This window comes from Miniopterus schreibersii (assembly GCF_964146895.1).
Source record: "Miniopterus schreibersii genome assembly, chromosome: 6".
NCBI classification, from domain to species: Eukaryota; Metazoa; Chordata; class Mammalia; order Chiroptera; family Miniopteridae; genus Miniopterus; species Miniopterus schreibersii.
The window spans coordinates 49,686,634-49,974,991 of NC_138107.1; the positions used below are offsets into that span (position 1 = coordinate 49,686,634).

The following is a 288,358-nucleotide window of genomic DNA, read 5'->3' on the forward strand; positions in this document are numbered from 1 at the left end:
TGAATGGGCTAATTATGCTCCCAGTTCCCGCCATCTATCCGCCCTTGACAAGCTCCAGTAGAAGTCAACAGGTGGTTGTCCAAATATAAATGACAAGGCTTAACTCTAAAACAGTGCTGTCTGAGGGGATTTTTAGAAGACTTTACTCTGTGGTTTTGGCAGTGACGATGGGTTTCTTTGCCAGTTACAAAGAAATTTGACCTGTGTCACTCAGAAGTTAGCGATTTTTATCCCTACTGTCTCCACATGAGACCTACCCATTTCTTCTCTTCCCCCCAAAACTCAAAAATGAAAAGTGGAGACAGACAGACAGACAGACAGACAGACACACACACACACACACACACACACACACACACACACACACACACGGGGTGGAGTCTAGAGGGAGGGAGAGAGGGAAAAGGGAAAGGAATGATGCAGGAGCACTTGATGGGTGCATTTTATACCCTTATTGAAGTCGCATTTATAAAAACAAAGGGTATTTTGATGTGTGGGCAGAGTGGGAGGAGAGGTGTTTTGCAACAAAATTTGCTCTGTGCAAACAATACTATGACAAATTATTAGAGTTATCTATAGAAATGACATATATTTAAGTTACTACCAAGTTCTCAAGTGAGGATCGAGAAATATATAACAGGGGGACAGAGGAAGGAAGGACCATAGGATATAATCTTTCTAGTTTATCCTTAGTTTTCTTTGGTACTTTCTCTTTCTTTACCTCTTAGACAGCCAACCACCAGAGACAGGCCATGGGATCCTAGGGAAAATATTGAATCCAGGCAAAACCCATTTTCCAAAGCAGATTCTGTGTGTTTCAAAGTGGTAGCAAATTCATCAGCGGAATGTACCATGTAGAAACATTGTGAACTTAAGGATTTAATTCAGAATCTAACTCTAGGTTCTTCATCTTCCTCAGGAAATAGTTCACTTCATGTTAGTTTAAAAGAATAACCTGTCTTCACTTTCCATTTTAGTAAGCCATCCTGGTTGTTTAGTAATTCCATAAAACTACTTAAAAGAGATAAATAGGACACCTTTTTCTAAACTACAGGCATAAAGCTTTGATTATATAAGTTAAAAAATATATATCAGAGATCAGCTTACATATATGACATTAATAAGTTATATGACTCTAATAGAAATCCCCAGGTAAACATCAGTGACAAAGGTAAACACACACATTAATCTCTAAGTAATGCACTCAGCTTACATACTTGACATTATTAACTAAGTTATGTGAATCAAATAAAAATCCCCGGGTAAATATCAGTGACAAAGGTCAACACTCACATTCATGGAGGCCAGTGTGGAGTCCTCCATCTTCTTCTTGTCCAGGGGAGGGAAAACCTGGACCCCCAGTCCCAAAATATCAGGCTGGATCAGTAGGCAGAGCACATGCCCTTAGGCGCTGCCATCTGAAAGGCTCTTTGCAGGCAAGTCCCTGTGCCTCATAACTTGGGTTTTCTAAGATGCCCGAGGCTCCTCCTCCAAGCGCTCTCCTCTGATATGGCCCAAGGGAACACACACCCTATTTTAGCCCGATGCCAATTTCAGATGGGGACAGCTGACCTCTGTCGAACAGGCACCCCTGGTAGCCCGGGTGACTCCACTGTGTTCCCAAACACCAGGATCCCGTCGCTGCTGCTGTGGCCGAGCCTCAGCACTTGGTGGAGCGGGGAAGATGCCCACGGGCTTTCTTTTCTGTTGGAGAAAAGGGACAGGCTTGGACCACAAGGAGGTGAACAGATGCTACAAATGAGTCCAGAGAGAGTGGCATTTGGAACCGACTTAGTTATTTTTCTTCCCATAGCTATCAACCTTGATCTTTCCCCAGAGTATGGAGAAGCTGCCTCAGGAACGGAGCAAAAGGCATTTACAAACATTGTGAGAGTAGAAAGATTTTGTTCCTCAGCCCTTGATGGGATGGCAGACCTTAGCCCTTGGTGACCCTCATGCTCCTGCTCTTCTGAAGTGAATGTCTCCTAATGAGCTTCTACATTAGAGAGGAGAGGAGGCCTGGCCAATGTCCACGTGCTGTTGGCATCAGAAACATAGTAAAGTTACAATTTCGCACTAATCTTAACAGTTTATGAAAGTCAAAGAATGTTGTAAACAGAAGAATTCGTGTATCTAGCAGGTCCACAGTGGCCCCTCTCCTGGCGAATTTGTTCTGTGGGTTCTATGAGAAATAATTTTCTACATTAAAAAAAAACGACTGATGCCAGGTGAAAGGGGAAGTAGTATCATCAGGTTGTAAACTTTGTGACAAGCAGCTAGCAAAACCTGAATTCTATGCTTTAGGCTCAAAAAAGAGAAGAGAATGACTTTTTCATGTAGCTGAGTGAACATCCAACTTGGGAAGGCAAACTCCTATCCCAACAGGCTGCCTTTGTGGGAATGACTTTTTCAAACTCCTCTTTGGGAAGCTGGTTTCGGAATCAATTACTCCAGAATCATAGTTTCGTCTTGTTTTTGAGCAAAGCTGTTTTCACCCAGACTGACCCCGTTAATCTTTGGCCATTTCAAGAAATCACATCCCCTCTCAGAAGACAAAGGTCTGCCACCACCGACGGGAAATGCCCTCGGGGTTGCGAAGGGAATTTCAAAACAAGTTTCCAAGGCCCGTGGGCAGGAGCTGCGCTGTTGAACCGGCCCAGCGGTTCCCAAGGCTACTCCGCAGTAGATAACACTCCTTCAGGCGCTATTTTGGGGATTTGCTAAAAGTCAGATTGCTTTATAATCAATCACTCCTTGTAAATTTCCTAACGCAATTCATGAGAGTCATTTTTAACCAAAGAAAGATTGTTGAAATTTGTACAATTCTTTTTAAGATATAAAAGGAAAAGACAAAATTTTCCTCTTCCCCTTCAAAACACTGGCGTGTTAAGACTCTTTGTTTAAGCTCTTAGTGTTTATAAAAAGACCTACATCACCTGCCATGTCCTGAGCACCAAGACAAATTATTTCCCCATTTGTGTTTTTCATTCTTTCTGCTTCTCTATCTTCCTCAACCTAGTGCAATCTTTGATATTTGACTGATTTATTTTTCTTGAAATTCTTAGTGATCGTTCTCAGGCAACCAGGAAGGTGGGGTCCCTTTAGGGCAAAGGGAGATAACAAACCCTAAAAGGAATTAAGAAAAGCCTGAAGTCCTATGAGATTCTATTAATTTTATTTTCAAGATATTTTTCTCACAAATTTCCCCCAGATGTCTATTAATTTTAGTAATATGAGAGCATAACCGGTCTGAGCTCCAGCCTCGTTCCTCACCCCCTCCCTGCCCTCCCTCCACGGCCCAGCCTCTGAAAGTCACATTGGCATCTCTGGAACCATTGGAAAATTTTCAAAGCCCCAAAGTTTTCCAAAGTGCTGACTTAGGAAGCTGGCCTGCTTGGTGTGCATTTATAGAACTTTTCCACCAGGCTTCCTATTCAGGTGGTGGAGCAATCAATACGGATGGAGCGATCGTACGACACTCGGTGCCTCGGCTCATTATGAAATCACCGCCTCAGCGACACACAGCTCAGGCGCACCTGGGACCTCACAGGGCCTGGGGGGAGAAGGTGGGGTGGGGTGGGGTGGGGTGGGGTGGGGTGGGAGGGGGGGAGAAGGTGGGGTGGCAGGGCGGGCGGTTGTGGTGTCTTGGGAATAAAGAACATTCATCTCTCAAGGCTTTTACATATCTCTTTAGGAGCCACTGGGGCATCAGGGCAGGCAGGGGGTCCTCTGTGACAGTGCGGTGGGGGGGATCGGGTTTGAGGCGGGGAGGTCTGTGCCTAGGGTCTCATCGTCCGCCCTATCTGCCACCCCAAGGTGCACTTCTTTGAGACGCAAAGGGTAGAAGACATGGATAGCTTAGTGCCTGCATTTTGGGGGGCCTACATTCCACGTGTGAGCTTGAAGCAGCTAATCTTCAAGGGCAGTATGCTCGGGTGGACAGCATGACTGTGTAGACACTTTAGGGTCAGAGGTTCGAATCTTGTCTTCCCCATGTATTAGTTACACGTCCTTGGGAGACTGACATAGCTTCTCTGGGCACCTTAGCAGCAGAATGAGGAGAAATGTCAGCCTGACAGAGTTGAAACAGAAGGGAAACAACCTGTGTGAGCACTTGTTTTATGCTAACACCCTTCCCTGACCCCCCCAATGTTGAACCCAGACAACAACTTCAAAATCAGCATATAGCTGGTGGTAAAAGTAAGTAGTAAAGGTGTGGTTCACTACCAGACCTGTCTGACTCCAAGTCCTGTGCCTTTTCTGCTACCCCTACTACTCAGTAAATGCTAATTTTTCTTCCAGAATATTCCTTAAAGCTAGAGTGAATGGTGGGGCAAGGAGTGAGCAGGAGGCTGGGGGATGGAGACAGACTCAGTAATGGTCTGTGGAAGGCACTGGTGCTTTGTGGGGACGTGCTGGCAAAGGAAAGATGTGTTTTCAAACCCATGTCCTTAATACCAGCCAAGGTCAACCCGAGAACAATTTGCAGTGGAAAATTACACCCGGCAAATTCTGCAGCCCGATCCTAATTAGGAGCTAACCTCTCTTATTAGGTGAACTTTTTCTGTATTCCTTTGCTGTGGAGAATGGACTGTCATTTGCTAATGAAATGGCATGCTAATATATGTCGTCTTATAATTTGTGGATGATCAAGAGAAAATGTTCTTTCGTCAGGAAAATAGGGCTTTTATTTCCCACTTTTCTTTTTTAATCCCTTTAAAATAATTATTCCTTTAAACATGTTCTTTTGGCCTCATAATAAAGGAGTGGGGAAGGAGACCACCTACTTCTTCCAGAGCCTTCTTTCACATTTGCCCGTTTGTTCAGTCTTGTGGTTTTGTGGTTTCAATTCAACCATCGTTTATTCAGATCCCTGAGGACGCTGAATGAATGACACTCTCTGAAGTGGAGGTTACAGCTCCAAAGAAACTGACGACCAAATGCAATCAAGGCAGATATACATGTAGACAAGTGAGAGATAATGGGGGTAAAAATACCCCAGACGGTGCAGATTTATAACCCAGGACTGATGCCACTCCAGGGTCCCATTTGTGGCTCTGGACTCTTTTATGTCTCGGGGCCTCTGAGCAGGGATAAGTAATAGTTACAGAAGTGCTAGAAACAGACCAGATGCCCTAGTGTCTCCTTGTTTCTAGTCTACACAAGGCTGCTTAGATTCTGGGTGTGGCCTCTTACTGGAAGGCGGTTGGGAGAGAGGTGCCTCTCTGGACAGTGCTCTCCCGGCAGTACTCAGGGGGCAGTTTGGCTCAGGAAACTCATTGAGTTGTGCCCGGCACTTGACAGGCTTGGGAGTAAAAATTGAAGACAACATGGTCCCTGCCCTGGAGGGGGTTTTTCTCCACTGACCTGACAGGCTCACAGACAGACAATTTTAGGGTTGTGAGCAGGCACAGTCATGGAGGGAGGGAGGGGAAGGGAAGAGCAGGGAATGGGCACTTTGCTTGCTCAAGGAAATGCCTCCAGGCTGGGATTTGGGGATGAGCAAGAGGTCTACAGCCACACAGGCCAAGAAGGTCACGAAGGCCACGAAGGCCACGAAGACCACAGAGGCCTTCTAAGCATGGAGACCCATTGAGCCAAGCCATGGAAGTGTGCGCAGTATAAAGGAAATAAAAGCAGTGAGGCCAAATTTGAGGCATTGGAGATGAGGCAAAGGCCACAGTGTCTGTACATCCAGAGCTCCAGGGAGGGTTTGTATGGCTGCCATAATCAAGTTCCAAAAGCTAGGTAGCTTAGGACAGCAGAAATCCACTGTCTCACAGTTCTGTTGGCTGGAAGTCTGAAATGCAGGTGTTGGCAAGGCCATGCGCCCTCTGTAGCCTCCAGGGAAGGATTCTCCTGGCCTCCTCCAGCCCTGGCCGTCCCATATGTCCCCTCACTCAATCCAAGTCACTGCCTCCTTTACATGGCATCCCTTCTGTGTCTCTTCACATCGTCTTCCCTCTCTATGTCTGTCTCTTTTCAAGTTTCCCTTTTAATAAGGACACCAGCCATATTGGATTAGGGCCCAATTTAAAGCTCCAATTTTAACTTGATTACCTTGTAAAGACCCTATTTCCAAACCTGGGGGACATTTTCAGGTATTGGGGGTTAGAACTTCAACATAATCTTTTTTGGGGGGTGAAACAATTCAACCCATAATAAGGGTGAAAAGAGAGAAATTACCTTGAGATTTTTTTTTGAAGTACAGAAAGCACAAAAATAAAATTCCTTCCCCAGAAGGTCTTAAGTTTTTCTTCCTAAATAAAATACCGAATCTGCCCGTTTTAATCATTCTTTAATAAAGGATTGTCTCTAGTGAACGTACATTGAAATTTACAGTGTTTCATGAAAGACTCAAGGGCTTTAGGCACCGGCCATGCCATTTCCACATACTTGAAACCCTTTGGAGGGCTCCCACCTGTTCCAAGGAGGGTCCATTCAGAGGCACAGGTGGGAAACCACCCTCTCTCTCCCAAAGTTGTCCTGTGCAGGAAATGAAAGTTGTTATTTTTTCTTAACCTTCCTTCATACCCTATCCCCTCAAACACACAACTAGTGAATCAGGTTGGAAAGAACATACCAAGAGCGATCTTTGGATTCTGTCTTGTTTGCATGAAGCAGGTTATAAATTTGAAAGTTTTTCTTCTATCAAACATTTTAAACTAACTATTTTCAATGGAAAAATACTGTGTAAGCACAAGGTAAAAAAAAAAATCAAATGGTGCAAAACATTAAACATTAGAGTCTCCTTCCAGTGCTCTCCTCAGAAGGCACTGCTCATAAACTCTATATATAGCTTTCCAGAACTATTCTATGGAGAGCCTGGAGTTCTTTGGACAATTCACACTTAGTTGGAAACATGTTGTTAAGTGAATAGCAGCCTGAGGTGGAGGCTGTAAAATATTGTCCGGCAGGGTCTGCTAGACATCAGCGACTTTACCACTGAACCCACTACCTGGAAAGCACCTTTAATTTCCTAGATTCTGTTCTTACTTTGCTTTCTATCAGGTCAACTTTTCCACCACAGGAAGGCATTTGTCTGCCTAATGTCCTGCAAGCAGGAAGGTTATTCCGTAACCTCACTTTGTTCTATTGACTTTCATCCAAGGTGCCTCAACTGATCCCTTTAAGAGAAGATGGGCCAATTAGCTTAGTGGGTGCTCAAGAAGCCTTTAGTAAGTTCACTGCTAGTTTCATTGTCTATATTAGACAACCCTTTAGTCTATTATTTCAAACTTGTATTTGTTCCACTGATATTTCTCAAGCACTTCTTATGTATGAGGCCGAATGCTATGCAGGGGAGGGTGCTCTAGGAGAGAGACTCATGCTCCGGGGGTTAGAAAATGAGGGGGGAGGCGGCATATAAGGCTGGGTGGAAGAAAAGCAGGACCAGAAGGCCAGGGAGACCGTCAGTGGCCAATTGTTGTGGCTACTTGTGTTCTGTAGCATCTGCATAGCTTGACTCTGTTTGAAGGTTGTGCTTAGTATGTCGTCCTTCAGTTAAATGAACATGAGATAAAAAATATATATAATATATATTCTGAAAGACACACAGGTTGTTCCTGAAAATGACTCAAACAATGAAGGAATTTTATATGTGATCTTTTCATTTTTTCTCGAATAAATCTTAAGTTGTGGTGAAATGGTGACTCAGGTTCTTTGAAAGGCCTGACATCCCTTTAACCAGTACCACTCATTCAGTGCTCGCGGGAACAGCAGCCATTCAAGGCAGCTCGTCACGGGTGTTACTGTATGTGCACTTCTCGTCAAAGCCTGCTTTTCTCTATTTAGAATCTGTGCCTTCATGCGGGTGGGATGGTGTTGGGGGTAGTTTGCTCCTGTGGCTACAGCTGAAACTGGGAGGTAATATCTGCAGGAGTCTTCTTTTCTCCACCATATAATAGGAAATATAAAGAAATATGTTTAATATGAATAACCAAGCCTGCCCCCCAAAGAGATACCGTTTGACCATATATGCTGTATGGGAGAAACAATTTTTAGTGTCAGCTTTAAAAGTCAGCGAATGAAAAGTAGAAGAGAAGCTTTTAAGACCTTTGTCACACCATGAAGCATGCAGGCATGCTTGTTAATTCGTGATGGCATTTTAACCAGTCCTCTTTTGCCAGGAGAGATAATGACAGGACATGTCCCCATTTCTTAGGCGGTTTACGACGTCAGTTTAACTCTTTAACTCGTGGTGCGGGAGGTGTAACTGCCGCCCAGCAGCCCCGCCTCCGCAGCCGCCCTGGGGTCAGAGGCCCAGAGCAGGGCCTCCCTCTGCTTCTTGACTCCTAGAGAATCCACCGGTGAGGGACTCTCCCAAGAGGCGCAAGGAAGCATCCCCTGGGAAATTCCAGCTAAATCTAAGCTTAAAAGAACAGCAGAGAAGGAAGAGGCGTGCTAACTAACTCTTTCTGTACATGATCAGGGAATTGGGAGACACTCTGCTTGTGCTCCCCCAGCCCTGGCCTGGAACATGGCCCCTCAGCTGCCTCTGTTCTACTCTACAGGTTCCTGAAGCTTCTGTGGAGGAAGCCGTGGTTTCACTTCAATAGATTAAATTTTGCTCTAAAGATATAAGCACACCATACTAGTCTAGGTGAGCATAATTTTTTTGTTCCCGATTTATTTTGATTCCTGAACTAAAGTCTTAGCTTAAATATTACTTAGCTACGTGCACTTTTATGAAATTAAAGATAATTCACTGAGAAGTGGGAAAATATTTGTGGTAGCAATTATTTGTAATAGTACATATTAGGAACAAATATAAAAGCCCATTGACTTAGTAGTGAATAAAAAATGGATACATTTATACGCTAAAATAAACTATGTCAACATGAATAAATCTCAAAAACAATATAGAGTATTTTTGTAACGTAATCTTGGAAGTGACATTGCATTGCTTTTGTCACATTCTGTTTATTAGAGGTTAATCTTTAAGTCCCATCAACACTCAAGGGGAGGGAATTGCCCAGGGTGTGCAAACCAGGAGGCAGGGATCATTGGTGGCCGTCTTGGAGGCTGCCTACCACCACTGCTGTATATTGGTTTTGGGTTAATGTGGAAATAGTGTAAAAGCATGAAACAAACTTATGTAGTTATATCAGTAATAGTATAAAAACACACACATAAACGATAATAGTCCTAGGTAGGAATTAGCTCTGGAATACAAAGAGAGAACAGGACTGGGGAAGGGTGTACTAGGACATCAACCATACCTATCATGCTTTATTTCTCTTTTAAAAAGTAAATACGGAAAATGTTGTAATTCAGTACATTTGGGAGTCAGTGCAAAGGTAACCATTATGTTAATTTCTGCATTTTTTATATTTTTGAAATATTTCATAATAAAGAAGTGAGCATAATAAAGAAGGACCTAAATAGACACTTCTCCAAAGAGGAATACAGATGGCTAAGAGACATGAAAAAATGCTCGACATGGCTAATCATCAGAGATGCAAATTTAAAACCACAATGAGGTATCACCTCACATCTGACAGAATGGCTCCATCAACAAATCAACGAACTACAAGTGCTGGCAGGGGTGTGGAGAAAGGGAACCCTGGTACACTGCTGGGGGGAATGCAGACTGGGGCAGCCACTATGGAAAACAGTATGGAGTTTCCTCAAAATATTAAAAATTGACCTGCCATTTGACCCAGTGACCCCACTTCTAGGAATATATCCTAAGGAAGCCGAGACACCAATCACGAAGAACTCATGCCCCCCTATGTTCATAGCAGCACAATTTACAATAGCCGAGATCTGGAAACAGCCCAAGTGCCCATCAGTAGGTGAGTGGATAAAAAAGCTGTGGGACATTCACACCATGGAACACTATGCACCTGTAAAGAAGAAGGATCTTTTATCCTCTGGCATAGCATGGAGGGAACTAGAGAGTATTATGCTAAGTGAAGTAAGCCATTCAGAGAAAGACAAGTACCACATGATCTCACTTATATGTGGAATATAATAAACTGATGAACAAAGTAGATCCGGAGACATAGAGGCATGGAACAGACTGAGGGATCTCAGAGGGAAGGTGGGGAGGGGGGTGTGGGCGGGAAGAGATTAATCAAAGAACTTATATGCTTATAAGCATAACCCATGGACACAGACATTGGTTTGGGAAAGGCCTGGGGGTGGAGTGTATGTGGGGTAGAGGGGATCAATGGGGGTAAAAAGGGGACATCTGTAATATTCTCAACAATAAAGATGAAGAAACTTAAAAAAAAAAAGAAGTGAGCAAAATACAATAAAAACTTTTTCATATCATTTCCTGTGGTCTCGAAGAGTGGAGTTCAAGTACCTCACAAGCATAGATCCGAGAGAGGGGAGAGAGAAGGACTGACTTTATTGGCGGTTTGGTGTCACACAGGGACGATTCAACTAACAGATGGTTTTCAGTGTGTCGTGGGGGCAGTCTTGGGCTGTGTTGGGGATGCTGACTCACCTTCTCACCCTGAGACCTCACTCTGACCTAGTTCAGGGGTATGGGTGCTAACAGGAAAAGTAGTGCGGAAGGCTATGTGAATGGAAATCAGTCGCTCCTCTCCATTTTTCAGAAAATATCTAGAAACAACAATTTTCACTTATAGCATTTAATAGGTATTTCAAATATATTTTCAATGGAATAAACTGGAAAAGCCGTCAGGTAAGTTTTCTATTTAGAACCTTCACTTTTGCCTATTCCTATGGTATTCTGGCTGCATAATGCCTTGTCCTGAACTTTTAATAAACATTTTAAGTATCATTTGGTTTTCTCATAATTCTTCATCTTTTATCCAAGACATTTGACTTTTTAAAAATAGCACTTTTTTATTGTGGCAAAATACACATGATACACATATAGTGGTATTAAGTACATTCATGCTGTTATGCAACCACTGCCACCATCTATCTCTTACACTTGTTTTATTTTGCAGAACTCAAACTATGCCTATTAATTCCCCTTCCCCTTCTCCCAGCTCCTAGCAGCCACCATTTTACTTTGTCTCTCTGAATTTGACGGCTCTACGTACCTCATATAAGTAGAACCATACAGTGTTAGTATTTGTGTGACTTACTTTACTTCGCATTATGCCCTAGAAGTTCATCTAGCTGCAGCTCATTTCTGAATTTCCTTCCCTTCAAGGCCGAATCATACTCCATTATACATACCCGCCACGTTTTGCTTAGCTGTTCACCTGCGGATGGACACCTGGGCTGCTTCCACGTTTCAGCTCCTGTGAATGATGCTGCTACGGACACCAGGGTATAAATATTTCTTTGGGACCCTGCTTTCAAATCTTTTGGGTGTATACTCCGAAATAAAGTTGTTCAATCATATGGCAATTATGGCTTTAATTGTCTGAGGAACTGTCCTGCTATTTTTCCACAGTGGCTGTCCCATTTTAAATTCCCACCAACAGCGCACAAGGGTTCCAGTTTCTCCGCACCCCAGCCAGCGCTTGTTAATGTTTCCCCCCATCTAACTGGCGTGAGGGGGTATCTCATTGTAGTTTTGATTTGCACTTTTTTATTGATTAGTGATGTTGAGCATCTTTTCATGAGCTTGTACGTGCTCTTTGAGAAATGTCTATTCAAGTTCTTTGCCCATTTTTGAATCAGGTTGTGTTTTTGTTGTCTAGTTTTAGGAGTTTCTTATATATTGTAGATATTAATCCCTTATCAGATATGATTTGCAATATTTTCTCCCATTCTGTGGGTTGCCTTTTTACTCTGTTAATAGGATATTTTGATGCACAAAAGTTTTTAATTTTCATGAAGTCCAATTTGTCTATTTTTCCTTTTGTTGTCTGTGCCTTTGGTGTTATATCCAAGAAATCATTTCCAAATCCAATGCAAGACATTGACTTTTAATTACAGTCCCCACTTCTCTTTCCTGCACTGTTCACCAGGGTGGAACAGATCTCATTTTTCTGTCCACTGAACCTAACACATGTGTGTAATTACGGCTCGGGTGTACTTTACACTTCCCCTTTTCATTTTAACATCTTACCATTGTTTCATTATCTTTATCTGATTTTATTAAAACATTTTTGTTCTGAAGCATTTTCCCAGGTATTTGGTTACTGTAATTGGTATCATTTTTCTGATTCTCTTTTTAAGCCGTTTTCCAGCATCTTAAAAGCCTGCATTTCCATTCTGATTGCTGGTGTGTGGACTTGTTGGAATGCACATGTAGATTGCATCTTGGTGAACAGTTAGTTATTTTAAATATGTCAGAATTGTCCCTAGAAGAATTCCTAAATAAAAGCTGATTCTGATCAATTTACTTAAATTCAGTCTGAATTACCTCAGACTCTCTCTTTAACACATTCAATATTCATGCAATGCATCCTCATGAGTATTTAAAATATTGTTTGGGGATAAGATGAAGCATCCAAAAATAATTAACACAGTGGGCAAAGATAAAAAAATGAGAAAACTGAAATAGAAGATGCAGATGTACTATCATTTTCAGCATGAAAAGTAACAATAAACTGAGAGTACATCTTTCTGGGTTGGAGAGCTGCAAATGGCAGCAGGACCAGTGTTTATGAGCTGCAGCATTTTATAAGATGGACAGAAGCCAGGATCATCACTGTGGTCTATTAAATGATCTGGGTACAGTTATGTTTCTATAATTGATTAGAATTGTCCACGGAGAATGTTATTTGCCGCAATCCAAGGATTTCTTCAGTGTTTCCGTTTCTCCAAAGGCCACTTGAAGGGTAAAGTGTTTTTAGAGGCATGCATTTTTCTAAAGTATCAGAAAATAAGATGCATACATGATTCTCATTGCTTCTGCTGAAAGCAGCACTGTATTAGGAGACAGGGGCGTACCTGTTTCCTCCTTATTTTTGACTAGAATTGGGTTTCAGAGGTTGGATAAAATGGTGTAAAAATAGTTACTTCTGAAGAGAAAAATTAAATATTTGCTTTTAAAAGGAAAGGGCTTAGGTTTTCACCGAATATGCTGAAATTGATTTTCTTGCTTATACAAGCATGGGGGCAACGTGGGAGACCGGGCAAAGTGAGGATTGCTTGCAATATTAAGGAAAGTACACAAATGCTTTTAAAGAAAGATTAGAACTTGCTTAAAAAAATGGTATTTAACTCTGGGAGTAACACACCTTTCGATTCAAGCACTGGGTGTGAGCTGGGTACCCCACGTTCTTGCTCTCAGAAGCTGTTCTGCTTCCAGAATGGTCCCAGGAATGGCACTTGGCAAGGCCGTGAAGTGGTGAAGTTTGCTCTCAGAATGCACAGGGGTAGAAATGAGGCAGCCAGACCTCTTCTCCACTGTCCCGGCTCTTGTCTACCCTTAACTATCTGTCAAAACGCTTTTCCAGGAAGCATCCTCAAAAAACTTCCATGGAAGCAATTCTCCTTCCCACATGTGTGCCGAGCTACAACGGAAGGTGTGTGTGCATTTGCACCTGGAGAGGTGGAGATGCTACGGCACAAAGGCACGAACGCAAGTGCCTCCCTCCCGGGCACCAAGCTTTTGTGTTCTTGATGGGCAGCAGGCAGTTAGCTTACTGTCCACTGACATATAAAATCAACCCTGAAGATGAGTTTATTCACAATTTATCACGTTAGACTTTAATTTTTATCGCCTTTTATAGTTTTTTATCATTTTCTAGCATTTTCACATAAATGATTTATTTAAAATTGATAAAACGCTTGCTGTGCCAGGCACAGGGTGTACAGTGAAGTCCACTGCTCTCTTTATCACGATACTCTGGGAGGAAGCCTGGGCAGGTATTACCTGTTTTATAGGTGAGGAAAGGGAACAAAAGAGAGTTGATCAGATATATTTTCCTAAAATCTTCCAATATGTGGTTGAATCACCAAATACAACAGAGGGGTAAGGTAGCGTTACAGAAACTCATTTAAAAGGAAAAAACCCTCAAAAATAAAAACTGCTTCTCTAGATACAGGTAAACCCAGCTTTTCTTTCTAGCCCATAACTATTCCCTCAAGATCCCTGGTGAACCTGTGCTGTGGTAGAAAATGGAGCATGTTTTCTGGTAACAAGCAGTGAAAGTAGCAGGTAAAAATGTGCATTCCTGGTATGCTGCACATAATCAGGACATTTTATATTGTAACGAGAAGAGCTCATCCGAGAGCTCAGCTGAAGTTATTGGCATTCTTTGTTAGGATGACTATTACGCATTTACGCGGAGTATCAATGTCAGATCGTCAAAGAAGTGCGCAGGGATGCGCCCCAGCACGATCCGGAGTTCAGTGGAGAAACAGCTATGATGTTAAAGCAGATGTTTGATCACTGACGATTTCCATCAGTAGCTTGTTATTCATTATTTTATGATCGTGTTGTCATTTTTTCCCCAATGCAAACTTTCTCCTGTAATTTACACCCATTTTATATTTTTTTTAGTTTTGAGAATTTTTATGAGTTTATTTGAACCAGACATACAGCAAGCTGACGTGGGTGAGACTGGACCCAACGTGTGACGACATACACCAGGGAGCAGGATCTCGAAGGCTCCCTGCACATATTTTTTGCTGGTTCGCTCTGGTGTTTTGTTTCTAATAACTTTTGCACCGATTTGACTAAAAGGCAGCCACAAAACTAGAACTTACACATGCAAACAGATGTTGTCCCTTCAGGCTCTTACATTTAGTGAATATGCTCCAATTCTGATGTAGTGCCATGAAGAACATTTTTGAAATCTCCCTTTTCAGATTGTCTCTGGTGTTGATTTACAAGTCATAAGAAAAGCAGTGTCATTTAAAAAAATATCTGTATCTACCTATATCTATGTCATCTATCATCTATATCTATAGTGTTGACATTACTACAGATGTCCCCATTCCCCCCCCCCCCCTTTGTGCCCCTCCACTCAGCCACTGCCCCAGCCCAGGGGCAGTCAGCATTACTCAGCGTTAGTCTTCTCACTCACAGAATTATTTCAGAAGCTGTCTTATCCACTGCAAGCTGGCAACTTTGAGGCCACTTGGAAAAATTGGCCATTGGTTGTAGGGAGTTTCAAAACCAGCTAGAACAATCCTCCACATACTGCAAAGTACAATCTTCTGATGCCAAGACCAAAAGGATTAAAAGCTCAGGAATAAAATTAATCTTAGATCAGCCCTGAGATCTTCAAATCATTAGAAACTGCTTCCAATATAACTTGGAATCAAAGACTGCAATCATTTAAGGCGATTAAACTTGTTTTCAACAAACAGGCATGGCATCTACATCATTTTTAACAAGTTCAAATAAAATCAAGGACACATACAATAAAAGTCAGGAGTAAAGAAACGTGGGTTTGGGGATCCAAAGACCCTTTAATTAGAAGGAGGCACTGTGCTTCTGCTCAGCCAAACATGGACTGATTTATAGTCCATCATATTCTCCAGGAAGTCTCCATAATGAACTGCTTAATATTAATTTACAGACACAGTAATACTCTTGAAACTTTAATCAAGTGCATTTAAAAATTATTCTCCAAATTGCAGTCAATTGAAGAGTAAACAAAAAAATTTAAGTAACCATTCAGATGAGGCTGTCTGGGCCCAAAGCTGACCTTGCGTGAGACTGGACTCAACATGTGATTAGTACCCCAAGATCTTTCTCAAATTGACATGCAAAAGTCTTAGGATGAAGGTTCAATCAAAGTAGAACCCCTGAAATCTCATTTAAAGATCTCAAATTTGAAGAACTCTATTTTCCAGAACTAGTACAGAATGCTCCATGATGAAAAGTGAGAGAACTGAGGCTGAAATTGTGGGAATAACTCTTCCCAGAAGCCACTGTAGCCATCCTTCATTACTTGAAAAATAGGCTTCTGGGACAACCCGGAATCGACTACCATTCTCATGATTTTTGAGAACCTTGAAATAATATAACTAGAACTCATTAAACTCAAAATTTGTATCTCCTTATGTCGCTTAGATTTCTGAAAACAGAAAAAGGAAGCTAATTTAAGGACTAGATACACATACTTAAAGCCAATGGAAAGATGTAAAAGTTAATTCAGTTGTACAAATTCTTTATAAATTTTGGATATTAACCCCTCATCAGATGTATCATTGGTGAATATGTTCTTCCTTTCAGTGGGTCGTCTTTTCATTTTGCTGGTTTCCTTTGCTGTGAAAAACCTTACTTTGACGTAGTCCCATTTGTTTATTTATTTTTGTTTCCCTTGTCCAAGGAGACATATCAGAAAAAATATTGCTATGGAAATGTTCAAGATTTTACTGCCTACATTTTCTTCCAGGGTTTTTATGGTTTCGTGACTTACATTTAAGTCTTTTATCCATCTTGAGTTTTCCCTTGTGTATATAGTGTAAGGAGGTGGTCTAGTTTCATTTTTTGCATTCATCTGTCCAATTTTTCCAACATCATTTATTGAATAAACTGTCTTTATCCCATTGTATGTTCTTGCTTGCGTCAGATATTAACCATAAAGATGTGGTTTTATTTCTGGGCTCTCTATTTTGTTCCATTGATTTACATGCCTGTTTTTATGCCAGTACCATGCTGTTTTGATTACTATGGCCTTGTAGTATAGTTTGATATCAGGTAGTGTGATACCTCCAACTTTGTTCTTCTTTCTCAAGATTGTTGAGGCTATTTGGGGCCTTTTGTGGTTCCATATAAATTTTTGGGATATTTGTTCTAGTTCTGTGAGTATACCATTGATGTTTGGGGTAGTATGGACATTTTAATGATGTTAAAATTAATAAAACAAAAAATCAAATTAAAAAAAGGGCGAAGGACCTGAATAGACATTTCGCCAAAGAGGACATACAGATGGCCAAAAGACATAATGAAAAGATGTTTCATGTCACTAATCATCAGAGAAATGCACATTAAAACCACAATAGATAATCGTCTCATGCTTGTCAGAATATCTACCATCAATAAATTAACAAACAACATGTGCTAGAGAGGATGTGGAGAAAAGGGAACACTTGCAGTGTTGGTGGGAAAACAGAATGGAGTTTCATCAAAAAATAAAAAATGGAGCTGCCTTTTAACCCAGCTATCCCATTTCTGGGAATATATCCTAAGAATCCTGAAACACCAATCAGAAAGAATATATGCCCCTCTATGTTCACAGCAGTGTTATTTACAATGGCCAAGATCTGGAAACAGCCCAAGTGCCCATCAGTAGATGAGTGGATAAAAAAGCTGTGGGACATTCACACCATGGAATACTACTCAGCCATAAAAAAGTGAAATAAGCCAGCCAAAGAAAGACAAATACCATATGATTTCATGTATTTGTAGAATCTAATGAACAAAATAAACTAACAAACAAAATAAAAACAGACTCATAGATAGAGAGATCAGGCTGACAGCTGTCAGAGGGGAGGGGTGTTGGCAGGGCTTGGTAAAAAGGTGAGGGATTAAGCAAAAAGAAAAAAAAGCAGATAGAAAACAGTATGGTGATTGCGAGAGGGAAAGCGGGGTAGGGGGAGGTGGCAGAGGGCAAAGGGGTAATAAATGGTGGCAGAGAGACTTGACTTTGGGTGGTGAGCGCATGATGTGGGGTGCAGACGATGGGTTATAGAGCTGTACACTTGAAACCTGCATGGTTTTATTAACCAATGTCACCCCAAGAAATTCATTTTTAAAAAGTTAATTCAGGTTATACTTTTGAATCTCAGAGGAAACGTTGGTGGGGGGATTAACCAAAGACCTTATATGAACACATCCAGTACTCATGGACACAGACAGTGCAGGAAAGGCCTGGGGCGGGGGCAGGTGCAGGCTGGAGGGGGTCAGTGGGAAAAAAAGGGGACATCTGTAATACTTTCAATAATAAAGATTTTAAAAAAAGCTGGCTCATGAAATTTTTTTTCCCTACTCATTTTGTATTATTTTTGAAACAGAGGGGGACCAAAGTTATTATCAGTTCGTATTATTCATGGCACATATCCTGCTATGAAGCACACTTAACATTAAAATTTTAGAGTAATGACAAACAGCCTTGGTCACTCCTTGGAAGAAGATCCACACTTCCATGCAAGTGCAGCTTGCTGCCCAGTGTCTTCTCAAGCTTGTTGTGAACTAATCACTTTTGACTTAATATCTTTCCAATGATGGGCATAACAGAAATTCTTTCCGACTCTTCCTATGGCCCGTGTCACGTCTGGTGAAATAGATCTCCAGCCCCTCAAACCTGCCTGCTCTCTAGAAGGAACAGCGCTGATGAACACGAAGATTAGGAAATTGTGTCTCCTCGGGTTCCTGTATGGACCTGTGAAGTGGCTAAGCCATGAATTTCAATTAGGAAATAAACTGCCAAAGAAAAAGCAGGAAGAACTCTTTACATGAAGCAAACTTCGGACACCTCATGCCCTTGGTGTGTTCACGTGAGTTATTTAGATTTACTTTTGGAAAGTGAATGCCTGGTCCCCTCATTCTACTTATTTCTTCCCTTCGTTTTTTTTTTTTTAGCTTGGGAAAGGAGGTACACAGGACCTCTATATTCTGGTTTCAGGAAGCCTTTTAAATTCTAGTGCTTGTGGTGGTTACACTGGAAAGTATTTTAAAATGACTCATCACAGGGTCAGGAATAACTGAAATGACTTTGCAGATAGCATTTCACGCCACTAGAACACATATTACATGGACACTGAATTCTGACAATTTCTTAATTTGAAAAAAGTCTTTTCTAAGATGGAAACTGTTTGGACATAGAGAAATTTCCTTGATCACAGGTGAAAACCTACCTGTAGGGGCCAGAAATTTTCTGTTTGCCTCAGAGCAATCCTGGAGAAGGTGAAGACCAAGACTCGTACTATATGATCTGTACATGTTGCAACACAAATTACGCTGTACTTCTCTCCTTGTGTAAATAAATATATCAGAAAAAAGGTGGGAATGAAGTTTTGAAATAGGAGGGAATGAAAAGAAGAACAGAAAAGTAATATAATGGGGGAAAACAGGAGGAATAATTGAGTCAGCTTGTCTTAGAGTGGCAATCTAAATATTTTATTTCCACTAGTTACAGGATCTATGTTTTCTAACATCAGAATACTCTATTTTCATCACTGAGCTCTGTGATGTGATTTTATTTCATATATTAACACGTACGACTATAAGATATTCTTGAAATTATTTCTACACAGGGCAAGGTATACGTTTTGCCAGGAAGACACACTGTGTGCCATCACAGAGGTCGCTTACGTAGTTTACACTGCAGGGTTAGGAATCAGTTACACTGCCTTGCCTCAGTGTAGTTTCTCCTTAGAAAAAAAAGAAGCTAATATTCTTGTAAACAGTACACTGTGCAATGTAAAATTTGATGGATAATTCCCATATAATAATCTCAATATACACAAATCGATTCTCCTACAGGAGTATTGACTTTACATATCAGAAAATCCATGAAGACAACATTATAAAAGGCAACATTTGTTAAAAGGCCACTGCAGTTAACTTGTGTTGAAATTGACTGCAGCCACTGTCAATTTCCCGGGTGTCTTGAGGTTAGAAGTTGATTCCACCAAGGCAAACATCAAGTAATTCGACTCTGTCTAGGTGACTAAGCAGCCAGACTCCTTCACGGCTTCTTTCAGATAACTGCTGGGGTCAGGTTACTTCACTTTTAGGTCGGTCAAGGCATTGGAGATCTCCTCGTTGACTTCTGCAGAAACGCTTGCTGGTGTGACGTTGAGATGAATGTCATACTGCTGGTCCAGGCCCAGGTAGCAGTCGCTCATGAAATACAGGGTGTAGATATACCTAAAATATTAAAATAGAACAAAAATGTAAAGCCCCCTTTCCAATCACAGTCCTATTTCATTCTTCCAGAATTTCGGTGGTAAGGTTCTGCTTACCTTCCAGGTACTTCAGGGGTATAAAAAGAGATGGAAGCGACTTGATGATTTCGAACATACCCTACTCTTTTCAAAGCAATAAGTTCTCTCTTATCCACTTCTCCTAATATCAAAAACCATCCTTCATCTTTTGATTTGGGAAACCGAGGGGCAACTGCATGGCTGTCTTGCTTTCCCTGTAAACCAGCAAAAGAAAGATAAAGCATTAATAATTTCTAGACTTTCTATACTACTTGGTTGTGATTAAAAAGTTATAAATCTACACAGCTCAGTCTATCTATCTGGGATGTTATTAATTTTCTGGCTTGGTGTCTTGGATATGCTATCAGTTATCTTTTTTCAAGATCTCAAAACACTACTTTGCGGCTATAATCACCAAAATACTTTGGCTCAGTTAGTTAAAACAGAAAGTCCTGAATCTTGACATCAATTTAGTAAATTCTCACACACCGTTCTTGTAAGTGATATTAATACCCCATTTGCAGATGAACAAATTGAGATACAACCAGGTTAACCAAATCTTCCAAAGACTTATTCACAAGAAACTGATACTTAATGGGGAAAAGGGCAATCAAGACTAGTCTCTGGACTTTAAGAAAATAAGCACTATATCATATAAACACCTTCTCGGCATCCAAGAATAATACACAAAAAAGCACATGCTCTAATATGGTAATATTAAAAAGTCCTTTCTCTGAGGAATAAGAAATTATCAGCCAACCAATTTGTAAGATACATTAATCACCACAATCCAAGATTAGATATCATCTTAAGGTGAGCACTTGAAGTCTCTATTTTAGATCAAGATTACATAGTACAAGATTATTTTAGTGAATCTTTAAGACAATGACTTCATGGCACAAAATGTACTAATAATGACATGTACTAACGATGGCATGTACTAATAATGACACGTAGTAACGATAGCATGCTCTCAGACTTCACTCAATATTCTGGGGGAAGTGTTTCACGTAAGGCATTTTAAAAGAAAGGACAGACAGCACTGTACTTTTACAGCATTTATAAACAAAATTTAGAGGCTTATTTTGGCATGATTGAATCTAACTGTTAAGTAGCAATATTAAGGTAAAAAAATTGTTTATTTTCCCCCATGATTTTGCCTGTATGACTTATTTTTTTGGTAAGTTGGGATCAATTAAGTCATGTAAACATGCTCATATTAAAGCCCCTGAAATGCCAGAGGCCAATCAGTTCATACTCATGTGGACTGATTTTTAGAATTAGGAATCAGATGAGGTGGGACTTGAAGGCACAGCACTGAAAAGACGTAACAGTAGAGAATTACTGACCACGCTGTGTGTGAGAATAGAGGATGCAGTACTGATGCAACAGCCTCACTCCTGTGGGCTTATTCCTGTGGGCTTATTACAGGAAAGCCCCCGACTCTACTTGGCTAAAGAGAAGGCAAATTCTTTCTTATTTCAATGATTATGGTACCAAAACCCAATCCGGCCACATGCGATATACTACTAGTCTCAGAGGGCCAAACGATTAATTTTGGCAACAGAGAAATGTGCAGTAATTTAAAATAAAAACACTGCAAATCTTTGGCCTGTGTGAACACTGACGAAGCTCCCTCGTGTGCATTATAAGGGAGGAACAGGCAGATACGGCAGCCCAGGTGCAAAAAAGCTTAGTGTCTTATTCAAACTCATGGAGCTAAGTGGTAAAGCTTTGCTCTCGTCTGCATCCAGCCCAACGTGGCCTCTAAATAACAAAGTGCATCTAGGGCAGTGCTTTTTGAACTTCAATGTCCTTAAAAAGCCATTTGGGGTGCCGGGCAAAAGTCCCGATCTTGAGATCCCTCGCCGAGCTGCTGCTGATGCAGGCAGTCTGGAGGGGGGCCAAGGAATCTGCCCTCTGAAAGGCACTCCAGGAAATTCTGCTGGGCTGAGTCTGAGGGCCATATTTTGAGAACAGCACCCCAGGCAACATACTATCATGTAAGGTCGGTATTCTGGGGTTGGACATTGGCACATGAGGAGAATGGACTAATTTCAGAAGGCCAGCTTGCTGCTTAAGGCCAGTTGAGAAAGAGGGATTCATGAATGACACGGACGCATTAGTCATGTGAAAGATATGTGGGGCGGTGCACGCTGGTGTCTGGTGTGAAGCATTTGAGAGTGGAAACCAAACACTGTACCTTGTGGGACCCGAAGTGGGTTCTCTGCAAGCTGACTTGCAGCACATACTCTTGATCAGCATGCAATTTGATCCATCTGTTGTCATTTCGTTTGTCTGAAGTCAGAGTTGTGATAGAAAGTTCACTGTGTCCTTCCATGGAGTCATCCCACCAGCCTTTGACGCTTAAGCCAACATCTATCACTGGCAAGTGATTTACAAAATTCCATGCCTGAAAAAAAAAAAAGGACTGGTTAATTTGAAATGCATCCATCAACTAAGAAAGACTATACTTGTAGAACATGATGCTAAGTGAAATAAGCCAGTCAGGGAAAGGCAAGTATCATGTGATTTTACTCAGACGGACGGTGGGGAGGAGGGTGGCTGGAGGTGGAAAGAGGGCATAGAGGGGATAAATGGTGATGGGAAAAAAAATAAAATTAAAAAAAAAATAATTAACCTCTGCTTTGAGATTAAGCCTGGAGTCAGTGCAGTAATAAGAAATAATACAGAGACCCTGTGTACCATTTCCCTAGTTTCCTCCAGTAGTAGCAGTTTTCAAAACTAAAGTACAATTAATACCAGGATATTGATACTGATACAATCCATAGCTTGTGTTCAGATTTTTCCACTTTTTCTTGTACTTAATGTTTGCAAAAATAGTGTGCTTTTAATCTTTGTAGTTTAAAGTCCTTGTAAAAGCAACTAAAAAAGAATTAATCATTATTTAAACTTGTGATCACTTTATTGTAAATCCCTCTTAGATATTAAATGGCTACTGACTATACTAAAAAAATAAGTTTTAAAATGTTTGTCATTGAGCTGGATTGTCTTAGAGAAGTATCTATTCTAATATTTATGTGACTTCTAAGGTAGAGAGCATTGCTTGGGGATGTAAAAGTAACATTAAAAAATGTGATGCAATTGTTGATGTCAGTCAGCATCATCCATTGATAACTTATTGTACAAAAAGTTTTTATTTTGCCCATACTCTAAATTTATTCTGAAAGAAAAATATTTCCGTATGTCTGTATATCATAAGGGGCCTTATAAGTTCAGGGTTCCTCCTAGGAACAAATATATATTTTTGGAATTATCATATTGAGAACATCAAATACTAATTAAAATGACATATACTAAAAGGGTAGAAAATACCAATTTTATTCTTATTTATTTTTTAAAAATATATCTTTATTGATTTCAGACAGAGGAAAGGAGAGGGGGAGAGAGAGGTAGAAACATCAATGATGAGAGAGCCATTGATCGAGCCCGCAACCCGGGCATGTGCCCTGACCGGGAATCGAACCCTGATCGCCTGGACCCTAGGTCGACGCTTAACCGCTGAGCCACGCCCGGCCGGGCTATTCTTATTCTTTAAATTGAAAAATATCTGTGAGAAATCAGTATGCGAATAGTAACTGCTCATCATCACTGAATGAATGAATGAATTTCTAAGTCTACAGAAAGGAAATAACAAAATAAACCTGATGTCCTCAGATAATTAATTGTCACTGTTTTCTATCATTTACATTTATGTGGTGCTATCACTATCAGTGAAGAAAACTTCTCAATATATTGGTTGTTTTATCAGTTGTTCCCTTCTAAGTTAGTTTTAAAAAGTACATGAATACTTTAATTTTGGTATTCCTTTTATTTCTTTGATATATACCATAGATTTGCTTGCAGGCTTTGATTTCCTGTTTGCTAAGACTTTACTGCTGCTAAGTACACCTAATTGAAATAAAGTAGCCCTGATAAATCAAACTACCCCTTAGGAATTTAAAAAATGTAAATCCAGTGCAAATTTTCAGTCTAATTCAATCCTATAACTTGTCATGTGATTCTGAAATTATGCCTGGACTAGATCTTGAAATTGTCAACCCACGAATTGTCTGCACTGTGTTTCAAGGCAACAAATGACGGCCTCTCCGCTGCTGAAGCCAACAGTTACCAAGTCTAGAAGCTGCATGTACCACTTGATGTTTACTGACACTGGCCAGAGTGGAAAAATGACCAAGGGGACACTTCAATACACAATTTCTGTAAAGCACTTAAATTTGTAACATAAACAAGTAACATTTACCACATAAAGCAAGACTTCGTATGTTTCTTTACCATTAAATTAGTTACCAATGTATGTTTTCAGTTATTAGCAACACATTGGGATTTTACTACACAAAAGTCAGATCTGGCTTTTATATTTAGGCGTTCTTTTTGTAGCACTTAATATTATTATTTTTCACCCTCAGTGTATACACATATATTTGTTGGGTGTGTATGTGTGTGTACACACACATGCATGTATGTATATAAAACATGAGCTATTTTTACAGAAACTGCTAAGACATTTCAATACCAGCCAAACATATTTATCTGAGGATTAATCTTCATCTATTGAATCAGGCAGGAGCACTGCCATGCATACAATTATTTAATTAGCAGCCAAATCCTCTGCCAGTCAGCAGCCGTTCCAGGCATACTGATGGGGTGGAAGATGCAAATCTCACAGTCGTACTGCTTTTTCTCATTACTACTGCAATTAGCACTTAAATTGATGCTTTAAACATACTAATTTCTGGAATAATTCAGGATTTGTATGTTACCTGGGATCGCCTCAATGCAGAGCCAACACCAGATTGCTCTGCATATTGAAGCACTTTTGAGCCAAATAACCATCATCATATCAGACTGAGCCAATTTGCATTTGGTTTTAAAGATAACAGAATGGCAATTTATGCAAATAAATTAAGTAAGTTTACTTCTGAGTTCTCCCTGAACTAATTATAACAATGTTCTAATTTTTCATCACATCTAAAACTTGGCTTGAAATCAATGTATGCTATGGTGGAACTCTATTGTTGCTAACGGAAGCCTTGTTTTGATTTAAATACATTCTTTTTATTCATAATTTTGATAGTAATTTAGTTAGAAAGGTAGGCACTTATTATGAATATTTAAATAGTTTTTGGTGCCAATTTTGGGTTCAACAGAAATTGAACAATCAGACTTTAATGCCTGTTACACTTTCTCCATGTCTTGCTCAAAAATAAGTTCTACTGGGAAAAAAAAATGAGATGGTTTAGAGGTGTCTTTATTTTAATACCTGCATTTAGAAGTCATTATGTTAATTATGTTACAAATCCTGAATGTTTACTTTGACCTGTTTAGGGTAAAACTGCTTAAGACTTAAAAGTCTAGATATGCCAAATATTTCTGGCATCATTCATTCATATTTTTGGCCTTTCCAAAGATGGTTTGGAGAGATGACTTATATTGGTTTTCACAACACAGATTTAGTTTTCTATCCAAGTTATATGATATACAAATGAGGAGTTTATTTGAAGGAATACTTTAGAACCTAGTTATAATAAAGTGATTAAAATAAGGTAGGGACATAAAAAAGTAACTGAGGGAATTGCATGAAAATATAGCCAAGTGTAAATTAAGAAAAACTACCCTGAAGGGGTGAGAAGTGCTCCTGGGTCACACAGTTAGTGATGGACAGGCTACTGCAGACTTTTCTTAGTCAGCTAATGAGACAACTTCTAAAATGCCAATGCTGCTTCTGAGTACTGTTACTGTCATTATTTTTACTATCACTCACTGAGCTCTCATTCTATACCAGGAACTATATGAAGCAGGTCTGCATAATAATATGCTGCTTAATTTTCACAAGAACTTCACGAGACAGGTATGCTGCTTCCATATTCATAATCGTGGTTGGTAAACAGTGGACAGAAGTTAAATTCAGGTGGGTCGGAATCCAATAACCAATGCTATAAGTTAGAAAACTCCTGGTATAAATTCCCAGACAGAGTAAGGGAGCTTCCAAACATGGAAGGGATGGATGGCCTTACCTGCTTCATTTTTGGGGCCGGTAGCTCATTTTCTATCATGGAGCTGAACACATGCTCCTTCCCTCCACAGGCATGGATCAGCTCAGGAAGGCACTCGATGAAGCCATGGCAGCCCGCATGGGGGCCCTTTATACTTTGGCTCCATTTCCTAGGAAACAAGAACACCAACCAAATAATTCTTTCATTGCACAAATGAGACTCTCTGATGATGGCTTATAAAATTTGAATAGTTTTTACAAATTAAGGTAACTCTAAACTTTTTAAAGGTCGTTATTGGTAAGTTTCAAAATCAGCCTGCATTCTCTAAGATGTCAATCCAAGGCAATATCACTATCTCTACATAAAATGGATAAATCATGTGTGAGCTCAGTGAGTAGTCCGGGTTCACAGACAGCAGGTGTCTTTCTACAGGAAGGCACTAATGTGCTTCTATGTGGATAAAGTACTGAAAATCTTTTTCAGAGACCTGACATGTTTTTAATGGATGTAGGCAAATGACTCTAATGTAATCACTTGAATAGGTTCTCATTGTAAATAGTTGGGAACATGCAATTAAAAGCACATTTTGGGAATCTTTGGGATTTATAGTATAAATAGTATCGATCCCCAGGAACATAGTCCATCTAAATATTACTCTGTATTTGCTGTTTATAGAGCAAAAAATCCCGTATAATTAAAGTTATACAAATATAGCACTTTTCAGGGTAACAGTAAAAAACTGGACCAAATCTCCTAGGCCCAGCAGCTTCCATAGCAGACCTGCGTGCTGTGTTGGGTGAGTACCCTTAGGTGCCTGCTTTACTCCTGAAACCCAACTCCTGTAACTCTCAGTACCACCTTGGAAGGGTTCCCGAGACTGAGCTGCAGACATATGAGATATCTGCCTTCCCTTCATGCCACCTGCTGCTGAGGTGGCTCACTCTGAATGTGCCTCTTGGTTTCCAAGGGCCAGCACAGGGAAACAGCTGCCCTGGAACCCACTTGAGACAAACAGAGGGACCTTCCTGAGGAGACCCCATGTGTCTGAGGCTCTGGTTGGCATCTGTATCAAGATGCCTCAAATGACTGCTACTCTTAGTCCAGCTGACAGGAGGCAGAGGGTGCATGGCAGTGACCTGCAGTCAGACTGTCTTGCTTGGCTACATGACTGTGAACCAACATGTTGGCTGCAGAGGCTCTCTGAACTGGTGTAAAAGGAACATTTTCACTTAAATATCGCCAACCTTGCTTGTAATGTATACTGTTCCTTTACTCGCTAAAATATTTTCAGCCATGTACATAGAGCCTAAGGGTTAAATAACTTGATAATATCAACTCAACTTTTAAGCACAGGTTATATCTTGAGCTGTTAGTATACATAACTACCAGGTTTTGGAAATTTTATAGATGCACCATTTATTTTTGACAATGAATTTCAGATCCTTCCAATCTATTCTGCAGTAACAGAAATTGGTAATTTATTTTGCTTTAGACCACAAAGCAGTTTAGCCTCTTCTAAAATAAAGGTTGATACTGTAAAGGAATAAACACAGTTAAAATAGAAATGTATCCAGTGTTAAAAGTGGAAAACAATTTAATAGGGGGTTAAAATGAACTGTGGTTCAGCTTGGGTCAGGATCGAATTCCAAGTGAGAACATTGCAGCATTAGGCCACATCTCCCTCTGGGAAGCTGGGGCATTTTTCACTGTGAAGAATCAATATTCTAGGCACAATCTGAAAATCAAGTGACCACACATATAAAGAAAATAATTTTTTTAAAATTTTAAAACCAATTACATTGAAAATTAAAATTATTACCTGAAAATGTGAAGATGGTGGTGTTCTATGTTTGGTATTGTGAGAAGAGAAGAGTCTTTTAGCCACCGGCCCTGGATCACCATCTGAACCAGACTGGTGATGTTCAGGGCAGTCACCAGCCAGCCCTGATTTGCAGCCACATCAAGCATTGCCTGAACAGAAAAAATGCACGAGTTACAACGATACCATGGCATGTGCCCTCTCCACCAGATCTGACATCAGCTTTAACAAAAACCCCCAAGCATCATACGTCTAAATAGATAATGAAAACAGAAACCAGGAAAGAAACTATAGCTGGATTGGAGGGAACAATCTCCCATAGCATTTACTGCACAGTACTTCCTGCAAAGTGCCAAACATCCAGCTTTTTTAGGGCAACAATAGCCAGATAATACTGGTACCCAACGATAAAACAAAGAGAAAAATTCAGTGTACTTTGAGAGCAAATACCTATATAACTACTCATTGTATCAAGAGCATTAGCAGCTGCATTTAAATAGCAAATCTCAGATAGTCTTTTCCAAATTTAAAATCAATAATGGTAAGGTAATAGGAGGTTTCCATGCCAAAAATTTACTTTCCCCCAAAAGAAGGCTAAAGACAGAGCCCTAGTTTTCAATGAAAATAATGCGCCGCTCACTAGCAAAGGGGGCACTACCTGTGATACACTAGAATGATGAGAAGCTGTTCATATTAGTCCATACATTTAATCTAATGTTTTATGGACAAACAAATGCTTCATTTGCTTAAGGCAAAACTAAACAGTGAAATCTTATTTAAACAAAGGAGAGTTTACATAGGCAAAGCTATTTCAATTACATTAGATTCTGGAGAATGCCGACTTAAAGACACATAAGTTAATATCATGATCCAAGGCAACTACTTTATACAGTTTCAGGAGTGTCCTCTCCTGTTTTGGGAAATAAAGAGATGAAGGTAAGAGAAATTAGATGTACCCAGTACATGCTTAAAATGATATTAATAGTAAATATCTCACCAACAGTAAAATATTTATCAAATGTTGTACAAAATCTATTAGCTGATTTTTAGAAATAAATTTTAAGGTATATTATTTTAGTAAAATTAATTTGCCATTCTACTTAGTACTATCGAGGCAGACACATTTTTCTTTTAAGTTTTGAATTTCCTATTTTATGTTCTCTAATTTACAGAATGTGAAACAGTTTTAAAAGCACCTGGCTAAACCACTCTGTGGTCTTTTCACATACATCCCAGGGAAGTGGATCAATGTTTCTGAATATCATGGTTAATGTGGCAGAATGGGCAGAATTGGTCTTGAATGCCCGTGAGTCCACTAATTATGCATCACAAAGCCCAAGTGCTGGTACAACAGACATATTTGTATGTATGTATATGTATATATAGCAATGCGTATACATGTACAAACGTACATGTTCCTAAATCTAGGGAAAATCCACTTCTATTCTTCCCATTTCTCTGCAGAGCTGATTAAAACACTCTGCCTTTCTTTGAAGTGCGTGAGACAAGCAGGTCATGACGAGCACCACTTGGATAAAAAAAAAGCATTAGCGCACAAGTCACAACTCTTGAGTTCTCTGAGGGAAGAGCAAAGGAAAAGAGAAATGAATAATTATATCTAATCCAGTACCATGATGATGTTAGAAGTTGTAATGTGGAGTAACTATGGTGATTTTACTTGTGATTTTACATTACAGCTTGGCTGGAAATAAATTCCAGACCCAAAGCTCACATACTAGAAGAGTTGGAAGGATGAACCATATGTTTTTAACTTTGAAGTTTTCATGATGAAGTTGAAAGATTTCATAAAATTTATGAGAGTTCCTCACAATTTTTCATTGTACAATCCAGATGTGAAAATGTAAAAAATCATGCAAAGTGATTGCTTACATGAAGTAAATGAAAATTCGTATCATAAATTGGAAACTCTTATTTATCTTGTTTTCATTTAGAGAAAAGGCAGGTGGGGAGACCAAGAATCTGTGACGATACAAGGTTCTGTGACTACTCAACTGCGGGAGGCCAAGAGTTCAATCACTTAGTTCTTGGCTCAATCACTCCCTGGCTTGTCCTGTTTCCTTTGCCCCACCACTGCCTTAGTGTCAACTCTCACCAACTCCCCCGAAATATTATAAATACCCTTTTATTCTCATTCTCATTTAATATTTCTTCAATTCATTTTTTACTTTGTTACCAAAGTAAATTTTTATGGAAGTAAAGCTGACCATGTTATTTCTCTGCTTAAACGGCTTTGCGCTGTGTAAGGACAAAAGCTAACGAGCTTCTCGAAGGACAGTCAACACCTTACGATCTCTCTATTCCTGGCTTATCACTGGGGCCCCTTCCTACACTAAATTACTGCTAATTTCCCACGTTTGCCCCCGCTCTAAATGTTCTTGTTTTACAAGCACTGTTCCCTCCTCTCATCTTCCTGGGAAGTTCCCATTTGCCCTTCAAGTCTAGCTCAAATGCTGCTTCTTCCTGTGAAGTCTCCCTGATTCTTCCAGATGGGCTGCAGGTACATCTTTTCCTATGGCCTGCTGCTCTTGACACATGCCACCACTATCCTACTGTGATTCTTTGTCACTCTACTCTTGGCTCAGTGCACTCAAATACTCTATTTATTAGTAAAAATTCAATTACCACAATTATAACAATATCCTGCCTAAGTTACTGTGCATCTTCCAAAGACAGTTGAGTGTAGGGGAAAAAATTACAAGATTTGGTGTCAAATAGACATACATTTGAATCCTAATTTGGTCCTACTTACTATGTGTAAATTTTGGGAAATCACCGAACTCTACCATGATAGATTTCTCATTTTTAGAAGGGGTATTTCACCTCCTTATAGGGGTAAAATGAGATAATGTATGATGTAAGGAATCTAACATACCACATGGAACACAGCACATCTCAATAAAAGGTACCTATTTTTAAAGTTCTTCTTTGATGAAAAGAACACCCTAAAACAATCCATTCTTTCTAATAGGGACTTATTTTGGGCCCTTTGGTGTTGATCGCTGCACTGAGTAGTACAGGGCTTTAGGGGTCAGGGCATGCAAGGCTGGGAGCAGATGCACAGAACAGGCAGAACATTCATTAGGAGAGGTGTACAACTACAAGAAAGCCAGGGGTGAAGGCCAAGGACAGACCCTGCAGCTCAGGCCAAATTGAAGGATGTGGGCTTGGTTCTGTTAGAGTGGGCAAGCCACATTTCTGTTCACAGGTACATACCTGAGGGGCTAAGGCCAAGAGATGGTCCACGTAAATGGGCGTGAGGGTCCTGGTAGCCTGAGCCTGCAATGGACTCCCTGTGTCTATCTTTCATAGTAGTCTTCTTGGTAGATAAAGATTCACAGGGATATGCTCTTCTCTACAGTGGGGCTGGCTTTGGCAACAGGTAGAGATCATGGCTCAGTTCCCCAGGTCACCTCAAACTCCTTTACAGATATATAACACTCAACAATAAAAGGCTGTTTTAATACACTGAGGAGGAATAACTGTGGACAGTTTTTACCAGCTTAGCATTAACATGAGGCAAAAATTCAATCCCTGTTTACTGCTAACCCACTTTCTGCTTGGTATGCTACCTCCCAGGCAAAGCTAATACAACTCTAAGTATTGGGGACAAATGGATGGAGGCCGACTCCGTGCATGAAACTTTCTCCTACTAAATTGGAATCAATTTTAACTGACTGTTGATTCAGAATTCCTTGTCATGTCCAGCTGTGACAGAATGGAAATATGATATATAGTACTGTATTCATTTATAAAATTACACTACAATTAAAGCCTTATCATGATTAACATAAACTGTGGGGCTGTCATTTATTTATAAGAGAGCAGGCGATGAGCTTGGTTTTGAACATTTTTAACTAAGATGTCACTATAAAGCCACATGAAAAGTCCAGGTAAAAATGAGCTCTGGAGAGAAAGTATGGGCCAGGAGTACAGACTTAGGCATCCTGGCACAAAGCAGGCAGCCAGAAGAGTTAAAAATGCGCAGAGGTGCGGTCAGCAGCGTGGGGATTACCTGGAGATGGGAAGTGTGAAGGCAGGAAAGGAAAAAGAGGTGAGGGCGTTTCAGTACTCTCAGGGCACTGCTAAAATCACTGTGATTAGAGTGGTCATTGTTAAATGTATACTATTTATTAAACACTCTGATAACCATTTAATGTAAGTTATTGAATTTAAACCTGTTATACATATGAAGACACAGTGGCTCAGAGAGGTTAAAAAAAACAACATGCTTGCCTAAGCTACATGGTTCTGGTAAATGGGTACAGCTGGCATTCCCATTTCCTGGGTGCTTGACTCTGAAGTGCTTACTTTTAACCAGCACAGGATACTGCCCATAAGTTTGGGACGCAAGGAAGGTTGTGTGTGGGCAAGGCCTCACAGAAAAGAGAGGCTTCCGCTAGTCGCCGAAGACCTCACACACAGAGCCACTGGAGAGAGAAGCTTTGGGCTAAAGAGAACGGCACTGGGCTAAAGATCACTCACAATACAGGGTCGCAATCATCTCTAGTTGGAGGTGATGTTTCTTGCTGGGAGAAGGTTACAGTTAAGGAGAAGAAAAAGGTTTGGATAAGTACTGGGGGGAACTAATGATGTAAATAAAAACTAGCTCAGCAGTGAGTTTCAAAAGCCTGACTTTGAAACCATAATTACATAAATTATTAGAAACAATTAGAAATCAGAGAAGCAACTGGTAATGTTTTATAATTTTTTTCTAGCAATAATGACTAGGATTAATTTATGTGTCAAAGCAGAGGGTTCAGGTGCTGACAGTTACCCAGAGAGTAGGCAGGTTTTAGCCTACTGGTGACATCTCTGTTGAAAGGTCAACTCTAGGGCCAGTGCTGCTTTGGTGGCAAGTGAATAAGGAGAGAAGTAATGGGTGAGGAAAGCTAAGGGGTCCACGTCCAACGAGCAACAGAAAGGTTCCGCTGGTGGGTAAAGCGGCTGCGGTCAGAGAGGAGAGGTAGAGTGATGGTCACGAGGATGGCAGCTAATGTGGTTTGACTGCAGTAACCACTGGAGTGGAAGAATCTGGGATGCATGAAGTAGAAGGGGGGCTATGAAGTAGAAGGGGCTATGGAGCAGAAGGGGCTATGGAGCAGAAGGGGCTATGGAGAAGAAGGGGCTATGGAGCAGAAGGGGCTATGGAGAAGAAGGGGCTATGGAGCAGAAGGGGCTATGGAGCAGAAGGGGCTATGGAGCAGAAGGGGCTATGGAGAAGAAGGGGCTATGGAGTAGAAGGGGCTATGGAGCAGAAGGGGCTATGGAGTAGAAGGGGCTATGGAGTAGAAGGGGCTATGGAGCAGAAGGGGCTATGGAGAAGAAGGGGCTATGGAGCAGAAGGGGCTATGGAGCAGAAGGGGCTATGGAGTAGAAGGGGCTATGGAGTAGAAGGGGCTATGGAGCAGAAGGGGCTATGGAGTAGAAGGGGCTATGGAGCAGAAGGGGCTATGGAGTAGAAGGGGCTATGGAGCAGAAGGGGCTATGGAGCAGAAGGGGCTATGGAGCAGAAGGGGCTATGGAGTAGAAAGGGCTATGTTGAGGCCACTATGAGGACTGCAAGAGCTGGGATGGAGCTGAGGACCAGGAACTGGTGCTTGAGGAAGGTGAGAAAAGATCCAGAATTTGGAAGATAGTTGAAAATGAAATCTTAGAGACATCAGTAGTAAAACATAACATGGATTAAAGGAGCAGAAATCTGAAAAGATGTGGTTGGAGAGATCCAAGGAGGCAGACTTGTATTCCTGGAGAAATAAAAAGACTCAGCCAGTTCAGGGGTTTCAGAGGGAATGTACGAATGGGGTGGCGGGTGTCTGCCTATGCTGAGGGGCGGGGGGGGGGGGGAAGAGGGAGAGATGCACAAGGAGAGACGGAGAGGCCAAAACCAGAGCGCGGCACACACTATCCACAGCCCAGACCTCACCTCATACAGATGAAGTGGTCAAGTTAAGACTTAATCTTGGTTTTCCAGTTTCCTACCTGTGCTCATTACACTATACTCTGTTACTGCTGAATGACTTGCCTATACCCTGTCTTGTTTCAAGAAGGATTTCAAGTGGCTTATATCTGTCCTCTTCTCTTATGTAACAGAAAAATGCAAACTCCAGACAAAATTATTATAAACTTAATTGATCTCAGTCTCTGAACAAATTCTGTCAACACAATTTTTGAAAACCTAAAAATTTTAATTTAATTTGAATCTACCATTTTGTTATAACTACATCTTAATATTTAATATGCAGGCATTAAATATATTTTCAAACACAACTGAATTCTGGATTAAAAAAATCCAAGGGTAAAACAGAAACTTTGAGCACTGTGACCACCAAATTAAGACAACTTCATTGCAAGGAAATAGAATCACTGGCTTAGGCCACGCAAAAATAACACACACAACTATGTCATTTAATGTTATCAGGTGGATAAGAAGATGTAGGTCTAAGGCCCATTATGAAAAAATTTCTAAACTTCAGTTTAAAAAGTCTGTGAATGATGATATAATGTACAATGTAGGAAATAGTTAATAATATTATAGTAACTTTGTTCGGTGCTAGGAGGTTACTAGAATTGTCCTGGTGATCCCTTCATATGCTATATAGATGTCGAGTAACTATGTCATATACATGAAAGTAATATATGTCAAACTATAATTTAACAATAACTAAGAAACCCAAACAAAAAATCCCACCAAAATTAACAGTCTATGAATTTAGTTCTTAGTGTCTTCAGCACTGGCTATAGGGTATCTATACGGAGTGGCACAGAGGAGGCTCTAGCCTCTCTCCCCCTCTTAGCACTCTGATGACTTGCACCCTCTCTTCCTCCGCCTCCCCAAGGAACCTTTCCTCATTTTCCACCCATCTCCTGAGAGCCACCCTACAGTACACTGCGATAGCGACAGCGTAGGGGTTACAACAGTCACATGAAAATAAGATAATGACAGGTGGAAATGGCTAGATGTTGCTACTTTTGTTAAAATTAAATGACATAAATATACTATCAGAGTTTAAGAGATAAAATTTATTTAGTCCAGAATGAGGAAAAAAAAGATTTCCATTCATTTATAAAAACCAAGTCGCTATTTATGGAATGACATGAGAGAGCAAAATACTATGGAAAGATCATCAAAACAATGAAATTTCCGGCCAAGAGGAGCCTAAGGAGATGTAACAACCAAACGTAATGTGGTATCCTAAATGCGATCCTAGATTAAAAAAGGACATTAAGTAAACTGGAGAATTCTGAATAAATATGGACTTTAGTTAATAAGAATGTATCAATGTCAATTCATTAATTGTGACAAAAGTACCATATTAACATAAGAGGTTAATAATAGAGGGAAACTGGGTATGGCATATATAGAAACTCTGTTTTATCTTTGCAACTTTTCTGTAAATCTAAAACTATTCTAAAATAGAAAGCTTATTTTAAAAATAAAAGCTATGGAAATTCATCGAGGCAGCTTGTTAAAACATTAGCTGTTAGACGTCTGCTAGGAAATGCACCATTTAGTTCAATAGCTCCCAGCGGTTTTACGATGATGGAAAATCTGAAAAAAGCTTTCTTGACAGAAAGGCACACTCCTTAAAGGTTCAGGTCAGCGGTAAATAATGATACAATATTTTGTCAATAATTAAAATGCTATAAATACATTCATAAGAATCTTGCTCAACAGCAACAGTTGTTCACAGTAACTTTCTCCTGAACTTTTACCCCCAGAAGGTTAGCATTCAGGAAGCTCAGCTGCTGTCTAACAAACTTAATTAATCAAAAAGTCATTTCCGAGTTGTAACTATGAGTAAAAGCGCTTCAAGTGTGCTAGCAAGCCTACAAGTTAATCAAAATGCTAATGCAGTACAAATTAAAGTTGTGATTAACATTTCACAGTAGCTGCTTAAGTGAATTGATCACACAAATGGGTTAAGCATTACTCATTTCCTACAGCCCCAACCGGGAAAAGGGTTGTTATGTGGGTATGAGGAGAGGAGCTGGGGGTAGAAGGATCCTCATAATAGCATCATATCATCAATAAACCATCACCAAATTGTCATACAAAAGCTTACAGGTAGAGTCACCCAGGGGGAAACCTTCCAAATTATATTACAGTCCTTGAAGGAAGATTGCTGTAAATCCATAAGAATAAGTAAAGGTGTTTAACACCTCAAAATCCACACATTTGTGTCAGTTTTGGAAATGTAAATGTATCAGCTGTGTTGCTTCCAAAATGGGGAAGGATGCTTTGTTTTAGGTGGTGTTTTGGGTGCTCTGCTGTGGAATTAAAACATAGTTTTGATACTGGATGATTATTCTGCACCACAGAGTGGACCTTTGCATTTGGAAGAATAATTACTCAGGATTAAGTTTATTTAGAATGACTTGTTTTTAAATAGTCATCCATTAATAAAACTTCATCAGGCTCCTATGGCAAGACATGAGCTCCTGGCAGTCTGGCCAGGAAAGCAGCCTGAATTAGACTTCCCCGCCTCTATGAATTTGATAAGGTCACACTAGTGTTTACAACAGACTACATTTGTTGGTAGACCATACAGATTTGGCAGATAATCTTAAAAACATTATGAGAACTCACATGTAATAAATTGCCCCTTTCAATCCTCTCCTATGAAAGAACTGGAGATGAAAAACTGAAATATTTATTCATCCCTTTCACCCAAGATATACTGAGATCTACTATGTGCCAAGAATTATGCTCGTCACCTTAACAGTCAGAGATATTATAAATAGTTATTGATAAGGTTCCAGCATACCTTGGATGGTACAAAATCCTCCAAATGTATGCTCATAATATTAATATTCCTTGGAACATACTTATAAGACATATTTTAAAAACTTAGTGTAACTTTCATTTTAGGATCCTTTCAAGAGTTGAGTTGCAGCAATTAACTCTTCAAATTGTAGACTGCTAAATATGTATAATCCAATTTTGGAAGTCTAAAAATTATTGGCTTATGATCTACCTATTTTTTCATCAAAATAACTGGACGAAGCTTTCTGAAGCCTACTGTGCTATACTTTCCACCTAAAGATAATCTTTTCATCTGGTCTAACTATCAGCATTTAAAAATATGAAAGGATTTTACTAAGAATATTTAGAAAATTTTATCTACCATTTGCTGAATCAAAACATTTCTTACAAGTATTGGACTAAGGATCTGACCAAGTACTTCTTTTGTTAAGCTGGGCAATACCTGGACTATTTTCACTGCTAACTGTATTTGACTCTATGATTCTAAAACGTGTTCATTTGACACTGACATTCTTCAATACACTGACAACCCCCTGAGCCTGTGCTTAGTGCACCCAAAGGTAAATATTCCTCAAAGGTTACATGAGCCCTGCTCCATGGCAGTTCTATCTCCTGGCATTATCAAAGATTTCCATGTTTTCTTTTTTAAATTTATTTAAAAATTTTTATTTTTAATATATCTTTATTGATTTCAGAGAGAGAAAGGGAGAGGGAGAGGAAGAGATAGAAACATTAAAAATGAGAGAGCTGTCATCGATCGGCTCGTCTTCCTCATGCCCCCAATTGGGGATCAAGCCCGCAACCCGGGCATGTGCCCTGACCGGGAATCGAAGAGAGATCTCTTGGATCCTAGGTCAATGCTCAACCGCTGAGCCATGCCCGGCTGGGCAGATTTCCATGCTTTATAATCTACCACAAATGGGAATCATTTGTTAATGGAAATACAGACCCAGCTATAGTCACAGTATTTCTCAGTTAAAATAATTAGGTAAATTAAAAATATTAATATAATCATATCTTTTTTTGCTTCCCTTATCATATGCATACATACATATCTTAAGTTATTCATTAAAATACTTTCAAAAATACGTTGAAGATGCAATGTTTTTTTCAGAACAGCTGTGGGTTATAGAAAAAATATAGTACTAGTTATTTGACATGTAATACACTTTAAGTTTATTAGATGTTGTTATAAAGATAAAAATGTCAAATTATTGTTTTGAAGTTTAGGCTAAAAAACTCCACCAATAACCTTTTAGGGACTTGTTTTTGCCAATTTAAGAAAGTTCTTTAAATGGAGGAAAGCATACAAATCCAATTCATACATTTTTCTCCCCTTTATTTATGAAGCTTATTAAGGTTATTTTTTGACTAGCACCTTTTATGACAATTGATCAAGCCTATCAGAACATATTAACATTAATTTGAGTAGTAGATGAACTACATATTGTTTCATCTGTGGAAGAGAAGACCAAAACTCAGTAGTTCAAAAGGACTTGGCATTGCGGAATAAATGACAGCTTCTATATGAAAGTTAGATGCAAGAATTTACAAAACAATGAAAACCGTAAGAACACAGTTCCTTAAAGATCTTCCTTTCAGGCACTGAATCCCGTAGATTATCATCACGGCAGGTCCCCAGATTTACCTTGGCCTGCTTCCGTGAGGGCAATGGGACATGCATTCAATCGATATAAACGTGTTCCTTGGTATGTGGAATATAGAACGTGACACTCGTCCTCGATAGTAAGGAGATGTCTGCGGTTATTTGGGGAGTTGCCAGTTCCATCTCTTGGGGCAAAGAATCTCTGAGATTAGGCAATCTAATTGCTACTAGAAGTTTGAAGATTTTTTAAAAAGGATCTGTGAGATGGACAAAGGCTACCTCCAGGGGTACACTGTTAGTGGTGGTGGTGAAAAACCAGTGAAAGAAGCCAAGAATCCAACCTGAGCAGAGAAGGCAAGCCTTCAAGAAAGAAAGAGGAACATAAGATGTGTGTATGTGTATCTTAATAGTAAACCCATGCACAGGCTGTTCTATGTGCACATACTATATATTACAGGGTCATCTTATAATTATGTTGGCATTCTTCTTTCTCCTAGGGTTGTATCAGCAATCTGACCTTTCCCCCATTAATTGCAATTATTGTAGTTTAGGAAAGACTATGGGGGAAGTAAATGATTAATTCATGGTCTATCTAGCATAATATAAAATCCTCAAGAAGAATCATAAGTAGTTGATACAAAAAAAAAAAAAAGCAAACCCCATATTGCTGGACACTGTAGAGTGATATAATAAAGCAGTTACAAATATCAATCATATTAACAAGTCCCTCTTAGAAACTGGTTAAAGCAATTATAGACAGACTGTTGAAAAGGGAACTAAAGTAATTAAAGGAAGGTAATTTTAGTACACATTGAAAAGGAGGGATTAATTTAAAAATTCTTAGTTTATAAAAAGTGGAAACTCCCGAGAAGCTCTCACACTTTAAAACAAATTCTGACTAGACCACAAGTACAATTTAAAAATTCATCTTTATAGGAGAAGGGAATACTAGTATGATTTGGCTTAGTATTGTATTTAGGTAGTTTTCATTTAAATAAAGATGATTTTAATATAAAGACTTTAGGCACTTCTTAGAAAAGATCAGAAATAGTAGGGCAGGATTTAGAGTCCTGGTCCCCATTTGGTTTCAGTATGGACTGCCTCAACAAATCACCTTTAAGCTCTTTAACTTCCCTGAACACCAATTTCTTTGTCTTTTGATAAAAACTGTGTGAGACAGACAGCTAATCAAAACACCAGACACTTATCACCAGTTCTAGTTTTGCCATCAAATTTGGAAAATTTAGACAAGTCACTTTAATTTTTGATATATATTTGTAATTTTTCCCCATAAAAGCTAACAAAGTTTATCTTTGGTATATCTGGCGCAGAAATTATGTCACATCATTTACTACATTTTACAAATATATTTTAGAGTCAACGTGATCAAGAAGAGGATCTCAAAGGAGAATGGCAAGAATAATCAATTCCATAATTGTGGTATTTATAAATTAGGATATTTTAAGAAGATTAAAAAATTGAGATATGTATAGAAATTTTTACTTTTATTTTGTTCGGTGGGATAGAAATGGAAATGCTAGTAAAAGAAAAAGAATAAAAGGAACCATGACAAAACACCTTAAACCAAAGAATTTACCCAAATGACCTTGATACCTAACTTCAAATGGGTTCAGGAGACGGCAGGCTATGGTGTATATTCTGACTTCAAGCCAGAGTCAATTCCATTATAACAACTATGTTTTTCTTTTGTGAAAGATAACCTAGGACATGGGTAGTCAAAACTACAGAGTTTTCATAATCTAAATGATGGCTCATGTAAAAGGTATATTTTTAGAATATAAAGGGAGTAAAAAAAATACTTTAGAGTTAAATGACTATGAAAAAGCAAGGAAATAAAAGAACTACTGAGAATGAAGATCCTAAGATAGGCTTAGTTCTTTGAGTCCTCGAATTGTTGTTTACTTTATAAACGTTAACACTAATGCCCCACTCTTGTAAGGTGTTATTTTTACTCAGACACCAGGGGTTAAGTGACTTGCCTAAGACCTTATACTAAAATAGGAGCAGAGTGGAATTTATAGTAAAAGCTGGTGGCACTGAGTCCCACACACAGAACACAAGGTCACGCTGATGTCCCATGAGGGCAGTAGTGTAATTTTCAATCAGCCAGCAGAGCTCTAGCTTGGAAAACTGCCTGAACTAATGCTTTCTAAGGCCAACAGTATTCACGCATCAAATGAGAACAGGGTACAGTCATTAAAATGGTCAATAAGGCGCGGAAAAGTTTACCCATTCTTAATTTTCTGCCCAAATTTTCCAAGGGCAGTCCTTATATTCTTTCCTCTTCCTGGCTTGCTTACTTTGATCACAATCTTACCCCCAAAATTGCAGAAATAAGAGATATAGGATATGAAGCTGGTTGCCATCACTATACAATTCAGTCTCTTTCTAGATGATTTCTGAAAAGCTGAGTCAACATTTAAGATGGTCCTAACTAATGCTTATAATTTATGATAAAGGAACATTGCACACACAATGTGTGACAACAGGGAACTCATTAAATAAACTATAACATTCATATGAAGGCATATAGTACAGCCATTATACTTGAGAAGAATATTTAATGTTATAAATTATTAAGTTAAAGAAGGTTATAAAATAACGCGATAAGAATTTGTAAAAGAAATGAGTGAAAAGGGCCAGTATGTATTTTTGTAAATGTACAAAGTAGAAGAGCCTCTAAACCTCTAAAGACAAACAAGAACTACAACAATTATTGTACTTCAGTTAATAAATTCGTTTTTTTGCAGGAGTAAGGGTTAGTAATTCTAAAAAGACATCAGGAGTATGCAAGGATTGAGGAAATAAATAAATATATTTTGATTAATAAAAGGCAGGTTTCTCACAGGTGAAGAAAGGAGTCATAAATTAAAACCTGCATATACATAGTTCTTTTCCTGGTTTTGCCCACTGTGGGTCTAGAGGCAAAGACACCTAGGTAGAGACGGAGTCAACAAGTGCCCAGCTTTTAGTCTCTAAAACCAGTCTCAGATAAAAAGAACCAGGGCTCTTTGGAAAAATGGCTGATTCCAGGGCTGGCACAGGGAAAAGTACAAGATGCCAAAATGCAAGGTGGTGTTCACAAAATGATGGGGTACGTGAAAGGGATGTAGGAACCAGAGTGAGAGGCCCTAGCAGTTGGCTCTGAGACAATACAAGTAGAAAATAAATAATGTTAGTAATTGATTTTACCCAGTAGAATAATAATTACATAAATAAATAACTGAATAAAGTAAATAAAGGAGAAAGTTCTTTCTTAGAGTAAATTATAGGAAAGATGGAAACAGAAAATCAGGATAGTAATAATTATTTTAGACAAAAATCACCAATGGAGACTGAAAATAATGTAGAAAAGTTTGATAAGAGGGTATTTGCATAATCTCAAATCTCTAAGTATCTCCCACAAGATATCTATTAATTACAAAAGGAAAAAGAGTGACTTTGTAGTGAAGCCTGGCAGATAGCATCTCAAGTGCACAAAGTAAACATCGCCAGTAATGAGACATCCAGGTCACATGCTTCCTGATGAAACAATGAGAGGGCAAAACATCATGCCTGTGGTATTCTTGCCAATAATATATAACTTCAGTGTAACTATGAAGAAACATTAGGCAAACCCAATGGAAGGATAACTCTATAAAATAACTGGCCAGTACTCTTTAAAAATGCCAAAGTCATGAAAGTCAAGGAGACATGATAACTAAATGCAATGGATTAGATCCTAGTCCCAAGGAAGAGCATTAGTGGAATGAAATTCAAACTGATAAAAATTTCAGTGAGGTCCACAAATTAGTAAATAGGACCAGATTAGTACTGAGGCTAACCTAGATGTTAATATTAGGGAAAGCTGGGTAAAGAATACACTGAAATTTTGTTGCACTATCTTTACAAACTTTTTATACTGTATGCCTAAAATTATTTCAAAATAAAAAATTAAAAAGAATTTTAACTAAAAATGAAAAAAAGAAAAGCAGCTCATATTCATGAGGGGGAAGATATAATCACTATAAATGACTAATTTTATTTTTCCAAATTTGCTACAATGATAAGTATTACTTTTATAATTTAAGAGAAAACTATTCTCTTTAAATGTTATATAAAAAATATTCAAGAAATGTAAATATCATCCCAAGAAACTATATATAAAATCTCCAATAGAGGCTAAAAGTACCTGACTGAATCCTTTAACCTTATAGCAAATTTAGAAATAGACTCCTTTAGAAATTGCTAATTTCTATTACCACATAGCCTTTGGATCATAACTGACTGAGTGGTAAAAAAGAAAGTACAAGCAAGTTGATTTAAATAACTTTTATATATGACACACATATGTACATCTATAAGTATATCTACATGTAAAAAAATTTAATTCCTCCTGCAACTTTTCTCCAACCCTTTCTGACCCTGGGGTTCATTAACAGGTCAGTGTTTAGTGGGGTGGGGGGTGGGGAGAAGAACAGTTATAGGAAACCCAAATGAGTATCCAGGGCCCCAGCGAAAATGTTACGAACTTTAACCCCCATTTATAAAGTGTGACTAATAAAGAGTGGCAAATCATCTTCCTAGAGAGGTAAACCATGTGTTGGTTACAAAAAGGGTGTCAAAAATATTTATGTATTTATTATAGCCTTACTTCCCTTCTAATTCCTGATAAGTTTGTGCTTACTCTATTTTAGGAAACGTCCCTATTCGTTTAAATAATAAAACTAAGTTATTTTTTTCTCATCATAAAATTGCTAGAAGCTAATTTTAAAACATTCAAACATTTTAGAGAAGCATAAAGAAGAAGTTAAAAATCACCCCAAATTCTGCTACACAGAGATGGCCACTGTAATCTTTTGGTGAATACTATTCTGAATCTTCTCTCTAAGCACATGTTCACATATGGTGATACTTTACACAGATGAAGAATTCATAAATGCAATTGTAATACTCTGCAGTGTTCTAAAACCTGAAAAATATTGAGGTTATTTTCAAGTATTTAATTTTGCAAATGATTCCGTAATGTACATTGTTCTACACAAATCTTCATGGGCTCATTACTTTTAAAAACACCTGAGATCTTTTGAAATCTTTAAAAATTGTTTTTATTACAGAAATGTCCAAAAATGTACAATGTAGAAAATCAAATCTCTTATAGCCTCACTTGGCTACGCTTCTCCCACCCGGCTCCTCTCACAGTCTCCCAGTAAATGGCAGCTCCTGCCTTCCAGTTGCTCTGGAGAAAAGCTTTAGAATCATTTCTGGTTCCTTAGCTTCCCTAAAAATCCTGTCCAATCCATTAGCAGAATCTGTTCTCTTTAAAAAATTATATCAGATCCAACCAATTCTTACCAGTCTCACTCATACCAACGTGGTCCAGCCACCATCATTTCTTGTCTAGCCTTAAAGAATTCAAGTTATAAAGATCAACGACACAGTTTCAGATTCCACATTGCAACTAACCTTTAAAAAATAACACGTCAAGGTTTCATATAGTATCAAAGAAGAATTTCCACAATTACTGAAAAGGCAATAAAAATGCTCTTCCTCTTTAAAAATACATATTTCTGTAAGGCTAGATTTTCTTCATGTACTTTAACTAAAACATATTGTAACAGACATTGCAAAAGGTTATGAATCTACCTGACTTCTATTGAGCTAGATATTAAAGATACTTGCAAAAGTAGAAAACAATACTATACTTTTCACTAATTTTTATTGTTTTGGAAACGTTATTTTTCATGGTAAATCATGTTATTTATATTAACATATAATGGGATTATTATGGTATTTTTAAATGAAGTAATAAATATTTGAGAATTTCTGTTTTAATTAGTATAGTAACTATTCATAGATATACCCAACATAACTACTAGTGAACCACTTGCTCTAGTAGCCTCCCTCTCATTCAGAGTAAAATCCAAAATCCTTACCATGGTTTACAGACTCTCTACATGACCTGACCCCATGTTTTCTATAATTTCCCCTCCTATCCCTCTCTGACCTCATTTCTAACCACCCCTTTCCTTTTTTTTTTTTTTTTATAATGGCCTCCAATTTTCCTTGAATACACCAAGTAAGTTCCTACATGGGGCTCTTGGAACACACTCCCCCAGGTAACCCTGGGGCTTACCCCCTTCCTTTAATTGTTTCTTAAATGTCACCTTATGCGTAAGATAGTTCCTGAACACCACATCAGAAAACTGGTGTAGCCACTGTGGAAAACAGTATTAGGTTTCCTCAAAAAATTAAAAATGGAACTGTCTTTTGAATCAGTGATCCTAGTTCTGGGAATATACCCTAAGAATCCTAAAACACCAATAAGAAAGAACTTATGCACCCCTACGTTCATAGCAGCGCAATTTACAATAGCCAAGATCTGGAAATAGCCCAAGTGCCCATCAGTAGATGAGTGGATAAAAAAGCTGTGGTGTATTTATCAAATGGGATACTATGAAGCTGTAAAAAAGAGGGAACTCTTTCTCTTTGCAACAGCATGGACAGACATAAAGATTATTATGCTAAGTGAAATAAACTAACAAATAAAATAGAACCAGAGGCATAGATACATGGAACACACTGATGGATGCCAGAGAGAAGGGGTGTGGGAGGGTCTGGATGAAAGAAGGTGAAGAAATTAGCCAAAGAACATATAGGCATAACCCATGGACACAGACAATAGTGTGGGAAGGGGAGCTGGCTGGAGGTGGGCAAAGAGGGGGAAAATGGAAGACATCTGTTATAGTGTCAACAATAAAAAAAAAAAGCAAAAATCAGCACCTTCCATCTATTTCCTTTATTATATATTGTACCTTATTATTATTTTAATTAAAAAAAAAATCTTTATTGATTTCAGAGAGAGGAAGGGAGAGGGAGAGAGAGATAGAAACATCAATGATGAGTCACTGATCGGCTGCCTCCTGCACGCCCCCGACTGGGGATCAAGCCTGCAACCCGGGCATGTGCCCCCACTGGGAATCGAACCCCAATCGCCTGGATCCTAGGTTGACGTCCAGCCGGGCTAATTGTCTGTCCTCTTCACCTTGACTGAAAACCCACGACAGCAGATACTCTCCTGACTTACTCACTGCTGTATGCTCAGTGCCTAGAAAAGTGCCTGGTACTTAGTTTATCCTCAATAAATTTTGATGGAATGAATGACTGCAATTTTCATCTTACTGCATTTATACTTACTTTTCCTTTGAAAATTCTTGATTTGATTCACCAAGTTTTTCTTTAAAATGCTACAATAAAACTGTTGAAATGCAAGTATATTTTATTCTAAAACAAGAAAAAAGAAGTGATGGGAGAAAATGCAGGTATTAGAAATGACCTTCATACCTGACACACTCTGAGAGCTTGGTCCAAGACTGTTTTGGTATCAGTATCGTAATCTGGGCAGGGCAGCATGGCTCGGCTGAGATGCGCCTGCAGCAGGAGATGCGCTTTGGTGTGAGGGCTGTCAAATGAGTGAGGATTTGATTCGAAGGGAAGACATTTTGCCAGTTCACTGTTCATGTGATCTTCGTTGTGCCTTACTGGCAAATCTGTGTATTCTTCTGCATCCTGAAAAAACCCAACCCATATATATATTAATGTGCTAGATCAAAAGTATAATAATTAATGTACTCCTTAGCTTTAACTGACATTTAAATCATGGTTTACAAAAATCATAGATAACCTTATCCCTTAGAGTTTGGGTTTGTTCAATACTGTTATTAATATGTAAGGAAAAGCGAGTAATGCATAATATATCTGAAATTCATGAACGCTCTTCTTATTTATACATTCAACAAAAATAACAGAGATCCTACTTGCCATCAAATATCATGCTTGACACTGGGTCCATACCAGTGAACCAGAGACTGAGAGCATATCAGAGACAAAGAGTTCTACAAAGTATAATGAATGCTATGACACGGTAAGTACAGAGTGCTGAAGGTACATTCAGTTTGGGGACTTAGTTACTTTAGAGCAGGGGTGGGGAACATCCGGCCCAAGAGCTGTATATGGCCCACGAAATCATTGGGTCTGCCCCTGCCAAGGCCTCACCGAAGAGCAGCAGTTCCAGCCATCCCATTAGGGGTGAGTGAATTACATGTTTGACCAAATACAGCAGGCTAATTTTAAAGTTGGTAATTTTGTATGGTCTGCAAATGATGTTATAAATAGCCAAATGGCCCTTGGCAGAAAAAAGGTTCCCCACCCCTACTTTAGAGGGTCAGGGAAAGCTTCCTGGAAAAAGTAATATTTAAGTTAAAATCTACAGATGAGTGGAAGAATAAGGCTGGGCAGGGGTTAAAGGGGAGGAAGACAGGATTGATGAGGTAAGAAAAGGGTGAAGAACAGGATCATTAGCTTAAAATTAATTGTAATATTTTAAATTAAAATAAAACTGTTCAAAATTGATAGTTTCCAGTTTCACATGTAAGAAGCTTGGAAGCTACCACTCTGTCCTAGTAACAAGTAAAAAGCTCAACAGACTGAAAAATCAACAACTCTTCTTGGATTCATATGAGGGGAAGACACAGGACAAACTGTTGTCCCCAAGACTGGAAACACAGGCAAATTCAGGGAGTCACCACTAAGAGGAGCAGAGATTAACAAGCAGAAACTGCCAGGGGAACCAGTGTCAGGGTGAGAAAACCTTCACTGTAATTAGGCTGTGGGAGGCTCTGTATGGACAATTCTGAGAGCTAAAAACTCCAGAGGACCAGTCATAGGGGGTTCCCACAATATTGTGAAATTTACCTTCAGGAGCTTGACCAGATTCTCACAGTAAACATAAAATAAAAGTCTCCTTGGGGTTTTCTAGCAGGGGGAGGGGAAGTGCACAACTTTGAAATATGCCAGAGCACCCTGTTCTTAACAAACAACCCCCCCAAAACAAACCAAAACAAAACCCCAATACTCTTTTTCATTCACAGTGAGCTGAATCTGCAGTTGTGAAAGCCAGGTATTTGGAGAGTTGACTGTATATTTATTGGGGAAAAACACACATGTATATAAGTGACTTGTATAGTTCAAACCAGAATTGTTCAAGGGTAAACTGTTTATCAACAATCACTTTGAATGTCAATTGTCTAAATAAACTGATTGAAAGACAGAGCTTTACTTATGAGGTAAAAAACTGGGGACAAGACTAAAGGTCATGAACAGGCCGAAGGGATAAACAAACTGTTTTTATCCATACAGTGGAATTCTACTCAGCAGTAAAAAGAATCAACTATTGACACTTGCCATAACATGGATGAATCTCAAAATAGTTATGCTGAATGAAAAAATCCAGGATTTCATTTATATAATACTCTAGAAAATGCAAAGCAATCTATAGTGAGGGAAAGCAGATTGGTGGTTGTCTGAGGAAGAGGTCAGGGTGGGAGTTGAAGCTCATAGAGGGGTACATCATAACTTTTGATTTGAATTTGATAGGCACAGCATTCTTGCCTATGAAGTAAGCCTGTATGATGGAACCCTCTGAGATTTTATTATTTGGAATTTAGTAATATAAAACATTCAGAATATTCTATCTATGTGCAATATATCTTCATCTTTTCTTGCTTGACTTATAATTTCAGAAACCTGTGCTTTTACTGTATGCTAAAAATATATTAAAAGAGCACTAATAAAAAGGGCAATGATGACAGGGTTATATCCCTGTGATAAAACTCAGACTATAGCAGATATTAACTAGATGAAGAGAGAAGTGAAAAGTGTTCTGGGAACAGTCTACGCAAAGGCCCTATAGTGGGAGGGAAAATGGTGAGTCAAGAGACTGAAAAATGTAGTGTAAAAGTAATTCCAACTGATTTAAACAGTATGCTAAAAAAATATTTTTAATGAATATTTGCAACACGTTTAACTGAACTGGAAATATTTTTAAATTACGTCTCCTGTCTTATTTTGTTTTGCAATAGTAAAAAACATCACATTTACTCTATACTATCTGGAACATTGTCTTCACCCCTTTGGACTGCTTTATGTAAGAAGAGTATGCTGACACATTAGCAGTTAAGATTTTGCCCCATGTGTCATGTTGGTTTTCTTTTCATGTCATTTCAGCCCTTTCCTGTTTTCTCTGAGGTCATCTGCCAAAGAAGGAGGACCAATTACAACGACAGTGCTATTACCTTTTATTTCAGGTGAATTTCAGGTGAACTGTCACCTCATGACTAACCCATCTCAATCCACTATCTGGGCTCCATCCAAATCTCTATCCGTAACTGTCAACCCATCCCAGCTTTACCAAAGGGCTGAAGAAAAATGGAGCAGCAGGTAAGGAGGAAGATGGTTCAGGTAAAGCATGATCTTTTCCTTCAAGGAAATTTGCTCTAGGCTTAGAACAGTTTGCAGGAGAGAGAGAGGGAGAGAGATGGCCTGCGTTCCGGGCAGAGAACACAGTACAGGCAGATCCATGCAAGCAGGTAAGGAGGGGTCTAATGTCTCCTCCCTCTGTTAGTAACAGAGAGGGGAACACAGCGAGCAGGAGCCTTCTGTCAAGCATGCAGAGTACATTCAAAGGGCCAGCAATAGCCAGATAGGTGAGGTGGAGGGAGAAGAAATCAGCTTTAAATCTGTTTCATAGTCTAAAAAGTATTCATATTTACATTTCTTTCTGCTGTTCATAAAGACAACTTCTTCTAATCTTTTACCAGAAGAAAATCAAATAGCTATTTTAATATCCCAAACTGAATTGGCTCTCCAGGTTTTAGATATGTAGAAAAATAGGTTTAGACTTACAAATTATAAGAAGAGTTCAATTAAAATAAAATTATGTGGAAAGTAAGAATTTGGCTGAAAGCACTAATAGCATTACCTAAGTAATCCACTTCCCTTAGTACAATCCTGTTCAAATTTGATTATATACATTATACATCTCCCTTCCCTATGCTGAAGGAGAGAGAGAGAAGGAGGGAGGGAGGGCGGGAGGGAGGGGGAGAGAGGGAAATTGATTAATTTTGATAGATTGATAACAATATAAACTGGGCATTTCCAAGTCTTAGTGCCCAAATACCTCTGATGGTGTGAATGTCTTTCTGTGATGTGTGATTCTAGTACTCAGAGATGCACATTTTTCACAAAGCATGACTTCTAAACGGAAGTGAACTACTTCATTTGGTGCCAAACTAAAGAAACAATGACTTGTTCCAGTGCTCAAGGAAACACTAGTGGCATCGAACTCACTGAGAAGCAGCATATCTAAACAGGGCTGGCTACTCACAACCATGCTTATTGTACATGCTTACTCCAGTCATTTTCATGTAAATTTGATCATCAGTGCTTTCTGTTGTATTTTCTTATGTTAGAATCTAAACTCCATGTAAGATGTGACTCGACTATTCTCCAAGCAGTGCCAATTCTGCTTGAATTACCTGATTTATTGGTTAATCCCCCGTTTCACTAGGATTATGATTTTGCTCACTGCCAGCAGTATCAGTATCAGATGAGTCTGCTAACAGCTGAGTACATTTTAGGTTGGAAGAAATACTGTGCAGTAGAGAGATCCTCCTAAGTCTAATAAGGGGGCCATCAGTTCTTTAATGTAGATTACCTACAGACAGTGACTTTACTGAAAATTTTAATGCAGTGATGCCTTTTCTCAGTGCATAAAGCAATCTTTCTAAACTAAGGGTTTCATAATTTCTTTGTAAAAACTATACATTTAATAAAAAGTATTTTAATAACCACAATGGACGAGGTCTGTCTCAGCGTGCTGAGTCATTTCTTTACCAAATATTTACTCAGCATATTGTTGAGTATACAATGGTGGACAAAAGCAGAAATGAGCTCTACTCTTACGAAAGTTTATAGTCAGGTTGGGGAGTCAGACCTTAATCAAACTGACCGAAAATAAATGTAAAATGACAACTGGACAAGTATAATTGAGGGAGGGAGAGGTACAAATAATAAGAGTGGGTCAGGGAAGGTATCTTTGAGGAGGTTATGACTGTGCTGAATGAGAGTAAAAAGTTATTATTTTTAAATAAAGAAGGGAGGAGTGATAGGTCAAGGTTCAAACTTGAATTGAAGAAGAGGGACACTGACTATTACAGGAGAACACTCTCTAGAGTGCACCTACATAGATTTTATTATTTAACATATGCTTTTAATAAGTAATGTCTTTTTCTTATTAAATCTGACACAGGAAATTTTTTTGAGTTCTTCAAAGGAGCTGCTACTTGACTTATAAATTTTTATAAAATATCAAATCAATAATAGTTTCTGTAGTTAAAAAGTATCTGTAATTAACTGAGGTCTCACTAAAAGCTATTACTTCCTTTGAGGATCTCCCCTTTTCTGCTTCCGGTGTTTGAATTAAAGAAGAATCCAGAGAATGTAGTAGGAACTCATTCCCTCAGACATGTCAGGGATCACGAGGGTGGAATGGCATGGTGTGAGGCGGTACAAAGAACACTGAATCTGGGAATTGATACAACAGGTGGACTTTCAGCTTTGCCATTTACAAGCTATGTGACCTTCTGAGAGAAAGTGAACCTCCCTAAGTCCCAAATTCCTTATCTTAAACTGGGATTTGGTGTGAGCATTCAATGTGATAGTGTTTATGAAACACTTGAAAACTGTGAGACTTGGTGTACATGTCAGGCGTTATTATTATAACAATAATCCTTACATATGATACCATACAGGATGCTAACTGAGGTTTAAGTTTCACTTATTTGAGTATTGCTCTATAGGTTTCAGTTGTAAATCTGTTTATAATTATGCAAATATACTTCACTACCTCAAATGACATTTAATTCACAAATTTTTTTAAAGTATGATTCTTAAATATTATTCAAAGAAACAAGATTTTTTTTCCTGATGCTTTACTAATAGTGGCACATTCATTTCATCCAAGTGGTCACTCAAATTTTATGTAATTCGGTTACAAAAAATATTGGCTCTTTGAAAGACAATGTTCTCATACTATAAGAGCCAAAGATGACATATTCAGGGATTGTATCCTCTTGAACTACATGTTTGAAACTGCAGGCTTTAGTCTCCAATCTCCAATTAGTTTTCTTTTAATTCCATATTAATTAAATGTTCACAAAAGTACATCAGTGTGTGATAAGGAACTATGCTCTTTTCTGTGTACCTCAGTAAAGTAACTGAAAATACTGTGGATAGAGAAGAAGAATGAATCATTTATATTATACATCCGGTGAAACTCTTCTGAAGGAAAAGTATTATAGTTATATTACTCTGAAACCTTACACTATTTTCTAATTAAAAGTCAGGTGCCATGAACCATAAGAATAAAATAGGAAATAGACTTTATATCATTTAGAATAAATTTAAAAAACAGCATTTTTAATTTGTATGTGTCGGGATTATGGACTTGAGAAGCAACTTAAAATAAAGGCCGATTTAAGGCAACTGCTATTTAATCCTCAGTGGCTTGGCCAGAACCTCCTGTGAAAACCACGATCATTTATTTCTGGAATTCCAATTTGCAATTTCTCTAAGCTCTTCAGAATGTGGCATGTTTGCTTCATCTCTTTACTTAGCTCTTAACTCTTTCAAATATTTTATTCTGGATGTTTCAGACTCCTTAAAAGATATTTTACTTAGTTCTAATTGATTAAAAAAGCAGCAATCCCAGGGTCAGCAGAAAGAGTAAGTAAAATAAAATCCCTGCTTAAAAACAAACAAGCAAACAAAAACCCTTTCTAGTCGCTTCTCCCTCAGTGGGACACTCTATTTACCTCCAAATTAGTCCTCTAATTTTAAACAACTTGTCTAGTTAATTTCCTGTGTGTGATCACTGACTACAAGTGAGGTTCATTTTCTTATCTACATCATGTAGGTAATTAAAGGAAATTGAAAGTGGGCAGTGAAGCTTTTATGCAACTGGGATTGAAGCTGAATGGAGGGCAGCAAGGTCAGTGGAGTCCATTATATTTTTATGTGAGAGGCTGGTCTGTCTACCCTGTCCTTGTTTATTTAGTGTAGGCTGGACAGGCTACTAACTGCAAATCTATGTCTCTGATTTGCCCAGCTGTCCCTGAATAAAGACATCTTTCCCTGCAAATGTTAAATGACAGTGATTGACAACCTGTGATGAACTCTGCTTGCAACCCCCTGCTACTGTTTTTAGATTGCAAAAGAAAAAACAGAATAAAGAAACATCTTTCATAATCACATCAAATGGGCCCTGCTGTTCAATAGTTTTCATTTTGTTTCCCTTTTCATTACAAACCTCAATCTGTTCTACAAATGCCATACACCCAGCCACTCCACATAAAGTAAAAGATTAAAAAAACACATATGTATGTATGCCACTACATTCTGTTTGCATATTTACACTGATTTGAGCTTATTGGGGATATACACTTTTACATAGTGGTTTATTCACACCATTGTATCACTGACTGACTGGCGTGTTCGCCCAAGAACAATCTGGCAAATCTATACTGCAGAGATGTTTTTCAGTGATTAGTTTAGTTAGGGCTCCAGTAGCTTTGTTCAATACATGTCCTTGTTGCCCTTACACATACTGACTGTACAGCTTACATTTTAGATTTGTTAAAATCAGAACCTTATTAAATACAACCTATGTTGGTTTTTCTTTAGTGAAAGTGTGTGAGCAAGTGAATTTTGTTTGAGTGTATATGGGAGTGTGTTTATGCATGCTGGTTTTCTTTCAGGTGCATTAACGATAAGAGCCTGCTTTACCCAAGCACATTACCGAAGTGATTAAGAGCCAGACGGGTTCACGCTTGGCCCCGTGTACGCGTTACGTAACAGGGCACTGCGCTTTCGCGCGCTGCACACATCACAGCCCACGGTGCACTCGCTAACCAGCAGATGAGAGGGCACTTGTCCAGTGGGATGGCCACCTGATCAATGGGAGAGACTAAAGGAGCTTTAAGCTACAACTTAATCTCTGTCATGGGAAAAGTAAAACTTATAAAGTTAATGAGTTCTAGGCTTTAAGTAGCACTTGATTAATTTGTAACATTCTGAGGCGTTAAAACAAACCAGAATTAGTTTCTCACATTCCAGTGCTGTCTTTTGGCCACTGAAGCTGTAGAAAAAGCATTTCAGTAAATTTCCCTGAGAGGAACCCTGTTTAATTTCTGGGCCTTTCCGAAGTATTAAATTGATTGTATATTAAGTATTTTATAATATTTGAAAAATAATCTGGCATTTACCAAGCCAGGTCCAGATATATTAAGGGATAAGACAATATGTTTCATATATTTATCTTTATTATTTCAGATTACCTCTTATCAGTCATTATTATTAACCTACTAAAACACTAAGCTTGTGATATAACTTGTTTTTTAAATCAAACATGTAATTATTATTGTTTGTAAACACTTATGATTTGTACTTTTATTGAAATTATCTATTCAAACTGAATAAATTACATACTACTAGACGGAATAAAGTAAATCGCTCTTAAAAAAAAAAAAAGACTATAAACTAGACTTACATGGAACATATAAGGACCTCAAAATTCAGTGAAAGTTATACCAGGCATAAATTTAACATTTTAGGCCAAAGAAAAGAGTAACCCCCCCCCCCCAAAAACAGAAAACCACCAAAAAACAAAAACAAAAAAAAACCCCTCTCCCCAAAAGCTCTTGATTATAAAACATTGGAGAATGATAAAACTAAGATCAAGTTAATTCTGTAATAATCATATTTTTTTCTTATACGCACACAATTTGCTTCACTAAAATAAAATATCAAAATAATTTTATTATTTTATGCAGATGGCAAAAATGTAAATACTGATGGATAAGGTTGAAATTACTCATAGATCTCTGTGTGTTTCCTTTCAAGGCCTATGTGAATATATGTGTCTGATTTGTATCAATGTTTTAAACTTATGGACATATGTTTGGCCTTTAACCAATTAGGTCAAGCACAGAATCATTTGCCAAAAATAAATATGAACAAGAAATAATACCTTATTCCTTCCATTGTAAGAACGACCACCTGGTTGACAGCTGGATTTTAAGGGATCTCACAATAGTGGGTACCAGCAGGTCTGTTGTACTTAAAATAATTTCAGTGGTAAGAATTCCATCAGAAACTCCTATTTCCCAGGATTTATAGCTAAGTCCTTAAAAAATTGCTCTTTGATGAAACTTGAAAAAAATTCCTCAGTTTTCAAAGATATAATAAAAATGCCTTATAGCTTAACAATGTTTAGATATTTTCCCTTTAAGAAATAAAAGTCTTGAGGCTGGCTATCAGCTTTGAGTCCTAAAAGCGAATAACTGAGATCAGCAGCAACATATAATTCTTGTAAATGGTTAAATGTCACACTTTGCAACCCACCTTTAAAAGCTAAACAAACTTTTCCTTATCACCTTGCTTTTGCCTTTAACTTCACATGTTTATGAGGGTGACTTTCTTTATAATTTGCATTTCGACAGGCTATGAGATTCTATCAAACATAGAACAAACAAAAAACTAAAACAAACAAACAAAAAACCCAAAGTGCAAACATTAAGACATTTCTAATCTATTTGAATAACTACTAAGTATTTTTCTTCTAAGAGTTAAGAACTGCATATACAAAAGGTAAAATAAATCTAAAAGTGAAATATCAAAACAGGCAGACATACAAAAATATCACAGGAGTGATAAATACAAGAGTGATTGACAAATGAATGAAACAAACACATTGGTGTCATGCATTTAGAAAAAGTAGTAATCACTGAATCTGGATAAGAAAATATTTTGAGAGGTAGCTGAGTCAAGATGGATGGATGAATGTTCTATACATTATCCAGGTGGGAACCATAAGCAAAGGTGTGAAGTTGAGGATACATACAGAATGTTTAAGAGTGAGAGTAAAATTAATCAGGAGGAGGAGGGTAAATCTAAGAGTCTAATGGAATGTCTGTGTGAAAAAGGAAGACTGTGGAGGGCCTTCACAGCCAGGTTAAGGAAATAATGCTTTATTATTACATAATTTTAGATTTTTGAGGGAAGAAATGATGCAAATGGTGTTTTAAAACAGACATATACGGGGACATGTGTAATACTTTCAACAATAAAGATAAATTTAAAAAAACAGACAAATATGCAGAGATGAGTTGGGCATATTAAAGAGGAGAATCTAAAGCAGGAAGATGACTTGGGAGATTGTTAAACACAATTAAGTGAACATTTTTTAAAAATGGAAGAAGCATGAGAAAAAAATTATAAAGGAAGGACTGAATGGTCTTGGTATCTAGATTATTATGTGGAACTGGGGAGGAGAAAAGAAGGAGCCATAGATTATTTTAAGGAAATCATCTTGGGGGTATGAAATAATCCAAATACAACTGATAAGCAAAATAATGACAAGAGCCCTCAGTCTTCGGGGAATAATGAAGAGTAAGATTGAGACTTTCTGAGATTGGGTCACAGAGTGACATTCAAGTGGGAACGTCCACTGAGCAAGCAGAAGTGTGGAACTGTAGCTCACAGGAGGTCAAGACTGCTGACTACACTACGAGATTCATCTATTTAAAGGTAATATTTTTAACTACAATTGTAGTGTGACCAGAGAAAGTGAGTACATAGGAAAGTAGATAAACAAGAAAGAAAGTTTGGAGAACAACTAGAGGTGGGCACAGGAAGAGAAGCCAACATCAAACCATAACAGAAAGAACTAGATATACTGCAAAAGTGCATTTTAAGGATGAACAGTATCAAGAAGTAACCAACGTCAAAAGCTATAAAAAGATCCAAGAGAATGAACACGAGGACAAGACGACAGCACTGGGCGACTGGGACGCGCGGGCCTCTGAAAATGTTGAACAGCAGTAATCCCGATTATAGGGAAGTAGGAATAATGGATGGAAAAGAAATGGGAGGTCTCATTTTTTCGTTTGGTAGTAAACATGAAAAAGAAAATGAGATGATAATTTGAGGAAGACGGTAAAACCAAATAGAGTTTTCTTCTCCCCAGACTAAGGGTGACCTACACATGTGAGAAGGGCATTTTATTTTTTTGAGTTAAAAAAGTTACTTTGAAGTTTATAAGAAACAATATCAAGAGCAGTACTGAGAAAATTCTACAATGAAGGAGTTATGGGGGAGAACCAGTGGAGTACGAGAGTCAGCTTGTGAGAATCAACTGCTGTCCATTTTATAGATAGAGTATATATCACATTTTATCTATTCATTACTTATGGACATGAGGGTTATTTCCACTTTTTGGCTATTATGAATAATGCTGCAATGTACATTCTCGTATAAGTTTTTGGTTAAATTTATTCCTAAGTATTTTATTATTTTTGATGCTATTGTAAATGAAATTGTTTTAATTTTATTTCATACTGTTCTTTTTACTGTACAGCAATACAACTAATTTTTATATATCAATCTTGTATCCTGAAACCTTGCTAAGCTTTTTTTATTAACACTAAAAATACTTATTAACTCTAAAAGAAATCCTTAGGCTTTTCTCTACACAAGATTAAGTCATCAATAATTAGAAATAGTTTTACTTCTTCTTTTCCAATTTGGATGCCTTTAATATATTTTTCTTCCCTAGTTGCCCTAGGTAGAGTCTCCAGTGCAAGTTGAATAAAAATGATGAGAATGAAAACCCATGCCTTGTACTTGACCTTAGGGAGAAAGCATCCAGTTTTTCATCCTTTAGCATGTCAGCAATGGTTCTTTGTAGATGTTGTTTGTCAGGCTGAGGAAGTTCCCTTCTATTCCTACTTTGTTGAGTGTTTTCATCATGAAAGGGTGTTGGATTTTGTCAAACATTTTTTCCTGTGTCTATAGAGAAGATCATGCAGTTTTTGTCCTTTATGGATATGTGAATTACATTAATTGTCTTTCGAATGTTAAATCAACCTTGCATTCCTGGGATAGATCCCACTTGGTTATAGTGTATAATCTTGTTACTCTGCTGCTGGATATGGTTTACTAATATTTCTTGAGGATTTTTTGCATCTATATTCACAAGGGACATTAGTCTGTAGTTTTCCTGTGATGTCCTTGTCTGGTTTTGGTGTCAGAGTAATACCGGCTTCATAGAATGAGTTGGGGTGGCCTCTCCCTTATATGTTTGGAAGAATTTCTACGGGATTGGTATTAACTCTTAGAATGTTTTTCATAGAATTCACCAATAAAGCCATCTGAGCCTGGGCTTTTCTTAGTGAGAAGTTTCAAAATTACTAATTCACTCTCTTTACTTGTTATAGGTCAAATTTAGATGTTCTACTTCTTGAGTCAAATTTGTTAGTTCATGTCTTTTTATAAATTTGTCCATTTCACCTACATTATATAATTTTTTGGCAAATAGTTGTTTATAGTATTCCCTTATACTCCTTTTACTTCTGTAATGCCCCCTATTTCAGTAGTGATTTTAGTGACTTGAATGTTATCTCTATTTTTCTTGATTAGTTTAGCTAAAGAATTGTCAATTCTGTTGATCTTTTTAAAGAACCAACTTTTGGTTTCATTAACTTTCTCTACTGTTTTTATAGTCTGTATTTCATTTATTTCAATGCTAATCTTTATTCTATGTTTCCTTCTGTTTGTTCTTCTTTTTCCAATTTCTTAAGTTGGAAGGTTATTTAGGAGTGTGTTGTTTAATTTCTACATTTGTGAATTTCCCAAATTTCCTTTTGTTATTGATTTATATTTTAATTCCATTGTGGTTGGAGAACAGACATTTTTTGATTCAATTGTTTTAAATTCATTGAGGCTTATTTTATGGCCCAGCTTATGGTCTATCCTGGAGAAAAGTCAAGTGCACCAGAGAAGTACATGTATTCTGTCATTGAGAGAAATGTTCTAAAAGAGGTCTGTTTGGTTTAGTTGGTTTATAGTGTTGGTCAAGTCTTCCATATCCTTGTTAATCTTCTGTCTAGTTATTCTATTCATTATTGAAAGTGCAGTTTGAAGTCTCTATTTTTTGTTGTTGCTGTTGTTCATCCTCACCTGAGGATATTTTTTCCATTGATTTTTTAGGGAGGGGGAGAGACAGAGAGAGAAACATCGATATGAGAGAGACACATCAATTGGTTGCCTCCCACAGGAGTCCCTGCTGGGGCTGGGGATCAAGCCTGCAAATGAGGTATGTGCCCCTGACAGGAATTGAACCAGAGACCCTTTAGTCCCTGGAAGACGCTCCAACCACTGAGCCAAACCAGCTAGGGCTCTAACTATTATTGTTGAACTATTTCTCCCTTCAATTCTGTCAGCTTTGGTGTATGTATTTGGGACTTTTAGATGTGAATATGTTTAATTGTTATACCTTCTTGATGACTCTTTTATTACTGTAAAATGTTCTCTGTCTCTATTGAACTTTTTTGTGTTAAAGTCATTTTTTGGTCTGATATTAGTATAGCCACTGCCTTTAGCATAGTGTAGTCCAGCTCTTTTACATTTATAATTTGCATGGTATATCTTTTCTCATCCTTTTACTTTTAAAATATTTGTGTCTTTGAATATAAAATATGTCTCCTATAGATAGCCTGCAGCTAGGCCTAGTTATTTGCTCTAGTTTGACAATCTCTGCCTTTTGATTGTATTGTTTAATCCATTCACATTTAATAGCGTTACTGACATGGTTGATTTATTTTCTATTTTGATTCATAAATATATTGCTTAGAATCAAGGATTAATTCAGCAAACGACTTCAGTTCTCTTTTGAAACAATGTTCCTTATGGAGAGTCAAATGCTACTACAGAATTAATCATGTGATTTGCAAAGCCTATCAAGAAAGACAAGTTTGAAGAAGTTATGGTAGACGTGTAAAATAAAAACACTACAGGTTTGTGGGTTGTGGGATTTCTTATTTAGGTTAGGTACAGTACTTAAAAATATCATATTTTCTTCTGGGTGGAAAGGTAACTGATGACAAGAGGTGGCTTATTTGGTACAGGTTGGGGGAACAATTACTTAAATTTACTATCAGTCCTTACTACTTCAAAAATTATTTTAAAAACGGCTCTAAGCTTTATCCTAACTTCCCAGTTAGTTCCCTAGTCTTTCTGAGACTTGTTTGCTCTCGTTTCATATTATATCCCCAGTTCATTTCTTCAAGAATCTTGCATTTTGCAGGAGCCTCTTCTATAAAGTGTTAGTTTTGAATTCTATTTAGAGCTTTTAAAAATGTGTATCTCCCCTTAGATTATGCTCTTGGAAAAACAAAATGATTTGGACTCATTATTAACAAAAATCCAAAACTTAACTAAAAGAAAGATGTTTAAGGTGTGAGTACAGTCACAGGAAGGGCTGATTTTAAGTAAATATCCCAGAACATATGTTTGTCACACTATCCAAAATAAATACCTTGAGGTAATAAATACATTTCAAGAGGGTTTTCGTCACAAAACATTTTTTTTGTTAATCCTCACTGGAGGGTATTTTTTCCACTGATTTTTAGAGAGAGAGGAGAGAGTGGAAGGGGGAGAGGGAAGGAAAAGAGAGAGAGAGGAAACACTGGTATGAGACAGAGAGAGAGAGATTGGGTGCCTTCTGCACTCGCCCCCAAGAGGAGCTGGGGATGGAACCTGCAACCCAGGTATGTGCTCTTGACTGGGAATCAAACCTAAGACCCATTGGTGTGAGGGCCAATGCTCTAACCTCTGAGCCATATTGGCCAGGGCTCCTCACAAAACATTTTGAAACTTCTTTTTTGGCATTGCAGTCAGAATGACTTTAGCAACTACACATTATCATGTAGTCATAACCAATTTTACAACTAAAAATTACACTGCCTGACAATCAACAAATCTAGTCTTCTGACTTGGATTCACATAACTTCCTGTCATTTTCTCAAAATAAAAGCAAACATCCAAACAACAAAGTATCATCAGTGGGTGACATTTTTTACTGAAAATAATCAAAAGGAAGTACCATGGCCCTGAAAGAAGTTATTATTATTTTTTAAAATGAAAACAGCTTTTAAAGATAAATAATCTTAAAAAGATAATAATTACTGGATGTATAAGTTCTTTTATGTTTGTTAAAAATATTGCTAAACTTCATTTTGAAGCCTACGTGAATCAAAAGTATGAACATACTGATAGATCACACAAGATACAGGGAGCAGCTGTCTCATGGAAATCATAAACTGGGAGAATAAAAATAAAACCATTAAAAAACAGACTGTATATACATTTAAAAAAATTACCAATCAGATAGCTAATACCATATTTTCTGGTAATATACTTAAGTGGGTACTTTAGGCATCTAACTTTGAGTCTGTTTAGGCAGAAAGCTTTTGCTTTTGTTCATGCTCATAAAAATGAAGTTTTGTTATTACCTCATAAAATTAATTACTCCCTAATACTTAGAGTTACCAATATTTTGGCTCCAGGGCAAATTTTTAAAAGTTGTGTTTAAAGATAATAAAGAAAAAATAGAGATTTTTCAGTACCAGATGTCTGGGAAGATCCCATTTGGATTTGAGCTACTTAAATTTGCAATCATGTATTTCTACATCTAACAGAGCTTCTGTTTCCCCCAGAATCAGAAAATTAACTAGCTTTGTAGCATCTTCCTTGATCTGCCACCCTTGCCCTGAGGATTAGAGACTCCACCTGAGCTTGTTTTACAAGCATAACAGAAAAAATTAATCTCTGCTGGCAACGCTCCCACTGGGATACTGATGAATAATGATATCCCTCCTTTGCTGCCCTCTCAGTCCACTAGAAAAGCCACTCTAACCCGGCAACGTGGAAACTGCTGAAACCATTCCAGCTGTGGATTAGCAGGCAGCCAGGCATCCATCTGCTCTGTGTGAATCAAGAGAAAGCAAACATGCATTCTTATGGCTAAAGTCATATTCAAACTCAGTAACATCTTATAGGAAGAAATATATATATTTGTTATTATCTTCTATCTATCATCTATCTATCTATCTATCTATCTATCTATCTATCTATCTATCTATCTATCTATCTAATCTATCATCTATCTATCTATCATCTATCTATCATCTATCTATCTATCTATCATCTATATCTATCATCTATCTATCATCTATCTATCTATCTATCTATCTATCTATCTATCTATCTATCTATCTATCTATCTATCTATCATCTATCTATCATCTATCATCTATCTATCTCTCTATCAATCAATCAATCATCTATCTATATATCTATCATCTATCATCTATACCTACCTACCTACCTACCTATTTAGTCAATAATAAGCAACCACATACTATAAGCTAAAGTAATCCAATTCCTCAGTTTAGTTTGCATTTTCTTGGGCTTTAAATGTTGGAGAACGAAGTACACAGTCTGAGGTTCTAAAGTATAGCTCTTAAGTTTGGTACTCATATGGGGCCGATTAACTAGAAATTAAATTTCTAGAGTGCAATATGAGAATACACTAGGCATATACACATTCCCAGAATCTCAAATGTAGCAACCAACTATCTGTTTTGAAAAGTAAGGCTGTTTAATCAGTTTCTAATCAAGTGTTGCACAGAGAAGTGTGGGCTTTAATTTCACTTGGCTCTATTTTACTGAAACACCAGTGTAGTGGGTAACTGTGTCCTTCTGCCTTCTCCAAAAAGGAAAGAACCATTCGTTGCTTTTGGTCTACAAATTGCAAAACTGAGCTTATCAGGACTCTATTAGCTCTCTATTAATGAGCACCCCAACACTTAATATACCCACAATATAACAGTGACTGATGTTTATAGTGCTAGCTTCAGAACTCTGAAAGATTTTTATGGATCTTCTGAATGATCAAAGAAAAAATGTTACAGCACAGTTTTAAGAGTATTTTATAGCATTAAAGTTCTTTGAATTCTGAAATTCATATATAGGTATTTAGAAATTCTATTATAAAAAAATAATTTTAAGTAATCATCACACCATATTTTGAGTCAAATAATAATAATAATAATAATAATAGTAAAAGCCCACCCTGTTTTAAGTTCTAGTCTGGTATTACCCATGTCACTTTGGTGTGAGTCCCAAGTGGCAATTTGTTCATCTTGCCTTTCCTCTAATTTTAGCTGAATTCACTGCTTATTTTGATGTCTTAATGATTCTTTTCTCTCTCACTTGTCTTCCTCTTTCACTGATTAAAAAAGTAACAGTAGTTCAAGGTTACAATTCTTTCTGTGCTTTCAGTCCCGCAGAGCAACACATGCCAGTTCACCACCGCTTTTGCAAGACAGTTTATTTGTTCATCTGTCGGAAGATGACACCTGTTTGGCATTTGTCTTACAAATTTGCTGACACTAGTTAATAACTAACAGAAAATACCTACAGAGTTGGTATGGAAGACCTAAATCGAATAAGGTAAAGCGAGTACATATAGAAGAATTCTCCATTACCAACAGAAATACTTTAAAACTGAGATTATAGTTTTACTGCCACACTGCATTATTTTTCTGAATTACATACAAAATAATGAACAAAACATAAAGAATGTATAGAATTTTATGTATCTAAGGAAAATAAACATTTGGAAATCACTCTTACCTCCCAGATTTTTTTTTTAAAGCAAAGTGAGTTCTAACTTCTGACATAATCAAATTTCTGAAATATGCTTATATTCTATTGGACTGTCAGCTGGAAAACATTGTTTGTAAAATAAGTGGAGTCCTTTTTTAGGAGAATGTAAGTCAAAATAAAATGCAGATGGTGTGAATAATACTACTCTAATAAAGACCATATCTATGTATTTTATTTGGTAGTAACGACAAAATTTTTCAGAATACATGTAAGTATGGGAATAGGGCACCATCCATTTCTTTGGGTTGAGAAATCAAAAGATATTCAGCTTATAATACATTACTGGAGGGGAAATTCCTCTAGGCTTCTGCAATATGTATAAAAGTATTCACTTTAGTCCTCTCACAGTGGGAAGGTTATAGTACGATCAGAATTATTGACTAGTTAGATCTTTTTCTTAACGGAACTTTGCAAAACTATTCAGCTAATTAGTAAGTGATCCTCTATTGTTTGACAAGACAAGCATAAATAGCTCTATACTAGAATGAGCATGTAGGGCTATGTGAAAACAAATAAAAAACTTTTTCTACTGATTTTCTTTCAAAAACTTAAGTTTATGTTTAAGGGATTACAAATAATTTATTCTTAAAGAGAGATTGGTCTTTCTAAAAACTCTTCTAGTTGTTTTTTTCTTTTGCTATTATAAATAATGGCATAATGAACATCTGTGAACATATACTATCTTGACAACACACTTATTTCCTGAGGATAGATTCCTAAATATTTTTTTATAGCTTTTTAAAAAGAAAGCAACTAAAAGAACTTTGATAGATATTATCAAATTTCTTTCTAGAAACATTAGGTGAATGAAGACTGTTTAGCAGTGTCTGGGAATGTCACAACTAACAGTACTCTCACCATCAAAAAGCATTATCTTTTTTGAATTACAACAATTTAATATGCTAAACATATTATTTTTTTGTTTCAATTCATATTTTCTTGCTCATTAGGGCTGAGGTTTTTTTTATATTTGCTGAAAATGAATTTATTCTTCTGTAAGTTCTTTTTTGATGCTGTATTTTCATTTTATCATTGGAGTCATAGTGGTTGTTTTTTTCAATTTGATTAAAAATTAAAATTTACTACCTTTTTGACTATCATAATTATTATAAATAGTAATACTTTTGAAATTTTATAGGGGTATGCTTATATTTTATATTCTTATGCAGGCAAATCTATCCATTTCCTTTTGTAATTTCTTCTGTTCCTTTATGCTTTTTGTGTTTCTTCCCCTCTCCCTTTAAAAAATTTTAGCATCTCGGCTTTAATTTTTAATGTGACTGACATTGATTCTGCTATATGCTATGAAATTGGAATCTAATTTGGAAAATTTTCTAAAATGTTATACAATTTACCCAACTACATTTGTTGAATAAACTACCCTTTAGCCAACAATTTTATGATATTTTCTTTTTATTTGGTTAGTGCTTCACACAGATAAGTGAGACGGGTCCCGCCACTGGTGACTCTCCTGGCTGAGGTGGGGAAGGGGGCATTCCCGGCATATGGAACAGCACCATCTCCATGCAGGGGCAAGGGGAAGAGCAGTTACAGATGGAGCTACTCTCACTTCAACCTATACTGCAGCCAGGCTCAGAAAATCTCATGTGGCATGCTAAGGAACCTAAATTTATCTTATGTGGTTTTTTTGAATAGAAGCAGATAATGACATTTGTCTTATATGTTGATATGATTTCTAAAAACTATAATCTATCACCTACTAGAAATTGTTATATTAAATTATTAACGAAAACTAGCAATAACAAGATATGACTATAATATGATAGGCAATGTATTGAGGCTTGATACACATTATTTTATTTAATCTTCCCCTTTCCTTTATACAGGAACATGGAGCTCAGAGAGATTGACTAATTCAAGGTTATACAGTTAGAAAATAGTGGAGTCATGTTTGTGACTCCAAAGCCCACTGTTCTTAGTAACCAGAATTTCAGCGTAGTCTAAGTATGCTGGTATAATTTACACTTTAAAAGTAGTTAATATCAAACTATACTTTGTAGACTAGGTCTTTCCTTCCTTGAAGGTAGGGGGCCATATCTTAATTATTAATCCTCTTGCACCTAACACAGGTGCTAAATAAATACTTGTTGGATTGCTGAAGATGTGTATTTAAGAATATCTGTAGGATAGTAATATGTATAGAAGAGATCAGCTTTCAAATAAGAGAAAATAAAGGACAAGCGAGAGAAAGTGTAACAAGTAAGGCAGGCAAAGAAACTGCAGCAGAAAAGAAATTAAAAAGGTATAGAATAGAAAAAATGGACATTTATTTCCACATCAGAAATTAAAATTAAGTAATGCTTCGTTTCAAAAATGTTGATATTTGGAAACTTATATTTTACAAATACCTAGACTTTAAATATATCCCACCACCAGGTATTATATTAAATAATGTAATATTTGCCTAATTACTAAAGAAGAGAAACTACTAAATAGCACAGCCCAATTCAGAGTTGGCATTACTAATGAACTAGATTAAACTGACCAGAGCTTTAACTGCAATTGAATGAAGAGAGATTTTCCAGATGAATATATGACTACTAAAATGGCCAATTTGATTTGCCTGATTTTTCTCTCAGCCAGGTTCCCAATGGCTTCCTGGCTGTTTTACAGCTATCTGCATAGTTCCAAAAGAAAGAACATTTTTTTTCTTACTAATATAGCTTCCTCATAGGTTTCAAGCCCAAGTTCCTAATTCAAAGAAGTGCTAATCCATTTGCAAAGCATCTTACTGAAGGAGTAATCACCCAGACATAACCACTATTATGAATCATAATTGCTTTATGATTTCTTCTAATTACTAAGTGGTTTTTAACAACTATAAATAGATGAGCACTCTTAGGAGCACAGGCATTGGTCTGGAAGGCAGGGTAATGTCTCATTAAAAATCCTGGTGCCTTTTTATTTGGAGGTACAATGATGTGGCAGTGGGGAATCATTACTTTTATAGACTTTGCTACTCCCCTATGGTACCCCAAACCCAGAGCCATGGCATCTAGTAAAATACTAACCTGGAGAGAAAGGAAGAGGGAACAGGGGGTAGGGGCAAAATAACCTCAGAAAGAGAACTCGGAAAAATGACACTGTGATCAAGGACAACAAGATCTCTCAAATGAAGCTAGCATATGTTCCTCCTCTTCTTTTTTTTTAAGCAAAAATAAAACTAACGGATACCTGCTCGGGTAAGGGCAAAGTTATACTTGGTGTTAAAAGAGAAGCAAGACTCTGTACTTTTCTTCATTCCTCCAAATATTAATAATGAAATAAAAGTTTCTTAGTAAGCCAAATAAGGCTAGCGCTTCTGATAGAAACTAAGTGTCTGGACCTCTAAAAAATGCAAAGGTGTCTAGAGCTGCAATTTGCAACAGGTGTGCCATGGCACACTGGGGCGCCACAAGAATTTTTAAAACATGCAGTACCTGACTATTTAGTCAGGGGCACTGACCTCTTTTCCCTTAGACTGTCAAATAAAAAAATGACAGCCGCCAACATGACGAGAGCCATCAGGTGTGAGTGCCCTGTCCTGAACCATAAATATATGGGGCACATAGCAGAGCCGTATCCTATTCATCATGTCGCACAATAAGGCTGTGTCTGGTTGGTTACCCCTTGGTACGGGAAATCCTTACACGCAGAACACAAACAAGAAACCTAAGCTAAAACAATACAGAACAAAAATCTATCTAGACCAAGGTCAGGTATGTTTGAACACATATCTTTTCTACCTGAATATATCTTCACACTAACCCTGTGATGACAAGTAGGGCAGATATAACTGCACTTTAATGAACTAGGAAACTGAGGCTTAGAGAGATTAAATGACTTGCCACTCACATAAAGAGGATCAAAGGCCAAGCTGAGACCTGAGCCCATGTTTCCTAAATGCAAATACCATATTCATTCCCCATACGATGTCCACCTCAGTCTACCAGCGGTCTCTGCCCACATTTCTCGGTCTTCCCCACCTCCTCAGTTTCAGCTGATGGCCTTGCTTCCTAGTGAATGAAAAAATTAAAGCAAACAGAAGAGAATTTCCCCATCATCCTACCATCCGATACCCAACCTCCTTGCTCCTGTATCTCAATACTCGGTCATTTTTCCAGTAACACTGGATAAATTATCTCTACATCTACCAAAGGCTAATTCTTCCACTTCCACATTGATTCCATTTTGTTTTCTTAAGAACTTTGCTCTGTATCGTCGTTTCCCCCCTCTATAGGATCATTTCTATCAGCATACAAATATGCTATAACATCTTAAAAAAGAGAAATTGATTTCTATCATTCCTCCCTCCCTAGCTCCATGTAAGAATTAGCTGTATTTGCTGTCTCTTAAAACTCATTCCCTCTTGAGTCCTCTCAAATAAGGCTTTCGTCTATCACTCCACTGAAATTACTCATTAAAGACATCTAGGATCTCCATCTTGCAAGGCAAATGCTTAATCTCAGCTCCCACCCAGTCCACATCAATAGTCTTCAACTAAGTTAATCACCATCCTCTTCCCGAGATACTTTTTCTCCTTGGCCTCCAGGACCGTGCACTCTCCTGAAAGTTTTCCTTTTCACTTGGCCCTCACTCTTGGTTTTCTTTGCTGACCCACCTTCTACTCCTCTCCCCAACTTCAAAATGCTATCGTTCCCAGAACTCAATCTTCAGACCTCTTGTCAATACTCACTGCCCAAATGATCTCAACCAACCTCATGACTTTGAAATTTTAAGCATCACCCATATGCCTGCCATCAGTCCTCACTAAAACAAACACAGACCCTGCTCTTTGCCGTCTTCACCCCTCTCACCGAGTTGTTCAGGCCAAAAACCCAGGGATCTTTATTTCCTCTGTTTACTTATAACCCATCAATTTCTGTTGGTTCTACCTTCACAACATCCTGAGTCCAAGCACTATTCATCATTTTAACTTCTGACCAGTCTATGCAAGCCATTTACTCTCATCTCTACTTTCTGCAACAATCATTTCTCTACGAAGGAGCCAGAGTGGTCTTTTCAGAATAAATAATATCACATCACTCTTCTGGCTGAAATCCCTCCAACAGCTTCTCTGAAGACTTAGAATAAAATCCAGACTTCTTTGTAAGGCGGCAGGCAACCTAGCCCCTGCCTACCATGCCCTCGTATCAGCGCTCATTCCACTCTTGCCACAATGGCTTCCCCACTATTCCTCCAACCTGACAGGTAGCTCCTGCTGCTTGACCTTTGCATTTGTTATCCCCTCTGGCTAGAATTTCTTCCCCAAGGCCTGCTCCTTTATGTCACTCAGTCCTCTTTTGAAATACACAGCATCCCTAGTTACCTCCAGAGTCTTGTCTTATTTTTCCCCAGTTTTTATTTTTCTAAATTTTTAAATTACAGTTGACATTAAATATTATATTAGTTTCACGTGTACAGCACAGTGGAGTGGTTAGACATTTATATAAATTGCCTTATTTTAAAAAAGTCTCATTTATATCCACTTGAAATGATATAACATTTTTTTTGCAACCCCATATGATTATAAGGTTTAGGAGCACTGAAACTTTATCAGCCTAGTTTGCTGCTGTATTCCATGCCTGGAACACAGAATGTGCTCAATAATTCTTATTATTAACTAATGATAGCTAACATTTACTGAATGCTGTAAATGAGCAAAGGACTGTTCTGTCCAGCAGAATAGTGATTCTATTGTGCTTCTGCACAGTATTACATAAAGAAAAGGCCTGGCATGCTAGTTAACCTAAAGGGCTGCATGTCCTTCAGCAGCACCAAGGAGTATTTCTATGATTATTTTTTCCTTTTGAAATTCAATGTTTCCAAAAGAATGTAATATTATAGTAGGACTTTGCTTCTACTATTTGGGGGTTGGAAAGGACATTAGGATGTTTAATTTTTCTTTTGCTCTGTTCCACAGAAATGAAACTGAAATACATTCAGTTGCTTTTAAGTATTGAGAATGGTCACAGTTATTTTCCTACTTGACTGCTTTGTGAGAATAAAAGGCAGGATGGTATATGTATTATTAGTTTAAACAGTGTTTGGGCATTATTTGTATTGGGAAGATAAGATAGGAATCATGAACTTTTTGGAGCACTTCTGATCACCATTATTAATTGAGAAAGGAAAAAACACTGATTTCTGAACTGCTCCACCTGCTGGACTAATGAGACCCTAACAATAATTTGAGTACTTAAATCTCATTAGGATGAAATTAGAAACATTTTGAGTAGAAATTAATTTCTAGCATATGAAAATTATATTGCAAAATACAAGTTTTATCCAATGTTAAAGTTTTCACTCATTTTCCATTTATTTTTTAAAGTCCAAACAATGCTCTGCTTACTCAAAGCAAAATTAAGTGACAAGTGGCTAGAATTTAGGAAAGAGATTTTTATACCCAGCAAGATAATAATCTTCAATATTATTTTCATTATTTTTCCCCCCAATGTGGTTGTACTGACAATTCTAATAGTCATGATATTAAGTTATTTTTAAAACTAAATTAATAATGATTTTCTTTGCCAAATGATTCAAGATAGGGCTCCCTGAAAAGCAAACTACTCTGGAGTTTTATAAATGTAACTTAACTTATACGAAACCTTTCAAGATGATATGTGGAATTTAAAAATGCCCAAATGGAGTCTCCCGTTGTAAAAGCTCTTTTATATGACCCTGTAGGAGGCTGGTGATCCAATCCTGCCCATTGGCCAGGCTGGAAACTCTGACTTCTGGGGAGAACACTGTCAGTAGCTCTTTAGCCTTGAAGGCTGTTAAGTCTGAGCGAACATTTCCTATGTATAGGTAAAGCTGTATTAAGCAGTAAAAGCAGGAGAGAGAGATGTATTCAGCACAAGCCTATTCCTTTGTTTTTAGTAGGCTCTTTGGGCTCTGGCACAAATCTCCTTAAAAAGATATGGGTCTATCTTCTATTTCTTTGGTATTCCCTCAAATACACTGAATATTGGACAGAAGACTTAGGAAATCTTAATAAATGTTGACAAGCCAAAAGTAATTTTACAGATAGCTTAGGCTGAGAAGGTTAATGGTATACCCTTGTTATGTATCTTGCTTTGCAAGTTTATATAGAAGAGCAAAATAAGATCAAGAAGAGGAAAAAGAAAAGAAAACAACAAAGAGAAGGGCATTAAAAGGTGGCTGGTATGATATGAATTCTTATTTGAATTCCGCCCTTTCCCTGTTGGGAGCTGCATTTTTATATTATTTTTCCACACTGACTGTATCATATTGGGTAAGTCCAGGTCTTTTTTACGTGAAAAAAATGAGAAACTTAAACTAGGTGATAATGAAAGAAATATTAAAGCTATTCATACCCTGGTATCTAAACTCCTTTCTTAATTAACAACCCTATTTAATCACCAACCTTTAGGTTCCTAGTAATTGACAGTTCTTATTCTCTGGGACAGTTTATAAAGCCAAAGGTAATTTTAAAAAATTAGAAATTTAATACAGGACATATTTCGGATGATACAACAAACACATTTTATACTCATCAGAACACAATCAGCTTAAACATCTTTAGAGGAATCTACCCAATCACAAAGACAGATCTGGGACCGAAGCCTTTTATCAGAAAAATATTTCACTCTTCTCTGTGCTGCGGAAAGCTTATAAAAGTGCAGAAAGCTAGAAAGAAGCTAAGAAATAATGAAGACTAGGGAAGGTCTCAAGGGAAAGACACTAAGAGAAATAGAAAGATACTTTTTTTCAAGACATTTTGCCATCTGTGCCTCTCCAAAGATGCCAGGCAGCTCCCCAGCCCGAGGGTAAGGGAAGCTCTTCTCACGAACCCTGGAAGACAGCCCATTAGGTTTCCCTACCAGGAAGATAAAGAGCAGCAGATGGGATCCTGCAATTGTCAGGAGGTTATTTGGAAATGCAAGGCCATGAGGTTGGTGGTGCTCACTGTTACTCAGTTAACCTTTCCTTCCTTTCATTTTTCCTTTAATGAACTCTTTAATTTTACATGCCTGGTCCCCTACCAATATAATTCATATCTGCTTGTCCTTTTTATTTACTTCATTTTAAATTTCTCTCTTTTGAAAAAATAAATTCTTACTAATTTTTCCAATCTCATGTTTGAGAAAGATACATTTGCAATTTTCTCTCAAAAGACTTGTACTGTGCCCTGAACAGTACAAAATTCAGGCATTAAAAATGCTGTATTGCTGAAAAACACTCTATTATGTGGGCAGAGCAAAGAATCAGTGTGCTTGTAAAGAAAGCACTAGCGAGAACTGCCAAACTGAGACATTTATTGATATGTGAAAATCTTACTGCTCTGGTGCTTTTCTAAATTTGGAATGGTCCTATTTTATATTAACACACAAAACTCATACTTTCTGTAGTCAGTATCCAAGACTTTGTGGAAAAATAACATTTTCACAGTTTTTCAAATTGGATATTATATATATAATCTTTTTCTGAATAGTCACAAGATCCGTAACAACTGAGTACGTCTTAAAAAATGTTTTGGAAAATTCTAGAGACAGAATACATTTAGGACATACATCCTTTCTAAGCTGTTAATACTACAGTAAGCACCTTCTGAAGAATCTATTCAAATAAATGTTCTCTAACTTTGAAATCCTTTCATTTCTATTACTGTCCGCTGAGCATATCAAATCACGGTCCTTGTTTGCCATGACGACAGGCACTTTCTACTCTAGACTTGGGCTTTCAGTGCCAACATCATTAAGAGATTCTTCAAATTACTTTTTAAATGTCCTTTTCCCTCAGGATTTTCACTTATATCTAATTAGACTACTTACTCTATGCCATGTAATCCCTGTTTCCAAAACTGCTAAATGCTTCCATAAGTAGGAGGAGGGCATCAATGGAGCAAGACAGATGTAATGTCACCAGTTAAAAATAGAAGTGTGAAGCAGCTGCCTTAATTATAAAGCTTATTAATTCATGGTGTTAAAAAAACTTGGCGAGAGATCTTATAAAATGTCTAACCTTTCCAAATAGCATCATACTGTTTAAAACTTAAAATATATGTTTTCAATAAGGAATGTTGAAATAGTCATTCTGCCAGTAATTAGCATCTGCATTTAATAGCTATAATTATTTAGTTACAAGGTCACATATAATTTTAAAAGTAACTCTGCTTCTTGATTGACTTTAAAAGTATACACCTTACATTTCAATGCTTTAAATTTTTTTTTACAGTAGGAATTAAATCATAGGAAAATAATAAAATATGTGTAGGAGAGGAAGGAAGGTACAGAGCAAAGAGTTCTAAAAAGCTAGTTTCCATAGAACCTAGAAAACTTACATATCTCATTAAACTACAATTTTGTTTTCTGTATATTAACATTTAGCATGAAGGGTTGTTTGATAACTATTAAGTAATGTATATTAAAGTGCCTGTGTAGTAGGCATTCAATAAATGATAGTGGTTATTATTATTTAGTGGATATATTGATAAGACAATATTTAAATAAATGGGTTACTATTATAGAATAACATTAGCGAAGAGAGATAGTCCCAATACAATCTTTGGTATTACACCCAGAATGCAGTATTTTACTATCATTTAAAAGCAAGGGCATCTGAAAGTGTAAGCCAGAAACAGTTCCATTTCTTAGGAAGAGGGGGAGGAAGTAAAAAGAGAAGTCTCAAAAGAGGTGTTAAAAAAAAGACACTAGTAGAAGTGTATTTTCTTTTTCAGTGTTGACTGAAATAAAGATTTACATACAGGGTGGGCAAAAGTAGGTTTATAGTTTATTCCTGTATTATTATTTATTACTGTATTATTTTCCATACAAATTGTAAACCTACTCTTGCCCCACCCTGTGTAACAGAGTAACAATCAACAGCAATTAGCACCTCTAAGTATACCGGACTGTCACATTTAAAGAAATGAGCCCCCCCAATATTCTGAAGAATAAAAGTATTCCAAGTATCTAGTGAGCCAAGAGAAAAAACCAAGCCCCAAAGGTCTAATCATAAGCCCTGCCTTCCCTGAGCTGTAACAGAATGGCCATCATCTATCACACCAAATATGACAGGCCCAATTCCATCTTCTCTTTTAGTTCTTTAGAGGTTTTATCATTAATAAATTCATTCCAGCCCTTTTTGAATCTATATATTTTTGGCCCATATTATATCCATCAATTGAAGTAATAAATTCTCTGAGTTTATTACTTGCAGGATCAGATGAAACTTCCTACTAATTGAAAAAGTTACTCTGCTCAAGATCTGAAGAGGTCCTCCATTCGTACCGGCCATTATCTGATTTCAGCTACACTGATCCAAAGCCTCTCCTTTCCAGGCTGAAACACCCTATTCACATGTCTTCTGTCCTTTGAGTAGCTCACTTGGACCCACTCAAACGTCCTCTATGATGCTCTTTTGATGTGGGGCCAGGAGAAATGTACATAGCAAATCTCCTGCACGGGGAAAATTGATATGAAGGACAGAGTACTAGAGCCTGTTTCATTTTGGGAGGCTCGTTTTGATGATGGGCAACACACTGCTGCCATTCTCCGAGCTTCACACCGAGCTGGGGACCTCAGTTAGTAACAACACCCAAGCGTGTTTTATAGTTTATTACCATGGCACATACTTTATATATTAACACACACACCCACACACCCACACACCGAGTTTGTCAGTAATGTTCTCTACTCTATCTTCTCTCTCTGGCCCCTGGAAAGGGCCTCATATTGTAGGCCCAAAGGAAATGTTTTTGCATGAATCAATGTGTGGTCTGTGTGTAAAAATGTAACTGATGAAATTTAACAGGGACAGATGTAGCATGACACATGAAGAATAACACATCTAATTTATGCGTGGTTCTCTATCTGCTTAAGATACTAAGACAAGTTCACTTAGAACAGCTCCTCACTATTTGGGAGAGTTTAGTTTTCATCTTTAAACTTCGAAATTTCCTGTTGCCTCCATCCTTTGGTTAAGAGGGTGATACTGTCAATACAGCTCTGCAAATACAAGGCTAACCCCAACCATCCCAATGACAAAGGAAAAGAATAAAAAGGGCAGAGTTCAGAAGATGGGTATGAATGTGCCTGGTGTGTGAGATCTTTTCTCAGGCCTGACAATCCTCTGCCCTGAAGCACTGCGTCAGAGGGAAGGATGTGGAGCCCAAACACCGTGAAGGGGCAGAGCATGAAACGAAGGACCTGATTAAATGTTTTCTCTTTTATTCTAGAAAGAAAAGGCCTTTTTCTGGTAAATAGTCATATAGCAATAAAATTATATCCCTACTCAAAAAAGAAATTCCAATTCTTATTTAGAAAAGTTGACAGTAATATATAAAGTGACTAGATAAAGAGTAAGAATGCCAATTCATTTAAATAAAGAAAAAAATGACTCTACAGCCAAGTATGAAATTCCAAATATATGTCTTCTCTAAAGGAAAGGAAGGTATAAAAAATGGTACTAATTATCAGTTACAAATACATAAAACTCCAGAGACCATCATTTGAAACTATGTTTTTTATGTCAATTGAAGAAAAATAATGCATTTTTAAGTTTGCTGAAAATGAATCAACATTTTAATATTCTTTTTTCATTTTATGGTTAGCTTCTAGATTTTTTCTATGCCTGCAGTAATCACATTGCAAACATATTCAAAGGACCTAAAAAAATATAATTTCTTCACTATCATTAATACAAAGAAAAAAACAACAATGAAAAGTTAAATACAATATGTAGCCAAAGAAATAATGATAAAGTTAAATTGTTAAAAATATTACAGTAAGTTCAAATCAATATTCAAGAGAATAGAAGCTTTTCAGTTGTGATCTTCTCAGGAGTACTAAAAATTCCTCTTAAAAATAATAATTTTAAAAAAATTTTAAAATGGCTTTAGAAGCATCAATGGTTGTATTTTAGTAAAATGAGACACTGAAGTGAATAAGTTATAATATTGAATTGTTCAAAACCATAATGTGACACTATTAAGCATTATAAAAACAAAAACAAAGATATTGGAAATAGGCCTCTGAAACACGAATGCCACCCCCAGTGCTTTCCTTTGCTCTGTGTGTGCTTATGATCCTATCCCGTTCTCTACATCTTCAGCCATCTCTAGCTTCCTCCTTCTGTGGAAGGTATGGGGAGGGGGCGGGAGCTGGGTAGAGTGGGCCAATGGGGGAAAAAAGGGACATCTGTAATACTTTCAACAATAAAGATTACACCTATTAAAAAAATACAAGGAGATTACCATGCATTTTTGGAGATGAGAGTAGAGAAGATAATGAGGCTATATGTGAATCATTTAGGAATCTTGGGTGTGGACACAGAAGACATTTTGAAAACTCAATGAAAAAAATTCAATGGAAAATTGATTTCTAGAAATTGTACTGTAATTACTTCAAATATAATCTTGCTTTATTATTTAATGTTTCTATGCTAGTATTCATATGTTCTCTTGTGAACAGAGAATGATTCCTAGACAAGAAGTTAACAAAACAGTGGTACCTGCAGATAGATCTCCGTATCAGTGTGAGTCCCACAGTTCCAATGTCCAGTATCCTCATTCAAAAGGAATTCTAAGATATTACAGACTTAGACACTATCTAAAAGAAGTTGAGAGTTTCTTGAACTAAACACCATAGGATAAGGAGATTATATCATTGCTGCTGTGGAAATCACAAAGGGGGCACAGCAAACAATACTTAAAAGTTCCCAGAACAGCTCCTGGAACGCGAGAAGTGCTCAAAGGTGTTAGCTATTAATATATGAGTTCCCAAGGTAGACAAGTACTTTTAAATAGCAGATTAGGTAAATATATCAAAGTAGGTAAATATGAAAGAAAATTTTATTCTGAAATCTAACAGATATTAGTTTAAGATGCTTTCCCAAATTAATCAACTATTATTCTACTGTCTTTCTCCCAGATAAATCCTGTTTTTATGGATCTCTGACTGGGACCTGGGACATGATAAAATTCTTATTTTTAGGGATCTAAAAAATTCTTCATATTTTTTAATACTTACTTCAGATATGAATTTTTAATTTTACAAAAAACACATTTTTTTTTCAATAGCTGCCTTTACTTTAATCCTCTACTCTTTTTTTTAATCCTCACTGGAGGACATGCTTACAGAGGAAGCGAGGAGAGAGAGAGGAAGGGAGAGAGGAAGAGAGGGAGGGAGAGAGGGAGAGAGAAACATTGATGTGAGAGAGAAGCATGGATTGGTTGCCTTCATATGTGCTCCGACTGGGGATCTAACTAGTAACATGGGCATGTGCCCTGCCGGGGAATCAAACTGGCAACCTTTTGGTGCACAGGACGATGCTCAGCTAACTGAGCCACTCCAGCCAGGCTCCTCTATTTTTTTCTATAGAGCAAACAATAGAAAACTGATTAATACAGGAGCCATCCATTCATCAATTCATTAACAAATATTTTCGGACTCACTACAACTGTACTTGGCCCTATGCTACACACAAAATCTATATACTAGTTTCTCAAAGGCAAAACAATGAAAACATGAAAAACTGTTAATGGGATATTAAAGCCTATTAAGAATGATAATGTAGTAGGAGAGGTAGGAAAAAGCAAATAAGTGAACTACCTCAGAATCAGTGAATTAATAAAGAGAAGGACCATAAAGACTAGTTTCAATGGTTCTGAACTCTTAAAAAAGCATCAACACACCTGAGGGGTAAGATAATATACAGTATTTACTTGTAACACATCCTGACTAATATGTCAATCAAGTTAAATGGTAAATTATTATACTTAAACTCAACAAAGACAAAAATAAATAAAGGAAGATGGAAAAGATATTACTAACAGTAACTTCAACTTCAGTATTAAATTTAGTTCTTAACTTCTTAGCAAAAATGAACACAGTACAGTTTTGTTTGTTTTTACCATGGGATAAATCTGGTTGTATTTTTTTTAGAAAGGAAGGGGGGCATGAATTAAACAACTTTCTTTTCTGGTATTAATTCTAAGAGAATGTAATTATGTGGATCTTTATGTAAAGCAACTTCAGTAACACCATGGATTCAAGAAGAATTATGCCAAAGAAGCAATAAGAAAGGCTTTCAATTACAATACAGGGATTTTACTCTATTAAAGGACAGGGTGACCACCTCGCTGCCAAGGGCAGCCCAGTTTATACCTATTATCCTGGCTTAAATATTGGTAGCGCTGCATTCCATTCTCAGAAAGATCCAAGTTTGGATGATAAATTATGTGGTCACCTTATCTATGGGGAACTTGGTCTAGATATGTTGCTTTAGTGATCTTGTTTGACAGATGAAAGAACCTCATAAAAAGTTTCTGCCAAATTTCAAGAGGAACTGGATGGCAACAATTTAAGACGCAAATTAAGAGAAGGTATGGGATATATAAAAAATCTCTTATCTTAAAGAACAATGCAATAATAACATGAAACTCACACTTAGAATTGAAAGCAGTTCTTCGGTACTGCATTCCGGTTTCAAACGCTCCTTGAACATTTTAACTGTTTGGTGCTTCAAATAGTAATAAGAGGCAATTCGGCCATATGTCAGAGGTTCAATGCTCCGGTTATCCTATTTCAAATGGAAGTTAAAGTGACATAAGGAAAAAGTATAAAAAAAGTGCATACATTTATAAAATTAATAATTCATACTGGAGTTGTTATGGTAACAATTTTGTTTAACTTTTTGGTTATCATTAGAAGCAAAAGTCCTGTTGTTAAAAAGCTGGGCAAACTTTTCAATGGAAATGTATGTAACTGGCTCATACCTCTCCAATTTCAATACAATAGGAATGCTCCAATTCAACCAGAGACTTCTCAATCAGAAAGGACAGAAACTTGTTCACAGAATCATGGCTCACATCACCCAAATTGTAGTAGCTAGAAAATAAACAAGGTTTCGAGATATTTTCTATTAAAACTATAGCTTCAATTTCACATTGTTCTTTGCTTTTCAGAATTAAAAAAATTACATTTACAGCAGTTAAAAAAAATAAAGCAATTGCGAATACCATTTCCATTTTACAGATCAATATCCCCATACTAAGATTTGCTGAAACTGATGAACAATGACAATACATTTAAAAATGTAAGATAATAAGATAAAGTTCAGTATCACATTAAAAATAAACTAACTTTTCAGGCTCTAATCAAAAGACATATGGTGGCTGAATGGAAAACAAAATCAAGACCCTTATGTATGCTGTCTACAAAGGATCCACTTCTGATCGAAAGATACACACAGACGAAAAGTAAAGGGAAAATGATACTTCATGAAAATGGAAACAAAGCAAAACAAAAAAGCTGGGGTAACTATACTCATAGCAGACAAAACAGACTTTAAAGCTAAGGCTATAACAAACAAGTGACAAATAAGGACCCAGCAATTCCACTTCTGGGTGTTTATCTAAAGAAAAACCCAAAATGGTTCATTGAAAAGGCATGTACAGCTGTATGTTCACTGCAGTATTGTTTACAATAGCCAAAATATGGAAGCAACCTGAGTGTCCATCAACAGATGAGTGGGTAAGGAAGAATGGTGCATATACACAATGGAAACGACTCGGCCATAAAAAAGAACGAAATCTTGCCGTCTGCAGTAACACGGATGGACCTAGAGGGTACTGTGCTGAGTGAAGTAAGTCAAATGCCATATGATTTCACTTACATGTGGAATCTAAAAAACAAAATAAACGAGCAAGAACAGAAACAGACTCATAGATATAGAGAGCACTTTGACGACTGCCAGATGGATTTTTTTCAATAAGTACTGTTAATGTATTTTCTCTTCCTTAAGATTTTAACATTTTCTTTTCTCTAGTTTACATTATTGTACGAATACAGATATAATCCATATAACACAAAATATGTGTTAACTGACTGTTATGTTATAGGTAAAACTTCTGGTGAACAGTAGGCTATTAGTAGTTAAGTATTTGGGAAGTCAAAAGTTAAACACACATTTTCAGCTGCACAGGGGTTGGTGCCCCTAACCACTACACTGTTTGAGTTGTAGTCATATATTTTGTCTTTCATTTTTTCTCAACAAATGAAGTTTATCAGCCAAACTTTCTGCAAAAAGTTCCTTACTTTATACAGCAGCCACTTCCCCCCTACCCCCCCACCCAAAGTTTCATTCCAGTTTCAGTTACCCATGGTCAACTGAAGTTGGAAAATATTAAATGGAAAATTCCAGAAATAAACAACTTGTAAGTTTTAAATTGTGCACCATTCTGAGTAGCCTGATGAAATCTGGCACCACCCTGCCAAGTTCCACTTGGGACGTGAATTATCCCTTTATCTACTCTGTATACACTACCTGCCCATTAGTCACCTAATAGCCATGTTGGTTATCAGATCAACTGTCACAGTACTGCAGTGCTTGCATTATAACTCTTATTTTACTTAATGATGGCCCCCAAGCACAGGACAGTAGTAATCCTGGCAATTCATGTGTGCTATCTGAAAACAAGAAATTTCATGGATGCTGCTACTGATTACCATGAGCCATTCCCCTATAAATATAACCGGAATGCCAACTTTACCATATTATGACTTAATAAATTCGGTACACTTACAAATAATATTCAAAACCATTAGTAATAAAGACTTTCCTTTAAAAATTACAGCCTCTTGCCCTGATGGCGTGGCTCAGCGGTTGAGCATCGATCTATGTTCCAGGAGATCCCGAGTTCGATTCCTGGTCAGGGCACATGCCCAGGTTGTGGGCTGGAACCCCAGCAGGGGGCATGCAGGAGGCAACCTATCAATGACTCTCATTATTGATGTTTCTATCTCTCTCCCCCTCTCCCTTCTTCTCTAAAATCAATAAAAATATATTTAAAAATATAAAAAATATTATAGGCTCTTTCTTATATTTATTTTATTAACTGTTTTATGTATTACAAGATACATACTGATGGGCTAATATCCCTCCTCATGTTTGTTTAAGTCTACTGGAAAATGTTTTAGACTAATTTCTAGCTTTTATCCAGATAAAGTACAGTTAGGGTAAACATTTCTTAAACATTTAAAATGAATTGGAGAAATAATGAACTAAAATCATGCCTCTGAAGCTATAACAAATTATCTGATGACTACACTAAAATATTATCCATAATCTAACTTGCTAAAAATTAACAAATTTTTTTGCTGAATAACTTAAAAAATTTCCATTGATATTTCTTCTTAATACAGTTCTTTTCAAATGCACTCACCAACATTCTTATTGACTTGTAAAAAAAAGAAATACAAAATTCACTTTAAGTAACTGAACTGACATAAAATTTATTCAATATCAACACTTTTATCCTTATAATATCTGGGGAAATCTAGAATTTAGAAATCCCTAAAACTGTTTTCTTTGGGTACTCTGGCATATGTGATAACTTTTATTTTTAAGAGGGGACAACTTTTAAATATAGAGAATGTTAGTTGAAATATTATACTCAAGAATAGTAAAGTCCCACTAATTAAAATACTTGTTTCCTATGTAGCCCACAGAAATAATAAAATGCATCTAGTTTTGTTAATGATATAACTGCACTGATTTACACAAAGTATTCTTTGTTAATATTTCAACTGAGATTCTAAGGATACATAAAGAATTTTCACATACTTATAAAAGATAGTACTACATCTTCATTAAATATACAATTTACAAGATAAATAATACAACCAAATGTAAATGAAGTTTTTTTTAGGTAAAAATTTGAGAGATAATATATTCTGACACTTTTTTGTGAATAATGGATGGAGTTCACAATTACATGATCTTTATTTGTAGCATCAAAGGGCCTTCACTTCTATCACGTGAGCATTTAGCTTAAAACATTACATATAATTTCAATAATCACTTTACTAACTTGAAAAAGCATGCAACAGCTAAGTAAAAAGGTCTGTTTTCATGTTGCACTCTCCACAGTACAAAATTTATAATTTACTCGTTATTTAAACAGAAATATTAACACACTGTTTAATTACGGATAAAGAATACAGTGTATTTTCATGCTCAGTGCATTGAATCATCAAGTCATTATCTTCTCTTTGCCATAAACAGACAGCCTACCTTTCTGCCAGCATGCTATTTCATTTATTTCACAGAGAAACCCAGTTTCGCAATAATTGACTTGTCAGAAGCTCTAATTTATGAGGCTGAGCTCTGTAAGATTTCTCTATATTGGACTCAACCTGCACACAAGCAGGGTTGAATATTTACAATGCTGTTAACAGGTGCTGAGTTGTTTAATGATTCTAATAGCCAGAAGCGTACTGAGAAAGCCAGCGGGATCACAATTACAGGCTGTTTGAACACAACAATTACTAGTCCCCTGAGAGGTGTGAAAGTCAAAGGCAGCTTGATACTGACAGCATCCAGCACATGGGCTAGACAGGCTAACTTGTATTAGCAGTCCACTGGGAAAAAGCCATAACAAAACTCTCCCTATCATAAAAATTTACAAAGTTCATTAAATTTAAACAATCAAAAAGTAAGACAACTTCAAAAAATTATCTTCAAAAGATTTTATCAAAGGACAGACAAGAATATCACATATGCAACCTCAAGTTATCTTTTTCCAACCTTAAAAAGGATAACATTTCAACATTCGGAATAAAAGAAATTTTGCTGTAATGTAAAACACAGATAAAGTTACACCGAACAGTTTGGATTTAATGTGAATAGTGGCAGCCATTTCCTGTTTGGTTTATGTAAACCTGGCCAGAGATCTCGCCGGGAAATTTTTCATCAGTATTGAAATGCTGCTGCTATAACTGTCAGTACTGGGAAGTCATTTGTTACAGCACCATTTTTTTTATGTTCAGATTATGCAGCAGTAATAACGACAGAAATAATGAAAGTGGTTGCAGGGACAGCTGAAACTACCACAACATTTTTTGTCCCAGAAATATTTAAAAGCTTTCTCAAGGGAAAACAGAGGGTAAAACTGAACATACAAATTGATTCCAGAACTCAATTTAGAATATATTATATTTCATGATGCCCCAGTACATGTGTTTATATATAGTTGAACAAACGAATGTATAAGTGTATGTGTGTCTACATATATTTATACATATAAATATGCATCTTTATATGCATACATGTATATATTTGCATATATGTATCACACACACAAGAATGTAAATTGACAATCTTTCAACATGATTGTAATTTAGTTAATGTATAGGATTTCAATCGCTTGTTGCTTTATATACTTTGATGCTATATCTTTAGTTATCTAAAAATTTGGAAGCTACTATAATCTTATAGTGATTGTGCTTGTTATCAATATGAAGCATTCTTCTTTGTCCTTTTAAATCTTTTTTACCTTGAATTTCATTCTGATTTGAATTCATCAGCTATTACTTTCTCTTTGTTATTTTCCTTCGTATCTTCTTTCATCCTTAATTTTCAACTTTTCTATATTATTTTGAGTTTTATGGAAATGAATCCAGAGAATTTCTTTCAACAGGAAAGTTTAAATAATTTATAACATTTATGATTATAATGAACATGTCTTACGATATAAAAATATTCTGTTAATCCTCTGCTCAAAATATACATACACACACACACACTCACTCACACATACTGGATCTTCTTTATGCATTCATAGACACCAGGTTGTTTCCATGTTTTGGCTATTGTAAGTGACGTTACAATGAACACGAGGGTGCAGGTATCTTTTTGAGATAGTGATTTCATCTGCTTTGGATAAATACCCAGAAATGGAATTGATAGATCAGATAGTTTTATTTTTAATTTTCTGAGGAACCTCCATACTGTTTTCCATATTGGCTGCACCAATTTTCAATCCACAAGTGGTATGTGAGGGTTCCCTTTTCTCCATATCCTTTCCAACACTGTTTATTTTTTGTGAAGTGATATTTCACTGTGGTTTTGATTTGCATTTCCCTGATGATTAATGTTAAGCACCTTTTCATGTACCTGTTGGCCATATGTATCTTTCTTGGAAAAATGTCTATTTGGATCCTTGGACCATTTCTAAATTGCATGTTTTTCCCCCTATTGAGTTGTATAAATTCTTTATATGCTTTGGGTATTAACCCCTTATCAGATATATAATTTGCAAATAATTTCTCCCATTTGATAGGTTGCCTTTTCATTTTGTTCATGATTTCCTTTGCCATGTAGTAGTTTTTTTAGGTTGATATAGTCCCACTTGTTTATTTTTGCTTTTGTTGCCCTTACTTTGGTGTCAAATTCAAGAACTCAACACCTTACTCCCACTAAGTTTCTTCTAGGAGTTTTACGGTTTCAGGTCTTACATTCAAGTCTTTAATGTATTTTGAGTTGATTTTTCTCTAGGGTATAAGATAATGACCCAGTTTCATTCTTTTGCATGTGGCTATCAGTTTTCCCAACACCATTTATTGAAGAGACTATCCTTTCCCCACTGTATACTCTCGGCTCTTTTGTGATAAATTAATTGACTATATATGCGTGGGTTTAATTTTAGACTCTATTCTGTTCCATTGATCTAAGCATCTGTATTTATGCCAATGCCACACTGTTTTGATTACTGTAGTTTTGTAATATAGTTTGAAATTAGGAAGTGTGATGCCTCCAGCTTTGTTTCTCAAGATTGCTTTGGCTATTCAGGGTCTTTTGTGGTTCTGTAAAAATTTTAGGGTTACTTATTCTATTTATGTGAAATATGCCATCATAGCTCTTTAAAAAAAAAAATTATTGCTACACCTATTATGGACTGATTAATCCACATGGCAACAGCCCAGGCATCAGTTTCTACTTCAGAACAATAATGATAGTCTTAGTCTTAACTTAGCCAGGTATTTCAAAATATGTATAGATGGCTACTAAAGGAAGTGGCATACTTCACATGGATGGTCAAAAGTGGAAAAAGCACAATCTCCTAAAATTAACTGAAGCACATTTATCACTATATGACCAGATTTTTAAAACTGTTAAGCTTGGTTGGGTATAAGGGCTTAGGAGGGCACTCCATGCAGGAAGAAGTGACAGCAAAAGTGAGAGGAACCTCACTTGGTGTGGCTTCATGTCTACTCTGATCTATCCTAACCCCTTGCCTGTGGTGGTGGAGGAAAAATATTCAACTTCCATGTGGAGCAGTGAGAGCAGGAAAAGCAGCTGCTACAACTAAGTGCCCTAAGATGATGCATGGAGATGCCGTATCTTTCTTATTCCCAGTCCCAGAATTTCCTCCTAGCAAAGATGGATCAATAAAGAAGGTGAGGTAATGGGAACTAAGGAAAACTCACTCATTTACATGTGCTAAACTCATATGAGCAGGAGACCCCCTAAGCTGCCAACACCCACGAAGTCTTTTGGTTCAGAGACTTGGCATAATTTTTTCAGTAATAACCCTCAAGATTTCATCTTTGTCCACTGTGCTGACCCCCTCAAGCTTCTTGTTCTGCCCCAAATAAGTACTGTTTATTATAGTTGCATGTAGATTTTCTTACCATAATATTATTAAATAGAAGGCAGTTTGTAACCAGAGCAATAGGGAGAGATGCCTACTCCAGTTCCTCTCAGTGGGATCCCTATTCCAACTGATATCTCCAACTGTGCTCTTGGCTCACCTCACTCTCATGGTGGAAAAAATGTAAACCCTGGTTAGTCTCCTACTCATTATCTGAATTTAAAGACTTAATGTTTCCTATGTCTACTAACTAAACCTTATCTAGTTCCCACCTCCAATATAATACGTTTAATTTTTGATCAATACTATCTGACAGTTTGCAAATTAGGCTAGCTTGGGGTTAGACTAAAAGCAGGTCAAGCAGCTGGAGAACTAAGAAAACAAGGAGAAGAAAATTTAAAAAGTGATTCTGAGGTTGGAAGTCAAGGTAAATGGATGCAGAATAATAACATTAACAAAAGTAAGAAAGTTAGGGGAGAATTTTGATATATGATTAATTCAGTTTTAGACATGCTGAGCTGGAAATGATGGTGGGAAGACTACCTGACAACATTCAGAAGGCAGGTGGAAAAATGAGACTGTAACTTGAGAGAAAGAGGAGACTGGAGTAACTGGGGTCTTTCACATACTGGTAATCTTTTAAATATAGAAGGGGTCTCTAGAGAAAAATTTCTTAGTATCATGCAGTGAGAAGAGCACATCACCACTTTACAGTATTCTTGCTAATAAAAAAAAAAAGGCAAAACTTGAATTTAGGGATGAGGACATTGAAGCTGAACCCAAATTAGACAGTCTACCAAAGTAACTGGCCAGTATTTATCTCTCTAAAATGTCATTTGCTGATCTGACAAAAAATATATATATAATTTTAATTCACTCACACCGGACAGCTACAGCTGCGTTGGCTGTTGTCAGTTTTTTATTTGACAACCTGAGGGAAAAGAGGTCAGTGCCCTTGACTTAAGAGGCAGGTATTGTATATTTTAAAAATTCTTGTGGCACACCAGTTGAAAATCACTGGTACAGACCAATGAAGCAATTGGGAGGGCATACAGGAAAAACAGCTCACTAATCAACACTAATTATGTTCTTCATAATTAATACTGAACTTAGTAAGGCTTTAATTCATGTATTTGATTCTCAACATGACCCTGTGAGGTAGGCTATTACTCACTTTCCAGATCAAGAAAGTGAAGCTGAGGGAGGCGAGGTGACTCAAGGTCGCAATTAGTAAAGGCTAAGTGCTGACACAAGAATCAGTGCTCTGATTCCAAGTTCAAAGCCCCTTCTACCACACTAATTGCCTCTATTCTTATGATATAAAAAATGAATACATCTACAGTTACACACCAGGCCCTCCCTGCCTCTAAAGAAATAAAGAGTTGTAAGTCAGCAAGCTTAGGTTTTAAGTCCTAGCTTTATCACAAAGTATTTGTTATAGGGTCCAAGGCAAGTCGCTTCATGTTTCCAGCCTCCCTTTTTTCAATACCAAACAAGAAGCTTAGACAAGAGTACATGAAAAGTCTATTTCATTATACAATTCCACAATTCTAATCCTGTCATCCACTTACTATAAAAATTTGAAGGGCTAAATGGTGAGCTCACTATTTCCGGTCATGTTCCAAATGAATTTTGTACTTAATCCAGAGGTTCCAACAGTTGAGGAAACTGAGCAAAACGTCACCATATTCTCAAACTCTTATCTATTAAAGTGGAAATGCTGGTGGAAAACAAACAAACTGTGTACCTGAATTTAGAGATTGTTACTTAAAACATATTTTCTTTCAGTGCAAAACAGAAGTGCCCGGCAGGGCATGGCTCAGCGGTTGAGCATCGACCTAGGATCCAGGAGACCATGGTTCGATTCCCGGTCAGGGCACATGCCCGCGTTGCAGGCTCCATCCCCAGTCGGGGGCGTGCAGGAGGCAGCCGATCAATGATGACCCTCTCATCACTGATGTTTCTATCTCTCTCTCTCCCTCTCCCTTCCTCTCTCTGAAATCAATAAAGATATATTTAAAAAAACAAAAACAAAACAGAAGTAAACAGTTGTCCTGTGCTTACCTGGGGTTCATGATAAGACGTCGGAAAAAGTAAGTCCAGGTGATATAATCCATTGCATCTTGCTTAGATGTTATTGTACCACCAGCGATCTCTGCATTTAAATGGTCAGACAGCACTCCTAGTAAACTATATAGTGAACAAGACAAGGGGAACATACATGAACATTAAATGAAGCACACTTTATCTCCCACAGTCAAGACTCAGATGTTATGTTCCAAGATAAAAAAGAAACATGTTTTGTATAATTTGTATATTTTGTCTATGATTTGGGGGAAATGAATTGCAAGATGAAAATAAGCGCTGAATGGAGAAAATGAAGCCAAGGTAAGAGCAGACAGCAGAAGATATATCTTGGAGAGCATGGAAGAGTATACTTATGGTATATAGGAGTAAGTGAGGGATAATACTGAAGCAGATCAAAGGAGGTTTGGCAGAAAAGAAATAATAGTTATGACAGCAAATATATTACTTTCATTCATTCAGTGAATATTAAGTTTCTAGTCATAGATGACATAATTGTACTAGGTGTTGCTAATAATCAGAGGTGTTGAAAGACTGGCATAACAAAATGTTCACTTTATTTTCTTATGTAAAATACAAAAATGAAAAGCAATGTCCAACAAAAGAAAAGGCTAAGTAAATTATGTGATACATGGAATAATATTAAAAATAGGTTTAGCAAAGGATGTCTTGAGGACATGAGAAAATGGCCATAATACACTGAATATAAAACAACAAGTTACTCTATTACTCTCTATTTATCAGTGGCAGAGTATAAGTCCATCTAGTCAATTTGGATGGTAATTTGGCAATACCTATCTGACTAGTTATCATGACTTAGCAATTCCACTTTTCTATTATTGCCTGCTACAGAAACATATGTTAGGATAGGAAAGCAAAATACTTCACTGCAACATCACATGTAATAGAAAAAAACTGGAAACTCTCTAAATGCCCATTAATACAGAAGTTAATATAAACTATGGAATAATCTGTAATAGATAAAACATTAATAATTATCAAGATACAAATTAAAATTTTTACTTAAATTTTTACTGATGTAAAAATTTCTTTGTAGATACTCTATCAGATTGAGGACATTCAACAGTTTTTATTATGAATTGGTGTGAAATTTCATCAAACGTTTTTTGTTTTTGTTTTTTTACATCTATAAGGTAATCATGATTTTTCTCATTTTTTCCTGGTACTGTGGTAAATTATATTCAAGTAATAAATTTGTGTTAAATTTATTTTCAAGTAATAAATAATCTTTGCATTTATGGGATAAACTATGCTTCATTGTAATATATTATCTTTCTTTACATTGCTGCATTTGATTTGCTCATGTTTTGTTTAGAATTTCTACATCAAGATATTTCTTTGCAGAAAGATTTTACATTTAGGATTCAACTGCTTTTCAATTATTTTTTAATTTTTGAATCCTCACCCAAGGATATGTTTTCATTGTTTTTTGGAGAGAGACGAAGGGGCAAAGAGAGAAAGAAACATCCATGTGAGAAAGAAACATCGATTGGTTGCCTCCTATATGGGCTCCAACAGGGGATCAAACCCACAACCCAGGCATGTGCCCTGACTGGGAACTGAACCAGCAACCTTTTGGTGCAAGGGATGTTGTCCAACCAACTGAGCCACAAGAGCCAAGACTAAAAATTTTTTAAAATTAAAATTATAATTGAATGTTATAGTGATATTACATTCAGTTTCATTTCAAATAATTTTTCTGAACTATTTTTACTGATTTTTATCTAATAAAATGTAACCACAAAAATATCAACTTGCTATGACATGAATTAAATTTAAAATAATTTGTAGCAAAATTTACCTTGATTCTACCGGGAATGGTTCATAAAGAAATTTTTTGTAAAAGTCTTTCTTTATGTCATGAACCAGAATTACAGCTTTGCCTTGGTCATCAAACTGAGGCCTCCCAGCACGTCCCATCATCTGGAGAACATCTATGAAAAAGAGAATAAGAGGTATGCTACCATGTGGCACAAGGTATATTTATTGAATATGGCATGTGTCTACAACACAACAGAATAACAAAGGAAACAGAACAGCTTAAGAGCATGTATGCTACCTCTGATGCCTACTATTGAGTTTCTTAATTAAATAATGAATTAACTATGATAAACAATTGAGTCCCCCAAAGTAAAAGTTTGTAAATGTAAGAAAGAGAAAATGCTCCTTTAGTTAAATGCTTAAAAATGATGTTTAAGAGTTACTGCTATTTTAATTTAACAAGAAAAAGTAACACATATTTAGAAAAATCTCTTTAGCAGAGTCATTTGATTATTTCTTCCCATGAATAATGGGTCTATTTAGACCTCGCTCTTCATCCACCCATGGTATAAAATATCTTTCTTTTATACTGCAGGAATCTCTGAAGTAAGTAAAGATGTAGAAATAATACAGATTCTACATGTATTCACTGAGTATAAATGCACATTGAGTATATTTTTCTCTTCAGCACTGAAAATGGTTTCATCAAGTTTTAAAATGTGTTAATAGACTGTTCATGTAACAGTGCTTTGGTTCCAAAAGTCCCAGGGAAGTATCATTTCTAGTGAAATAAATTTAAAATTAAACATTATAACGTTTAATCATAATTTATTAAGTCACTAATAGCTACTAATCAATACTTTTATTTATTTATGAATTTGAAACCGTTATGCTTTAGATGTTTCTTAACAAACTGGGTACATGTAAGACTGGGTAAGTAAAAGTAAATAAAACACCTCAATACTTTAATGTTTGCACTGGGAACGAAAATTTACAATTTGCTCATCATGTTTAAATGTGACCAATTCTTTAAAATTTAATTCACACAAATTCAAATAATTAAGCTTACTGCATCTATAAATTTAAAAAAAATTACCTGTAATGGGAAAATCCACATAACGTCTTGTTTTGCCATCATAATATTCTGTTCCTTTAATAATTACTAAATGAGCTGGGAAGTTTACACCCCAGGCTAATGTACTTGTAGCAATAAGAACCTAAAAAATAAAGGATAATATATCTAACTAAAACATAACTTTTAAATTACATTTAAATATCTGGTCATGGAAAAAAAACAATACCTGAACTTTACAGTTTACAAAGAGTTCTTCTACTGTCTTCCGGTCCCTTTCATGCAGTCCAGCATGATGCATTCCTATTCCGAAAGCAAGTGTAAGCTTCAGGTTGGAATCTCTCAGCGTTCCAATGATGTTCTCCATCTGCAAATGCAAACAATTATAAGATGTAGGTGCATCAGCTTTAAAATTTTTATATTACGACTATATTTATTTTAGTTTTTGCTTATGACACTATATGAACATAAAAACATATGCCCCACCTATAGTTATGATTAAAGTGAAATTAATTGAAAAGAATATCTTAGTGAGAATATATATTCTGAATAAAGTTTAAATCTTTTCCATCTTATTTTTATTCATCAAAGAAAAAAACAATCTATGGATAAGTGGAATATCCGCTAGACTATTAAGGGGGTGCAGTACTGCCTAAAATGTTTCAATGTCACTGTTCATCTCTCACTATAGAAAAGACATCTATTTCTTTTGGCTCAGTGCTAAAAATTTAGAAAATATGAACTAAAAATAATAAAAATCAGTCATAATCCCACCACACAGATGGGAATTGTTCAAATTTAGGTTTTTTCACTGCCTTCGTGGCCCAGGGCAAGTCAGATAACCCCTTCGAGCCTCAGTTTAATAATTTACAAATCAATCTAGTGCTATTTTTGTTTACTTCTTGTTTCTTCGATCAACAGTGCAGTTAAATATTTTTCATATTTACCAGCTGATTTTCTTTGTAAATTATCTTTTCAGTTTTTAGGTGGATGGATAGCTCTTTTACGTACTGGCTTCTGATAGGTCTTTATGGATAAAGGGTATTAACTCCTTGTCCAGCAGATGCTACAATGCTTTCATCCAGCTTTTTGTCCTTCATTTAATTTTCTTTTTTTTACTTTATGAACTTAAAATTTTAAATTGACCCCGTATGTTTTGTTGCCTCATCTTGAAATCAAATACAGAGTCACCTACCAGTTCAACTTCTGTTATAGTTTTATTTTTTATATTTAAATAATTAACTTGTAATTTATTTGTAATAGAAAGTATGGTAGAAACCTAAGTTTACTTTTCCTAAATAATTAATCAATTATTCTAGCAATTCTGGCAAATAATTCCTTATCTCACTTATTTTAAATGCCAATGTTATTATATATAAGAATTTTTATATATTCTAGTTTTTAAGTTTTAGAACAGATTTAATATCCAACCTCAGTTTAACTCATTAAATTTTCATGTCTAAATGGTTTCTGAAATTCATATTTTATAAACACTCATATTTTATGAATATTCTATCACTTTCCACTCTACATGTAAAATATTTAATGCAACACATATTTCATGGTAACATGCAGCAAATCTTACTTTCTTACAAAACTGACTCCCTGTAAAGAACTAAGTAGAAAGCCCTGTCTCTTTCTATGTAATGACAGACCTCTACTGGGCCTCAGAGCGAGGACGACTCAAGGTGCAGCATGGGGAAGTTCTTTCTGGGCAACTCCATGAGGGGAGTAACGCAGGGATCAAGCAGTTTGAGAATACACAAGCCCTGGCCCGGTTGCTCCGTGGGGAGAGCGTCAGCCTGCGGACTGAAGAGTCCCGGGTTTGATTCCAGCCAGGGGCACATGCCTCGGTTGTAGGCTCAGTCCCTGGCCCCGGTCGGAAGCATGCGGGAAGCAACCTCATCGATGTGTCTCTGTCACATTGATGTGTCTCTCTCTATCTCCCTTCCCACTCTCTCTGAGAAGAAATGGAAGAAAAATCCTCGGGTGAGGATTTAAAAAAAAAAGAGAGAATACATAAGCATTCTTTAAGAAACACACATTTTAGTGATGTCTGTAGCTTCACTACCACAGTCCAAGAGTGAACAATCATGGAATGGGAGCTTGGAAATAGGTACATGTGTAATTATTATATGTCTGAAGACTGAGACAGAAATATTAAAAACTGCCAGGCAGGTGTGGCTGTGGCTGAGCATCAACCCATGAACCAAGAGGTCACCTGATCAGTTCCTGGTCAGGGCACATTCCTGGTTTCGGGCTTGATCCCCAGGAGGCAGCCTATTGATGTTTCCCTCTCATCAATGTTTCTATCTCTCTATCCCTCTCCCTTCCTCTCTCTCTAAAAATTTAGTTAAAAAACATATTAAAAAATATTAAAAACTGATATTGTCTTCGAACTTCATTTCCTTTTTTCCTTCTACTATTAATCACCTCTAAGATACACAAGTATACCTGTAATACACTCCTGGCTGTGCATAAACCAGCAAGTAGCTCACAAACTTTAGCAGGCTGCTGCTGCAGTTTAGTAAAAATGCGTAAGATATGCATATCCATATTGTGAAGCATTCCAACCGTTTTTATTCTTACTCTTTTTCCCCCCAATGGTCAAAAATTTTTCTTTCTTTCTTTTTTAATGTGAAAACCAGTTGTTTTATATCAATAATCCAAAAAATAGGAAGATGAATTTTGCCTTTTTAATAATTATTAATGTATAAAAAGCACCACATAGATGATGTACTATTTTAACGACACACTCATCAGAATGTTATTTATCAACTTCCCATGATAGAAATGCAATGTATAAACAGTTCATTCTGTTTCATAGTTACTGTAAGGTCACCTGATATTCCTGCATTATTTACTTTGTAAATTGTTAAGCAAGAATATAGAAATGTATTAATATAAACCCAGTTTACCTTTAAAATTAGCACAGGATAAGTTGACTACAAATGCATGCTATAAAGAAAGGAGCTTGTCTTGTCTCATAAATTATACATTAGCCATTCTCAAGTGATAGCCTATTATCCATTTTTTTAATGGTCCACCCCATGAAATATCTTCAATTTATGCTATCAAGGCTTAATTCACTGATATTCTTGCTACGACAGTTTCAGGCAGGGAATTTTTTTTTTCAGTTTCACAACTTAAACAAAAGTATATATTTTTTAACTTGTATAATTTATTGTTCCATGGCAATGCCAATCTGATCCAAAAAGTAATGCACCATTTACAGTAGAAAAGCTAAAGAATCCTATGGCAGGAGGCTTGGTGAGGCATTAATATCCTGTCCTTCCACATCAGGGAAGGCTAGCTGTTTTTCATTCTCCTGCCCCCACTTTCACATAAATCAATGCATTTAAAAAGAACTATCTGCCTATCTGAACTGGCAAAGACCTAAAATCCTCATGAGGACAATCACAAAAAACAACTTCATTTATTACATGGTTACTACGGATGAATTCTGAGTTTTTGAACATCATAAAAAAAGCAAAATTTATAGTAATGTTAATCACTAAGCATAAAATACTACTACAACAGCCTGTTTAAATTTTAAAATGCAAAATTTTGATTAAGTTTCATCTTGATCAAAACATAATACAAACAAAATTTTTCAGGAACTAAGGATAATGAAAGCTTAAAACATGATTCCAGATATGATTTGTTGAGTACTTATTATGTATCAGGCATTGTGCCTATTACTTTACAAAATTATCACATTTAATCCTTTACATAAATATAGCTCTAATGTAATACCCAATTCATTCACATACTCCACATATTACAAATTAAAAGACAGTGACTGTCTTCCTATAGGGTGGCTTTCTCAATCCTGGTTCCATGAGACAATAAAATCTGAATTACCACTTCATTTTCCCAAGCATAGGTAGTACACCATTCCGGATGCTTAGGAGAAAAGATCATTCATTACGTACAATGGGTGCCTTAGAAGTTAAGGTTTAATTCTTGTGAAGAAAGGCCGCTACGGAATTAAAAAAAAATCATGATAATTAAAACACTTTGATACAGGAAGTTTTAATTCCATAGTTTATTTCTGTTCAACTAACATTTGTTGTAATGTGTAAGTATCTTTCCAATAAATAGTCTTTGAAATACATCTGACTACCTGTTAAACCAAGAAAAAAAATAAAATTACTCAATATTATAAATGAAAGAAAGACAGATCTATATTCCTCTAAGTAATGGTCTTTTCTTAGGGTGGTGGGGGAGGAGGCACATATGTAAACTGTTGAACCAATTACTTTAACTTAATAGAATTTTTTTATATTTTAAATTTATTATACTCAAAAAGCTTTTGTAGAAAGATAGGATTCCATTTAAGTAGATACATTACTCTGTGCCTGAAATACATTCCAGTCAGAATATAATTCAGTGAGTTGATGACAATGCTGGCTCCAAAAGAAAGGAGGAGACCAGATTGGACAAGAATGAGCTAACAGATTGTGCAGCCCAATTCTGTCCCTTTGAGTGTGATATATTGTTTCAAGATGCTAAAAACCCATACTTCCTCAAAGCATATTGTTGTGCTGGTTTTCCCATTTTCAGAATCCTCATTATCAGAACTCTGTACTCTTTTCAAAGCACGTCAGACTCAGACCATATGCCACTGAATAATGCTTATCAATTGTCTAAAATGCTCAATAAAAGATGCACCATATAGGATAATAAAAGTTATGAATACTTTCATTAAAAAAATAATTAAATATATCACATCTGGTACAGATGTTAAATGAAGTTAAAACATTTCCTCATAATTACTACACGTTAACTTCTTAAAATACATTTCTGTATGATAAACCCCATAGACTGAAGGGGGAAAAACTAAAATAAAAAAAATACTTTAGAACATTCTATTGATCTACTAACAGGAAAGAAATAAAAAACTAAATAATTAAAGATAGTAAGTTTCCAAACTTTACCAGCACTCCTCATGCATATTTTCTTGCTGCCCCTTCTGAAGTTCAAAACAACCACCCCTCAAAATAATTCACCATATTGTTAATATGTATTATTTATATGTGATTAAATGTACAATTATATATAAATTAAATAAAATCTAAACAATCTTTGCTATGTCTGCTAGATACATACAATACTGTTTTGAATGTTTGCTTTTTAGCTTGGCCTGATTCTTAATAACAGTAATGTCAAAACTGGGCTATAGATACTAAAGATTTTCCCTTAGTAATTATTCTAATTTAATCACCATGCTTTTGGTAGGAAATCCTTGTGTATGTGCTTCATACTTATTTTGAGTATACATTTCATACTTACTCCCATTTTTTGGAGAGTTGAGATTCCAAAACATGCTTGGAGAGCATTTCCATATATTGAAAAGCTTTTAAAATGCAGAGAAAGCTGATGAACTTTATAGGATTAAATTAGCATCATTTTAAATTAACAAACACTATATTAATTAAATGTGTAAAGAATCATAAGCCAAAAATTATAAAAATATGATCAAATTTTACCAGAGCTTTCAGAGAAGAGAACCTGTGTACAAGGTATTATTCAATGTAGTAACAGTTAACATTTATTGAACATTTAATTCTGAAGCAGACCTGGTCTAAGTACATTAAATATGTTAATGCATTTAATCCTCACAACAATCCTGTCAGGATAGGATTGTTATTATTATTAATCTTTTATAGATGAAAGGATGAGGTTCAGAGGTTAAACAACCCACTAAGGTCATGTAGCTTGTAATGGGCAGTCAGTATGGAAGCCAGGAAGCCTGACTCCAGTCTAAGCTCTCAATGTCACTCTCTACTCAGCACATGAATGAGAGGGATATTAAAATAACTACTTAAAGTAATGACATCATGTATTTGGCTTAAGGCTGGGCCTCACTGTGCAAAAAAAAGAGGTAAGATTAGAAGTAATGAGTAATATACTAGACTCACAAGCTGGGGAACTCTATGCAGATGATTTGCAATTTTCTTATTCTTTATTATTTGCATATATCCACTCCTATGCCTAAAAATGAAGAGTATCTAAAATTATCTTCTTTTATAAACTAAAATATCCCCTCTCAGAGCTGAGAATGGTACAGCTCTTGTTGGTTGCCTGTGTTTGATATCATAGCTACTGACTTTATCTTTATTGTATTTCCATCCCTGTCAAATCGCACACACCCCACTTTGGCTTTTCCATTTTTTCTAGGCCATATGTTGTCTACAATTCCATTTGACAGAGTAAAAGAACACAGGCTCTGAGCCAGACACCCTAGTTTTGAGGTCCCAAGCTTCACTTACATGCTTGTACTAATAAGCAAATCACTTAATTCTTCTAAGTTTCAGCTTATGCAGCTGTAAAATTGGGATAGCAAGAACAACCGTCCTAGAATTCATGATTAAATGAGATAATATAAGCCTTCAGTGAACTATAAAGCACTCTCAGCATGCCAGTTATTACTAAGCATAATAAGAGCTTTGCCTCTTTCTTTAAAAGGACATGTACCATATCAACAGAGGCAAAATAAAAATTAATAGATTCCTATCTTGTAGCTACTCTTAATTACACAAATATTCCATGAGGCCCGCTGAGTTCAAATACAGCAAATCTGCAGATAATATCTATTCTGACACTTAATATTCTTAGCCTGATAGTTTCTTTACTGGTCAGTCGTCAAGAGGTCAGAGACCTGATCAAAATAGCACTTGGGATGAGAATTTTACATCACAAGCCAAATCTATTTTAGCTGATTAAAAAAACAACACTAGTTGAAAATGTGATTACCCTGCATTAAGCTCTAATTAATTTCTGATTTTCAACAATCTCAAAGTCCATCTTCAAAGTCTGGTTCTTACCTATATAAAGAGGTCAACAGATATATGGTGAATGAAAAATAAATAAATAAAACTACAGTAAAATGTCACTAATAGAAACTCCACCAAATCTGAACTTGTGATGATTTTGAATAAAGCTAGACTATAGTTCATTTGTAAGTCTATGAAGGCTTTGCCTGTAATGAGAGTGGATGAGTCATGTTTAGCTTAAAATGATAAACTTTTCAAGCATCTAAAAATCCCTTCACTATTAGGCATGTGAAAATAATACCAATCTTACTTTTCATGAAAGTATTGCCAGGTATCCCTTGTGCTCTTGTATACCTATGCTGCAGTTTTTCATAAATTCACTTTGAAGCATTGTGTAAAAAACTATTAATTAGCACATTTCTTTAATAATGCTCAGTGTACAGTAGTCCCCCTTATCTTCAAGGGATATGCTTGGAGACTCCCCAGTGGATGCCTAAAACTGAGAATACTACCGAACCTTATATATATTATGTTTTTAACAGTATGAAGGAAGAAAGAGGTAACTCTGCTAACTGGTGAGATACTTAGAGGAGCTGAGGGGGAGAATGTAAGCAAGACTGAAGTCTCATATCCAGACATGGTTCTGCTTTCTCCCCCCAGATACGGCATCTCATCCAAGGTGTGAGTGATGAAGTAAGGGCAGTATTCTGAGCTTTCAATCAGTACAGTCACTCAAAAGGGAGGGCTTTCCCTCTGCTCTTTCATCTGTTAGTGCAGGTTGGCAACTCTCCAGATCCTAGCACCGCTCACCCTTGCATGTGGGACCAGACCGCAGAATATCTGGTGGAACCAACAGACCACACTTGTTAGGCGCTAAATTTTAACATTAATTAAATTACAGAGCAGAGATTCTAGAAGGAATTGTATGTCCTATTTGCTTTAGTTCCCTTTCCCTCCCACCCATTTACTCCACGATTCATTCCACACTGGCTTCTGTTCACAACATGTCACTGACTCTGCTTGCCAAGTTCCTCCAGGACATCCAAGTGCTAAATCCCACCGGTGTTTCTCTGCTCTCACAGCGCTCCACTCCATTACCATCTGATGCGGTCAAGCACTCCTTCCCTCACGAAGCCCTCTCCTCCGCAGCGCTTCAGAGCGCTCCCTTTCCTCACCGCGCAGCCTGCTTGGGGCCCTTCGCCAGCTCCCGGCTCTGCCTTAGCTCGCACTGAGGAGTCCCTCAAGGCCTGCCCTCGGGTTCTCCACTGTCTTAGGAACTCTTGTGCTCACCTGAGTTTATAGGCTACTTCTATCACCACACTGTTGTCTGGGTCTATATGTTATATATACAGTGTGGTGACAGCCAGAGGGGAAGGGGGGCGGGGGGAGGGGGAGTTGGGCAAAAGGGGGATACATGGGGACGGAAAGAGACTGCTTTGAGAGATGGGTGCACGATGCAGTGTGTAGATGATGTTTTGTTTAGTTATATACTTGAAACCTGTAAGGTTCTGTGAACCAAAGTCACCCCAATAAATTCAATTAAAAATAAAAATAAAGGCTGCTTCTATTATGAAGTTCTCAATTTCACAAGTTCATCTCACATCCTCTGGGTTTTACAGACTTTCTATATCTAATTGCCTTGAAATCTCCACTTGAAAATCTAAATATAAATTAACATGTTCAAAATATAACTTTTTTATAAAAATTCAAACCTGTCTCCTCCTTCCTTTCTATCCTGTCCTCTCAGCCCTCCCCATTTTAATAAATGACACCATTATTTACTCAGATGTTTAGAGTTAATAACTGGTGAGCCATTCTTCATTGTTTTCTTTTTCTCAGCCTCCATTTCTTATTTATCAGACAGTACTACTGGATCTAGCTGAAAACACATCTTTTCATTCCCACTGTCACCACCCTAGGTGGCCCCTAGGTCACCACCATCAATTCCACCCATTTTCCACGAAACAGCAAAAGTGGTCTTAAAATATAAATTGGAGTATATAACTTATCTAGCCTACAACCTTCTAATGCCCTGGAAACCCCTCCCTTAGATATCTGCTTGGTTTCCTTCCTTCTGTTCTGTTCAAAGATGCCCTCATTGAAAGGCCTTCTCCACTTATATTAAAGCACAACATCCTACTCCCGCTCTCAGCACTCCCTACTCCCTTGGCCCTGCTTATTTTTTTCACTATGAATTGTCACAATCTGACGTGTTTGCTTATTATCTATCATAACTGGAATGTTAATTCTGTAAGGGTAAGAACATTACCTGACACACAGAAGGAGCTCAATAAATGTCTGTTTAATAAATGAATCAATGAATCCATTCCTGTAGTACTTACAACTAAAATCCAAGCTCTTTAACATGGGTCTAAGACCTTGGAATGAGTGGCTTCTACCTATCTCTCAAACTCAACTTCTGCCACCTTCCTCCAAGCTCATGCTGCTCCAGCGGACCTGATCTTCTCAGTTCCTTTAACATGCTCCTCCTTTCAACTGAAATGCTGTTATCCTCTCTCTTGGTGTAGCTAGCATGTTCTTATGCTTTGATTCTCAGCTTAAAATGTCATCTCCTTAGAGAAGTCTTCTCTGACCATCATTCTATTTAGAGACACCTCCCATCCCCTAATTCTATTTCATTTCTTATTGGTTTCCTTCACAGAAATTTTCATAATTTGATATTATCTATTTAATCACACACACACATATATATATATATACACACACACACACGTATATATATATATTAAAATTTCTATCTTCTTCATTTAAGCTCCTTGAGAACTGGGATCAATTGTAGACATTCAATAAATGTTAAATAAATGAATATTTTACAAATTCTGGTAAGAGTTGTGTTTGATTTAAGTTAGAGAATTATTATTTACGGATATTTTTGAGGAGGGGAGAGAAAGAGTGCCTGACTATGTGATAGCCGGTAACCTTGCAATTGACACTGCTGATCATAAACTGGATGCTATCTGATCTATCTAGTCATATAATTAGGTATGTCCAGCAGGAGGGTACCATTAGTAGAAATAAAAGGACCAGAGGGAAGAATATCATGGAAGGTAATTCATGAACACTTCATGTGTGTGCCTATTCCTGCCACACTATCCCCTAGTTCAAGCGGTGGCTGTCAAACTGAGAATCCAAGTGATATGGCAGCATATGCCCATGAACTTTAAAATTACAAGAAACAACTGCAAACAAGATGCAATTACTTCATAATGGCAAATATGAAAGGGATAACTTTTGGGGTTTCCTCATGTTGGAATATTTCACATCAATGATACATATGAAGTATTTCCTAATACTTTACTTATTAAAATTTACTGGGTTGAAAATATAGATGGATAACTCATCTTGCCTTTACTAAGAAATAAATTAGAACATGTATATTCTTCCTTGGTCATATTCTTTCTCTCCATCTTCTTAAGATTTGCCATAGCTTTCTTTTCTCCCCTTCCCTTCACCTCCATATCTAGGGTCACTTGCTAACTTACCACCACTCAATTGCAGAATGATTTCGATGCTGCCCCATTCCACAGGCACCCTGCTCCAAAGCTGACAGGATAATTGCTCCTGTGCTTACCCTGGCTCCTTCGAATGCTCAAGCTGTCAACACCAGAGTCCTACCCAGAGTACCTGTGCCCTGCCACAGAACACCAATCTGACATGGTACAAGGAGCAGCAACAGGAACAGCACTAAGCTTCTAGCCCAGGGTATTATGGAAAGTAACTCTTAGAGAGATTAAAATGTTAAAACATCCTTCTATTTTAAGTTGTTTTAGGGGATTCAACAATGGAAACACCTGTTTTACAGTAGGTTTGGTACAATCAGATTGAATTTGCATAATAATCAGTTGCAAACCCTCTGAAATTTTTATTTGAAAGGTGATTGTTTTTAGAGGCAGGGATAAAACAAAGCCTGGGTTGCCTTGGTCTTGAGATAGGCTTGGTGAAAGGAAATGACAATTTCTAGCTGTCCTATTTTAGCAGTGAAACTCTATAAAATAACAGAAGCCATGCAAGTAAATTCTATGGTTTCTAATTAGCCTTTATGAGAAATTTTTGTGCTGACAAAAAATAGAAGACAGAGAAGTAACTTTATACAATGGCTGACCTGTCCATAGTTCCTTTGGTCTCATACAATAAAATGAAAAAATATAGTACAGTTGTACTGTACCTGGGAAGAGCACATGAGGTTCACATTTGAGGTTAATGTGAGTCACATATGTGCTAAACGCACAGCCCCTATATATATTTTTTGAGCCAGTATCTCCAAATGTGTTCAATAGGCATGTACTTTGTATCTTGACATCAAAGACAAGTTTCCATTTGGAACACTTTTAGGAATGTAACAAAAGAGAAAAAAAATTGAGCTTAGATCGATGCTGCACATAAACTAAACTGTCAATATTCTATACATCTATTTTTTCAGCATTCACCTCCTAAGTCAAGATACTGTTTAGACACAACAGGGTGATTATGTGGGAATGCTAATTAAATAATGCAGGACAAGAAACCTTTTGACAAAATTATTTTGATCTTAAATCATTATCTTGAAAAACATATGGCATGCATATACAACTAATATTAAGAAAGTAATGATGGAACTAGAAAGATAAAATGATTGCTTTCACTCTACTTCAAGGAGCCATGTGATATCTTTTATATGAAACTAATTTTGAGGTAAGCTACCTATTAGTAAATAATGTCATCTATGGTCCTATGCAAGAACATTTTGAAATACTAGTTAACTATCATTAGTTAACATATTACTGTAATACACAGAGTACCATCCAACAAGTCTACTAACCCTAAAGAAGTCATGAGAAGTAGGAGAGAAAATGCAAGCTGTTGAGACTGGATACTAGTAGGTTAGAACACTGTTTTTACTGTTTTCAGGCTGCAGGAAATGAGAAAGGGGCAATATGGAGGAAGAAGGGAGACCATGCAATGATTTTGTTACTGATTTCATTTACTTTTTCATCATAACTCCAACTAGGGAAATTTATTTTAAACTGGAAAAGTCTAAGAAAGGAAACTCACTATATATAAACCTATGGAGGGAGGAGAAATGTCTACATTGAGGAGTACAAGGAACTATAGTTACAGATTGTGTCATATAAAATGAAAAAACTGCTATTTGTAGAAAGCTTGTAAGATAAAAAGACATCAATGAACTAGAACTAGCAAAATTAATTAATAAAGCAGATGAAAGAGTAATATATATATAGAATTACATATGTATATATATATATATATATATATATACACATATATATGGGAAAAAGTGATGTATAAAGTTTTAGATGTGCATGTATGTGTGTGTGTTTTTAAATTTGCTAAGTCTTTCACACAAATTTATAAGAAAAAAACTGTCCTGCAACAGATAAAGCCCGGAGGAATGAAGAGACAAAAAAGAGAAAGAGTAGACAATTAGTAAAAATATATATGAAAAAAAAGTTCAAGTACACAAAAATCAAGGCACACATTAAAGCATTAAAATAAGTAACATTTTATCTATATCAATAAATTACAACTGAGGATGTGGTAGAACTGTCACTTTCAAATACTGCTAACTCATACATCAATGGTGATAACATCAAATGGTACAGTCCTTTTGGAAAGCAATTAGCAATATATATGAAAAGTTATAAAAATGTTCATATTATTTGACCCATTAATTTTAAATTTAGAACTCTTTAATGAGGAAATAATTCTAAATAAAAAACCCTATAGTAACAAAGATATGTAATTATTTAATTATAGCAGAAAAATATAGTGGAGTGGTCATATGAGTAAATTATGAAGATATAAAAATTATAATTGCTTAAAATGTTAATGATGGTTATTACTTGGTTAAAGGATAGTAACAGCTTTTTAATTTTTATATACTTAGTGATTTCTAAATTTTAAAAAATGGTCATGTTATATATTTTATAAAAGGTTAACCTTACAAAATTGATAATGAGTTCCTTGAGGGTAGTAAACACTCAAATATTATGAAAACTTCATTGAATATTAAAATATACACAGGTGATGGTGTTAAAGAGAAAAACTATGGGGATAAATACAGATATAGAAACTAAATATTTAGTGGAAAGATACTGAAAAAAAAAATCAAAATATTAACAGTTTCAATGTGATAGCATTTCATCTTTCCTCTATTTTTAAAATTTCTGTAATGTTACACTAAGCTTTTATTATACAATAAAACTAAACATAATTAAATAAGTAATTTCCATTACACTACAATACAAACTAATTTCACATGTATATAAAGTAGAAATCAAATATATTGCTTACCTCTCTTTCATCCATATTCAACCACTGCTTTGGATCTTCCTCAGTAGCCAGGAAGGCTATCAATTCCAAAGCTGTAAGACGAGTTTGACGTCTTGATGAGACAAATATCAAGACAGGTTTGGCTGGAGAATGGCTTCTAATTGCTGTTGACAAGTTGTGGAAAATAAAATGGTAAGCCACTCACACTGAAATCTGAATATATTACAATATCAAAGGGATACATGAAAGCTAATGTAGTGAGTGATTTAAGTGAATTCTTAATTTGGTCATGAAACACAGCATTATTTGAGGTACTAGATGGGCTGAGAGCATATTTGAGAAAGGACAGTAAAGGGAAGGTAGCTGGCCCTGAGGGAGCATATTGCCTGGGACAGGGAAGAGTTCATTTGTTGGTTCTCAGTTCTGTTTCTGAGCTGCTGAGGAAGGAGACACTTAAAAGCTGAGACTCTCCATTAATAACTGTACATGAAAACTAAATCTTAGGCTGCATTTTCTATTTCTGAGTTGGGTTTCTGCTTGCCTGAGAAATGATATCACAGAGTTAATTGGTCCTGGGATATGGAAAGAGAGCCAAGTCCTGCAGGGTGATGAACAGTCTCTAAGAAAAACCAAAAAAATTTCCTTTTTGTTTTGCTCTGTTCCCACTAGGTGGAAAATTAAGGGTTTGTATCAGTAAACTAGTAAGAGATAAGCCAGAAGAATGTTTTCCTTCACTTTTCTAAAAAAGTGTAAGGTTTCCAGTAGGAAGACAAGAGAATGTAGAAGACTGCTGAGGACAACACCAGGCCTGAGTCCGTATCTGAGTGACCGCACGTGGGTAGCTGACACACACAAGATTAGATGATAGTTTGAAAAAAAAAATACTTAAAGAGCCACATATATCATTTGACCTAACGAAAAGTGAGGTTTCTTTGCTATAGACAGGCTCCAAAATACTGGTAAAATGACACAAGTAGAATTAATACTCATTTCTACCTAGCTCTCTTAAAATAGAGATATTTAAATTTTTTACATGAGAAAGTCCAACTTGCTTGTAATTTCTTGTTTCAAATGTGAGCTGTAGAATTTATTTTTATGGGCTAAGAAACAAGGTTTGTAATGGAAATGTTGATATGACCTTGACTATGTTTATACTCTAATAGTGAGAAATAAAGCTATCCTAAAGTCATATTTCTAAACTCAAAGAAATATAGTGATTCCTTACAGGTATAATTAAGTAGTTTATAAAGATAACTGCTGTGCCGATACCACACCTAGAGCAGTGTAAGTATTTCAGTTATTTACTATTGATTTACACAATGCAAGATGCTTCATTCCAATCATTGGTATGCAATCATCCGTTCCTTAAATAAATATAAGCAATCTAAATAATACATACTCTAAAAAATAAACTCATTTATCTTCTCACTCACAGTTTATCAGAATATAATGGCAATGCTTTGATAAATCATATTAGAGATACAATGTTTAAAATACACGTTAGTACAATATTGGTATCGTTTGTACACATAACAGTGAATGAATGTCTCTTTCTTAAACCTCACCATTTAATGGATTTTCGCTGCTGCAAGAACAGGTGTGCCTGAACAGCGCATGGCAGATTTATTGTTCATTAGTGATTTTGTACAATGCTTCTGTGGAGGTGTAAATAATCTGAACTGCCAAGATTGGTCTCTAGTTTACAATCAATACTTTGCTTCTGTCATAAGGCTAATTACAGCAGCTAAAAAGTCACCTCACAACTGTCACCTCACTATCAACAGCCGTTCACATTAGAGAATTTATTTTGGAGGTTATTTTTAATTGATATAATAAATATTCCTTATGCAGCCTAAACAAAACATGTTTCTATAAAATAAGAGTGTTATTCTTAAATCTTTTCTGCTTGCCTAATTTACAAAGGGAAAAACAAAAAACAAAACAAAGAAAACAGAAGCAAAAAAAGTACTGAGATTTGTAAGTTTTATGGATTCTGGTAAAAATTAAGATTGTGTGATTCTGTTTTTTACTGTGGCTTCTATTTATCATTTGCTCAAACTACATTAAGAAAACACCCTAACAGATTTTTGGGTTGATTTGATTACTATTTAAAAGTGTATACATTTATCCTACTACAAATATCTTTTTTATAAATCTAATTTTCAATAGTTAATTCAACATATATTTATATCCTTAACAGTTAAGGTGGAGCAGTACCGCCCTTTCAAAGAAACCCAAATTACTTAGAATGCATTTAAAGGCTACCACACAAAACAGTGGCTATTCATTACAAGAACTGAAAGCTTACCCTGAAACGTAGGCTTATTCATACTAGCCATACGAGGACAGTAATGTTGACCCGGGAAGCCCTGAATGTGAACTTCCAGTGGAACTGGGCGTACTGATGGTCGGAAGTTGAACAAGCCCATCTAGAGTAAAAATGAGAGAGAAACCACTTTCAGTTTTTATAGTTAAGTTTATCATGTTATAGTGCTTCCTTAATGAGGCCACCTAAGCCCCATTATTAAATGCCTGGTTTATTGATCTTCCACGTACCTGACGAATATTGAGCCAGTCTGCAAGGTCTCTGGCATTAGCTAATGCAGTGGATAGTCCAACTATTCTAACAGGTTTTTCTGTGTGCGATGAGATGAAATTTGTTCGAGAGACAATGACTTCTAGAACAGGGCCTCTTTCCTCCCCTAGGAAGTAAGAACAATGCACGTTACTAATTTTAACAAATCCTGATGTTGGCTGATACAGGTACAAGAGCCAAAGTTTGTAAAATGGCTTCCAGTACAGTGGTACCCACCAAGCAGATGGATCTCGTCTATGATGAGAATTGTGACTTCCTTTACATAGTTCCTGTTTTGCCAGCTTCTGCTGACTCCATCCCATTTCTCTGGTGTGGTAACGATCAGGTCAGCTTTGGCAATGGATTTCATATCAGGAGTCACATCCCCTGTTAGTTCAATAACTCTGGAGAGGAATAAAATTATCCCTTTAATGTTTCAAGTAACATATGACTTTGGAAAGGCAAAAATATATCTTTCAAAATAAAATTTTATAATGCTAAAAACTACTTTATCTCCCTTTGATTTCTGAAATGTTCTGTGAGTTGAGTCCCAAATATGTATTTTAAGAATTTTAAGATGATTTCCTCCCATAAAATGAAAGACATAAAAATTCAAAACACTAACGATCTAACTTTTACGCAGATATGAAACGTGTCAAACTTTGCTCTATGTTTACAAAATCTCTGCCCATGTGATTTTAAAGAGATGAACTCACACCTCCTTCTCCATATGTGGGAAAAAACACCTTTCCAATGAGGGAAAGTGTTACCTCATTAAGAGGAGACATTAATTAAGAGTATGATTATGTGTAAGCTTCATTTCTTAGGTTAAAATTTTCTGTATAAATTACAGGCTAATTCAAACATATAGGACATAAAGAGGAAAGCTGGGGCAAATATGTGCCACCTCATTATGAGCACACCCAGTTTTATAGTGAAAAAGAGGGAAATCTGGAGGTGAACTGAAAATTTTAGGAAATCACTAAATAATTTTTACATGTTTTAACACACACAAAAAATGGGCAAGATTGGTTACTCCTAGTGTAGTGTTCCCAAAGTGTTTACTTATTTTCACTCAATTTTACTTTTACTTATTATTTGGAATATGTAGTGCACTCATACGACTCAAAGAATATGTAATGAACAGTCTCTGTAACAGGTCTATTCTTTGGTCACCCAGTTGTCATTCTGAAGCAACCATGTATTTATATTCTTCACCATTTTTCTAAAACTAAGGTAGAATACTTTATGTAAAACATTTTTAACAGTATCTCTAAAGATCATTCCTTCAAAATATAAAAAGCTCTTTCTTTTACATAGTGAAACAATTTATTTTGTTGTGTGTAAACATAATTTATTTAGTGGACTCTTGAGTTACCTGCAACCTGGCTATTAAAAACAATACTGCAATGAATAACCTCATGTAATACTTAACTATTGTTTAAAAAGTAATACCCTTTAAAGAATTTCTACTGTTTGGTAAATTATCCACATGTAAAATGCCTTCTAAGCAGTTTTGAAATGGTATGAAAAAATATTTCTTATGCTTTAGATTTAAAATTTTTGAGAAAATTATCTTGCCAATAAAAGTATTCAAATGAAACAATTTAAAGAATTTTATCTTTCAGTCTTAAAACAATGGGAATATTGATAACATTTTAGTAGTAGTTACAATACCTTTAAATAAAAGACTATGGAAATCACTATAAAAGCATTCATTTTATGCATATCTTTTACTTGTTGATTCCTTTAGATTATCCAAAGAATATCATTTGAAAAAAATAAGAACTTACTTTTTACCAAGTTTTTCTTCTATTCTAACTTTCCAATCATCCATTCTTTCACGTACTAGAGCTTTTAGGGGTGCAATATATACTGCCTACAGGCGGGGGGGGCAAAAAGACTCATGAAAATATGTTAGTAGTTTCAAATAAAGGTAAACTCCATAAAATTTATCAAAATATGACAGTGTGGTTTTAAAATGTATCTTTTAATACTGAAAGACTTAAAATTTTAAATTAATGGGAAAAAGTCATTAACTTAATCTACACTTATCCAAAGTAAGACTGAAATATAATACATCATGAAAATATTGACAGAAAATTTTATGTATTTTCTAAAAAGCACCAAAGGTAATTTTTTAAGAAGTATTTTTTTACAGTAAAATTATCTTCTAACATAATGTAAAAAAAATAAGAAATTTATGAGATAATATATTAACTGAGAAATTAGGGGTCAGATGAAATAAGTTTTCCTGGAATTATAATCAAGAGTTATATGAGTTGTAACTTTTTTTACAAAAAAGCTACTAATTTTGAAATTCAGAATAGAAATAATCTGCTTATTTGACTTTTAATGTAGATTTTTATGGAAGATGTCAGTTATACATCTATTTTAGGTGTTATGTCTTTTATTTTTTTGAAAAACAACTGGTCCTAATAATCCAAATTTACAGATTATTCACTGAAAAATAATTCTTTCCTTTCTAAAACGTTTCAAATTTAGAGTAGAGCTCTGCTGGTATATTAACAAGTCACCTTAATTGATTAACGATCATGTAGTAGACAGAGAAATAGGAAAACTAAGCAAGAAAGAAAAGCCACTAATTGGAAGTCACTAAAAAAGGAAGTTAAAACATTTCTGAAATCATAAAATCACGAAAATAGCACATAATTCCAATCACAACATATGAATTAGCTTTCTTAAAAAATGTTTTTAAACTGTGAGTACTTCATATTTCAAGAACACTTAAAATCAATGCTTATTTGACTTGTCATGTTATTTTACATTACATAAAAATATGGTCATTTAGAGAAAAGTAGAATAAAAGCTACCTCTACATTCCTGTGTATAATCAAACTGTATTTGTTAAAGTATTTGTATTTCCTTCATAGCCAAAGACTTTGGATTATGAATCATTATATATCTTATAAATATGGCTATGAATTAGGTATCTTATAATGAAATACCAAAAAGTATAGATATCTTATGATGAGGAAAGGACATCTGAGGACCAATATGTACATTATAAATCTAACTTGACTCCAAAATTTAAAATAAATTTTCTTGTGGCCAGTTATTCTAATACTCAGCACCGCCCCCTCCCCCCCCCCCCGCTGCCCTCTGCCAAGCCCAACACCCCTGCACTAACCAGAAATATTTCCCAAGAGAGTAACAAAGCTACTCATTGAATCCTGCCAGGATATTGTGAACGGGCTAGTATACAGATTATAAAATGCCTTGTCCAATTGAATGTAAGCATGTGATTCTTTCAAACAGACCTTTGAAGTAGGGTACTTGTTGAAGACTCTGAAAATGGCCAATTCAGCTGCAACAGTCTTTCCTGATCCAGTGGGTGCTCCGAGCAGGACATTGCAGTCTGTGTGATACAGTGTATGAAATATTTGTGTCTGCACAGGGTTAAAGTGGCTAAAGTTGTAAAGGGCTTCATATGCTTCACACCCCAAAGCTGTGATTGGTAAAGGCTGAAGATCCAATAACTCTGAAAAGGCGAAAGATACATCAGGTACTATTAAACAAATAACTGGAAAATATGCACAATACTGCACACTGTATCTTAGCAATAAATTAGAACAAACCTTAATTCTTTAGAGGGGGAAAAAAGTTTAACATAGATTCTGATACGATAGTCGCAGACCTTTTTTCCCCATTACCACATTTATAATGTTGACCCACTGGACAATTTTTGGAGGAGTTCCCCATAAGCCAACTACAATGCCATATTTCTTTTCTAATCAGGGAAGTAATCTGAATGACAGGCATATAAAAGCATGCATGTTATAAAAAAAACCTAAATCTCCAATTTGTAGAGAAATGAGAGCCATTCACAAACTTCAGTACTAGAATAGTTACTATAACAAATTACTTTTGATCTGTTAGACAACTGACAAAACTAGAGTGGTCAAGTGAACTGCTGGTTTAGCCAATGGAAACCAAAATGGACCTGAGTTATTCTAAGTTGGATTTTGATTCAGATTCAGCTTTAAAGCATAGACACTTTCCAACATTAACGAAAGCATTAATTTTGGAACATCAACGATTCAAACTACTATTCAATATGTTACCTGTATGGGGAGGATGTCTTTCTGGCAGAATCAGGTGTTGGAAGTTGATAATACACACAGCCTCGGCTCCTAACCATCTATCAGACACGGCTCGGATGTAGTATTGGGAAGGCAAAGGTTCAAAAATAGGGATTGTAAATACCAGTAGTTGAGCTTCTTTACTAATGACCTAATGTGAAATAAAGTCTAAAATGAATATGGATAGTCTAATATCAGAAAGGTCTTATTAATCTATTGTAAAAATAATGGTATCTACAATAATATGCACTAGAGATAAAGAAAACATCTTGGATTTCTAAATCGCTGATATATTCAAGTACTTCAGAAAGTTGTGGTTGGTTCCCTTCTTAAGACACCTGATATAACAGAAGGTAACAGTTAATACTCAATTTACATTTTTTACAATGCAGAGCATCATGAATTAACAAGTTATCAATTCGACTTTTTATCAGAATTTCCCAAACTTTATTCATTCAATTACTTAACTGCATGATTATTATTTAATATTTTTCTTCAAATTTGATCACTTACTTAAGTGGAAAAATAGAACCACTCGGAATAGAAGGTAATTATGAAGACAAATGCAATAAAAACAAACACTGCTATGAAATTCTATTGCTACTCCCAGCCTGAAGCCTGCTTTCTCTTTGGTAAAAAGAGAAATTAGGAATGAAGCGTCAGAGTCAGACATGCCAGCATCAAATTAGGTCTTTCATTTGGAATTTATGGAGAATTTTAAAAGGAATGCCATATCTGATGATTATTGTTTTGTTAATTATATGTGGAAAGTGAGAGTTGTGAAATGTTAATTTGAAACTTACCTTTTCTAAGGCAGTAAGATTAGACGGACCCATTTAAGAATCTCACTCTACTATGTGTCTCTTGCCTTTTTCGGATTTCATTCCCCCCCCTTTTTTCCTATCCTTTTTGCCACTGTATTTACTTAAATCAGGCTGTGCTTTGTGTTCAAATTTTTAAAAAAATCACAATGTGATTTAATACTATGTAGTACAGTGTTTATGTATCACCTAAAGTTCTTATTTCTTATTATTTTTATATATTTTATCCCACTTATTTTACATATTCCACCCTCTGAAAGCCATGCCTTAAACCATGATAATGAGTATAATTCAATTTCTCAAACTAAGAGCACATTGGATATATCATACTGTGACATTTACTGTTTTCTTTTAAAACCACTCAAACATAAAAAAAAGCATTAATGACACTAGAAGTTATAGAAAGATAAGTAAAAGCAGAAATTGTTAGTTTATATTTTCCATTTATGATAGCAACATAATAAGGATTTAGCCATACACAGATATTTACCTGTTTTTTAAGAACTAGAAAATACTCTGAATGATAAATATGATCATTTGTAGGATCTTCTACCCAAATCCACCAGGGTTCTCCTACTGTCCCATGGACCTAGAAGAGAAATAGTATCCTTATACTATGTGCATTATAACTCGAATGAGGAATATAGCGTTGTTTATATAACCAGTACACATTGTTTTTAACAGCTTTATTGATACATATCAAAGTTTACATTTAAAATAGAGTTCAATGGTTTTAATATATTTACAGAGTTGTACAATCACCTCTATAATCTAATTTTAGAACATTTTCATCACTCTAAAAAGAAAACTTGTATGCATTAGCAGTCACTACTTATCTTTCTCTATTCCATAACCTCCAACCCTTGACAACCACAATCTACTTTCTTTCTCTATAGATCTGCCTATTCTGGACATCTCATATAAATGGAATAATTTAATATGTGGTCATTTCTGTCTGGCTTCTTTCACTTACTATAATGTTTTCAAGGTCATTCATATTAGAGTATACATTAGTACTTCATTTCTTTTTATAGACAAATCATATTCCGTTGGATAGATACCATCTTTTGTATATTCATTCCTTTTTCTTTTCTTTTTTTCCCCCTAAAAAAATCCAGTTTTATTCAGTATTCATCTCTTTCAAGTGACTCAGGAGATGACCTCATTTCCTGCAAAAATTTTGATTAGCATAAGCCAATCAACTTATGGCATCTCCCCCCTTACAATAGGTGGTGGTAAAGGGCAGGCTCATGACCAATACCGGCCAACTTAGACTAATGGAAAGGTCTTACAGTCCATGCTCTGGGCTGGTGCAGTGGGGTGTTTCCTTCCTTCTTTAAATGTGAAAAGAGAAGCATGAAAACGTGATCCAGCTAAGTGGTTCTGTTGGTTGGAGTACCATCCCATATTCCAAACAGGTTGTGGGTTGGATTCCTAGTTCAGGCACATACCTAGGTTGTGGGTTCAATCCCTGGTCGGGGCATGTACGGAGGTAACCAATTGATGTTTCTCTCTCTCTCATCCTCTCTCTAAAATCAATAAGCATCCTCAGGTTAGGATAAAAAAATTATAAAAAAATAAAAATAAGCATGAAAACATTTGGGAAGTAGGTGTCAGCAGAGCAGAAGGATGTAAAGATCCTAAGCGCTGAACGATATATTAATATATTATACCACATGTGTTTCTTGAGGATGAGAGTAAATATTACTACAATGTTTTAAATGAATCTTTAATATATATTTTTTGAGAGAATTTTCTAAATGCCTAAGGACAGATGTAAGGAGGTATAGTGGAATGTGAAGCAGAGACATTTTTGCTTAACAATGAGATAGGTATTTTCCACTCTACCTGATCATTCCAACTGAAATCAGCACAGACACTGAGAGTCACTCGAAGCACAGTCCGTGTGATGGGCTGAATGGAAGCTTCCATTGTAACAGAAGGAATCTGATGAACACATTGTTTGACCTTGAGTCCAATATTCACATGGTGCAGCATGTGACCTGCAAGGAAAACATCACATAGAAGAAATGTGTCCAAACAGAATAAAAGCAATATAATCTGACTTGTAAATGGGATTTCAGAGAAGGTGATTTTATTGCTTGTTTTATGATTTGCTATGTAGAATAGTTGACATTCTTGACCTGGCATGTTTGAATATTTTGTAATAGTTAACTTGAATTAGCAATTCATAGCTCTGAAAACCAGTATCAAGGTTTCTTCAGCTATGAATAGGGTTCTTAAAATTACTGAGACTTAATAGTGTTCAAACTGCTATAAATAGTTCCTCATTTCTTCTAGTTAGTTTATGACACATTATAAAAATATTTAATGTTTTTTTGAAACAGCCATTAATTTATTCAAAGTGTATTTCAGAACTCTATACCCATGATAGTAAATGCTTTAATAATAAAACACAACTCATCCATCCATATCTATTTCCAGAAAAACATAAAGATAAAATATTAAATATGGTCAATCTAGCACAAAATCAACCACTTTAGCCACTTATACATATTTTTATAAATGATCAGATTCCAAAATACAGATATGTATGCCAGTCCCAAGGTGGGCAGGGGAGTTAGAGACAGATGTCACTTACTATAAACATTTTCCTACTCCAGTTCAAGCAACTAAGTGGAAATAGGTTTTATATATATATATATATATATATATATATATATATATATATTTAAAATTTTTCAATTACAGTTTATTAATATTAAATAATGTTAAATTATTTTATATTAGCTTATTGTATCAATCTTTCTTGGTTCTTCATAATATAACTGTAAAAGAATATTTATAAATAAATCAAATGTTTTATGTTTATCCAAATTTGAAAGTGATCTTCCTTATTTTGATAAAATATTTACATATGATACCCCAATGTGAATACTCTCAATTTTCCTAGTTAATATCCTTAATTTCTCTATTTAAATTGATACTTCCCTTCTGTCTTCAAAGTACTATTCTTACTACTTCTTACTCTTCTTACTACTATCTCAGCCTCTCTTCACATCTCTGGACCTTTTGCAGCAGCAATCCTCCCTCTTATTTTTATTCAGTCTGACTCTCTTGATGTGTAGTATCTACACATTTAGAATCTGAAATACTACCTAATCAATGTGTTATATGTTTGTCCAATAAAATGTCAAGGTGCATGGAAATGTATATAGGAATAATTTTGCAGTATTATGTGATAAAAAGCAGAAGGCCAAGTGCTATTTGGTCTGATAACACTGGTAACAATTGGGTTTAAAGATATGTATGTGTGTAATGATGAAGTTCATTTAGAAATGCTGAAGAAATGTAGACATAATTTTTTTCATATAAAACTATTAATATACATAAGAAAAGAGTATAGAATGAATTAAATATTAAGAAATAAATTGAGGATAAGCCTCACTGACAAACTCTCATCATTTATAGCTGAGATTCTATTTGTAAAAGACTCAATTTAAGGGTGTGATGATCTAAACTCCATTTTTTTCTTTTTTAAATCCTCATCAGAGGATATTTTTTCCACTCCCTCTCTGAAAGAGAGTAGAAGGGAGACACACAGAGAGAGAAACACCCATGTGAGAGAGACACATAGATTGGTTGCCTTCTGCACACTTCTGACTGGGGCCAGAGATCGAGCCTGCAACCGAGGTATGTGTCCTTAGCTGGAATCAAACCCGGGACCCTTCAGTCTGCAGGCCAACACTCTAACCACTGAGCAAAACCAGCGAGGGCTAACCTCCATTTTAACTGCTAATTCTTTCAAGTGACATCATAAAATTTGGAGGAACTTCTGCTAGAATTCAGATAAATAAAAAAGAAATTTCATAAAAATGATAAAAATTTATCTTGAGTAATATGAAAATTCACATTACTTAATATTTGATATGCACAGAACACATTAAAACATTTTTGCTTCCTTCTTACCTATTTCATCTTTCCTCATGTCTTTCAGCTTATCAACAGTAAGCTTTTTTTCTTCTAATCTTGTTAGAATGTGTGGTGGTAAGACTGAAAACTGTCTCAAAGGGCTGGCCCAACCCCAGAGCCTCTTGTCGATGACTTTACTAAGATTCAGGAGCTTGTAGGTCATGGCAGGCCAACGTTTCCTCAGAGCAATTTCAAAAAGAGCACGGACAATTCTAGCAGCGTTCTGAAGAATAAAAAGGGGGAGGCTGATGGTGAGGTAGCATGGACTTATAAACCTGCCAATACATTTGTCATTCAGACTCAGTTTAAAAAGGAGTATGTCAAGCTGCATCCTCTAACTGTGGGCAGCATCTATTCTTATATACACCTAATTATCTGTGCTATTTCTACACAAGAACCGCCTCCTTTGTATGCATGTGGACGTTACCCGTTTAACATTCAGAGGGTAGCCTTACTTCCAGTTCTTAGGAAGCTCCAGCCCACCCTCCAAACAGGAATGAAAGGGGGGGAAGGCGAGTACAGCACAGCGAGGAGACTCCTGAGAACACCAGAGCCTCGCATAGTGAGGTGATTAAATTTACCAGGCCATTCAGAGACAGGGGAAGACGGAGGCACAGATGGAGGAAAATCAGTGCGAGGGGGCAACAGAGGAAATGCTGATGAGTGCAGATACCCAGATTGATGACTCCCTATAAGCTAAGCAATATGTTAACAGCTTTACATATATTATCTCCTTTGCTCTTTATAACATCTGCATGGGACCGGTCCTGATATTGATTTTATAGATAAAGATGCTAAGGGCTTGGTGAGGTTAATAATTTGGCCAAGGTCACACAAATAGTAGGCTTCAGAGTATCTATTCAAAGCCAGGTCTAAACAATTCCAAACTTAGCTCCAAGATTCTGAATTCAGTGGTCTGAGAAGAACTTCATTAATAGACATATGAAAGTTACAGTGACTGAAGACTTTTTGTCCCATTTGTACAGTTGGTTTCCATTTGTTTCACTTCCTTCCCTCTATCATTAACTTTGCAGATTTTTTATTGATGACTGTTTTTAAAATCATGAACTTGGAGACACCTTACAAAATCTAATGATATCTGTATTTGAAAATGAAGAATGTTAAATCTGGTCAAAATCAGAAAAAAAGATTAAAAAGTAAAGACTTTAAATAGCAAGCAGATGATATGGCTTTAAATTATGATCATAAGAGTTATGGACTTTAGTTTTTCATATTATATGACATGTGTATTTATCTTTTGACAAATCAACTATTTTGTTTCAGTATTAGAGACTTAAGAACAGAAATGGTATTTAGAACTGTGAGGACAGTTCTGATGTCCATTAATAATGAGAGGATAGCTCTTACTATGCCTAGAGAAAGATAAATAAAATGAACACTTTGATTACTGTGCCTATCAAATAGGTCTTTTATCATTATTTCCAGTTACTCTTATAAAAAACTGCCAGGCTAATTTTCCACTGTGTTTGGAAATATATAATTAAAAAAAATTTTTTCAGAACCCACAGTTGTTTCCTCAAAGCTAAAAGAAAACAGGGAATCTGTAATAGTTTCAACAATAAAAAGAAATATATAAAAAAAGAAAGAAATGGAAGAAGAAATCCCATGTACAAGATACAAACGACATTTTATCTGAAATGATATAAATTGCGTGGGAATAATGACCAAAGTCTTTGACACGTACAGTTTAGAAAAGCTGAATCTAGGCTTCTTTATAAAATCACAGGATAGCTGAGCCAAGGATTTAGCTTAGGGGCTGACAGAATAAAGTTTCAGAAATAGAGAAGGAAACATCATTTGACAGAGCTGAGAGGGTGCTTGTGGAACTATTGATGGCCTAAACTTAACTATAATAAACTCAACAGTAATTTACCTAATGCATTCAAGGATGATAAACCCATAATAGCTATTTAAGAAAAATAGGGATGCTTTAGATATATCCTTAATGTTCTGATATTGACTTTCTGGGCACCAATCATGAAGAAACAGTAAACATTATATTGTAAAGCAATTTGTTTACCAGTCTCTGATAATATCTTTGTAATCTTCAATCAAGCAAAAATGTGGCCAGATTATTCACCTAGAACCGAGTAAAGCTTTACATTTTAGTTAAATCATTAACTATTTCAATATAAAATCATTAAGAAATACAAAATAAAAATACATTTTTCAGAAAAACAGATAAACAAAAGAAGTTAGAAACAATGGAGCTTATAGAATCTATAGGGTTTAGAAAACATACATAATTTTTCTATGGCAGAAACATCTTATCCAAGATGCAAATAAATAAATAAATAAAGCTTCTGTAACATTCACATTTACTTTATGTAGTACGAAATCATCACCTGATGTCTTAGTTACACTGATTAAGTTACTGAATTCATTCAAATTGTTTGCCAATATATCTTGGTTCATGCTTGTAAATATTTCATGTTTACAGTTATATCAATAAAAAAATAATAAAATGGTAAAATGATATTCTTTTAAAGTAGAGAATATATATAGGTGCGAGGGCGGACACTCTAACCACAAGGTGACACAGGCCAAGGCCGAAAGAATGTTTTTTTAAACAACTTATGTCTGTAAAGAAAACCTCTCATTTGAATGGTAAATAATTCATAAAACAACCTACTTTACTTCACATGGGGCTTGAATATAAAAATATAAATATTACAACATTTTATACTACGGTATTTTTTAAAATATCAACAGCAGGGAAGGAAAGTTTTTTTTTTAATCAGAGACTTATCATACTAAATATATGGTGTGAGGTATACATATAAAGCCTTATTTAATGGTAAAAAATTTGTTTATATTTCTAACATTTGGGGAAAGCTGCAATGGTTCCACAATCTTTTCTTTATGATGGAAATATTCTGTATTCCTGCCCTTTGTAAGTAAAAGAAATGAACTTTATCATTTATAGCAAAATAAATGAAATCTTGATATTTTTAGACTCTAAAATAAAAAGCCAAACTCACCATCAAATTCCACCCCCATTCCTGATCTAATGCATGGATGGCATAAAATATGAACAAATTAAACAGAACCAGTTCTAAGATAAAATAGTAATGTGGAATTATGTCACAAAGCAATATATTCACAGTATAGTATGAATTAATTCCTTGAATCTCTGAAAGTAAACGAGGGAGGAAAAAGGGAAGAGAGTAATCTTCTTACCTGTGCAACATACGCAGAATCTGATATAAGGGAGAAACTGTCCATTTCACCTCGGCTGATGTAAGTTTGAAGTAGGATATTTATTTTCCCGTAACTATTCTCTACACCTCCAGGGGCTGAGAGTTCACAAAAATTGTTTAATAAGGCATCTAACTCCTCTATTTCCTCTTCTCTGACCTGGAAGAATCAATGTTTTCACAGAATTATTTGGGCTGGTTTACTGAAATTATTCATATTGAAATTAAACCACATTGCGGGTTTTCAAAAGGTTTCCATTTGCTATAACTCAACATTTTCCTTTGTCTGCTAAAGTAAAGTAATTTTTTCCCACAAGTAGCTAATAACATACAATAAGAAATTATCTTGAGGCTGATACAGTTACATTTTATTATTCATCACCAATATTAAAATTGCCATTGACATATAAAAATTTGATATGCCACAAAAATTAGATCTCCTGACCTCACCATCCTTCAAATGATGAGATTTCATTTTTTATTTGACCAGAGTAAAACCTTTGCCCAAATGGATTAGGGCAAACTTGAATTATCTTTGAATGCATTCATTACAGTCATATAATTTTATATGGTGTAACACATTCATAGCTTAAAGCTGTGAAGTACTATGATTCAAAGTATTAAAGTTTTCACTGTTAATAAGATTAAATTATAATGCAGGCACAGAAATATTTGTATTTAAGTCTCGATCATGCATGTCCTTCCTATTTTCTTTAGTGAATTTTATATTGCAAACAAACCAAAAAGCTACATACTATATTCTTTGCCTATTTCATTATTGCAAAACCCACTTAAATTATATTTGATTTGCAGGAGAGAGCAAAGAATGATGATGTCAGGTATGACATAATATCATAATCTAGGATAGGAACTGGCCATTGTTGATACATGGAAAAAATTGTTGGTACTCCAAATGAGAAGTGCCATACAGCTTGTAGTTTATCAGGAATAACAATTACTTATAAGTTTTTATAAATGAATGAATACATATATGTTACATGCATTTGATTCAAGCTTCAAGTAATCTTACCTTGATTTGATCAAATTCTTCAGCTTTGGAGACTATAGCAAGGATATCACTTTCTGTTTTGTGAGCATCAAACAGTTCATTGAAGGTCTACCAAATTAAGTGTTATATTTGATTAATATAGAAGATCCAGTAAAATATTTTAAATTAAAAACGTGACTATAAATCACAGATTCTTAAAGAACATTGAGCCCTAGACAATGCAGAGTTATGATGTCTGTGGCATGCTATTCCAAATCACTGCTTATCTACCAGAGATTAAAAAATATTCCTGAAATATAATTTGCTAGAGAAGACCCTTCCTTAGAAGCAAAAAGAGCAATAAAATCAGTTAATGAAACCTACATTAGATATCTAAAATATGTTCAGCATAACATTATGGTCTTGGCTTATTTTCAGCATGGGCACATGGGAATCTACCATTCTCCAAATTTAAGCTGACCATAGAGCATACAAAATTCAGAGAGGAGTAACTAAAAGTATGTAACCTGAAGATTATGGTGAAAATACCACAATATTATTAGTGAAGGCATACAGAAATTCAGGACTGGGAAGAAAAAGATCAGTAAAAGGCCACATAGAATTAAAAACAAAGCTGAAGAAAGGCTACTGTTCCTGAAAGAGAGCTGCAAACAGGCTGCAGATGTAGTTTGGCACCCACACACTACCAGGTAGACTAATGAGAAAGGTTACATAGGGGACAAAATGGGTGGACGTGCGTAGGTGATGAACGCAGCAGAGGGCAGGGAAATGTTTTGGGTTGAGGAACCACTGTATCACAGCTGTGAGGGAATGTATGTTAGAAGACTGAAGAAACCTAAGGTGCTAGACAAATAGTTTATCTGGAGAAAGGCAAGGAAAAGCTAGTAAGCACATGAAAGTGCTTCTAAAACCTGCCATATGCACAAGCACATGTTAAATAAGTACAAAGCTTAGATTTCATATAGGCCTAGGTTTTCATATTTCTGAAGAAATTTCACTCTATTGATTTCTATTAACACTGTGATTTAAAAACAAACTTAAATACAAAAATAAAAATGAATATAAGAAAAAAATCTAAACTTTCTCTCTGTAAGAATAAAAAAAAGTAAAAATTCATCTTAACCCATCCCCTTCTCTTCAAACTTAAGTCCTTTCCTCATAGGTAATCACTGTTAAGTTTTCCCATGCATTAACATACGTATATACATACATATGCATATAAGCACACATAAAGACATGCATGTGCTCTTTAAAGTATAAATATTATAGTGGCATCTGGTCTTACATAACACTGTTAAAAGCCAACAAGCAAGGCTAAAATTATGTAGCAAAATTAACTTTAAAAATCTCTTAAACTGTCCAAATGGTATAGCTAGGTAGACTAATAATTTTATTAGTTTTTCTAACTCTTCTTTAGTCAGTGTTCATTAATAACCTTTAAATGTTTTTTCAACTTCTTATTCAAGGATATCGTTAAGCCATCACTTTCCACCTAAAAATCACTCAGGCATTCATTCCACAGGTCTTACCAACATGCTCCACTGTTTAGGCTTGGGTGTCTAATGCTTGGGATATACTCATTGAACAGGATGGCAAGGGGACTCTTACTATTTAAAGTCTTATTTTTTCTTGTCTTTATTGATTGTATATTATTGAATTCATATGTTAAAAGCATTTTGTTCTATTAACAGCCTTTGTTACTTTGCATTAACCCTATATTTTGACATCTAGAAAGTATCTGCATCTAATAGCAAACATATTATTGTATTTGTTCCACTCAATTTAATACCTCAATGGTGTTGTATTTAATATAGTAGTGGCTGGCGGTTCTACCCAAATCGGTTGAGGAAAAGTATCCAGTTCGCTCCTCGAAACGAATCATTCTAGCTTTGTCTAGTTTTCGTCCAACTTCAATGACCAGCTGTTCTCGATGCTTTGCTAATGACGGGTCCATCTATAGAGACAAAAATATATAAACACTTTAATATTTCTTTAGATATTATTTTTCTTTAGAGAGTTACATATATGTATTTAAGAAAATTAAAAATTTTGTTTTAGTTAGAATAAACTTTTTTATTACAATTTTTAAAGAAGTACATGCTTATAAATTTAGGACATAACTAGAAAATATTTTATTACATTAAATAACCGCAAATTTATTTGGTTTCAATGGAATAAAGTTATAAAATTCACTAAAATTACCAATCTGCATATTATCTTCAGACAGTAGTATTATGGAATCTAAAATTCTTAATTGATGTCATACTCTCTAAGATTTGAAAGATGAGAAATCAGCTATAAGAAAAATATCATTGTCTTCTCCCTCCCACACTTAAGTAAACAAGGATTTTAAAATATCAAACCATGTTCTTACTTTATCAATATTTGGAGAAATGATAGTGAGAATGCTTTCCTCTGTCAAAGTAAAACTGTACAAAAATAAATGCAAAGTTATCCTTTCAAAGTATGGTTTTAGAGTTCTGGTAGCTTTCATAACTGCTGATAGGAAAAGCCATTTTTCCCCTATAATAATACTAATAGATGCAAAGAGTAAAATAAAGTAATAATAAATTCTGAATAGTTTTCAAACTATTATAGACTTTTTCTAAGCAGAAAGAACATTTATTAACAAATATTCTTGTTAGAATATGATGCGTGTGTGAGTATATGTATGTACACACACGCACGCACACAAGCCAGGTCCTAAAGATCACTCACTGGTCATGAGCAATGAAGTGGAATATGGCCTTTAAAGAGACGAGGGGAGAGTATACAGCTAAAATAAATTTAAAAATCAGAAAAATGAGGCAAAGAAAATGAACTGTAGGGAAGTAAGATAAAGCCAAGAATCATATTAGCAAATATAAAGTCTTAAATATTTGCTACAAGTGATGCACTGCATGTGTCAGGTTCATCTTATGAAAACATTTATTAATCACAAAGTACTAAACCATGAAAAATATGTTAAACTGCATGATCTGTGTTAGTTCACATGGGTATTGTGGTTACAAATTCATATTAAGTAATAAAATGAAAACACATAAGTTAAAAAAAGAAAGGAAGGGGAGATTCTCTGAACTGTGAAGGTAGTAAAACCATGCACTTGAGAAGGAAAAAAAAAACTGCTTTCCTTATACTGGAAAATTATACAAAAATTACTTCTGATATTAACCTAGTACTTAAAAATAAATTGATGTGCTTGTCTTGTGTCAAGAACTGAGATGGCTTAGCCCATGAAAATACATGTTGTGTTTTGTTTTCTTTTACTTCTTCAGTATATTTTCATAGTGTCACTCACTATTTTCACAAAGACCATTTTGTAATGAGAATAGCTAGAGTCATATTCCTTAAAATTTTTAAGGTTTACAGGCTACAATGCACCTACATTTTATAACTGAGAACAATTTGGCTGTAAAGAAAGATATCCAATTGAAGAATAGTGTGTATTTTAACTCAGAGGAATGGTAGTTGAATCCCAATTACAGTCAACCTAAGTATAAAAACTTAATGATTTCAGATTAGCAGCTTCAGAACTAGTTGTTGCTGCTATTTTTCTTGTATTTTTCCTTCTAAGTCTTAAGTTTCAATTTTCCCATGGTCAAATGTACTGTACAGGAAAAGAAAAATTAAAATTAAAAAAAAAGATTGGCAACTGCTTTGATAACAACAGAATATAGATAAAAAGCAAGTTATTAGTTAATGCAGTAAAACTGTAATTCTAAGTTAAATTCAGTTTCTTCGCTAATTTTGACTTAACACTAGTGAATAACCCATATGATGATGGTGAAATAATGTTTTCATTAGAGAACAACTGGATTCTATCTGTAATTAGGAAGCATTTACAGTGTATAAAGCAGAGTTCTAAAGAAAAGACAAGCTCTCACAAAATCTGCAAGCCATGTGGACCACACAACTGCAGAGCTCATAGGAATAGCTGCTACCACATGCATCTCACTCTCAGTCTATGTGTACAGAACTGATCACAGCCTCCAAACTATTAAGATAATAACTCATCAATGCCATCTTTTAATTTAGGAATACGGGCTTAGAGGAACTGGATAAGAGAACAGATTGCCTATTATTAAGAGTGGTCTATAAGTTCCCTCATGTCTGGAGTATTCAAAAAACTAAATATATCTTAGCTTAAAAAAAAAAAAATGACAGCAAAATATTAGTATCAAATGGAAATATATCTGAATAATAAATTGATAATAATATAAAGATTAACTTATTAGTGTCAGTGCGAAAAGAGATACTATAAATGAAGTGAAATAATTGCAGGGGCCAAATTTAATTTTCTTTAGTATTTTCTAAAAACAATTACAGCTCTTTGTTTTTCTTCCAGCTACCTCTTTTCAGATGAGGCAGAAATAGCAAATATTTATCCTCATACCATGTAAAGATTACAAAACTAAAAAGAAGGTTTGATTTCTTTTTTTTACAAATGAGTTTCCTACCTGATAAGCTTTGTGACTGATGCCATATACTAATGGATTTGCTCTCATCCGTACATAAAGATAAGTGTAACTTATCCACTTCACTGCTTCTTCCACATTAGTAACTGTTCCCAAAGCAATCTGCAAGTCAAAAATATAACAAAACTTAAACTAATCCATTAAAGTCAAATATAAATGTTACATCAAAGACCATTTTGTCAAAAGTTAAGTTTTAACTTCACTTTATCATTATCCTGTAATTAAGAGGAATAGCACAGTTACTGGACATGACACTTTTCCAATTAATTAAAAATCATCCCTGCCCCATTTAATTGGGAACAGTACATTAGAAATGTTATTTTTCAAAACTGAACGTACTTGACATTATGGCATTTGATTATTTTTCCATAAGCGAAGCTTAATTCTGTAGAGCATTAAAAACATTCTGCTATTCAGTTTTCTTCTGGCTTCCTTTTTCTTTTGTCTTCATTTTACGTGATCACACTACTGAAATGTTAAATCTAGGTGCACCACAATGAAAACACATAATTGCTAAAATATCCCTCTGTATTGTGATTTTTGTGTACTGTCCTTATCCAAACAACAGAGAGCTTGACAGTAGCTTTTACATCTAAAGAGACCCATTTGCAGGATGGCTAGCAGAAATACACAATATAAATGCAAGAGAAAATGCAATCATTTCTACAATAACAAAGCAGATTGTTTGGGGATTTATACATATGATAATACATACACTTAAAAAATTCATACAAGAATGGGGAATGGTTTTCATTTTTTATTGGTAAACTTAAAACAACCTATAAAAAAAGTAGATATTTATACATTTGAATTATAATGACCACTGGATAATTCTTTAGATTATACTGTGAAAGGGAATACAATTTTAATATAGCATTTTAATGTAGCTGTACTAATTTAATAAAAACAAAAGTTAAATTAAAAACACAACAACAACACATAAGTCCTACATAATATAGAGAATGGAACTGTTAGAAAATGCTCTTAACACAGAATGACAATGAAATTTCCTTAAAAATACATTTCCTTAGCCCATAGGTAGTCATTTTGCTGTTACTTATATTTTTAATATAAAAATTCATCCAAGTTGTAAAACTTCATAGTTGTATAGTTTTTCCTGAGTATGTAGTTGAAAAAAAAATTTTAACCTCTTAATACTTTAACCAAAGGAGTAGAGATGCTCCCTACCTAAATTATTAAATTTTAGAAGGAAAAAAACCCTCTCATTTTAGTACTGAACATTAAAGAAAATAAAAACCTTTGTTTCATTCCCATATTATAATTTTAAATTCTTTGTAACTAATTTTGTGAAATAAATATGTACATGCTTAGCTATCTTTTATTAGTTGAAGAGGAGCTATAGCAATATACAAATATCATTATAATGTAAATCATACTACACCATTAAATAGATAAGTGACCAAAAATAAAAAATAAAACTCAATAAGGCAGACTCTGATTATTGGCTTTTAAATGTACACTAACTTAAAATAAGTCAGACAAAGAAAGATAAATATTGTATGATCTCACTTATATGTAGAATCTAAAAACATAGAACTCATAGAAACGGAGAGTAGAATGACGGTTGCCAGGGGCTGGGGGAAGCAGGAGATGAGAAGATGGTCAAAGTGTAGAAACTTTCAGTGATAACATGAATAAGTTCTGGGGATCTAATGTACAGCAGGATGCCTATGGTTAATACTGCATCGTGTACTTGAAAGTTGTTATGAAAGCTGAGCTTTAATGTTCTCACCAAACACCAAATGGTCATTATGTGAGGTAAAGAATGTGTTTACTAACTATTGTGGTAAAATTTCAAAATATATACATGTATCAATTTATCACACTGAACACCTTAAACTTACACAATGTCATATGTCAATTGTCCATAAAACTGGAAAAAATAAATTATCACTAACGTATTTACAAATGACTAAAATAGAGGTAAATACATAAATTTCCTAAAGTGTAAACTGTAAGGTTTTCCACAAAATAAAGAGAAAAAAACCCCCTACAATTTAGCCAATGAGTAAGCTGTACAACACTTCCCAAATACAGTTAAACATTTTCTACTCTGCTTAGGTAAAGAACACTAGTTTAATAGTGTCATTCATTTGTGATTCTATTATTTGACAGCTAAAATTGTGTTAATTCCCTTATGACATAGACGTATTTTAAAATAAAATCATGCAACTATTAAGTGTAAAAAATTTTACTCTTATAAAATTTTACAAAAAATTTTATAATAAATCTTGCTATTATTTTCAAAATCAGACTCAATAAATTAACATTAATAATTATCTATTGCCACTAATGATAAGAAAAAAAAGGAGGAGGTAGGTATCAAAGATTGGTTCAAGTAGTGCAAGTCTTCTAAATGTTCACCAAAACCCAAAAAGACTACCTAGGAAATTGAATAGAAATTTATGATGGTTCATCATATTTTGAGATTAATCCTAGAATGCCACCTAGTGACAAAAATTAAAATTTACCTGTAAATATTTGCTGTCACCTAGTGGCTACTTAGTATAGGAGCCTTTTATAAAATAAGCATTTTTCACAGTTTTTCTTTGAAATGTATCCATTCATGTCAATAATCATACAGTAAGTCAGTACAAGGCTGCAGACTGCACTACATAAAGCACAACCGACACTGCAACAAACAGAGCATGGTTCATGCTCTCAAAAAGTTCTCTAATCTTGTTGATGAGGGACATGTAAGTAACTGAGATGACATGCGAAACCACACTATAGTGTCTAGCACATTCAAAAATTCTTTTAAAGAAAAACACCTAACATGTAAAATGCATAAAAGAGCTATTAGCATATAGTGTAATAGAGCTTTAAACTCTGTCACATAAAAGTGGAAAAAAAATCCACTCCAAATTTGGTAATTTAGAAGTAAGACTTAAGGTATCACTTTATATCTAATTTACCTATTTAAACTTTAGTCGCTAAAGTTATCTTAACTGCTTATTTGTATATTTTTATTAATTGGTTGAAATCATATAAAAACTAAGGAAATATAATCATCATAAGCATATGTATATATGGACACTCCTACTAAAGGAGTTTTGATACATATATATATATGAAAAAAACATTTATGCTACCATTCATTCATTTATTTATTCAACTAAAATGTGAGTGCTGGCAGTAAGTATAAATGGGGCTGAGTATGAAGCGATTATCAGCTAATGGTGACACAATCTTTTACTGAGTACCAACCTGGCACAGGCATTTGCTAAATTTTCACAACAATCTATTATCCTTATTTTATAAACAGCAAAATTAGGATTTATAGGTGAAGTGAGTAGAGCAGGAGCCTGTTCAGGGCAGAAATCTGTGTTGGAGAGTAACTGGAGCCAGAACTGGGATGGTTCGTCAGACTGCGGAGGCCTTAATTCAAGGACAAGGTGTTCCTACTATGCCCTGCAGAGACAGAAGGGGCTCTGTATAAAGAGTGTATGTATGGTTATATAGAAAGATTAAACACATTTTAAAGTATGGCCTACAGAGGACTGGCACAGAGCAGGTACCCAGTAATGTCTGCTGAATAAATTTTAATAAGCCTCAAACTTGCTTCAGGTTTTCTCTCAGTGCAAAATTAAGCAGCTTTGTACGGGTCTGGGATTAGTGACCTTTGGGCATTAGCATTAGAGAGTCAGCCCCATTAGGCATCAATCGGCAAAGAGGCCTCATAAATGTTTGCATTAAAATTAATATAATACTTTCTCCAGTTCTTCTAAACTAATGGTTAGAATTGATATTCATGTTATCAAAGATATTAGGAGAAGCAACATTCCTGATCTAACATGACCTTTATGTTGATCACCGCCACTGTATAGTCCTGCAAAGATTTCAGGACTCTAAAGACTTAAAAATCCATTACCCCAAGGACACAGCACACATTCCTTTTATAAACTAATTTCGCACTTGATTTCCACAGATTACCAAATTTAATTTCACACTCAAATACAATTTAAGGGAGTTTGTTTCCTTAAGGAGAAATTTTACTTTAATTTGGAGCCATTTCAGTAGACCAAAATATGAGAAAGAAATTTTGTACATAGAAAGGAATGGCTATACTTCACTGTATTAGCTAAAACTTTCAAGGTATATGTTTCATTATCTGAGTGCCATTTATGGAATTAAAATGAACTAATGGTTAGAGTTGACATTTCTGAAAATGAAATACCTAACAAATACTCTGTGAATATAAGGTGAATCTATGGAATACAACTGATTTTAATTTTTGACCAAATAGTTCCTGAGAAAAAGAGTTCCTTGAGGACAGGAGCAGTATTTTACTCCTTTTGCGTCTTCTGCATAATAACATCACCACATTGTGTTTACTTTACCACTTACAAAAAGCTATCAAAGATAGTAATTTTAAGTTTATGAAGATATTGTTTTCCTTGATATGCTTTTCTAGAAAAATTCCATAAAAGAGCCTTCGTTTTTATGGTAAGTCAGAGAAATTATGACTACCAATTTAGAAAATGTTTATTCCTGGTCTTAGAAGAAGGCAAATGGTCAGTACTAATATAATATATTCACCTTTAACTTACTACATTTAATACAACAGACATCTAGGCTATAATGAAGAGACTAGGTTTGAAGTTACATAGACCTGAGTTTGAATACTAGTTCCAAAAATTAGTAGCTGAATGATCTTTGGGTCAGTTGCATATTTCTCTGAGGACAATCCTACCTACTTAGTAAGAACATTGAGAAAGTGATAGAATATACAAAAAGCACTCAACAGAGTCTCTAGCAGTTAGCAGGCCATCAATTGACTGCTACTATTACTGTCTGTGTACAATCAACTATTCCATCATAGATACTGTTTACCTAAGACCAAAGACCTAATTATTTAAACCATGCAATCATAGTGGGTAATGAAGATTGAAATTGAGCTATATTACTTTCTTTGATGGCAAAATTTATTTCTGAGTCTTCTCTATTTTCTTCTAATTATGCTATTAGAAACCAGCATCTTTCAAGACTTTTTGTAACTTCCAATCAGATCTTCCAAACCTTATTTTTCCTTCTGAACCCAGATCGAGTATTACCGTCTTAATGAGCAAAGCCTTTCCTGATAGGCTGGGGCCAAAAGTACTTTTGCCTTCTACTGAATCCTTCCAGAGAATTTATCACTTCCCAACATTGCACTGTGGGTTTGGGGGTTTTCTTTTTGTATCCCTTTCTCCCCTTTGGACTCTATGCTCCTTAACAGAGGGGACTGCAGAGTGATCATGGTTTTCAACCTCTAATAAGACTTGTAAATAACATCAATAGAACGTTAGTGAAATTTCTATAATGTGTTTAAGAAGTACCTGGGATAGGACTTGTACACAAGTAATATTTGATAGTAAATATTTCATTTATTCATCTCTTTAATATTTATATCCCTCTTACTTTCAAAAATAATTTGAGTTAACTTTAAAAGTAAAAAAGGACAGTGAAGTAGGAAGTGCTGAATGCTAGAGCAGTAATTAAAAATGTCATGAAAACCGTTAAACCTCATCTGAATGTCTGACACATAGACTCTTAAATTAAGAATGTTTATCCATTTTACCAGTAAGATGTTTACCAGTTAACTAGGTGTCCAGAGCCTGCTATTTAAATCTTAACACAAAACACACATACACACATGGAACATTATAATAGTAGAGCAATCATATTTTGTGTAACAAAGTTAATCAAATGATCTCAGATAAAAAAGCTTTATAAACCTTGTAAAAACTTAAACAATACTTCGTAAAACAACTTGTAAAAGTATAACACAAATATAGTAGTTGTAATTGCTATTTGTTTCCTTAGTTTGTATAGCTTTGGTTAGATTTCTGCCCTATAGCAAAATTTACAAGTATACAAGTAATTTACAAGTATACAAAATTTACAAGTAATTTACAAGTATATAGTCTTTTAGCAATGAGTCCCTACCAGTTATCATTTGCATTCTGTACTGCCCTGAACTAATCAACAATATTGCCATTCAGTTTGCTGTGTTTTACGACTGTGTAATGGCATAAGCTATCGCCCTAAGTATTTCAAAGCAGCAACCAACTCAACCTTTATTTTACTTAGTCATTCTTGCAGCTAATGATCCTTTGCCAACCTTTTACTCATTAATCTTACCTCTGCATTTAGGTTATCTGCAAGGCTTTCCAAAAACTGACTCTCAATTGGGTTTTGTTGAGTGAGCAAAGTGAGGTAATGGCTGAGTTTATCATGTGTTGTTATGATGATTCCTTCCCCAAATTTGTCAAATTGTGGTCTTCCAGCTCGACCAAATATCTGCATGACATCTAATATTCCAAGGTCAACAAAGGAGCCTCTTTTTGCAGCATATATTTGTGTTCCCTAGGTGAGGAAAAGTTAATAAAAATTTACATAACCACACACAAATATAATCCTGATGAGCTCAATACTGAAATTAGGCAAATATGGCAAGATCTCAAAAGTGTACTTTAACTAATCCTTTCATCATCTGTGACAGAGTTAAATTTTCACAATATAAACTAGATTCTTTCGGAGAAAATAATTCTGACCTTATATAAATAACATTCAAAGTCAGTGAAGCAGCCAAATCACAATAGTTTTCTAAATAAATTAATCCATAGGTTTGTTTTAAGACACCACAAATCCATGTGCAAAGGAAAGTAAGCTCTTACCTTAATAATAACAGCATGGGCAGGAAGATTGACACCCCAGGCTAACGTGGCCGTACAGACTAGGACTTTGATATGCCCATTAGAAAATAAGTTTTCAACCAAATTTCTGTCCTGCCGAAGCATTCCTGCATGATGAATACTAAAACCATCTGGGAATAATTCTCGCACTTGCCTATTTCTTGACTTTTGCACCTAGAGTAGATGTAAACAAAATATAAAAGTTTTTAGCATTTAAAAGGGATTGCTATTTAGCTTTTCTGTTGAATGAGTTTATCAAAGAGCATAAAATTATTTTTAAGCATCTTAAGGTCTTACTAAGTATTAGTATGTAATGCTTTTTAGACAAAATTATCAAAAATTATATTTCATCTACTTTTAAAAACAGGTAATTCCGAACATGACACAAAATCCAAAAGAAAGAAGTTAAAAGCAAGTGTCTTTTTTATGCAGGTATCCTGTTCTTGGAATCAATCAGTATTACCTATTTCCTATCCTTCCAAACACACTCTATTAAAGTAAGCATAAATCTCAGTGGCTTCCACCTAATTTAGAGTAAAGACCAGAGTCCTTACAATGTAAGGCCTACAGAAATCACTCCCATCCACTAATCTTATACTTAATCAGCCAGCCACAAGGGCCAACTTCTCTCTGTCCCCTTTCTAACAAATCCACACTCAGCTCAGGCTAACACTCTCCATTCCAGACCCAATGCCGTGGAAGCCTTGTTGTTGAGACACCACATGGTTCCGCTTGGCATGAACTCTTCACAGCAATGAACTAACAGACTTACTGTGCTCACCTACAGTTGTGTTCCTGGTGCTCTTTGATGGGAAGGCACTGACACCTGTCTTAGCTCAACTTTATATCTGCCCTGAATATACTAACTTCTCTTCTGATGTCTGTTCTTTGACCTGCTCTGAGCTCATATGTGGGATTTGGTCCACTTATCCTCAGTCTGTATAAGTGCTAAAGTAGATTTTACAAAACCCACTGAAGACTCACTACACAATGGGAGGAAATTTACAAAACTAAAGACTTTAGATTAACACAGGTGTTTATATAGTCAACGCTTTTGTCTGGGCATCACATCCTGGGTGTATTTGCTATTACTCTGAATTTTTTATTACAAACATTTCAATAGGTTCTTTTGAAACAGTTTTCCATAGTTTTTATGTAAGGGACATTACATGGGCAGGGAATGGGATTTCAGGGGTCTAGGGTTCTAATGCAGGCTTTGTCACATTGATTATCTCTAAGGTCACTTAAAATTTTAACTTTCTACGTTAATAACAATGAACTGAGAATATAATCTAAGAAAATAGCACTCCATGAAATCTGCTTCAAGTATAAAATGGATGGTAATACATTAACAAATCCCACCATCTAGTGGCCAGCCAAGTAAATAACAACTTATACATTTTGAGATAGACAACTACCAAACAAAATACACATATACACAAAAGACTATCTTCTTCAAGTTTCAAGAGTATATTCTTATTTCAGTTTTGTGCATAGTGGTCAGCCTCTTAGAAATCAAATTATACATACACTTTATGATGAACTACATTTGTATCATATTGCTACAACCTTCATCTTTTCAGACATGAGTTAGTGTCATTGTCAAGCTCATGAACATGGAAGACTTGGGACAAAGTCTGTTGTGGAGTATTTGCTAGAATATAACAGAGGTCCTTCCTGGTCAAGGGTAGGGGGAGAATTAGTAAAGGTGGTAGTCTTGAAAAATCAATATTTTAAAGTCTTCTTAAATATAAATAATAACTTGTTAGATAGCAAAAGTGACAAAAATATAACATTGGTAACAACCATCAAAAACAGAAAGAAGAACTAGGTAGCACCTACATGAAAAAAGCATTAAAATACTGCTAAAGAACACTCAAAAAACGAAATTATATACTTTGCTTTTAAGATGGAAAAACTTGATTTGGTAAACATATCAGTTCTCACTAACTTAATCTGTAAAATCAGTGCACCTAACTTAACCAAAAATGAACATGATTTCTTGGAGGTGAGACTAAAGTTGATCTTGAAAAGTAAATCTGTATATTCATCTAGCAAAAATTCAAAATTGAAAAATAATCAGGATGATTATCTGAACCACATATTAAAAATACTATAAAAAAGAGAATAAGTAAAACAGTTTGATACCAGAGGAGAAACACTAGGACCCATGAACTAGAAGATAAAGCCCAGAAATTGACTCAGGCAAATAAAAATATGTGTATGCCATATTAAACTTTAAAATCAATAAAATACAGGGAATATTCAGAAAAAGATGATGGGTCCATTATTATATGGAACACGTTTTGGACAGATTAAAGATTTAATAATAAAAACTAAATTAAATTTTAAAAAAGTTGGAGGAAATCATTGATGAGGTAGGGTAGCCTTTATAAGCAAGACAAAGCCCAGAGACTTATAAATAAGTTGATAAAAACTTCAGCATGGTAAAAATATATATAAACAAATAAAAATCAAAACCAAAGGTTAACAGCCCAGTAGGTGTGGTTCAGTGGTTGAAAGTCGACCCAGGAATCAGGAGGTCATAGTTTAATTCCCAGTCAGGGCACATGCCCAGTTTCGGGCTCGATCCCCAGTGGAGGACGTGCAGGAAGCAGCCCATCGATGATTGTCTCATCACTGATGTTTCTCTCTCTCTCTCTCTCTCTTCCTTCCTCTCTCTGAAATCAATAAAAACATATTTAAAAACCAACAAAAACTCATAAATACACAAAAAAACAAAAGTTAACAAGAAAAAATATCTGTAACACATATGACAGTGCATGCAATTTAATACACAATGGGCCAAGGATATGAATGTGCAATTTATAGGAAAAAAAATTCAAATGGCCAGCCAATATGCAAAGTGTTCAGTTTCATTCATAAAGAAATGCCAGTTAAAAGAATAATGAAGTACCATTTTTTCTGCCTATTAATCAATGTGTCATAAACTTAAAAAGTTTGACACTGCCCAGTGCTGACAATTATGTGAGTAATTTCCTGTTATAGTTTGAGAAAGTGTAAATTGGAACCATCTCCCTAGTGGGCATCACCAAAATTTTATTTTTATTATTTTTTTAAATTGGATTTATTGGGGTAACACTGGTTCACAAAACCATACAGGTTTCAAGTGTACAACTCAACAAAACATCATCTGCACACTGCACTGCGCCTATCGCCCCAAGCGAAGTCTTTCTTCATCCCCATTTCATCCCCTTTGCCCACCTACACCTACCGTCTACCTCCCTTTCCCTCTGGCTGTCATGATATTGTTGTCTGTGTCTATGTGTTATATATATATGTATATTTTGCTTAATCCCTTCACCTTCTTTCACCGAGCCCTCCAATCCCCTCCTTTCTGACAGCTGTCAGTCTATTCCATGTATCCATGCCTCTGTTTCTATTTTTGTTCATTTGATTCCACATATAAGTGAGATCATATGGTACTCGTCTTTCTCTGACTGGCTTATTTCACTTAGCACAATAATCTCCAGTTCCATCCATGCTGTCGCAAAATGTAAAATTTCCTTCTCTTTTATGGCAGCACAGTATTCCATATTTATCCACTTATCCACTTGATGGGCACTTGGGCTGTTTCCAAATCTTGGATATTGTAAATAATGCTGCTATGAACATAGGGGTGGATATATTCTTTCAAATTAGTGTTTCGGGTTTCTTCAGATATATTCCCAGAAATGGAATAGCTGGGTCATAAGACAGATTCAGTTTTAATTCTTTGAGGGAACTCCATCCATTCACCAAAATTTTAAATGCATGTACCATGTTGATGTATAAATTCCACTGCTAGATATTTTCCCAATGGGCATCCTTGTAACTCTGGAGTATGAGCAAGAATGTTTACTGCAGCACTTTTAACAATAAAAAAATGGGAAACAATGAAAGTATTCATCAAGATGGAACTGGGTAAAAGAATTATGATAATGTCCACACTGTAGCATACAATGTAATTGTTAAAAGAAGTTGTTTTTAGGACCAAATCTTTCTGTGTTGATTTGGAAAGATCTTCTTGACATATTATTAAGTCAAAGGAGCAAGAGACATAAAAGTGTGTCTAACACTATCCAATTTGTTCACACTAAACTCACATGCAAACATATATATTGGCAGTTGTACAAAATCTTCCCTTAAAAGAAATATAAACTTAAGAAGCTTTCTAACAGGAGTTACATTTGGAGAAATGAATGGAGAAGAGATGGTTAAGACCATGACTTATGAAACTAAATTTATTACAAGACACCTGATGCTTTCTGAAGTATCCAAAAAGTCACTGTTTTCTACCTGGTTTCCCAGGGTGAGCTTTACCTGGAATCCAGGCTTTGCTATTCTCTGAACAGCTGCAGAGATATAATTCATCTTGTTCACATTCTCTGAACAGAGCATTGGATCCTCTAAGGAGGCCATTCAAGATCCAATACTATACTCACTGGATAAGTGTTTCTACACATGGAAATTCAGCACAAAAGAACACCAGCTGTGAAAAGTAAAGGGAGTCAGGTAGTGTAGTTTAAGAACTGTCTAAGGTTGGTTTTCTCTGGCTTTATATTTCTACTTTTCACAAGTGCACTTCCCATGTAAGGTGTTTTAGTCAGTCAAACTAGAATGGAATGCACAACTGCTAAGATAATCCATTAGCACACAGAAGGTTCTACATTCGTTCCTCCCTGTGCAAGTATGCAGGGCTTCCTCCCATGACTTCCCATATCGTTTTCCTACCCATGGGATGGAAAATCAAATGCGAGTACTTGTAAAAGCGAATAAAGTTAAAATGTAACCACTTCCAAAAGTTAACTTCTAAACTAACACAATACATGATTGAAAAACTTGGTAGAAAAGACTGAAAACAAGTAACTGAGGATATTAAAGGAGAACAAATTTGTTTTTTTCCACGTAAGACCAAAATATATAAAGAAGCAACACAAGACCTTCAGCTCAGATACAGACGAATGAAAGAACATGACGAAATTGCATAAATTATTTACAGTAACTTTTATAAGCCTCCCGAGGTAATTTATCTTGATAAGGTATGCTTCAATGTGGGTAATTTCAAATCCATTAGGAAAAAATAACTGCCATTATAAAACCTAAAATTTAACTAGGGGGAGGCAAATATTTTCTCCCAAATGATACCATTCTTTCCCACAATTATTAGTTAGTATGCTTTATCGATGTTAGAAAAAGTATAACAAAGTCCTCACCTTTGGTAAGTGCGATTTTTATCATTCAATGTTTATAATCAGCCTAAGACAATGGACCTGCTACATGTTAGGAGTATAAACTAATACTTGGCTTCTTTATATCCATTTGGAGATCCTTGAATAAATGCTGATATACAATTAAAAAAAAAAATCAGCTCCTGAAATGCGATTTTGAGCTTAAAATTTTATCAATATAAATCCCTGTATCACTAATGTTTAATATTCTTACTTATTCAATCTATATATCTTTAGAGTACTTCCCCTACTAAAGTATTTTCAAATGGGAGAGCAACAATTTTCCAATTAATTTACTTTTCCAAACCAGTACAGTTCCTTAACAAGATGTATAAACTTGTAAAAATTTTATTCTACACCTCTAAAATACACCCTAAAGCACATCAACAAAAATAGCTGCAATCAAAATGTACTTAAATGTAATAGCAAAAGAAATAAGAATAAAGTGCTAATGCCACTTTCTATGCCCCTTAAAAAAAGCTCCTTGACATGATATTGGTAATGATTTTGGAAAATCACAACTAAAGCACAAGCAATGAAATAAAAAGAAACCATCAACAAAGTGAAGTGACAAGCTACACATTGGTAAAAAATATCTGCAAAACATCAGATAAAGGGTTAATATCCAAAATATATAAAAAACTCATACAGCTCAATAGCAAAAAAATAATCCAATTTTAAAAAGGCAAAGGGCCTGAATAGACATTTTTCCAAAGAAGATATATGAATGGCCCACAGGTACAGGAAAAGATGCTCAACATCATTAGTCATTAGGAAAATGCAAATTAAAAGTACAATAAGATATCACCTCATGCCTGTTAGAATGGCTATCATCAAAAAAACAAGAGATAACAAATGCTGCTGTGGATGTGGAGAAAAGGAAACCAATGTGCACTATTGGTGGGATTGTAAATCACTGCAGCAACTATAAAAATATAGTATAGAGGTTCATAAAAGAATTAAAGATTCCTGCATTCCCAGGTTCATAGTAGCATTATTTACAACTGGCAAGACATGGAAACAACCCAAGTGTCCATCAATGGATGAATAGGTAAAGATTTGGAATATTATTTAGCCATAAAAACTGAGAAAATTCTATTATTTGTGACATGAATGGACCTTGACAGCATTATATTAAGTGAAATAAGCAGAAAAAGATAAATTTCTATATGATCTCACTTATATGTGAAATCATTTCACAAAACACTTGACCCTTCAACAACATGGGTTTGAACTGCATGAGTCCACTTACACTTGAAATTTTTTCAATAAATATACAGTTGGTCCTCTGTATCCCCAGGTTTCACATCCATGGGTTCGACCTACCACGGACTGAAAACAGTATTTCTGATCCGTGGTTGGGGATCCACAGATGCAGGGGCTGACTGTGTGCATTGTGCCAGGCCATTTTACACACGGGACTTGAGCATCCCCGGGATTTGGTATCTGCAGGAGTCCTGGAACTGTTATATCATAGTAAGAAGCTAGGAAAATTCCAGGACAAGCAGAACAGGGAAACTAGGACAGACTGTTAAATAGCAGTATGCAGGCACTTAGTAAATTTACTTTTCCCTAAACCAAGGACACTTAAGAATAAATGGGGGTGGGTGGGTGAATGGGGAGAGATTAACTGAAGAATTTATAGTGTGGTGAAGGCCTGGGACGGGGACTGGGTGGGGGATGGAAGGGGTTAATGGGGAAAGAAGGGGACATGTGCAATATTTTCAACAATAAAGATAAATTAAAAAAAATAAAAAAGAATAAATGGTTTGCACTTCTCCCCATAGCTTAAATCACCCTACTAAGGAAGACAGATAAGATAACAGAAATCCAATTTGTCAATCACACCCAAGGACGGACAAATGAAGAGATCTCATTTTGGTGCGTCAGCACAGAGCTGATGAATATTCTACTAATCCAACCCTAAGACCTTCCCTAATTGCCCAGCCTTTAAAACCCCTGAAAATGAAGGTCCTGGGGTGTTCTCCCTCCAGGGAGCATGCCCGTGCCATTCCCTTTCCCCTCTCCTTCCCCCAGAGGGCATGTATCTACTAAACTCCAAGGGACCCCAGGAGACTTGCAACCAGGGGAGCAATGGGCAGCAGCAGCTTCTCCTGGGCTAGCCCCCTGAACCTGTCTCTAAGGCCCGTTTTTCTCTGACTTCCCAGTGAGCCAAAGCAGCCCAGTCTCGGCTCTCCTGTTGCTTTTTCTATGCTCCTCCTTGTTTCACTGTCCTAAGTATATTTTCGCTGTGGCCAATAAATTATTGCTTGCTTTTCTACACTTTGTCTCTTGATTGAAATCATTCCTTCAAGTAGACAGGAACTGAGGCTTCGTCACCTCAGAACCAATCCACTAGGGATATCAAGGGACAAATGTGGTTAAGTTCTTGGGGAGTCAAACGTTACATGTAGATTTAAAAAAAAAAAAAAATCTTTATTGATTTCAGAGAGAGAGAGGGAGAGGGAGTGGGAGAGAGATAGAAACATTAATGATGAGTCATTGATCAGATGCCTCCTGCACGACCCCCACAGGGGATCGAGCCCACAACACAGGCATGTGCACTGACCGGGAATCGAACCGCCATCTCCTGGATCCTAGGTCGATGCTCAACCACTGAGCCATGCTCAGGCGGGCTATATGTAGATTTTGACTACATGGGGGGGTGACCTCCCTTAACCCCCACATTGTTCAAGGGTCAACTGTATATGTAAAATAAGCTGTACACCTTAAACTTATATAGTGATATATATCAATTATTTCTCAATTAAGCTGGGTAAAAAAGTCTCACCAAGTGAACCATATGTTAGGCTATATTGAAATAAACACCTCAGCCATGGGAATTTACCCTGCTTGGAGGAAAATCAATCCTACTTTTCAGAACTTAAATTCTGGTAATGAAAATTGGCTCCTCCAACAAACTTCAATAGCTTCCCACTGCACTGAGAGTCCAAACACTTAAGCATGTAATTTAAGGTTCTCTACATTCTGACCAAAATCTGTATGTCTAGCCCTCCATGCACCTGACATTCCAGTGAAAATAGAACACTCTCATTCTCCAAATCCATGCAGTGGTTTCCTCTGCCCATATTCTCTGTCTCCTTTCCTTGGAATTCTCTTTACCCCTATTGCTGTATATTGAAATACTAAAGCCTGGCCTGAATTAATCTACTTTTCTTTCCTGCTTCCATTGAATTGTTGGTTCTCATAGGTCACTTACCACGTTTTACTTTACTTATCTATGTAACCTAAATACTCTGTGAGACTGCCTGTGTCTTAAAGGCAGAGAGACTCTGCCTTGTTCGGCCACTTATTTTTGCTGGTATGAGACATTTGAACAATTGCATTAAATCTGCCATGCTAATGTAGAACTGGATGTCTTGTATACTCTAAAATCATTGTTCTTAATACTTCTATAACATTTAATTGAATTCCTGTCCAGAGTTTACTTTAAAATTGCCCTACTGTTAGACATTTATGCTTTTTATAAATTTTTTCAAAATAAATGTGTTGGAACAGAACTCTTGATATATGTTAACTTTTCTTTTAATGTTTCCTTGAAAAGATTCCCAGGTTTAGGATTTCAAAGTTAAAGACTGTAAAAAAAGTTTGACTCTTAAAATATATACCAAACTGTTTTTAAAATGACTGTACTGGTCTTTGTACTGGAAATGGAAGCCTGTGCCAAATCCTCAAAACATCTTCAGAACTTGCCATTATCATTTCAGTTTTGATGATTTAGTGTGTTTAAGAGTATATAGTCTATTATTTATACAACTTTACCTGATAATTTTTTCTTCTATAGTTTACCTATTTTGATTCTTCTTTTTGCTCATTTACTTACAATTTTCATGTTTTAGTTATTAAATCAGAGCACATCTAAAGATGTAGATATTAATTAGTCTCTTTGTATCAGTTACTGATATTTCTCCCAAACTGTTTACTGTCTTTTTCAATTCAATATACTATATTTTGTTGTCCAAAAGCTGTAATCTTATTGTGGTCACAGCTCTCATTCTTGAAAGCTGTCATCTCCTTTCCTTCAAAGCTTATATGTAACTATTTACAGAGTGCCTACTATGTGTCAGGCAAGGTCTATGTTACTTCATTTATTACAAAACTCTTAAAATACAGATGTCATTGCCACTTTGTATGGGACTAAATTTTGGCTTGAGAAAACTAAAAGGCTATGTTATGAGCATCTGAGCCAAGATCAATACCCAGCTTTGCCTGGATCCACAACCTTTATTCTATGAGATTACTTCCCTTTGAAAACAGAAAAGTCATGCTTCCAAAAGTCCAATTAAAAACACAGTTCTATTTTTTATTAATTTCCTTTTTAAAATAATATTGCTCTTTTGACATTATTTCTGTGTGATTACAACAGACTATATTAGCCTCCCAAAAGAAAAGGTTGATCTGGTCAAAGAAAGAATAACCTCTGAGAAGATAACATTTTGCATATATTTTAAGAAAAAAAAAAAAAAAAGAGAGACAGGGGCTATTAGACACCTGCTACAGTCTTTAGCTAATAGGTATCATCTATTTCAGGAAGAAGTTCTAATATTATTTAGCCATACTGACACTGTAAAGCAGAAATAAAGAAATCAGACAACTTGTGGAAAAGCCAGATTCCACTATTAGGCAAAGGTGAAAGCTCATCTATGAAAACAAGAAGATGGTTGGTAGATCCAGATAATAGAAAGTCATTCAATAATACTTTACGGTAGCTTTGAGGATACCTAGTATTACTGGATTTTTCCCAGTGTCCTAATTTGTTTAACAGATACTTCCATTAATTACATTCATAAGGCTTACTGCATGATTGACCATATCCATCTAAAAGAAAATCTCTTAATATCTTAATACATGTACAACATTAAGCCACATTAGTGCCCATAAATCAGAGAAATACAGTATAGTGGTGGGTGGGAAAATGGAAATAATCATATCTGCACTAGTATATTTAAAGTCTGTTAAAAATTTTATACCTAAGGATAAAAATTTATATGACTAAGATCTCAAATGAACATTCATTCAACTTATATACTTACTTCTGTAAATGCCAGCTGCTACTTTTCCCTGAGGTATGTTCTATTTTACAGAAAACTGTGGTTTCTTGAGATTTAGGAAAATTTTTCCATATTCCTCACTATCCCTTCACCACTTTAGTTATTAATACATATTCTAAAAGTAGATTTCCATAATATAATATGTAAAGTTATATCATTATTCAGCCACTTTCCAAAATAATTTCATGTATCACTCCATTTGTTTCTCATAGTAAACTGCTAGAATAGGTGTTATTTATCCCACTGTTATTCCATTCAATAGAAGAGAAAGAAAGTTTCCAAAATGTTTAGGTGTTTAAGGCCACAGCGCTTCTAAGGGTGGAGTCCCAATCAGAGCTTTCTGCTAACGGCCTCATCTGGAATTCCTGAGACACTTCATCTCTACAGGTTAAGCTACTTCTAGGTAATTCATTTTCCTTTCCCTATTTTCATGTTTCAGTGGACAATATGAAAATATGGTAGGTTTTTCAGGTGGGGTTGACTGATATTAAAGAGGAGAATGATATGAGGAGTCCTGAAGTATAATTTTTACTTACTGGGAAGAAAAGACTCATTTGAGCTGTGGTTAAAGCACAGAAATAGCTTATTACATACACACACACACACACACACACACACACACACAGAGTGAGAGAAAGAGGGGTGGGGAGAGAAGGAGCATTTCTATTTCCTTAATGTAGCTTTTATTATTTATACAAATAAAGTTAGAGTGTGTTGAATAAAACTGTGAAGAAAAGCTTTAAAAATCATATTTGGTAAGCCAGGAATTGAGATGGTTACAATAAACTGCAGGGGTGAAGTATCACTGTGACTCGGTAGGGATTTAGTTATATTTCCATTAACAGGACTCATGAGGCTAAATTTCTGTGTGTGACCATACCAAATGTACCTTCTAATTTTATTTTAATGTTCTGAGTACTTAATTTCCCATTTTTAAAAATGTGGGAAGAAACATCTCCTACCATCATGGTAATAGCTTCCTTAGAATTGCTAGATGTTAATCCCATTCAAGTTCAAAAGGTACTTCAAGAAATAGGAAGAAATATACACCAGAACTAGAATAATAATCTAAAATTCTGAAGCTTTGAGAAAACATTCAGAAAGATTACCTTATCTTTTGTTATAAAATAATATCCACTGTAGAGGGGACAGCTTTTTTTAATCTCTTAAGGCAAATGGGGAATATGGTTGGGCTGAAGAAATGTTCTTCCAGTTTATTAAAAAAAAAAAAAAAAAAAAAGACTCAAAGCCCTCAAGGCCTTAGAAACACCCAGACTGACTCTACCTGTTTGCTTTTGAACAAATAAGACACATGTGATGAAAAGGGTGGACTTTGGAGTCAGACTCGCTCACATCCTGGCTGCCCTGCTCACTCCATGGGAGTCCAGGAAAATTATTCCCTCTCCGGTTTGTTTCCTTATCTGTAGAATGGGGATAAGAATCTTAAAGAAACAACAGTGGTGCTGATCATGAGAAAATTAAAGTGAGAACATCTCTTATAATGTTTGTCTCAGAAGTACAAAGGCAAAAAGTAGAAGTAATCTTGGGGTACCTACTATCAGCCAAACACTGCATAAAAGGCTGGGAATACAATGGGGAACAGAACAATGTTCCTGTGTTTATTAATAAATGTTTGTGGAATTCATTCTTGTTAAAAAATCCAATAACAACCACTGAATCAGAATAAAAATCAAGTTCAATAAAATACCAAAAAAGATATAATAAAAATAACTAATGATTTTCAAATCTACCCAACTGCATTAAAACTTTCCATTTCTCCATGGTTTTTCAGCATAGTGATCTGTGCATCTGTATTCGATGAGGTTGTCTCAGATAATTATTTGAAAAAGTCTCTAAATTATTCCTATATGCTTTAGAATATTTCATGCTTTATTTTAATTACTTTACATATGTGCCATATCAAGGGATTATAATACAAACCTACACCACAGGTTGCTGTGAGAACTACGTGAGTTATATAAAGTAATAAAAATGATTCTTGGCACTAGTGAACACGTGATAAATATAATAATAATAATTAAATAATAAACCTGCTTTATTTAGAATAGCAATAGCTCTCAGAATTGAGAGCTATAAAATAACCAGACATCCACAAGGTGGCTCTCAAGGCTTGGCTTTTAAACACAATAAACTTGCTTTGTATTTCCAAAGAAAGGAAATAAGACTTATAAATACCAACCTGACTTTTCAAAGACTCATAAATTCATAATTAATATATAACTGGAAGAATACAAAGTGTATAATAAGTGGTATATCATAGAAAATTTTGTAATGTGAGAAAAAGAAGGAAATGAATATATTTTGTAGCTTTAAATTAAAAGAGAATCTGACAGTCACAAAAACTGGCATCAGATTATCGTATTCAGAATTTATAATATCAATAAAAGTGGTAAAATTTACAGTGCAATCATAACAATTAAATATATTTTACTGATGGATAAATGTGAAAGCACACAGAACAATGTCTGGCAGCTAGCAACTGCATAAATCATGCATATAAAATAGTGAAGTTACTATCATTTTATGCTCAGAGTTTTTTACTTGAAAATTTATTTTCATAGCTATAAATCAAGACCAACTTTTTCTGCTAAGGGTCATGGAGTATTTTCAGCTTTGCAGACCAGAGTCCCCAAAGCAAGTATTCAATTCTTCCCTTGTGCAAAAAGCAGCTATAGACAAAAGAACAGGGCCTGGCTGTTTTCTAACAGAACTTTAATTACAGAAACAGGGACTGCCTTTGGCCCTTGGACTACAGTTTGCTCACTGTTGTCTTAAACCATTATTTGATATAATTAAATATGACTTTCTATAAGTCTTAGGATTCCCAAATTACCTAGAGAAGTACTTCTCAAACTGTAATGTCCACAAAATCACCTAGGGAGCAAGTTCAAATGCAGATTATAATTTGGTAAGACTAAAGTGGAGCTTGAGGTTCTGCATTTCTAATGAGGAACTTTGTTTTTTAGGTCCTTTGAGCATATGCTGAGGAGCAACACAGTTCTTAAACTTTTTGGTCTCAAACTTCTATATTCTCAAAAAGCCTTTTGTTTGTCCATACTAACCCAAGAAATTAAAAGTGAGAAATTAAAAAAATTATCAATTATTTCTTTAAAAGAACAATGATAAATATATTAGATGTTAACATATTTTTTTAAATTTAACTGTCCTTTATGTTTTAACTACACCTTAAAGAGCAGGACTAAACATTACATTTATAACCATTTGGAAAGAAGTAATAATTGAACACATCATGCACTGGGATCCTTTGAAAGATCATTAAGTCAAGAAAAAAGTCAAGATTACAACATGATAAATCTGTAAAATTAAGTTCATGGAAATAGGAGAGCATGGATCTTTCATGCATAAAATATCTGGTAGATCTGCACATTGTGTGCTTTAGTTGATGTACCTTGCTGTCATTTGTCCCCTACCTGTTTTTCTGCATGTCCATATTCAGGTCCTTGAGTAGGTAAAAAGCAGGAAATCTGGCCATTGTTTTTTGCTTTTTCTATTAGAGACATAGCTGTTCTTACAGTGGCATTTCGAGCATGTACAAACACCATCACCTAAAACAAACAAAAGCAGTTTATTTAATATTCATTAAAAAATGGCTTAATACTAGTTTGGAAGTCACTGTATTTAAACTACTATTAATTTTTCATCTTACTTTAGAACAAAGTATGTATAGGATAAAGGCAAGTTAAATAAAATTCAGTAACGTGCCTTTATTTATTATTGGCCTATAAATGGGCAGACATTAAAATGAAATTAATGGATTATATAAAATATCGAGTCTAATTTGTGCATTTAACCTTTTGAAGACATCATTCATTAGCACAGTCATCTACTATGGGGACAGAGAATAAAAATATATGAGAGCCTTCCTTTTCTACAGGTAATGAAATTTCCAAATTTCCAGTATCATAAACATGTTTAAAAAATTGAAAACAGTTAAGAATACTCTTCCTTGGACAAAATCACGTCTAAGAACAACCATTTAAAATACAGTTCAGGGGACTGCTGGAGATGAAAATGCTTCTAGACAGGTATTTGGAATTTTTTGTTGAGGTAGAACTTCCTGTGGAATTATTCACAAAGTGACTGAAAATTTGAATTAGGGGAGTCACGTGTCTGGATGCTTTGTCAAAGAAAAGTGGATAATAATACTTTCAGGGACAGTTACCAGGCAGAAAGTAAATTTTATTCTTCCACATGAGCAAGTGATCTTTTTCAATTTTAGATGGTGTAAATAAAAGCATCTTTAGATAATTTGGACATTATTAATCAATCTGAAACATACAATCTAAGGATAATCTGTGTGGGGGCTTTGGATGACTTAAAGACCAGTTCTAGCCACAGTTTACAATGAGACTGACACCTTTAAATCCCTCTGGAGTCACTGTGACATTTCCTTTATGCCTCAGCAATGGGAAGTTCCTAATTCTCGCTGCTTCTTCTCAATACCTCCCCATATTCTGTTAATTATGTTCTCCTGGAAGCTAGAACTTCGGTGCTATTTGCAGACTGCACAGTTAGGAGGACACACAACCAATTGTTTCAGGAAAAGAGATCATTTTGAGGACTAACACAAAAGTTAAAAAGTGAAGGTCTGGGATATAACCAGAAATGAGACAGTGACACAGATGTAGAGCACACGTTATGTAATTAACCCATAGTAATCTTCTGTTTATAAACTTGTCAAAGAACATGTTCCATATATGAGATGCTGATTAATATTCACAGTAGGGTAAAATCTCAAATAACAATCATTTGAGAAATTGGAATGCTTAAATAATTAATATTCTTTTAGGGGGTATTAAAAGTAAAGGAAAGGTGATAATCTGTAGAAGACCATAAGCTCCTCAATGAAAGACTACCAAAGTATGCATAGGTCATAAAACAAGCATTACAAGTTATCTAGAGAAATTTTACATCATTAAGCACAGTCTTCAAGGATATAAAGCTTGAGATTTCATACTTCTCAGAGCTCTAACTTACTTGCTGATACTAATGTGTTTTGAAAAATGTAGTAAGAATATTTCTAAAGAGTGTACACTAATAAAATGTATTTCAGAAACTTTCACAAATACTGAAAAATTCTTCTGTTTTCCTTATTTTCAACTAAAAAAACCCAATCTGATTTTGATAGGAGCTCTAGCTTTCTGGGGAAACATCTTTATCTCGTAAGATGTCAAGAGACTGTCACTTAATATTACCATGATATTTTCATAATTACCGACAAAGGCTGTTTAATACTAAGTTAGATAGAAAATTCTGTTAACCATAAAGCCCTGTTGACGTTTCCCCAGCTCAGAATCTGTCAAATTCTATTATCCTGTCTATTGTAAAAGGTAGGGATATTTCAACTGTGAATTCCTTTTTAAAGGGTAAGGGTGATTTTTTTCTCTTACATAAAAATAAATTTTATCACACACAAAGGTCATTAACCCTCAACATTAAATTTTTTAAAATCTCAATTAAAATAAAGTTTCTTACTATTTTATTAATTTATTCATTCATTCAAACATTTCTGAGCATTCAGTAACTACCAAGCTCTGAGAAAACTGCTGTGAAAAAGAGAGGCAAGGTGCCTGCCCTCATGGAGATGACAATCCAGTATGATGGATTAAATAAGAATATATATACATATATATATGTATAATATATATATTACTTAATAAACATTTACTACCATGTATGTGTAAAATACTTTTAAAAGGAGAGATATGAAAATGGACAAGACATGGTCCCATCTATGGAATACATGTATAATTAAGGAGGAAGATAAAACTGTACACATAATTTAGGCAGGTGACCCAAAAGATGGATGGAGTGTGGCTAACACAGGAATGCTAAACACAGAGCTAGTGGGTCTCCTTCATTCATCCATTCCAAGATACTGACACAGTATTTATTGTGTGCCAAGCAATGTACTAAGCACCAACCATACAATGATAAATATGCTCCAAGGCTCCAAACTGGAGCACTACTGTTGTGGTGAGAATCACTAGTCAGTCGATCTGGTTATATAAACAGGGTTCAAGCTGGATGGAGGAGGCTATAGCAGTATTTAGAATATTTATCCTTTGTAATTTTAGTGCATTAGCTTGAGGAAGAGCATTCTCTTTCACAGCTTCTCACACGGAGGCCCAAGGACCACTTCATCAGAATCACTGCTGGCGCCTATTAAAATAGATTTCTGGGTTGTCCCTAAAACCAAGTGAGTAAGAGTATCTAGGGGTGGGGTCTACATACTACAGAGATGGCTACTGTGTGAAATTAGTTAACAATTACCAACAACTTAATTTTCTTCTCCTAAGTTAAAAGAAGTTTCAAAGGAAGCATAAATAAAACCACCACTACAAAGATGATTTTAAAAATTACCTAATAATCTACCTTAATTTACCTACACATATGACGACATATCAAGGAATGTTAAGGTATTTTAGATAAACAGTGTAGCCCCAAGATCATTTCCCACGTGGGCCAGGGTTTTAAAATGCAACCAGATTTCTATTCTCCATTATTCAAATGCCACATTATGTAAATCCTGTTGAAATAACAGATATGAAGAACATAAGGGAAAATAAAATATGACCCTAAATCTTCATTAATTATTTCAGTCTGACTTGTCAACTTATCATTTTGCAAATTATTTTCTACTACAGCCAAGAGAAATATTAGTTACAACTTAAAGTAGCAATTTCTTTTTATTAAGGGATTCATCATGTCTTGTTCAGTAATAATAAACTTTTTCTTATTAGGGGTTTTCTGTCTAGAGGCTCCAACAGAAGCCATCACAAGATTTTGGGTCTCTATAAACATACTGGATTTTATGGTTTGTTAATCTGGTTAATTAATTTAAATAGACTCATATGAACATTATAACTAATGGAAAGGACAGCGTTGTTTCATTTGGCAGAAATAACTCCAAATTAATCTTAAAAACACTGTTGGTGACCGAATAGCAGTTAAATGGGCATGTGTTATTAAAATAAGATTAGAAAAGCAGATTCAAGTCGATGATGTTGGTAAATTTTACTTGTTTTAGAAAACTGTTTATATTTTTACTTGAATTTAGTTAGGTTAATAACAAGCTTCCAATAAGCCTGAGATTATTGGAAAACAGGAGGGAGGAGGCCAAAGATTAAATGTGAAGTCTTGAATCAAAGCCTTTCCTAGATATTTCCACTAAGAAAGAAGACCGAGAGTGGAAATACCTGAAAAGGTGACAGACATGAGTAATGATGTTCCACAATATATGGTGTTGGCTCTTGCAAGTGCTAAAGAATGAGGCTTGAAGGTGAGGAATCTGAGGGATGCCCAGCAATCTGGTGTAACAAGTCCCCTAGGTGATTCTGATGCTTGTTAAATTTAAGAACCCTGGGTTAAGGCATCTATTGTAAGTGGGGAAAAACAAAAGCTTCTTTTCTATACTTTTATTTTTAATTTTATTTTTTTACTTTTTATTGAACTTATTGGGGTGACATTGGTTAATAAAATTACATAGGTTTCAGGTGTACAAGTCTATAATACATCATCTATATATTGTGTTGTGTGTTCAGCACTCCAAGTCAGCCTCCTTCCACCATTCATTCCCCCCTCTCCCCTCTTCTACTTCCTCCCATCCCCATTTTCCTCTGCTAACCACCATCCTGCTGTCTGTTTATATGAGTTTATTTATTTACTTATTTGCTTAATCCCTTCACCTTTTTCACCCATCCTCTGTGCTTTTAGAATGGTTTTAATAAGTACTATCTGTGGGAAAACTAAGAAAAGAGCCTAATTATTTTTCATATTTTATAGTTTGAATAAGGAGTGTCACTATAGATGTATTTCAGATGTATTTACATACCACAACAGCATGTAGGCACAAAATAGTTTTTATTGCTTTAGTAATATTACCACATCTGTGTTATCAAATAAATACAATTTTAAAAGGTTTCATTCTGCATGTTGTGAATCCAAGAGTCATCTGTGGTGGGTACTACAAATTACTACAGAGCTCTCATTTTAGGCCTGCTAATGCCGATCAGCCAAAACACTCAGGTCATCTGAGGATCTTTTCACATCAGTAAGCAGTTTCCTCATTTATTTTTACACTTGCCTAGTATTCCATTACTTAGAAATAACATAACTTTTTTTTTTTTTTTTTTAAATACATCTTTATTGATTTCAGAGAGAGGAAAGGAGAGGGAGAGAGAGAGACAGAAACATCAATGATGAGAAAGTCATTGATCAGCTGCAGCCCGCAACCGGGCATGTGCCCTGACCGGGAATCGAACCCCGATCACCTGGATCCTAGGTCGACGCTCAAGCCCTGAGCCACGCCCGGCCAGGTGAGAAATAACATAACTTATTTAACCAGTACCTGTTTAATGGACATTTATGTTGTTTCCAACCTTTTCTTATTTAAAGCAATTCTGTAATAAATAACTCGGTACAAAACTCATTTCATATGTTTGTGAACATAATTGTTAGATAATTTCATAGAAGTGGAATTGTTGGGTCAAAGTATATGTGACTATTCATTGAACTTATTCTGCATACTGTCAGTTTAGTACTAGGTATTTTTTTCTTATCAATTTATAGGTGCTCTTTGTATATGAAAGACAGTATGCTTTGTCTTTTTCTATATTGTGAATTTTTTGTTCTAGTCTATGCTTTATCCTTTGACTTTGTTTACAGTATCTTATTAAGTATGGAAATAGTTAATTTTTCTTTAAATCTGTCAGCATTTTCCTCTGGCTTATGGGAAATTCACAGACAAAGAAGTGAAAAAAGTCATAAAGATTAAAAAGATGATGCATATCACTAATACTGTGTGGCTTTGAAAAATTAATGGTAGGTACAGAGTTGAATTTTGCTCTTGCACATACACACACAGATCTGAAAAGATATCCATGATATAGTGCTATGTGAAAAAATATCAAGTTGAAAAACAATTGCCATAATATTATAGTAAATGTATGTGTAAAGAGTCCCTGTGTTTAGAAACAGAGAGATATAAATGGACACCCACCAAAGTAATTACCTGGCAAAATGAAAATGGGATGGGAGGGATAAGATTTCCTTTGTATATGTTGTATTGTTTGTCTTACCTATTGAAACAAGTCTTTACAGTTTTATAATATATAAATCATATTGAACAGGAGAAATAATCAAAACAATATGGTTTTAATAGTATATTTATAATTTATATTGTGCTAGCATATTTGATACAATTATTTTATTGTTAACAGATTTACAGTGTCAAAATAAACATTTAAAGAATACATATTTAATAATGCACTTAAAAGGGTGATGGTGGTACTTTTCATCTCAGTGACAAATTTATCTTTTAGTTTTTCTGGAAATGCTTTAAGAAGAAAAGAGAGACATGATCTAGCAGAAGAAAATAATAGCACTTCAAGAGAAAGTATACTGAAGTCAGAGGTTCAGAGAGGAGAGAAAATCTGTGTAATAGTGAATACAGACTTTTAGCAGAAATAGACATGTGGACAGAAGAGCAGTAACATCTGGAAAGGCAAAGCGCAACCTCATTATGAAACATATACTAAGATTAAAAAAAATTTATTCCAGACTCAGGACAACAACAATATCACTAAAAGTAATACTTGAAAAATTATTTTTTGTTCGGAAAGATTTTAAAATGAGCAGAGAGAAGGCCATCATCGTGAAAAAAATATAGATTTTTGTAAAGTAATAAACATCTGATAATAAAAAATATGACTCAAGGAAGTATAAAATAAAAAGGTAGACAAAACACAGTAGAAACCTAAAGGCGGTTTTGGAATTGTAAATTGATAGGAGAGGGGACAGGACAATTTTAAAAGGGTGAGGTTAGTAAAATGTAAAGAAAAAGCAGGCTCTGATGTTTACAAAGAGTGTAGATAAGCAAAAAGTACTTAGAGATGTATCAATTCCCCTGAGAATTAATGATTCTTTGAGACAGAGCTTATAAAAGAAACTTTCATTTAAACTTTCTAAAATATAGCTTTGTAGCCACTGAACTGACAGAAAAATTCATATAAGTTTATGCAACTTCATTTAAAAAAGCAACAATAGAAACACTTATACCTACAAGGGGGAGATGGATGTTACTATAATGGTTCAGTTAAAACAATAAAATATTCCGATGCTTCCAGATACACATGATACTTTATTTTTTTGAGCATCCAAAGAATTCATACGCCCCTCTCGTAAGCATTTATCACTGCCTTTTATTTTTAGCTATTTTTATGCTTGATTTAGCTCCTCCTCGAATCTATGATCATCCAATAATGACATGACTGGCACAGGGGACACAACAGGGGTAAGCCCAGCACTGGCTCCTGTGGTTTTGGAACTTATATCCAGTTCCTGTGGTGCAGAATTGGAGTCCGGGAAGATGGTGAACAAAGAAGCTGTCATTCATTACATGAACAAGTATAGGAGGGAAGAAAACAAAACAAAACACACAGAAAGGAAGAAGAAAGGAAAGTGAAGTTAGCAAATTAGTTGATTAAAGGTCATGACATTCCATGTTTCTCAGGGTGTCATCTCTCTAAATCCTTCGTCCGGTGGTTCTAAACCTCCATGTGCTTGATGCTTCCAGGCCTTTCCCTATGTTTTATTTTATTGGTTCTTCTGCCAACTTCATCGGTAGGATTTTTAATGATTAGTCCTTTGGTACTGTTGTAAAGCTACATGTGTGTTTATTTTAATGCCACTGCAAAGTTCAAAGTTTGTGACTTAAATGGAAAAACAACAAAAACATAAAATGAGCTATTCTGAGAGCATCTTAAAAAATATACACACCAAAATTCTGGACTTTGAAGTAAAAAAATAAGTCCTAAATCAAAGCTACTATATTTACAATGAATCAAATTAATCTAATTCATTAACGAAAACAATGTCCTACTGATGGGCATAAATAAAGAAAACATTTTTATATTCTAAAATGGAAGAAATTTGACACTACTATACATGGATTATACCAATAAAATTATTACTAAAAATAGGGCTAAAGTAATAAATTTTAACATCTTCTATTTTATTAATCATGGGTGTAACAACTAGCATTTATTATCAAATATTCCTGGCAACCAACTAAATTACTGAAGCATTTATTTTAGCTTAAAAACACCCAGTTAAATATTTATCAGATATACCACGAAAATAAAAACTACCTTAAATAGGATTAATTTATCTTGTCTTAACTATATAAAACTGTATAATTCACTTATGAGTCTTCATGAATTAAATTATGCAAATAAACCAAGGAAAGTAATCTGGAGGAGAGAGAAGTGGTTCTGCAGCTCCAAGCTGTGTAATTAGATCTACACTCAGCAGTTCAGAGCTACCTCTGGACTCTCACACTGAGAATCTGCAGTTCTTTTCAAGAAATCTAAGCTTTTAAGTGTTAAATGGATTTTGGTTATCATTACTGAATTATATTTAGGGCATTATCCTGAATGTGAAATATAGTCCTCACCATTTCTTTAAAGGAATTGTTTTAATATTTATCAGTTTCTATGTTTGAGTTGAATAGAGCTTTAACTGCTATAGTTAGTTAAAAGGAATCTACAACACTTTACATCTTCTAACTAAAAGATACTTGTTATCAAAATGTATAACAATTTTAAAAAACAAAACTTGGAGGACTTAGTGTACTATGATAGCAAAAACATATCATATTTCTAGCTAAGTCCTGTAAAATATTACCTTACAATCAATTCACTATATCAGAGCATTGACAATTTAATTAGAAACATAAAACATTTATACTTCAACATAGTCTCTAAATTGTTAAGACCGTAAAAAATAAAAAGTAAAATTTTAAAAATGGTAAATACTTTGAGTGAATTTTTCCTTTGCTATAAACTTTTTCTTTAACTTACTAAAAACCAATATTTTTTTTCTTAAGCTTTAATTAATTTTCTTAAGACATTAAGCACGTATATATTTTTCAGGTAATATAATTTATAATTTATGTCATCCAGTTGATGCTTGAATAAATTATAAATTTTTAAAAAATTAATCTTTATTGCTGAAAGTATTATAGATGTCTCCTTTTTTCCCCATTGACCCCTTCTACCCTGTAACCGCCCCAGGCCTTCAACTCACTATTGTCTATGTCTGTGAGTTATGCATATATGCATATAAATTCTTTGGTTAATCTCTTCCCACCCTCCCATCCACCCCCACCTTCCCTCTGAGATCCTTCAGTCTGTTCCATGCTTCTATGCCTCTGGGCATTATCCTGAATGTGAAATATAGTCCTCACCATTTCTTTAAAGGAATTGTTTTAATATTTAAATATTAAAATATTTAAATATTGTTCATCAGTTTATTTTGTTCATTAGATTCCACATATGAGTGAGATCATGTGATACTTGTCTTTCTCTGACTGGCCTATTTCACTTAGTATAACATTTTCCAGGTCCCTCCATTCTGTCTCAAAGGGTAAATTCTTAATTCAGGTTTTGTTTTATATGTGTACTATATAGATTTATATATTCAGTTTGAGGTCTGTATTACTCTTTGGAGCTTATTCAATATATTTATAAACATAAATAACTTCAATAGTATTGTATATTCTATACATGAAAGTGTATTTTATACCTTAAAATTGTCTTAAGCATACAAAATGTTTTAATTTTTATTTGATTTTTATACCATATAAAATGAAATGAACTTAATCAAGAATATTAATTTTACTTGCTCATAATTATTTAAGAGATACTCAAACTAATTTTTTTTAGGAAAAATTTCTTGGCAATCTGTAACAAACTTTTTTCTGATGCCAAACGAACTTACACAACACACAGACTTGTTTTGAATACTAGTGGTGTTTTAGAATCAAATAGACTATGTTTCAATCATAACTCAGCATTTTTATACTAAATAAACTTGGGCAAATTTCCCTGTGCCTCAGTTTTCACCTGCAAAATGCTGTCCCTTGCAAGGCTGCTGTAGGGACAACAAACAATAATTAGAAAGTACTAGAAAGGAGCCTTGCACATAAAAGATGGCCCACGCATTAGGGAGAATAAAAGGTTTATTTGTTTTACAAAGTTTCCCTTATATGCATCCCAAATCCCTTATATACAACCCCACTCACTGGGACCAAGCTCAGTTTTGCTCGCTAAGGCAACAGGAAACAAATGCACTTGTTTGTACACATAACAATTCTTCAAACATTTAAAAACATCTATCATATGGAGATAGCTCTTTCCTCAGCTGAACATCACAGGTTCTCAATGCTCTTTTCCATACATCATAGTTTTTACAGTTGGACACTAACCATAGTTTTATGGTTAAGTTTTGGTCAGTAAAGACGAGTTCTACAGGGTGAGGCAAAAGTAAGTTTACAGTTGTTTGTATGAAAAATAATACAATAATTAATAAATAGTAATACAAAAATAAACTCTGTTTTGCATACTCACAACTGTAAACCTACTTTTGCCTCACCCTGTATGTTCTTAATTCTTTTGTAAATACTAAAAAGAATGCACCTTGATTATATAGTTTTAATATGACTTTATATTATCAGATATAGCAATCTGAACAACTCTACTGAGAAACTTGTAAGAATTTAAGAGGCATATAAATTGGTATTCATTTCTTAAAATTGTGAAAAAAAATTTTTTTAAGTTGAAAGATATTGTACTTTTTTGAAAGAACTGAATCTTTATAAAAATTTATCACTGAAAATTATTGGGTTGTTGAAGGTTTTTTGCACATACTGTTGATGACTTCCTCAGGTCAGATTTCTTAGATGGAATTTACAGACATATTTTCTGCATTCTCTTTCTCTTTGCAGGGCAATGACCGGTTAACTGAAAATGTCCATTTTGTGGGGGTAAAAACATTGAAAAGGAAGTGAAATGGCCAAGGTTCTAGTTTTAATTGCAAAGCTTATTAGATGTTTGACTTTTTTTTGTCATCTGTAATAAGAAGGTGAACTAATGAATTTTATGATGCTTTCATAAATTCAATGTCAAAATAAACATAATGATGATCTATTAAATGCTGTTTTTAAAATATTTTCGTCTAAAATAAAATTATTTAGGGACCTTATCAGAAGTTGATAAAAATATGATTTAATAAATATAACCTGCATTTAAGGGAACAAATTAGAGTATTATCCATCTTAATTTTCAAACAAATAATATATTTCAACAGGAATTTTGGTAATGATTCAAATTATAATGATGGACTATTTAAGATATATATTTACAAAGTATATTCTCTATATCATACACGATGCTAACAAATTTGTGACACAAATTTGCTTTTTGTGTACAAAAACATTTAAATTGAAAAGCTGGTTTTGTTATGGGTTTTTATTTAAAAAGCATTTACCCAAATCAACAGAGGTGTGTTAAGTTTTGGTGAGTAAAGACATCAGGAACTGTGCAAATGTCTGTGTGCAAAAAGTTCACAATTAGTGAGGATAACCCACAGCACTGGGGTCGGGTGCTGTGGAAAGGTGAACCCTCCACTCTCTGGCTCAGCCCTAGCTTGTACAGTTGGTACAGCATTTTCAGCTACAGGCCTGTCTTATATACGCAAATACATGACTTTGTACGTGATTTGAGCAAAAGAAGAGTACTAGTTGCCTCGTGAAAACTTCTAGGCTACTACTCTCAGCAATATATTCAATTAGTATTCAAGCTGGTATCCCAGGACCACAAGGGAAAACTACTGGTTTACTTGGTTCGATATCAAAAACATGACAAAGTGGAAGACCAAACCCCATCTCTACATGAAAAGCTACACTGACATTCCATATGTGAAACATCAGTCTACTTGGTATCACCACAAAAACAGAAACTACTAAAAGAGTAAAGCTACTTAAGCGGACCTGAGAGACACAAACCTTCCTCCCAACGGAACACCTCTCCCACTCCCCAACTCAGTGGTCCCTGTGCTACCCTCACAGCACTGGAACAGTCTGAAAATAGCCGCTATAACACAAACTCTCCTAGTAAAAAGAAAAAGCCAAACATTGCATTTCATTTTGTTAAAAGGTTGAAAATTCTAGAAACCTACCAACTCTCATTCTTCCGGTGGATATTTTTGGGGAAAAATCTGTAAAAATATGCACTTTAAAAATAAAACACATTTCACTGGTCTCTAAAGACCATTCTCCACTAAAATGGAAACAGGTTTGCTTGCAGAAATGATTAATTTCAAGTCTGGGACACGCATATGTCAAAAAGACAAAGAAGCCAGCCTGAAGGGGCTCCATTTGCCAAATCTGGGCCATTATGATCATCGAAATAAGTAATATAATAATGAATTATAACCCTCTGAGTAAATAAGAGTCTGAGTTAATAGAGAAATAAATTAATAAACAGGAGAGGAGGAAGGAAGCACCTCCTTATATACAGTGAAATGGGAGGAATGATGGAGCTAAAAATCATCAGATCTAAAATGAGTGGGTGAAAGGTTATCAATCAAATCTGTATATTTCTATTTTATGTATAGCTATTTGGATTAACCTTTGTTTTCTTTCATGAGATTATAAGCAACACTAATGCAGTCTCTGGCATACACCGGGGTATTCAATAAACATCAGCTGAATATTGCCAATATGGCCTTAGTTTAGTCTTAAAAACCATCTCCATTCTGTTCAATATCTAGAATTAAGACTGATGACCCAGATATAGTTCATGTGCTAAAAGAACGTGTAGCAGTGTCTATATTTGACACTCTACCCACCATGGTTCTGACCTTAACAAGGCAAATAGACTCCAGAAGAGATTCCAAATCATGAACCATTCTCAGTAATTTAGAAGTTTATTAATCTAGAATCTATTTTCATTTTTAAATTTCAGTCTACATAAGTATTAAATATTATAAGTAGTATTCATTTTAAGAAGTTCATTTAGGCAAACACACATAAATGAAAATTTTAAGGTACATATATTGAAGCCAACTACTTTTAATGAATAATTTAATAATGAAGGAATTTAATGATGAAGTTTTATAAATCCAAGCACTCTGAATTAATGCTGTGTCAAAGAGGTACTCAATCAAATATGACAAAAATCTTAATGATGTGACCCAAACTACATTGCTCCTAGTCAGTCCCCTTAGGATAAATGTGGACCAACTTAATTCATTGCTAAACCTAGGTCAACCCAATAAAGACCAATAAGACAGAATAAAGATTCTTTCTTCAATACATTTGCAGTATCACACTACAAAAAATATTTTACTGACCTCCATGACAGTCCAAACTGCACTGACTCTGTTATTGATAGCCCCCAAATAGCAACATCTATTCAGTAGAGCAAATTAAGCAAGATCAGCTAGTCTATTACTATGCAAATAAAATTCATTAGTGAGCTAACAATTTCATTTCTACAGATGCCACTAGACTTGAAGGTCTATTATTATTCAACATTATAAGAAGTTCTGGACTGAATCTAATTTCATAAAATAACAACATAAAAATGTATTTTTAAGGTTTCCATCAGTATTTTTCATTTCTTTTCTTAGACAATAATCAGTCTTTATAATTCCTTAACATCCAACTGTGCATTTAATATTCTCAAGTAATACACTTGAAGAGATTCTTCCTAAAAGAATATATGTTAAAAAAACACTTACTTTAGCTGAAGAAACCCTAGTAAGCCAATATGCTTTCAATCAAATTTACTAGCTAGACTAATTAAAACTGTACTGCTATAAAAGGAAAGAAAGCACAAAATTGTAATTCTTCTTAGACTGGCTCTTAATTGTCTCCATTTCTTTAGGCCACTTTCTCAAACACAAATGAAAAACACCTCATTTCTCCACAAATCTGTATTGTACTCTTCATTCGACATTCTCTATACTAAAAAAACCAGAAAAACAAGAAAATTCATCTATAAGGCAAAGTAATCAAATACCATAGTAAAAAAAAAAAAATCTAGGTCCATCACTTTCCCTCTCCCTCCACTTCTTCCCCCCCTTCTTCTCTTCCCTGCCTCTCCATAGTCCCCCAAACCAAAGTGGGGGATGAGCAGATGTGCCAGCAACAACTATATAAGCTCCAAGTTTCATAATTTTTGAGCTCGTCTCCTATGGTGCAACCCATGTGTCGTAAGTAGTTCTTACCATGCTGCCCTGTGGAAAGCTAAGGGAGGGACAACCAACAAGATGCACTGTGAGTAAATATAAGGTCTGTTCCCTAATTCAGTATCTATTTCTCTTGTGAGTGTGTACATTTGTATACATAAAGTACATAATAAAGTTATCCTGTGGCAGGTTGCATGGAGGTAGCATAGTAGCCTAGACCCTTCGTAAGACTTAGCAGATCTCTGACTATATCTTAGGAACAGCAACTACCTTGATGAATGCTGTATAATTTGGAAATGCCCACTGTATTTGTCATGATATAGTTAGAGCTGAATTTCCCATGTACTCATTTATAAAACCAAGAAAAAATGAGATGAGATCTGAGACTATGTTATTCTCTTAAAAACAGAATCCTATTTTATGATATTAACTATGGTGATACTTCTTTCTTCCCACTCCACACTTAAATATGCTATTATGACAATAAAAAAACGATTAAAAACCCAGCCAAAGACAAGATAGTAAAAATCTGCAATGGTTAATTTAGACCAAATGTTCAGCTCCCTTTTTTGCACTTTTAGCAAGCCAAACACATGAATAGTTGTATCAGATTTCCTTGGGACACAAATTTTTATACTCTGCTTTAATAAAAGTACTGTTTGTTCAAAAGATGGCTATAAAAATAGAGTCAACAAATTCCTGTGGTAACTAAACTTATTAAATATATCTCCCACTGCTTCCAAGTCCAAATATCAGCTGGAAACCAGTTAATAAAGAGATTCAATATATCATTTCCTAAAATGAAATAAATAGCTGTCAAATTAACTTCTGGCAATTTAATGTAAAAGACTCTGAATAGCTGTCTAGAGAATTTTCAATGGTGTTAAAAAAGACAGAAAAATGATTACAAGCCTACATTGTTTTAGTACTTCCTTAGTGTATATTACTGTTATTTTAAAATATAATTCAAATAACACAGTATAAAATAAACATGCATGTAAATTAGGTTTTATTTTCAACAGAATTAATGAAAATACAAAATATACAAAGTATTTGACAAAAGTGAATACCACAAAAGAGTCAATACTTTTTTATATTATTTAACCTTATCATATATTTATTGTAATCTAATGCTGAAATTACAAAACTCACATAAATTACCAAATAACCTAATAAAATCACTTCCTCCATCTGGAATACTTGAAATAACTCAGCTGTGGATCTATATGGAATCTTTCAAACAACAAAATTTAAATTATATATAATTTAACTAACTTTACTTTTTATGAACAATATGCATTTGTGTCAGAAAACATGCATTTACGTATTAGAGAACAAAACAACTTGTACTATCTTCACATTTTGCAACGTAGCTCATGAAGAGGTGCGTCAAAGAAGACAGGAAGCAAGAGAAATGGATGGAAAAGTCGGTAACTTCTAAAAGGGAGTTACACTAAGCAGGGGTGGATGGGGCATAAGCTTTGCTTTCCAGGTTTGAATGATTAAATATGTTCCCTGGTGTTCCATAATGAATCTAATATAGAGAAAACCAGTTTGGGGAAAATAAAATTATTTGTTGTGCTTCCCTTTTTCCCCCAAAATTATGCACAGCATTTTTTTCTTTTGATCTTTTGGCTAAAGATCCGTAGACTGTACAAGGCTAGCTCTAAACTTAGTTTATATCCTCAAAATTTCTAAACATCATTGTGAGCCAAACTGTTCCACTGTGCTCTGCCCATTTGTGCTCTAATTCCAGAAACCACTGATTACCAAATTTAAAAAGGTCAAGTGCCTAAAGATATGTACATACTTGTGTATGTCTGTATGTGCCAAGAGAAAATGGAATACATTTCAGGGGCAGGAGTACTGGGGGTGAGGTGAGGGGAGGGAAAAGTCATTCATTGGCTTTTTCTTTCCTTTTTACACTTTTGTGTTGACTCACTTGTTACAACAATGTATGACTTCAGTAACCAAAAAGTTCCTGAAGATTTAGGAAAAAAGTAATGTTAATAACAATGAAGGAAAAATACAATACATATATTGCATATTAAAAAGGATTCCTTTTGCAAATGAAGAGAACATGACATGGTTAATAAAAAAACTTTTATATGTATATAATTGAGTACTCTTATGGTAAACTATATTTCAGAAAAATGGAATTTTTCTCTGTTCTCTTAAAAAAGTAAAATTTCTCCTCTAGGACTTAATGAATAGAAATAAAAGAAAGAAATGATATATTAACTTAAAATAACCGGTGGCACAAATGATGTCTATACCATGAAAAATAGCTAAGTCAGATAAATATCTTAAATGAACAGAAAATGAGGTAATTTAATATGTCCAACAGAAATGACTATAACTAGATGAAATAACATTAAGAGTAAATTTATATAATAAAACATTTTTTATAAGAATGCCAATATTCTTTAATTGATCTTTACAGGGGAAACAAGTTCCTTAATAAGGTAGCCAAAACAATCTTGATATCTTTCCACATCTCCGGGTTGGCCTCCCCTCAACCTAAATGTTCAGCTTACCATGGAACTAAAGATCACCTTCTTAAACTTTCCTTGAGTTGGCTGCCACCTACTCCTTTAAGAATAGATTTAGACTTATGAAGACTCTATCTCTTCCTTCTACTTATTCATCAAACTCTATCCCAGCACCAACTGCTGCCAGGGCCCGGCAAGGCCATGACTAAACAGTGATGAGCAAAACCAGAGACAGCCCCTTTCCTTATGGGACTTAAACTCTTATCATGAAAAGTGGGATCAAACAAAAACAGCCAGGAAAAAAAGGCAAAACTACAGCTAGAAATATGAAGACATACATCGTGTTCTTACATAGTTAATAACAGGAAGGTGAAAGAGTCAGGGAGGTGAAAAGAAAAAGGGAAAAATGAGGCGGGAAGGGCTGAGTAAAGGACAGCTAAGCAGAGAGGAAGGAAGAACGTGCCAGGCGCAGGGCGCGAGTGATGCAAAAGCTCAGAGGAAAGGAGAGCAACTCTGTGGAGGCAGGACGGCGGGTGGGAAAGGAGGGAGAAAGGGGCCCATGGTAAACATGGAAGGAGGGGATGCCCGCCCAAGGGGCACCGGCCCTTCAAAGGAGCTCATTTTGGGCTCCTAATTGCTACAATGTCTCCTTCCTATATTTTTATATTCCTTTGGGAATATGTCTCAGTTGGGAGAGGAGCAAAGAAGGCTAACAGGAAGCAACATTCAAGTAATTCACACACAAAAGGTCATGTTACACAAATGACGGAAACCCTGGTACCAAGAGTTAGTGGGGCTTGTGTCTGGAGGAAGGAAAACTTTTTTAGGCAAAAGAGCAAATGGAAAGTTCTATTATTAAAGTATTAGCATGGTAAAATTTGTTTCAATTGTACATAATTAATTGTATATAAACTAAGAAGCAATGCTAAAAAATAAAAATAATTCCCTTCAGATAGTAATAAGTTAATCTGTAATTATTAGTTAATTCCAAAAGGTGGTTTCTTATTAGAAACAAACACCTACTGAGAACTTATAAACCATGAAGAAACAGAAAACAAAATACACATGTGAGTAAGGAAAAGGCTGGTGTTTAATGTTAATACAAGTTGAAGATGACTTTTTTCTCTTTAACACTGTAAAACCTTGAAACTGGAGGTAGATTTTTGAGTAAGAAGCTATTAAAGAAGGATCTTAACTTTTTTGATAATGTGAAAAATGAACACATTGACTTATAAATATGCCATAACCTCTGAGGAAGTTTCTAATTTCTTTTCCTCTCATTGTAACAAAGTTTGTATAACAAGAAAAATCTCAATAGGGATAAGGCATCAATTATTTTCCCATTCTGCAAGTTACACAGGAGGAGGGGAATTATTAACAGGAATGATAAAGCTGTACTTGCATTTGGTAACACAAAGAGAAGCTTACAAATGAGACGTCTCATTAGTTTGAGCAGATGGATCAAAATTAAAGGCTGAATCGTCAACTTTTAATTTCCCAATAGCCAAGAAGAGCTTGAAGTCTTGCAGAGTATGACTGTTGAAAAGTCAACAGGAAAAGATTTTCTCCATCTGTCATCACACATGCTTGAGTGGAACACAACTGCCTCCTACTGTTTTTAATACTTTTCAGGCAAAGCTGCACATAAAATCTATTAAGTACACAAGCACACAAGTTTGGGTGCCTGGTATACTGAAACCCATGGAATGTACGATCAGAGACTATTAGCATGGCATTTGAAGATGAAATTTGCTCTACTCTAATTTAATCTAAATGGAAAAAAACAAAATGAATTCATTTGTATATTTTTAAAAATTAATTTTTTATCATGAAAAGTATTTATTTTCCTGAGAGTTATAGTTTTTGGTTTTTTAAAAATGGACATGTTATCAGTCTACTTAATAATGGTCTGAAAAGTAGCTGCTCTGATAAAATGAAAGTAAACCACAACTAGGAAGAAAATCCAAAATATCAAAACAACCTGCAGGTTAAGAAAACAAAACAAAATCAAGGAATACTCCCTGGAAGGATATTTTAACTGGGTTGGCAGGGAGAAGTGGTAGCAGAGAAAATTCTGTTTTCCTGGACTAGAACAGACTTAAATTTCTTAGTGCTATACACTAACTGCTAAAATATATTTAAAAGGCAACAAAATAAAGCTAAAGTTCATTAAGTACACAGCCCCACAAGAAATAATTTATGTTCACTTGACAAGGAAAAGCACCTTTACTGAATATGTAGTTGGCTGCTTAATAACACTGCACTAATGTGCAGTTAGTTATGGCTGTAACTGAATTTCAGAAGCAAAGCTCTCTGCCTGTCTTTCTATTTCTGTCTCTACCTGTCTCTACACACACACTCACACACACACATGCACACACACAAACACATAATTTACTGTGCTTATACATACATTAAAACATTTAAACAGAAGGGTCTCTCAGAATGATGCACATATAGTTAGACCTTTCAGTCAAGAGAGTTAGGCAAAATAATATAATTGAAGAGTTAATTTGATGGTCAGTTTTTTAGATAATAAAATAGATGGCTGAATTATATATTTTTCATTTTCTGACAGATAGATACATATAAATTCATTTGTTGAAATTTATCACTTGGAATCTTATACAAAGACATCTAGTAACTGGGATAGCATTATATTCAACCTCAATTAAGAGGGGAAGAAACACAACTCAGAAACTCTATTCTATTTGGAAGTTCTGTTAACTTTTTAATAAAAGCAGAGGACCACACAGCTTACTGAAGGTATTACTCCAAGGAGCTAGGAAAGGGAAAAATAATCCAGTGAGGGGTTCTAAGCCCCTGAAAATAAACTTCCATATGGGCCTCAGTAATCAAAGATCCTGTGAAGTAGTGATTCCTGTGTGATGAATTAAATCAAAGCTGGCTAGCTTTGTTGAAATTGGTATCTACCTCAGCTTCCAAAATCAAAATGTGCAATAGTCCTCTTTTCCAAGTATCTGCACTACAACTTCAGCCCTGGACATACTACAAAGGCAGTCAGCAGAAGCTGCCAGGGATCAAGCTAAATGCACTTACTGGCGAAATAGTACTTGGCAGAGCAACTTGCAAATAGAAGACTTAAATAGAACAATTTCTTTGAAATGAATGAAACAGGAAAATATTTCAGTTTGTGGCAACTTTTTCAAAGTTACACACATAACACAGGTAATTTAAAGAAACGAAAAAGAGCTTTGTTCTCAAATTATGTTGCAAAAGAGCTTTTAACTTGAGATGACTGCATTAATGTAAAAGACTAAGGTACTCTCTTAACAACTTAGCACTTACAATCTGAAGATACTGGTTTGGGGATTTGTAAGACTAGCAATACTAGAGGCCACTATCAACTAGTGGTCCGTAGTCCTGGTGGTTTTTATACTTCCCAATATCCCACCTCACTAAGGATGTTTAATCTTTGAAGATGAGGCAATTCATCACAATCAAATTATATTTACCAAGGAGTCTCCATGCCCATGACACTATACTAGGAACTTAACCAACAAGATTTCCTTGTAACCCAATCTTAACACCATCTGTCCTACTGGTACACAAAACCTAAAAGGACAATATTGCATAAAGCACACCAACTAATCTTTTTGAAAATCTGACATCTTTAATCTAAGTGTTTATTTACATTTTAATGTCATTGTTTCTATTTATGGATCTGTCATATTTTTGGATAGGGAAAACATAATAAATAGATTATAGAAATCAGAGAAATAACTGAAGATAGGGAATAAAATACATTTTAACAAATGGAAAGACATACACCAACAGAAACTATCTTTGGGTGGTAGAATTAGCAGTATTTTTCCCCCCTTATTTTTGCTTTTTGGTGTGCTCAAGAGTTAAATTTGCTTAAACTCATTTTGCTCAGTCTCTTTTATACCAGTCATACTTACACAGCATTTAAAAAATAAAACTACAAAGGCAAAAGACCAGAGGGTCACTGTATGAAGCAAAAACACAGCATTGTTTAAAACAGGATAAAATAATGTATACCTGGTGTCCAGCCTTCACTTGCTTCAAAACATTTTCATAGCATACTTCATCCATGTTATTCAACTGTTGCACCTTGAAGTGTTTAAAACATAAAAAACATCAAATGAAGCAATTATAAACTTTCTAACTACAAAAACCCTGCCAATTACAATGCATCTTTATTTACTTTCAGACTGGTGAGAATGCAGAAATAGCAAAGGCAATATAAATATCTAACCTACAACAACCCAACAGAAACAAACACAATGTTATTAAAAAATACAAATAAAACACATTATACAATACTTTTGGAGTACTAACTTTCTAAGAGTGCCAAGTTTTTTAAAGACAGTACTTTTAAGGATACTTTACTAATTACACATATTTTAGAATAATTTTAAAGTTCTTTTCTCTGCTTTTCCCAGACAAGCACATTCTTCAGGCTGTTTTTCTTGTTTCATTCTACAACCCATAGCGTTTTCCTGTGTAATTCTCAAAATTACCAGAACATTACCAATAGAATGTCATGGTATATAAAACTGAAATCTAAAGAAACATACTATTTCTGTAATGTGTAAGTAGAAAGGTAGATGGTTTTCTACAGAAACATATTTCTGATTAATTGGAAATTTAGTATCAAATTTATGAATTAAGAAAGGGTTTCATTTTCCCTATTAATGATGAGAAAACTTCCAATCAAAAAGGAGGTGGTTAATCCAAAGGAGGAGGCATCTGACACAGCCTGTATCTCTTTACTTAACATTTATTAAGAGTTCAGAGGGGAGGAAAATGTCATATACATCTGAAATGACTATGATTTAGATGTTTTGTTTTAATAATATAAACACTTTAGCATCTGAAACTCATGTTTTACCCTAAGATACTAAGGTAGATGAGATAATCACAAGATAATTTACTCCCCATTAATGATTCAAAAAAACAACTTTTCCAAATAAAACTGCTAATAATTTTTCAGTGTACTTTAGGTTGAGTTCTGGCCAAAGTAATTATATATTTCAAATTAGACATGTCACATACACCATTTTTCATGTTCTATAACAACTGAATCATATCATGACTTTCCAAATGAAACTCTGAGAAACTTGTAAGGATTTCTTCTTAAAGAAAATGACAAATTAACAACTGGTTAGAAACTATATTAAACAACAGACACCCTGGGGAAATGCTTAATGGTTACCAACTCTATATTACAGCTGAGTGTAAAAATAATACATTTTAGTAAGACAAAAATCTATATTTATAATATATATAATTAACTTACTGTTTATACTATGTAAGATATGTAAAAGCTATCTTTTAAAATTTTGCCAAATTTCTAAACCTCCAAAATAATTATGATGGTTCATCATCTAACATCATTACTGTTATGATTATAATACTAACACATTATGGTGAAAATAGTTTGAATTGAATTAGCTTTAATATGATGAAATGAAAAGAGGTTTAAAGTGGATGACAAGCATCTGAAAAAATTTTCTTCTCCTATATATGCCTTTCTGAGGTAACCATCTGCTATCATTTAAATGATAAAGCTGAAAGAACACTAAAGCTATCAAGAAACTGCTCTACATTTATATGATAGCTGATGGCACATTAAAAGTAAATGAATAAATATATATAAAAACATGATTAAAAAAAAACCAGTAAGGAATACTAAATAATGGTTGAAGCAATTAATGAATTTTTTTTTATAACTATCATCATATCATAAACTATCTTTATGTGCATAAGTCGGAAAAGCCTCCCTGCAATTCTAAAGGTAGCTTACTTTTATGCAATGCAAATGGGGCATATTAACTTGTAGTGACAGTCACTTCTGCTATCTTTTAGATGAGTATTTTATTTATAATAATGTACAATAAAAATGGCCCTATTTTACTAATAACGTTGTTTTTGGATAAGAAGCAATGTAATATAGTAACAATCAAAATTAATCTAGTAACACATGATTCTTTTTTTTTAAAGGGATCATATGGCCTTTAAAAATGGTAAATATGGTAAATATTCTCCTGAAGTATTTCTTCTACAGAAAAAAAAAATGCTGTTAAACAGAATGATAAATGTATATAAATTTAAGGCAAATTAAAGTATTCTTTCATGATATTTTAAAATAAAAGTCCTCATGGATGGAGCTGGAGAACATTATGCTAAGCAAAATAAGCCAGTAAGAGAAAAAGACAAGTACCATATGATTCATTCATATGTGGAATTTAATAAACTGAATTACCAGGCAAAATAGAGATAGACTAATAGATAGAGAGCAAGCAGACAGCTGTGTTGTTGGTGGTGGTGGGTGAAGAAACCGTGCAAAAAAGAAAGAGAGAGAGTAACAGCTTAGTGACTGTGAGAGGGAGGGGGGTAGATGGGTGTAGAAGAGGGAAAAGAGGGGATAAATGGTGATGAAAAAAATAAAAATTAAATAAATAATAAAATAAAATACTACAATAAAATATAAAAATAATAAAATAAAATAAAAGGATAACATATTAAAAAATAAAGTCCGAAATAAGCACCCTAATCATTCAAATGGTACCACGTAATACTACTAACAAACTAGATAAACAAGCTGTTAATGTATTATAAGAAATTTCAGAAATGCCACTTATATATATGTGTATATATAATTGATATACATTCATTATAAAACGTAAGTTAAACAGAGCACCTCCCTTAATAGTTGCTATCATGAAGATATTTTCCACTTGCATGTAAGTTATTTTAGATAAATAATATACCAAAATATGTATTACTGGTTTAATGAGAGCCTTTTATTATTTTACATCGTTCTTCAATCATATCAAAATAACTTTTTGAAATGTCTATTCTTATAATTGTGTTCCTAGCTTAGGAACACAAAATATACATTGATAATAGCAATGCAAACTACTGTAAGCAACTTTTTGTAGGGGGAATTACTGTACTACATATAGTTGAGAAGCTGCTTGACTCTGTCTAGGATGTTATATTTGCAATGCTACTGAAATGGTCTTCTGGAGTCTCTAATCCCAAATAAGCATTAATCAATACATCAACAGAAACATTTTAATTTTATTTTATATTATTTTATTTTTATTATTTATTTTATTACTTTATTATATTTTAAGTTTTTTAGTCCTCACCCGAGGATATTTTTTTTCCATTGCTTTTTCAGAGAGAGTGGAAGGGGAAGAGAGAGAGATAGAAACATCGATGTGAGAGAGACACACAGATTGGTTGCCTCCTGCTTGAGCACCGACCGGGGCCGGGGACTGAGCCTACAGCCAAGGTAGGTGCCCTTGGCAGGAAGCAAACCTGGGATGCTTCAGCCTGTGGGCCAATGCTCTAACCACTGAGCAAAACTGGCTAGGGCAGAAATATTTTTAGAAAAAAAAATATAATTATTAAAATGAATACTTACCTTATTTGCACTTTTAACCCCCAGAAATGTCTGTCCAAGAGGAACTGGTCGAAAACGGCCATCAAAGTAGAAAAGGCCAATGTAGGGATTAACATGTAAAAATGTAGCAACATCGAGGTAGTTGGGTAAAGTTGCAGAAAGTCCAAGAATCCTTATCATACTCTGTGTAGATTCAACCTATATAGATTATTTTAATTAATGTATGATGCAGATTCAACACATATTGATTTTTATTAAGTTTAAAATAAGTTTAGTAAATATAAAGTATGAGACAGTCACAATAAAACAAGATCCCCCAAGAAATACAGACTAATAATACGTAACTTAGAAGACAGATAATAAAAAAGAAACTGGCCTAAACGTAGCATCTGGGATGATGTATAATAATTGAAAATGTAAGTTTAGTAGATTTCCTGAATTGGAAAAATCCTATTAGTTAAATATTTTTTTCTTTTTTCCTAAAAGTGCATCAAGGTCACAAAAACACAGTAAATTCCATAAATTAAACATAATATAGGCCATATTCTCTCATGACAGTGTCATATACCTAGAAAGATAAAACCAAGGGATGACCAAAAATTATATTCACTTAATAATTAAAGTACACTATTATGATCCCATGATGACGCTATCAACAACTTCATAGCAGTTTTCTGAAGAAGCTGTTGATAAGTTTGATCAGTCGAGAACACTCAGTGGGTGTAAGTAAAGTGGTCTAATGTGAGTAGTATGAATACTTTCAGAATCACCCATCCATCGACACTGGCTTAGGACCCAACCTTAAGTCAGTGGGGATATAGCACTGAATAAGACCCAGATTCACACATATAGACAGAAATGGAAGAAAATTAAAGCACAAATACATATACCACTTTTTACAATATATTTGCTTTCATTAAAGAAATCTTATGAATATTAGTAAAAACCCAAGTCCAAACCAACCAAAACTAAAGAACTCTAAAGAAGAAGAAAAGATAAACACATCCATTGTTTAAGAAATTTCTTTTACATGTTGTGATAAGAACTCTTTTTAGGATTTAAAATGATGATTTTTGATTATATAATAGTTCTAAGCACTACTGGTTGTGATTTGAAAGGAAAAAAACACACTGATTTTTGGTTTTAAAATTATTATTTACAATACAGAAGTCATTAAATATATTTTAAGTTCTTTTAAAATACATGATACCCTACAAACACCAGAGATACTTTTCTGATAAAAATCAATTAAAAAAAACCCCTGTATTTTTTAATTGAAAAAATACAACCCTATAATTCTCAATACAGATAAGCCTGTATGAGAAATATTTCCATTTAAATAGGGATAATTTGGAACTTTATATCCTAAGCTAAATCTCAAAGCTCTATACACTATACATATTCACCAAAAAATTATTGTTGAAAATGATAAAATTAATATTCTGCAGCTTCCTCTTTATTATTAGCCCCCAAACTAGGCAGTAAATTTTTATGACATTTTCCATCACATAAAATCTAAGTTTGAATAGTCTCTGTAATCATTGAAAGCAGTTAAGAAGACAGTATTAGTTCAGTGTTGTTCACTACAACAGATTTGGCCTTCCTTACACTTTTCTCTTTTCCAAGTTTCTCTAAACATGCGAAGTGTGTTGTGAATTTAGTCCCTAATACCACCATTCAACTCAGAACCAGAAAAGAATCTACACTGAATTAAAATAGTTCCCTAAGGCTCTTGTTAGTTACCAATGTTGAAGTGCTATGTAAAACACTGCCATCTATTGGGACAATCTGGTAATCACAAGGAATAAATAAAAACAGGTACTTTGCTTTTAATAATAGTAATTGCGAGAACTGTGCTAGTAGCACATGGGAAATATGAGAAGAATCACACAGACCCTTCTGTCAAGGAGATTAAAATCTAGTATGGGATACAGATGAAGGTATAATTAATTATAGCAAGTTGTGAAATTATAAGGAAGACTGATAAGTGCTAAAAATGTACAAAGAAAGAGAGTATAAAGTTAGAACAAAAGCTTTCCAGTATTTAGTTAGAGACATCAATAAAATAAGACTTAGAAGGAAAATAGAGTAATTTTAACGTGAAAATGAAGTAGCTAAAGTTTTCTCCATAGTAAAATTAACTTTATCCCCATGAGAAATACATATTACTATTTCTTTGAATGCTACATTTAAATTTAAAACATTACTCATCCCTCCAAAATAAGCTTTTAAGTCACTTTCTCTTACCTGCCGTAAAGTACGTGCCACTATGCTTTCTAACACTGGTCCTCTGTCTTCATGCAGCAAATGAACTTCATCGAGAATAAGGAGCTTTACAATTTGGGAAAGTGCCACATCCCCAACACTCTTTCTTGTCACTACATCCCATTTTTCTGGTGTGGTCACAAGCATCTATAAGACAAGAAAAGGTAATCAAATTGAAACGTTAAAAAAGTCAAATAGATTATTTAGATTTCAGCTGTGTCATTCAAAAAGAAGTAAGACTGGCCACCTATGTACGGATCAAACAAAAAATGTTAAAAATATCCCAGAATGATATCCAACCAATTCACTGTAGGCAATGGTCACTTCAACAGGACCTTTCTCTAGGTTGTGATGTTAAACAGTTATTTATTTATTTATTTATTTATTTATTTATTTATTTATTTTTAAAAATATATCTTTATTGATTTCAGAGAGAGGAAAGGAGGGAGAGAGACAGACAGAAACATCAATGATGAGAGAGTCATTGGGGATCAAGCTCGCAACCTGGGCATGTGCCCTGACCAGGAATCGAACTTCGATCACCTGAATCATAGGTTGACGCTCAACCGCTGAGCCACGCCCAGCGGGGCTTAAACAGTTATTTAAAAATCAATGAGGTAGTCAGTCATCAAATTGTAGGGTAAAGTGTACAAAATACATAATGTTTTGAAAAAAGCGTCTTACAATGTAAAAAACAAACAACACTAACTTTTAAACCTGCATAAACTGACAATGGCCCTTATTTGAAAAGGGACAAAGAAGTGAACAAAGCACATGGAAATGAAAAAGGACACCAAGGATCCACTCTAGGAATGATCACCTGTTTGTGGCTATGCAAATTTAGAGGAAACTTTACTACTGATACCCAGGTTTTAAAAAATGCCCTTTAATATCAAGTATATATGTAGTACTTTATACCAAAAACTAATATGTATCCTACAGTATAACTGGCAGGTAACAGGAACCCAAACAGTGAGCCACTGGTGATCCAAGGCATACAGAGTGGGAGGTAGGCCTGGGGTATTTGTGAGAACTTCACGGAAGCGGACCATTTGACTTGAAGCTTTGATTATGTTATCTATTTGCCTTTCACATGTTGAACTGTTTGTGTCTTCTAAAAGGACAGAGAAAAAGATGACAAGTTTAATAACATCTTCTACTATAATAACATTACATTAGGAAATAATCCTATAAGTGGATAATTCAAAGAACACATGAGGTAACAAAAAAAGCTATTCTTAGCCAGTCCATCAGATTATAGAGACTGTTGAGAATCACAGTACAACCCTGCTTTGAAGAGGTTAACAGAGACGAGGGTCAGATTGTTCTCTCAACACTTTTGTTACGTTATTTAATGTCAGTTTTGAAGTCACCTTCAGGGATGATAATCTTTTTTTTTTTTTTTTTTTAGATTGCAAATGACAAATTCTTAACAAATGCACAATCTAATTTGTCAATATAACCTGGTACATTATTAGAGATATCACTGCTATCATTTTGAAATGAACTACACTGACCACAAAATTTAACAGTTGTGCTTCAACACAACATTAATTGGCAAACTAATTAAATAGATTAAGGAATTCATGTCTAAGGTGTGAAATACTACAAATCCAAAGCTACCTAGTTTACTTGCTAAAGCTAAGTGGCAATGTGGAGATCATATAAAACTTTATGGAAAGAATATGCTACTGGAACTAAATATAAATGGATATATAATAAATTTTGAGTTCTAAAATGGACTGAAACATTCACTGTGCACTAATTAACATGTCTTACATTATAATAAACTAGTCTACTTTTAAAAATGACAAATTTAAAATAACCCAAGCCCTGGCCAGTATGGCTCAGTTGGTTGGAGTGTCATCCTGTGCACCAAAGGGTCGCAGGCTGAATTCCAGGTCAGGGCACATACCCAGGTTTTGGGTTTGATCCTGGTTGGGGGGAGTAAGGGAGGTGGCCAATCGATGTTTCTCTCCCCCCCCCCTTCCTCCCTCTCTAAATCAATAAAAGCATGTCCTTGGCTGAGGATTAAAAAAATAATAAAATAAAATAACGCAAGATATATTATTATAAATATACCTTGCCATCACTTACTAGCAACTCTTTTTATGAAAAACAAGCCTATCTGTTCTCAAAACAGTAATTCTCATAAACTGTAAATTTATGTCACATTAAATTATAAAATAAGCAAGATTATTAGTAAACATTAGGAAAGCTACAGAGTACACCATTAAATTATAATAATAAATAAAGCCTGGCTACCTACCTCACCATGAACATAGAATATTGTGCCAACTCTTTCTTATAATTAACTTACAGAGACAATAATGTGGTGACAATTAAATTGCAAATTACGTAAGTCACTAAGAAGTTCAAAGAAAAGCATAATCACATAAATTTTTTAAATGTGTCTTACAACTGATAAAATATGGTTCATTCAGTTGAAAATGTTAGAATCTATTAACTAAGTTAATGAGCAGTATTCATGAATGCTTGCTTAATACATTTTCTGTGGTGAAAACAGCCTGAAGTTGTTACAAATTACAATCTAATGCTATAGATGCAGACCAGACAACAGTTTGCAAAACTTAGGAAGTCCATCTTCCTTTTAAAAATACATAATCACATACCTACTCAACCAACAAGCTTATAAATCTAAAATGTCACATGGTTTAGATTCCATAAACATACATATAATTACAGTTACACTAACCTCTGCTATACGCATGTCAGCTCTGATGGATGGCAACAGCTCCCGTAATGGAATCTGACAGCTAGCAGATTATACCTGCCCCTTAGGACACTACAACAAATCAGTTAGTTCCAACTACTTCCTTCTCTACATTTTTTATGTTCCTCCCTCTCCCATCAGTTCACGTGTAAAGCACAACGTCCTCTGAAGTACCTAGTTGTATTTATGTCAAAGATGACAGCCTTCAATTATAAAATGGAAATATAACAATGAATTGGGAACTCTTCAAATATAAAGGTATTCTTACTGCGTATTCTTTGTTGAAAATATATGATGTGGTCAAGCTAAAGCTAAAGAATGTAATCTTGGTATTTCATGTTTAAAAAAATTCTATACTATTTTTAGTTAAAAATGTCTCAAGTAATGTAAAATAAAGAAGCAAAGTATAATTCAATAAAACAGTCTAAAGCTTGAAGGAAGAGAGCATGGAGTGCTGAGAGCAAGGGGGGGGAGGTTTCTATAATAATTCAAAATGGAACATTTAAGAAAATACTTTTTAGACCACATGTGCTTACAGCTAGAGTAGAATTCTCCTTACACTTCTTTTTGTTGATTTAAAACACTTTCCAATAATCCCAGAACATACATACTAAAGTCTAGTATCATCACATAAGCTTGTAAAGGATACAATCCTTTAGTTTTACCCTAAAACTTAACATAATAGGGAAAAATACGAAAACTGTTTATACTGCCATGTGTGTAAGCCATGAAGACCTTGCTATCATCAATTCAACTGCTTGTTCATGATACCCCAGGATTTCATTCCACTCAAGTCTGGTAGAGCAAGGGTGTGAGACCACTTAACAGTGATTCCTGTTCTGCTCATTCACAAAGACAAGTTCTTGACATGTGAATAATCTGTGGTAGAAGTTTGTCCTGTGTTAAGTCCTTTTCTGTAAATTGAGATGTGGCTCATAGAGAACAGCTTTCTTTGGTTTTGTAATGTAGTTTTTCCCATCGGACTGGTGAAAATGGGGGGAAAAATCCTCTCTCCTATGACTTTGAACATATCACAGTCACGGCCTCTTTCCTGCTACACGTGCAAAACTCAGTTTAGGATCCACTTCTTACTAAACTGGAACACTTTAAAATGTCATGTTGTAATACGAAAGTACTAAAGCCTCAAGTGTGATGAGCTAAAAGTGTATTCTGAAGTTCTTCACAAAAATGATTCCAAATAATACCAATTATTTTCATCTCTTCAAATAATTTCAGACATTCAATATGAAGAGATTTTACCAGTTCAAGAACAATTAAGCAAAAGTTTGTTGGCGGGCTACTACTGGGAAGAAGATGAAGGGAGGATTCTAAAATCTTAACATTACAGCAGGATAAAGGCTCGTGAAAACAAGTGTAAATAAGGAAGAGTTTTCCTTACTGTTCACGTGCTTATATTATTTGAACCCTTTATATTTTACTTAGAAAAAGAACAAAGACAGGACATGTGTACTATTTAATCACAACTTGTGGTTATCCAAAGGAGAGTTTCTCAACAGAAGTTTATGACTAAGTCACTCACTCAATGTCTATGGTTAGGAATACAAAGAGCCAAGCGCAATTACACCTTCTTCTGCACTTTTTTCTCCATTCTCTTCCATCTCCTACAATCTAACAAACTTACACCACTGAGAAAGGAATCAAACGCACTTATTTGTTACTGGCTTTGAAGTGGCTTAACAGAAACTCACACACACTAAAAATGAAGCACAAAAATTCACAAAGAAGGAAGAAAGCAAATAGAACTAAAGGATTAGCCAACATAGTATCCGTGATTAAGTATAAAAACCGGCTCTAAGCTTTCTTGACACCCAATTGAAAAACTGGGAGTGATTTCAGCAAGATGGCAGCAGAGGAATTTCTGGTGCTCAGAAACATCAATTTGAACAACTATTCGTGCATGAAAATAACTTCACAAGAGCTTAGGATTCCAGGCGATGGATTACAGTGTGTGGATGAAGCAGAGAAATAAGAAAAGGCGCATTGAGAATAGAAAAGATAGAGTCACATTAACCCCATCACCCCTCCTCTAAGCCCAGGCAGCCCAGCACAGAGAGATACCTGCCACACTGGAGAAGGAAAGTAAATGAGTGCCCAGTTGCACTGCAGACAACCCATCCCGCAAAGGCCTACTTTTCTGGGAGGCCCTTGGTGCCTCCTCGGAAGGATCCCACAAACCCAGACTCCAGGTTGTACCAGCATCTACCTGTTGGCTCTAGGAACCCAAGTAAGATGGCTGTCAAGTTCCCAGGCAGCATCTAGGGCACCAGGTTACCAGCAGGCTCCTGCAAACCCTAGCCCAGTACATGAAAATGTACATCACTAATCGTCGGGGAAATGCAAATCAAAACCACAATGAGCTATCACTCAAACAAAACTGTTAGACATCTCCCCTTTACCTAAGGTGTCTGTTGTGGATTGAATTGTGCCCCCACAAAGAGATCTGTTCAAGTCCTAATCCCTGGTACCTGTGAATGTGACCTTATTTGGGAATAGGGTCTTTGCCGATGTTAACATGATAAACTTTGCAAGCAGCATTCGTAAACTAATTTAAAAATAAATTTTCTAATTACTTTACTATTTTTACTTACTTAACAGCCATAAGAATATGAAATAATCACGATAGAAAAAAGTATCTAAATATTGATGTGAAACAAAACAAAACAAAAAAAGAGAAACTATTAATAGAATATGACCCCCAATTCCCTCTGCACTCCTCTAATACTATGAAGCATCTTATTTTTCCTAAAGGAATACTCATGGAATAGCCAAAATGGTTATTCTAAATTTTTTTTCAGTGAAAGCAAAGATAATTATATTCCCAAGTGCTTTTAAATTATAATCTAAGGAAAGGGTCTCACATAATACATAATTTGCATTCACCAGAAAGATTTCTACACATCAAAAATTACAGTTTTCTTACTACCCTCTCCAATCCAAATATATTAAAAACAAAACAATTAAAAGCAGCAATTTATATAAAGGAGTATACTTTTTACTCAAAGCATTTTAATATATTTTATGAGTAGCTTTTAAACCTTGTAAAAGTAAAAATAATAACACTAAGATTTCCATGGTTCTTCAATATAATTTATAGCTTTCTTACTAATAAAGGTAATGAGATATTCTGCAAACCAGAACTCTCATTACTTCTTAATGGCATGCTTTCAATGCAGAAAATGGTTATCTTGGCAAATAATTTTGACATTTCATCAGGGATTTTAAAAGTGGTAGCCCTCTAATTCCATTACGTATAAACACATTTGTTAAGCCTATTAAAACTGATCATTGTTCTTAGAGATCAAAGCTTTCACATTTTAGGTTCGATTCCCATTGTTTAGGTATCTCTATTAACAAAAGAAAGCTTAAAATTTTATTTTGGTTATTAGTTGCTTAATTATATGAAATTCAAAATGCAAATAGACAACACAAAACAAGAAAAAAGCAAAATGTTTAGAGTTACAAAGGACTGAAAAATCATTACTACCACCAAAAACACACCAATTATGTTTGTGCAGTCACTTAAAAACTTAAGCTTAAGCAATCAAGAATCACCTTCAAAATATAAAATAATACTGCTGTTATTTTATTGTTTCTAAAAAAATTACTATTAAAAATAAGTCCCAAACCAAACAAAGAAGACAACTAAGGAAATAAGAAGCAACATTACAACAAATAGAATACCACACTAATTTCTAAACTACATCAAGCCCGGCCAACCATGGCTCAGCAGTTGAGCATCGACCTGGGATCCAGGCGATCAGGGTTTGATTCCCGGTCAGGGCACATGCCCAGGTTGCAGGCTCGATCCCCAGTCAGGCGCGCTCAGGAGGCAGCCGATCAATGACTCTCTCATCATTGATGTTTCTCTCTCTCTCTCTCTCCTTTCCTCTCTCTGAAATCAATAAAGATATATTTAAATAAATGAATAAATAAACTAAATCAACACATCAGAACATCAGAACATTTATATTTCATCAAGACTGGGTTTTTCAATCTGTTTAAAAACTGCATTTATACTTAAGTAGCTTAGTGAATAGTGATTTCAAAATAATTAGTATTCTTCACTTATTTATGAAATAAATACACAGTATTTTAATGAGCTAAATGATTTTATCCTGAATGTCCTAATGTATGGCAGAAGTTCAGATCTTTACAAAATCCGTAAGTTGAAACAAATCCTTTTGTGCTGATAAAAATCCACATTGTGAGTCACTTTCATTTCCTCTTAGTTTTTTTATTCCATGTTTTATCAGGTAGTTTAAATTTATGTTATTTTCTTTTTGGCTCTTAACACCAAACAGAACATTGAGTGAGAGAGGGAGGTCGGAGGGAGGGTGTGGTGATTATAATGTGAGCTATAAAACTAAGCTGTATTTTTCAGAGCAAAATATAATCAACGTAGTGATATGGCAATTCCAATGCTGAGATATGTAAAAAAAGACATATGGGCTAAAGTTAATCTGATTTCTAATGTGACTATACATAACTTGAGATCTCTGAGGGGAAGGGAGTAGGGGGAGACTGGAAGAGATTAGACAACACAAATGCACATGTGCACAGCCCATGGACACAGACAACAATGTGGTGATGGGGAAGGTAGGGAGCGGAGGGGACAACAGGGGGCTGGAAGCGGGGACATCTGTAATAGTGTCAACAATAAAAACAAACATCAAAATTAAGTTTGAAATGATAAATTATGAAATGACAAACTGATGAAAACGCTATTCCTAGTTACTAATTTGAATGTGTTAAAATGTTCGTGTTTTACAGTATTGTTTACAACCTTCAATGTTAAGTATTTATGTTATTTTTTTCAAAGATTATTGGGCTTTTATTTCCTATTATACATGCTTTGTTTTAGTACTTATTTCTAGTCAAACATGCATACGCTTGGATTTGTTTTAATAGGAAAGTTTGAAAACACTGTAAACAATTATCCAAGCAAAAATTAAATAAAACATAAAATACTGAGGACTACTATGGGAGCAGGCTCTGGAGGATCCTGGGAAACTAAGAGAGAGACATGGAAAAAAATACTCTATCACAGCTTCCAGAAGAAACTAACCCAGCTGACACCTTGATTTTGGACTTCTGACCTCCAGAACTGTGCGAGTTAAGTTTCTGTTGCTTCAAGCCACCAAGTTGTAGTTATGTGTTATGATGGCCCAAGGGAACGAGTAATCCTCCATCAAATTTTAAATCACTGTCCATTCAGTGTTCCAAAATCTGTATCCCCTATTTTCTATCAAACTCCCTGAATTACTCCATTAATATTTGGTCATTTGGTATTTTATTTATTAAGAGCACCATGAACATCACCTTACTTACGTGTTGTGTCCCTGAACGATACCTAGGTTGTAGCTCTAATATAGTTTCTGTATATGTAGTTAGTAGGATCCTTGAAGGCAGAAACTGTGAATCTTAAGTCCTTGCTGTCATGCATTTCACCCAACAGAGTGCTACATACAAGCGTGACTACCTAACTTCTTACTTGATGAAATAAAAAAGGCCTACGAACTTTTAAGTTACATCACCCTGAGGGACTGGTCTGAGACTAGGTCACTTAAGCGTCTACATGTTTTTCTGCTCTTAAAACTGAGGTCTGTTTCATCCTTATGCCCTTGCGTTTTAAAGAACAGTCGTTGCCAATGGACTTAAAATTTACCCCAGGAATCTAACTTGAGGTAGAGAAAATCGCAGAAGTCAGACAGGATGCCAGAAAACAAAGCCCCACCACGATGTTACTCTTTTGTAAAAGACGTGGTTACAAGTAAAATTCATTGTGTCCGCATTACGTTTTATAGTTACTTCAAATACAGCTATTTAACATTTTTCACAATTACCTGGGGGAAAAGGTAAGTATGCAACATACCTGAGTCCGTAAAATTTCACTTTTTGACAACTGCATATCACCAGTCAACTCTTTCACAACGATGCCCAGTGGCTCTAGACGTTTGCTGAAGTAATTTGTCATTTCAGCTGCCAAGGCTTTCATTGGAGCGACATATACAATCTGCACCAAAGAAACACTAGCTTGATGAATGAGCAAAAACCACAATGTCATTCGTTTCACAGTAGCCAATACAAGTTATAATTCATTGTGAAATATGATTCTAGCCACTTCAAGTGAAAAATCTTAATAGTGATATATGAAAAGTACTTATCTTTGTTGGATAAGTATACAGCTATTTAAAGGACAATGAAATTTGTTTATACAGCCTTATCACTTGGAAAATTGGTTCTGCTTCAAAGCTAAATATATTTTCACAGCTTTTCACAAGAGTAATGGGATTTTCATAACACAAACAGAGGTTGCCTTAATAGTAATGAAGTAAATCAAGCAGCTTTCTTTATGTGACTTCATGTACAATAATCCCAAAAGACTTCCAGATTTGATACATGTACAATGAACGGCCAAATAATTATAATTTTACAATTTAAAAAGCTGCTGTCTGGCTTGTTAATTTCCTACCTTAAATTCATTCTTTTTAATAACACCTTGTTGAAAATGTTGGCGAATTTCATGCAAAACTGTAAGCATTGCAATGTTGGTCTTCCCGGCTCCAGTAGGGGCACAAATCAGCATGTTCTCATTGGTGTTGTAGGCAGTCTCAAACACAATGGACTGAATTCTATTGAGTCTCTTCATTCCTTTAAAAGCCAGCTGACCAATCTAAAAACCAACAGGACCCATTATAAATGATAATGTGAAGGGCTCATACAAGAGAGTAAATGCAAACATTTATTTCCCTCTATTAAAAACCAAATGACCTATTTGTTCAGTCTCTCAGTGTGCCCTATATTTAAACAAAAGTATGTGCAATTGAGAGCAATTCACAAATATATGATTCTAATGCATTTGGGAATTGCAACTCACTAAATTAGAATATGATAATGGGACTGTATCTGTATCTTTGTACTCAATCCTAAGTATAAAACAATGATAAATTAATAGGATAGGGAAACAAAACTAAACACAGGTGTCTTTTGAATTTATACGATGCTATTCTAGTTTACGTAGACTGAAGATGACTAATTAATATGCAAACAGGAAACTTCCTGGTGATATAAATCAACACAAACTTCTGTTTCAGTATCTTACGGATTGCTGAAAAAACTTTTTGAGAAGGCAGCTATAATCAGAGGTTACATTTATTCACAGGTTACATTACAACACATTACAATTGTAAGCACTTTGATATAGTCCCTTATTTCATCATGAGAAGAGTTCTATAGAATAGGTACTCTTGTTATGTTCTTTTAACAGAGAAAAAAAGACAGAGTATACCCCAAACAAGACCCTTCAAAATGTGATCCCTTGTTATCTCCACCATTGCTACTTATACACACTGTGCTCTGATCATTCTTTGTGCTTTTTTTGCACTACCTCTAATACCTTTTCCAACCCTGTAAGATGCATCGTCATTCTAGTTCAAGTTCAACCATAATCTGTGGTCATCTCTAATTCCCTAAGCAATTATTACATTTACTTATTTATACTTTTCCATATTTAAAATGATTCAATAAACTCTCATTTCTTTCAGCACCTAAACATTCATATAACCCTTTTTTTATATTGTCATTATGACGCTTAACTACAAATATTGAAATGATTTTTTTATATGTATATCTGGCCCACTGGATTGAAACTAAGGATTCAGTTTTATTACTCTTTATATTTCCCTAGTACCTAACCAATGCTAGGAACATAAAAAGCCTGTAAATAAATTTTTATTGACTAATAAATAAAGTGAATGAATGAGGAGAAAAGTCTTAAAATGATATGCACTGCATACTTAATAACCTCCAAAGAAATAGTAAACTAGAATTAACCAAAATAGGTATGAAGCAGTTCAGGAAAAAAAAAACTATATTCAACCTTAAAAAAATTACTTCTTATGTTCTTAAAGATAACAGTTTAAGTAAGAAGTAAACTAAAACATTAGAAAAATATACTGACAAAAAAACCTATTTTATATCGAAGTTTATAACACTGTATTCAAGTCAACTTGTATAACAATTATTATACTAAGGATATATCAGTTTAAGTATTCATTTTCTTAACAAAAGTTAGTGCCTAAAATGATCCTTACAATGCATTAGCTGTGATTTTTAAAAAAGGCATGTTAGAACTTACATTATGTCAATTCAGTTTTCTATAATAAAGATGAACTATGTGCTCAGGCATCTGAGACAAAAGTCACTAAGAAGAATGCCATTTCAGGTAGGAGAGACAAAATATTAGAAAAACAAATAGAAGTAGTTAAATGTTAGTAGTTGTGAGATGGATATGGGAGGAAGAGATAGCAGAGATGAAGATGGAAAAGTAGGCCATGACCATACTCTGAAGACCAGACTACATAGAGAATCCTCTAGAAACCTCTGACGTTTTTCCTGAAAGACTATATAAAGAAATTAGCAAAGGAAACAGAGGCCTAGAGAAGTTCCATAACTCATTCTACCCAAGTCCGCACTGCTAACTGTGGAATAGATGGGACCTAAACTATTTGTTTTAGTTCCACATACAAACCACCACCAGATTTACTGTTTAAAATAATATACAGTATTTTGCCAGTGTCTGCATTCATTTAAAAAAACAAAACAAAAAACTGTTGCAAAAGAATCCTTAAAATATAGTTGCATACATACACTCTGACAAGAAACAGCAAGTTACAAAATAAAACAAAATAAAAAACCTCCAAAAATTTGTAAATTATTTCAAACAGCCCATGTTCTACCCTATTTCCCAAAAGTTTCTTTTTGTTTCTTATTTTTAATTTATGAAGATGAATGTAATAATTTTCATCAATATACTTGTTGGTAAAAAGTAAAAAAAAAATGTACAGACAGCAACTGTAACAATATTAAAATATATATTTCACTAGAGAACTAGTGTATTTCAAATTGTGTCTGAGAGTTACTAGACTGTGAGATAAAGTTCATTATACATAAGGGATTTCTTCTATTTGAGTAATATTCAGATTATATTTACAAATATCTTAAAGCAAAAGAGGAAGAGTGTGATTACATCAAAAACTATTTCACTCCAATTTAGAACTATGTAATAATAATATTCAGTGTTTTATTTATAATGTCTAATTAAAATGTGGCAATAATCACTGCTTCCAAATATTTGGTATTCTTCTAACAAAAAAAATGTGTATTGATTTTACATATTAATGAATGTATAATGTGAAACTGTAATTATTTTTCTTAGCATGTCAGCATTTACTTTTATACAGAAAACTTATGTCTCACGGCTCATTTATCATAAAGGCTTTATGTTTGGCCCTGATAGTCATTCTAAATATATATCATAAATGTAGGTCATTTTCCTTTTTAATTGGTTTTAACTACGCATTTTCAAAATATATCCTAATCAGCAGATCAAAAGTATTTTAAATATTAAAGTGTCCTCCTAAATCCACTTGCCTATTTATATTTTGGATTCATCAGACTACTAATCTTACAGAACTGACATGACTCGTAAGGCAATTAATTCCACAGAAAATATAAGTTTCTCATATCCCTTATTAAATACTGGCTACACAGGTCACACGGTATTTTTAAAAATAATCTGATGTTATTTACCTGGAAGACCAACAATGTACCCTAAACATCCTGCATTAATTGTTTATAGTAATCAAATGTAGGTACTTATACTTCCAGTAAGTTAAAAAGCACTAACAAGATATCTGAGAAAAAGCCAGGACAATGCTGTACCTTCCAATCTAGTATATGTATCAGAAGCTTAAGTTTAAAATATTCTAACAGTAAGCATTACAATTTCTGCATATTTTTAGGAAAAAATTATACAGATACCAAAGATATACACTGCATAACTTTCACAGTTTAAGTTTCCTCTGGATCCCGATAGCATGTGGTTTAGATTCAAAATCTGAGAATCAGAGATGATTGCAACTCAGAGATATGATTGATCACACTCAGTCTAAGGTCTATATGCTAGAATCTCACCACTCTAATATTCTTCACAAACCATGCTCTGCACCATAAACTACTTAACAGCCAAGGGATTAAAAATAAAACAATTTACACAAATACCTTACTTAACAGCCTTGAGTATTCTTTAGATAATAGATGATTTTCTTTTAGATAATTATATCATTTTTTTCATTTAAAGGTATTCAAGTATTTACTGATGTGGCTGTGTGTGTGTAATCATTCTAAAATAGATGACTTTGGGCTCCTTAACAGGATACATTAAAGAGTATTTGATCTTTCATTTATGGCTGAGTTCACCATCCATTTATGTGGCAAATATTTATTGACCTTCTATGGGCTACTAATAGTTTAAATGGTCAGAAAGGTAGTTTATACAGTTTACACTGTAATGAGGGAAGATAAAAAAAATCAACAAATTTACTACTGAACAATCAAATTATTTCAAATACTAATATGGATACATTTTTAACAGATGGTGTAACACAGAGGAGTGGGACATCACAGTTACTTTAAATTAAGCCTCTTGGAAGGTGCCTCAAAAGCGGGACCTGAGTTGGGAAAGTAACAAGCAGCAGGCCATGATAAAATATGAAAGCACAGTGTATTCTAGGCAGAACAAGAACCTAGAACTAGACTAAGTCAGGGCTAAGCCAATATGTTCAAGGAGCTGTTTGGAGATTGGTGTGGCTGTGTAAATGATCAGACATAAGACAGGAAAGGATGAGAGGAGTCACATTGTGTGGGCAACTGTAGGTCACGATAAAGAGCCTGGGTTTTTATTTGCAGTACAACAAAAAGCCTCTGCATGATTTTAAGTAGAAGAATGACAAATACATTTTTAAAAGCTCTATCTGGCTACCATATGAAAAGCGGATTCATGAATGGTAGAAAACTATGCTGGTAGCACAGGTGGGCATTGATGCTGGTTTACTTTAGGGCAGTGGGAACATGTTCATAGGGGGACACAGACTGTATTTCTGAGGTACAACCAATGACTTGATGATGAGCTAAATGTGAGAGGGAGAAGAAATGAGATATATCAAAGTTGAACTTTTTTTTCCTTGAGTAGATGGATGGCAGTTCTATTGCTGATAATAAGAAAAACTAAGAGGACAGACTGAGAAAGGAAAAAACATTCTATATGAAGGGCCCATTACACGTCCAAGGAGAAATGTCAGACAGGTAATTGCATCTCACTTTGGAGGTCAAGGAGTTTTTCAAAATGCATTTTCAGAGAGGCATAATGATTTTCCCAAGGTTACACAGTAGTAGCAGACCCAAAATAAAAATTCACACTCTACTAAGAATAATGGAAGACCAAACACCAAACACCCTAGTAGTAGTGAAATCTTAAGGACTGGATGATATATTAAAAAACAAACTAGTCCTACAAATAAAAAAAAAAAAGAATGTTTATAAAACTACACATTTCTAGCGTAGATCACGACTATCCAACAGAAAATAAAGCAAGCCAAATAAGTAAATTTAAATTTTCTAGAAGAAACATAAAATGTTTTTTAAAGTGAAATTTTATAATGACTTTATTTAACCTAATATATACATAAAATCCTGTTTTATTATGTAAAGATAAATTAATAATGATACACTTTACATTCTTTTTTCATATTAAGTCTGAGAGATTAGTATATTTCATACTTAGAGAATTTCTCAATCCAGACTAACTGTATTTCAAATGCTCAACACCTACATGTGGCTAGTGGCTACTGCATCAAACAGTGCAGCTCTGTAGGGCATCTAGATTACTTATATTATGTTTTAAAACTGATTAACATACTGTCAGAACATAGCAGATTACACAGGAGGAAAGGCTCTTAGGGCTCTTGCCAAAACCCTTAATATGGTCGGAAAGGTCCTGCCATAATCTGAGTCACGGAATGCAGGTGAATTACATTATAAACTTTCAACATTTGAGGATGTTTTGGGAAAGAAAAAGAGCATTAGTTTTTATCTGACCTCTTATTCTCTATGAATTTTCCTTAGCAAGCAAAGAAACAAGAAAATAAGTAATCACTTGTTAAACCTGTTAAAGAGTGGAATTAAAGTTCTTTTCCAACACTGATAAAATCAATACTACTTATTTCTGTATTCAAAGTCTAAAATAAAACAATTAAGTCTAAGCATCTACCACATACCAAATTGGTTCCAACTGAAGCTTCACAAGGTTATAACTTAGATTTTTCATTGTTGTCTCCCTAATACCTGGCACAAAGCAAATATTCAGTGATGTTGTTTTTTCTGTTATCTGCTTTAGCTGAGTCATTTTAATTAAATCATAATACCATCTTTGATGAATTTTCATAAATTAAATAATACTTCAGACACTGTGTGTTAAGCACGACTATCCTTAAGACAGGATATTGGTATAAAATTTTCTGCTCACATTATTTAAGCCTGACAACTGTTTTCCATCAGATACCATAAATACACGCCAAATTACCTTTTTTCTACATTCATTCACTGAAACTTCCAGTGAAACTACAAGTTACCTTGAATTGCATCAGCTCCTGCTACATTTGCGCTGAGAACCCTCCCCCAAGCCCCAAAAAAGGGTTGTTGAAAAACATAATTTTTACAACTTTTAAATCTTCCTGATAGCATTAGAAAAAATTAGTGAAAACCACGCTTTTTTCTTTGCTTTAGCTGCAGGAGAATTATAGGCAATTTTTGGGACACTGTTATAGTCCAAGTAGGGATCCTCCTTTACCACACATAATAGAATTGGTCAACTATACTTCAGGTCACTGTTTTTTCACACAGGAGGTTATGTTCAATTCAGTGGACTGTGCCCAGCATTTTTAAAGAATACAATATGAAAAAAAAGAAAACAGTACAGTGTATCACATATAAGGGTAAACACTGTCTCATGAAAATTTTATTTGTGCTTGGGTATACTGAATCACAATGTAAAGTAACTTTTTAATGTGAGCTGTAATAAAAAAAGTTTGAAATCCAGTGTTAAGATAATCAATTTCCAGTGAATACAAATGTATTCTTTCAAAATACAGCTTATTTCATTTTAAGAATAAAAACCTTTCTTTCACAAATGCTTATAATCTTGGGTTTAGTAATTTCACTTTTTTAGAATGTGCCCAAAACATACCTGCACATCTGCAAAACTGTGTATATATAAGATTACTCATCAGAAAATTACTTGTGGTAGCAAAAACTGGAAACAATTCAAATGTCATCAATAAGGTACCACTAGAAAAAATTAGGGCACATCCACACAATGGATTGTACCAACCATAAAACAGAATAAGAATGTTTTCTATTTACTGAGATGAAAAGATCTTGTTATGTTAAAAAAAAAAGCAAGGTGTAGAACAGTATCCTATCTTTTTCTTTAAAGTTGGTGGGGGTGGGAAATAGGGAATAAGAATCCTTATTTATATTTGCTTGTAGAGGTGCATACATAAAATATATAAGATCTAAAAACAATGTCTATTAATGGAGAGCAGATAGGGAATAGGGATCAATAAGAAAACTTTTACTACATAAAGTTTTCGAGCTTTTGAAATAACAATATCTATGAAAAAAAGGGGGGGAAGGTACCATTAAAATATGGTAAAATTAAAGAAGCATCTGATTAAATGGAAAAGTCTAAATGATTTCTCAAGCATTGCAAAGGACTTCATATTACAAAATTCTCATTATTCCTAGAGTTTTACCCTCTGAAGACAAAAAAGGTAAATTGAATTACTCTTCTAACAGTCCTTCAAATTATTTTAAATAATAAGTCCCTCCACTTACTGTCCTCGACATTCTCTTTTTCGGTCATAATACGCCTGGTTCCTCAATGGTTTCTGTCAATTAAAAGTCTGGGAACAGATGAAATAGCAGGTTCACTTCCTACTTCCAATACCTGTGGCATTACACCTGTGGCCTCATCGAAGCCTCTATGTCTTCATCAGAGGACCAGCTCTGTTATTAAATGCAAGCCTACACTGTGTCCTGCTGTTATTTAAATATATCTTTATTGATTTCAGAGAGAGGAAGGGAGAGAGAGAGATAGAAACATCAATGATGAGAGAGTCATTGATCAGCTGCAGCCCACAACCTGGGCATGTGCCCTGACCGGGAATCGAACCCCGATCTCCTGGATCCTAGGTCGACGCTCAACCGCTGAGCCACGCCCGGCAGGGCTGTCCTGCTGTTATTTAAAATACACCCTCTCATTCCTTCAGTGTATACAGAGTACTGCCTCCCAAGTGTCAAGCTTTGAGGACTTGTTCTCTGTCCTCAAAAATTCACAGCGCCACAGGTGACTCTGGACAACCAGGAACCTATTACTTGGGCCCCAACTATACCTCTGAACTATACACTTCCTTACCATAACCTTTAAAGGAACCAGGGAAGACCTGACACTCTACTTCACTGAATATTCCAACAGTAAACTAGATGATCTATAACAAGATCAGGGGACTAATATGATATAAAAATATATATAACCTTAAGTTATCTTTAATGCTCTTGAATTACAAACAAATGCTAAGATAATATATTTCTGATTATCCAAGTTGGCAAGTAAATTGTTCATGAATCCATTTAACGATAATAGTAACAGTTAAAGAGCATTTGTATTGAGCACTTACTACATACTAGGCTTTGTTTTAAATGCTTTAAGTGATTATTTCATTTACTACCCAAACAAAACCTATGAGGTGGGTCTTTTACTATCCTGTTTTAAAGATGGGGAAACTGGGCAAGGAGAGATTAAAGAACTCCCTCAGGGATAAATGGACAGTAAGCAGCAAGGCAAGGACTGGAACCCAAGTAAATTAATTTTATAAAAATACAAAGTCAATAAAAATACTGACCATTCTAATAAAAATAAAAAATGCAAAATAGAAAATGAATTTTTATTAATCTGAGTATTTAACACTTTTTATAAATTGACTATTTTGGGTAATTTTTGTATCTTCATATATGTCATATACATTGCTTCTAAATGATTAACATTAATAAACTTACATATCATTTAATCTAAAACTTCCATTTCAAAAAAAGTTATCCAAATTAAACTAGCTGAAATAAGAATGCCAGATAAGTAAACAAGCACACAGATACTTGCTATATTACCAATTATAATTTTTAAAAAAAGAAGAAATTGAGTATCTATAAATATTCATAATATATGCTTCATGAATTACACACACTTATAGGAAAATGTATCTGAAAAGGAAAAAGGTATGCCACAAGATAGTGAATAACTGATTAAATATAACTTGTTAAAACAAAATACATTATGAAAAGATATATATCAAACTGTTCCATTGGAACTGGGATTATAAAGAAACTTTACTTTCTATTTCATAAATTTAGATATTATATTTTAGACACTGTGTTTCTGTAGTGAACAGATTTTATAGTCAGCTCTACAAAATACTTCCCTGGTTAGATAAAAATATTTATCTTAAGAATAAACAAAAGGGGAAAATCTACTCTATATTGTCTTTCTGTTTTAAAAATAACAATAATTTATTGCTTTATAGATATAAATATCTAATATTTTAATGTAAATACAAAGTACCTGATTCACAGTTTTTCATTATGACATAGAAAGAGTCCTACACCTTTACCAAACACCAAATTTTCAATTTGTATTTCCACTTGAAAATGCACTGAAAAATTACTGCATTGTGTTAAGAAACAAGAAGTGCATGGCCACTGTTAGTTTCTCTTCACTGAAGATTTGTGTGTTTTAATGTTTCACGATAGTAATTCATTTTGAATTAGACAATCTGGATAGGGGAAATCATTTTTTAGCAACAAAAGACCTTGGGAGAGTAATTTATTAAATCTTTGAAGGAAGTGAGATTATAAGATTTTGTGAAAATCAGGTAAGTTAGTTATTTTCTAAAATGAAACAGGCAAATTTTATTACATACCAAAAAAGCAATGAGAAATCGCAATGCGTAATTCATAATCCTTTCATATTTAACAGAATGCATTCAAACCATTTAAAAGAATAACCTAAAACACTTAATATTTCCACAAATGTCAATTCTTAAAAATCCTCTCATGCTTAGCCCACCTAAGCAGCACAACGACAACAACAAAAACCCCAACTAAACAGACGTGCCCTCCTATATCCGCTACCTCCTTGATGACAAAATGGTAAGTAAAAGGCTGTTACCGCCTGTCCTGGAAGAGAAAAAAACACAAGGAGAGGAAAAACGAACAACAGCAGTATCATGTTTTATGAGAACTTAAGGTATAACGGGAGTGAAGAGGACACTAATTCCCCAGGTCTGAGTTAAGGCTTGAATGCTAAGGAAAGCTAAAGAGGTCTCACGAGGGGATTTAAAAGACAAAGCTTTGCCTGCACAATCATAACTCCACTGATAAACCAACAAAACTACACATCCATTTCTACAAGCATGCTCTTAATAATAATTCAATATGTCAGATGTCACTCTGAAACACCTTCACCAAGGTGCTACACCAACAGTCACATTCACAGTTACAAGACGACAGTGAAAAACATGGTTGGAGCAAAGTTACAGGTTTGATCTGGCTAGGTTTGGTTTACTTTAGCCAGAACCACCATAATAAATGAGGGATGGTTTCACAAAACCAACATTATAATTAAGTATACAAACTTCAGAGGCGTAAAGCAGAAGTGAAAGGCTAACAAGCAGGTACTTTCTATGAAGTTAATATATTACTTTCATAAGGAGAATGAACTCGTACTGATGTGTACTATAAGTATCCCTCCAGAATGTCATCATATGTGTTGTAGCTGAAAAATGTACGACACCATGATTTTGGTGGCATTACAGTCTACTTGGCCCAAAACTGTGGGACCTGCCTTTTGTCAAACAGCTGCACCATGGCAATAAAACAGAAGCCAAAGAGTCTCTGTCAAATTCTGTTGAGTCCCACACTGAAAATGTCATTTTCAGTTTCTTGGCTGATATTTACAGTGATAACTGGTTTCAGCTCTGACTTTAACCTTTAAATTATTTCCACTAGCTTTCTTGGAATCTTTTAAAGACGGTAAAGTATTTGGACTTATGTGGTCAAGCTTACAAAATGTTACAGATATTAAGTTATAGGTAATTTTTTATTTAAAAATTTTTACAGTATATTTGACTTTAAACTTTCCAAAACTAATTAAAGCAACAATGTCATTTTAAATGTACATTTCCTTAAACAAAAAAGTTCACCAACAGAATCTTCAAGTGAATTGTTCTACTTGCATTCAATCTAACAATATTTGAAAAACTTATTATCAAGATTTCATTTACTATAAATATTAACATAGCAAGAACATATCATATAAATGAAAGTATTAATGACTTATTTAGAACAGTCAGTTCAATAGGCAAACTTGAATGTGTGTGCATTCCAATATTCCAGTGCTTAACAACATACTTGGCATTGCTTTCCTAAAGAACAGAAACTTACAAATATTTTTAAAATTTAATATTTGAAATATACAATTTAATGTCATTAACTCATTTCATAAAATAGATAATCTGAGAATTATGTTTTTATCGGGGAAATAAGCAGTACACTGGACTTATAAATTGCTTCCTTAAATTAAAATTTACAGCTTATTTCCCACATGAAATCTGAAGCTCACTTGGAAGGGTTCCAAATACACTAAACCTACCACCCAAAAGAGCAAGAGAAGGACCTGGTCAAAGGCTGCTGGAGAGGAGCTCAGCTGAAGGTTTGCAGAGGAGGCCAGTGCTTTGAGAACAAGTTTCTCATACTTGGCGTAGGGAGTGTGTGTGTTTTGAAAATGACAGATTTCTAGGACTCAAACTTTGAGATTTTCATTCATTTGCCTATGGTGGGAAATAGTAATTGTACATTACTTAACAACACCCTCCCCCCACAAGTGATTATCAAATATAAGCAAGATGGAGAACTGAGATCCTAACTTTCCCTACTGACTCCCAACACAGTGATTAGGTTTTCTTAGTCATCTGTTTTTTAGTAATTTAATACAACCTACCCTGAGAAGAACAAAGTACATTTTACTAATAAAAACCATCTGTTTAAAACATATCTCAAATTAAAAAGGAAAAGTTAAAGTGAAGGAACAGTTTCTATAAGCATTACTCAGGCTGGAAATTTACTGATCACCTACCATGTATCACAGATACTGCTACACATACATATTCTGTGCATTGACACATGTAATCTTCAATATAAATAGTCTGATGAGAAAAATGAACCTTAGAGATGCTATGCAACTTGATCCACACCACAAAAGGTGTGAATGGTGAAGCGGAAATTTGCCTAACTGGACAGTAAGTTCCTTAAAGTCAGAATTATAATTCTAAACCTCTTGGTACCCAACATACCTCCTTGCATCAATCAGAAGCTCAGAAAATTATTACTGAGAACTGATGACCAACCCATACATATTTCCAGAGACAAATAATGAAAACAGTATAAATAGAAACATAATCATACCAAATATTTGTTTATTAAAATAGGCCTGTGTAAGCACAATATGAGATGATAGGGACTAAGACTATTTCTAAAGCAATTTCAAATTCCCACATTTCAAGTTAAATTCCTCTACTTTTCATACTTCTGAATATATTCTAGTTCTAAAATTATCATTCTGAAGTAACTCAATATGCCTGTAAGCTTCTAATCTTCTAATTTCCTGTCATAAAAATAAATAAAGTGGAGGTCGTAATGAGTTATTTCATTACATTTCTCCTAGCTAGAGGCAGACCTTAGTTATAACTCTCTCTCTAGTTTAGCAGGTATTTTTCAAGCAGCTGGTGCCCTTTTCCTACTTGGCTGTTTGCAAGTGTTCCCTGTAGACTTTATAGTACTGCAATCCTGAAAATGTTCAGAGCATACAAACAAAACTGTCTTCTTTAGAAGGGAAAATAGAGTAGTATTTCTCTTTAAAACAGACCTAGCTACTTCACATATTTGAACGACAGTAAAATTTCACAACAAGTAAACATTACTGTTTAATCACATAAGTTAAATAATTGCTAGGAGTCATAAATAAATAAAAATATCTTATTTATAACTTTATAACAAAGCTTAAACATTTAGTGAGCCCCAAACAGAAGCGTATACAGTGTAAAGAGCATGTTTTCACACACAGCAGATCGAATACATCAAAACCCTTATCTACTTTTGAGAGTGAGCTGGGAAAGTTTTTAGTTTTTCCTTACAGTTCCCATAGTAATACTTTAAGGAATACTCCAATACATACAGCAATGGCCCTCCTGACAGTGACCAAGTTTTTACTTCCATTTACTAGATGTCAGTAGCACCCTCCTAGTTGTGACAACCCAAAATGTTTGCACATGTGCCAAATGTCTCCTGGGGAGGGGGAGGATGTGGGGACTCCTCACACGCTGCCCAGTGAAAACTGCTACTGTAGGTAAAGAGTGAGAAAGGGGGGGTGGCGTCAACCCCTTTTCCTTTTCTCATTTTAAGGCCTTACTTGAGAGTAAGACTCACTTTTCCAATACTTTGCAACTGTGAGTACAGGACTTTTTTCCTTTGTTGGATAGTGACTTACAATGGAATGCAACTGGCTATTAGCCTCCTTTGGAGAGAGGTGGGAAGACAAACCTTTTAACTTGCTGTGGTTCCCAATTTCCAGAGTTATCTGCTGCTTTTCGTTTAAAAAGAAAAAAAAATCCACGGAAAACACTGAAGGCTGTTAAAACATAGGGATTTTGTGAGCTTCAGTGGAGCAATAATTCTCACCTTAATCAGCTTCATGTCCTACTCCATTCCCATAAAGGCAAGTTTCTCCATTTGGGAGAGATATTTTTATTGTAAAGAAATAATGAGAGAGAGAGAGAGAGAGAGAGAGAGATTGGGACATAGAGATATGACAGCTCCAGACATCTGCAGAGTGTCTCCCTCAAGTCTCAAGTCTTTAGGTGAGTAACTGAACAGCACAAGCATATGAGAAAACTCCCCAAGGTCGGGGAGAGAACCATATGAACAGATTAGAGGAAGTAAACTCAGGTCTCACCACACAGGGTCTGACACAGTTCCTGTTCTCACCAACCAAAGTGGAAAACCTCTAAACTAACTGGGAATTAAAGAGTACTCAAATTAGCCCTGGACTAAACGCCATTCTGGTCTACTTAAGAAACTTTAAAAGCAAGACCTGAAAACTCTAACTGATCCAAAGTAACATCAGAATGTCCCAGGAAAAGATTCAATAATATTTACAAGAATACAAAAATATCCAATACTCAACAGGTAAAATCATAATGTCTGGCATCCAGTCAAAAATGGTAAAATGTATTAAAAAGCAGAAAAAAGTTATAATAAAAAAAGAAATATTCATCAATTAAAATCATTCCAGAAATACCACAAATGACAGGCTGTTCAAGAAGACAGAACAAGGACCAACAACTATGGCCTGAGGACCAAACCTGGCAAGAGACCTATTTTTATTTTATTTTTAAAAATTTTTTATGGTCTATAAGCTAAGAATGGTTATTACATTTTGAAAAGATATTTTAATAAAAAGGAAGACAATAATAACTGTGAAACAGAGACCCTATGTGGCCCACAAAGCCTAAAATAATTACTACCTGCTCCTTTACAGAGCTAAACATGCATGCTTATTTAGAAATAAGCATGAAAGAAAAATAAGCCTGATTCATTCACTATATGGACAATGAATGTTAATGCTTTTACATAAAAAGTTATAGTATTAAATATAAAAAAATAAAATAAATCTTAATGATAATGCTTATAATGACTGGTAAGGTTTAAAAAGAATTATGTATATAATTATTTAATTCTATAGGCTCTCAGCCCTGGCTGCATTTCAAAATCACCTACGAGCTTAAAAAAATCATCTTTAAAATATAGATATCTTGGCCCCTCCCAAAAAATTGTGACTAAATAGGAGCCAAAACATTTGGATTTTGAAAAGTTCTACAGGTAATTCTAATTCACAGAATTCAATCTACTAGTAAAGGTTTGATTACAATTTTGGTCTACTATAAAAACTTATTGTAGAAAAACAACTTAGAATTGTAACAATAAAGAATTGTAATAAAGGCATAAAATGTAATACTGTATGGTAAATAAAAATAATGTTAAATATGTATGACACAGAAAGATATATGTAAGTATATATACAAACACAAAAAACAATATTTATTATATCATTTGATTTTGTAAAATAAAATACACATGCTAACATATATACTGAATGTAGTTAATTTTGGTTGACTGTGGTTACACATTATGCTGCTTTATGGTGTTCTTTTGCTTGAATATATTATTTGATATTTCTGAATGACTACTCATATATAAAAACAAAGCAACTTCATTTTGGTAATAGAAAAGATTAACTTTAAATAATATGTATGCTTTAAAGTAAATTTTAAAATATTTTATTTTGAGATAAAAGAAATATGGCAAAATTTTTACAAATGGTAAATTGAGACAAAGAGTATATGCATAATTCTAATCACATAACTTTTCCATAGGTCTGAAATTATTTAAAATTTACAACTTAAGGGAAAATAAATAGTTTAGAATTTTGTCCCCCCTCCCTCCAATATTATGTTTCTTTATAACTTGACAATTTGATATGTCTATACAATACAGAAAACCTTTAAAACATTTTACTTAAGTCAGTTTACATAGGTTGAACCAAATATCAGTAGAAAGAACCAAAATAAACATGAAGTTACAGAAATATATACACAGAAATGTACATAAATATGTTTTATGTATAAAGGAATGTATGTATATATGCATTTTAAAAAATTTAAACTCCCCTACTATGCATCTTTAGTAACCAACCACATATGTCTCTTTACTGTATTAGTTAACTGACCTTTAAAAATAATTTCTCCAATACAAATCCAGTCATAAACATACCAAGGATCAAAAATATCAACTCTATAAAATTATCATCTCACCTCATCTAAGTCTTGGATATAAACTGGTTTTTCCTCAAAGCCAATTGGCATTGGTTCACTGTGGGGAATCTTTACTTCTTCATACATCTTGGTATTCTCTCTTTGGATTCCTTCTGGCAAAATCATCTATAAACATCAAAAATTAAAATCCAATAATAATAAAAAACCAAATGCTCTATGATAAATATTCTTGTGAGAGACAGAAAAAGAGACAGAGAGAGAGAGAAAGAGAGAGAAAGAGAGAGAGTGTGCTACTCGTTTTACCAAATAGCACTAAAAAATAAATTTAGCTAATTTAAAGGAAAGGAAGCCTAAACAAACAAACAAAAACCAGGTACACACAAATCATTCATGTATCAGGTATCTCATGTAACACACAAACCATATTATGTTGATAAATCTTAAAGTATACATTAATTAGATGGAATTCTAGAAGATAAATGTACTCACAAAGGTAGGAAAAATATGCAATATATAATGTAAAGTTTAGTAAAAAAGCAATACATCTGCTAAAACTCCAAAAAACAAGTAGCATATATAATGAAGGAGAGGTGAACAAATATGTTTTAAATACCTACTGCGTGTCAAGAACTTTACATACACTGCATTATTTCATTTTCCACAGTATTTTTAAATACAATTTAGTATAGTATAGCCCACTAGTATTAGAGTAACAAAGGAAACAGGGAAAATCTATGTGTCATTTCCTCACAATAGATATATTACCCAAAAGTGGTCATATACCAGTGACATACCTTTGCACCAGCAATGAATGCTGATGTTCTCATGGCTTCAGCCTGGGAATCATAAACATGGGGGTAACGTATTTTTTCGAAGTCCACGTCCCTCTGCCGGTTCAGAATTGGAACATTTCTAGCATTCAGAAGTGCCTGCTCTCTAAATACAAAAACAATAGGCTAAATCTGAAATTTTTATCTTGCAACAAAAAGCATATACTAAAACAAGGTCACTATAATAACTATTTCAGGTAGACTTTCATTATAAAAGAGAAGAAATAAACTGTACAAAGGAAGATATTTTCTGTGTAATCACACAGGAGTCAACACATTTTTTGGTAACATCATAAGCTAGTAGTGTCTGCACAGCACCTAAAAATAGCTTACCTCTATAATCTAAATTTCTCACCCACCTGGATGCAACCAAGAATATTCTAATTAAGCAGATCACTGCTTTCTTATCTCAGAAAATTAGGTTTTCATACAACAAAATTCTATTCTTATATGACGACGTGACTAGAATAATAATATAAATGTAAAACTAAACTAAGAAATGATAATGATACATAAAAGTAGCAAATACAGCACCAGCATTTTTTCAGCTGCTGGCTTTTATTACCTTTGTATCCGCAATTCCTTAGGATCAAAGCACATGAGTCCTTCTGCAGAAACTTCACCATCTTCTCCAGCCTTTTTCTCTCGTCTAGCAATTCTTTTTCCTTCTCGACGATACTGTTTCATTAACTGTTTTTCTTGTTCAGAATGAATAGTGACTTGACATCCATAATTGGGTTTAGCATTTTCTCCTAAAATTTTCTTGCAGTTGTCTACGAAGCAAATTTAAAACATCATGTTCGACAAATTAAACCTTTATTAAAACCATTTTCTTCCTCACCAAAACATGACAGCACAATGCTCTAACAATTCATTTTTTTAAAAACTGGCACATTAATTTGTATATCTTAAGGAGACTTCTTAAATTTTATTTTATTTTATATCTTTTATTGACTTGAGAGAGAGGAAGGGAGAGGGAGAGAGAGATAGAAACATCAGTGATGAGAAAGTCATTGATCGGCTGCCTCCTGCACGCCCCCGACTGGGGATCGAGCCTGCAACCCGGGCATGTGCCCTGACCGGGAATCGAACCCCGATCACCTGGATCCTAGGTTGATGCTCAACTGCTACGCCACGCCCAGACGGGCTTAAGGAGACTTTAAAAATCACAATATCTAAATGATATTGTATAGTGGTTAAGAAAAGTCAGCAGATATTTTCTTCCTAAAGTTTAGTTATAAATTCTTAAATAGGACACCAGAAACTAAAAATTCAATTTTCTAATTTTGAAATAATTTCTATTTATATAATTTCAATAATAATTATCAATACTAATTAGCATTGGCTGTTAACATAAAATAAAACAAAGATATTCTTTACATATTAGATATAACTTTTCCCGATGTAATAGGCCTTACTGTGTTAGGTTATATATATGTTACTACTTATATATACAGGAAAGAAAATTTGTTAATATTAGCTCAGGATATAGTTAGAAGATAACCAAGGAAAATAATTTAAAAAAAGAGTATGGTCTACCTTTTCATGGAAGTACAGGTTTAAAAAAAATAAAAAGGAAGAAGACCAGAACCACTAAGAGAAACCAGGTCAATCAAAGCTCAATGTTTATAAGTTACAATTTGAAACCTGTGGTTTGGTCAACTGAGAAAAGATTTTCTTCCAACAGGATTACCTTCTGTGTTTAATTAAATCTTTCCAAGTAGTAGTATCTTGGTTCACTGCAGCCCTAAGGGAACTGACAACAATGTTGTGGAAAGCAATCTACATCAATATACATTATTGTACTGAGGACCTACTAGGTTTCAGGCACTGCTACTAGGCTAGGGAGACAATGAACACTGAGACTTCGTTTGCACTCTGAAGGAGCACAGTGCAAGTTATTTTATCAGATTCCAAGATCTAACACAGAGCAAGGAAGGGATTAAGCACAGCATCAAGATGGGAAAACCAGCTTTCTAATAAATTCACCTTAAGTCGTATCTTCATAGTTCTCAGGCATCTGTCACTAGCTCATGACATAATTTTGAATAAGTCATTTTAACTTCCAATCACATGAAAAAACTCCTCTGTATAATGGCTTTTTGTAAGTCTCAAATTTATACAATAAGATATAATCCCATCTATTTTAGGACTACTATGTTTTGCAGTTCTAAAAAATGTATTTATCTATGTCTTATATATCTTACTAAGTAAGTCTTATAAATTTATAATATACTAACTTTCAGTGTTAGAAAAATAATGAGGCATATAACAGTTTCCACATATACTCTGAACTAAAAGAAAGTTAAACTGCAAAGTCACATAATCAGCTATTAAGCAGGAGTTTTAAAAATATGACATAAAAAATGAATGTTAAAGATGTGTGTGAAACTGAAAACTTTTGGTGACATACTAAATGCTACATTAATATTTTAATTAATGTTATTAATATTTTAAACAAATGTGACTGTAACAAAATCCTATTATATACACTTGTGACCTTCTAAATTAAGGAAATTAAAGGAAGAAAATATGTCTGCCTCAAGAATACTGCTATAAAGCCACAATCAGAATATACAGAATATATGTCCTGTGAGATGGAGCACAATAGGCAATACAAAAATCAAGTTGTGGAGCAGGAAATGCTTAAATATACGGTTCTCTTTGATGGGTTAAGCGATGGTAGAGACAAGAAGAAATGAAATGCACATGCTTAACAGCAGTTCTAACATAAACTTTTACTGAAGAACAATGCTGCAGAAGCTTGTATTCTTTCAGAATGTAATTACTAAGAAAAAAGTCTATGTAATTACTCACACCACTTTCACTTGAAAGCATGAGCTAACTATTTTTATTTTATAATACACCCTGTACTAAACATTCTCCACATCAGTCCTGAAAACAGAATTTAATGACAATGATCTTCAACTTAGCAGTCAGTACACTATACCCACCTACTTCTCCCCTACCTTACATCTTCTGGTTATAAGAACAGAGATGAAGCAGGGTGGTGTATATGTGGATAAAAAGATTCAAAGAAAACCAGTATGAAGGCTAGAAAATTCTACACAGCAAGATGTTACTGCTCTCCAAGACCACATTTTGGAGACTAAAGAATGGAATGCTGCTGCCATACTAAGGTAGCTTAATAAAGAGTACAAATATAATTTGATATTTCTGAGAGAATTTTGAAGGCTAATTAATGCAAAACTATATCAAAAGGTATAAATGGATGAGAACAGTGGTAAAGTAACAAGGATCCGAAGAATCTTTTGTCAAGAGTAATGCATTCCCCCATCCCCTCCAAAAAAATTTTTAAGGAGAGTCACATTGAATGCATCTACATAAAAAAACTCTACTTAAAAAGTAAACAACCCTTAAAATACATGGTTTGTCAGAATTTTTATCACAGTCCTTAGGAAAAGTTAAAGCCTATTTGTTTAAATGACCCCAATTTTCTATAGTGTAATTATTATTCTTAGATATTAGCAATATCAATAATGATCCAGCATAGAAGAGCAGTAGAAGAGCAGAAAATATTTAGGACAGATTGATGGGTTAAAAAGTGTGTTGCTTCTAAAAAGTTATCCTAATAAAATAAGATTTGTGTATAAATGTTATATAAAAATCAATACAAGGAAACTGTAAAACAATACTAATTCATCATCTACAGCTTCCTAAACAATGTGTGGGCTGGACTGATTTTTAAACTTTTGTTAATAAACTACACTATCAAATGTAGTTTATTTGATAACTACATTTGGTAAGTATATAGTATATACTATATTTGGTAAGTATATCTGAAACTAATATAATATTGAATGTCAACTGTAACTGAAAAAAATTAAAACTAAAAATTAAAGTTGGGTGAATTTTAAAAAGGTTAAATCAATAAGTATCTCTATATTAACACTTAGAAGGCTGGCAAAATGAACACAAATTCTTAGAATTTATATCACAAGACTAGACTTTTAAACTCATTCCTTTTCATCTAGCAGACACTCATTTTAAATGCTCCTAAACTCCCTGGCTTACTGCAATGTTGGATGAAGAGCTGTTTAACAGATGGGAGCAGTTTATAAGTATTCAATACACTTAAAAAATCAAAGACCTATAGAAACACAAAGTGGCTAATATCAATTCTTCAAAGTTTCTACAAATCTCAAAGCAACTCAAGGCAACTATCAGTAATCAAAGTACAAGATAAAGGAAATTAATAAGAAATTTTGGAAATCCAGGCTGTTTTTATAATTTCCTTTTAGTGCCATACTAATAAACGTAAGGAAAAGATGGCATAATATAGGAGGATAGATGATGAGTTTGAAGAAGGGTGTTTAATTTCTTATGCTCATACACTTTTTTAAAATTCCAAACTATTTATAAAGCTATAAAGAAACATTCAGGTAAACTGGTAAGAAATCAGTTTTCCTGCTTATCAGGTAAAACCTGAGTTTGGCATCAGTTGTGCCATAGTAAGTCAGGCATTTGTTATAGTTTTGGCTTCCTAGACAATTCTCCCTAATTCTTCTGGGGTTAAAATATATGTAATACATGGCAATGTAAAGGTTCAATTTGCTAAGTGTGGTTAACTGTATTACTGTTAAGTAGGAGACTGTTGCTGCTCTTGCATGTACGCTGCACATCTTATATCAAATTATTAGGATGTCTGCAACTTCTACCGTTTAGCACAAATTTTAAAAGTAGGAGTGTGTGTGTGTGCGTGCACACTTGTGTGCATGAGAATTTATGTAGAGAATTATAATGAGAAGAGAGAAAGAAGAGGAGGGGGAGGGGAAACAAAATGTTCATGACTAACAAATCTACATAAAGGGCATGTTCACTGTACAATCCTTGTACCTTTAAATAGGTTTGAAAGTTTTCAAAATAAATAGCTGGAGAGAAAGTATACTACTACTTGGCCCATTGTAATTATTGTATGTATTTGCTTTTAAAAAAATTTTGTCTATTCAAATCTGCTACAAAAAAAATGCCATACCTAAACATAAATAGAATCTTTGCCATACCACCCTTTTTCATTCAGGACATTGATATTCTTTACTAATCTGCCATATCTAAAATCTACTTTAAAAGGATGGTAACAATAAATTACACAATACACCAAAGGATATTAAAAGTATAATTATACTAAAAGGATTTGCTAACCAATGAATTTTTCCTTTAAATTAGAATTACCACTAAATACTCCCTTACCTTGAAGAGCCTGAAACTTATAATCATTTGAAGAATTAAGAAATCTATCCACAATTGTAATTCTGTTCTGAAGGAGCTTCTCAATAAGTTCAAGTCCATCAGGTCCCAGCAGTTCAAATAGCTTAGAAGGGGAAGAAAATCAGAACAAGTTATCTCAAAACTAACTTTTTCAAGTTATTAACACCATACCCAACAGAGGCTTATTTTACAAAAAACGGGCTTTACCATGTAACTTAGGAAAGAAAAGGGACTCTTCATATTGCTAAGGAGCTTTTGACTTTATAAAGGCTATCTGCAATTATATAATTAAAGAGTGTGACTCAACTTTTAAAAAATAATTATGATTTATATATAAAACTCTAAACCACAGAGTATCAAATTCTTATATTTGGTTTTTCTTGACATACCCAAATGAAATTCTAAAATTAATTTGCTTTTTTAATATACTATTCTAGTTTACCCAAATAGAGTACCATTTTTCTTACAACTTACTACATATCAGTCATCATTTTAGAGTTAAGGAACCATTAGAACGTTTGAATGAATCAAGACATGCCAAATTTTTAAAGCTTAGTGATTATTTTCATTAAATTTTATTTTATTAAATTATTTTATTAATAATTTTTAATGCTTATTAAATCCCAAATCTAAAACACAGTACTGCAAGTGCTTTATGTAACATTGTAAAAAGTTTCCATGCAAATCCTACTCAACTATACAGAACAGTTGCCGAAGACTAAGTTGATTCCTGAGTGAGAGAATGAGTTTTAGGATTTAGAGACTTTCAGTTACAAAACTATGAAATAACTGTTCTGAAAAGTCTTTAGATTTTCTCAAGTACAGTTTGGAGATATATATTTTTCTCCTCTCCAGAAATGTTACCCTGTAATTTTGCATGTGAAGATTTTATATTAACCAAATTCTAACTGTTCTCAGAGATTCCACACAAATATTTATTAAAAATAGAAATGTATGTTGAGTATATATGAGACATTAAATATTTAATAAATAATTTATTCTTGCTGTTCATTTTACTGACATTATCTACACACAAGGCCACCTTTCTTCCACCAAGCCTCCAATCATGGAACAGCTCTTCCGCAGAGCTAAGTGTCATAGAAAATGCTGGGGCCCCAATCACTCAATCACTCTCACCCTGGGTCATGAGGCAGTGACTGCACACAAGGAGAGGTAAGCCAAGAATTCAGGCTCCCACCTCCCCCTTCCCTCAAGTACTCAGCTCCTAAAGCAAGGCTGCCACTCAGAGAGCAGCTTTCTATTGTTTCCACCCTCAACTCCACAGAGTTCTGCCCCTGAGATCTTGCCTGGGGAGACAACTAGGCCATAAAAAGAGTAGGGAAATATCCAAAACAGAAAGCAGATTAGTGGTTGTTTAGGGCTGAGGGGAGTGGGGGTGGGGGGTAGGTAGGGGGATAGTAGATAACGGTTTAGAATTTCTTTCTGAGGTGATAAAAATGCTCTCAAATTGACTTTGGTGAGATTTGTACATATCTGTAAATATACTAAAAACCATTTATTTGAACACTTTAACGGGTGACTTGTATAGTACGTGAAAAGTAGGCTTACAGTTGTTTGTATGGAAACTAATACAATAATAAATAAATAATAATTCAGGAATAAACTGTTTAGTGTACTCACTACTGAAAACCTGCTTTTGCCTCATCCTGCAAATGACTTAAAATACTAAAATTAACTAAAACAACTGCTTATTGTTAAAAGATAAGGACTGAATATAATTTTCACAGTATTTTAACTGTTTTGAATTGCTGTCAGGAACAAGCCTGTGCTTAACATTAAGGATGATATTAAAGAACCAGCAAATTCATAACAGATAATTGCAATACCTACATACATAGTTACTTTCCCCCATACTCCAAACAAATAGTAGGAAATGCTCTCTACGTAAAACATGAAATGTCCCTTATATTCTACCAACTCTCAAACAATGTGTTATTCTTAAACTGACACCATTTCTTCCATAAGAAAATAATTTCTCATGGTGGAGTTACCCTTACACATACTCTTTGCTACTCAAGGTGACTTAATCTGAAATTCAATGTTCATACATGATAAATTAGCGATTCCAGTTAAAAATGTTTAGTCCACAACTTAATTTTAAGAAACCACCAGTATATATGGAAGAAAACTTTCAAGATCATAGCACAAAGAGCACATTATTTCTTTAAAATAACACACCTAAGACCTAGCAGAAAAAACAAGGAGGCTCTTTCACTCTAAATAGCAGGACTTCTTAACTCCCAGATGAAGAATCCCCAGCAGAATTCTGAGATCAGCTGCCATCAGATTTAAAGCAATCCTAAAATTATTCTTTTCCTAACATTTGTCATTTTTATCCACATTGAGAGCAGGTGCAGTTCTCCTTCAAGATTTGCACTACAAAGTAGTTTGGCAGTGAGAGTGACTGTTTGTAAAGGTACAGCTGTTTGGATCACTGCTCTATGCACTGACACAATTCCAGACACGATCAAATTGAAAAATACGGGGAAGGAAAGTTATCTGTGGGTACAAAGCAGACAACTAGAGAGTTTTAAAGAAAAAAAGAATGCAGGTCTCAAACAATAAAAAGGCAAGTGTCACTATCCTGCCTATAAATTAAGGATATGAGATTTAAAGGAGACACAATAGGAATAGGCAGACAAGGTTCTCAGAGTTCCTATTGTTATTATAAATCCTTTTTCAGTAACTTAAATAATTAAAGTAATTATTCATCAAATTACAATGATGAATGGAATCAGTCAAAAAGTTAACTACCTCAGACTATGTTCCTGAGATGCCAAAAAAAAATATTTCAGAACACGTGTAGACTAACTTTAGGGGCATTGCTTTCTTGTTTCTTATTTAACAGATAAGTATAGTTTGTTAATCTCTCAGCAAAGGTAATCCCCACTTTCCACCGTATTCTGAATTATGTCATTTTTATTCCCATTGGAAAAATGCTATAGTGGGTCCTACATTAAATATAAAGTAATGATAAATCTTTAAATAATATACCAGGGAAAATTATACTATTAATCCTATGAAAAAATGGTTTAATAAAAGAGATATAATGGACCTAAATAAGAACTATAAAGCCATAGTCAAAGTAGGGTATGCAGAGATATGCTGAGGGTTTGTGAAGCCACAGAATAAAAAAAAAATCATACCTGGATTTTGGGTTTACTCAAATATTTAGAGGCAAAACATTTCCAAGTAAAACATGATTCTGTCATGTTAATGTCCTGTTTTATTTCTATTTCTCAAGTGAGTCAAGAAATGTTGAACAAAAAAAGTATTTAATCACTAAAACAGGCTTTAAAGCAAATAAAATTTCAATATTTATAAAAGGTTTGTCAGTCTATTTTTGTTTCTTTCTAGTCAGTGGTAAATAATTCACTGATAAGTCAAAAATAAGTCTATCAACAAACTTGCAATGGCTCTCCATTGTTCTAAAGATGAAATATTGCATTGACCTGAATACAGAACCAGAACTTCAGAGCATTACAAGGTGTTAAACAAAGACTCAAAAATATTGATGTATATTCAATCACATTTTAATACCATTAATAAAGTTAAATATTTTTACAACAGTATTCTTTCTAATTCTCCATTTCTATGTATGTTTTATAAGTTATAATAGCATATGTATGTAATTTAAAATTAAATAACTACATTTATACCAGGGATGCAATATCAAAAATGATTAGAAGGTAAAATAAAAAAGCTTAGAGACCCAATGCTTTAAAGTATCATTCTGTTATAAAAGTTTTTCACAATTGAACAGTTTTCTGATCTGGCTTTGTCTTATAATCAGTATCTATATTTAATATAATATTTTTTTCTGAAAATGTTATTAAATGAATGGTGTTTCTGAAAATCCCTGGTGTTTTATAGAATTTAAAGAAATACAGATCAGGTATAATCCACTGATACTATCACTGCTCATATTTTCAAAACTTTTGTGTAACTGCATTCTAAGTCAGCAACCCAGTCATTACCTACTTTGTATTACCCCTGGTTGGTCAACTCAGTTTAATAATTTAACAAATTTATGAATACTAGCACAGCAGTTTAGTGTGGGAGAACAGCCACCCAGGGCTCAAATTGTGAGCCTACTGCTCACCAGGCTTCAGGACCTTAGACATCCTTTCTGAGCCTCCATTTCTAATTTGTATAGGGAAAATAAGAGTACATACATACCCTTTGTAGGGTTGTGATAAGAAATAAATAACGTATGTAAATGCATCTGACACTATGCCTTGTATATAAGCAATTAACTTTAGGTGTTTAGTATTATTAAAATAAATCATAAACAAGGAGTAAGAAAAGTACACAAATAATATGAATCATGATAATGATAATAACTAACACTTGTACACTTATTTCCTAGGCAAGGTTTTTAAGTGCTTTACATATATAGCATATACAGAGGATGACCTTAGTTAACATTTCTGTAAGACTGCCTTTCAAATATTTGAAGATAAGGCAAAGTAGTAGCCACAATTCACTCACAAATTCCTTTTTTTCCCAGGTAAACATACATAAATTCTTTACTATTAGCCATAAAACTTGATTTCTAGATGACTCTCCATCCAGGTTCCTTCAGGAAACCTTTTACTGAGTCTCTTAAAAACTGGCATCCCAAACTAAACATCACATTTTAAATATAATTTGATCAGAGCAGATCACAGAGACTAAAACAACTTTGGACTAGATGGTAAACTTTTCTGAACACAGCATAAATGGTAACATCATACTGCTGGTTCAAACCGAATCGTGTAGCCAAACAAAAACATTTGGTTTTAGGTTTTTTTCTACAGGTAATTCAAGTTAGCCAAAATTTCCATATCCTGTACTTTGTATAAATTTTGAGACCACAATTTCAAATGAATCCCTTATAAAATTCACTTTCTCCCTGTTTCTTCTTCCTGTTTTTAAAGAGTTTTCTAAATCCAGATTCTGGCATCCATAAAGTCAGTAAACACTATCAACACTGAATCTGTCCTGAACACAAACTCAATAACTATATCTTCATGCAAATTATTCATTAAAAAACTGAGGGCAGGACAAAAGTAAAAAACTGCATGATAAAAAATGAAGACTTGACCCCAAAATGGCAATAAACCAATACTTTGTGTAAGGTTTTTCAATCAACTATTAACTCCACCTAACTGTATTAATCACTGGGGGACTTCTCTATCTTGTTTGTCCAATTTAGATGTGTCTTCGTATAATATAGTAGCCACTAGCTATATGAAGCTATTTATGTTCTCAGTAATTGCTATTAAACAAAGTTTAAAATACAATTCCTCACTTATATTAGCCACATTTTGAGAGATCAACAGCCATGTGTGGCTAGTGGCTACCATGTTGGAGAGCAAACAACTGCAAAAAGATAGCACTGCTCTAGAAGATATTGTTTCTACTCTAAAATGCTTTGCTGAGATCTAGACACAGTGTGCTTATATAGCATAATTTATCTAATTGTATAATTCTATCAAATTAGATTTTTCAAAGCTCCTAATTTTATATTAGAGTTCACTCTTTATGTTGTACATTCTATAGGTTTGGGCAAATATATAACTATTTCATGTATCCATCATAGTATATCATAGTATCATATAGAATAGATTCAAGGCCCTGAAAATTCCCTGTGCTCCACCAATTTCTCCCTTCCGCCTTTCTTTCCAACCCCTGGCAACTACTGATCTTTTTCCTATTTACATAGTTTTGTCTTTTCCAGAATGTCATACAGTTGGGAATATACAATAATGAAGCCTTTTTAGATTGGCTTTTCACTTAGCAATATTCACTTAAGTTTCCTCCAAATAGCTTGATGGCTCATTTACTTTTATCACTGAATAATATTCCACAATATAAGTACGACACAATTTGTTTATCCATCTCCCTACTGAAGGTTATCTTGATTGCTTCCAAGTTTGGGCAATTATGTCTTCATTTTTTTATTTCTTTAAATTTTGTTCTTTACATATGTTATCATATCCATAAAAAAATGGAAACAAGTCCTATTCAGAGAGATGTTGAAAGAATATTACTAAGTTGTACACTTTTCATTTTTCCTTATTTTTTTTCTTTTCCAATTTTTCTATAACACATATTGCTTAATCAGAAAAAAATTTATTTTATTTTTAAATAATACAAACCTGTTTCTAATTTATCATTTTTTTTCACATTTTGTCTGATAAGTACAAAAAGCATCACTAACTTAATAAATAAAATAAGGTTTCACAGTTACCATATTTGTAATGAATACCAGAAATTATAGAAACAAAAAAATCCCTTATATGTAGACAAATCAGCTAATAACTAAAGTACAAAGACCAATGATCACAACTTAAACTTTATTTTCTCTACCAAATCTTATTTTTCAAAGGAAAAACTCGTTTTATCAAACACAATTTAACCGCATGGGAGTCACTCTGACATAGAGCATTTCTAAAACATCTTATCAATGAAAAATTATTTTAGTAATTTAAATATATTTCATCATAGCAAAAAAAATAAATGTTTTAACTATTTAGTCTCTTGAGTTAACAAGAAAATCTCTCAGCCTAATCTCTAACTGAAACTAGCTGAGAGGGATAGAGATAATAAGTGCATGGTGTCGCTTAGAAGGTGTCCATCTGCTAAGTAGAAGCGATGGCATTTTGAACTAAGCCCGTTAGGAAAAGGAATAGCAGCTTACGCACAGACATGAATAATTTGCTTGAGCATCTAAATGGCAAGATTTATAAAATGGAGCAAGTGGGTGAGGTTTTATATTCCAAGTAAGCTCGTTTCTTTGTATAATAAAAGAAAATAAACAGTTTTTCAGAGAAATACCCATAACTCATTACACATTTAATATTTGCATGAGAATTATTTATTACATTTCATGGTAGACTGATAATACACAAGTAATAATGTTTAGCCTCTTTCCTTATTGGCAAAGACAATAAAAATCACAGCATTTATTAGGGGACCTTTCTAGTTGGGGGGATTTGAAACGCACTAAACTCTACCTACACAGAAATTCAATCCTCAAGAATATTATATTACACTTCACTTTTTCTGGGTATCAGCTAATTTATAAAATGCACAAGGAACTAAGTTATGAGAACCAGTAAAACTGGAAACAGGATTAAAAGTACCAAAATAAAGCAAAATATAAATAAGACTTAACAGTAATATAGGCAAGAATAAGTTCCTGGTTTGGGTGGTGGTGTTTTATTTCCAGAATCATCAAATACTTATAAAGGCTGCAGTTAAGTTACTCTTATTAAAACAACATGATGGAGCCCGGCTGGGCGTGGCTCAGCGGTTGAGCATCGACGTAGGAGCCAGGCGATCGAGGTTCGATTCCCGGTCAGGGCACAAGCCTGGGCTGCAGGCTTGATCCCCAGTTGGAGGCATGCTCAATGACTCTCTCATCATTGATGTTTCCATCTCTCTCTCTCCCTCTTCTTTCCTCTCTCTGAAATCAATAAAGATATATTTTTAAAAAAATGATGGAAAATGATTAATTTTCCCTTACTTTGAGCAAACTTAAGATTTTAATTTTAACCTTAAGTAGAAAGAACAGTTGAGTAAGTGTACATTACTCACTATCATGACAGTATAATTGGCATGCACATTCTATATACTACATTTAGTTATTCTACTATTTTCAAGTTTTACCTAAACCTTTACACATTGTCACAATAAAATATATGATGATCCTATAAGAATAAGTCATTTAAAAATAACAGTCTCTTTAAAAAAACACTAAAATGTATTTTACTTTTAAACATCTTAAAAGTTTCTTGAAAAACCCGTTCTTTTTTATGCTTAAGATAGGAAGAAAGGATGCCTTCTAAAAAAACAAGTGTTAGAGATTAAGATGAAGACAAAAAGATGGCACAAAACTCATGTTTTAATCCACCTCCTCTAGTAAAATAGAAAAAGAAAAAAACCTAACAGACACTTCAAGCTAAAAACAAGACAAATTCCTGTGCCTGGACCAGAAATTAAGTAAGACAGGCAAAGCGCTGAGTGGGACTAAAGTGACAAGCTGGGCTCTAGTTCTGGATGGTAAGGCCAACAGTTTGGCTCCTATGGGGTAACCTAGACGAAAACTGTTCCATACAGTTTGGAAGCTACAGCTAGGCTTCGTTCAAAGCTGGGGTATGGGCATGGGGCTCCACTGTTCATGAGAAGGACCTGAAAAGAACTACTACCAAAATGGTACTTGGAGCCATGGCTGCATAAAAATCTAACACAGGCAGAAGGGGAAATTTGGATAGAAGAAACCAGAAATCAACATCAGCATAAAAATTAAAATTCTAAAGCTTATTAAGAAATCTTACACTAAAAATGATAGTACACAAAATCAGTAACGGAATATAAGTTCCCTCCAGAAAACAGTAATATGGAACAATGTGACAAAGACTTTAAAATGAGTAATATTATAAAGCTCAAACAAAGCAGTTGTTTCCATTAAAATAATTTAGGAAACAAAAGAGGGTATATAGAAACACTCTATACTTTCTCTTAAATGTTTCCGTAAATGTAAAACTGCTCTGAAGAGTCTATTAATTTAAAAAAGATGGTATATATGAATCAAGAAAAAAAAATTATAAAGCTATTATCAATCAAGATGATTATTCTCTGTTGATAAACTTTTTTAAAGTTGAAGGATTATCTACTGTGTTCTAACAAATACCACCTAGCAAAACGCCTTTTATATAAAGGATATTTAACAAACTTTATGAAAAAAAAAATAAATAATGGAGAGGTAATTAATAATCAATGTGAGGTAGTTGTCAGCATTAATCACTGGGTCAAAAATACATCTCTTTTGGAATTTCTCATTTCGATCTATTTTATTTTTCAGACACAAAACAAATGTTCTCGAGATCACCTTATAGGGTGGGGCAAAAGGTTTACAGTTGTTTGTATGAAAAATAATACAATTAATAAATAATACAAGAATAAACTGTTTTATGTACTCATGATTATAAACCTACTTTTGTCCCACCCTGAATGTTTTTAGAATATTTCAAGTGTTATCATGATTATTATTGACAGCATAAGAAAGAAAACAAGTAGTTGTAAACAGATTACAATTTTTAAAAAAGAAACCCATTTCCATTATGAAAGAAGTACATCTCTTGTAATTGGACATAACTAGAAGGTGATCAGGCCTCTCCCAACTTCTTATGTATCTAAAGGTTGTTAAATTGCAAGATGTCTCATTTTAAAACTCATACATACTACATGAATAAAAGCTAAAACATATGTGGGAAAAAAGTAAAGACAAGAGCAACAAAACCAAAAGCTCGTGCTCTGAGCACAAAACAAACACTCCTCTAGCAAAAATGGAAAGTCTTAGAGAAAAGGCAGATAGAAAGGAGTAACTTAACTAAAAGCTAGTTTAATTTTTAAATAAGACTACATTATAAATAACTTTATAGCTAAAAGTGTGAGTACTCAGATGAAATGGCTAACTTCACAGAAAAATATAATGGACAAACTTCATTTAAGAATAGAAAATCTGACTAAACCAGCAACTACTGGAAAATCTGAATTGGTGATCAAAGTCTGCCCTCCAAAAGGACACAGGGCCAGATAGTTTTCAAAGCACACTTGTATCAAACTTTCACAAAAGAGATCATCATTTTCTTATAGCAACTTTTTTGAAAATATAAAGAGAAAATTAAAAAGCCCCAGAAGTTTATTACATAAGGCTGGAATAACCTTAGGTATTAAAACAGGATGATTTATAAGTTCTCTATTCAGGCTGGGATTCTAAGCATAGTAGAAGGGTAGAAAAAACATATAATGTACCAGTGCCTACCCAAGAAAGCCCCAAGAGAAATAGGAGACATTCTGATTCTCATAAAGACAATACATGCATTTCCTTTTTTAATTACAGGAAGTATACATAGAGCACCTCTACTATATGTAATAAACAGCCCACATTATGCATTATAGTAAGCCTATGCTTACTGTACTCAATTTTGGGAATGTCTTTCTTAGAGATAATAAGCAATTCCAGATTTGCATGTGAAATTAAAATGATGTATGTACTGAAAACTAAGAATAATGAAGTACGATCAAAGAAAACATTTAAAACTGAATAACTCTGAAAAGGTTTTGAGTTAACAGTCCATGTTGACCTGAGTAACAGAATAATTACATAAAACAGAGTATATTATTTATAACACTGTAAATTATTCTTTGTTTGGTTTGTGGCATAAAACATTATTAAATATTCATACATTCCAAAATAAAGTCTTAAACAACAAAGAAAAATGGCCATGAAAATGAGGACACCATTTATTTAGCATTTATTTTTCTCTCAAGAAAAATGTGCTAAGTAAATCTGTTTTTGCATTGCAGAGAATTTAGATAAATTCTATTTTCATAATAATTAATGCTCATTATTTACAGGTACTTAATCTAACACAATACTGTAACAAAGCAAAATCAAGGTCACTTACAGCTTAATTAAAACTACTTGAAATGTGAACACTATTTATTCCCCACATACTATAATTAATTAGGTGTGTAGTAAGTAGGGTTACAGCTAGGTACTACTATATATTTAAAAGCTTACTTTACATTTTCACATACATAACAAATTGACAGCCTCCTTAATTCTTAGAAAGAAAATATGCTGATTTTAACTGCCTTAGACAAACAAGTTTACAGCTATCATATGTGTGTATGTATGTGTCTGCAACATGTATATAGGAAGCTGAGCAAAATTAATGTATCAAATTTTAAAGATTTACATGAATGCTTACAGCAATTTCTAAATCTAATAATCAGACTAATTTACATTTACAAAATTATCATTAAAATATTATCCAAAATGTTTTTTATCTCAAATACTATTAAAACACAGAAATGTATCCTTTATTTTACTAATAAAATGTGTTTTATTTCTTTCCCATATCAATACATTACAGATATTCTCAATATATGCAACCCATGTGTTCTTACAAATTAGTCATAACAACTCATTATATCAAACGTGATTTTTCTACCCATTACTCTTAATGTATGAAAGTTAACATATTAATAGTATCTTTCCTCCATATCTTAAATAAGTCATCAAAATCCAACTCTCTCTACAAATACCGACAAAGTGATCATTCGACAAACGTGACTAAATCTTCGATAAAAGATCTCATTACTCACCCAAAGTACTCATTGCATTTAAAGAACTCTGAAAATTTAAAAGGTTTGCTGAGCTGAGAGCTGTCATATACCTTCTACCCAGAAGTCCTAGTGATAATCCTTGGGCGATCCGTTTTACACAGACAGCTCTTCAAATATCATGTCCATCCTCCTACCCCACCATAGCTTTCTCTTGGAAAGTATAACAAATTAGTTTTTTCAAGCGCTCATCATAAGACATTATTTCCATTTCCTTTACCAACCAACTCTCCTTTAGACCTCCAATAGGATTCTATCTCCCTTAGTGTGGTGACCAGGTGCAGCCTTAAGAGCTGAACTGAATTATCACACATGTATAAGACTACTCCTTTAATAATAAAATTTTATTATTTGCTAGCTATGTAACACTATTTACAATAGCAATACATAAGGAATACTTACCATCTGTTAGGCACTAATCTAAGAGCTTCAAAAGCTTTAAATCATACTATATCGTACCATATATTCACAGCCAACCTATATGGTAAGTCAGTCACTTTTCCACTTTAACAAGTAAGAAAAGAGAAGTGACTTGGCTAAGGTCAGTTTATAAACAGCAGAACTAGGATTCATATATGTGTCTGATCTCAAAGTCCATGCTTTTAACCACTTGAATTTGTAGTTCCCATGGCTGACTCACACAGAATTTATTTTTTACAAATACAGCCGCTAAACCAGATCTGCCTTTCTAGAATTAACAGTACTTCTGGTTACAACTATTTTATCATGCCATATTCAGCTCATCATTCTAACACTTACGCGTAATAAAACTGGGGGAAAGCAACATACAACTAAGATAAATAAAAAATATGGCTAGTGCTTTCCCCAACACAGATTACAAAATTTAAGAGACCTATTATAGCAGGTGCAATACTTCAGTTACCTTGACCTTTCCTAAATGTTACGTTTAGCTAAAAGTAGAGCAAATAATTCTTGAATTTTCCTCAAAAAAAATTCATCCCTTATAAAGTAAAAGTAGGAATGAATAACCTAAAATGATAGACAATGTGGAAGTAACAAAAGCTTGGGAGAAAATGGCTGTATCACTTTAGAGTATGCAATATGGGCACATTCAGTTATGTGTCCACAAATACAATACAGAGAAAAGATACATATGACCCAAATAACATTCTACACAAAACCAGTGAGGTTAAATAGAAAAAAAAGTTTTTTTTACAAAAAATAGGAGGTTCAATCATGCTTTGGGGATTACCTTTTAAGTATAACACCAGAGAAAGATTACTAAATGAAAATATCTCCCCCCAATAATCTCATTATAAATCTTTTAGAAATAAAATAAGTAACTCAACTTCATAAAATAAAAAACTAGCAATTCTTATAATAGTTAGTAGCCTAAAATATATTTTAAGAAGCTTCAACCTTAGTAATAATAAAATAATGTAATCAAAACTGAGTTACCATTTTCTCTTTACTAAACAGGCAAGGATTTTTTTTTTTTTTTTTTTTTTAAGTATGATAAGACTGGAAAATATGTAAGTACAAGGACACTCTTTTATACTACAGGTAGAAATATACACTGGTAGATTCTTTCAGGAAATTATTTTGTTAGTACTTTTGGATGCAAACTTTTCACTGATAGAAATATATTCAAGCAAATATATATGAGCAAATATTTAGCAAAGAGTCCTTATTGCAATGTTATTTATAACAGGGTAGGCTAGATATAATAAATCTTCATAAATAGCAGAGTATAAATTTAATAAACTAGTTTATAGTGATAAATATAATACTCTGCAGCCATTAAAATTTATTACATAATAGAATATTGTCAAAAAATGTACAGAAGTGACAAAAAACAGATTCAAAATTACATATATTTTATGACCCAATTTTAAAGTATTAATATTTTAAAATATACACATTCCAAAATATTTACAGTGGCTAAGATTACAGATGACAACTTAGTTCCTTCATACTGTGTATAAGGGTGCTCTAAATATTCTACAGTGATATATTTTTCAAAATTAAAAAATAGACAGACTTGTGTAAAAAACAGGTGGTATCAAAAAAGGATATTGCATAAAAAACTTTGTTTTCCACTGCAATACTGGAGACTAAAATAAAAAATTGATTGGATTCTAATAAAAAACTATGGCTAACACTGTAGCCATAAACTGAAAAAATTAGAGGAATATGAGAAAAATGGGGCAAAAACACAATAAACACAAACATATTGACAAATATATGTTTTAAAACCTGTAATAGTAGGGTCTATAAGGTTAAATCTCTAAAACAAATCTAGGCATACAGAACTAGGAGAAATAACAAAAAGTACTTTTATCAATGTTTGAAGCAAGGAAATAAAATCAGAACATGTTCTTTCCTTGGGGAAGGTGGGAGAAGCAGTCCATTCTCACTTTGCTTGTATCTTCTCCTACAGAGAATATTAGCTATGACAAGAAAGGGCATACCATAAATACTGAATGCTACCTATGGTAAGGGAAAAAGTTGTAATGAATAACCTAGCTTCTTCAAATAAGTTCAGATATTCAGACCCTGATGCATCATATCCCAAGATTCAGGAATTGCTCCCAGATTTGACCTCAGAATCACTGCTATCTATGAGAACAATGAAAAACAGAAATGCTAGATAAAGGCAAAACCCCCAATTCAAAAAAAGAAAAAGAACGAAATAAAAGTGGTGAGCTGTTAACTGTAAGCTTAGCATCCACACATAACAATGTAACAGAGCAAAGAACAGAACTTACCAAGCATCATGAGAAAATACAGTTGACCCTTGAACAACATGGGTGTGAACTGCATGAGTCTACTTATACGCAATTTTTTTTCAATAAATACTGTAAACGTATTATTTTCTTCCTTACAATATTCTTAACATTTTCTTTTCTCTAGTTTAGTTTATTATAAGAATACAGCATATACTACACATAACCTACAAAATATGTGATAATCAACTGTTTATGTTATTGGTAAGGTTTCCTGTCAACAGGATATTAATGCCAGGCCGGGCATGGCTCAGCGGTGGAGCATCAACCTAGGATTCAGGAGATCTTGGTGCGATTCCTGGTCAGGGCACATGCCCAGGTTGCGGGCTCAATCCCCGGTCAGGGGCGTGCAGGAGGCAGCAGATCAATGACGACTCTCTCATCATTGATGTTTCTCTCTCTCTCCCTCTCTCCCTTCCTCTCGCTGAAATCAATAAAGATATATTTTAAAACAAACAAAAAACAGTAGGATATTAGTAGTTAATTTTGGGGGAAGTCAAAAGTTATACATGGATTTCTGACTGCATGGGCGGTGAGCAGGGTTATAAACCCCCACACTGTTCAAGGGTCATCTGTAGTCTTAATACTTTTTCCTATGAAATTACTAGGTTAGTTGTTCTTAGATTAGCAAAGCAACTGAAAGTTTGATATCTTTGAAGGCAAGATGACGAAAAGCATTCTACATGTCAGTACTGTTAGATCCATGGAGCACTAGCACTGTACAATTGCATCCAAATACAAACACTAAGAAAGAAAAATATATAACTTCCATCGTTAAATTAGCAGACCTTATTATATGGGTATTGACATTTGGATAGTATGCTACATTGGGTGGGAAATACTACATTGGGTGGGAAAACTCTGTAATACTAAACATTCTCTAAGTCTTAAAGTATAATTTTACCAAATGGGAGATCTCTATTCAGACTTAGGAGTAGGCAAAGGGTTCTTCTGATTATTTAGTGGAAAGACTACAGAAAAAGAAGAACATATTTCATCCTCATACCTGAAGGGACACTATTTTAATTCAACCTGGTTGATGTTAGTATCTTCCTTATTGCTCTGCAGTATTAAGATGACCAAAAAGAATGCATAACGCTTAATAGAAGGAAGACCTTTTCATAAAGCATTAATGTTAATCATTCTACACAAATATTTAAATACTATTCTAGCCTGGCTGGTGTGGTTCAGTATCGAACCATAAACCAGGAGGTCATGCACGGTTCAATTTCTGGTCAGGACACATGCCTGGGTTGCAGGCTCCATCCCCAGTAGGGAGCGAGCAGGAGGCAGCCCATCAATGACTCTCTCTCATCACTGGTGTTTCTCTCTCTCTCTCACTCTTCCTTCCTCTCTCTGAAATCAATAAAAACATATTTAAAAAATTTTTTGTTTAAATACTCTATTCTAGGTACCAAAAACATCACTATAAAATCTGTGGTTTTCAAAGTGTAGTCTAAATCTCCAAGATCCCTTCAGGAAGCCATGAGGTCACAATTATTTTCATAATATAACTAAAATATTATTTGCCTCCTCCGTTTTATCCTCCCATGGAGTATAAAGTAGCGTTAGTATCATTTTAAATGGTTTAGAAAACAATTATTAAAGCATGTAACACAATAAATATCTGTAGAATATACAAACAACATAAAGAAAAGCTCTAGAAGGTCCTCAGTAATTTTTAAGAGCGCAAAGCAGTTTTGAGAACAGAAAGTCTGAGAACCGCTGTACTAAACCATACTAATTATTCTACATGAACATTTCAAAAGATGCTGGACTCATTTATAATGCAAGTAAGTATCAAACAGTACAGTCTTCCTCCAGATGTCAACCTAATCAAATAATTCCGCAACACTGAAATACTTTGTTTTCGCTTACCACCCGTTTAAAAGGCTATTTCATTAAGATAGTTCACATTAGCATAAAACTTCAATAACTTCAACTATACCTCATTCTGAAGTTCATCACCACTTTTAACAGAAGCAAGCATATCATATAAAGTACAGCAAAGATCTTCTATTCTTGTTGCTTCAGCCATTTCATTTAAAGTTGCATTTAAGTACTTCTCAACTTCACACCACAAAAAGGAGTCATTTGTTTTCTCCACAGGTTTGACCTCTGGGGTGGAATGTTCCCGAAAATGTTCATTCAGAAACTTCTTGTAATCTAAGCTTATAGTTTTCTGGGGTTCACCATTTATTGGCAGTTCATCAAAATGGTCCAAATCATGCATGTCAAATGAAAATGCTAAATTACTACCAAATAAAATTCTACCACCACATTCCTCTTTCGTTGTCTGGACAAGAGCAGCAAGATTGTCTTGATGAAAATGAGAAGTAATTCGATTGGTAGCATTACAAGCCTCAGTGGCAGATGATGATGGAAAAGGACCAAACATCTGCTTGATAGCCTTTGTCTCATTGTGACCAACACAATCCGTCAAGTGAAATGTCTTGAAGAGAAATGCAGCAGCACTTTCAATTGCTTCTTTTCCATTATCCATTCCAACTATTCAAAGACAAAAGAAACAGTATTAGCTCAAGTGAATCATGGTTCAAGTTACCATTTTCAAAAAAACTAACAACAATATTTTTCTGGATAAATCCAACAGAAAAAGATAACCAATTTAAGAGCAGAAAAACTCCTTTACGTACATTCGTAAATTCCCAAAAAACTGTATTAGATAAATAAATCATTATCAGTAATTATTCTATATCTAAGTAGAGAAACTATCTAATAATAACCCTTTACCTCTATTTAAAAACAATTTGAGGCATCAGCTAAAACTTATTTAAATCCAAATTTTAAAAACTGATTTGACAAGCTAGTAAATAAACCAAACTAAGTTGCAAAAAATTAGTTATAGACTTTTGGAGCTGGAAGGAAACCTCAGAGATCTACAACTTCCTTTACAATTTGTACTGTAAATCTGCAATGGCAAGAAATAAATTTATATGATTTTCATTCAGAAGCATTTAATACCAGAAAGATGGACATTATAAATAGAATATTTTAAAATAAACAGCCACATTATAAAACATAAAAGAATCTTCTGTTAAAAAGAGACCAGAAGTGCCCGGGCGGGCGTGGCTCAGTGGTTGAGCATTCACCTAGGATCCAGGCGATCGGGGTTCGATTCCCGGCAAGGGCACATGCCTGGGTTGCGGGCTCGATCAATGACTCTCTCATCGTTGATGTTTCTATCTCTCTCTCCCTCTCTTTTCCTCTCTCTGAAATCAATAAAGATATATTTAAAAAAAAAAAAAAAAGACCAGAAGTAAATTTCTTACCAAAGTAAGAGGAGCAGCCCCTAATTTCTTTAAGGCATTAATTTCTCTTATCTAATTTTCTTAAATAAAAAAAATGAAAAAACCTGCACTTGTTTCATAGAATTCAAAGAATATTCCTAGAGCAGAAAAAAAAATTTCTATCTTCAGAAGGCTCCAAATGTCAATGTGACTGACCTAAAGTACTACCGGTAAACTTAGTAATATAATTACTACACTAGTATCTTCCTAAAACCATGGCTTTGATCATATCATTTGTGATTACAAATCTTGAGCAGCTTACTATAGCACAGTAATTCAACCCAAACTCCTACACTTTTGATTTTAAGTCATGCCAAGAGCTGACCCCCATCCTTTTTTCCCAGCCTTATTTGCTATCATACATTTCGTGCTCCAGACAACAAGAATTTCTTCAAATCCAAAAACTAGGTCCTGTCCCATTCTATGCCTAATTCAATGCCTAGAGTTAACCTTCTCCAAGGCCTCTGACTGTTCAAATCCTACTTATGTTTCAGAATCAAACTCAATTGCATCTTTCAAAGTGAATACAATAGTGTGCACACTGTTATATTCCCTTACCGTAGCTAGCCCCAAATAGGTGCCTCAACAGAGACTTGCTGAATCAAACTGAATCCAGGCCTCAATGATGCCAGACTAGTGTTTATACACTACATCACACTGTCTTGATAGTTTTTTTTGTACATGTTTACACATATGCATAGAAAACTAACAACTTATATGAGTGGACATAAACAATTTTATAATGTACATCTATTATTTCCAATTTCTTCTAGTATGAAGTCTATTTTTATGATTTTAAAAAATTTATAAAATGCCATCTGACATATTATTCTTTTAGCATCTAAGAAAATACATGACAAAAGTCATACACAAATTAAACAATGCTTTCAAATTAACTGAATAGAGTTTATGTACATTTTATTTAGTCTATATACAATGCTTGGAGAACAGCTTTTGGATAATTTAGAGACTCTGATAATTCTACAGATAATTCAACAGGGTTGGGACTACCAAAGTCTGAGCAAAAATGAAATTCACATTTACAAACTCACTGTATATCTAAGATTATAATACTTATTCTTTTGTAAAGATATTATTTTGCATATTAGAATTTTTCTTAAGCAATTTATTAAGAACTTTCACACTAAGTTATCTCAATTCTTAACAAAATTATCTTCATCTTACAGATGCTAAAGTGGAGACTCAGTTAAATAATTCTGAGAATAACAATTTTTAGAAAATATTTTAAAATGTTTGAAATTAATGTTTATTTACTATATCTTGTTCTAATTTTGCTTATATAATTAGAAGGTAACAATATTTCCTTACACCATTGGTTCTCAAAAAAAATGTGGGTTGGGCCCCAGTCAAGTGTGGCTTGGTTGATTGGAACATGGTGTCATACACCGTAAGTCTGTGGGTTTGATATCCTGTTGGGGCACATATGGGAGGCAACAGATTGGTATTTTTCACATAGATGTTTCTCACTCTCTCTCTCCCTCTCTTTGAAATGAATGCATGTCCTTAGATGAGCATTTAAAAAAAAACAAATTGTGCATCAGAATCACTGGGGTTCTTGTTAAAAACCCAGACTGTGGGGCTTCTGCTGCAGTTTCAGATTCACTCCTCTTGGGGCAGGGCCTAAGAATGTGCATTTCTAACAAACTCCCACTGGCTTAGAATAATTTAAAATACGGTAACTATTAATTCAAATGAAAAGAAAATACATCTACATTGTATCGCTTCCTATTCCCCTCCAAAATTATAATTTTAGTTGGACAACGTTTCTTCCTAACTGTTAATACCCTTGCCTAATTACTAACTCTCTTGCACAACCTACTCCACATCTCTGAGCTGGGCTGCCAAGAATGGACAAGAGCTCGCCCCACAAAATCATTTCTTTAAAGTGAATCTGTATCGCGCTACCCGAGAGCCTGGAAATTCTAAATTTTGAGAAGCACTAGCAGACATTATTTGCTGCCACTGTTGACTAACAAAGAAACAAAACTACCGCACTCCGAACACACAGGATTTCTCTAGACTGCTAGCCACGCGAGATCTTCCCTCCGTGCCGCCTTGCGGCAACACCACAGCCAGACACGCCCCCGGCGCCCCGCGCCCCGCGCCCCGTCTGCCTGTGATGACGTGTTTGCCACGGGCACGGGCTGCCGTCCGCAGACCCGGATGAGCAGGCAGCCCGGGATTGGAGCAGGGGACCGCGGCCCGGCAGGGCAGCGACAAAGGAATCACACTGATTTGCAGGCACAGCCCGCCCGAGAAGCCAGCACTTAGATCCTTTGGTGACTGGAAAATATAAAAGGTGCTAATAAAACAGAAAAAAATATCTTGGAGGATAAGTGCAGTTAGATATCTGACTTGTCAAAGCGCTGGCTGGCCCGCCTGCCCTCAACAAACTGGAGTCAGAAGGGGCCTTGGCCACCTAAGGGCCGCTGCCGTCCCGTCGCCCGCTGAGCCCCGCGGCCTCCCTGGAGGAACACGCAGGGCGGGGCTCGGAAAACGGGAGTGGGCCGCTCCCAGAGCGCGCGTTTATACTACATAGTCATGCTCTTGTTTTCTTACACTATTCCCAAATTAAACGTGCTGGATTAACTGAGGATCTTGTTTACAAGCAACCTCTTTTTTGTTCCTTTCTCTTTATATTTCACGTACAATTTAGTACCGAGTAATATTTTAAATGATTAGGCTCAAGCTCTTTGGTCAGTGAACATTTGCAACCAATTCTAAAAGTGTTTGTTTCACACCACTGGCCGTGAATAGGAATTTTAAGTTTAGTTTTATCCTCAAGATAAAGCCTCAGTAAAGAATATAAACTAAATAATCAATTGGCAAAAGTATGAATGAAATTTCCAACCTCCAAACCTTTAAGAAAGCTACTCTGGATATCTAACCACTTGAATATCTAGTTTTCTATCCATTAAACACTGAACAAGATAGACTGTAAACCCGAAACTGGCTTTATACACCTCACATTTCAACATATTTAAAGACATACACTTAGGTCACTAGAAAACTTTTTGTTTGCCCTGCCCACTTCACAGCTACATTAAGAGCAAATGAGATGCATGTGAAATGTACAGTAAACTCTAAAGATACAATTGGTAACTGATTACTATAACATTATTGTAAAACTAATTTCTAAAATCAGAGTTGAGTGATGACTAAATTATCCTCGACAAAATTTACTTCTACATTTTCCTTTGATTGCAAAATATTAAGAATTAAAGAGTTGTGAATTTTAACTTTTTAAATAGCCTACTTTAATAGTTGAGGAATTTTTAAAAAGGGATGAGTAGGAAATTTTAATTGAATAAAAATATCCATCAACTGTTGGTATCCTTAATTGCTAAGTGTCAAATTTACTTGTCAACAAATGAATTCCTTGATCAGTTAAATCTTCAATGTTCTGCATGATACTATCTTTCAAATAATCACCAAATTATCAAATAAATTTAATAGAGGCAAACATCTACAATACGGCTTTTTGGGAAATAAACTCAACAATTTATGTAATATAAATTTAAAATTGGCTAAGTAATGTAATTTAAAATAATGAGCTTCATTTTATTTTTTAGTATATTATAATTCTTCACATCAGAAACCCTCTAGCAAAACCTTGCCTTAAGTAGGCCAAGTATTCAAGAAATGTTCACTACAGGAATTTGAAGGAATTGCTTAGATATTAAAATTATTCCTGTATTTTAATAGAAATTACATACTGTCTTCAGAGTGAGCAAATAATGAAAGGGAAGCAAAGAGAAACATACTTAGGAGAGAAAAGTAGTAGTAGTAGTAGTGCAAGAGATTAAAAAGAGGCCAAGGCAATTCACCATATTTTAAAGTCAGCCATTTAAATGTATGTATATTCATTACAAAATATGAATACTAATCTTACAGTGTAGACTTTAAGTCAGCATCCAGCCACTATATTACCATTTCTGGTGCTATAAAATCCTGCATCAAATTACAACTTGACTTTCCAAGCAACCAAAGAGCTAATATAAAAGTTTTGATTTCGCGTATAAGCTTCCTATAATAAAACCACTATTTTGAGCACTGCTAAGGAAATAAACTGTACCTTCGAACAAATCACACAGCTCAGAGATTTAACTGGCATTTAAAATTTTTTTTTAATATCCAAGGGGGGAAACATTGTATAAAAAGATGATTTAAGGTATACATGTCAGTGCAGCATCCATTTATAAGATGCTTAGTTATAGCCTTGATAGTACTATAAAGAAAATCAACTGCAACCTTAAAAATGCCTCTACTAAGGAATGCAGTGTAAATTTTCTCATGCTTAAGGGATCATAAGTGATATATTGATAAACTAAAGCAAACTATGGAGTTGATCCTATTTCCAACCCTTGCCATTCCTACGATATCCATTCAATTTATAGCTGTTTTGCTATATCCCCACATAATCTGAACTGCCTGTTTACATAGCCAATACATTTGCAAAATCATCTATGATTTTCATTGTTATTCAGCTCTTTTATTTTGTAACTTTTCTTGTGATACGGACATTTATAACAACTCTGTGCCTGAAATATTCAAAACACAATCTAATTCTGTCCCAATTTTCCTTCTCTGTAAATTCCTTCCTGACTTATCCAAGCAGAGTTCCTGCCCTTTTTGTACCACATCATCACTGGGGATATACATCTATCATAACATTTAATGACCCAGAGAAACTGTTTACCAAAGGCTACTGGAACACCTACACTATAATAAAATTATTCACTGACAGCCATTTACCAGGCTTTCCTCTAGGCACTTTGTAGTATTGCTTCACATCAAAACTATACAAAGTAAGAAGCACCATCTCCATATGGCATACAAGGAAACAGGTTTAGTGATATTAACTACTCACTAGTAAATGACGGAACTAAATATGTAATACACATATTAACTGATAACTTGAAACTATCCTAAACTAAAGGAAAATAATTTTATGAAAACTTAAAACTGAAAATGAGCCGTTTCTTCAAATACAAAATGAAGGAATTGGATAATACGTTCCCTGATATCCCCACCAGCTTAAAATGCTTATTACTCTAGTCAATGTGAGTGGTCTTAAACAAGCACCTCATATTATTATATCACACTCAATTGAAATATAAGTGAGTGTTCTTTTTTCTTTATTCTTTCTCTACCTTTTTAATACAAATACACCAAAAATACCTGTGCTAAAAGAGCAATATAAGAGAAATCATAAGGACATATTAACTATGAGATTAATGTTTTCAAAGCTGCTAATTTTAATTACATCTCCAGTGTCTGCAGTTATTTTCATATTCTGGCTTCTGACTACAAGGAATGGAAAGAATCTAGGATTTCAGAAAGAGTAGTTGACTACTAATCAACTATTAGTTTCACTAAAGCTATTCAATTTAAACATAGCATTAAAAAGCATATTTAACAGAGCATTTACCTAAGCCCAACCCTAAGATTAAATCTGTCATGAAAATATTCTTCTGCAACATTACATCTGAAAATAATCAATTTCTTAAACAAGTCAATAGATTGGTTCCTGAGTATGAATCAGATGTTTTGCCAACAGGCAAAACTCCTAAAATTATGTTTAATGACTGGTATTTAAAACAATGATTTTTGACTTGTCAGAGATATTTGGGAAGTAGTCTAAAGGGTAACTTTTTAAAAATCTTAATTTCTACATCATTTATATAAAGAAATAATTTAGTTGTGGTACCGAATAAGCTCAACATTTACTACTGCTTTTACTAAGTATTCTGGGGAATTTTTATAATGGAACTAAAGGAGAATACTCTATAGTTTTTGAAAAGTACTTTATTAGGCCACCTCCCAGTGGCCCTAACACCTTAGAAATGAAAACAGTGAAGCCAGAGGGTTAGGATCCTAGCCAAGGTGATTCAGGTGGACGGCAGAATGCATTTTCCCTACTATTTTCCAATGAACCTAACTGTTTCTATATCCTTAAAATATAAGATGTGATTCCATGCCAAATGCTATTACAGATTTCATTGAAGTGTGCTCTAGTTCCCCTAGGCTTCACAAAAATCAATTTTTACTAAAGCCCTTGAACTTCAGACCATCTAAATGTAAAAACACACATGACATTCATCTGTACTTTCACAACTTAAAACAATGAGGATATTAAATTCAATAATATACTATATTACAAACCAATGGTAATTAAATAGTATATCAAAGTCAAACTATATGAATAAATTTAAGGATTTGGTGAGCAAAAACAAGAAGCCTTCATGTGTTATGAGATATATCAGAAACACTCTCCAAAGTTAGTGTAGGAAAGACAACTGCCAACCAGCACATGGCAAAGTAATGACTGATTTTCCCTCTATCAAGAAATCACCTGAGAAAACTTTTTTTCATTTATCAAGTGAAACTTCATTAAGATCCTAAAATATGCAAGCGCTATTCTATCAAGCACTGGGGATGGAGAGTGCAATAAGAAAAGAAAGAACAGATTCTCAGGAAACTTCTATCCTCACTGCAAAACACAAGTAATAAACAAACAAGCAAAATATAAGATAATGATAAATGTTATGGAGAAAATGTTACCAAGGGTTAAAGAGTAACCCGGTAACCTAAGACTGGATGGTCAGTGAGAGCCTCATTAAGGATCTACCCACTCTAAGACTAGGGCAGAACATTCTCGCAAGAAAAACGGCACTACAAAGACCCCCAAACAGGCACTAGCTGGGTGGGTCTGAGGCAATGAGAGAAGGCCATGTGTCTGAAGCACAGTCAGTGAAGGGAAGGACGAGTCAAAGTCATAGAGAAAGGTGGAGGACAGATTACACAGGGCCAGATCAGTTTGAACCTTTTGTAGGTAATAAACCTGAATTTGAAAATTTTAAAACTATAGTAGTGTTAACTATGCTTTTTAGTTATCAGATTCTGAAATGTGATAATAAATGTCAATGAAAAAACTCAGATTTTTACCAGAGTCATTGTTTTGCTTTATTTTGTTTTGTTTTCAACCTTGGGAAAGTAGTGTGTGTTAAGCATAAAGTAATTACAATCCCCTCCAAGTACATTCAACTGATGAGACTGTTAGTGTTTGACAGAAATTAAAGCAAAGTTCAGATTCAGTGCTGCCCTCACCATGTGCCAGGTGAGCATCTATAAGACTGAGCTACATCGCTTTTAAGGTTCCCTCAAGCTATATTAAAATTTTAACTCACCCTATTCTTATTTCAAGCAAGACAGTGGTTTTCAAACTCTAAATTCCTATAAAGTCCTCATGTTTGATTATACTATAATTATTCGTTTACTTCTGCCTCCCTGACTTTATCCTAAGCTCCTTAATAGATAAGATAGTCTTTTCATAATTATGAATACTAGCTTGGAAATGTTAGTTAGCCTACACTTTCTATAGCATACAATTTAAAAGAAATCTATTTCTGAACCTTAGTGGTTCTTTTAAGAAAATAAAACAAAACTATACCTATTTGTTTTGCAGCCTGCAATATATCTTTTAAGTCTTCATTTACACTTTGCATTTCACTCTTCTCCAGTTTTTCATTCAAAAATTTTACTATCTTCTTCCATGTCAGGTCCAAACCTACAATTTGTTCATGAAGTTTAGATCGCTTCATCTGAAATGCAAAAAATAATACAGAGACACAGTGGTTAAAGGTTTTCTTAAATCCATCACTTATCACATGTATTTTGCATTACATTATACAACACAAGAATTCAAAATTGTATGTATTCACATCAAAATTTATAGCTCCCAGAAGGAGACTTATTTGAATGAGTTTAAAAAGAATCTCATTTCTTTAAAAGATATGGTTAATAAAAGCTTTTTTATAGTTTTAATCACAATGAAAAATCATTATGAAATTATTTTCATACAGCAAAGTAAAAAGCAAAAAGTCCTACATTCAGGTGAAAACAGGTAACATCCCACATGTACCTTTTCTCTATTTTTCTGCTTTGTTTTTAACAAAGCTTGGACCATATTGTATATAAGAACTTTGTCATGCTTTTGATGAAAGGCATTTAAAGAAAATTAGATTCCTATGATGAGTTGAATACATTCAAACCAGCATTGCTCTCCTAAGTATGATTCTAGAACAGGTTAGGCATCCAGGAGATTCTTAACTACACGCACTCTTTTTTTAAGATTATAAATCTTTCAATTCTCTAGAACTGACACAGTAAGTAATAAAATATTTACTTCATACCACTGGCCTTGATCCATGAATTAAACTTCAAGAGGTCCCTGACCAACTGAAAAAGTAGTGAGTCAGATAGAAAACTGTAATGTTCCTCTTGGTTGTACTGATAATACTGAGTAATTCACTATTACTTCCCTGCCTCAGTTTTCTAATTTAAAATGGAGCTAATTAATCTGGGTTTAGGGAGAAGAAAATGGGTAAATGTAGAGATGAAGTAAGATTAACCACAAATTGAATTAAGTCATTATAATGGGTCACAGTACATAAAGCTTCATCTTTTCTTTCTCTTTTGTATATGTTGGATATATCCCAAAATAAAAAGTTAAATTAAAATGAAGCTCATTATATCTGCCACTTTCTTTCCTCGGGGGGGGGGGGGGGGGAAATGTGTTTAAAAGCCTACAAGAATAAATGAAATGACATAGGATAAGCATGCAGTCCTTATACACTTTCAAATTTTAAAATCTTCTATTGTATCTCTAATACAAAAGCACCTGTAAAGGGGCTTGTTTAGGTGAAGACAGAAAATAATTCAAGTTGAAGATAGCAATATTAATTAATTGTATAGAACATACTGTTATTTTAATTGCTGTGAAAATGCAAAATAGCTCCCATCCTAAAAAAGGTTAACTGTTTTGTTTGTAGCAAAATTCTGTATCATCTTTAGAGGAAAAATCTACCTAAAGACTGTTATAAATCTTTTCTTCCTAGTATCAATCTTTAAGTGAAGATATTAATTATAAAACTGCATAAGGACTTTAAGCAATAAAATTCTAACCTGCTAGGATTCTACAATAGAGTCAAATAAGTCAGCAAAGTGACTGTTGTTTTTATAAAAACAGCATAGTGCCAATTCCTTCATATACTATATTATATGGCCCATTCCTTCATAAGTACAGTTCATATATCTTCAGGACTACAAATTCCACAACCAATTATAAAGATGAGACAGAAGTCAATTATGAGACCAGGTACTGAGTTTAAAAGAGTAAAAATCATATTTCCCATGTTATGGTACAGACACTGTTTCTCTCCATCAAATAAGAATCTTACCAGAGACCCCAAAACTTACTCAGATAATCTAGGAGTAAATTATGGGATTAAATTACAAAATTAACTGTAGCAGGAATTTAGCAACAGAAAAATTAACAAAGGATTCAATACCATAGTTCTGATTATTCTCTTTGATAATACAGTCATATGTGCTTCAGATAAATATTCCCATTAGTACACAACAGTATACACATTCTTCTTAGTAGATAAAACATACCATTTTAATCACACAGAACTGAGAAAAAGAATGTCAAATATTTGCCCATATCTAAGTTTATAATGGTTTTCATCTAAAAAAATTTACCTTTAAGTCAGTCACTTCTTCATTATAATTATCTTGCTTGGTGACATTTGAAAAGGAGCGCAAGGCTCCTGTGAGACGAGGTAAAGCCATCTCTTATTCAATCAGTGATCCATGCAATAAGAAACCTGAAAATGAAACAAAACAAGATGATATTTATCTGTTGGGAGGGGTGGAGGAGGAACTCAAACTCAACAAACTAACCTGTATAAGAGAGAGAGAAAAAATTTGTTAAAAAAGCAATTGCTACCAATGTTGACTAATTCTCCAGACACATTTTGTACCTGTGAAGTTGGTTTTTTATGTTTTTTACAACACACTGGCTATGTTGGGAGAAAGGAAAAAGAAACAAACAAAATACGCACGGTAGGTACTTGTGGGTACTACCTTAGCATTACTTAAAAGTAAGTTCTACAGATTCCCAAGTACGGGTCTCAAATACTGCATTACTACTGACAATAATACTGAGAGAGGAAAGAAAACACTTGCGCATCTTTTCTCCAGTACCGTTTTATCCTGATTGCATCTCACATTATCCCTTGTTTTCAGAGTCTCACTGCCTTCCCCCCTCCACCTAAAAGCACTTGCATTAGTGGTCCCTACTTAGAATGCTCTTTCAATGTTCATATAGCTGACTCCTTGACACACAGGTCTTGGCTTAAAAGATACCACCTGAGAGGGTCCTTTCTTAACCACTCAATCTAAGAAAGGGCAGCTACTCAATTACTGTCTATCAAAGCACAAAACTTCAATTCTCTTTTATAGCACTAACTAATGTTTGACATTTACTTGTTTATTTACTTATATATGTGTTGTGTCACCCCACAAAAAGGTTCATGTTTCTGTCACTCACTAATTACTTGGTAAATAGTAAAAGGAAGAAAAAGGGAGAAAAGGAGACAATGGTAACAGGGAAACTAAAGAATAGGAGAGGAAAGATTTCAAGTAGCTGGGGAAGGGAAGAACTCCCATGGAAAGAAAAAAGTCAGATGACATGATCTAATCTCCCTGTTTACATGCTGACAACTAAACAACTAACTTTCTAGCAAATAGACTAATAATATTTACTGTTAGGGGAGTCCTTATCTATGGAATACTCTTAGAGCTTATCCTGGTTAAAGACTGCTTATTATAACAAAACTACAATCTACGGATTTTTAAGGCATGGCTCCCTGAAGAATGTCACATATGCTATACAGGTCTTTAGGACAATTCTCAAACAGGAATATTTTGTCCCTTATGGTCATTTGGCAATATCTGGTGACATTTTAAGTTGTCATAACTGGAGGGTAGGGGGAAATACTACTGGCTTCTGGTGGGTAGACACCAGTGATGCTGCTAAACATCCTATAATACACAGGACAGCCTCCTGACAACAAAAAATTATCCAGCCCAGGGATTTTCAACCAGTGTGCTCCAAGAGGCACACTGGTGCACTGCAAGAATTTTTAAAATGTGCAATAACTGATGATCTAGTCAGGAGCACTGACCTCTTTTCTCTTAGACTGTCAAATTAAAAAATGACAACAGCCAACAAAACAGTCATCTTATGTAAATAAATCAAAATTATACTTTTTTTTTATCAGATCAGCAAAAAATATATTTTTTGGTTTACCGCAGAATTTTAGTAATTAGTTTATGTGTGCCATGAAATGAAAAAAGTTGAAAATCACTGATGTAGCCCAAAAATGTCAACAGTGCAAGATTACGAAACCCCACTCTAGAATCTAAAATAGAGTTGTTTTATAAAGCAGGCACTTCCTACAGTGTGAAAGGACCCACAAAACTCAATTAAGAGACCTCAATGATTATTTTGGACCAAAGACGATGTGCCCAATGTGGGAAGGGGGCCATACAGAATGTCTCAGACCACTCCCTGTTTTTGCTCTTCTTGATTGCTTATATCCTTAAAGTTATTACAAAGTTTAACACTTGGAAAAATCTCTGACTCCTATATTAGAATGATGAGATACAAAATAATTATGTGAAATGTTTAACAAAATAAGAGATAATTTAAAAATAATGAAGAATAAAAATAAGAAATGACTAGGCAAATTTGAAAATAGAATTTTTAGAATTAAAAATATATACTTGTTAAATTAAAAAACAATAAATGGATAGGTTAAACAACAGATGATACACAACAAAAGAGAAAAGTGATGACCTGGAAGAGAGAGACAGCTATGAATAACCCAATATGATATTATAAATCAACAAAGTATAGATTAAAGAGGACAAAGAGAAACAAGTCCAAATATATCAAATCAATAAATACAAATAAATTCAACTTAACAATGAAAATATTGACAAACCAAATCACTAAAAAGCAGTCAACCAAATACTTGATCTACACCTATAGCATAGGACAAAGAAAGGCTGAAAGTTAAGGCATAAAATAAGATCTTCCTGTATTATGCTGCTACAAAAGTAGCAAAAATATCAAATCAGACAAAATAGATTTTAAACAAAAGGTATTAATAGAAATTTAAAAAACTTCTCTTTATAATAAAAGATACAGCACTAAGAAGACATAATAATTTTGAATTTGTAGGTATACAGGATGAAATTTAAAATAAATTAAAATTAGTAGAACTCCAGGAGAAAGTGACAAGTCCAACATCAAAGTGAAAGTTCAATAACTGATCGACTATTGATCAGTCAAATCAACAAAATTTCAGTAAAGATATGAGACTTGAGCAGTGAAATTAGTAAGTTTAATTTAATGAACATATACAAAAACCTGTACCTAATGATTAGAAAAATACATATTCTTCTCAAGTACATCAGTAACAGTTTAATATGGTCTATGTCTAATAGGCCATAAAGCAAATCTCAACAAATTTCAACAATTAAGTATCATACAGACCAGGGGGCCAGCAAACTTTTCCTGTCTAAAGAGAGAAAATAAATATTTTAGGTCTGGCAGGCCACCATGCAGTCTCTGCCCCATCGTCTTTGCTTTATTATTTTTTTTAAAAAACAAACACACACTTTAAAAGTATAAAAATCATTCCTGGGCTCAGGGTGACCAAATTAGTTTGCTGACCCCCCTATATAGGTCACATTTGCTAAGCAAAATATAATTAGATTAGAAATCAGAAACAAAAAAGATAAAGCAAAAAACAAATGATTACACTGCAAATCAGTAAGGAAATGGTATCAGAACAGCTTGGGAAAAGAACAGCTGATTATATCACACTAAAAAATTTAATCAGAAAAGTAAAATGATCCATTTTAAATTTCTACTACCCACTGGGAATGAATTTTGGAGAACATTTCTAAAAACAAGATGATTCAGGGAATCACATCTGTATTTTTCTAAATAACACTGTCTGGAGCATTTGAAAGAAGAAATCAAAGCAGGAGTCAGTGGAGCGCACAAAGAAGACATTCTCAAACTTTAGTATTCATCAAAGTCATCTGAAGGGCTTCTCAAATTGCTGAGCCCCACCATGAAATTTCCTGATTCACCCCCAACTTTCTGAACCAGCAGATCAGATGGCACTGAGATGGGGCACTGTCGAGATCAGAATTCAGGAAACATCAGCGTTATACATATAATCCTCTATTATGCCATTTTAAAAGGGGGTCATATTCCATAGTAAATCCTAAAGAAAATTTTTATCCCCTATTCCTTACTTTTATTGTGCCTTACTTCCACCAATTGGTTAATGTAGTGGAGTCACATTTAATTATATGAATCAAACAAATACAATATGCCAAATAAAAGGTATAAACAGAAAAAAAACGATACTGGAGATTCTGGCAACTATCTCATAAATTGAATGCATGCTCTAGAATGAATGGAGAATAAGCAATAAGAATACGTTGCTCCCTTAGGCTGTTTCAATCACCATATGCATCTCAAACTGTGAACATCTTGCTGCATTGCATGATTCCAATGTTTAAAACTATGTTCCCTTTCTAAAACAATATAAAACATGGCCACTAAACATAAGCCAACTTTTTCACCTAGTTCATCTGAAGAAACTGTGCTATGTTCCAAGTCTGGAGGAAAAACATGGCTGTGTAGGACATACTGAGAGATGGTATGCTGTGACAACCTGGTGTCCTAAGGGATTTTCAAGGGAAATTTCAATTATTCATTATTTCCACCCAACAAGTTCACGTTAGATCCTAATTCATTCTCAAGCAAGAAGCAAGTACTGTTGAATAGTTTCCAATAAAATTAGAAAACATACTTGGAGCATGGATAACAAAGAAAGCAAGGGAAAGATAAACACATACATACAAGGTGTGGCAAAAGTAGGTTTACAGTTACTCATATGGAAAATAATACAATAATTAATAAATAATAATACAAGAATAAACTGTTTGCATACTTACAACTGTATGCCCCACCCTGCATATACATTTTTATATGTCAAAATATAAAATGGTTTGTTAAAAATAAAATTTGTATGAGGTTCTTATACTCCAACTACTTACTTAATATTAACTCCAGGTTTCCTACCAAAAGGTGGGGGATGAGGGAGATAAACCTGGGCAGGCTCATAACCATAAACCAAATTATCTTTGTATTCCACGAAGCCCCCAGAGTTATATTAATTTTACTTTTATCAAAGCGTAAGAAAAGCTTTTCTTTTTATTCTTTTTAAATATTTTAATTGATTTTTTTAGAGAAAGGGGAAAGGAGGGGGGAGAGAGAGAGAAATATTGATGTGAGAGCAAAACATCAACTGGCTGCCTCCTACATGCTCCCTACCCAGGACTGAACCTGCAACTTGGGCACGTGCCCTGACCAGGAATAGGCAACCTTTCAGGGCACAGGATATCGCCCAACCAATTGAGCCAGACGAGCCAGGGCAGGAAAGCTTTTCTTTTAAATGCCCTTGGAAAACAAGTGGCTAGAATAAGATATCAGCACCAGGTGAGAACGAGAATACTTAGAAAGAACATGCCACAAGGATCAAACAAGCACACATATTACTCTAGAGAACACAGGAAGCAGGCCCACTATATGCTAGACAGTGCTTATTTTATTTCTCCCAACACTGGCCCAGTGGAAAGGTCCTGGCCCAGAATATCTGAGCAAGGCAAAATTCCCATTTCACCCCAATCTCTGGGCCTGTGAAAGATAGACCCAAGGAATTTATGCCTGTCCCTTAATAAACCCTCAAAAGTTTACTCTGAATTGAAATACCTCCTCTCAAGAGGTACCCTCACACACCAAACCAAAACTCTAGTGACGCTCTGGAACCGGCCTTAGCTATTTACAAAGAAAGGGTTTTCCTGACCTTGTACACTTGTTCCTCTGTACCACAATTACATGGAGCACCATTACATTCCTCGTTATGAGCTCTGCAACTGGTGACCCTTTAGAAATCTGATTCAAGTTTTTACACCCAAATAACTAGAATTATATACTCCAAGTCCAAAAAATATTTATCCAAGGGTTTGATGGCCTTAATCTTCACTTACTGTTTTGTGAGCAGAAGAGGAAATTCTTAAAAAGAACTAACACCGACGCTATGTAAAAGAAATTGCCATACATTTGGTAATAGCAGATGATCTCTTTCCACTTCTCTCAGTAGAAAAAAACTAGACACTACAATCAGGAATCAAATTAATGTGGTAATCATGAAATATAAAATCAGGTAGTAAATTACTAATTAATTAGGCACTATGAACTAGAACAAATAGTAAGGATTCTATTGTGCTACAATATTGCATTTAACATATGCTTTACTCGGCCTTTCAGAAAGTATTGCCATGACCATTATTTCAATATTTATGAATAAAAACTTACTTATAACAGGGTACTCTCTTTCCCTTTGTATCAGTCAGAAATGTGCCCTGACAAGAATTTTTTTTTTATGTGCCTTGTTCTGACCTCAACCATCATTTTCCTACCAGATTCCATCCACTGTTACTCACAGCTTCCTAAACTGAAAGATGTTTGATAGGGTCAAGCCTATACTTCTCATTCTTTCTTATAGTCTAATTTCCAAGCCATTTTTCTTAACACTACAAATCAGAGGAAAAACAGGTTTTGTCACTGACACCTCCAACTTTTAAAATTTAATTACTAAAAGAAGCACCATGCTTCAAACATCATCAAACACTAGGAACGTATTTTTGAAATTCACTTTTTCTGATGTTTTAAAAATTATAGCATGTCACCTTAAATTTTCTAATAGTATTGTGATCATTTCTCTATGGATTGCTGGTTAACAATTTTTACACTGAAGATATCAGAAAATCGTATTTGTTGGCTTTTTAATAAAAATTACAACTGGAAAGGTTGAACAATGACGTTTTTCAATGCTTTATAAAATTTTCTATGTAAGTATAGACCATAAAATAACTGGGTCACTAAATACTAGATGCTGTTTTCTGAACTTAAAAATACCTTTAAAAAGTTATCTGCACTGCCTAGTGTCAGTACATTATCAAATTTAAGCATTCTTTTTCAATGAGTGACTTCTAAATAGTTGAAGATACCTGGCACCCTACTTTAAGCCTTCTCTTTACCAAGCTAATTAGTCCCATTTCATTCCTTCAATCCCCCTCATTATGCCTTGGTTTCTATCCTGTTACACAGGAATACATAGGCAGAAACATACATGAGAACTATATACAACAGCTCCAAGACAGTGGATTGAGGGGGAGGGGAGAGAAGCAAAAAAAGAAAAAATATTAACAATAGTTTTTAAAAAAACAAGCAAATAAAGCAAATATTGATACTTATTACATCTACATTGCAAGTACATCAGTGTTTGTTACATTATTTTCTGAAATTTTCCACATTCTTGAAACAGACCATAATTGAAAGTTTTAATTAAAATTTTAAATAAACACAAAAGGCTAATGAGAGTGGTAATAGTTGTGAACGCATCAAACTTAATGTCTGGCAAATAGTAGGTTCTAAAAACACTACCTGAAAATTCTCAGGCTTATGAGTGACTGAACCTCTGAGTGCTGTTTTTTGTTTAATTTTTTTTATTTATTGATTTGAGAGAAAGAAACATCAATTTGTCGTTCCACTTACTTATGCATTCACTGACTGATTCCTTTATGTGCCCTGAACAGGGATCGAACCTGCAACCTTGGCATATCAGGATGACATTTCAACCAAGTAAGTTGCCCAGCCATTGCCTGGGTGCTCTTTTACTATTCCCACCCATAATGTGCTTCAATTCTATTTAACCTAAATCACTTCTGCCATTTCCAATCAAGAGTCCATTTTCCATTCTCCTTAGCATAAAATAAGGAAGCAGATTAAGTAGTTCAATAAATCTACTTTCTCTTTTTTAACATCCTAACACTCTAAGAAACAGACTGATGAATATGGCTTAAAAATTGAGTTAATCTTAATGTTTCTTCAAGGATGAATCCCAGGTCTTAAAATCTTTGTTTATTGGTCCTTGGATTGTGTACTCTCCACGTCTAATTCATATTCTTTAAAAATATCCAGGCACAGTATATCAGTTTCTAGATATCTTCCTATTCTTGATCATCAGAGTTATGTTTTACTTCACCGTCAAGATTACATTTTCAAGAGACCTAAACTCTGATGACCTAGCTTTGTGATTGTACTCTCAGATTAAGAATCATACAAAACCTTTCCTCTCAATTACAGCTGCAAGATTTAGGAGATAAAAATATATAGGCTATGAAGTTAAATTTGAATTTCAGATAACAAATAATTTAGTATAATATGTCCCGTGCAACATTTGGGACATATTTAAATGGGACACACTTATACTAAAAAAAAATTTATTTTTGTATTAAAAAATTACATATACACATATATTCTGCTTGTTTTCAGCTTCATCCAAGAGAATGAGTCCCACAAGGGTGGGAATTTTTTCTTTGTTCACTGCAGTATCCACAGCCACCTAAAGCAGTGACTGAGGCATAGTAGGTTCTCATAAATATTTGTGTAATGCCTGGATGGGTGGATTGACAGGAAAGATAAAGGGAGGCCAATGCTGCCACAAAAAAAGGATTGACTGTATTTACAGGTCTGGATTCCCATATATTTATTTTTAATGCTTATATCATCCTTACTTCAATAACTTAAAAATATATTTTCACAGAAATTAGTTTATTTCAGTTCCTAAAAAGAGATGTTTTACAAACTAGTGAGTTCAATCAAACACAAAATAAATCAAAATCTAGCATCATTTATTCAACTCATAATGCCATTTTTCTCAAAGAACTCAAAAACTTACACCTACATAAATTTATTAAAATTATTACTTGGGTATGCATTTTCAAAATCTCAAGCTAATAAAGCAGAAAAGCAAAAGCAAGGGTAAAAGAAAAGTTGGTATTTGTTAGAAACTCTAGGGTAGGAGTGGGCTAGGGTAGGGTAGGAATATCATAGTAGAATGTAGCAATGGTTTTCACTCATGTAACTGACACTTCTTAACCAGCATTTCTACCACATGCTAGACACCAGGCAGATGGCCATGGTGAGCAAAATCAATGTGGTACCTGTCCTTGTGAAGTTTATAGTCTGGTGGGGAAGACAAGCCAATTAAACATGGCAATACAAAATAAGACTGCTATAAAAAGTAGTAGTAAAGAGTGTGATCAGAACAGAAAGGTTGGAAAGGGGAAGCAGCTTTCTTATACAGAGATCTCAGGTATGAAGAGTTGCACAGGTAAAGAGAGCAACATGTTCCAGCTGAGGGGGGAGAACATTTCACATTCAAGAAACTGAAAAGATGACTGGAGTGTAGTGGTCAATGAACAATGTGGTAAGAGACAGAACTGGAGACAGGTAAGAACCAGGTCATGAAGAGCCTTATGTCATGTTGTAGAGAAATTATTCTGAGAGTAAAAAAATTTCCAAAAGTTTTTTACTTGAGCTGTGCTTAATAAGGATTACTACAACTGCAGTGAAGGCGATGGACCACAAGAAGGCAAGACTGGAAAGCAGAAAGATATTAGGAGACTGCTGCAGTAATACAGATGAAAAACAAAGAGGATAGGTTCCTGGACTGAAGTAATGATAGTGATTTAGAGAAAAGTGGATGAATCCAAGTGATTAAATCAAATATATTTGGCTTGCTTGGATTATCTGTATTTGTGGTGGGGTAAAGGGCAAAGATCCAGGCCAACTTCCACATTTATAGATCAGATTGATGGTACAATTCACTAAACTATGGGGATTTCTTTTTAGGGGGAGGGGAGTGGCAGAAATATCATGAATTCAATCACAAACAAGTTGAGTTTGAGATGTCTGTATGACATTCAAGCAGAAATGTTCAGTAAAAGTTGAATATTCAGGTTTGGAAGAGAAGACTGGTTTAGGATATAAATTTCAGAATCATTTGGAATACCATGGGAAGAGAGAAAAATCACCCAAGGATTTGTGTATAGACTAAGAAGAAATAGCAGCAAAAGATGGAGAAACATGAGCCTTTAAGAAATAAATAGGTGGAAAAGGTCTACAAAAGAGATTTTCAACAGTAGAAGACCAAAAAGGGCCAGGGGAAAACCAGAAGTATGATGTCTCCAAAACCCAGTGAAGAATGGGTTTTAAGAAACAGGTACTGCAAACCATATCAAATGATGTCAAGAAATGTGGTAAAATGCCCAATGAATTCATATTTTCAGCAATATTCTTGCAGCGTTCTGTTTCTAATAAATACAAACGAAAAACTGAAGTAAAATCATCACTCTTCAAACTCCCTAATAACTCACTCATTTTTTCCCAAGTTGACGGCCAAAATAAGTGACTTAGGATTGCAACTTTTTCCCTTTTTAAATCAGTGACTAAATCCCCATTTTGCTAATTTAGGGTTGGTCAAGGGAGCATTCACTGGCCAAACATTAATATTTTTCCTTGCCAGAAGTCAATTCACTGGACAGTCTCGCAAAGCCAGCATCTTGATTATAATCTCCAAAAGTGCAGAAGTAGTATAGGATCTTGCTTTTCCCTGGTATCTGGCATAGTTCTTGGTCTGTGCCAAGGAACTCAATAACTATTTGCTAAATGAGGTGTACTCAGAGCATTAGTCTGTGAAGCTTTCCAGAAATCATTTTTAGGTTATTCTTTACCACTCCAATCCCCAGAGTAGAGACAGCACTAATACTTTTGCAAAGCTTCCTTCACTCCTTAAAGAATGCTCAGAAAAGACTATTTAGCCCAGCCTGGTAGCTTAGTTGGTTCAGTATCTTCCTGTGCACCAACAGTTGCTGGTTCAATTCCTGGGTCAGGGCACATGCTTGGGTTTGGGGATGGATCCCTTGTTGGGGAGCTTATGGAAAGCAACCGAAAGATATTTCTCCTCTCACATCGATGTTTCTCTCTCTCTCTCTCTCTCTCTCTCCCCCCGCCCTCTCTCTAAGCATGTCCTCGGTGAGGATTAAATAAAAATCTTTAGAAAACACTGTTTAGTGAGTCTCCAAGGTACAACTTAAAGCAGATCTCATTTTAGAAAATGCATGTACACTGGAGAAAAATGAACAAAAATTATTTTTGCAAACTGAGTATCACTATAATATTAATTTCTTCTTATAAATCACTTATATAGAATTTTATAACTAAGTTTCTTAAGTCAAGATGGAGGTGTATTTATTTCTATTACAAATAAGAGCAGAATTTAATATTTTTATATTGTTCCATCTGATTAGCCCTGTTGGGCATTTTATTCACTTTCAAGAAAGTAAAGAAATTTTTCTGAAAAGACAACTTAACTTGTCTCATCAGTAAGCAAGAATTTCCTCTCTTGTAATGGAACATGTTTTCCTTTAATCATATCTGTATGCCAATGTTTCTTAGCTATACAAACTGAGTAACTTGATAGTCACTAATAATTTCAAAATGACCTAGCAAGACTTTGAAAATGCTAGAAAACATTAATGACAAAAGAAAACTGGTTAGCAGGGATCAAGAAAGCTAAGCCATGAAAAATAAATTTACTCAAATAAAATTACTTAGCCTACATTTAATTGGCATCTCTAGGGAGACTTTTTCTGATGCAAGACTATTATTAAAAATAAAAGGTGAACAGGAGCATAATCCAGAGTAGAATCAAAAGCTGAACTCTCAACTTCTGACAACACTTTGAAAATCAGAGATATAATTTCAATCTATGAGATATAAAATCTAGTGATGGAAATATCAGCTATTCAATCTAACCTTACTTAGGGAAAGAAAGAAAATACGATTACTAGTAAGAACTGCACATGTGATTTCATTCATATGAAACTTTTAGCCACCACTAAAATTACACTTCTTTTAAGCCAAAGAACAGCAAGATACATGGACACACTGCATTCAATAAATTAGTTAATTTGTGATAAGAAGCCTTTTTAAAATAACTGCCCAGGTACCCACACCTCCCTATCTCGGGCACGCACACACATGGGCGCGCACACATTTACTCATTTCAAAATGACATTCTAGACTACTCGACTGCTGAATCCACTCACAATTCACCACGGTCAGCTCCCTACCCAGTCTATCTACTTTTCAGTGCAGGCGTAAAAAAAACAAGGAAGCAACATTCTCTCCCAGAACCTACGCGAAGAAAACGAAAAAGTTACCAGGGCTTTGGAAACAAACAAAAAAACTAATTAAAACAAATTACCCACGCACAAGAAAGAGAAATCACCAGAAGTGGTCATCACTTTGTGGCCTAACACCTGGGAAAAGTGTGGCTCGGCTCGTGTCTGTGATCCTCCGCCCCCGCGTACAATGTCCGAGAACGGGACGAACCCGTCGGAGGTGCCGGGCAGTCCGAGGCCGGGAGGGATGACAGCTCGGGCTGGCCTCCCGGGCTGAACGGAATCGGCGGAGGGGCGAGCCGGGTCGCGTCGCCGCCGCGCAGTCCCCGCCCCCGCCAGCCTCCGGGGCCGCGGCGCCCCGTCTCCTCCCACCGCCCCCTCCTCACCTCCCGGCTCCAGCTCACGCGCTGCCCATCCCTCCTTCAGCTCCAGCTCCGCGCCTCCCTCCCTTTCGGTTTTATTTTTCCTTCCCACGCCAGGTGGGGCGCGTGGGGCAGAGCTGAGGATGCCAGCAGGCCGCGCCCTGGCCCGCACCCCCGCCCGCACCCCACGCCGGGCTTGCCTGGGTCTCTCCCAGCTCCAGCACACGGCCAGCGAGGGTCAGGCCGCCGCCCCGCGACAGACGTACAAACCGGCCTCTGGGGACGGGGCGGAGCGGGCGCGGGCCAACACGTCACCCGCCCGCTGCGGCGCCAACGTCGGCACGTCGCTCCCTCCGTCCCGCCCTCCCGCGTGCGCGCGCCGCCTCCCCGCCTCCCGGCCTCCGAGCTGCGAGAAGGGCAGAGCCTGAGGCAAGGGCCCGCCCCCGGACGGGCGTGGGCGCGGCGCGCGTGCCCCGGACTCCGCGGTCTGGAGCGTGCCCAGCCCTGGCCTGGTTTGCGTTCTGCAGCTCGTGGTCGTGTGAGGGTCTAACTCTGCAATCACTTGAGTTGGCTGAATCTTCCCCCTGCCCTAGCCTGGAAGGTGAAGACATGGAGAAAGTAATTCCTCCTAAAGGTAAGGGAGAGAAGAGCAGAGAGTATGTATGAAGAACCAGGTAATTGCCATAGTCATCACCAGCCAGAGCTTCCGGCTTCTGCATACTTTATACACGGTTCCCTGGTTTCAAGTCCTGCTTTCTTAAGCTTTCTGGATTCTCAGTTTACTTCTCTTCAAGTTATCTCTGCTAGTCGGCCCTTTGGTTGGACCACCCCCACCAAAAACAAAACACCTGACAACTGACTGTTCTCTGGCTCAATTGAAAAAAACAGGAAGACAACATTCAAAAATTAACTAACCTCAAGAACTGTACAGTGTATGTGTGTATAGTTCTGCACTAAAAGCCAGACATGCAAAGATGGAATTGAAACCGTCCTAAGCGACCCTCAGGTTCTTAGGGCCTGCTGGCCTGAAGCCAAACACAGGACACAGGTGCTGGTGGAAGGAAAGAGGTTTATTCAAGTGCAGATCACCTAAGAAGATGGGAGACTCATCCCAAAGCCCAACTTAGCATCTCAGTGCAGGCAGGGGTTTTTATAAGGGGATCTTGGAAAGAGGGGAACTAAGGAATTCTGGCTATGTGCACTTTCACATTCCAGCTCTCAGGTGGTTTTGATGTTCTCTTTGGGGTGTGTCAGCGTCTGGTATTTTTTTCTCTATATGGGTTTTACTGCTGATATCTGGGGACAGAATGTTGCAGGCCTAGCCAGCCATGAGCATCTGCTATACTCCTGTGGTCAAGGCCAGCAAAAAGGGAAGTGGAACTCCTGCTGCCTGTAACATGCTTAAATATGAAACTATTAATATTTTAGACTATTAGTTTTGTTAGTATATTCTTATTTTTAAATCTTGGTTGGTTAGTTAATTAAATGTGAGGTTTTATATACCCTATTACAAAGTGAGTTACTAATGTATCATAGCACCCTTTTTCTCTCCCATCCCCCCCCCCATAAGGCATGTATTTTGTGTCCTGGTTGAACTGTGTTTTATAGAGAGGCAGCCAATAGTGATCCAGTGATACTCTTCAGTGGACAAACCACATCTGGAGTTCTATGTTCAGTTCTAGATTGAGCACTTTAAGAAGACCTCAAAGAAGTTGGAATTATTTCAGAGGAGAGCAAAAAGGATGAAGAGAACTCAAAAGTATGACCAATGAAGAAGTAGTGATTAAACTTGGGAGGATTTTTATAAAAGAGAAAAAGCTACTGGGACTATATCCAAATAAGTAAAGACCCATTGTGTGACTTAGATTTGTTTCATGTAGTCTTAAGAGGTGCACACTTAAGAGAAACAGATTTCAGGTCCTGAAAAGAAGATTCCCTTCTAGCACTAGCCCGAGAAGTTTTCTGCCTTAGGATGGATGGAAGCCCTCACCACTGGATTTGACTTTAAGTAGATTCTTAAGGTTTACTTAAAAGGGACTAGGAGCAGGGGAGCCATGAATCAAGAGAAAAATTAGGTGATGGTTTTGTTAAAGCTACTTCCAACCTTAAGATCCAACCAGTCCACAGTCCCAGCCTTAAAAGAATTTACAGGTTAGCTATGACACAAGACAAATGCATGAAAAGGTAAATATTCCCATGAGGCTATATGATAATGAGCGGTACTAACAATAAATGCTAGAATCCACATGACAGAATATTCTCATTACAGTTCCAGAGACTTAATGGAGAAGGAAGGAATGAAAATAGACTGTGTCTAGGACTGCCCTATCTAGTAGGGTAGCCACTAGACAAATGTGCTTATTTACATTTGAAATGTGGCAAATCCAAATTGAGATGTGCAGTAAGTGTGATATACACACCAGAATTGGAAAACTTAATACCCCCCAAAATGTAAAATATCTTAATTCTTATGTTGAAATAATATTTATTATTAATAATTAATTCTTATGTTGGTGTATGTTGGGTCAATATGTTAAAATTAATTTCACCTGTTTATTTTTCCCTTTCTAATGTGGTTACTAGAAAATTACAATATATGGCTTGCATCTTATTTCTGTTAGATAGTCGTGGCCAAAGAAATATACTTCATTGAACTCTCAGAACTATCTTTGTCTTCTTGTAGTCCTTGGGGGATTTCCAAAGTGTTAATGGGAAAACAGTCTGATGACAATATTTCTAAGGAAGAGAAGCAAGACTGTTTAGAAAGCATGCCCTGAGCAAGGGTAAGGAAACAAAACTAAAGATGTACTTGATGATAGTGAGTCACCTGTTTGTCTATAATGAAAGGTTCACTAGAAGATAATGACAATGTTAAAGTTAGATAGAAACTAGTCTGTAAAGTAGAATTTATTTATAAAATCTTTCATGTGCAAATTATAAAAGGCTTATTTGTAGGATTGATTCTAGAGAATACAGCACATTGAATTTAAAGTCCAAGTTGTGGCTGATGGTAGCCTAAAGGCTAAAAATAGCCAACTTGGTAGTTTATAAACAGGTTTCATTTCTGGTTCTTGCTCTATGTTGTATCCACAAGTACTAGCAGAATGCCTGACACATAGTAGACAGCAAATGTTTGTTAAATCAATACAGTTTTTTTTACACTCAGTGTTTCCCTTATTACGTGACTAAGAACTTAACATTTTTAAATTGAGGTACAGGTCTAAAAAACAATTGAGGTGTGCTAAAGTGAGACTACTACCCAAATCAAGATATAGACCATTTTCAACACTCCATAATACTCCCTATGGCCTTCCCAATCAGCACTCAAATCTCTCTATCCCTCCCCAGCCACTCTGACTTCTGTCAACATTGATTAGTATTCCCGGTTTTGAAATTCACATAAATGAAATCATATCGTATATCACTCAACATATTTTCATGTTGTTGACACCTGGCCATAATAATTTGCAACACTTGTTGATACTTGAAAGATATATTTTCCACCCTTTATTTTAAAAGTATTTTCTTATGGGAAAACCTCATAAAGGTGTTTATTATAGAGTAATGTACATTCGAGTTGTCATTGATCTTTAAACTTTAAAGACAGGTTGTACTTACTTTAAGGGTAGGCGAGGTCAGCATAAACTCCATCCGGTACCATTATAGTACAACTTGGTACTTCAAAAATGACTGTCAAGTTAACTTGCTGTGACTCTTTTGCTCAAACACACCTGAAAATTCCTTATGAAAAGTTTAGATCAACTACAAAGTTAGAGGCACAGTCCCCACCCTTACTTCTGACACTAACTGCAAGTTTGTGGAGGGATTCCCTAAACTACCTCAGTTTCACTAATTTGTTGTAAAGACTCGTGGAACTCACTGAAAGCTATTACACTTGTGGTTATGGCTTATTAAAGGGAAAGGATCCAGATTAAGATCAGCCAAAGGAAGACATACCTAGAGCAGAGTCTAGGAGGGTTTCCAATACAGAGCTTCATTTGCCTTCTAGCCATTGAATCAGAAAACATTATCATTTCAGCATCGAAGCATGACAATATGCATGGACTACTGCCTATAACGGAGGCTTATGGGTGCTTGGTGACCAGAGTTTTGGGGAAACTTCATCATGTGGGCATGATTGATTACCCACTTGATTAATCTCAGTTTCCAGGTCCACTTACCCTGTGTGACTCAAAGTCCAAAGTCACATTGTTGGTCTTTTGGGCTGGCTGGCCCCAAACCTGACTATGTGGGTGTGCCAACCCCGACCTTAAATCATATTGTTAGACTACCCAGTATGACCCAAGACCCTCAGGCAAACAGCAGATCCTGCAAGGCTGAGGGCAAAGACCAGACCTTCTCTTTGGGCAAGCTCAAGTTCTTTTCTACATACCCCCTAAATATTACTTCACTTCTCTAACTAGAGAATTTAGTGTTTCCAAAGCCTGCAACTGATTTATTTCTTTAAAAAAATAATTGTCGTGTGAATGGTATCCCAAAAAATGTATACACACACTTTGAATAATTATAAAGGCAATGTTTATAAAACAATAAACATTTTCAAAATTGAGCTATTGGCTGTTAAAGTGTGTATACATTTGGGGGGGGGGCACCCTGTATATTACTAAGATTACTGACCTGTAATTCATTTGTTTGTTCTTTTTAAAGTTGACAACAGCTACAAAATAAAATGGAGAGTTTTCCAGTAGACTGTAAAGCTAGAACTGACCATAAATGAAAGACAAGGCTGAGTAGCAACATTTCAGTGATTTTGAGGCTGGGTAAGTGTACAAGACTCCCCCAGAAAGAATATAAACTTCTGAAGACCTTGATAAGGAACAGTGAAATTGTAAAAATTGTCTCTATATTTTGAACATTCTTTCTTTACATTAATGTATTGAGGAGTCATCACTGAGGAATGAATACCATTACAGTTTAAAATGAAATTAAGAGATTTAAAGGTTAGGTACCACTTACTATTATTGATATCGTGTTTCTGTTTAAAATAATTTTTAACTACTCATATAGATTTAGCTTTTTTTTTTTTAGTTTAGATATAAGTTGCAATTTTTTGTTCTTGTTAAGATATAGTAGAGATATAGGACTGGAACTGATGAAATAGACTGGAGACTAAATGCCACCTTTGCAGCTCAAACAGGGCAAGGGCAGTGAAATCAATCAAATCACAGGTCTGCCAGGCAGCTATTATAGAGTCATTGGTCAGGAAGGGCAAGGTTTGTCAGGCATAAGATTCTGATTTCATAGGCTTGAGAGGCTCAGACTGAAAGCTGTATTGCACTAACTCTGCAGATTGATCTGAAGGTTCATTCATCCATTCATTCAATTTTGACATATATTGAGAACCTACTGTGAGTCAGCAGACACACTAGCAGACAAGATAAACACTGTGTTGGTTTTTACAGGTAATAGCTAACATTCACTGTGCATCTACCTGCTGTTTACTAGTCACTGTGCTAAGTACTCTTCCTGGAATACTAAGAGGGTGTATTACTCTTTTAATAATAAGTGATTTTATCTAGATTTCACAGGTAAGGAAATTGAATCTCTAAGAGGTTGATCAGGCTGGAAGAGAATGTCTAAGGACCACTTGTCCCATACTCTAAAGCTGAACTGTCTTGCTATCAAAAGGCCACAAGTGTGATAGCTTTCAGTGAGTTCCATGAGTCTTTACAACAAATTACTGAAACAGGTAGTTTAGGGAATCCCTCCACAAACTTGCAGTTAGTGTCAGAAGTAAGGGTGGGGACTGTGCCTCTAACTTTGTAGTTGATCTAAACTTTTCATAAGGAATTTTCAGGTGTGTTTGAGCAAAAGAGTCACAGCAAGTTAACTTGACAGTCATTTTTGAAGTACCAAGTTGTACTATAACGGTACAGGATAGAGTTGATGCTGACCTTGCCTACCCTTGCCAGTTGTAGTGGACACAGTTTCTCAGTGCCTGAAACAGTATTCTTATCTTCTCTGTCACTTTCCGTTTCCCTGGTGGATACAAGAACCCTATCTTTTGGCAAGATGTGGAATTTCATAAAGAAGAGGGGATTGATGACAGACTTGTCAAGGGTTACCTTAGCTCTTTTTTATTAAATGGTTTATTGTCTAGGATTCTAGTATTTTCTAGACCAGACAAAGGGGCACCTTTTGGTTACATCTCTGCTAGTTGGTATTTATTTTGCTATTTTGCAGAAGAAAGATTGAAAAATATGAACAGATCTTAATTTCAGTGTATGTATTAGTACTAAAAATATATATTTAAGGTTGCTTAAAAGCAAGTTCTTCCTTAAAATTGTAATGTTGATCTTACAAATTTTTAAATATGTTTTAATTAATTTTTTTTTTTAAGAGAGAGAGGAAGGGAGAGGGGGAGAGAGAGAAACATTTATCAGCTGCCTCCTGCACACCCCCTACTGGGTATGGAGCCTACAACCCAGGCATGTGCCCTGACTGCAAATCCAGCTGGCGACCTTTTGGTGCATGGGACAACACTCAACCAACTGAGGCACACTAGCCAGGGCAATTTTACAATGAAAAAAATTTAAAATTTAAAATCTGGCTACAGTTAATGAAAGAAAAGAGAAAATAGTCCTAACCTGAACAGAAAATCTCAGACTGACACAACTCTGAACAGACCTGGTTCTTTAATAAGCAGTAAAGTGAAGTTTTATAGATAAAATGCTGAATATGTGCTCTGTGGGAGAATTCTCCTTTTAAGCTTTCATGAAGACACAGCTAGGAATTATAAATACTTACAGGGTGGGGCAAAAGTAGTTTACAGTTGTTTGTATGGAAAATAATGCAATAACTAATAAGTAATAATATGAGAATAAACTCTGTTTTGTAAATCACAACTCTAAGCCTACTTTTACCCCATCCTGTATATAAGCAAAACAAGATTACCAACAATTTTTTATTATGTGTGTAGCACTAATTATAATTACTTCCTTTGTAAAAGGAGGTATTGTATAATATCTTCTCACTGCTTGAGACTCTGGAAGTAGACAACTATATCCTACCAATAGCAAGTTTGTGTGTTGAGACCTCCTCCCACAGAATGAATAGGGGTTTCTACTGCCCCCAACTGATATATGTCCCAGAACTCTAGCCCTCTTCTCCCTGGCTTACATCCCTTGTCCTGCTAAGTTTTAGGAATGATGACCAGTCCTGAAGCATCAGCATTCTTCTGGCTCCACCACCAAGCAGCAGTCATCCTCTTAGCCTTGACATTTCCTGGAGTAGAGGTGGAGTCAGACCTCAGTCTATAGTCCACTAAAACTTTTTGTGGCATCAGTACAACACTAGTTCTTTGCATTTTCCACCTTCAGAAAACTCATTTCAAAGTTCTTCCATAGTCCACTGGCTGAACCCCTCAATAGACTTCTAGTTAAAAGGCCATACTCAGCTACGTCTATTCCCCACAGAGGGTGGGTACTCACAACGCAGTGGCAGCCCTCCAAAGAAGTTTCTCCTGTAATTCTTTGACATGTTTTTATATCCTTGATCTGGTTGAAGGCTCAAAGAATCATGTATCAGTTTCTTGAATCCATTTCTTTTGTCAACCTGCATATGGAAGGGAGAATGTCTCTCACTCTCACTTGGGCATCCTGTCATCTGTTAGTGCTTCAACAGAAACTCTCACAGGGAGAATCCCATTCTAAGATCCCATTAAAATAGAAATACAAAGAACTGGGCCACATTATAGAACCTAGATGTGAGGAGCATTAGTGCCTATCAGACCAGGGTCCAAATATTTCTAAATATTGTGTCAATATTTTCCATCTCTATTAGCAACATCTTCATTCAAAACTCCATAATTTCTTACAAGTACTGTTGCAATCACTTGTTTATGCCTTGATTTTTATCCTATTAAGTCTGTTCTTCATAATCCACCAGATTGGTTGACCTAAAATGCAAATATTACCGTGTCACTTATCTGCTTTAAATCTTCCAAAATCTCCCAAATAGCCTTGCCCTAGAGGCATGTTTCTCAAATGTTAGCGTGCATACAAATGACCCAGGAATCTTATTAAAATGAAGATTCTAGCATGGTGACTGTGGCTCAGTGGTTGAGTGTTGACCTATGAACCAGGAGGTCATGGTTTGATTCCCATCCAGGACACATGCCCGTGCTGGGGGCCCAATCCTCAGTAGGGGACGTGTAGGAGGCAGCCGATCAATGACTCATCCTTGACGTTTCTATTTCTCTCTCCCTCGTCCTTCCTCTCTCTGAAATCAATAAAATAAAATAAAAGAAGATTCTACATGAGTAGGGTTGGAATGTAGCCCCCAGTTCTGCATTTTTAAACACCTATAAGGTAATGCTGCCACCCCAGCTGCTGTTCCAAGAACCACACTAAGTACCAGGGGTCTGGAGACATTCTGGCTTTTTAGTTGTGTCATTCAAGGACCTAACTGAACTTACCTCTAGCTCTGATTTCATATCTTACCTCAGCCCAGCTACACAGTAGAATCTCAGAAAAAAATTATGCTGTTTCATGTCTGGTGTCCTTTTTTTTTTTAATTGATATTTTATATATAGTGGTAACTGGGATCTTTCACTCCCTTTAAGGTTTTTGTGTTAGTTTTCTGTGGCAGCTGTAACAAATTAACTCAAACTAGATGACTGAAAACAACAACAAAAACCAGAAATGTATTCTTTCACAGTTCTGGAGACTAGAAAACTGAAATCAAGGTGTTAGCCAGGCTGTGCTCCCTCCAATGGCTTTCCAGGAAAATGTGTTTCTTGCTTCTTTCATTTTCTGGTCGCTCCAGGATTTCTTGACCTGTGGCTCCAGCCTCTGTGGTCACATTGCTGCTGCTGCTTAGGCCTCAAAACTCTGCCTCATATTTATAAGAAGGAATGTGATTGCATTTAGGGCCAACCCTAATAATTCAAGATAAATTCCTCCTCTCAAAATCTTAATCATGCCTTTTGCATATAAGGTGACATGTACTCTTTTGCCATATAAAGCAATATTCATAGGTTCTGAGATTAGGATGTGGACATATCTGTTTGGGGGGGGGTCATCATTTAATCCATGACATGTTCCTTTTTAGAACACATGGCATTATAAGAATAATAGCTACCTTTTTTTAAATTTATTTTTTAGAAAGTTTTCCCTGATTCCTAGCACTTATTCAACTGCCCTTGTGCTTATTTTTTACATATCAGATATCACACTCTACTGTAAATGCTAATTTCCCTCTATGTTCTTTATCACCTATACCTATATATTATGTCATATATAATAGCTGCTACCACTATCTGAGACATATAGGTGCTCAACAAATATAATATTTTTTAAACTGGGGGGACTTTCTTATCATCCACACTAGAATAGATGCTTTTATTGTATATTCTCATAGAGCATTGAACTTCTCTTTTTTTATCACTTACCTTATTTGTAATTAGGTACGTACTTGTGTTATTGTTAGATGTCTGCTCCTCCCCTCGTTTATAACCTCTGTGAGAGGTTATTTTTTCCATTGTCCTATTTTTGTGCCTAGCACAGTGGTCAGCACAGGGTATTTGCTCAGTAAGTACCTGTTAAGGGAATGACCAAGTTCTTTCTGTGAGAGAAATTGATAAGGGAAGTGGTACCTTTAGGTATTAGTTTAATGTCAGGAGTTGCAAAGCGGATGTATGCCAGGAAAAATAGTAGCAATGTAAGAGGCTTCTTGAAAGCTAACTGGAATACTTAAGGACAGAGTAGCAATAGAGAGTGGGGATGAGGGTGGACAGGAAAGAACTAAGGACAAGGCATAGCTACCATTTATTGGAGGTTTATTATGTGCCAGTCTATTTGCCTTTTACTTGCGTAACAAAAAGCCAACTCTACCCTCTGAACAGCCTCTTCTCTTGCACCCAGCCCACTTTGAGAAGACTCAACACTTCAGGCATCCCCTGCAAAAACAAGTCCAACTTCAGAAACATCGGTTAGTAATGTCAATGTTATGAAGTTTTCTTTGGGAAACCTGTCTTGCACACAACAGAGCAAACTTTAAGCAAGCTTATTCATTAGATATCTCTGATTATCCCTTTCAAAATCTCTCTTCATCCATACAGACTCTAGATCTCTCCATTTCCTCCTTGACTGACACTGATTCCCAAGTCCCTTTGTTACAATGAGGCATTTTGTTATAGTACCTTCTCAGTCAAACAAAATAGTACCTTCTTAGTAAAACAGTAAGCTTTAGTCCATGCCTGTAGACTCATCGATTTTAAGCATGGTAAGATTTTGTAGAGATATAGAGAGACCAAATAACTTATCCAGTTTGATACAAGTAGTAAGGTGTAGTGCTAGATTCAAATCCAGATCTCTTAGTGCTGGCATCTATGGTTTTAACTACTAAATAAACATAGCACTTTGAAGCTGTATTGAAGTATCTGTTCTGTGCATGGCCCTCAGACAAATGTTTCCAGAGAGAGAGCACTCACTCTGAATCACCTAAAAGACCTAATGAATGAGAACCTCTGGGAGTGCGGCCAGGTCCTACAGCTTTAACAACTTCCCTGGCGATTCTTACGCACATTAACATTGAAGGGACCTCTGCACTAGACTACAATCACTTCAAGAATAAAGCCTGTGGTTTATTTATCTTTGTGGTTATTTATCTTGTCATCAGTGATTTGCACAGTGCCAAGCTTAGAGTAAATATAAAAATAAGTGTGTTGAATTAAACCAAATTTATTTAGGGCTCCTCCTAACACTCTCCAGTGAAGACCGCTTTCAGAATCTCAGATGAAAGTGAACTTCTGAGTGAGGGTTAAGTGACTTTAACTGTAAGATTTAGAAGGAATAAGAGAAGAAAACTTACAGGTTATTAGACTACGTAGAAATCAAGCTATGTGTTGTGCTTGCATGGTATTAAATCTAAGCATAATTTGAGTCAGTTTCAGAGCTTGGACCTCTTGTGCTCCTTATGGTATTGAATGACCCCGACTATAATCTCCTCCCTTAGTCTGTGTCTTCCCCAAAGGAAGGGTTAGAGACTTGCTGCTCCCCAAGCAGAAGGATGATATTAAAAATATTTGACAATCTGGCTACCAAGCCATCTCAATGGACACAGAGCCAATAAGAATAAATAGAGACTGTAAGTAAATAGTAGAATATGGGGTGGACAAAAGTAGTTTTACAGTTGTAATGCAAATAAATAATATAATAATAAATAATAATACAAGAATAAACTGTATTTCTTATACTCACAACTGTAAACCTGCTTTTACCCACCCTATGTATGCTAAAGAAATACTGCCTAACACTTGGCTCCAGCATCTAGTAAAGCCACTTGGAATATTTGTCTCTTAAAAAGTATTTCTTTTATAAATGAATAAGTGGATAAGCAAGTGGGTGAATGAATGAATGTTTTTCATATGGAACTAAACTATATGTCCCTGTGGTTTACATACACTGGTCTTTTATTCTTACCACCTGTCCCCCATCTTTGCTGTATTAGTTATCATGAGAAATGAGATCCTTTCAGTTTCTCAAGCCAGAATCTTAGAGTAATACTCAGTTCCCTCAAAGACCCATCAACTCTATCTGTATAAATGTTCAATCCTGTCAGTTGTCTCTATCTTAAAAATATATAATAAAAAATAAAGTTTATTGAAATGTTCCATATTAAAAGAGCCTAAAAAGACATGACAACTGAATGAAATACTGGATCCTGTACAGGAGGGAAATAGTACTATAAAGGACATTACTGGGTCAACTGAAAAGATTGGAATACAAATGCTGAGTCAGAAAAAATTAGATATTGTATCAATATTAAAGTTAATGAATGAATGAATGTTTTTCATATGGAACTAAACTATATGTCCCTGTGGTTTACATATACTGGTCTTTTATTCTTACCACCTGTAGTTGTATAAGAGGTGATCCCTATTCTTGGGAAATACATGATGTATGATGAACATAATTTATCCTCAAATAGTTCAGAGGAAGAGAATATATATATATATATGTATATATATATATTCTACTTATCATTCGCTTTTCCCTATATATATGAGAGAGACACACAAGAGAGAGAGAGAGAGGGGCAGGGAGGGAGAGAGGGAGGAGAGAAGCAAATGATAAAGCAGATGGGGTATAATATTAACAACAGGTATCCATAGGTATCTATATCTCCAGAATCTAACCAGACTTTACCACCCATTGCACAGCAAGCTAGGTCAAGCCACCGTCCTCACTACACTAATTTCAGTCTTGCTCACCACAGGGCAGCCAGAATGTCTTGAATGGCCTCCCATCATGTGTACGATAAAATCTAAAGTCCTCTATGCCCTATGTCTTGCCCTTGATTATCTTTTGACCTTACCTTCTATGTGCACCCTCACTCCTTCTCTTTGCTTTAACCATCCTGCCTCCTTGAATGCACCAAATGTCTTCCTGCCTCAGTTACTACTTCAAATTTATATTCATTGATACTCAGATTTTTTTCTAGTATGTCATATAAAAATCTTGATGTTATTTAAAATAAATATCAGTATTTTGTATTATGCCATTAGATTAAAAAAACAATAAAGCATAAAAACAAATGAAAACTAGGTCATAGCTAGCAGCCAAAACAATATAGTGGCAATGAATCTGAAGATATAAACAATAAAAAGTAACCATTTTCATATAAGAATCTTATTTCAGTTTAAACTGCTACAAATGTTAATAGTTATAAAAAATTTCTTTTACTTTATCTTTTTAGAACTGATGTTTAAGAAGTTCTTATGGGAAAAGTTAATATTTTTAATAAGCATTTATATTTTCTCATAAAGAAAGGGTCTATCCATGTATTCAATCTTTTGCTATTGTATTTTATTTGAAGTTATTTGTTGGAAGAATAAACGATTCTCAAAGGAAACAAATTACATATTATGAATAGTAAAATAATCAGATCTGAATGTTTCCATTGAATGTGTATTAATTTAATAAAACTGCACATAAGAGCAGGCCTTTATCAGCCTGCTACTATAAACTCAGGGGAAGGAAACCTACTTTTAAGGAATAAAAGGTAAATGAATGCATAATTAGAATTTAATTCTGTGCAGGATTTAAGTACATTCAAATTAGAACCCAAAAATGATATATCAAAAGGCATAGGAAAGGCGAAAAGCTTGTTTGTTTATTTATTTTTGGTGTTTTCTCTAGGAATATTAAGGATTAAAAACAAATTTAAAATCCCAAATGTAAACTGGTTCTTGGCTGTTGCAGGAGAGGAAGAGCAGAGTTGGGGACTGAAGGTGATTAGGAGGTCATAGATAGAGATTTACCTTGGAACTCACTCTATTCTACTCTAGTAGGTAATAAATGACAAAGAATAGAACTAAGGAAGTAGCATGCAATGGAGAGAAAGAGACAGATTTGTGAAGCATTTTAGAAAACCTTTTTTTCCAAAGAATATATTTATTTTTATTGACCTTTATGCTTTTTATTACTACATAATCCTATAAAAGGAATAGATATTTATTGTAAACAATTTAAGTAATTCAGTGTGTATAAAACACATAGTTAAAAAAATCAGACAATAGCAGTGCATAAAGTGAATGTCCTCAGAGGCAGCTATTATTAACAGTTTGAGGTACATTTTTTTCAAGATTTTCTCATATATATACATTTATTAATATTCATTTATTTTGTTTTACAGGTAGGTCATTTTATACAGACTATTCTATAATCTTCTTTTATCACTTAACAGTATAGCACTGACCTCTTTCCATGTCATGACATATACCTCTATCTCATGCCTATTAACAGTTTTATATTTCAAACAATTTTTGTATAAAATTCCAATTTAATTATTCATTCATTCTATAGCTATTGACTGAAAAATGTAGTGTGTATCTATGGAACTGTCTACCCAGTACCACCCTGCACATATCTTCTGAGAACTGTCTCTCCCATCTATTTGTGTACCATGATGGTCACCATACTAGTAGAATTTAATCCTGTCTCTGTGCCTCAACTCTTTGGTTCGTGTGTGGGCATTTTATACAGTTAGCAATGGCATAGTAGCTAATTGTCACTGAAATTTGAGCATCCATTTCCATAACATAGTTGGAGAAACAGGCTAAGTCAGATAATGTCCATATATTAGAATGTGTTTTGCAGAGAATTCCAGCATTCCACCAAAATCTGTTCTCCCTTTGTTACTGGCTATATGGGTAAACTACATTTTCTAGATTCTCTTGCTTATATGTGGTCAAAGTAACTAAATTCTCACCAATGAAATGTGAGTGGAAGTAATGCACTCCATTATTGTATTCGTACCTTTTGCTGTGTAAAAAATTGTAATAAAAAAGAACAGTAAACATTTTGTAAGGGAAAAGCACACATTCCTGTGTGTCTCCTCTACTCTCAATACTATAACTCTACTTCACTCTGACATTAGATGTGTGGGGTTTCCACACATCAAGCAAGGCTCCAATACAAGCTGATTGTCCTACTATTTAACTCTACTCTGATACTATCTACCTGGAAATAGTGTCAGATCCCACAGATTAAGGATTTAGTATTACAAGATTGCACTACCTTCCCCCACACACTTCAGATGCCAATCTCAAGTTCACATTGTTAACTGTGTTTCTTACTAGCCCCAAACCCATCCTTGGATTTGATTAATTTACTAGAGCAGCTCCCAGAACTCAGGAAAACAAATTACTTGCTATATAACTAGGTGGGTTTTTTTTGTTTGTTTTTTTTTTAACTTAGGAACAGCAAGGTGGAAGAAATGCATAGGGTAAGGTATATGGAGAGGGGTGCAAAGCTCCCATGCCCTCTGTGGGGAACCTTCCTCTCAGCATCTCTACATGTTCATCAGCCCAGAAGCTACCCAAACCCAGTCCTTCTGGTTTTTATGGAAACTTCATTGGATAGGCATATTTTATTAAATTATTGGCCATTGGCTGTTGAACTCAATTTCCAGTCTCTCTCCCCTCCGTGGGGGTTGAGGGTTGGAGCTGAAAGTTTCAACCTTCTAATCACAAGGTTGGTTCCTCTGGCAGCCAGTCCCCATCCTTAGATTACTCAAGGGCTTTCCAAAAATCAGCTCATTAATATAAGCTCATGTGTGGTTAAAATGAGCTTGCTGTATAGAAACAGAAGACACACATTTCACTGTTATTACTTTGAAGCTGTTTCAGGAACTGAAGACAAAGGACCAAGTATTATAGCAAAAGATGCCTCTATGGCTCTTGTATAGGAAGTTACAAATATTTTAGTAGCTCTGTAACATGAATAGCGGATGAAGACCAAATATATATTTATTATAAATTACAATATCACACATTTATTATCTCATATAGTTTCTGAGGTTTGTGAATTCAGAATGGCTCCACTGTGTGGTTCCAAATCAGGGTCCTTCATGAGCTTGCAATCAGGATGCAGTGGGGACTGTCGTCATCTGAAGGGTTGGCTGGGGCTGGATGTTCTACTTCTAAGATAACTCACTTAGATGGCCTTTGGTAGGATGACTTAGTTCCTTACCACATGGACCTCACAAAAGACCAGTTCAGTATCTTTATAACATGGAAGCTGGTTTTCTCCATAGCAAGTGACTCAGAGAGTGAGATAGAAGCTGCCATATCTTTTGTGACTTGGCCTCAAAAGTCATATGCTACCATTGCCACAATACTATATTGGTTACACAGGTTAGCTCTATTCAGTATGGGAGAGTACTACAAAAGGGCTTGGAAACTAGGAGGTGGGACTCATTCTGGGTCATCTTTGGAGGCTGGCTACCAGTTCATTAAGGGAGTAACTAGGTCTTTTTTATATTCTTACCTTCTTCTGACTGGAAACCAGATGTGGAGCTTCACTCTACAACATAAAGATGATGACAATGCCTTATTGGATTGCAGAACTACAAAATAAAATCATTATGTACCCCTGAAGCAGACTCCTCTAATTAACTTGGAAAAGGCCTGGTCATCCTTAAGGCAGCAATGGTCTCATGATATTGCCTCTTGATGTAATAGCTGAATGGATTTTGGAGTGGCCTCCCCTAAAAACAGGAATTAATCATGTTTATAATAGAATGTGTGACATTTAGTGTTAGTAGACAGTTCTCTATGAAATTTTCATGATTTTGCATGGTTCAGGTCTTCAAATCAAGGGAGCTTGTTTGAATAGCAAAGGCCTTGGAAACTAGGCATTTAGAAACTTGTCTCCTTTGAAGACATTTGTTTATATTTCTAGTTAATAAACATAAAGACCTTCCCTGTCTTCTCTGGAGAGGATTTGTTAACATTTCAGAATAAATGACTCCCTCTTTTCTAGAGGGCAGAATGATCATATGTGCCACCATCTCCTATAAGTTTCAAGACTCATAATTTTAAGATTCCTCTCCTGTTGTACACCTCTGTTGCATGCCCAGGTAATACCTAGCTCTCATTTGTGTAGCTAAGTGAAAACTGGGGCAAGGGAACTGGCACTAGGATGCTACTCTGGCTGTTTGGGCTGTAATAACCTTTCTCTTATCCTAAAAATCATGTTTCTTCTGTCAAGGTATCTCTCTCTATAGATAGATAGATAGATGATAGATGATAGATGATGATAGATAGATAGATGATGATAGATGATAGATAGATAGATAGATAGATAGATAGATAGATAGATAGATAGATAGATAGATAGATGATAGATAGATAGATGATAGATAGATAGATAGATAGATAGATGATAGATAGATAGATAGATAGATAGATAGATAGATGATAGATAGATAGAAGATAGATAGATAGATAGATAGATAGATAGATAGATAGATAGATAGATGATAGATAGATAGATGATAGATAGATAGATAGATAGATAGATGATAGATAGATAGATGATAGATAGATAGATGATAGATAGATAGATAGATAGATAGATAGATAGATAGATAGATAGATAGATAGATGATGATAGATAGATAGATAGATAGATAGATAGATAGATAGATAGATAGATAGATAGATAGATGATAGATAGATAGATAGATGATAGATGATAGATATCTAATACAATGACAGGCTAACTTGTGAGCTTGCACGTAAGGTAAGCTCTCTGACTTATGAAGTTTCTGATTTAACAATTAAGAACAACATTATGCCAATAAATTGGACAGCTTAGATGGAATGAAAAATTCATTCAGACGTAAACCACCAAACTCATTAAGGAAGAAAAAAATAACTGAAATTAGATGTTTACCTGTGAAACAAATAGAATTTGCAGTTAAAAACCTTCCTACAGTGAAACTCCAGTCTCATATGGCTCACTGGTGATTTCCTCTAAACACTTAAGAAAAAAGTAATACCAATTCTCCACAAACATCTCCAGAAAATTAAAAAGGAGGAGTCTCTTCCCAATTCATTCTATGAGGCACAAATTACTCTGATACCAAAACAAAAAAATATTATGTAAAAATAAAACTATGGGTCACTATTCCTCATAAACATAGGTGAAAATTTTAAATAAAAGTTGCAAATATAATAAAAAAAGATAATATATCATGATCAAGTGGGATTTATTCCAGAAAAGCAAAACTGATTTAACGTTTGAAATAGTGTAATTTAACAAACCACCAATGTAATTTAACAAACTAACCAAGAAAAATCATGTGATTATTTCAGTAGACACAAAAAAAGCATGGGAGAAAACATTTGGTTGCATGATACTTTCTTGGATGTGACAACAAAGGTACCATTCATTAACAAAAAATTGATACATTGAACATCAAAATTAATCATTTTTGCTTCACAAGAGACATTCTTGGTGAATGAAACAAGTTTATGGTCTAGGTAGAAAATATGCACAAATCATATATTTGATAAGTTACTTGTAGCCAGAAAGTATAAAGAACTTTCAAAACTCAATAGCAAGAAAGCACCTTACCAAAATAAACAAAAACATTTGAACAGAACTTCATCAAAGAATATTTACAAATGGTAAATAAGCACATGAAAAATGCTTAATATCATTAGCAATTAGGGAAATGCAAATTGAAACCAATACACTCTTACTAGAATGGCTAAAACTAAAAAGACTGATTTTGGTGAAGGTGTTTAGGAAATGAAGCTCTTATACACTGTTGATCAGAATATAAAAATGGTACAACCTCTTTTGACACTGGTTTGACAGTTCTTAAGAAGTTAAACATGTACCTTCAATATAATCCAACCATTTCATTTCTAGGTATTTACCAAAAGAAGTCAAAGCATGTGCGTGTATTCATAGCAATACTATTTGCCATAGCTAAAACCTGGAAACTACTCAACTGCCTATCAAAATGTGAATTAACAACTAAATTTTGGCATATATTACAGTAGACTACTCTTCAGCAATACACTTGGAACATGCTTGGTGGTATCAACTTTTCTAGCAAAGGAAAACAGGCAGCAGCAGAATAGGAGACAATGAAAACAAAACAAATAAACCAACAAAACACCTTTTGAGAGAAGCTTATGACAGCAAAAGGTTGTGAGCAGTCACAAGAGTGTTCATGTAAGTGGAGAGTGCCAGTGCCATGTCACTGAGGCAGGGACAATACTATATAACGTATTTTTTCACACGGAAACAATATGTAACATTGAGGTGTGTTCATTTGATAGCATTCGCTCTACTGTCTTAAGTCTATCTGTTGCTATTGGCTTTCCGTTTATTTTAATAATAATCTCATGTTTCTATATTTTTGTCCGTTGAATGTAGATGAGAAATTGGTGGAGAGTTGAGATTTGCCAGTTTTATTTTGGAGATTTAAAGATTGGAACAGTTGAATTATGAGATTTTGCGTAAATGATCAAATATTATCTATGCCTTTTGAAATTTTGATTATCTAAATAATCACTATTAATCATGCTTCAACTGTTCCAGTCTTTAAATCTCCAAAATCAAACCGTGGTTTGAATGGGATATTCTAGCATCAGATATCAAAAGGCATTCTTTCCATGTGTAGGATGTGCCCACTCAACTCAGGTAATATGAAATTAAATGCAGACTTTGGTTTACACACCATATTTCTTTACCTTGAGTTGGAGTATGACATTTATGAAAAAATTCCTTCATAACAACATTTTTGGTTCCTTCCTGTCAAACCAATTACATACTTTTCTTCTAAATACAAAAGATAAGAAAAACTCCAGGCAGTCCAGACCTACCTTATAGTGGTCGCATTTAATGATTTTGCTATTAACTTTCTAAGGAGTTAGGAAGTAAGGACAAGAAATTGACATAATGGAAGTATCCTATAGTATTTCTGGTACTCCTTTATCAAGATTTGTGCTTAGATGTTGACTACCTGCTTTGATGATGGCTTTCTAGCTGTCCATATTCCCAGACCTGTTGGTTGATGCAAACCAATGTAATCCCTTGGGCCCTGGTATATGTCTTCCTCTAAAAACCTCAGTTATGATCATAATTCTAATTCAGAGACCTAACCAGGTTATGAGAAAGAAGAAGCAGAGAAAAAAAGACAGGCAAACATTTTGAAAATAGGTACCATCAGTCACAGAGTATCAGGTGAGGTAACATGTAATTCCATGTTAACCATCAAGTAAAAATAATGTCCTATTAAGTTTAAATCCATTGAACGCTTCCTGACAGGAAATTCAAAAGCAATTCCAGCAACCTTCAGCAGGAGAATCTAAAAGTTATATAACCATAAATGTGGCTAAAAAATTTACATGTAGCTAAAAATTTCAGAATTCTTGCTCAAGTAAATTTAAAGAAACATATGGTGAGCACCCACCATAAGAAAGGAACTTGAAAAAGTAAAAATGACATATATGGTAAGATAGCTGTTTCATGTACTTTATACAGAGAGATGTAAAAAACTTTTACTTTAACAACTGGTATCAGAGTTCCTTTGGTTTTATTAAGGAAATGCTTTGATGAATTTGCCTGGTGTGAGATCCTAAGGGCATGGATTATCAGGTGTCAAACACAAGAAAACCTTAACTCCTACTTATTAGACATTAACAGGAATTTGAGGGAAGGAGAAAAAGCTCAACAGAGAGGGAAAGAGAAAAAGAGTGGGTGAGTATTCTTAAAAGCAGAGAAGTCTAATGTTTATTATTCTGAAATATAAACTCCCTTCTCTATTTCCCCAAAATTCAGTCAAGTTTTGAATGTTCTATTTTACAAATTGAAAGAAGGGACTGATTTCTACAGATGGGTTTGTATTAGTTTCTTGCTTCTGTGACAGATTACCACAAGGCTTAGTGGCTTAAAACAATACAAATCTATTATCTTATAGCTCTGGAGGTCAGAAGTCTAAAAATAGGTACTTTGGGGGCTAAAATGAAGGTGTCAGCAGAGCTGGTTCCTTCTGGAGGGTGTAGGGGAAAATGTGTACCTTGTCGTTTCCAGGTTCTAGAGGCTTCCCACATTCTTTGACTTAAGACCCTTCAAAGTAACAGCATCAGTATCCCATTTCAAATCTGTCTTTCTCTCTCTCTGACCTCTGCTTTTGTCATCATATCTCCTTCTCCAACTCTCACTCTCCTGCTTCTCTCTTTCCCTGATAAGGATACTTATGATCACATTGGACCTACTTACATAATCCAGGATAATTTCTCCATCTCAAAATTCTTATTCACAATTTCAAATCCCCTTTTTCCATGCAATGTAACATTCACAGGTTCTAGGGATTTGCATTTGATCACCTTTGGGGACCCATCATTCTGACTACCTCAGGGTTCCTGAGGGGAAGGACAGAGAGTGCAGGTGGAATAGGGTCATCATCTCTAAAATGGGCCAATTCAGTGGAACCAAGGAGCTTGAAGTCAGAGGAGATCTCAGGAATGTGCCTTTCATTGCTTTTGATAAGGGCAATAACATGATAATAATATCTGTGCGTTAGGAAGACAATTGTGTGATAATCTGAAAGGTGAACTGTATCATTAAGATAAATAACAAAATAGTTAAAGAAACAGTTTGAGAGAACAATAGGTTTAAAACAAAGCAGTACATGATTAATTACCAAAAGAATTGTACAGAGAATAATTGCTATTGGAATTTTTAAAACATAAATTTGAATAATGATGATTAGTGAAACTGTTCTAATGAGGCCAAGGACATGAATTTGATTTTTTTTTTGTGGGGGTCAGAATGTCCCATGAATTAAACACTTAATCACGACCAATCATCTTGCAATTGGGGGGTGAGAGAGGCATAAAGAAAATCAAGTAAGAAAGCAGGGTGCAGTAGCATTAACATTTCATCTCTACCGAAAAAAATTACAGGCTTTATTCCCTTCTGATGACAGTTTAGTACTTTATATATTAAAGATGATACTTTACTTATACAATTAGACAAAATAGGTTTTATAAAATTCACACCTCTGTTAATATAAGTACATTTAATTAAAATTTTTTATTTTAATCATTTTTTAATTTATCAATTACAGTTGACACACAATATTATATTAGCTTCAGATATATATCCCTGTGATTCAACTTACTAAATGATCATCCTGATAAATACTGTACCCGTCTGACATCATACATAGTTATTAGAATATTATTGATTATATTCCCTATGCTGAAATTTATATTCCCATGATTACTCTGTAACAACCAATTTGTACTGCTTAAGCCCTTCACCTTTTCACCCATCCCCCGAATCCCCTTCCATCTGGCAACCATCAAAATGTTCTGTGTATCTATGAGTCTCTTTCTGTTCTGCTTGTTTGTTGATTTTGATTTTTAGACTCAACTGTTGATAGATATGTATTTATTGCCATTGTATTCTTATTTTTTATCTTTTTTCTTCTTTTTAAAGAAGAGCCTTAACATTTTATATAATACTGGTTGGGTGGTGATGAACTCCTTTAGCTTTTTCTTATCTGTGAAGCTCTTTATCTAGTTCTAAATGATACCTTTGCTGGGTAGAATAATCTTTGTTGTAGGTTCTTGCTTTTCATCACTTTGAATATTTCTTGCCACTCTCTTCTGGCCTGCAAAGTTTCTATTGAGAAATCAGCTGACAGTCTTATGGGAACTTCTTTGCAGGTAACTAATTGCTTTTCTCTTGCTGCTTTTAAGATTTTCTCTTTGTCTTTAACCTTTGGCATTTAAGTTATGAAGTGTCTTGGTGTGGGCCTCTTTGGATTCATCTTGTTTGGGACTTTCTGCACCTCTTGAACTTGTATGTCTATTTCCTTCACCAGGTTAGGAACATTTTCTGTCATTATTTTTTAAAATAGGTTTTCAATTTATTGCTGTCTTCTCTTAATGTCACCCCCATGATGCAAATGTTGGTACACTTGAAGTTGTCCCAGCTGACAGTCTTTTTTTTTTTTTTTTAATTTATTTTACTTTTTGCTGTTCTGATCGGGTGTTTCTGGTTCCTTATATTCCAAATCACTGATTTGATTCTTGGCTTCATCTACTCTACTGTTTGTTCCCTGTAAATTATTCTTCATTTCAGTTAGTATATTCTTCATTTCTGACTGGTTCTTTTTTATGGTCTCCATGTTGTTGTTTTTAAAATGCTGTTGAAGTTCTCTCTAAGTTCACATGCTCTTCCCCTGAGTTCATGGAGCATCCTTATAGCTAGTGTTTTGAACTCTGCACCTAGTCGATCGCTCGTCTCCATTTGTTTAGTTCTTTTTCCTGGAGTTTTGTTCTCTTCTTTCTTTTAGGTCATATTTTGGTGTCTCCTCATTTTGGCTTTCTCCCTGTGTGTGTTTCTATGTAAGAGGTAGAGCTGCTGTGTCTCCGGGTTTGGTAGAGTGGCCTTATGTAGCAGGTGTCCTGTAGAGTCCAGTGGCACAGCCCCCTCGTTCACCTAAGCTGGGCACTCCAGGTGAGCCCCTGTGTGAGCTGCGTGCACCCTCTGTGGCTGAGCCTTGATTGCTGTTGGCATCTCAATGAGAGGCTTTATCTTCCAGGCCAATGAGCTGCAAAGACTGGCATGACCACCGTGGAAGATTAGCTCTGCAGAGGCTGTCCCCACAGAGCAGGACTTACTTCAGCAAGGCTCTGGTGCCTGCTGAGTCTGCCCCATGAGTGTGTCCCTTGTGGTGCTGGTTGGGTGGTACTTCGATGTGGTCTGAAACTGTCTACCAGGTGTGCTGGCTCTGGAGCCTTCAGGGTGGATTTTTCTTATTACTAGCCTGGGAAAAAATAAAAATTCATATTTGAAGTATGGGCCTGCCAAATGCATATCGTTTCACACTGTCATAAAGTCAAAAAAATCATAAATCTAACTACGATAAGTTGTGGACCATCTATATTCATATCCTTAAGCAAAATATTGTCTGGTTATTTTCAGATTACCCCATATCCTGCTCATGAAAAAAGGCTTATTTTTCTTAAATGAATGCTAAATTTTATTTTCTCAGTTAGGTTAGGGACTTGTGGATATTTGTTCTTTCTGCTCAATCTATGGGCTCTTAATTTAAATTTTCTATCTGACTTGTCCTGGACTATTACCATGGGGACAGTATGGAAGTTCAAAAATAATATTTAATAGATGGTATATTTTGAGCCCTCCAATAATAGTATAATTTATTTTCAAGTGCCTTCTGTTAGGATATTTACTTACACCTTGGCTTCTTTTGCAATTTATCTTTTTTCACAGTTACCATTCAGTGCATTTATTTCTCATAGCATGATTCATCTAGACATACTTAAAACTAATTGCCTGAGTCTGGAACTGAACAGTTTTCTATTCTATTTGTCCTTGTTCCAGTGAATGAACGTTAGAGTTGTTGTTTTTGATGATAATCAGTAGGTTAATGTGCTTAGAATACTACTACTGATCCATGCATTTTTTGAACTGACATTAAAATTGAATGAAATTTTCAAAGACTGCTTTTGTTATTAAAATCTTAAGCAAGTTCTATAAAGAAAGTAACTAACACAGAATTGTAAAATTCAAATAATTAATCATATGTGTACATAGTTATTTATTCTCCAGTCTTGGACTTTATTCCTTATTGTTTTCTGATAGTGTTTACAATGATTTATGCTCACTCTTATATTTAGGGCTAAAGCATTTAAATTAAATCACCAAAGAAAGAATAATCATTTGAAGACCATTACCTTTATATTTCAAATCTCATAATATCCTAGTGCTGTAAGTCAAATTCACTTAAGTCTTTGAGTATCAAAAGCCTATTTGTCCAGTACTATGCGAAGTTCTATGTAGAATAAAAAAGATGTAGTAGTTTCTGTCCTTGGAGTATTAGCCATCTAGCTGTGGAGATAGAATTTAGATAAATGAAACAAATGTAAGAACTTGCAATAGAATACCTATATTCCAGTATTACAAATGTAAATATTCAAACAAAAGGAATGGCAAATATCAGAAATGGCAAATATCTAGATGAGCCAAGGTCATAAAGCCCAGTGATGGGAAACACATTTTCATCTCTGGTTTAAAAAGATTTTAAGATTTAGATTATTGAGAAGGATATGGGCATTCATGAGAAAGTAAGATTCTGGATATTTGGCAAGGTGATGTCTTATTTGCTCATTAGTGTACATAGTGGAGTAGGGGGAATGGGTTGTACAATTAACAGCCCTCCTTTCCTCCCCCCTTATTTTATGGAGAAAATTCATTGGGTCTACTTCTGTATGATTTATTCAAATGATGGGTATGGGTGGGTGAGGTTCCCTGATGTTTCCCTGATTCTTCAAAAGACATGTTACAAATTTAAGTTTCCTCTTTAACTGTGGGGTTGGTGGTGTGCGATAGGGAATTAAAGAGAAGTGCCTGGCCAACATGTATGATAGAGTACACAATGAATAGGCAGAGTTATTTCTCTGAGGTGAGATGGTGGTAGCAGAGGCAGACACTGGATAAGGACATATATTAATCAAAGGTAGATCTTAGGAGGGGCATCAGCATCAAAGTAGCAGTGTGAGGAAGAAGCTGATGATAAGACACGGAGCACGTGGGAGGTGGCATGATAGAAAATGCACAGAAATCACTCAGGTACAATTTGAAAAGAACCTGGTTTTTAGAAATAAAATTAGCAGAGGCTGATTCCAACATATTTTGGGCCACATTTGTCATTGTCATTAATTATTGTACAGGTTGCCTTTGCATCCTTATTTGTCTTTGTACCGTAACAAATAAGAAAGCTGTCAGATGTCCCAAGTCTCAAAGAAACTCTGAGTGGTAGGTACAGTATTTTGAATCTGGGGAAATAAAGTAGTAACTAGCAGAATTAGTAGATTTTTAAACATGGAGATAGAAATAATGTCTCAGATGCTCCATCTATACAAAGAAAAAATTGAATAAAACAACCTCTAATTTACTTTCTTATAAAAATTATTAGTCAATCCATTCCTGAGCCTTACATGTTTTCCCTTCATCCTCCATTGTCAAAGGGAAGATCATTGATTCACTCAACCTGCCTGCCCTCTGTTCTCAAACTCAACCTTGAAAATATATTCACATATGATTTTAGAAATTGAGTCACTTCACCTAGTTTCCTTGAAGAACATTCTGATTGAGTTTACTAGTCTTAATCTGTGTTTTAAAAAGATTGATACAAGGAAGAATCTACATTTCAGCCTTGTTGCCTCTTCCTATGATGATGAATCAGTGCCTGAAAAACACCAACTTGGATGATTGCTCTACTATCTAAAATAAACAAAACATCTCTTTCCACATAAAGGAAATATGTTTATTGTAGAAAACATTGCAAAATATAATATAAAGAAGATAAAGTTACCCACAACCTAAAAAATAATTCAGAAATTTTTGTTTTATAAATAGCAAGGGTAACGTTTTATGCATTTGAATGCTGATGGTTTCCTATGGTGAGGTAGAGTGTACTAACACTCTTAAACAAATATATATCTATATATTTACTTAACATTAAAAATTCAGTATTTTCTCATGTCAGAAAATATTTTTGTGGCTGCCAAACTATTATATCCCTGTATCATATTTTATACAATAATTTTCCTATTGTACATTTAGCTTATTTTCATTCTCTGCTATCTTAAAAGAGCTATAAAGAATATTTTGAAATATATATCTTTGACTATGTGTATTATTATTTCCTTAGTTTACACAAAAGGGAATATATGAGTCAAAAAATATGAACCTATTTAAAGCTCTAAAATACATGGCATCAAAATTTCCTTTCAGAAAAGTTTTACCAGTTTACATTTTTACAAAAGTATTCGTGCTTGTCCTTACATTTTCTTGCAAGTATGGAACAAACAATTTGTCATTTTGATAGGTGGAAATATTATTTTATTGTAATTTTATTCTATACTTCTTTGGCTACAGTTTTATATGTTTTGCCTATTTTTAAAGAATGGGTTGCTTTTTTGTTATTAAATTTTGAGAGTTCTTTATGTATTCTGAATACAAATCCTTTATCAAAGATGTGATTTGCAAGTTTTTTCTCAGTTTGTAGATTTTCTGCTTATTCTCTTAACAGCCGTTTTTTTTTTTTTTTCTGTTTGTTTGTTTTATCTTCATGGGAGTATTTGTTTATTGATTTTTAGAACAGGGGGAGGAGAGAGAGAGACATTGATTGGTTGCCTCCCATATATACACCGACTGGGGACTGAACTCATAACCTATGTACCCTGACTGGGAATCGAACCCAAGAACTTCTGGTGTTGGGGTCGAAGCTCCAATCAACTGAGCCACACTGGCCAGGGCTTAATAGCCTCTTTTGAAGAGCTTCATTATATTATAATAGTATTTAAAGGTTTTGCAGTATCACTTTAGTTGAACTAATAAAAGAAGAGAGAAGGAGATGGGAGAGAAGAAAATTCAATGATTCAGGTTAAGTTACATGCACATCTGTTGGCTGTATGCTAGGGAAAGACAGTGCTTTGAGATTTTCACCAAGACAGCACATACTGGATGTTCATCAAAATGAACAAGAAAAGGGTAATAGTTGTTAGGTGGTTTAATTTGATGAAAGCTATGGGCCTTTTAGGTAGAAAATGCAATGTAACCCATGATATATTTTGCATACAGGTTAAGAACTCTTACAAACATGATCAGGATTAGAACACTGGTTTGATAGTTCTGAAAATATAATTCCATGGCTTGCAATTTGGTTTATTTAATGGAGAAATCTGACAGTGTCCTAATTTTGACTCAGGCTATAGTATTGTTTTGGGGGAGGGCAGGAGGAAACTTTTGAAGCTTGGTGAATTCTTCCTAGGTATTTAACCCTTTCATTAAACTATGTATTAAAATGGCTGCCTGCTTGTTATTTTTACTTGGAGGCATTATAAAATCTTTCAGGTTTCAGGTACTTTAAAAAACATTTTTAGATTACTTTGCTCATTTTTTTTCTTTTATTCTTATACTTCTGAGGTTGGACAATGCTATCTCTTTTATAAATCATATTTGTACTCATTTTCTTTGTTAATTCTTTCTATGTAAATTCCTTAAGTGTATCACTCTTTTTACTATGAGCTTTGCCGTAACATCATTTTAATTATATAATGCTTCCATCCATTCAGTAGGATTAAGTGATTCCTATCATTCAAATAATGATTGAATAGTTCTACAGAATTAAATTAGTTCTATTCCTATTTATTAGTTGCTAAAAATACTGAAACCCACTCTAAAATCATTGATTCCAGGCTCTGGATATTACAAAGAAGGGCATAACACAAACCAAGTGAAGTATTTATTTACAAACTTTAGACTGCGTATATTGGTTCTTAGCACATTAGTCTTATGTAATTGCTTTGCCAGCCTCCTCCTTTGCTGCTGGAACATGGCCCAAATGCATATCTGGCTTTTATTTCCATTTAATAGCCCCTTCTCTTTTTAACTAGCTTCCCTCTAAATACAGCTATACCCCCAGCCAAAAATAAATTTCCCTCCTCACCTCCTTCCCCCAAACTAAATGCAAACATTTTCTGTTCCACATCCTCACAGTTTTGTGTAGTACTTCATCATATCTTATCATCCATATGCCACACTTAAAACTTTCTCTTCATTTCTGCTTCTTTATTCTACAGCCACTCAATAAATAAAATGACAAAAAATTCTCCTTGAGAATAGGTTACAATTTTCATGTACATTGTCTGCGACATCTATTTCTATTCTGGGGATGAGACTGATTTCTTACTGTTTCTGCTTCCTTTTCTTTTGATTGATTTAATTTTAATGGAAAATTTTCTCAAAAGAGTCTCTCCATTATTATTTTTAAAATCTGTCTGTCACATCTTATTGGGATTAATTTGTTGGTTCAAGGAGACTTGGTCTTAGGGGATGCTATTTAAAACATTTTTTTCCAGCTGACTTTTACTTGCAGATTGTACTCTACAGATAAACCTGATAATGATATTATTATTAAAAAACTGTTAGTTTAGGGAAGTCTCCTTTAATTTTCCTAAATTATGGAAAGTAGATTTAGTTGACGGGAATTCCCTTAAATGTACAATTTCCATTTATGTGGGTCTTTCTTAATTGTGACCCATCAGAATTAAAGTATAAAGAAAGTTCAGTACCTATTCCCATCAAGGGCTTAAATATTCTTATTGTTGTTATTTTATATTTTATTACAGCTGTTTTTATGTTTCTTATGCCTTCATGGAACTATTTTATAATTTAAACTATACACATTAAAATGTGGATAGCATTTTATTAAAATAAAAGTTATAATATTAAAAATTTTTATTTAATTTTTACAGACTGAAAAATATTTTCTATTTTGATACAGTTTTTGAAAATACTCTCTTTGTTTGGTTGTGTTTAAACAGTATAGGGACTCTGTAAACATGACCTAATTGACCTTGCTCCAGTTTAATTTGCTTGGTAAAGACAAGACTGTAACCAGAAATAATTTCAGTATTTACTGCAAGATATTTCTATAGATTAATTTTACCAGAAACAATAGTCTGTTTGCCTGAGGAAACAGTTTGCTTATTAAATAAGAGTTTACTCATCAAGATTTATTTCAAGCCCCTCACTTTGCTGTATTTATCAAGTTGGAACTAATATATCACAAACTTTATTCAATCTGAACCAGTTCCTTGCCTCAAAAATCTTGCCTTAAACTGCTTGACCCCCAACTCACTTAGACTTCTCTTTTCTGACACACTGCTAAGATTCTGTCAAGGGGTTACTGCCCCACTATAGTAAATTTACAAAAACGTATTTTTGCTTTATTATTAAGTTGTTTGGTAATATCTTGATGAGCTCAACAATCTGGAAGAGTGATATCCTATAGAATTGTATGCACTGATAGAAATGTTCAGTATGGTAGCCACTAGACACATGTAGCTAGTGTGACTAAGGAACTAATGTAAAATTTTATTTAATTTGAATTACTTTAAACTTAAATCTGAAGTTTCAACTGAGTCCCTATCTCACTGCGGTGGTTAAGATCCTAGATTCAGAAAAGTACTTTCCACTGAGGTCCTTTAGCTTAGTGGTCTCTTTGACTGTCACTAGGGAGGGGGATATCTTGTTCCAACTTTTTTCTTATTGTCTGGAATGCTAAGTTTATATTCTCTTCCAGGAAATAGAATCCTTTTTATGGATGCCTTTATTATCTGATCAGATTTGAAAGCTTTCACTCTTGTTGAAAATCTGCTTTGTTGCTAATAACGCTACTATTTGTCTGTCCCCTTTGTGTGTGTGTGTGTGTGTGTGTGTGTGTAAGAGGAAAGAGAAAGGCCATAAGCCCCAAAAGTTGCAAGCTCTCCAAGCTCTCCACAGGGGCTGAGGACCTACAAAGTTTTCACTCAGACTAGTTTCCTTAGGACACATTTTGCCTTAGATCACTTATCAGTGATTAGTTTATGAGAATTTTCCTTAGTCTTGTCCTGTTTTTAGCACGAGAATCTGATTCTGGAAGATATCTCCTCTCCAAAGCTTCTGCTGTCACAAATTTTCAGGTCCATGCAGTTGACTGACTCTGAGGGAGTGGTTGTGTGATGTGTCATTTAGTATATAACTCAGTGGAATTAAGTAATGCACAATGTTGTGCCACCATCACCATGATCTGTTTCCAGAACTTTTTCATTATACCAATCAGAAACTCTATTCTCATTAAACAGTAACTCCTGTCCCCTCCCCTCAGCCCTAGTAACCTCTATTTTATTTCCTGTTTTTGTGAATTTCTGTATTCTAGGTACCTCACATAAGTGGATGCACATGATATTTTCCCTTTTGTGTCTGGTATGTCTCACTTAGCATCATATATCATTAATATAAACATATGAATATAACATAAACTATTTTCCATAGTGGCTACATCATTTTACATTCTGCCAGCAATGCATGAGGGTTACAATTTCCTCACTAACACTTATTTTTTATATTTTGGATAAAAGCCATCTTAAATGAGTGTGAAGTGGTAGTGATGAATGTTTTTGACCATAGCCTTTAACTCAATTAAAAATGGCTAACATTAAATAACTTGAAACACTCTTATACTTCCTAAGGAGTTGCCTATCATAAAGGTTGAAGCCATTCAAAATCAGATACCATGGAGATCAAAGGAAATGCCTAAATAATCAATATTGAAGGCAAGCTTCACTAAGGTCCTGGCCCCCATGATAATACAAAAGCCAATTCTTTTGAGTGGTTGAAGGAAGCTCTTATATAGTGCCCATGATTGGATCCAGAATTTAAAGTTATTGGAAAAAATGCCAGTTGTAAATTGCATGATCACCTCTGACTCTTCAGAATGAATCCTTGGTAACACTAGAGGATCTTACCTAGAACCTTGCCAAAAGTTTCACAAGAAATTACTTAACACAACAAGGACAAATTGACCACTATAGTCAATCAACACTCGGGGAGAAATTTTTACTGAGGGTATCTCTGGCACATGTCCGTAAAGATGGGATATAGAAAAGTGCTCAAGCCTTGAGGTCCCTGTGAGTATTTTTAAAGGAGTTTATGTAACTACTTTCTTTTGTTTGTTTGTTTGTTTGTTTTAAAATTGAGATATAATTGACATATAACATTATATTGGTTTCAGATGTACATCAGTATTTGTAAATATTGCAAAATGATCACCACAGTAACTCTAGTTAACAACCTTCACCATGTGTGTTTCGAATATGTCATCCTGGTCATTGTTTGCTTATTCTTACAGTGGATTGAAGCGTTCGTTGATTTTATGTTCTCAACTGGGGGAATTAAAATCCATCATTCCAGTGATGGAGGCGCTCATCTTACTGGGACTGCTAGAAAATTTTGCAAAGCCTTGAGCTTAAGAATGTCATTGCCTCTATCACCATCAAACAAGAAAATTAATGAGAACTAATGAAATTTTAAAACAGAAACTAGAAAATTTATCTGATATTCTTGGGCTTCCTAGGTCAAGAGTACTACTTCGGACTCTCAAAATCATGAAGTTCATACCCTCTGGCATTCATCAACTTTTATTATATAAACTTGTCATAAGTCACCCTGTGAGATTGCCTTCCAGATTTTTGGACTCTACTTCAGACATACATTACTGCAGGCATTTATGCTCTGTTTTCAGTCTTATTGCCAACAGACCTAAGTTGCCTTTCTTTATATCCTCCCAAGCAACATTATATGTCCTAAAACCTGGAGACTTTCTCTTCCAGAAAAGACACTAGATGGGAAAAGAAACCTGCTTTTGAAGAGCCACAGAGAGAGGTGGTTGGGAAGGAAAGAGGGAGAAACGGAGAAATAGAACAACTGAGAAGGAAACCTGTGCATTTTATTATTTAATCTCATAAATTACTTACAATCACTTCTGCCATATTCTGTTGATCACACAGACCAACCTTGGTACAATGTGGTATGAATGGCAGAGTCTGAATACCAGGAAGAGGTAGGCTATAACACTCTCTGACACCTGAATTGCCAATGTCTATTCCAAAACTAAAGTTTTAAAAGAATGCTTAAGCAGCAGATGATCTTTGAAAATGAAGACAGCTCCACCCAAGAACTTTGAATGAAGAAATCAGCTGTGCAACACGGACAGCATCCACTCTAAAACTATGGAAGATATTCTAGAGGATTCGAGCCACAGATTGTCATTCTTTAATCTCTTTTGTTATTTATTTTTATAGCCATTAAATGTCCTCTTTCTGGTTAAAATTCTGGATTTTTAACAATCACACTTGTTATTTTTTGATTATGTTACTTTCAAGTTCTACAAATCGATCTTGCTTCTGTATTCTTATTCTCTCCTAAGCATAAATCCAGTACCTGGATGCTATTTGTTTATGGTTTGCAACTGGGTCAAACATACAATTGAACCAACTGCTGCACTTGTAACCATTTTCCTCTGAGTGCCAACTAGCTTCCTTTAGTTCTTACCTCATAATAAAACATTTGGTTTCATCCGTCATTTGTCTCAATTACTAATATGTGGGTTTTGGTTTTACTGTTGTTTATTTTTATTTTTTTATTTTTTTGTATGTAGAGGACAGCACCTCTGGCAGATAACCAAAAACTAAAACCCTTTTATGTCATATCTAGGAAGGTAGGAAGAGAAGTTTCTGTAACACCCAGGCATGACTCACAGGAGAACACTCTATATAACTGAACTTTCACAGAGAAAAGAATAAAAATAAAAAACCTGTGGAATTTATTTAATACCTATTTCATGTTTGCAGACCTTACAATCAAGGTTTACTATGTAGGCAATCTTTGGCTTCCCTGTAAGATATACAATTTCACCTCCTTCATGGTGTCTTTACTCTATATGTATTCTCCCACGTAGCACCTAAATACCTGTGAATACTGCCAACACTAGACAATAAAACTTGGCATCCACACAGGGGTGGTTTGCCTAAGAAATTGTCATTGGCCTGGCCAAGTGTGGCTCAGCAGTTGAGCCTCAGCCTAGGATCCAGGAGATCACGGTTCGATTCCCGGTCAGGGCACATGCCTGGGTTGTGGGCTCAATCTCCAGTCGGGGGTGTGCAGGAGGCAGCTGATCAATGATGATTCTCTGATCATTGATGTTTCTACCTCTTCCTCTCCCTCTCCCTTCCTCTCTCTGAAGTTAATGAAGATATATTTTTAAAAAGTTGTCATTGGGCAGCACCCTACCATAGGTATTGAATTTGTGGCACCAAAGCCTACACACTACTACCAAAAAATTGGACAGGTACTTATTATCTTAGTAAATTGATACCTATTTCAGGATAGTCAGGTAATCTCATATCACTCAGACTATATTTTGGTTCACTATTTGACAGTCTCAAAAAAAGAGATAAATACAGTTACTATTTCATGAAGGAGAAAAATTGGACCTCTATTGAGATCTGAAACCTTAACTGCTCAAGGGATATTATGGTCGAGAAATCTTAACATGCCATCATTTGGAGATTGAAAGAGGGATTAGATAATGTCAGAAATCCATAGAATTCCTTCTCTGTTAAAAAGAAAAAATAAATGCTAGACATAACTGGACTGCAAAGTTATTACAAGTACCACTCTAGGAAAAGAATATTGTATTAACATTCCTATAGATATTATTAAGAAGGTCCAAGAAACAAATAATGGAAATTATGAGATTAGGTAATTTGGCTCATATACCCATATCTAATCTGTAGGTTTTTTCATGGATGCAATCTGCTTTCTTAATTTAATCAGCTACCCTTGGCCTTTGGCGTAGATGTGGACTGTAAAATCTGATTATAGTATTCTTAGTATATGACTGTGTTACCATGTTCTAATGTGTAACTTCTATAATCTTAAATGCCTTTTGTAGGCACTGTTCCAGCAAATGATAATCCAACAAAAAGAACAAGAAGACCTGATTATATAATGGTTGAAATGACCACCAACAGGATCTTAATAAGTAATGATGATGCCACAAACATCTGTTTAATCATTTCGCATTATGACAACTGTCTGTACCCCAGGTTAGGCTGAAGAATGGTCAAAAGGGGAAGAGCAAGAAACAAGATCATATGTTTCAACAGGACTGCAATAAGATTTTAGATCAACTGTCAACTTAACTTAATTGTTTGTTCCAAGAAAATTTTGCCTGAGAGAGATAAAACTATAAACCAATAAATAACTTCATTGTTTCCTTCATAAATTTTTTATAAATCAATTATTGGAGACAATAATCCACTCACCTGGGAAAACTGCTCACTTATTGAGCAGGGTCTTACTTTCTAAGACTCACTTCATGTCCCTCTCTTTGCTATGTCTACTAATCCTAAACAATTATATCAAAAATTTTTATTGAATACAAATTGGTTTTCTGCCTTAAACGACCCACCTTTGATCACTTGAGGTCAAACTCGAAAGTCTCATGAGTACTTTACTTTGGCATTCTTCTTTTGAGACACCACTAAGATTTTGTCAAGGGGGTTGTTTTCCATCAGTGTAGTGAGCCCAGAAACTTGGTTTGACTTTATTAACTGGTTGTTGGACAATATTTTGGGGAGCTCAGCAAGATGGTATACAAACACCTTTTGAAAAAACTAGATTTTTTTTGGTAAAGTTTTAGATTTTATGTTTTTGTAGAGGGGATTACTATAGGGGTTTAGAACACTACTTCTTTAGATATTAAAAAAAATATTAAGTTTTAAAAATATCTCTTAAAGTTTGCTCAAAAACTAAGTATATAATGGAAGTCTAATAAACCTGAACTGTTGTTCTATGAGGGTTAGTTAGAATTCTTTTCAGTAGGTAAAAAGATATTTTTACACATAAAAACAAGTGAAAGACACAATTGAGATAAAAAATCAATTTCTGCTGCTTATTCAATAGCAAAAATTTCCAAAGTGAAAACAGAATAAACAGACAAGCAGTCATTGACAATGTGAAGAGAGACAGGTGTTGAAAGTGAAATAAAAAAGAACTTTAAAACACTAAGTAATATAGAACGTTTAAAATAAAGAGAACATTCGGAATAAGGTTTGGTTGAGATAAAACTTGTTAACATTAGTCCTATATCCATCAAATTGAGTATTGATTTTGTGTATTTATATATTTTGTGCTGACTGAAAGTGAAATGAGAAAACTTAGAGATTTGGAAACTAGGATGGGGGCAAAAGAGGTCAGTTGGGTGACCTAAATTTCAGTAAAAAATCACTAACTACAAGTAATGAAAGGCCTGCTTAGATTTCAAGAAGAAAGATAAGAAATTTAGTTATTTAAAATAATATCGTAACTAACTTTAACTCAAAGGAATATGGGTTATTTGCACTGTACTTTTCCTTGTTTGAAGTAGTGGTTAAAGTTACTCTTTTATTTTTACTTTGTGTTTTGCCATTTCAAATGCTTCAACCATATTGGAAAAGAACTTGATTCAGAGGAACTCTGATAGATTAAAGAAGCTTTATGAATAACATTCAGGGTTTTTTAGAAACTGGAACACATTAATAAAGTTTATTTATTGAAGAGGAATATAAATTTGGCCATTAACTGGCTTAGCAGTGATTTCCACTTTAGTACAATTACGCTTATATTCTTTTTAAAAGCTTATATAGCATCACTACGTCATATTCCTTTTATAAACCCTGACTCTCAGAATATCTCTGTGAAATAGAGGGATAAAAAATTATGTTCACTTTTAATGAAGTGGGAATCATTAAAGTGAAGTAGATTGGATAGTATTATATACAGTAAAAGTATTTTGCAAGCCCCCCCCCCATTTATTTTCTTTATTGTTGTTATATATTATCAGTGAGAGCATCATACAACCAGGAAACAGAATTCCTCTTTATAGGTGTCACATTTTAAGGACTGTGAATAAAATCATAAATCAGTTGTATAACATGCTGGCATTATTTCTTCAGTAGAAAGCCTCTACTGAGGTATTTTCATGTTTCAGTACTTAAGAATACACGTGATAACCAGAGACCCAAGCTTTAGTATGGCCAATGTAAGAGAAAGCATCCCTTCCCACAACAAAATCAAGTTCTTCCTTGCACCAGTGAGAAAAGTGGATACCATTAAATGTGGAGGCCTGAGCAATGTGGACCAGTGACTATGGAGAGAAGGATGGACTCAGCCTGCTTGCCTGGGGCCCAGTTCATTCCTAGAACGGGGGCCATTATCTTCTAACCCACCTCTTGGCAAGAATGATATTGGGAGAACAATCACAATGCAGCACTACCTGTCTCCAAGCTATGGCTATGCTGCTTCTCTGTAATTAAATGTTAACTCCCCACTTTCCACTTAAGGAAATACTCCTCGTGATGTAAGGACTTCTTGCTACAGGATACCTTCCTTGACTATTGCATCCCTCTCATCTCCCTTCTCTGTTAGGCTTTTATTTTAATGCCACGTAATATGTGACTGGATTACATGCTGCTATTTTAAGTTGACCAGATCTTTGTTTAATGTGTTGGGGGAATAAATAAATAACAAAACATACTCTCATTTATCATGCTCCCGACAGGGAATCGAACCAAGATCTCCTGAATCCTAGGTTGATGCTCAACCACAGGCCCACACCCAGCCAGGCTATTATCTCATTCTTAATGACCCAAAATGTAGCATTGCTTATTATTGTAATATTCTTGGTCATTAATATTTTAAAACTTACTTTTAGACATTATATTTGGCTTTATCTTAAGATGATATTGATTTTAGTTAAAAAAAAACCACAAAAACAACAAAAACTAATTGACCCCCTCCTAAACCTTAAAAGTTTCAGTTTAATCACACAATGCTCTAGGTCTTTGCTTCTTGTCTCATGTTAAGTAAATATATGTTATAGAGGAAGGAAGGTTATGTACAGAAATTATTTTAACCTGGAAAGAGATTCTCAGCTGTGCAAGAACTTTTACTCAGGCTTTCTTGGGTGCTTAATAAATATTTGGTCTTATTATTCTCTAATTCATGTTTGCTTATTCATTGGAAAATTAAAATAAATCCCCTAATTTTCATAATGATTTTATCATATATCAATCCTCTTTGTAAGTCCTTTGAGGAAAAGTGGTCAATGAGGCATTCTTTAAAGGAAGGGAAAAGGTTTTATCATTTTAATCTGTATGTCACATTCTTAGTTCCAAATGCTTATGGTTTTCTCAGGCTCCTTCTAATGGCTATATTGTTCTATTTACTCTGTTTAATGCAATTTCTAAATGAATTATGAGTTACCATAATCCTCTAAAATATGTTTATTTGAATCATAGTAAAATAATTGATATGATATAAATTATGTAGTTCTTAAGAGTGTGGATCTTGGAGCCACGCAGTCTGTGTTTGATTTCTAACTGAATGCCTTTAAACATTAGTGGAATGACCTTCGACAAGTTACTTAACCTCTCTGTGTCTTAATTTTCTCATTTGTAATATACTAATTATAATAGTACTTATGCCATAAGATTCTTATGAGGGGTTTTTAAAATTTAGTTCTGCATATAGGTTGTATACAAAATGTCATTATAGAATTACAGAGTTAGAGATGGTGAAATGTATTTACTCTCGGAGTCTTAGAGCTTGACCAGTTGCCTTCTTATCAATAAAACTTTCCTTACTCCAAAAAGAAAATCTATCCTTTATTGAAAGATGATTGCTCTTAGACAACTCTTAAGTTAGTGTAAGCAAAGTGTCTAACTTTTGTTAAGTTTATAAGAGCATATTTTTATAATCCAAAGGAGCAAGTGCAGCTGTTAGTCATTTGGTCTGAAAGCCGAGTCTGTAGAGCAGGAGAAATCAAAGCAATCTCTCTCTTTCTGTCATATAGGTTATCATGACTCTCTGCTAAGCCCTCATGTGTGTGTCCTCTTAATGATTCTCTATTTGCAGAAAGACTTTGTATGCTCCATTTGCTCATGAGCTTAACATAGTTACCCCACCTTACTATTGCATCTTGTATCAGGTCAAGTACCCAACAGAAACTGATAAGAGTTTTTGAGTCTTTGAACTTATTGAGAGAAATTACAATTGGTCCAGCTCAGGCCAGGTAATCACCCTTATCCAGTCAGCTAGGCCAAGATCAGGCATCCTCCTACCCATTCAGTAAGAGCTGTGTGGCCCACATTTCTTAGAACAGGCATTCATTGACAGGGAAATTGAATAGGAAGTACTTGATAAATCTGTTTTGGAAATGGGCTTGGAATTTTATCAGAAACTGTGTAAAAACAAAGCAAAGAATATGAATTAAGCACTCTCCTAATGAATTTAGTTTTAAGGTTTGAATGGCATACATTTTCACTGATCACATTTTGTAATGACAAAGTATTTTTCTCAAATCATTATAAAAATTTTGAACATAAATTTAAGACTATGCTTCTATTATCATGATTATGAACTTATACTCATCATATGTTTCACTCTGGAGAGCTTTACAAAATGATACAGTTGGAAAATATTTTACCTAACTCTGGGTGAGTAGGAACATTGAAATATGCCACAAGAAATGGTAACCACATAGGTAGTTTAATGAGATACAATCCTTTACTTAAATGAGGTTTAGCCAACATTCTGAAAAGGAAATAAATTCAAGACAATGAGAATATGCTGTAATGTATCCATGCTTCTCAGCGGATCTCTCCATGTGTTCCTTCAGCTTTACTTCTGGCTTATGGCTTGAAGGATGATGGCAGACCTGCCTGCTTCTAACATCACATGGCCAGGACAGAGTAAAAATGGAGACCCTACACCAAATGTCTAAATACTTTAAGTTACAAATTAAGCCAACAAACGATTATATAAAACGTGCCCTATCTTCTTCCTTTGACAAATGAACCTTCATAATGATGTGGAAGGTCAAATTTGAACTTAGGGATTTCAGACTCCATGAAGTTCTGCACTCAAATGAGATGACCCACCTCTTTCTCTTCCCAAATTCGGCTTTGTGAGAGACTTAAACCCACCCATGTGGTAACTTTACCCACTGTCCAAGCTCTTAGTACAGCTCCTACAACCAGCCACCCTTTAGCCACTTCTTAGCATATGGTGTATGCACCTGAAGGACAGTCTACCTTCAGGAGATAGAGCAGGGGGAGGAGATGTTTGCAAGGTTCAGAATTAGTGGCCCCTCTTCCCTCTACCTAAAGACAGTCCTGGGTGGTGAAAGGAGGGGTGTGTACATCTATAGGTTAGGACTCCAGGTATCAATGACGTTTAATCATTGAATGAAGATAAAAAGGATATTTTTGTGGAGTGGAGAGTTTATGTCATTAACCAAGAAAGGCCAGAAAAATTTAATTGTAAAACAAAAGAGGTTTTACTTTTCATTGAATAAATGCAATGTGAAAAAAATATGCAGAAAGCTATTTGTGGGGGTGTTTCCAAATGAGATTAGCATTGGAATTGGCAGATTCATTATTGTAGATTGCCCTCCCAAAAGTGGATGGGCATTATCCAATCTGTTGGGGGACTGACCAGAACAAAAAGCAGAGGAAGGAGGAATTTGTTCCTTTTTTTGTTCTTCACTGTTGAGCTGGGACATCTCATCTCATTGTCTCCTGCCTTCAGACTGGGATTTATGCCATTGGATTTCCTGGATTTTCAGCTTGCAGATGGCAGATCATGGGCCTTCTCAGCCTCCGTAATTGTGTGAGCCAATAGTCCTCATAATAAATATCCTTTTTATATATACATATAGGTAAATGAGAGATAGATGGATGACGATAGTTGATAGATGATGATAGATGATAGATGATAGGTAGGTAGATGATAGATAGATAGATAGATGATAGATAGATAGATAGATAGATAGATAGATAGATAGATAGATAGATAGATGATAGATAGATAGATAGATGATAGATAGATAGATAGATGATAGATAGATGATAGATAGATAGATAGATAGATAGATAGATAGATAGATAGATAGATAGATAGATGATAGATAGATGATAGATAGATAGATGATAGATAGATGATAGATGATAGATGATAGATAGATGATAGATAGATAGATATAGATAGATAGATAGATAGATAGATAGATAGATAGATAGATAGATGATAGATAGATAGATAGATGATAGATAGATGATAGATGATAGATAGATGATAGATGATAGATGATAGATAGATGATAGATAGATAGATAGATGATAGATAGATAGATAGATAGATAGATGATAGATGATAAATAGATAGATAGATAGATAGATAGATAGATAGATAGATGATAGATAGATAGATGATAGATAGATAGATGATAGATAGATGATAGATGATAGATAGATGATAGATGATATAGATAGATGATAGATAGATAATAGATAGATGATAGATGATAGAGAGATAGATAGATGATAGATAGATGATAGATGATAGATAGATAGATAGATAGATGATAGATAGATAGATAGATAGATAGATAGATAGATGATAGATAGATAGATAGATGATAGATAGATAGATAGATAGATAGATAGATAGATAGATAGATAGATAGATAGATAGATGATAGATAGATAGATATAGATAGATGATAGATCTCCCATGGGTTTTGCTTCTCTGGAGAAGCCTGACTAATACACAGCCTTATCATTCTTCACTCTAATGGCAGCCCAATAGTGGGCATATGAGCATCTGCAAATAAGCAAATGTCTGGCCAGTGAATAAAATGCTAGAAACAGGCAAAATCACTTTCAACAGCTTGTTCCTTCTGCTATGTAGTTTTATTTTCACAATTGCTATTGAGATCTGTTGGATGGTATTATTTTCTCCACTTTACAAATAAGTAAATAAATGCTCAGAAGTTAAATGGCTAACTCCAATCTATATATACAGTTAATGGTTCATTCTGGAGCAGAGCCCTTTCTTTTGATTTATTTCCAGATTTAAGACTCAGCTTTTTACACCAAAATACATACCTTGAAAATCTACTCACCTCTGGAATTAATAAGCCTATATATTTCCTGGATTTTAAGACTTCAACAAATATAAAAAAAATCAAACCTGAATAAGTGATTTAATATTTAGATTTTTATTTTTAGAAGCATTTTTTAAAAGTTGCTAGGGAGGAAAAAAATAATTTAATACCCATTTCTATATGCTTCCTACTTAACTTTTCAGAGCTGTGACAGAGCTGTCTTTTTCATTGTGACATAAACACTCTCTTCACAATCACTAAGAAATTAAGAAAACGTCATTTATTTTTCCAGGGTCCATTAAGAAGTACGTATTTTGTCTTCATCTTCATTTTTGACTGCATTTTGCTAATAAGAAAAATCTAACAATTTTCCCCCCTAGCAATCAAAATCCATTCACAATGCTGATTTCCAATTATTTAAAGAATGAATTGCATTTTGCAAGTTTAGTTGGTTTAAAAAGTGGATTCAGTAAATACCTTGCCTGGAAAAAGAGATAATAGGTTCATCATGGATATTGTCCCTTAAGTCAAAGTAACACAACAGTGGTTTGTTTAATCCTTTCCTTTCCCTTGCCCCCAGTAATGACATTTCATTAACATTTTAACTTATATGGAAAAAAATTATTTCAGCTTAGAACTTTAATAACCTACCTAGGGTATGTTTTAGGTGAGCTTACATTTTAAAAAAAGAAGCTCTTAAGAGTTTTTAATGTTCATTTTAATTTTGAATTCTTAGCAGTGTCTGTTGAGTCAATGACATTTTCAATACTGAGTTTGAGCCACGTTTATGTGATGAAGAAGCCAAACCCTAACTGCATGGACTCAGGCTACAGCAGTAGAGCAAAAGCAGGTTCCTGCACCAGGTTTTACTCTGCTTGTACAATGAAGGCATGTCCTTCAAATACAATTTTGATCATGGGTGCCTCTCCAAACAGCCTTATTAGGGAATTTACCTTGTAACACAACCGTTTCTCTCTGCTGGGTAGGGAGGGTACAGGCCTCTGTTACTGGGCATCAGTCTTCTGGAATTTGGAAATTAAAGAAATATAAACCAATGGTCGTTTAGAATTCTTTTTGGAGACTTACTGATTCTCTGTACAATTAGCTTTAAAAATGAAATATAAGTTGGATTTACTAAATAGCTAAATTAAACCGCCACGCTCTTACAGTGCAGGGCTGTCATGCATTTAGCTTTGCCCCCTGAGTGGTGACAACTGCCTCAGCATGGGTCCTGCTGCCTTCACCACGCATTCTCCTCTTCCTCTTCCCACGTCTTTTTACGTAGGCTGATCCAGCCTTTACTCAATGCTCATTATGTAACCAGGTTTTGTTTTCCTGGAAACAGATGGACATGTATTCATTTTCACTTTCTCCTGCAATTGCTCTTATTGTTAGCTTTCTCTTCCTCCAATTTTTCTCTCCTTTTTTCTTTTATATTAAATGGCTCACTGTTCCCCTGTAGTGTGATGGCCTCTGAGCTCACTTTTCAGGGCCACTTTCAGAGGCTCACCCCATGCCTGGCAGGCCACAGTCTTCCCCTGAGCAATCTGGCTTCCCCTCTGGGCTGCTCATCTGGCCCGGAAGATATGTGCTCTGGGGCTACCTGGCCCAAAGGATAGGGCTTGTGTCACCTGTTCCATAAAGGCCGTGCTCTTACTCAGATTTCTGCCAGGACTTCACCTTCCTTCTGTGTTTTAGGTAGGGGTGTGTGCCATCAGTAGATGCTCATGCTACTCAGAACTAGTACATTTATTATGTTATCTTATGGCCTTTGAGCGATATTTTTCTCCCTCTGCACTGAATGATGAGAAGAACCACTTTCTCCCTTTAAATAAAAAGTTTTGTAGAGAAGGATCTGGCTGGCAAGAAACTCTCTAGAACCAAAATGATTACCTTATTATGCTTTCTGATCTTCTCCTTTTAGTGTCTTCATTGTAGCTATGAAGCAGGATTAAGGAGAAATCTTTCAGAACTTTAAAATTTTAAATTACTTATTGCCCACTTTATGCAAGCTGCTTAAGACCAGAAATTACTGAGGGCTTACCTTGAGTTTCAATGTTTCTGAAATTTAAACAAAATTTTATTGAAATCATTAATGACTACTAATGACCGTGATAGTTTGATGCATTCATTCATTCAGTAAACATGTACTAAGATTTTTTTACATATTATTTTAGATGCTGAGTATATAGCAGTGAATTAAAAAACTCTTTGCTTTCATGTAGTTTACATGCTAGCCCTTGGGTCAGGCAATAAACAAATCAGAATATAATGTAATATCAAGTGGTGAAAATATGTCATAGGAAGAAGAAATTAAGATTTTGTTCTAAAACAAATAATAAACTGAGGTTGGATTTTTTTTTGCAACTTGATCACTTAATACAACTTCTATGAGTTTTCCCCAAACATGAACATTCATAAGGAATGTTTAGAGCATAAATTTTGTGCTAAAATATAACATACATAAGAAGAGTGTTGTTTCTAGTTTTGTGGCATTACAAATAGTGTTACAATGAATATTCTTATAAATGTCTTTGGATGAACCTATTTTTGCATCTCTGCAGTGTGTATACATAGGAGGAGAAGAGCTTGATTGTAAGTTATGCACATATTTAACTTTAGCTGACATTGCCAAACAGTGGTTGTACCAACCCCCATTTTCAGAACACTGTATAAGAGTTTGAGTTACCCACAATCTTATGAACACTTGGTGTTATTCTTCCTTAACTTTAGCCACTATTGTATTATCTTGTTATAGTTTTACTTTGCATTTACATGGTGAGAAATGATTTTGAGCAAATATTCATGTTTTTGGCTTGATATCATCTTTTATAAAGTGTCTGTACAAGTCTACTGCTTGTTTTTTAAAATGAGCTGTCTATTTATTTATTAATGATTTGTATGTATTCTTTATATGTTCTAGGTACAAGTCCTTTGTTGTGCATATGAATTGAAAATGTTTTCTTTCATTCTGTGGCTCACCTTTTTCATTTCCTTAAAAATGTCTTAAAAAAAAAAGTTCTTAATTTTAATGTAGCCCAATTGATCAATCTTTTCTTTTATGGTTAGTGCTTTTGAGGTCTTTTTTAAATTGTTTTTGCCAACCTTAATATAGTTTCCTATGTTATCTCTTGGAAGCTTTTAGTTTTAAACTTTACATTTAAACCTAAAATACACCCAGAAGAAATTTTTTTGATAGTGAGATGTAAAGGTCAAGATTTTGCCCTCTCATTCAAGTATGCCATAGCCCCGGCACCATTTATTAAAATTTTTCTTTCTTCAATACAGGTTCTTGGTCCCTTAAGTCCTGGCTGCCTTGTCAGGCCTGAACTCAAATTTTAATTTCCCCAGCAAATTGAGATCCCTGAAAGCTCTACTCAACTGCTAATTTCTGCTTAGTTACTGACCAACCTCTTGTTTCGTGCTTCAAAGTCTTAAAGTTTTGGAAAATGCCTCAAAAGGGAACTGGCACATAGGATGTCAAGCTCATTCTAATAGGCATCTCATCTCTCTCAGTGCTTGGCTCCTCAAGTCCTAGTTGCTTTGAAGCTCTTCAATGCCTCTAAAGTGATTTTTTTAAAATTTATTTTGTTTTTCTAGTTGTCTTTGACGTGAGTTTTTATCTACTAGTGGCTACTTTTTCATAGCTAAAAGTGGAAGTTGTGATGGCATTTTTTTCCATGTAAAAAATGATCTAATGACAAAGGGTCATTAATCTAGCACTTAAAAGGCACCAGAGTAACATCTTAATTAAATCTTAAGCCAGAAAAAATTGAGCAACCTAGGAAACACTGAGATAAGCTAAGGAAATAGAACTACAGGTCATTATTCATCCGATATATAGGGGACACAAGGATTACCATTATCCCACCACTACTAGAATATTAGGCTGCTATAAAAACATTGATGAAAAGAGGCTGAGTAGGTTAATAATCCAATGAAAGTTAATACACAGTTTTTCAATGTCTCTGGTGAGGAAGACTTTCACTTTCTTGCTCTTGAACAAGAGCTACCAATTATGGCCCTTGGTCCTATTTCACCTGTTTTCTATGAAAAAAATCACAACTTTTCTGTAACAAGTTCTCAGGGGAATGCTTGCTTATACCTCTGCAAGAAAAACAAAAAAACATCCCCACTGAAGAGCGTCCTGATACCAGTTTTGGTGACATGCTCTTTCAGACCTGTAAAGGACAGCTGAAAATAAAATCACAACCTCGTGGGGAATAGTGTAAGTTTGAGAAAAACTTGAGTAGGGATGGCTGGTACAGCTTATATACAATGAAATATTACAGGTTTATATAATAGAAAAAAAGAAAATAGTAGCGTACATCAGGGCCAGCCTCCTCTCCACCTAGAGGATTTTACCCTCTGCTGCCTATGGGCCCCTGGTGGCTGCATGTCTTATAGGATTTGGGACTAACAGGAACCCTGCCTTTCCAGGAGGGAGGTGCCAACAAGTCACTTAATATGGTAAATATTTTTCTCTGCAGTCTTTTTTAGTATCTTTAAAAATGGCTTGTATAAGGGCTGAGATGTAAAGATATCTAAGACTGAAAGGAGTCATTATCTAAAAGGCATGTTAATGCAGAGACCTTTTCTTCAGTCTGGTGGGTGACTAAGGTAAGGCCAGCTCATGAAGAATTGGAGGGGCCAGCTCAACATGCAAGTTTAGGAAAGGCATTTTCAAATGAATGGAAAATTGAGCATAATTTTCTCACTTACAATATCAGTCGAATCCTGTTCAACAAGCTATGACCCTTCTGGGACTTCACCGAATGCCCTGGATATTCAAAAACATTTCTTCACACTGACTGGTTGAACTAGACTGTCTCCCAGCCCTGCCCAAGCTGTGGGAATTGTTCAGCTGGATCTTGATAATTTTTTGCCTGTCCTTGGCCAGTCTGCCTCTGCGATACATAGCTTGTTATTAAGCAGCAGGCTCTGGAGGCTCATTTCTGGAACTATTTTTCTGCATATTTTCCTTCTTTGTGGTAGTTGTCCCATATATTCTATCCACCTGTCTTCTCAAATTCTGATTTCTAGTTCCTTAGTTCAGTGATATATCCATGCTCTGTTTAGTTAAACCCTTTCTGTGTTATAGTCTTGAAAATGACTATCTGGAAATCTGGGGCAATAGTAGGTCCTCACTCATTTGTTTTTCTTTCCTCAGGGATCACAGCCCTTTGCTGGCTTTATTCCAATGTCTTAGAATGGTTGTTTCATATCTTTGTCCAGTTTGCTAGTTATTTATGGTGATAGGACAAATTCATTATCTAATCGTTATGGTAGAAGCCATTCAATAAAAATTTTAATTCAATATTTCCTTATCAAACATTAGTTATTTACTTTCTTATTTTTGTAGTAGTTGCTATACATCTTACAGCACACATCCTTGACTTATAAAGAGCAGTATAAATTTGTTGTTTTACCACTTCCTGAACAATGCAAGAAACTTGAGATATTTTATTCAGCTCCCCCTAGACTTTGTCCTATGTTTTAAATTCTCTCTCTGTCATTCTCTTATTCTTTTGTTCTCTTTCTCTTTCTTTTTTAAAAAAATTTATCGTTATTGTTGAAAGTATTACAGGTGTCCCATTTTCCCCCCAGTTGACCCCCTCCACCTCACTCCCACCCCCTCCCCAGGCCTTCACTCCGTTATTGACTGTGACCATGGGTTATGCATATATGCCTATAACTTCTTAGGTTAATCTTTTCCCACCCTCTACCCCCCTTCCCTCTTTCCTCTGAGATATGATCATTTGTTGCATGTGTCAGTGTTTCTGGATCTATTTAGTTAGTCAGATTGTTTTGTTCATTAGCTTCTTCTTAAAGAAGACCCTTCAACATTTCCTGTAGTGCTAGTCTGGTGGTGATGAACTCCTTTAGCTTTTTCTTATCTGTGAGGCTCTTTATCTGACCTTCAGTTCTAAACGATAGCTTTGCTGGGTAGAGCAATCTCAGTTGCAGCTCCATTTTTTTCATCACTTTGAATATTTCTTGCCACTCCCTTCTGGCCTGCAAAATTTCTGTTGAGAAATCAACTGACAGTTGTATGAGTGCTCCCTTGTAGGTAGCTAACTGCTTTTCTCTTACTGCTTTTAAGATTCTCCCTTTGTCTTTAACCTTTGGCATTCTAATGATGATGTGTCTTGCTGTCTCTTTGGGTTCTTCTATTTTGGGACCCTCTATGCTTCCTGGGCTTATAAGTCTATTTCTTTCCCCAGGTAGGGGAAGTTTTCTGTAATTATTTTCTCATATAGGTTTTCAATTTCTTACTCTCTTTCTTCTCCTTCTGGCATCCCAATAATACAAATCTTGAAATTCTCCCAGAGGTTCCTTATACTATCTTCATATTTCTGGATTCTTTTTCCTTTTTGCTTTTCTGGTTGGGTGTTTTTTGTTTCCTCATGTTCCAAATTGCTGATTTGAATCTCAGCGTCCTCTATTCTAGTGTTGATTCCCTGTAAATTATTCTTCATTTTAGTTTGTGTAGGCTTTATTTCAAATTGGTACTTTATTATGTCATCGATTTTCTTGTAATACTCTTACTAATATGGTTGAGCATCCTTATAAACAAAATTCTGAAATCTGTATCTGTAGGCTTGCTTGGATCTATTTCATTTAGTTCCTCTTCTAGAGATTTCTTCTGTTCTTTCCTTTGTGACATGTTTCTTTGCCTCCCCATTTTGGCTGCTTCCAGGTGTTTGTTTTTATGTATTAGGTGGAGCTGCTCTGTCTCCTGGAATTGGTAGACTGGCTTTGTGTAGTAGGTGTCCTGTAGGGTCCAGTGGCTCAGCTTCCCCAGTCACCTGAGCTGGGCCTTCTAGGGGCTCCCCTGTGTGGGCTGCGTGCACTGTCCTGTTGTAGTTGAGCCTTGGTTGCTGTTGGCATCACTGGGAGGAATTGACCCCCAGGCCAATCGCCTGTGAGGACCAGCTGCAACTACGGCCAGAGAGCTGCTGTGCTGGAGACACCCTTATGGAGCAGGATTTACTTCAGTGGAGCTTTGGTGTTCATCAAGTGCACCCCTTGAGTGTCACTCGTGGATGTGGTAGGGTTGTAATCCAGCGTGGTCAAGTCTGACCACCAGGTGCACTGTCTCTGGGGCCTCCCGGGAGGTTCAAAGTCATCCTCTGCCAGTGCCTTGCCCAGGGCCACCCAGCATGAGCTACACAGCAAACCGTAGTTGGCTGCTACTTGTGCTGGGCTTGGAGGTGCCCAGGAGAGGCCAAGCTATGAGCCAATGCAGCTGCCACTAGTGCCAGGCCTGGGGCCACTTATCAAGCCCTATGGGGCCCGCTGCTGCTTGTTTGAGAGATTTTAGGAAAGTCCTAAGCATGAGGCTCGAGGGGCCACTTGCAGAGAAAAGCCCCTGGAAATGGCCTGGGTGAGCTGCAGGTGGGGAGGGGCGGGGCCTCCGGGAATCACGGGGCGGGGCCAAAGGTGAGAGTCAGGTGCTGGCGACTCAAATATGGCGCCTGGCCGCCGGCTGTGTGCGGGGAGGACTCGCCAAAGGAGCCATGGCCTCTGCCAGCCCTTCTGCCTGGGAGGAAGCCGCCCTCCAGCTCTCCCCCGGATCTCAGGCAGGTTAGTTCCTCCCCGAGTGTCCCAGGTCCTTTCAGGCTGCTGCCCGGCGCTGGGCTCAGAGGGAGCGTCCGAGTGAGTCCGTGCCGGGCCCTTTAGAGGAGCTGCTGGGGCTCCCGCAGCCTCCGCGACCCTCAGGGACAGTCCCCGCTGGTTTCACACCCCGGAGTTGTGGGGATGTCTCTTCCCGGCCCTGGAGCCCTGGGCTGGGGCTGCTGTGGGGCTGGGACCCCTCCCTCCTCCGGGAAACCCCCACCGCCTAGATTCCCTCCCGGGTTCAACAGGGCACCAGGTGTGGGCCCGCGGCATTGTCTCTGGGATTCAGCCCCGATCCGCCCGCGTCTCCGCCCCTCCTCCAGGTCTCGGTGCTTCTTCAGCTCCCTGGTTGTGGGGCTTCTGTGCAGCCAGATCTCAGGAGGCTCTGAGTGACGGTGGTTCTGGATTTTAGTTGTAATTTTGATGAGATTGCGGGAGACGGCGGGTGCAGCTGCTACCTACGCCCCATCTTGTTTCTCTTCTCTTTCTCTTTCTCTCTGCCTCTCACCCCCCCCCCTCACCAATTTTTATTTAGATTTCCCTACATATGTATTTATCCTTTCCATTAGTTCTCATTCCTTTTGTCATTGCCATGCTTTTATCTATTATTATTATTCTGCCTGAAAACCCTATATTGGTATCTCTTTTCATATAGGACTATTGAAGCACAATTTCATCCACTTTTATTTATTTGAACATATTTTAATTTCATCTTCATTTTAAAGTAAATCTTTGGATATTGCATTTTAATTTGGCACTTACTATTTTGACATTTTGAAGATACTTTGACTTCTTATTTTTGTCGAAGAGTCAGCTTTTAAGTTTATTGTTGGTTCTTTGAGTTTGTTGTTGGTACTATTCTCTCTTGTTTTTAAGCTTAACTATATATCTTTTATTTTCTACAGTTATTCTATGTTATGTCTAAATGTGGTTTTCTTTGCACTTATTCTGCTTGGGAATTATAGTGCATCTTATATCTGTGTCTTAGTATTTTTCATCAGTTTTAGAAAATTATTGGTCATGAAGTGTTGAAATATTGGTTTTGCTTCATTTCTCACTGCTTTATGCTGAAACTCAAGGTGTGTTAGACATTTTTCCCCAGTCCCAAGTGTTTCTCAGACAGTGTCCTACATTACCCACATTTTTCCTTTTTTGTCTTCAGTCTGTTGTTTTCTTCTAACCTTTAGTGCGTTCCATTGTGAATTATAATTTGTAGAGATAATTCAATTTTGGAATGATGATCTCTTCCTCCTGAATTTAGTTTTGACTTTGGTAGGCAGTTAGGGTAAGGAAGATCACTTTAATCAAAACAGAGACTGAACTAATTTGAAGCAGGGATTTAGCTATTGAGAATACCCACTTTAGACATAGGTTGGAGTCCTTTGTTTTTTCCCAGTCAGAGGCCTTCAGTATTTTAACCTATGTCCCTTCTTTTAGACATCCAAACCCTATGGAATTGCTGAGTGCTCTGCTAAGCTTCTCAGCCTCTCAGCTGAAAATTTCACACTGGTTGATGCCTTCAGATTAAGAGAGATCCCTAACAATTGCCTCACCTTTCTGAGCTTCCCTTTTCTTCTGGAATTGTGTGCCCTTAGATATTTGGATTAGTAGCTCTCCACTGCCTCCAAAGAGATGATTTTTATGTTTATTTCTGCTCTTCTAGTTATTCTTAGTGGTGTGTTAGTCCTGAACAACTAATTCATCATTTGCTGGAAAAGGTGATTCCTTAGGATTTGGAATTAGAAGGATAGAGTATAGAACATGCCCTCCTCACCAATTAGAAAGTATGCTCCAAGAGGGCTGCTCTCCTGCTCTTCGGGTCTATTGGATTGTTATCAATTGTTCAGGTTGATACACTTTTTCCTGCCTCAGAGCTATTGCATTTGCTGTTTCCTCTATCTGGAATGTTCTGTCGCCTTTCTTCATCTGACAAACTCATACTCAATATCTCATAGGTCTTCACTTTATTTCACAGCTAAGACTTCCTTCAGCTCCCAGGCTAGGTTAGATTCCTCTACATTTTTCTTACAGTAATGTGCACATTTAGATTTATTAAATTGGTTATAATTTAATGTCTGTCTAACCCAGACAGGAATTCATTCTGGTTCTCCAGACTGTGCTAGCACAATGCCTGTCACGAAGTAGATGCTCTCAAAATAAACAAAATCTGCACTGGTATACTTTAAGCTGAATTAATAGTTCCCAAAATACATTCCACGAGAAAGGAGTTCCACGGCCAAATAACTTTTGGAAATATTTCATAGTATATCTGCCTCTAGGAAAATCACAACAGGTATCAGCATATTTAAAAAGTCTTAGACATTTAATAGTAAATAAAACAGTTTAATTTTGCTTATCCTGAAGTTTAACACTTAAAAAGAGACCCAAATATTTATTCTGCAGAATGCACTTCAACATAACTTGGTTAGATACTTTTTAGAAATGGAGACTCAGTTAAACTTCATCCAAGAATGAGTCAATATATTACAGATTC

At 35.1% G+C, this 288,358-nt stretch overlaps 1 protein-coding gene across 7 annotated transcripts; it reads right to left on the reverse strand.

Annotated features, from left to right (window-relative positions):
* Positions 1-18,422: 18,422 nt before the first annotated feature.
* ASCC3 (activating signal cointegrator 1 complex subunit 3) lies at positions 18,423-237,916 on the reverse strand. 7 transcript variants are annotated; one of them, XM_081140696.1, is made up of 42 exons: positions 237,762-237,916; positions 225,716-225,840; positions 223,623-223,773; positions 214,789-215,348; positions 198,874-198,994; positions 194,228-194,435; positions 193,627-193,768; positions 192,872-192,997; positions 177,466-177,666; positions 176,866-177,006; positions 168,221-168,385; positions 165,995-166,171; positions 162,598-162,669; positions 142,459-142,593; positions 128,686-128,877; positions 128,150-128,374; positions 121,988-122,107; positions 119,320-119,484; positions 117,552-117,638; positions 116,505-116,681; positions 113,301-113,526; positions 111,219-111,373; positions 109,861-109,959; positions 108,532-108,700; positions 107,728-107,948; positions 106,240-106,325; positions 104,684-104,850; positions 104,428-104,573; positions 104,180-104,300; positions 101,893-102,035; positions 89,031-89,168; positions 88,826-88,946; positions 87,770-87,902; positions 85,927-86,052; positions 77,206-77,317; positions 76,875-77,009; positions 45,342-45,566; positions 27,607-27,758; positions 25,809-25,956; positions 21,974-22,183; positions 19,810-19,985; positions 18,423-19,714 (listed from the first exon to the last, which is right to left on the reverse strand). In XM_081140696.1, the coding sequence occupies exons 2-42, from the start codon at positions 225,803-225,805 to the stop codon at positions 19,567-19,569; spliced, it is 6,612 nt and encodes a 2,203-aa protein (XP_080996822.1). In that variant the 5' UTR covers positions 225,806-225,840; positions 237,762-237,916; the 3' UTR covers positions 18,423-19,566. The 7 variants fall into 7 exon arrangements, with proteins under 7 accessions (XP_080996822.1, XP_080996823.1, XP_080996824.1 ...); XM_081140697.1 differs by having other exon boundaries at positions 237,586-237,839; XM_081140698.1 differs by lacking the exon at positions 237,762-237,916 and adding an exon at positions 237,287-237,369.
* Between the last annotated feature and the right edge of the window lie 50,442 nt (positions 237,917-288,358).

Excerpts from the sequence above, each read along its gene's own strand:
- ASCC3 (XM_081140696.1), bottom strand. The coding sequence starts at position 225,805 with ATGGCTTTACCTCGTCTCACAGGAGCCTTGCGCTCCTTTTCAAATGTC. Across the intron at positions 87,903-88,825 it reads TGTGGATTTTCCCATTACAG|ATGTTCTCCAGATGATGGGA; the intron begins GTAATTTTTTTT and ends TCTTTTTCATAG. Across the intron at positions 25,957-27,606 it reads CACCATCTTCACATTTTCAG|GAAATGGAGCCAAAGTATAA; the intron begins GTAATAATTTTA and ends CTTGTTTCCTAG.